The 212,880-nt window shown below is 43.2% G+C and overlaps 16 protein-coding genes and 1 long non-coding RNA gene across 38 annotated transcripts; 7 read left to right on the plus strand and 10 right to left on the minus strand.

Annotated features, from left to right (window-relative positions):
* Positions 1–5,868: 5,868 nt before the first annotated feature.
* Positions 5,869–16,692, minus strand: tspan7 (tetraspanin 7). The gene is made up of 8 exons (XM_086123636.1): positions 16,551–16,692; positions 10,234–10,422; positions 9,610–9,684; positions 9,424–9,519; positions 8,561–8,716; positions 8,281–8,364; positions 7,998–8,083; positions 5,869–7,899 (listed from the first exon to the last, which is right to left on the minus strand). The coding sequence occupies exons 1-7, from the start codon at positions 16,614–16,616 to the stop codon at positions 8,015–8,017; spliced, it is 735 nt and encodes a 244-aa protein (XP_085979762.1). The 5' UTR covers positions 16,617–16,692; the 3' UTR covers positions 5,869–7,899; positions 7,998–8,014.
* LOC147198317 (uncharacterized) lies at positions 16,115–23,270 on the plus strand. Of its 2 annotated transcripts, XR_015102250.1 has the most exons (4): positions 16,115–16,593; positions 21,745–21,900; positions 21,985–22,161; positions 22,321–23,270. It is a non-coding gene; the product is annotated as an uncharacterized LOC147198317 (long non-coding RNA). The 2 variants fall into 2 exon arrangements; XR_015102249.1 differs by having other exon boundaries at positions 16,120–16,593; positions 21,985–23,270.
* On the minus strand, positions 18,115–20,604 carry LOC147198318 (mid1-interacting protein 1-B-like). Its single transcript, XM_086123637.1, has 2 exons — positions 20,515–20,604; positions 18,115–18,939 (listed from the first exon to the last, which is right to left on the minus strand). Exon 2 carries the CDS (start codon positions 18,878–18,880, stop codon positions 18,344–18,346), a length of 537 nt encoding a protein of 178 aa, XP_085979763.1. The 5' UTR covers positions 18,881–18,939; positions 20,515–20,604; the 3' UTR covers positions 18,115–18,343.
* On the minus strand, positions 21,207–26,804 carry katnal1 (katanin p60 subunit A-like 1). 3 transcript variants are annotated; one of them, XM_086123635.1, is made up of 11 exons: positions 26,419–26,603; positions 25,048–25,221; positions 24,821–24,981; positions 23,979–24,144; positions 23,775–23,884; positions 23,591–23,696; positions 23,065–23,223; positions 22,851–22,977; positions 22,371–22,505; positions 21,979–22,105; positions 21,207–21,898 (listed from the first exon to the last, which is right to left on the minus strand). In XM_086123635.1, the coding sequence occupies exons 1-11, from the start codon at positions 26,458–26,460 to the stop codon at positions 21,700–21,702; spliced, it is 1,506 nt and encodes a 501-aa protein (XP_085979761.1). In that variant the 5' UTR covers positions 26,461–26,603; the 3' UTR covers positions 21,207–21,699. The 3 variants fall into 3 exon arrangements, with proteins under 3 accessions (XP_085979761.1, XP_085979760.1, XP_085979759.1); XM_086123634.1 differs by lacking the exon at positions 26,419–26,603 and adding an exon at positions 26,668–26,804 and having other exon boundaries at positions 24,821–25,221; XM_086123633.1 differs by having other exon boundaries at positions 24,821–25,221; positions 26,419–26,608.
* Positions 26,805–27,238: 434 nt separating this feature from the next.
* LOC147198320 (ras-related protein Rab-33B) lies at positions 27,239–30,112 on the minus strand. The gene is made up of 2 exons (XM_086124035.1): positions 29,798–30,112; positions 27,239–28,590 (listed from the first exon to the last, which is right to left on the minus strand). Exons 1-2 carry the CDS (start codon positions 30,059–30,061, stop codon positions 28,144–28,146), a joined length of 711 nt encoding a protein of 236 aa, XP_085980161.1. The 5' UTR covers positions 30,062–30,112; the 3' UTR covers positions 27,239–28,143.
* Positions 30,113–31,473: 1,361 nt separating this feature from the next.
* kbtbd7 (kelch repeat and BTB (POZ) domain containing 7) lies at positions 31,474–35,016 on the minus strand. Its single transcript, XM_086124432.1, has one exon. The coding sequence runs from the start codon at positions 34,724–34,726 to the stop codon at positions 32,852–32,854; it is 1,875 nt and encodes a 624-aa protein (XP_085980558.1). The 5' UTR covers positions 34,727–35,016; the 3' UTR covers positions 31,474–32,851.
* Positions 35,017–36,178: 1,162 nt separating this feature from the next.
* Positions 36,179–44,803, minus strand: slain1a (SLAIN family member 1a). 3 transcript variants are annotated; one of them, XM_086124032.1, is made up of 9 exons: positions 44,185–44,803; positions 41,451–41,596; positions 40,753–40,869; positions 40,274–40,375; positions 39,491–39,640; positions 39,076–39,414; positions 38,323–38,532; positions 37,670–38,003; positions 36,179–37,157 (listed from the first exon to the last, which is right to left on the minus strand). In XM_086124032.1, exons 1-9 carry the CDS (start codon positions 44,625–44,627, stop codon positions 37,082–37,084), a joined length of 1,917 nt encoding a protein of 638 aa, XP_085980158.1. In that variant the 5' UTR covers positions 44,628–44,803; the 3' UTR covers positions 36,179–37,081. The 3 variants fall into 3 exon arrangements, with proteins under 3 accessions (XP_085980158.1, XP_085980160.1, XP_085980159.1); XM_086124034.1 differs by lacking the exon at positions 38,323–38,532 and having other exon boundaries at positions 44,185–44,645; XM_086124033.1 differs by lacking the exon at positions 36,179–37,157 and having other exon boundaries at positions 37,676–38,003; positions 38,304–38,532; positions 44,185–44,648.
* A 431-nt stretch (positions 44,804–45,234) lies between these two features.
* On the minus strand, positions 45,235–53,334 carry scel (sciellin). 3 transcript variants are annotated; one of them, XM_086124079.1, is made up of 19 exons: positions 53,168–53,334; positions 50,698–50,782; positions 50,509–50,571; positions 49,847–49,906; positions 49,573–49,605; positions 49,443–49,478; positions 49,257–49,295; positions 49,099–49,167; positions 48,956–49,012; positions 47,889–47,951; positions 47,735–47,788; positions 47,584–47,655; positions 47,427–47,501; positions 46,544–46,612; positions 46,348–46,473; positions 46,190–46,261; positions 45,993–46,101; positions 45,657–45,759; positions 45,235–45,577 (listed from the first exon to the last, which is right to left on the minus strand). In XM_086124079.1, the coding sequence occupies exons 2-19, from the start codon at positions 50,763–50,765 to the stop codon at positions 45,561–45,563; spliced, it is 1,185 nt and encodes a 394-aa protein (XP_085980205.1). In that variant the 5' UTR covers positions 50,766–50,782; positions 53,168–53,334; the 3' UTR covers positions 45,235–45,560. The 3 variants fall into 3 exon arrangements, with proteins under 3 accessions (XP_085980205.1, XP_085980206.1, XP_085980207.1); XM_086124080.1 differs by lacking the exon at positions 49,847–49,906; XM_086124081.1 differs by lacking the exons at positions 47,735–47,788; positions 47,889–47,951.
* A 4,334-nt stretch (positions 53,335–57,668) lies between these two features.
* Positions 57,669–110,398, plus strand: mycbp2 (MYC binding protein 2). 15 transcript variants are annotated; one of them, XM_086122952.1, is made up of 85 exons: positions 57,669–58,333; positions 60,666–60,741; positions 63,087–63,302; positions 64,006–64,159; positions 64,284–64,480; positions 66,437–66,679; positions 66,882–66,953; positions 67,104–67,200; positions 67,483–67,556; positions 67,820–67,961; positions 68,741–68,817; positions 69,381–69,585; positions 69,680–69,844; positions 70,105–70,263; positions 70,901–71,105; positions 71,187–71,332; positions 72,177–72,287; positions 73,555–73,659; positions 74,932–75,051; positions 75,891–75,972; positions 76,279–76,396; positions 76,476–76,834; positions 77,393–77,565; positions 77,657–77,782; positions 77,853–77,980; positions 78,062–78,153; positions 78,921–79,055; positions 79,148–79,231; positions 79,311–79,407; positions 79,488–79,680; positions 79,857–80,131; positions 80,618–80,839; positions 80,922–81,113; positions 81,752–81,958; positions 82,043–82,180; positions 82,564–82,742; positions 82,839–82,981; positions 83,111–83,211; positions 83,296–83,514; positions 83,911–84,133; positions 84,207–84,325; positions 84,417–84,504; positions 85,198–85,247; positions 85,338–85,510; positions 85,673–85,817; positions 85,908–86,117; positions 86,200–86,255; positions 86,557–86,672; positions 86,857–86,954; positions 87,430–87,546; positions 88,712–88,852; positions 90,573–90,650; positions 92,253–92,477; positions 93,565–93,697; positions 93,772–93,897; positions 94,835–95,068; positions 96,197–96,301; positions 97,288–98,928; positions 99,015–99,184; positions 100,015–100,262; positions 100,329–100,496; positions 101,169–101,326; positions 101,405–101,604; positions 102,038–102,187; positions 102,268–102,428; positions 102,512–102,668; positions 102,747–102,971; positions 103,052–103,117; positions 103,206–103,445; positions 103,609–103,698; positions 103,780–103,860; positions 103,936–104,202; positions 104,873–105,156; positions 105,226–105,322; positions 105,404–105,523; positions 105,611–105,712; positions 106,168–106,296; positions 106,390–106,522; positions 106,596–106,699; positions 107,156–107,344; positions 107,673–107,780; positions 107,893–108,102; positions 108,166–108,273; positions 108,712–108,877; positions 109,514–110,398. In XM_086122952.1, exons 1-85 carry the CDS (start codon positions 58,059–58,061, stop codon positions 109,627–109,629), a joined length of 14,427 nt encoding a protein of 4,808 aa, XP_085979078.1. In that variant the 5' UTR covers positions 57,669–58,058; the 3' UTR covers positions 109,630–110,398. The 15 variants fall into 15 exon arrangements, with proteins under 15 accessions (XP_085979078.1, XP_085979086.1, XP_085979081.1 ...); XM_086122960.1 differs by having other exon boundaries at positions 92,253–92,288; XM_086122955.1 differs by having other exon boundaries at positions 72,201–72,287.
* A 666-nt stretch (positions 110,399–111,064) lies between these two features.
* On the plus strand, positions 111,065–117,110 carry fbxl3a (F-box and leucine-rich repeat protein 3a). The gene is made up of 5 exons (XM_086123351.1): positions 111,065–111,347; positions 112,563–112,935; positions 113,044–113,166; positions 113,424–113,595; positions 113,928–117,110. Exons 2-5 carry the CDS (start codon positions 112,564–112,566, stop codon positions 114,566–114,568), a joined length of 1,308 nt encoding a protein of 435 aa, XP_085979477.1. The 5' UTR covers positions 111,065–111,347; position 112,563; the 3' UTR covers positions 114,569–117,110.
* Positions 116,708–120,425, minus strand: cln5 (CLN5 lysosomal BMP synthase). The gene is made up of 4 exons (XM_086123352.1): positions 120,245–120,425; positions 118,955–119,129; positions 118,644–118,869; positions 116,708–118,231 (listed from the first exon to the last, which is right to left on the minus strand). Exons 1-4 carry the CDS (start codon positions 120,340–120,342, stop codon positions 117,738–117,740), a joined length of 993 nt encoding a protein of 330 aa, XP_085979478.1. The 5' UTR covers positions 120,343–120,425; the 3' UTR covers positions 116,708–117,737.
* Positions 120,426–120,695: 270 nt separating this feature from the next.
* Positions 120,696–122,587, plus strand: LOC147198327 (glutamine amidotransferase-like class 1 domain-containing protein 3, mitochondrial). The gene is made up of 4 exons (XM_086123353.1): positions 120,696–120,928; positions 121,002–121,173; positions 121,486–121,684; positions 121,763–122,587. Exons 1-4 carry the CDS (start codon positions 120,734–120,736, stop codon positions 121,956–121,958), a joined length of 762 nt encoding a protein of 253 aa, XP_085979479.1. The 5' UTR covers positions 120,696–120,733; the 3' UTR covers positions 121,959–122,587.
* A 120-nt stretch (positions 122,588–122,707) lies between these two features.
* acod1 (aconitate decarboxylase 1) lies at positions 122,708–125,782 on the minus strand. Its single transcript, XM_086123350.1, has 5 exons — positions 125,755–125,782; positions 125,507–125,668; positions 124,973–125,062; positions 124,697–124,896; positions 122,708–123,802 (listed from the first exon to the last, which is right to left on the minus strand). The coding sequence occupies exons 1-5, from the start codon at positions 125,764–125,766 to the stop codon at positions 122,845–122,847; spliced, it is 1,422 nt and encodes a 473-aa protein (XP_085979476.1). The 5' UTR covers positions 125,767–125,782; the 3' UTR covers positions 122,708–122,844.
* A 1,519-nt stretch (positions 125,783–127,301) lies between these two features.
* Positions 127,302–132,517, plus strand: pofut2 (protein O-fucosyltransferase 2). The gene is made up of 9 exons (XM_086124566.1): positions 127,302–127,493; positions 128,227–128,480; positions 128,638–128,782; positions 128,885–128,995; positions 129,460–129,526; positions 129,618–129,743; positions 130,029–130,209; positions 130,417–130,540; positions 131,487–132,517. Exons 1-9 carry the CDS (start codon positions 127,324–127,326, stop codon positions 131,638–131,640), a joined length of 1,332 nt encoding a protein of 443 aa, XP_085980692.1. The 5' UTR covers positions 127,302–127,323; the 3' UTR covers positions 131,641–132,517.
* Positions 132,518–133,999: 1,482 nt separating this feature from the next.
* abca12 (ATP-binding cassette, sub-family A (ABC1), member 12) lies at positions 134,000–183,659 on the plus strand. The gene is made up of 71 exons (XM_086122987.1): positions 134,000–134,201; positions 135,590–135,667; positions 135,749–135,842; positions 138,314–138,458; positions 138,683–138,804; positions 139,020–139,093; positions 139,292–139,462; positions 139,772–139,965; positions 140,778–140,896; positions 140,994–141,094; positions 142,275–142,442; positions 142,610–142,776; positions 142,898–143,031; positions 143,812–143,942; positions 144,992–145,156; positions 145,256–145,470; positions 145,568–145,701; positions 145,878–145,992; positions 146,143–148,761; positions 149,019–149,131; positions 149,340–149,395; positions 149,714–149,841; positions 149,925–150,055; positions 150,288–150,430; positions 151,471–151,638; positions 151,805–152,022; positions 153,749–154,675; positions 155,009–155,115; positions 156,168–156,274; positions 156,391–156,590; positions 156,752–156,837; positions 157,073–157,203; positions 157,856–158,026; positions 159,020–159,184; positions 159,276–159,471; positions 159,567–159,706; positions 160,466–160,585; positions 160,674–160,764; positions 160,976–161,155; positions 161,441–161,729; positions 163,055–163,169; positions 163,352–163,681; positions 163,928–163,997; positions 164,107–164,241; positions 165,054–165,212; positions 165,460–165,643; positions 165,865–166,083; positions 166,770–166,966; positions 167,252–167,409; positions 168,220–168,453; positions 168,582–168,729; positions 169,106–169,352; positions 169,971–170,060; positions 171,194–171,290; positions 171,418–171,545; positions 172,031–172,118; positions 172,246–172,354; positions 172,994–173,048; positions 174,426–174,603; positions 174,720–174,835; positions 176,499–176,661; positions 176,809–177,068; positions 177,240–177,444; positions 177,748–177,857; positions 178,698–178,848; positions 179,885–180,019; positions 181,064–181,167; positions 181,347–181,439; positions 181,524–181,629; positions 182,427–182,564; positions 183,001–183,659. The coding sequence occupies exons 2-71, from the start codon at positions 135,602–135,604 to the stop codon at positions 183,103–183,105; spliced, it is 13,428 nt and encodes a 4,475-aa protein (XP_085979113.1). The 5' UTR covers positions 134,000–134,201; positions 135,590–135,601; the 3' UTR covers positions 183,106–183,659.
* An 815-nt stretch (positions 183,660–184,474) lies between these two features.
* On the plus strand, positions 184,475–195,715 carry bard1 (BRCA1 associated RING domain 1). The gene is made up of 11 exons (XM_086124610.1): positions 184,475–184,665; positions 184,849–184,905; positions 185,377–185,525; positions 185,989–186,977; positions 187,061–187,141; positions 188,164–188,336; positions 189,748–189,874; positions 189,960–190,092; positions 191,431–191,523; positions 193,685–193,782; positions 194,324–195,715. The coding sequence occupies exons 1-11, from the start codon at positions 184,574–184,576 to the stop codon at positions 194,657–194,659; spliced, it is 2,328 nt and encodes a 775-aa protein (XP_085980736.1). The 5' UTR covers positions 184,475–184,573; the 3' UTR covers positions 194,660–195,715.
* Positions 195,716–199,479: 3,764 nt separating this feature from the next.
* Positions 199,480–212,587, minus strand: vwc2l (von Willebrand factor C domain containing 2 like). Its single transcript, XM_086122908.1, has 4 exons — positions 212,025–212,587; positions 211,196–211,715; positions 204,485–204,614; positions 199,480–200,526 (listed from the first exon to the last, which is right to left on the minus strand). The coding sequence occupies exons 2-4, from the start codon at positions 211,628–211,630 to the stop codon at positions 200,378–200,380; spliced, it is 714 nt and encodes a 237-aa protein (XP_085979034.1). The 5' UTR covers positions 211,631–211,715; positions 212,025–212,587; the 3' UTR covers positions 199,480–200,377.
* Between the last annotated feature and the right edge of the window lie 293 nt (positions 212,588–212,880).

A 212,880-nucleotide genomic window follows, 5' to 3' on the forward strand; every position in this document is an offset into this window, starting at 1 on the left:
AAGTTGGATAAACTCAAAACATTGAAGCATAGAGTACATGTTTGAAATTGGAACTGTTGTCCACAACATGAAAACATGTTTTTCACTGCGTACATGTTGGGGAGGGGGGGGGGGGGGGCATCTGCTTGTGAATCAAATTGAAAATGGCGCGGTATATTTCGGCTGTTGCATAAACGCAGAGCAGGGGAGGGCACGACCGGCATAGCGCAGACGGCGCGGTCGATACGACAATTCCACAGCAGAGAGATGGGCACAGCGTGTTCCCAGATACTTGCAAGTGAATCAGCTCGGCAAAATTGTTGCTGAGCAAGAAAAGGGAGAATGTGAACAGAACTCGCTGGGTGAGTTTCTCCTCTGAGTACACTTTCTCAGAAGTCTTTTCTGAGCATTTCTCACTTGATGTACAATCAGATGGCCTATTTGTTGGGGGGGTCAAAGAGGTCGCCGTTAATGATCGTAGCATAATTTCGGTTGATATCTATGGGGTTTTTTTTAATTAACCTAGACATTGTAGCTAGTTAGCTTCTACTGCTCGCTAGTTCGTTAGCTTGCAACTATGAGGCAACAGTGAGGAATGGAGAGTATTATTTCAGATATTTATTGTTTCGTGGGTATTATTCACATGATTTCAGAGATACTTGAGGTTCTTGCTACCTGGCAGCCATGATGAAAATGCCTGGCAAATAGTTTTGTGATGAGTCATGAAAGAAATCTAAATCTGTTCAGCGTAACAAATACACACGTAAGCTGTCAACATTTCCATCTGATGAAAAATACCTTCAAACATTTGGTGAACTCCCCTTACTGTCATCCCAAAAACAACAGTGGAGCCTTGAGAGACAAGTTTAATCCGCTCCGTGATCACACTTGTTACGCAAAACATTCTTATCTCAAATCATCTGTCCCCCATTGAAATGAATGGGATTTCATTTCCATTCATATCCATTGATCCTGTTCAGCCTCCCCCCAAGTCCCTCCCAAAAAAATCCCTCACCCATTAAAATGTTTCTTAAAAAGGGAAATAGCACTCTATCCAATTGCACTTCCAAAACACATGCAATAATGCCATACTCATCGATTCATTTTCTTATCCGTTTATCTTCACGAGGTGTGCTGGAGCCTATTCCAGCTGTCTTTGGGGAGAAGGCAGGGCAAACCCTATGAACTGGTTGACGACCAATCACAGGGGACACCTAAACGAACAACCACACCTAAGGACAATTTAGAGTTTTCCATTAACCTGCCATGTTTTCGGAATGTAGGAGGAAACTAGAGCATCCGGAGAAAACCCACGGAAGGCCGGAGCCGGAAATGAACCCTGCGCCTCTGCACTGTGAGCTGGACGTGCTAACCAGTTCTGCAACATGCCGCCCTAGTAATGACAAAATTAAATGAAATGTAAAGAATGAAAGGCAGTATGAAACGGTCGAGCTCCTCGTAAGTTGCGGTAATAGTTGCCATTCTTTACAGAGGATAAAGAATAGATGAGTATAGATATACAGTATTTTTTTACATGCTGCAATATCCATTGCTCAAAGTATGAGAACTGTGATACATTGTTAAGGGGAAAAAAAAAGAATCACAAAATTAAAGTCATGAATGGCCTTCGTGCCGACATTTTCATGGCAAATCCTCAAATTGATCATCAAATTTAACAGATTACACGGCAGAGGCAAAAACAAAAAAGGGCCCAACCCTATTACGTTTGAGGCTCATTTTGTCAAATTCCCCAGCAGGAATTTATTAAAGTTGAAATTCACACATTTCAACATTCTAGGGGGCGCTACTGAGTGAGTTTTTCGGGAATAGTGTTCCTGACTCCTGAAAGATTTGTAATAGGATACACACAATTGATAAAATGTGTGAATTTTCAGCCCTGTTGACAACGCCAAAAAAGCCCATTCATTCGAAACACTCATATAAAAACACAGATTCGAAAGTTGGGCTCAACTATTGACTTATCATGTCTATAGGCACTGCTTCTTTACAATTCTGCCGGCAGTGGCTGCCTCTGAATTTCTTCATCACACACAAAATGTTTGGACAAGTTGTGACCTTGTGGAGTTGATTTATTTCGAATTTAGTGGCAAGTCATCAAACTTGGCTGCCATACTCTGCCCACGTGCAACGATAGCGTCACCTATATGCCTACTATATGTGTTTCCAATTTGACAGCAATCAGACAAAATGTCCTGGACTTGCTCGTTTTTCAAGGACCACTGAGAAACGGCCCAAAGAACTCTGTAATGGCCACTTCAAACCAAAATGGCAGACTTCCTGTGTCTTTTTCAGGCATGACTTCTGAGACTTTGTGTGGGTCTCTTCATGCTTACCAAATTTCATGTTGCTAAGGAAACAGGCTTCGGGGGCTGAGATTTCAAAGATTACTGGGGAATGGCATTAGGCCAATTTACGGGTGGTGGGGCGGGCCAGTGAAGGGGGTATGGGGGGGTGGGGATCACGCATGCAATTGATGGTGAGGAATTCAGTCGAATCAGGTCGACTGATTGTTGATTAACACACCAGCAATTAAGACCAAATTAGTGCACTACTGGGCTGCAACCAGCTGAGGCGCTGTTGAGTCTCTCTCAACGAGTTTAAAGAATATGTTGAAGGGCAACACAACATCAGCTATGGGGGGGAGGTGGGGTGCAATATTCTGCACAATCCAACAGTGGCATGGAAAGAGGAGTTCAGAACAGTCAGATTTCTCTCACTGACACAGTCATAGACAAATTGATCGTTTATTTTCCACTTAGTGATAAATTTAGGAAACTGCCCATCTCGAATGAAAATGTATCACTTCTGGTAGGGTCTGGTAGACTGCTGTGGTTTATAACTTGACCACAAATAACACAGTTTTACCCACTTCCTGTGTAAACTGCCCTTAACCCACGTTTCACAAAAAAAGAAATAAGAGTTGTCAAGTCAAACAACTTGCTTGCGCCATTGCCATAAATGAGAATAGGTTTTGGTCGTCACGTGTGAGGTCTCACATTTTAAAAATTGGTCAAAATGTCATGATGTGCGTATCCCGCAGCATTATTTTTGACCTGTGTACACAGTTGGGCTGAACAATTAATTCAGCTCAAATTGACCTCGCAAAGTAGTGGTATGCAATTTTCAAATCGCTGCTTCATTTTGGCCTTGGCTAATGAGCCACATGCTGCTTCACTCAGACATCATTGTAAGATCGCGTATCGCAGTCCACTGTGTGAAATTTCCATTACAGCCGGGAAACGTCATCTGCACGCCCCTCATTCAGTCTTGTGGTCTTGAACTGCACCTGAGCCAAGATCCCATCAACACACGAGCCGTGCTCTCCTGTCAACAGGGCTGTCAATCAAAACCCCATTTCACTGACATCCGCCCCCTCAAAATCTCCCCTCTCCCTGAGCCTTTGCACTTGTCACAGTAGGATACGAGGCAGTGGCGTCGAAGGCAGCCGCTAAACCTGCCACGTGCGCTTCGAAGGCTTTCTCACTCGCGGGGCGCTTCATGCCGCGATTACGCCGGGTGTCATCATCATCATCCCGGAGGCTTCAAAGAGGCGGGCGGGAGGAAGCGGCAGAGGTGGCGCAGATGAGGAGCCGCGTTGGGTGAAAAGTGTTTTGTGAAGGGAGGCCGGAGGCGCGAGCGTCAATTAGAGGCAACGACAACAACATGAACACAAAGAGACGCAGCTACATCACTTTGGACGCCGCTAAACGACATCTAATGGTGGCGTTAAATAATAAAGACGTCGTCTGCACAACAACAGCCTCTTAGCGCTGTCACACACTTAAGACAAATGGAATCAAATGATCCTTTCAGGATTTTTTTTGCCACCTTTTTTGCATTAAGGGGAAAGTTGAGCAGTGCCCCATTAAATTCAGCAGATGGATGGTGTGGTGGAAACCCCTCCGCCGTTTTCTTACAGAGCAGTGATTACCGACCATCGTGCCGCGAGAGATCAACAGGTGTGCAGTGGCAAATTATACAGTACTGAAATGGTCCGAAAATTTGGCACTCAACAGTAAAGTACAGTCATGCAGACAATAATGAAGAATACTTTCACAAGGTAAGTGACTCAATCAGCCGCAGGACAATTAGTCGACCACGACTATTGGTCTTAATCGTGAGCATATCAATGGGGCTTTATATATATTTGTAGCGGGGCCTTTTTTTAGGCAACGGTTTGGTTGATTTCAAATACAATGTGTAATTCTCATTCTTTGATGTTTAGTTTGACAATAGACTTCAACTGTTAGAGGCATTTGAAGTCTCTTTTTTGATGAATCGTTCACTATTTGCCAAACTGCTGCCTATAGTGAGTGGGTCGAATTGAGTTCACAACCACCACAGCACTCAAAGCAAACATGTATTTTTGGAGCGGATTACTTGGATATACATTATTTCCTATGGGAAATATAACTTTAGATTTCATACAATCCAATTTTAATCCGACTTTCTGCAACGGATTAATGATGAAAAACCGAGGTTCTGATGTAGTTCATTGGCACCAAGACGCAATCGATGGCAACAAAGCAATACCTGCTTTGGCCAAAAGCAGTGAATCGGTGAGTCTGCGAGGTAAACACGAAGTCTACGAATAGGTGAATTACTAAGAGGGGGGGGGGCATCGCAGTCGTACCTCTATATAGTACCGCTCACTAATTACACATCAGCGTAGTTTAGCATTAATATATGCATTTATTTTTTCATAAATGCAGACGACAGCAGAGATTGAAATTAAACGAACATTTGTTTCACTCTCGCGCTGCTGCTGATTATGACCGGCCGCTGCGTTGGCGTGTATGCGCGTGAGAGACATTAAAAGACAGACTAATCGCGCTTCCCCGGTGGATATCTCCCTCTGGCCTCGATCAGGCATGAAGGGGGAGGGGGGCGGAAGGGAAGGGAAAGGCGGGGGCGGTGGTTGGGGGGGGGCTGGGGCTGGGGGGCGGAAGCCAGCGGCACTCACGCTCCATTAGCGGACCCACTGCCGCGCCGCTCCGCCGGTAATTTGTGTAACGAGGTTGCAGCGAACCCGAGCAGCCCGGGCTTCGCCGAGTAATAGCCTCTCCTTCCCATCATCTCGCCGCTTTGCCGACCTTATTATGGATGCAGGCAGCGCCGCGCAGCGTCTCCCTCGCTTCGCTCTCTTCCTCTCCCCCCTTACTCGCGCTCACTCGGACGTTACGTTTTCACCTGAAGCCGCAGCGCCTTCAAGCGAACGGCTGCGGTACTACACGCGGCCGCCTGCTTCGACTCCCAAGGACACGTGTCGAACTCGAGGCCCGAGGGGGGCCTACATCCGGTTGCCAAATCTCTTTTTTTTTGCGGTCCTGTAGATATTTCAAGCACCCCCGGCCCACCACCAATTTCCTCGTTAACATGATTTGAGCAGCACTTGTATACTTGAATGGTTACAGGGAATTCCCTTGTCATTTGGAGCATTTAGTTGCAGAAAATCAAATTTGGGCACAACACAAAGAAGGCTGTTTTATTGGGCGTCTTAAGTTTTTCTAGAGCTGTATATACAGTGTTATAGGGACAGAACACTGCCAAGAGCGAAATCCACAGTTGACAGGCCCCTCGCTTAATGGTTTTAATTGAATAAGATGCCACAAGATGGTTCAGCCTGACTCAATGAGGCGCACCCCCTCACTTCAATTAAATTCCTTGACCCCAAGATGCCGCACTATGGCACCAAAGCAGTACTTGATGAAAAAATTAATAATGTGACACCCTCACTTCCAAGGACATACCAACAACCATTACATGAACGTTTTTTAAAATGAAATTACATATAATGAATCATATCAGTGTCATCCTTCAACATAAATTACATTATTACAGCAATGACCAATCTTGAACAAACAAATGTTCAATTTTGTCAGTTTATTGATAATAAGACCACTGATGGTGACATTGTTGATATTAGACAGTATGGTGATTTGGAGTGTGAGAGTGTGTGTGTGAGAGAGTGTGTGTGTGTGTGTGTGTGTGTGTGTGTGTGTGTGGTGACCCCATGTGAAAGCTGGATGGCATTACAGTTGGTTTTTGTTTAGTATGTACAAGATAAAAGAGCATACATGTACTCAAAGCAATGTACAACAGCAGAGTACAACTCAAGAGCCACTGAAAGAACAAGAGAAAATACAGTCAAGAAGTTACTGAGAAATGATTTTAAAAATCCCTAAAGCAAAAAGGGGTGGGGGAATCACTGGTTGAAGCTGTAATGCCAAATTCTACTAAAAGTCTACATCAGAACATCAGCCACTACTAATTACTAGTCAGTACAAACAAATACTTTACGGCTAAACAGCAGATTAAACACAGCCAATTAACATATTCAAATTAAACATTACATCACCATTATTATTATTATAAATTACATTTACAGTACATATCTACAGATATGATGAAGATGAAAGCGGCGGGTTGTTGATGCGCCACACACATGACACTGTCACTCTGAGGATCAAAGTTCAATTGAAACGTAGTGCTGCATAACAAGCAAAAAAAAAAGGTCTTCACTTTTGGAGAATAAAATTGGAAGAAACCGAGAAAATTGTGTTATTTCATGAGAACAAATTTTAAATGCTGTATCAGAACAAAGTTACAATCAGAATTTTACTTCGACAAAAGTGAGAATTTTATGCGAATAAAGTCTAATTATTGCATACTCAAGTCAGAACATTCAGAAAAAGTAATGATTTTTGTGCTAAAACTAAAGATTCAATTTTATGAGAATATTTATGATCAAAGAATGTCAAAATATTATGGGAGGGGGAAAAACGTTTGGAGATTTTTTTTAAAGCTAGAGAGAAGGGTTGGGAGATTAATTATGACCAAAATAAAAAGTCCTAATTTGAGAGAAAAGTGACAACTTGGAGAAGTCCCAAAAAATGTTGAATGATGATTAAAATGTCCTGATTAAAAAACTCTCGTAATCAAGAATTAAGTCGGAAATGTAAATTAATTAAAGTTAGTGAAATATAGTTCAATAAAATATTTTTTACCAGGAAAAAATAACTAATTATTTTATGCTAATAAAATTGTAACATTCCTTGGAGTCGTAATTATAATAATTTCGTGACAGAAATTGAATGAGAAAATTTATAATATTTAATTATCGTCATAATACATGATTTTTGTTTTAAATTAATATTAACGAGAAAGAAAATATGTGATTTTGTATGATAAACTCCTATTAATTCATCTTTTACAAGAATAAAGTCTTAAAATTCGGGAAAAAAGGGAACAACTCCCAACACACAAAAGTAATTATTTAAAACAAAAAGCTTGAGCAGAATATAACCGTAACGACAATAAAAAGCACGAGTTCTAAAACATTACAGTGTGCAAGTGTTGCTCATTCACGTCATCACTTTGATTCTTGAAAAAAAATCTAACTTCACCTATTCCAAATTTATAAAAAAAAAAAGCTTCAAAAGTATTTTTCCCCCTCACCACTGATTTTCTTCGAAGTGTGGTCCTAATACAGTATTCGTAACTGCGCTTCGTTCACAAATTTAGTGGGGGAAGAAAAAGAGACTGCAGTGAAACAGCACCCCCTACTGTCTGACAGCAGATTAAATAAATTAAATAAACAAGAGTCCAGTACCCGTATTAATCGTGACGTTTAAACACACTTTACATCCATCTATTAAAACAGTCTCAAATGTGTGCAAAAAGCGAGCCTTCGGTGCAGTCAGTGCCAGTGTGACAATGTGTTGTTGTGTGGCACACAGAGCGGTGAGTGGGAATGAGGCTTAATGTGATCCTACGTGTTGTACATGATGTCCACGGTACAGGCAGCAAGACGGAGGGAGGGAAAAATCAACTGTTCCAAAATGATTTCAGGAAAGAAAGTAGTCTTGGTGTCTTTTTTTTAATCTTCTCTTCATCTCACTGAAAAGACAATGGAATTATTAATGGCAAAAGGAGACGTTTTTATTTTATTTCTTCTTTTTTTTTTTTTTTAATCAAAGTCACCCCCCCATTCCCACCTGCCATGTGACGTCAGTTACACCATCTCATACTGGTTGGCTGTGATGATCCTGGAAAGGCAGCAGGCCAGCAACATGCCAATAAGCTGAAACACGCGTGCACACACACACACACACACACACACACACACACACACACACACACACACACACACACGTGCACACAAAAACACAACAACAATCTGTTTGTTCTCTACCAAGTACATTCCAATAAAACATCAAAATAGTCCAAAACTTTAAAAAGGAGTATTTATTAACATCCTTTTTATTTGGTCCACGTTACCTGTGAGAAGGCGATGCCAAAGGTGACGCCTGCGATGATGGCCATGTTGGTTTCCATGAACGAAGTGACCAGCTCGTAGCACCCCTGCATTGAAACAACACCCACACACACACACACACACACACACACACACACAAACACACACAAACGCAGCAGCACACACGTCAACAACACAACTGTGAAACCTTTTCATGCAGAGTGTGTGTGTGTGCGTGTGTGTGTGTGTGCGTGTGTGTGTGTGTGTGTGTGTGTGTGTGTGAAACCCAAGCGCAGCGCTAACCTGGTGATAAACTTTGTTGGGGGCCACAGTTGCGTTACGGAGGTCGCCAGGGTTGCAGTCCGAGGAGTTCACGCAGCAGCTGGCGGGAATGCCGTTGGACGGATAATAGACACTGCCGAACCAGCTGGTGTAGTTGTACACGCCGCAGCAGCGCAGCTACGAAGGTGCATACGCACAAATTGCAATCAAGTCTCAAAGTGTGTATTGATTATCTTTTTTTTTTTGGTTTTGAGTTTAGTCATTTTTTTCACCTGATTGAAATGATCAGCGCATCAGTAAGATCTGAGAAGCCTGATAATGATCTTGATTATTTGAATCAGGTGTGTTGGAATGGAGGAGGGAGACATCCAAAACATGCTGGATAGGGGCCCTGGAGGACCCGGGTTAGACACCCTTGTTTAAGTCACATAGTTTACCCTCAAATAACTATAAAGACAAATTTACCAGGGGATCAGTAGTGCTCCGTGTGGTGCCCCTATCATGAGTGCAATGTTCCTCACTCGCAGTTATGATATTATTTCACTTTTAAATTTAAACATTTGGTTTTAATCTTTACAAACTTATTTTTTAAAATTTCAGTACAAATTTTATTGAATTCATGTGAAATATTTTTTCAATTAAAATTTTTTTTTTCATTTTTCTATAAGCCTGGTGTTATTGTTTAAGTTGTGCGTAATGCTTCATTTAAAAAGTGTTTAGTGCATATCTACATTCGCATGTGCTCATTTGCCTTGATTTGCAGGAAATTGATTGAATCAATTGCAAGCAAACACACTGTGCTGATCTTAAAACTAAAATGAAGTCCAACCATGCATCCTTTTGAAAACACCCGTCACGTATAAACCAGTCTTGTGTTGGCTTACTCTGTTCTGCAGGTTGTCAACAGCGCGGCTCGCCTCGTCCTCAGAGTTGTAGTTGAGGACTGCGTCGGTGTACGTCCTGTGGAAAGTTCCCTTGATCTGCGAAACGTGCAAAAATAACATTACAACACAAGTGGCTTTGGATTGACATTTTCTCGACTTTGGCGCTGAAATAAAGCGCACGCTGACCTCGTGGCGAAAGACAAATCCGCTAATCCCGGCCACCAATTCGGCGAGGAAGACCAGCGACAGAAACATGGCATACTACACAGAGGGAGAAAGAACACGACTGAGAAACACTCGCTGTACAGCAAGATAATGCTCAGTTCTGAGCGCTTCCTGATAATGTGGGTAGTGACATCGAAATATTAAAAGCGGTTCTTCGGAAGATGCAGTGCAATAATACACCGGTGAAAACTTGAAATGCTATAATTCCCTCTCCATCTTATCTTCCAGATTTGTCTTTTGGGTCCCAGTATTTCACCAATTTTTTTAAAAAAATGGGACAGTTCCTGCCTCTCATGCATTTTGGGTGTACTCCCACTGTCAACCACTAGATGGCATCACATTATTTTAGTGTAAATCTGAAAGGAGAAGAATGAAAACAGGAATTGTTTGAGCTCGTTTTTGCTCAAGTTTATTAGATTGGATGAAACATTTGGTCGTTTATTTTGGCCAATGTTTGAGTGGCTATAATCAGTCGAGCCCAAGTACTTTTATTATCCATTTGTCTTGCTTATGTAACTCCCGCGATGGTAGAGGGAATTTGTCTCAATCTGGCACAATGCATGGAGGGTATCGTTGGCTTCTTACCAGCTTCAACATCCATGGGCTTCCTCTGCATGTGGCAAAGCATCCGAATAGGCCAAAAACTACAATGACAGTCCCGGTGCCGATGAGCACATAGGGAGCGTTGGTGGAGTTGTCAGCGATGAGCGAGATATACGGGCCCAGCATCAACTTGCCCCATACTCCAACTGCCAGCAGGATAGCGCCAGTGATCTGTAGTAGGGGACAGGATGAGGCATTGTTTACCAACCGTTATCGAAACATCCATTTTACATGAACAAAAATCTCATGATACCTGGCACAACAACAGACAAAAATGTTTACCCATGTGCGACATTATGTCAGCTTGTGCTAGCGTCTTATTTACGCGGGTATGCTAGCTAATACCATCGATGAAGCTCATGTGAAGGTAGTTTGTGTGTAAGATTTTAACTACGAAATACAGGTGTTTATGGAACATGGGTTCATGGCTGTGTTCGTGCTAGATGCGTATTGATAAAGTCGATCGAATGCATTCTGTTCGAACGGCTTTGCAGTACGTTCGAACGACATAGCCCAGTTCAAACTGTTTCCTCCACATTGGCAGTTCCATGTTAATGTAGGTTGAGGGCTTCGTAGTTTTGGAATGGATGGCTCAACGTTAAGAATGGGCAAAAAGGAGAGATGGACTTCGTTTGAACGCAGCTTTTATTTTTCAACGTCTACCGACGAGAACACCTCTTTCCGGCTACTAAAACACTTCCTGCTTTCCTTCAGCCAATCAGACACTCTCAACATAAACATATTTAAGTAATTATTAAAGAGAATATAATTTAAGTAAACTTAATGTGAAACACTATACTGTAATGCTCAAACATAAAATGATAATAATTAACAATATAACAAAAGCTTACATTAAAATCCCATACCTGTCAACTTTTCGGAGCGTCAACCTGTATAAACTACCAAAAAAATTCTTAGAAAGAGCAAAAAATCCTTATAACATAGCAAAGCATTTTATATGTCAAAATAACGGCAGAAAAAAACCCCACGAAATTTTCAATGATATTTATTGTACATCTCCATAATACAATGTCTGGTTAATGTCTAATCATCATTCTACTTAGTGGCAATCGAGTAGACTAGCACCATTCTGGGCAAAAGCAAACGGAACTACCTGTTATGGGGGGAAAAAAAAGAAAAACGGAAAATTTCAGAATCCGTATGATTTGTGCGATACGGCCATATACGTAAGATTCACCACAAAATCCGTATGAACTATGGCTAAACCGTATGAGTTGACAGGTATGAAATCCCCTCGCATATTTTCAATCAAAACTGCTGTAACGATGTAAATCTGTTTTTGTCGCGACCTTAATCACGCCATATTCATGTGCCGCAGCACCTTGGTGGGGAATCGAAAGCGTAAAATGATGGCGTGAGCAGGAAAGGGAAGCGGCTTTTTTTTCTCCCAACTCCCTCTAGACGGGCAGCATGGAGGCGGATCAAGGTGGAACAAGAAAGGGGGGCAATTAGAGACGGGGGATGCGTTTATGCTGCGTGCAAGGATAGCGATCACGTGCTTCGTGAACAACGGAGAAAGAGAATGGAGGCGCATCAAAGGCGTCGCTTTGATCCGTCGCGAGACGCTTCCGCCTGTTGCGCTGCTCTTAGCATTTCAAATGAAGGCAGCGGATAAAAGAACGCCGTTGTGCGAGGCAGCTGAATGAAGCGCCGGCGTGCGCGTCTCGGCTGGGAACGTCTTTTCCGGCACGGAGCGGTGGGTGAGGGGGAGGAGGGGGGGGGCTGACGACGACGACGATGATCCGCCCCCGGGCGACGGCGGGCCGTCATCCTAAACCTTCCAAGAGCAGGCAGCATGCCTTCCCGCTGTCAACGCAACCTGACAGCAAGACGTCTGTACAAAATGTCTCCCTCAAACCTCGGAGAGAGGAAAGAAGAAGAAGGAAAAAAAAAAAAACAAGCTCAGCTCTGATGGAAAATGATTCAGCGAGGCTGGAACAGTAGCAGGTCCTTTCCTGGGAATGTTTCCCTCTTGGCTGTAGGTCAACCTGGTCTATAAAGCCACAAAAAGGGAGAGGAACATCCCAAATGAAACACAACTTGATTTGCGAGTTGTTCTAATGGAGAACCCTTTTCCCATAGGAAATATTATCAAGTTAATTGGTTCCAGCCACCATAAAAGCGATTTATTAACAGTACTGGCCAAGTATTAAATAACCCTGCAACATTACTAACCGTCATAAAAATATAAAGAAAGGTTGAAACTATTTTAGGGAGGGGAAAAATGGCCAAATAAAAGCCAACTATTGTTACGGGACTTTTGATCATGTAAATGCTGTGCGCAGAATTAATGAGAAGAGCAGGCAGTACGTGTCACTGGGTTGTAGTGTCGCAAGATTTGCTTTTGGCCCCGTGCGGCTTCGCAGGGGCCGCTCGCCTTCATTTCCATCCAAAGTAGTTTGTGCGGGTCAGAGCTCACTGACACCGTTTTACACTGTTGCCCCGTTGGCAGAGCACGAACACAAACCATCCAACGCCGGAGGTTGTTTTGAACGCCAGACTTCCAGCCTGCATGCTGGGAATCTGGCTGAACGACCCGACCCCCCCAACCCCCATAAAAAAAAAAAAAAAAAAAAGAATCATTGCACTTCATCTCAGAGGGTCGGAGGTGAAAATAACAAGGGTTTGTACAGCTGTTAAACAGCCACGCAGGCATGTTTTCTTATCAACACACGTGCGCAAACAAGGACAATGACTTCCAGATGAGCGTTGACATGATAAGACGATAAAGCCTCCAACCAGACAGCGCAAAGTGCAACCAGACAGTTGAAATACAGCAACTAGTTGTGTATTAGGGTGGCCATATTGATATTTATCCGTGCAGAGGCATTTTTTTGAATTTTCAACAACATTAGCAACACATCACAAGTCACATCATGTCAAGGTAGAATTTAAAACCAAATTTAAAAAAAAAAAAAGTCCCCAGGCCACAAATGTTGATTCACACAACATTATGGCGTAACCGTGCGTCAGAGTCCACGGGAACGCTAACCGTCGTCAAACACACCAACTCCAAATAGCCTGTAATCATCTTTGCCGCTGTGTCAGAAAAAAAGTCTTTGTGGTAAGTCTTGACATTTTTAGGTTCATCCATCCATTATCCCAACCGCTTAATGGGGAACAACATGAGTCGAATCTCCCACATTTTCATTGCAGCCGGCGTAAACGTGCTTCGGTGGGTGCTGCTGTTTTGGTTAGCAACAAAGTTCCCTTTTATGTGTATGATGGCGTCTATGAAGTGAGGTTATTACAGGTACTAGTTTTTGCCACATACAGACCATCCGATTGTAAGAGGCATAAGAGGCATTTTTGAGCGAACTATGCACCCGACGACTAATTGTTGCAAAAGTGTCTATTTAAGCTTGTTATTGACCGAATGCGCCAGGCACAAAAAAAGGGCTCATTCATTTTATTATTCCTTTTTTTTTTTTTTTTTTATGGGTAAAGATGAGTAAAGATGAATACAACCAATAATCACTGAATGTAGCCAGCCAATTGGCCATCCCGACAGTTTTTGCTTTATTGGCAAGGTGCTATCTGACGCAACGCAAAATCTCAAGTTAACAAGAAGCATGGCGGCGTGCGGATTAGTTTTCTCGCTGTTACATCTATAAATGGCGATTCTCTGAGGGGCCGCATCGTCTCTCTTGATGATGCTGCTCTCGCTGTTCTGTTTATGGCCTTGGTGATTGCAGATAAATTGTTTCCTGCTTCCTGTCCGCGCTGCACACAAGTGGCTTGTTGGGAGCGTTCATTTTCAAGGCCCAACGGGAAATCAATTCCAAGAGGATACGAGGGCTTCTCAACTTGTTATGTCGCCTTGTGAATTCCAAACAGCTTGGGAGCCGCGCACCACGCCACCCCCTTCTCTCTGCCCAACCCCCTCCACCCCCCCCCCCCCCCGCTGCACTTTTGTTTGAAATTCAACACCACGCGGGCCCCCTCGGTCGGAGAGTTTAAAGGGGGTCAGCTTTCTTCCCTCCTAATAAAGAAGCGGGAGGTGCGATGACAAAATGTGCTGGCGAGGACACGACGCACCACCTGCTCCATCTGGGCCAGACGTATAACAAGCGCAGCTATTCACACTCGACACATTATTTGCAAGCCGATGACAGTGAAAAGCGAGGCCCGGCGTCGGGGCCTCAAAAGCTCGGCGAGCCTCGACCTCCGGGGGGGGGGGGGGGGGGTTCAGAAAAACGAGCCGCTGACAGTGATCTCTCTACGCACGCGAAACCCGAAGCCGCTGAGGTCTCGCCGAGTGAATGTCCGACCCGACTAAATATAAAAGCTTGGTGACACGGACACATGGCTGCATGGAGGCCAGCAAAGTCTCAGCCATGCTATGCTGAAGACCAAGTCCCTATAAGTCAAAATAGTGGCTCTCACTTCTGGTAAAAGTCTTGCATTGACTTCATTGCTGATGCTTACATCATACTCGCATGGCATAAATGGCCAGACGAGAGCTGCAAATTTTTAACGGCTTTAACAACCCTGGAGAACCCAAGAAGCCCTTTCTTCTTTGGAAAATGATGAATTATACATTAAATGACTGCTATATGTTCACCGAACACCAAAATATATGAACACCAAACTGTATGTTTTTTGAAATATTCAATGCTTTAATCCTGATTTAGGATTAGGGCCAAATTTGACCCTTTGGGATTTAAGGGTAGCATTTGAGTAGCAGAATTTATAGGGGCCAAATTTGACCCCATGGGTTCTCCAGGATTAAAAAAACCCCAAAAAACTGCAGCGTTCCATATGTTAAATCCAACAATATGGCAACACGACATGGTCTACAGTCATAATATTGTAAATAAATGTTTTATATTTGTTATATTTATATCTAGCAGTGCTGCAACCAAGCGATTATTTTAATAAGCAATTCATTCGCTGATTACTTGGATTTTGAAATCGATGTTTTAACCCTTTCAGGGACAGCGGTTACTACAGTGGACAGTTTAGCATGTTATCAAGTTACAGGGTGCGTGAAAGGGTTAAAAAAAAAGTCTGCACACCCCTGTTCAAATGCCAAGTGTGCCCAAGATCATTTCCAAAGATTATGACCCATAATAAGATCTAAATAGCAGTCAGGAGGACAGTATAGAAGAATTTCAACTGCAATAAATATGCCACCATTTCAAAGTGAAGAAAATATGGCGCATTGGTCACATTATCAAGATAAAAAAATAAAACGGGTCAGTGAGGGTGCCAAGAGGCCGACAGTAACGAAAGAGCTGCAAGAATTTTGGAGCAAGTACTGGCTGTTTAGAACACTTCACAACAATCTTCCATATTCATAGGTCTGAGCTATGGAGTAGCGTGGCCACACTTGAACTTTCCCCCAATGCACGTGGGGAAAATGTGTTTGTCCAACCAAACAAAAGTTGAACTTTGTGGCCATGAGTCCAACAGGTAACAGGTAGCGCAAAACAACACCGCTCGGTATGCTGCTACTACCGCCATACCTAAAATGAAACATTACATCATAAAACCTTGCATTTGAACGAGGTATAAACGTTTTTTTTAATATCGATGGAGTTGCCTTATCTATTGTTACGTATCAAATTTTACAAATATATCCACAGTCACACATACTGTCCTGCATATAAATACAGTCACATCGACTGCATACATGCCTGTAATATCTATTTTACACACGTCACAGATGTATGGAGTCACGTGCTTTCTTCATGCATCTCCACTTGCTCGGCATGCGTTTTACGTTTTACGTGTGTGCTTCTTACACGTATGATGCAGTCTTTCATGCGTGTATGCATTTCATCACGCATCCTGTATTAATAGTAACATACGTGCTCAGCGCATGTATCTATGGCAACAGGGGATTCACAGGGGCATCCACGCATGGTAATTGGGTGCTTCTGAGGGACAGTTCGTGCATCGCATCATATATGCACACACCCTTTTGAGCATGTACCGAAAGTGCGGCCGAGGCTTGGTACAACAGGCCTGGATCGTCACCAACGTCATTTGTTGACTTGAACCGTTGCGGTGATGACGTTTATCGTCCGCGAGGCCGCCGCGACCAGGGGCCCGTTTGATGCCCAAATTATGACCGAGCTTCGCAGCAAGCGTCAGGCGAACGACCGTGGATCATTTCGACATCCGAGTAATCGGTGATGCTGCAGCTATTAGCCGCCCCACCATCATCATCATCATCCCCCCCCCCCCCCTCATCCTCATCACCACCACGCACGCACTTTAAAAATCCACCAGACGCACACGTCGACGCCCATTTGAGGTGAGGACTGACTTACCCAAAAGACGAAGGAATAGACGATGAGGAGGGTCTTGAGGCAGGTAATAACCGGTTTGGTCTCCATGATTTCGCTGCTGACGGCGGCGGAAACAAACACACTACTGCAGCACGCACGGCGTCACGGGTGCACTTCATCACGGGGACCGCCAGGGGGAGTCCGCAGCCACGCCACCATTCACTGGAAGCTGCACAATTGAGAGGCTCATTCAATTCCTGTTTTTTGTTTTTTGGGGGCGCTGGGGGGGGGGGGGGTGTTAAAGCAAATAATGCAATGACTAATTTCAGCTCTTTAAATATGTAAATGTTTGCATCAAACTTACTCTTATTTTGGCTTTATCGTAGTCACTTTTCTCCAATTACACTAAACCCAACTCTAATTTAATTTGTTATTGACCGAATCGTACGGGCTAAGTAAAATGGGTTTCATTATAGACCAGGGATGGGCAACTTAAATGATGGAAGGGGCTACAATTTTTCCACCAGCGCTATTCAGGAGGCCACAGAGGGTCACACACTTCCTAACGAGATGTAATTCTTCAAGAAACACTGATACACACCCCGAATGCGATTTCCAAGAAAACAAACACGAAAACATTTTCCGTGCGCAAGCTCAACACTTTAATTTGAGTTTTCCACTAGGTTATCTATCCTTTTTGATTTCAAGCAGTGGAGACACTGTTGGATGAATTTAAGAAGCGCAAGCTGTCTGCAGAAAGACTGTACTATATTAGCGAGTGAACAAAAATGGTACCAAAAAAGCTGTATTTTTAAAGACATCATTTTGTGCAGGCATGCTCGAATTGACCGATTTGCAAATAAAATATTTTCTTATGACTGTTAAAAACACATACCGTACCGTGTTGTGATTGATATCCTCATTGAAACGTGTCATCATTGGCTTTGGGAGACGGCCATTAACATTTTGTTCCTGACATTACAGTCTCAATTTATATCATCGGGTCATTGAGGCTGCTAAATAGTTTCTAAATGTCAGTTATCGCACTGCTAATGATAGGTACTTCTATCACTTCTCATTTCACACAAAGTCACGCAGATGGAGAGCACTATTGAGTGAGAACGTGTAGGCCAGGATTGTGAACATTTTCTGACCTAAGCATATGAGAATACTCTCAAATAACGTAGAAGTTGAGAATACCTGTAGTTAGGCGGAAAAGGATAGATTTCAAAAGTAGTATTTTTTCAGAGAATTGCGATGTAAATATTGGGACTGCAGGGAATTGACGTGTAGTTATTTTAAAAGAAAGCATTTTTCAAGAATTAAGTTCTTAGTCTACTTAGAAACCCAAGTTTTTTTTTTAAATAATAAAGTCTCAGTTTTACAAAAAAGTGGTACATTTCAACAACCATTGCACACAAAAAGGCCCAACGAGAAAAAAGTTGCAATTTTATTAAAATACAATTTCGTCGACAATCATGATAGTACAAAGAATAATCATACCAGCATCAAATAGCGCAGGTTACAATTTCATATAGTAAAAATAAGAGTTGATTATCACCATTTTCTTCTACAAAGTGCAAGTACACAGCAAGACCATTTAATTAGAAAGGGAATTCAATCAAAATCCAATGAAAATGTGCTTCGCCTTAGTGTATCAGTGAAAAAAAAAAAATTGTGATCGAAATCTTATAGGGCTGAGTGTGTAAGTGTACACATGCATTAAGCAGTATCGTGACATTGACAGTGGACTGATGCCATGTAGAAGTCGAGCAGCTCAATATTAACATGAGCAGGAGGAATTTCTTTTTTTTTTTGCTGGTGTGGAGGGCTTTTTATATGCCGACCCTTTGCTTGTAGTAGCTGGTGAGAGAGTTAGCCTGCACGGTGAGCTTGGACAGGACCCCCTGGAGGCCGGTGAGGTGGTACTGGAACTGCTTCTCAATGTTGTCATCCTCTTCATCCATTTCAGATGATGATGATGATGATGATGTGGAGGACAAGGAGTTGTTTCGGGTGAGCCTCTTGCCCTCAGCAGCTTTTACGCCCCACTCGATGTTGCCGCGCAGGGTCTTGAGCAGGTGGTAGGAGGCGTACAAGTCGCCCTCGTCCAGGTCTGACTTGAAATGGCTTTGACTTTCCGCGTGGCGGTCCAGCGGGATGTCCCTCAGCAGGTTGGGCACCATGACGGTCTGGTCCATGTTATTCACCGCACCGATGAAGCCGTCCATGCAGCTCATGATGGAGTTTTTCTTCTTGGGATGCATCATGATGATTGGACAGTCTTCGGTCTGGAACTGGAGTGTCGAGTTCTGGCTTTCCTTCACTTGGAAAAAGATTTTGCTTTCAGATGGGAGTCCAATTAAGATCATAAGTGCTTAAAAAGTTGGTCTCGGTGGTCACACCAAAGTTGAAGCCGACCCCAAGCCGCCTAAAATGGCCAAGAAAGGAATGAATGGTAATCACCAGGAAAAACTTGTCATGAATATATCATGAGATTAAAATATTTGATTTTATGAGGCCAAGTAGGAATTGTAAGAATAAAGTTGAAATATTACAAGAATGTGAGTGTTCTTGTTTTATGACAGTAGAGTACACCGAGACATTTTTAAGAGTACAAATGGTATGCAAGGACTGGACCCCTCTACAGTCAGATTATATGTTTCTTTTTTTTCCCCACAATGAGAATAATTTGTAATGCTAGGAGAATAATCATGTCAATTTTTTAAGAGGGAAAAAATTTAAAAAAAGTAACACCAGAAGGAAATGTATTTGGAGGATAAAAGTAGCAACTGCTAGATTATTAGTGGTATATGTTACGTAATGATGCTTTCATGGTTCATGAACAAAATGGCCATTTTAAAGGAGAAAAAAAGTAATTTGAGGAAAAAGCAATAAATGCGAGAATTAAGTCGAAATACGAGACGGCTGGATTACCACAAAGTGATAACAGTACAAAAAAAAAAGTCATGTAACAAGAAAAAAGGCACATTAGCAGTAAATATGTCATTTTAAGGAAACAATTATGTAAATTTAGAAGGATAAACTTTTAGTGTTATGTGACTAACGAGAGATGCACCAAAATGAAAATTCTTGGCCAAAATTGAAAACCAAAAATGAGGAACCTTCTTCCAATATAAAGTGGGACAGTAACAAGAACGTTTGTGATTTTCCCTTTAAAAAATAAAAAATAAAAGGCAACAAACTTAAGTGCTACAACACACGAGGAAACTTTGCTTCCCAAACTCAAGACCCTCTTTGCGAATGATACATTTTTGACACAAAGCAAAAGTTTTCCCCACTTTGTTCCTGCCCGTAACTAAGTTGTTTGATTACCATTTGTTTTCTTAAATGGACATAAAGAAACCCTTTATTGCTTTGAGGTTATGAGATGTTCGTTCACCCATTAACATTGTAATGTCAAAGCGAGCAAACAATTCTCTACACTTTAGATTGGTCTCTAATTTACACGAATATTACAGCACAAACGTGAAATAACCGAGAGTGGAGATTTGCGTGTGCGTGCGTGTGTGTGTGTGTGTGGGGGGGGGGGGTCAAATTTACCAATATGACATAATTGAAGCACATTTGTGGAAATATTAAAAGCATTAATGAACTTTTTTGGGGTGGAAATACAATTTAGCATGTGAAAAGCTTGGGTCTATTTTTTTTCTCAAAACATTGGTCAAGTTAACATCTCGGGAGCAAAGTTGAAGTCATGCACCTTCACACCTGATTCAATTTAGCCAATTGTGATCGCACCTTTGCATTTTTACAATCCCCCAAATCCGACCGCATACAATCATTTAATATGTTTAACCGGTGGATATTCATATAAGAGCGATAACTAACCGGTTCTGGGAACTCAACCAGAGTTTTGTACACCACTAAAATGATTTATGGTGAATGTATCGACCAACCTTGTCGCCAAGGTGACGGACAAAACCGCACCTTGGTCACTCGAGGGTCGGTTGCGTCCAGTTCGGGAAAATGATAATTAACTCACCGTTTAAACGTTGATATTTCGTGTGGAGGTGTACGTTTTACGAACGTTCGCTCCGTCAACGCCGGATAGCGTTCCAACACAATAGTCACGTTTTATCAAGGAGGACGTTCAAAGAAGGTGGACCGAACGTTTTCAACTGAACTGAGCATGCGCACCTGCGAGCACCATTTTGGCTGGCAACGAGTCGTGAAGTTCGGTAAAAGTAGCTGCGTGTACTGTACTTTCTAAAGCAGAAAGGAAATAAAAATATCACTGACAAAGACAAAACATGGTCTTTGGAAATAAAAATATCACTGACAAAGACAAAACATGGTCTTTGAAAACACGACACTATCGGGGTATAAAGGGCCTCGCTAAGGTAGCAAACTAGATTTTATTTTTTTTTAGCACTAGCAAGTTTGTTAAAACCATTGGTTCCCAAACTTAACACCAAGTACCACTTAAAAAAAAAACTTGGTTCTCCAAATAAAATATCACCTTAATGGAAAACCTTAACATGCAGTAACGTATATTCTCTTCTATGGTATATATATTTTTTTCAGTATTTAATTTTGTGATTCTTTCACATACCTGAGAGAGCCCATGGAAGTAAATACCACACTGCGCTGCATCAAATTCAAAGGCCGAAATTTGGAATTGGGATGACATTTAAGGCCTTTAATAGAAAACACACAAACAATTTTACGACATAATCAATGGCATCAATTCATTTATTGGATTTCAGCACACCTCAACAACAAATTAAAAGTTCAGACAACACAGGAGAAGCTGTACTTTAAACTGTCAGACCCTGGTTCTGTCTTGGAGGGTTCCCTGACACAGGCCATTGTTACAGCTTGGCTCAAACCTCGAAAGGAGGAACATTGCCTGGCCAAATTTGCAACCCCATTCAGTGTCCGACATGGGAAATGTGTAAAAGTTTGTCTGCGTGAGGCAGATATTTTATTTAAAGGCATGAATCCATTGTTATTGTTAATTGTCCCCAAAGTCAAATGCCCATTTGAAGTTGGAAACGGAAGCGGTTGAGTCTTTTTCAAGACATTCGTCGCTCTCATCATTTAAAAAGAAGTATGACGTGAATGGATTGTGCCTCAAACACTGTTGCATATTCATCAGGCATATTCGACATTAAGATTAGAGGTCAGTCAACTTTTGTCCAATTATCACCCCTTCGTAAAAAGCGCTTCACCCTGAACCAAACTCAGACATCCAGGCTTTGTATCTTTCCAGGTCTGAAGCTGAGACAGACTTTGAGATCTTCTTGAGTGTGAGCGTGAAGTCCTCCATCATCACGGGCATCTGGAGCTCTTCTTTGGACAGGGCTCGGATCTCCTCGGGGCTCAGACCTTGGATTCGCCGCCGCATCGCCATCATGGAAGCATCCCTGTGAGAAATGATGAACAAGATGGTTGAGTTTGTCGAGGAATTTGTCTATGTTCTCTGACAAACGTACTGTGTACAAACCTGCAGACGTTGGTGATGTCGGCTCCAGAGTAGCCCTCAGTTTTTTCAGCGATAAGGTCCAGGTCCACGTCGGCGGCCAAATCCACTTCCCGCAAGTTGATCTTAAGAAGCTCCACCCGACCCACAGCTACACAGTGTTTACAAAAAAAGCTAAATTAAAGATGGCACACATCAGGAAATTAGGTGAGTAAGTTGAAACTGAAATTTTACACCTTTGGAGTTTCAGTTCCCTAATGGAAGCATTCTTTCACGCAGGATATAAAATCAGGGGACTTTTCTGCCTTTTTCCTTCTGTATAAATGAATAGCACACTGTGCTGCAAGAATTTTTTTTTTTTTACAGGAACAATGTGTCCTTTGTGGCATTTAAAACGTTGGCGGGTGCGAGGTCACCTGTTGGCAAAGGGATGTAGATCCGCTTCTCCAGACGTCGGCGCAACGCCTCATCAATGTCCCATGGGAAGTTGGTTGCGGCGAGGACCATGACCATCTTGGAAGGGTCGTCATTGTCCTGGGCGCCACCCACCCCTGGAGCATTGAAACGGGAAGATCATATCGGCTGAAATGTCGGGATCCGATCACGTGATCGGAAATCACAGCTGAACGGGTAGTTTTCAGCTGATTGGGGATCAGGGGTGCATTTCTAAAATTTGATAGGTCACAAAGTTATCACAAACTCCCAAGATATAAATATCTTGTCAAATAAAGCACTCATAACTTAATTTTATATTACACAATTATATGTTTTGTTTATCGGGGCAGGCGGCGGTCATCGTGGCAGTGAGAGACATGCACACACAGATACACACACACAGAGACCAAAAAAAAAAGTGTGATCGGTAGATCCCAAGTGAAATTTAAAAAATTAATTACCGTCCATTTGAATCAGAAGCTCAGATTTGACTCTGCGACTGGCTTCGTGTTCATTGGCCGTTCCTCTTCTGCTACAGATGGAGTCGATCTCATCTATGAAGATGGTCGTCGGCGCGTAGAAGCGGGCCTGGTACCAAATCGCCCAAATCATTGCTTTGAATTGCATTCGAGTTCATCAGAAATCGTGCCAAGTAACATACATGCAATGTTGTACCATTTCAAAGAGCAGACGGATGAGTTTCTCCGACTCGCCTCTGTATTTGGAAGTCAGAGTGGAAGAGGACATGTTGAAGAAAGTCATCCCGCATTCTGTCGCCACAGCTTTGGCTAACATGGTCTTGCCTGTACCTGGTGGGCCGACCATTAGCACGCCCTGTGACAATGAACAATTCTAGAGATTAAAAAGCTTCTAATAAAAATTTTAAAAAACATGATGTCATTTTCGACATGCATACTTTGCTGAACAATCCCATGTCACTTTTCATATACAGGGAGAAAATTGCGGTGTCACATGAAAAAGTCATACAGTTAGGGGAACAAAACAAAACAACCTAAAATTGATGAGAAGCAGGTAATATTAAAGCAGGCCATAACATTGTCTTAAATTTTAAAAAGTGTCTTTCCACCATTTTGTGGCATGTATGGGCAATTGCAAACCTTTTTGGGGTCGGTGTCGGTCACTCACTTCGCTATTCACATCGCCTCGTCATAGGATTGTGTGTGTGTGTGTGTGTGTGTACCTTCCAGGGCCGTCGAATGCCCTTGAAGAAGTCAGGCATCCACATGGGCAGCACGACAGCTTCTCTTAGCAGCTTCTTAGCGTCCTCCAGATCGGCAATGTCATTCCTGCCCAAAGAATTCAGTTGTCAGCAATTAGGAAGGGGGGGGGGGGGCATTGTGGTGTCTGTGTGTGCGTCTTCATACCAGTGTACATTCAGGTTGCGCGACACAATGTCTCGCTCGAGTGACTCAACCAGGTCGCTGTCATGTCCTCCACCATCAAACTTTTTCTGCTCTTTGTCACCTTTCTTTCCCTTACGAGTAAATAATGGACAGGCGTTAGCGTACCGACAACAGTTTGTGACCGAGCGACTCCCAAATTGTTCCGACAGATACTTTTAAACGAACCTCATCGTTAGATTTCATGTTGCGGGCGTCTCTGGCTCCCGGCCGTTCTGCTTTGGTTTTGGCCTGCCCGCGACCTTCTTGTCCTTCGCTTCGATGATGCGGACCAGGCGAGTCTTTCTTCTGCTGCTTCACTCCGCTGCTGGGACGCTTCATTGCCACAGGATTCCTCCAGAGTAGAAGTAAATTTACATTACGCGTCATTCCATGCCAAATCACTCAGTGAGTTTAACCAAGCGGATTTTTATTTAACAAAACTTGCTGTACTTGTTGATAGTGATAGCACAGCACTAAATCCCAAATCTTAGGGCAATCTGAGCAGCGGTTTGGAAGCCACGTCCTGAATATTTGACATTTTCTGCAAAAAGGGGTGTGGCCACCTCTATTTGAACCATTATGTCTCAGGAACTTGTGGGTCAATCTTCACAAAACAGGTAAGTTTAGAAAGGAAATTCACCACAAATCCAAATCTGTAATCAGTTGGAAGATTGGAGCATATTTTACTCACCTGACCTTTTGACCTGTAATTTGAATTACAATTAATTAAAAAAAAATTGCTCAGAAAACCCGATTTGTGAACTGCACCACAGTGGAGAAAGACTGTATATCCGATCTGTGCGTTTACACTGCGCACACAAAGGCTGTTATTTGGAAGACGCTTGATTCCGATCTGTTGATATCTTGACTGTCTGTAGTTTTTTTCCTATTTATTAGACATGATACATATCAAAATTTGAACCGTGAAGTGAAAATCCACCCTGAGACAGAAATCATATCCTACCGTCCAGCGTTACTGAAACAACTAATGGTGGCGCAGGACTTTTTGCACAGCGCTTTATGTTCACCTGTGTTCCGCAGGCATGGGGGGCGGCCACGCTGCTGGGTCAGCGGCGCCTCCCCCCGATTGAGGGACAGGTACGGTCACTGGCCTCTCGGTCTTGAAGGCGTCCAGCACGGCCACGATACTCTTAATCTGCTCCCACTCCTCGGCCAGCTCCTGCTTCACCTGACCAAACGGAAAACTCTGATGAGTTGATTTGAAATGGCATCGTGAAACAAAGCACCCCCCCACCTGCTGCCACCGGACTTTAAGCGCCGGGTCCTTGAGTGTCTGGCAGTGCTTGTTGATCTGCTGTAGCACACCCTGGTAGTACACGCTGGATGAGTCGTAGTTGCCCAGCAAAGCATACTCGCGACCCTTTTTGGCGTTGTCATAGATCTCAGACAAATTCATGGCGCATGGCAGCTATGAGACAAAGAAAATGAGAAGAACACTGCATCAGTGGTCGGTATTATTGATGGGTACATTATTGCTGTATTGTTGGGAAGTGATGCTAATCAATCAAGTTTTGAAGGAAGTGAGGTTGAAAAATAGCATACGTTCAACTAATTGATTGTCTCAAGTGCGGTCCACACATAACAATTGGGCCAGATTAAAGTAGCTGTATGTCTCTAATAGATTATCCTGAGTGATAATCTTGTGTGAGAGCGATGTTTCCTCCCTGATGTGCTCAGAAAGCGTTCAGGGCTGACAACTGTAAATGGTTAACATGTTCAATATTTACAAGAGCGTTCCAGGACTGTGATTGTGACATGAAACTGAACAGCAGCCAATTAGGACGGGACCTGGAGCTCATGGTTTTGCCAGACTTCAAAAACACAGAAGCAACTGGTTGTGGTGAGTATTTGTATTACGTTTCTCACAAGTCATTCACCACAATGATAAATGAGAAGGAGAAGATACCAAATAAATTCACAGTCAGCCTAGCTTCCTTTATTTCTTCTTCTTCTATCGCTACATCATCTTCTTTGCGCTTTATACGGGTGCCGCCTCTTACAGGTCAGTCCTGGTACAAATAATGCGTGTTTGCTGTTGGTTATCCCAAGAACACAATCGATATGCGTTTACTCCTCAAAACACACCACGGCGTCAATTATGGGGAGCGAACGTTGACAATTCTGAAGGCCCATTATTGGCAGGAGCTCTAGAAAATGTCATAGTTAATTTGCAACATTCAATGTCCAAACATGTTCCTGTCGCTTGTAGTAAAGAGGCCCAACTGTGCATGTACGATTTTTTAGAAACTATCATTCTATCCTGCTCATCTAAAAAATAGATATCGGCTACATCGATTTGGAAATGTGTTTATCTTTCTCCTTCATTTTAATTTCATCATGTGTTGAGTGGCAAGCTAACACCATCTATTGGCCAGGCGCCACTGACCCCTACTCACTCCCCTTAGGATCCAATACAACTCAAGAGCTGCATTAAAACCAATTAAAAAAGTGCCTACAAATGTTATCCACTCTGGACAATAAACACGATCGCTGTAGAAATGCTCCCTTTTTTGTTTATTGTGGTGCTTTGTGGTGGTGAAAAGCCGCATATATTTTCCAGCCTGATAACGTAACCAAACCATTTTTTAACACCGCATGCATGCACCTGTTCGCCCTCCTCAATCCGATCGCCTTTTGTCCACTTCATTTAGTCCACAATCATTGTAATCCGGCTAGCGGTTGCGCAAAGCATCGCCTCCAGGCTACGAAGACAACAAACCGGGTGGCGATTGGGAAAAAAAAAACGAGAGACATCCCTCGTCGTTGGTAAGAACGAACACCAGCAACAATAGAGACTGCGAGGCGACAATTGGTAGTGTTGACAACAAAAGCAACATGGAAATAGTCGTCATACCTGCGTTAAAAATCATATGTTTGCGGCGTCCTTTTCAATCGGAGGTCCGCTATGAAGTGTTACCATGGCCGCGGAGACGCCTGGTAAAGAATACAGATGGCGCGATTACAGTGCTGCATTCAAATACTGTATAATCGTAAGTAAATGTAACAAATCTTGTTATCGTAGCACATCAAAACACAAAAATTGCTCTCTTTTTTTGATACTATGCTCACTAATCACTATGGTGTCAAAAGTCTACCGTAAATAATGTCGAAAATTTTCCTTTAGATATCCTAAAATATAGTTTCGACGTATAGCACAAAAGATCGGAGGTTAATTGAACGCAACATTAAGAATGTCAGCGTTTGGCAGGCTGCACCAGATGCCCGACTGTTAAAACGTTTTTTTAGTAAAAATATTAACAGTAAACGTACTATCGTGGTAAAACATATCATTTTTGATAACTTAGAAATGTATTTATTAAACTGTGCTCCCTATATCTATATTATATCTCTCTATACTGTATATATACATACACACACACACACGCACACATAACATTAAATGTAATAAACAAACCAAACTCGACTTTCTGCAAAAAAACACGTTTTATTTGGTTGATTCAAACAAACAAGACCAAAATCGCTCTCAAAGTCGACATCAGTCACTTTGGTGGCATGTGGCAAAATTCAAGGTGGTCGAGATAGGAATGACTGTCTGCATTTCAAGGCTTGTTTTGACGAAAAAGAGAGTGAAAAAAAAAACATTTCATGTAATCAGTACCATTGCAATTGATTAAGAGTATCTGAGATAGAGCTGGTTATGATCATATGCGTTTTGAAGAAAAACACCTTCAATACGGTGACTGTTTCACTTTTAACAATATAAATGTCCCTTTAAAACATTGCGTCTTTTGCCTTTAAGCATGCACAGGTGTGTTAATAGTGTCACTACATGGCTGATTGCTTACTCCATAATACAGTGGAACTTCCAGTTTAACACTTTAAAGCTTCACCTTAATCACTTTTCAGCCTGATGTTATGCAAATTAAGGTTTACTGAAGATTCCCAATTGTCCATAGGTGTGAATGTGAGTAACTGGCAATCAGTCCTGGGTCTATCCTCGCCTCTCATCCGAAGTCAGTTGGTACAGGCTCAATCCTGTAACTTCTGCTTGCCCTTTGCTCACATAAGTGATGCGGTTAAAATAAGACTAAAAATATGGTTCGTACAGTAAATTAAGATTTGAGAATGGTGGAGGAAATGATCAAAACGATCATGTGCTCAATTTTGGAGGATCCACTGTAAAAATTAAGTGCACCCAATTCTATTTTGTTCTCAACTAAAAAAAAAAAAGCTACATGACCTGTATATTTTTGCATGCATTTCATAGAAATATAGTGCAAATTCATCCCTTTGCGCTGCCTGTGAAGTGCATATCTACAGGAAGATCAAGGTATAAATTCACAGGAAGCTTGTGGTTAGATGCTAACTATCAGCACTGACAGGTTACCACTTCCTCCTCTCTGGGTTTCCAAAGATGGCCAACGTCGCACTCAGAGGGTGGCTTCAGTCTCAGAGGTTTGTGGCTCTTGAGCCTGTAGGCCAGTGTCAGGAAAATGGCATCCACATGCTCCTTCTCAGCGGGGTCCTTGGCCGAGGTCTCGAATAGGGGCATGTTGTGCCCATCGGCGAAGCACTGCGCTGCCGACGTCGGCACCTCGCGGTGGTTCCAGAGGTCACACTTGTTGCCCACCACCACGCGGGGCACCAGGGGCCCCACGGCGTGACGGCTGCATTCCTCGATCCAGTCGGGGATGCTCTGGAAGGTTGTCAGGCTGGTTACATCATAGACGAAGATGACGGCGTGCGCGCTGCGATAATAGTGCTCCACCATGCTCTTCCTGAAACGCTCCTGGCCTGCCGTGTCCCAGATCTGCAACTGGACCCAAAGGAAGAAATATTTTTTAAAAAACACTCAATGCATGAACTAATGTCCAAGAGATATGGATTATTTTTTGAAGGGGGAGGGGGGTTGCTCTCATTAGTGATCCAAACAATTCAATGAGAAAAAAATCCCCCAATAAAAGTGAATTCTTAGGCTCCGACATTAAAGGTGGCCTGATGGCCCGCGGTCACCACACACCTTGCAGACCTTATTGGACAAGTACAAATTTCATAAATAAATACATTAAAACCATCATATTACTGTAAAAAAAAGTGTCGACATTGAACAGCTACCCATCCTTCCTGTTTTGCGCTGTTTGGTTACTCTCGAGGAAAGCTCGGTGCTATGCACGAGCTTCGGCTGGCTAGCTTGCCCAGCTAAACGGGGTGCAGAGTTGCTCCTCTCTCTTTTAACACCTGCCTCAGTCTCAACAAATAAGAGAAAAAAATAACTTCTGGTTCACGAAAGGACTGCATGGAGTAATTAACAGGAAAAGATGGTGAAACCATTCAGATTGCAATTTTATGAGCTACTATGACATGTAGATACAAAACTACCTGAATAAAGTGCTTGGGTGACTTCTCACAGATGTCTGGCTGGATCCTTATTACATCGATCAGTAACCAACTTTGAACAGCAAATTAGGACGCTGATTATTTGGTGTCCGGAGAGAAAAGAATACACAGCTACACTGTAATCACACAGTGGACGTTTGGAAATTGGAAATGAATTAGTAAATTGCCGCATTTGAGGGCCAGGAGGATAGGGCCTAGAAAGGTTAAACGGATATTCATGTTTAGTATATTAAATATTTATAATATCAGCAATGTATTTGTTTGGACAATAGATTGACGAGTTTTGAACTTGACTTTTGAGGTCTGCACTATAAATGAACTCAAAAATACATTATCTTATTTTATTTTTTCCAATACTGTAGTTGTAACGGAAAATAGCTAAAATGTTTTTAGCATTTGCCAAAAACAGCGATGGTTGCCTCCAATCGGTTTGCCGTGCTATGACGTCACTTTCACTGCAATACGTTCACCCTATTTTTGAGCAAGAAAACGCTATTTTTCAATGCGACCACACATTTACGAATGAATCTTAAGTTAAGCAGTGTGTGTTTGTTTTTTTTTTTTTTTACATCAGGGTTACGCCGAGTAGACAGCCTGCAATGTGTCAACGCCAGTCGTGGTTTTACCTTAATGATTTCCCCATCCAGCTCCAGCGTCCTCTCCCTAAAGTCAACACCAATGGTCGCCTCGGGGTTCTTAAGGAAAGACCCACCGCAGAATCTGTACGTCAAACACGTCTTGCCCACGTTAGTGTCTCCTATGACGATAATTTTGAACACGCGACACGGCGACGAGTTGCCATCATATTGCGACGACGATGACGACAGCTCCAGGGAGTCGAAAAAAACCGAGTCATATTCCTCATCACCGGTTTTGTTTTCTATTGCCATATCTCATCGTCTCGCCGAGAGGCCTGCTCGTAGACAGTGGACACTTGTGAAATCACGCGAGAGTGACGTGAGAATTCGCGAGAACGTACACCGGAAATTAAAACTGGAATCTTTTTTAATAGTTCTACTTTATTTTTTAGTATTACATTTATATATCTAAATGTTACCAAAAAATGTGAATATTTTTCTCAATTTGATTACAAAACTAAATTGAACAAATTTAAACGTATTACAATAATAATAAAAATAAAATATATTTTCATTCAAAATTAATTTAAATTTTATTCAACTGAAATACAGTACGTATTTTCATGTTGAATATTAATCCTGTTTTAATGGATGGTTCCATTTTGTGTTTAGAAAGATTAGAGCATAATTGACTATACATCTCAAACGTGTTTAAATGTTAATATACTCTTGGTTGTTTGTATATTATTTAACTTTAAAAATGAAAAGTTCTCAAGAACATAATACTGACACATAACATGATGCAGTGAAACGAACACCACGAGAACTCCAACTGTAATATACTGTACGAACTAATATAAAACATTTGAAACTCACTATTATCGTCTGGGCCTCTAAACAGTTGACCAGATCTTTTGGAGCTCTCCCGAATAGTCTGCATATGGATTAGGAGAAGGCGTTCGACCGTGTCCCTCGGGCGCTAGTAAAAAAACGTGGAAATACTGACTGTACTGCATTATAATCACATTAAATCTGTGAAGGCGTTCCCCTTCTTCAATAGTTAATGTGGCACTGCCTCTTTTAAGTTGAACTCACGCCTTTGACTTTCCCCTTTTCTCTTGATATACATGGAGAGGGTCAATATAATTGACGGGAGGACATTGTTTTCTGCTGTTATCATCAGGCTTTGTGAAGTGAGACGTTTAAGCGCAACCAACACAAGAAATCCTGCCGTGCGTCATCAATATTAAACACAAAGCAGTCGGACACCACCGGTTACACCTACGATGTCAGACTGGTGAGGTGTTGGGGCCCCGGAGATGACCCAGGACTTGCTGAAGAGACTGTATTTCCCGGCTGGCCTGGAAACAGCTTGGGATCACCTGGGAGGATCTGGAAGAAGTGGTGGGGAAAGGAAAGCCTGGCCTTTGCTGCCAAATCTGCTGCCCTTGCAACCCGACCTCGGATAAGTGATAGAGTATGGATGGATGGACGCTGATAACATAACGGATTCATCTTCCTTCTTTGAGATAGGCATTTTTGAAACATCTGCATTGGATTAATGGAGTCATTTCCTGCAAAAATCTGACTTTGACCAAAAAAAAAAAATATGTTTGGTATAAGGGTAATGAAATGCTGGGATATTTTTGGTCTTATTTTAGAATTTATTTGGGATTATTTACAGTGTTACTCTTCCACATAAAACAACACCAAAACCAAACCACTGCTATTCAATCAGATGGTTTATTGACAGGTACAATAAAACTGCCATCGTAATCCAGTTGATTTGTTTTGCACATGCACACACACACCAAAAATATATATTAAAATTGCCTTTATTCACCAAAGAAAACACATATAACACACACACACACACTTCCAAGTAACTAATCTGTTATGGATATAATACTTGGGAGTGGAATAGCAACTATTCTGTACATCGTAGTACTGTAGTTTGCGTTAACGACCAGATTAGACGGGATTCATAAGTATTAATCGGTTAACATTGGAAAATAAGTGTGGGGGGTAAAATCAAAACAGATTGGTCGAATTTAAAAAATTGAATACGTTGATATAAACCCACATACACATACCAAAAAACCTGAGTCAGCATAATGCACTCACCATGTCGTTGGATGCAAAGTCTGCACCCAAAATGAGCAAAATTTGTGTTTAAAAAGCTAACACTGCTCAATTTTGACTGACACAAGGGAGGTATTAATCTAACAATATGCGTATTATATGTTGGTAATGTAACCAATATATTAGAAACACCTCTCAGTATGATGCAATGCAATTCTAACAAGCACAATGATAAACATACAGTACAGTATTGTTAAATAAATACCTCTCGGAGATGTTTTGGCTCTGTGAGTGCAGCGCACGATGGCTGCAGTTCAACACAAAGACGACAAATCACTTCTACGCCCAGACACGAAATGGCCACTTTACACAAAGCCGAAGTGCAAGAAAATACGCTTCGCATTTGGTGTCACCCGCATCGCTCGTCTATTTGCTTTGAGCTTGACACGCTTCGGTCCCTGAATAAACATTGTAAAGCCGCACTAGCTTTGTAGAGCTTTGCTGGGCCGTTTTTGTAATTCGACAGAGTGGAAATTGAGCAAGTAGCGGCAGCCTGACCTGACCGCTGCTTTAGTACATCGTCTCTTGGTATCGGACACAGGACAGTGAGCCAGGGAATTAAAAAACAAAACAAAACAGTCAAGACAGGCTTTTGCATTGTAACCTAAAACGTGGGTGGAGTCACTTTTTATTGGGTCAAGGGCTCTTTTATTGATCAAGCGAGATTCCAGCTCAACCCCCATCCTAATGAGGACAAACACTATGGAAAATGGATGAGTGACTTTAGATTCATAGTCATAGTCATTCAATCTGAATACACATCATCAGGGTTCTTAAACATAAGTTTCTGTACAGTATAAGTACATTTTGTTTCAATATGTAAAGTATTTTAGTCAGTTGCGGTTCTGGGAAGAAAGCAAAAGTTTGGGAAAGCAAGACCTCAAGAATAAACTCGAGCTTCCCACTGTCGTGGTATAGAAAATGGATCAGTTTAGCCGCAGCAACCCGGTGAAAATCCAACTACCAGTTCTCGTCCGAGAATGAGCTGGAGCTGGCCGAATCGGAATCTGCGTCCGTCAAGCCGTCGAGGTCCCAGTCGGCGCTGGATCCACTGTCGTCATCTTCCTCAGTTGAGAAGCTGTGCGCTGAGCCCAGGCACGCCGGGTAGACGCGTGTAGAAACGCACACAGGCCCCAGCGTGGACACGTAGACTGCCATGACGCTCTTCCAGCTCTCCCGCGTCGGCTCGTACTCGTGCATGAGAACGCGGTTCTTGTTGTGCTGCAACAACGTCTGCGTGAGGAGCAGCAGCTTGCCGCCGTGCTGGATCACCTGGTAGTTGAGGGCGCGGCTGTCGATGGGGATGTCGGCCAGCCGCCGCCACTCGCCCCGTGCCGGGCTGTAGGCTTTCACCACAGGGATGTCGCACACGCAGATGATCTGGTCCTGGTAAACGCATGCCTTGTGCAGCTTGTCGCGGCGCAGCGAGCCGCAGTGTCGCCAGCGGTTGCGGCGCGGGTCATAGCACAACATGCGCCGCTTGTTCACTACGTATAAGTGATCGTTCAATGCCACCACCTGCATCTTACTGAAAGAATGCGGCAGAGGAGCAACGAAGGTCCACTGGTTCCTCTGGACACTGTAACATTCCACCTCTTTCAGCCGGGCGTCTGTCACAGGGTTCCGTCCCCCCAAAAGGTACACGTGACCATTGAGGTAGCCCATCCCAGAGTGAATCCTCCCAAGCGGCCTCTCCGCTAGCTCCTGCCAGCTGTTGAGCACCGGATTGTACTGCCAGAAGTGTTTGGAGAGGTGAGAGGCGAGATAAAGGTTGTTTTCTGGGCTAGAACAAGCAATGAGGGACTCCATGGTGGAGCGTTTGTAATCCTGGGTGCTCAGATCAACGAGAGGAGGTGTCACAAAGTAGAGATCCTCAGAGTATGGATCGCAGCACATGATGTTGTCGTTGGGAAGACCGAAGAACAAGATCATTTCTTTGGCACTCACGCCTATCCTATGCTTGGGAACGTCCAGAGATGCGGCCATGGCGCAGGGCCTGTTGAAGAACGACTCAAGGTACTTCTCGATGAAGGGCCTCGCCGCCAACCCCTCCAGGTAGCGCTTGTCCCTCTCGGTGAACAAGTTCCAGCGCACGCACCTCAGCGCCCGCAGCGTGTCCTCCTTCTTGAGCGGCGTGTTGGCCTCGATCCAGCGCAGGGCGGCTGAGCACACTTCGCGCTCGCAGGCTACATCCAATGTGTCCAGGGAGAGCAGGTCCTCCAACTGGTGTAGGTCCAATTCGCAAAGCTCCCCCGCGATGCACAGCTGGCCGAAGTTCCTGGCGATGAAGGCTCGAGCACTCTCCTTCAGCTCGAGGTTGTCGTAGGTGTCGGCGAACTTCAGAACCCCGACACAGTTGGCGAGGTCGAGCCTGCGGGTCATGAAGCCAGAGCAGGCCTTCCTGATGTACTCCAGTTGGAGCATATTGGCGGCGGCATACAGCCTCTGCACGTTGCTCTCGGTGATGGTCACCTTACCCGTGTAGCAGTAGTCCACGATGACCGACATGGACTCTACATCCACTCCACGGATGGCCACCCTCTCCTGAACGCTCTCGGTCAAGCCGCCGGTGAACATGCTCTTGAAGTAAGGGCTGGCGGCGGCGAGGACGTTGCGGCTGCAGTGGAACAGCTGGACGATGTCGTCACCCGAGGGCCCCTCCCTCATACCACCTCCGCTGGGCTCCAAGGGTTCTCCGTTGGGGTCCACCTCGATAGTAATGTCCGAGAGGAGGCGGCTGTCGTACAACGCCTTCAACTCCCCCATCAAACCTTGAGCGTGACTTACGTCCTCCAACACTTCGGGTCCACTGAAGCAGCCTAACACCGAAGCCATTTTTGGATCTAGTTTTTATCTCACGTCGCGGAAGCTTTCTGATAAGACACCGCCTCGCGCTCCACCTCCACGGCTAGCCGACAAGGACACATCCGCTCACGAGAAAACCTCAAACATATGCTTGAACAACAACAACAAAAAAATTACCAACCACTTAACGGTTCGGGTGGACGCTTTTGAGTCTCGAAGTTGGTTTTAGTCTCCAAATGACCATAATGTCCACTTAAAATCCACCGTAGATGGGTTGATTTTCTTCCCTCTACTCGGTGTGTATAATGAAGAAGAGAAACAGCCAGACCGCGGAAGGCAGGGACAGTGATAAAAAAAAAACATTGAGTGTCAAAATAAAAAAACCTTGTAAGTATGTATATGTTAAAACGATTTCCCAAATTGTATTTAATATGTAAAATATAATATTAACTGAGTATGTTTGAATTAGTCGCATTTAATAACTTTTATTTGACATTCTGCGTCAATTTAGATGAAGGATCGTTTAGTTCTGAAGTCAGTGCGCAGCATTTCCGTTCTCTCCCACCGTAAACTCATACAACTGGGTCCGTCTGAGCAAAAGGACGCCTGTGATTGGCTGTCAGAACTGGGTCAATTTCACATGGAATAAGAGCATTATTTGAAAGTCCAGGATAAAATGACTAGTGTTAAATCCAGAAGATTTACACATTTTAATCTAAAATTCCCCCCTATACATTTTCATACAATACACGAAAGACATGTAAAAAAACAACTGAAATCCATATTACCGGTATTTGTAGTCGTTTATTTTACCCTTGTATTGTGTTCAAAAGCTGTTTCCATCTGTTGCTAACCTGAAAACGGGTCAATTCGGACCCGAACACAATACAAGGTTAACGTTTAATTTCAAACTGAATACCATTTTTTTCAGTGTGCAGTCTATTTGCCGAGTGGAAACAGCGCAGCCTTTCAGACAGGTCCAGCCGGTCCGACCGCTCCAGCCCATTTTACAATCGTTGTTTTCTTATTGGGCTTTTTCCCTGTGACTTTATATAGCTGTGCTCAGTATCATGGGTAAAAGCGGTGGAGATTTTTGAGCGAAAAAAAAAAGAGTGTTATTGTTATTATTATCCATCCATTTTCTAATCTGTTTATCCACGCAAGGGTCGCGGGCATGCTGGAGATAATCCCAATTTTCTTCGGGCAGTAGGTCGGGTACACTGAACCGGTTGCCAAGGGCATCCATCGACGAACAATCACACCGTGGGACAATTTCGAGTGTCCCATTAGCGGTATGGAAAGTGGAAGGATGAATTTAATAAAATTCTGACGATCAAAATGTAAATTTATCACAACGCAATCTTTTATAAAAAATAAAACATACTATTAAAATAAGAAATCAAATGCAAAGAAACGATGCTAAACCGCAAATTATTTCAATAATTTACTGTTGTTGTTGTTTTGGTTAAATGGAAGACACAATATTTTCAAAACCTTTTATTTCACTTTAAAAATTCACCGTCTCCTTAAGCTTCTCATCATACACATGGTAGAACATGAGAGATGATGTGCAATATCAATGCAGCGGCCAGTTACATTAAGGAAAGTATCTTTTAAAAAAGGAAACACAATAAAAAAAAAAACACAGAAAATTCACATCAAAAACTTTCATAATTTAAGCAACCCAAAACAAATACAAACTTTTAAAGTGTTATTCACATATTTTCGAGAAAAGTGCTGCAAGATGAGGCCAGTAAATAGAAGTGATATGAATATGATGAATGTGACACCACTTCCAAACAGGCACAGGATGTAGCCAAACATTTTTCATCATTTTTACACCACAGTGACAAAAGTTTGTGAGAGATTTGAAAAACGCATGTACAAAAGCGTGACTTTTTTCTTTTCATCTTGCAGACAAACAATCAACACACACACACTTACAGTAGTAAAGAGTTCACATTTAACAACTGGTTAGCGGGATATTGCAAGAGTCGATAACAGGGGTGGGGAACCTCAGTTGTATAAAGTCCTTAGAAAATAAGAAAATATGAGAGGACCAGCAAACAAATGTTTTTGACTACATATTAGGAGATTTGGGGAGTTTGTTTTTTTCATCACTTCCTCTGAGGTTTTTGGTCCAGCTCAACTGCTCCGGTGGGCCATATCTGGCCCAAGGGCCTCAGGTTTCCCACCCCTGTTTTATTTTGACAATCCAGCCTGCTGGATCTATTAACGTTATTCCTCAGAGAGGAAAAAAAACAGTCATTCTTTCTTAGGGGGCAGCTCAACAAATGCTGTTACAGTGAGTAATGCAGCTTGACCCTGTTTTTTACGAGTACCGGGTAGTATTATTATCATTTTTATGACGATACCTGTGGAATGTTAGTAGCAGCCATCTTTCCAGCTGGCATCCCTCAGGGTACTTAGGGAGGTTAGGCTCTTTGGGGGTGTCAGCAAACTGCAAGGGAGAGTAACGAAAAGAATATTCAATGACTTGTCTCCACTCATTCATTCATTTTAACCATTAAAAGCTGCAAGAACATGAACTCAATCTGCTTTTGTATTGATGTGGAAATTCAATCAGATATAAACACAACAACATCGGTATATATGAGTAGGATTATTCAGTTATGAAATATAACAATCAGGAAAGAAACCTAATGATATAATCAAGTCGTAAAAAAGAACATGGAATTCCTCAATTATATTTGATATGTAAATAAATGAAAACAGCTTTCCACTGATTGGTAGTTGCCAAAATGTGGGCATCTATTAATTTCAGCTGTCATCGGCAGATATGTGGACAGCTTTGGTGCACTCCCTGGTGGCCATGACTACATGGCACTGGTCCCCCTGGTGGAAAATTGGCCCTTTCCGTGGTGAGACCTGGAGGCTGCCCAGAGAGCACGCTAGCAACCAAATTTATTTACAAATAACGGGCGTTTGAGTAGGCTGGTTTGTGAATCTCACCTGCGCGTGGGTTGTGTAATTTTGCTGGAGCGTGGAGCTCCACCAAGGGCGACAAAGGAGGCGGGGCGAGGGAGTGAGCTGCGGGGGACAGCAGACTGGGCGGCTGCAGCAGGGGTCTTTGTGGGCTGCGGTACCGAGCTGATGGTGGGCTTAAGGGGCTGAGGCAGTGGCGTGCTGCCAGGGATGGAGTGCAGGCTGGTGGAGGAGGACAAGGTGGAGGGGCCCTGCAGGACAGTGGGGCTGACATAGGCGGTGGCTTTGAGCGGTTGACGAGAAGTGGCGGGGAAGTTGCCAACGCTCTGGACGCGTTGACTCAGCTGGCCCGGTAATGGAACTGTAGCCACAAAGATAAAATATCCTTAACTGATAAAATAAAATAAAATATGAAACAACATGGAGTTAAGATAAGTAAAATTACCGGTAAGTCAAAATATCCCAAACTAGGCTAAATACGTTCAATTAAAATGAGAGATGTTAAAATAAGATATCTTTGAATCAGCTAAAATGAGCTAGTCTGCGGAAATAACATATCGGAAGAAAAAAAATCGCTAATATAAGATACAAGAGGATAAGAACACTTAACCATGGACATTATTGTTTTTTGGACGTTATGTGATACCAGCGATGCACATACGGGAGGTGCTGGGTCTTACTGGAGGACTGGAGGCGTGCGAGGCTGCTTGACGAGTCAAAGCTGAGGCTGCTGCGCAGGGAGGACATGGTTGGCAGGGAGGAGGGGCCATGGGACGGGGGGTTGACGGGGGAAGCCAGGCATTGCATACTGGGAACACTCGGGATACTGGGAACACTCGGCATGCTGGGGGTTCGCATCAGGTTGGGCATGCTTCTCCTCAGCCTAATGTCTTTACAAGCGTGGCAAAACAAAAGCAAAATAACATAAACTTAAGTATGCTATGATACCCTGAACTCTGCTATATGCTCAGTTAAAATAAGAAATTATCACCAAAACAAAGCTAAGCTAGGCTAAGAACAAAAAAACAACATATGAGAGGACAGCCACAAGTTAGCTGTAATAAAATCATCTAGGCTAAAATACAATTTGCTAAAATAGACTGTGAAAAATAAACCTGAACAAAACAAACCTTAAACTAGGAATGCTGAGACAAAATTCAACTAAGCTAAATAAGATAAAATATAATATCCTAATATACTCATAGAAAATTTGATGATAGGAAACTCAAAAAAAAGGTGAGCTAAACTAGGGATAAAATATTATATGGTAAGTAAATTATGCTAAACTGTCAAGCTAAGGTACTCTAAGCAAAGCTCGGCAAAACTAATCTCTAGACTGGATTTGAATAAATAAAATAAAATAAGATAAAAGATTGGAAATCATTATCATTTTTAGAATAATCTATTTTGAAGGTAAAAAAAGCAGAGACTACCTGCGCTGTTCCTGTATGCCGCATGCGTTTCCCCGCTCAGGCTGGCAGCCCCCATATAGGGCGCCAGGCCCCCAAGTGAGAAAGATGGAGTGATGGTGGAGCTGCGCCGACAGTCTCTGAAGCTGGAGAATGTGTGCGAGTGGGGCAGGGCGCCTCGTTGTACCGAGCCTGTGCGGAAGAGTCGAGGCTGGGGAGGAGGGAGCTGGTCGTAACCCTCATCCTCGTCCTCCTCGTCATCCTCCTCCAGATCCACGTCGCTGCGCCGCAGCGAGTTCAAAGAGAAGCTGGAGCAGCGACGACTGACCGTCGCTGAGGTAGACGCGTAATCCTGACGCAGACCTACCAGGAAGAATTTGGTATTTGAATAAAAATCAAACATTGGGTGATTGATATTCAGTGTGAACAGTTGACTCACTCTCCTCCTGAAGGCGGGCCATGACTTCCACGTCCGTCATGTCCTGCAGTTTGTACCCCATGGAGATGGAGTCGTCCTCCATCTCCGAAATACCCGCCTCGCTGTCCAGGGAAGACTGAGGGCTGATGGCCGCATGCCGCTGGCCAAAATCTTAAAGGTGCCGGAGTTAGTTTTTTGACTTTTGAAACACAATGTTGGCCTACTATTTGTCATGCTAACAGAAATCATGCAAATAATCCACCCTATGTATGATTAACTTTACAAGCATTGATTTGAAGGGGACATATAATGGAAAATTGACTTCATAATGGATTGTACGCAAATAATTGGGTCTGTGGAGTGCCTGGCCCTGCCTACCATTAAATGGGAATTGACAAAACCAAAAAAGAGTTATGTCCTCTGCCTCTGTTATCTTCAGATAAATGGCATATATTTCACATCATGGTAATAACAATCACACTCATCACTGGCCAAACAGAATATGGAGCATTGAACACAGTTGTTACTCGTTTATGGCCGGATCAGTATATGATGTGTAAAGTGCACTGAAATACTTGAAAACCATGTCACAGACATGTTATGAGGACAGCTGAGAACTGTTTTAAATTGTGCAAAAAAAAAACCAAACAAAAAAAAAAAAGCCTTTCAGTCCCGTTGTCAATTTTATGTTAAGCGGGTTTGTCAACATCTGTTGAATTTTACTACTAAAGTAACTTGTAATTGAACTTTTTGAAGTCAAGTAATCAGTAAAGTGAAGAAAGTGAATATAATTGAATGCCTTACTGTGCAAGGTGGGGTTCGACAGAAAGGTGGGGGCCCTGTCCAGGCTGACGCTGGGCCTGAGTGGGAGGGCGGGGACAGACGATGACGGCGACTGCGTCAGAGCTTGAAGTGGAAAGGATAACAGAGAATATTAATCCCAACCGAGGATAACGGGCAAATCCAAAGTGCGCTGGCACGCCACCTTTGCGCAATAGAACATGAATATGCTTTGAATCGCTTTTCTTGACTATCTAATGTGCTCACTGGGGGAAAAAAATGGAGTGCATTACTCCCGTACGAACAGCAGATGCGCTCTTGATTCACTCTCAAATCGGTTGCTGTCGATAGAAATCAACAACATGTCTTCAAAGCACGTGTGTGTTTGCATCGTGTTTGTACATTACCCCAAAGGCTCTATATTTTTTTTTTCTCAAATTGCTGCACCTTCCTCAAGCTGCGGTGGCTTACGTGTATGCACCGATTTGGTGTTTTGGGCAGACCTGTGGTGTCGGTTATTGCAGCAGGTTTGGAGTAAGGCAGGACGGGGCAGCTGAGTGTGGACAGCCCGTATATGCAGCTGTGAGGACGAACGGAGGAGACTCCTCGCCAACGCTTGGCTAGACACACAAACACAGCGAAAGGGGTCGTCAGCAGGCGCAAGGCAGATTCATTATACTGTCAGCAGTCAACCCAAAATATTAATCTTCTTCCGACATACCACTATTGATGTTGTTCATGCGTCGAGATGGGCATTACATCATTACGACAACAGATTATTATTATTATTTTTTTTCTGAAGGGATTTTAGGATAAGCGGGGATTGCTTACGTATATGGGTTAAATCTCATTCCCCAAAACACAATGAGACCTACTCAAATTGACACACTCTGCTGCCATTTCATTAGCTTTATAAAGCATTAGTGGTCATTTGGAATTTTTAATCCAAATCCAGAGATTTTGCCGTGCCTTACAGGACAATGTCAAGAGCTTGGAAGAGAGTATCTGATTTGTCCGTGACTGACAACTGAAGAGCAGATCATCTTAATGACGTTTCATGTTCAGCGCTACGAGATGTTCGTTGACACACGTGTAGGATGCGGAGCAACATGTGTCGCAGCTTAGCATCACATGTTCACGGCCACAGCTGTCCACATGTGGCCGTTAATCCGAGGGGTCGGGCGGTGCTCGCGCAGGTTACCTTGGTCCAATCTGTGGCACAGCGTCATCCTCGCCAGTTCCACTTCTGGTCCCGGGTGGTCCAGGACCTGCCTGCACCACTGGAGAGGGCTGAGGCCACGGCTGCTGTCCCCGCCGTGCTGCTTGGCTTTGGTACTCACATAAAGCCTGAGACATACACACACACACACACACACACACACACACACACACACACACAAGCAGCGGTTTTATTGCTGACACTGACAATGTCTTTACTGTTGCTTGAAATGTCAGCGGGTTCTACAGGGCCACCTTTTAATAGCATATAAAAGCGGGGAGCCTTTAAGGGTTCATCCTCCCCTTTTGCCTCATTCATGTCATCGTACGATTCATTGGCATGATGCGCCAGGCCTAAAATGGATCGACAAAATAAGACCTCATATTATTTTTACAAGGTAAGTTTATTGATGTTTTATCCATGCAAATGAAATAGAGCCTTAGTAAAGCTAAAATGCGAATAAAGTGTCTGAAAGTCTTTATTGAGAAATGAGTGTTGATTAAGGGTGAGGTACAGTATTTCTTGGGAGGAGGCCTTAATATGGCCTAACCTTTTTTTTTTTTTTTTTTAAATACAAAATACGGAATTTCCTCATCCAGTATAATGTTACAGTGGAATCTTCAATCAAGTGGAACCGAGCCGAGGCCTTTGCTTATATGTACACAAAACATTTTATTTGAACATATTTCCTCATGCCGGTGCCGGAGGGATGGAGAATTTATTTGTTAAACTGCATTTCAAAATAAAACCATATTTGCTAATATAGTGGTCTGAGGCATTTTCATTTTATTTTTTTACTAACTGCAAAGTGTTTATTGGCGCCACTGCTTCAAATAAAGGCTTATTTAATAAAAAATAAATACAATGAAAATTTTTTTAACTTAGTCTGTGTTTTTTATATTCAACAGCAGAGAGTACTGTGTGTTAATTGGGGATGCATTTATTTATGGAAAACATAATTTAAAAAAAATGTCTGTCTTGATATAATGGTAGGTGGCATTTATTTACTTAACTGGAAGGCGTCCTGGCATCTTTTCCGGTTTATTGGATCCAGGCCTTCATTTAAGTACATTTTTGTAGCTGCGAAGCAAACTATATGGTGTCTACATTTGACTTATATAATCGCTGGCCTAATTTGGTCAAATTCATATCGTTTTCACAAATCTATGCTTATTGAGCAGCCCACAAGTGTGGCTGTTGTTTAATTGTTTTCCTTACAAATTATTAATACCCTGATCTGACTCTTCACCAATATGCAGAGTTCAATAAGAGTGCATCTCAAGTGACGCCAACCCGTCATAATAGCATCTAGGTCACAGTCAGACGCCTCCACGAGGCCATCGCTTGTCTTCTAAATGGAGGACGGCGGCGAGGCAAGCAGCTCAATGTTGCCTCTTGTCATAGCCGCATCCATTTTCACCATGCTCCACTTTCCACAACATCACATCACACATGAGTAACAGTCGGCGTTGTCATGGCGTATGCAAAAAAAAAAAAAAAGAAAGAAAGAAAAAACGGCCTGCTTCTAAAATCCATATCATCGCTCTCATGTCTGCAAGTGCATACTGGGAAGGATCTCTTAAGTCTTAGGAGGGAAAAAAAGTGCACTCAACACCCTCTCCACATTACGTAATATCATCACTCATTTTGGGCAGTGAATGTGTTTATTATTCACACTTGAATTCATCGGTAGGACTGCATGTATATGTGCGTCATAGGGGCTGCTGTTTTGGCTCGCAGCAGAGTTCAAATGAGCTAGTTAACTCTTGAATCCATGTGTAAATAGTAGCATCCGTCAACAAATTTTAGACACATCACATTTCCTCATGTATAAACCCCAGGTCCTTTTTTTGTCAATGCTACCAAGTGTCTATGAGGGGTAAGGCATTTATTAAGGAGAATGACTTTAACTGTAATTTTACATTAACGTACCGTATTTTCTGAAATCGGTGCTATCTGTGTTTATGATTTATTATTGAAGAGCATATTAGTGCTGGAGCATTTACTAGTCTGGAGGCCTTCCCTCCCAACCAGGCATCTATTTGCGGTAAGGCATTTATTAGAGGTGGGGGGTTGGTGTTTTATCATACCGCTTTGGTTAAAAGCATTCATTTATGCAACTACATACTCGTACATTCACTGTACTCACTGTACAGTGTATTTATTATAGTGGGATCCTCTACAACTGTATTTTAGGTTGTATATATTTTCAACAATTCAAACCACAAATAACGTCACAACATAATATACAAGAGTTGGGCTGAAGAATTTACATACCCTGGCAAAATGTGTAAAATTATGATGATTTTTTTTTTTTTTAAATATGACTGAACGGGTGCCACCATGTCATTGTTGTCTATAGTGCTATGCTTTGATAATCGGAAATGCATACACGTTTCATTTGTAAATAAAATGAATGTGTTTTGCACATTTTACAAATTCTGACAGGGTATGTAATCTAAGGAGCACATCGGTATTATAAGAAAAATAACGCATAGTAGGGCGATGTAACGTAGTGGTGGTTTGAAGTTCGAAATGTCTCTCAGATGGATGAATAATTGATTTCTAAAGTGGCCTAATTTAAGCCCTATTGTTTGCATTTGGGAATCTTTCATTTCAACCACTTGGGGAAAAACGTTGTTTCTTCATTCTTCATACCAAAAGCATGAAAACACAAAGAGACATCGTAACTCATAGTAATTAAAAAGCGTATTACCAGCTATCCGGTTCTGAGACCGTGAGGACGGTGTTAAGGTCCAGTACGTCAACCTCATCCAGAACCGTCGTGGCTCCATCCTCCGCCTCGTTTTCCTCCTCTTCGGCCGAACCGGGAGTCGACGAACTGGGCTGAAAATAGGCGAAGGGCTCTCGGGGGCACACGCTCTCACACTTAGCCGGGAAAGGCTCCCTGGCTGGGGCCAGGCAAGCGGGCGGGGAGCCCGTCTGGAGATGGAGGTGGTTGTGGAGGGGATGGTGATGGCGGGAGGCGACGGGACAATTGTTGACCGCGTTGGCCCTGCTCCGCAGCTGCTCGTTTTGCTTCTCCAGCTTGCGGACCAGCTCCTGCAGTTTGAGCACCTCCAGCTCGGCGTTGGCCAGCTTATTGTTGCCGTTCACGTCCGCCATCACGGGGGGCCCCAGTAGCACCTCGGCGTCCATTTGCCGCCGCCGAGCACATGGAGAGACGGCCGCGCTCGCGTCAAGTTTTCGATACCGGAACCCTTAAGAGTCCTTGGTTTAATTCGGACGGAGGCGGCCCACCTCCGCGATTTGAACACGCGACACGCACTCTCATGCACACGCATTCACTCGCACTCACACACACTCGCACTCACACACACATGCGCGGAGGATGCTGATGCTGGCATGACTTACAAGCTGTCTCCTGATTGGTCAGCAGCTTCCTGGACGCCACATGGCCAGGAAGTGTTTCTTTCTTCTTTTTTTATCCTTTTTTTGGCGGGTTGGTGCATTTTCGAAGAAAATCTTATCGTTTCATGATGTTAGACAAGGGGTCACCAGCGTGGGGTCCACAGGCACCAAGCAATGTTATCAACTTATTTTTGTCCACTTGGGGTTGCCATCCTCATGTTCGACACTGTAGCATCTGTGACTTTGAGTGCGGGTGCCTTTCAATGGTGACTTTTTGTTCAATACAGTTATTGAAAGTCTCTATCAATCCTTGTGGGGGCATTACAATATGTTCGTTGTGTATTTGTTTGTCGTTACGTCGCATTTACTGTACGAATGACAACGAGACACTAGCTTGATATCAATACAGTGATTGCTTTTATTGCACACAGGAATAACAAACCCGGCCATCCACATCACAGTATTGTTATCAGATTGCAAACCAAGAGTCCCTTAAAAGCCTTCAGAGAATATTAGAGATAATATATTGAACATATCTATTGCAATTGTCTGCCGTATTATGTGCTACACATGTCCGTCCATTCTTCATGATCATCCAAAACACCAGAATTAATATAAATATTTATGCAACAGAACCCACATGACCCCCCCCCCCCCCACATTAAAAAAAAAATTTAATCACTTGCTTTTTTTATTCAGCGTGGAAGTTGAGCGGCGAAGTCAGTGGCGCCATTTCTCTGCGGGATGGAATATTGATTTTGTTTGTTGCTTATTTGCCTTTCCCTTGTATTAAAAGCTTTAAGATGTGTTTCTTACCTCTGGTCACGTCGAAGCAGTTCTGGCAATGCACCATGTGGTTGTACACCCACATGCTGTCGCCCGCTTTCAGGTGGCCCAGAGTGCCATTGCACACCTCACACTGCGTACAATGAAATGACATGCATCAGGTTATCTGTGTGTAATTGTAACCCATCAGTGTGAAATTTTAGTTGCTGTATGGAATCAGACTCAATCATTACGTTTGTTTTATTTCCTAAAATACAATTCTTTCAGCCCTTGCCTCTTGCTTTAAGTAGCCTGTGTTAAAATAGGATGGTTACAAAGTGGCAACATATGCCATTCAAAAAATTAAAAAATTAAAAAAAAAATCACCTTGAAGCAGAAAGTATGGCAGCTGATCTTCATTTCATCCAGGATCATCTTGGCATCACCATTGAAGGGCTTATGGCAGTAAGTGCAAAGTTCCCTTTCCAGGGTTGTCCTATGTTTATGACCATATGCAAGTTCAACTGAAGTCAATTTAAATGGATGAAAAGCATTGAAATCTCAATCTGAAGCGCTTTCCTAACCTGTCAGGACTGGTGTAGACGGTCTTGACGGACGGCATGGGATTCGAGAGCATCTGGTCAGACAAGCTGGTGCTGCGATAAGACTAACAGTATTATTATAATTGTTCTTCTTTTTAGATCTGTAAGTGAGCATTCGTGTTCATCCCGCATGCATGTACCTCCTGTATGTGGTGGAACTATATTCAGTGGGGCCGCTGATACTGGTGTACTCGTAGGTGGGCTTGGACGAGGTTGAGGTGGAGGAGCTGTAGTAGTAGCTGCCGCTTTTGCTGTTGTAGTCGTCACTGTGGGCACAGAAACGCGGCATATTAGCAAACAAATATAACGTATATGTGCTTGCGTGCGTGTATGTACCTGGGCAGGTTGTTGCTGACACTGTACGAGGTGACGCGGGCGCTGGGAATTTCATCAGTGTAAGAGCGGCTGCATGGCAGAGAGGAAAGTATGGGTGAGCCATTTATTGGTGTAAAGTAAGTCAAAGGAGTTTCTATGAGATGTCCAGAAGATCAGCTCTCACACGGAGAATACCAGTCATACATAAAATTTTAAAAAGTGGGCCCGGGTATTGAAAATCTAAGTGAATTTGTGATTTTCGATTCAGTGAAGGATTTCACGTAGTGCCAACTTTACTTGGAAGAGCTTCTCAGAAGAAGCAATGCTGCAAATAGTAAAAAGGTCTTGCTCTAACGTGGTACATTAGTAGATATAGGAATATTTACAATCAGAATTGAATCCAATACAACACAATAAATTAATAAATGTTGTTTTATTGAACATCTCAACGCAACTGTATTTATAGATAGAGCACCTTAAAACAACCACATGACCTGATCCAAACAATAAATAATTTATATCAATTCCAAACATGAAGCAGGCTGGGCTGTGAAAATGGTGAAAGCACACTGCAAACTCGTGACATCGACGTGCCTGACTGTCTCACAGTTCCAGTTCATGGCTGTCTTCGTATTATTTTTTTCAACCCTCAAATTTCACTGCTTCCACCATCAATTTATGGAAAAAAGACTGAAAGGATCCATTTATGGTTTGAAGAATCCATAGCTGGAATATCGAGTCAAGAGGATTAGTTGATTTTTTTTATAAACCCAGCCCTTTCAGAAATCTTAGATGTAACCCATCATAATAATGGCAAAAGGCTTAAAAAATTATCAGAGAAATTCATTAATGGAACAACACAAAAAAAACTAAAACTAAAACAAAGCTTGAACTATATGTTTACCTGGTATAGGATGTAGTTAGCGGTGCAACGCTACTCTCCATCGTCACTATCTCTCTCTTCGACATGCTCGAGGTGCTGACACAAAAACACAAGAATATTGCCGAGGTGTTGATTATGGGATGGCGGGCTTATCGGTTAACCGCGGATGTCGCCTCACCTGTAAGATGAAGATGACTGAGCGGAGGAGATGCCCTTTGCCAGCAGGGTGTCGTAGAGCTCATCTTCAGGCCTGCCGAGGGATGACAACGTTCACGTACATGTACAATCCGGTTTCGTTTTCATTTCGCCGAGTAAACACAAGACTTAACCCGTTAATGCTTCTTGTCAAAGTCCTAGTCTCGCTGCTGGAGAGCCTTGTTCTGCTGTAGGGAAAATAATGACGTTTTTACGTCATTTGCCACTACTTCACCAATTAACCATTGAACTCATTTCTTCAATGTAACTGGAGAATAAATGTCTGACCTGTCTCCAGTTTCATCTTTGATCGCATTGGGGATGAGCGTATCATACAGTTTGTCCTCAGCACTGACGACATACAAAAAAAAACAACAAAAAAAAAAACATAACAAAACCCTTGTAATTTGCGGAGAGTTATATACACATGCATATTTATTTACTTATATGCATTACTATTTTTTTATATCACTAGTTTAACCCTTCCATACACCGATAATGATAACATGTAACCTGATCAGATAATAATCCGTTCACCGTAGTAACCGTAGTCCTTGAAACGGTTAATATAACCGTATTGAACTATACATTTAATGGTTTTATTTTGCCCGACTAACGGTAATAATTATGAAATACATATGAATGATTATGAATATTTATTTTTAATCTCATGATATTTTGACTTTATGAAATGAATATTTTTGTCCAAATTTGGTTTACGTGTCGTCCACAATCATGTGGAGTTGCCATACCAACAAGCTCAAATTATTACATTGGTTGCTTTAAAAAAATTACATTAAGGTTCAAACTCATATTTAATTTAGTCACTTTTCCTATGTTTGATGACAAATGTGGTAGACTACCATCTCGAACTTTATCATTCAAAATTTTGGATCATGTGTCATGTTTGTGTGATGAACTTGTGTCAAGAGTTACTGAAGATAAAAAAATAAAACATGAATAGAAAAAGAATCTGACCAATTTTAGGGGGGAAAAGGCTGAAATAAGACAACAACTATTACAAGACTATTGAAAATGTTAACCGAAAAAACACAGCCGTGTATGACCTTCTCCGTGGGGCTATATTTTTGTTCCCCAGTACGGCTTTGAATGTACTGTAAATGGTTTCACTGTGGAACAGGTCATTTCTATTTCCATTTTTTCCTCATAGGAAAAGCAGTTTCCGAAATATTTTAAATCGGATGTCAACCAAAAACAATTATTTAACCCTTTCATGCACCCTGTAACCTGAGAACATGGTAAACTGTCCACTGTAGTAACCGCAGTCCCTGAAAGGGTTAAAAAAAGTTTTTGATGCCCTGAGAACATATATGACTTTTTAAAATGTCTTTTACCCTTTGCTGAAGGACTGCACCCGCTCACTGAATGTTGAAGTCTTGGAGGGACTTTTTCTGCAAATAAAACAAACAATAGGAAAAAAAAACATTGTTGTCATCTAACTCATAACAATCCAATGATATGATGGGTCACTCTCTACCTAAGACTCTGGCTGGTGATTGTGGTTTCGGTGATTTTGCCATCCTTGCTCACTGTGGTGGTGGTGGTGCTGAAGGACAGGACACAAAGTTTTAAAAGGATATTTTCTAGTGGTATGTTTGGATGATGTGGATGCACGAATGACTGTTGCTGGTGCACCTTGAATTGGGTTCATCGGTTCTCCTGTAGGAGGGGGAGCTGGAGGAGAGACATTAATATCTGTCATTTGCTTTAAGGGGCTGGAGATCCGAATATATGCAGAATATTTGAATATTAGACAACTGCGTCGCTTCTTTTCAAGACAAATTGCTTGATTTTGTGTTTTTTTTTAAAAGGAAAATCTACCTCTGAGTGTAGGAGACTCGGGATTTGGTGTAGGAGCTGCATGTGAAAAGGCAGAAAGGCAATAATTAAAAGGCCTTGTGGTGCTTTTCGTGAGCATTTAAATTAAAAAAAAAAACAATTGGACACAAACCTGGTTGGCAGCTCATCCTGACTCCCGCCGAATCTACGACAGCAGAAATGACAATTAGTGGTTCATATCACAACTGTGTGCTACAATTTCACCTTGTTAGTTGGGATGATTTGATTCAGTGTTATTTAGTTTTTAATAGTCTCAGGGTTGAACCAATGCCAGTTTTTGGCATGTTGATGAAATGAAACGAAATCCCCGCAAACGCCTGAAAATGCAAAAAACAAGAAAGAAAAAGAAAGAAAATAAATGAGAAGCTGCAGCACCAGACTTTTACCTCTTGCTGAGAGCCTGTACAGACGTTGACCTGGCAATTTGTTTATTTTCTGCCACAGGGCTGTAAGCAACATGCAAAAAAATAATAAAACAATAACTTTGTAAAAAAATTGAATAAAATGAGCTCATAATTTCCAACACAATGGGGGGGAAAAAAAGAGGGTCTCATACTGGCCTGTACTCCAACCTGAGTAAGCGTTTTTGTTTTGTTTTGTTTGTGTGGATTTGGAATGATATGCATGACAAACATACTTGATAATATTACAATTTTGAGCGAGCTGATTTTCGTGATAAAAAGTTGATTTGCTGTTCAATAGTTTTATGCTGTCCTTGATTTGTAATTTTTATATAAGAGAGCCTTTTGCACTGGAAAAAAAAATCACGGTACATGGTTATTTTGTTGTGCGTTTCAAATAATAGCATTTTTGTCATCCATCTGGTTCGGAAGTGTGTGGTCCTATGTGTCTTCCCGGCAGCACTGATGAAAAATTGTGGCCCACTCCGGCATTTAAAAGGGTGACTTTTAAAAATGTAACTTATTTAAATACAGTGGTCAACTTATTTTTTTCACACTTGTGCAACAGTTAGGAGTGTTGAAATGTTCATTTTAAAAGTCACCCCAAAAAGTCAAGCCCGGTAAAAAGAGAGAGAAAAAAATTCTACCTGTTTAAACTATCGGTGGATCTGTAGTGGGTGAGGACAGATGAGCCAAAGTTTGGATCTCGGCTGTCGAAGAAGAAGACAACAAATGAAAAGCATAATGGAATCGCACCCAAAATAGTCTGCTTCCTTTCGGATGTGCGTTCCTTTTTCTCTCTCTCCATGTTTGAGTTATGTCATAATTGCACTCACTCAACAGCTTCGTACTCATCCTCGTCTTTTCTGATCCAACTGTCGTCTTTTAGCAGAGAGGAAGACATGGTGCGGACACTCTTGGCTTTGAAAAGATAATAATGCTCACGTTTAAAATGGCCTCCTCAAAATGGTTTCAAGTGAAGAAGTATTATATTTATGATATAATAATATGATGAAGTAGAATTGCACTGCGTCTTCATGTTTTTGTTACCTCATTGACATGCAAGTCAAAATATAGACAAAGGTCTCAGTATGCAAAAAGTGCAGTAACAATGATGAAAGAAAAGAAAAAAATTACACACACATACATATATATATATATATATATATACACCTTAATATAATAAATTTGAAAAGATGCACTCATAATAAAATGAATCACATAACTATATTTATGATAAGACATTATTTTGTGCATAATAGAATAATTCAATCAAATACATTCACGTCTTTACATTCTGACAATAGTCACATACTACTACTACTACTACTACTACTACTACTACTTGGACTACTCCTGCTATTACTACTACTACTACTACTACTACTAATAATAAAACCTCTCCTCTCACATGAACACTTTGAGACAGTAATTCATGCCTTTGTCACATCCCGGCTCGATTACTGCAATGCCCTTTACTTTGGAGTCAGCCAGTCCTCCATTAAGCGCCTTCAGCTGGTCCAGAATGCCGCTGCTCGCCTCTTGACTGGTACTCGTAAGAGGGAGCACATAACTCCTACTCTGGCATCCCTTCACTGGCTAACCATTCATTTTAGAGTTATTTTCAAGATCCTCTTATTTGTTTTCAAATCTCTGAATAATCTCGCGCCACCTTACCTCTCTGAGCTCATCCGCCCCTACACACCTGCCCGGCGCCTCAGGTCTGTGGACCAGACTTTATTAAAAGTACCAAGAACTAAACTGAGGCTCAGAGGGGATCGAGCCTTTTCTGTTGTTGGTCCCTCTCTCTGGAATGACCTCCCACTGAACATTCGGCAAGCCTCCTCGCTGCCCATCTTCAAAACCCTCCTCAAAACTCACTTGTATTCTTTGGCATTCGACTCAGCATGACTTAGATTTGTTCTTGGTTTTAGTGTTTGGTGCTTTCTACCGCCTTAATTACCGATTTGTCTTACTGTTTATTGTGCATGTTAAATTGCTCCATGTACAGCACTTTGTATGCAGCGATGGCTGTTTGAAAGTGCTCTATAAATACTGTTGACTTGACTTGACTTAATAATAATAATAATAATGAACATGCATATGGATGCTCACACATTTGATAACTCAGGTTGGTATTGTTCATATTTTCAACTGTCCGTGCTGTAAAGAGAAAGACACTTTAAAAAGCGATACACACACTACCGTTTATAGCCATAAGATGTCACTGTGGGCTGAGCTGCTCAAAGGCTCTCCAACTGTACTGATCTGTACTATGCCTCGCCTGGTAACACTTGAGATGCTGTGTGTTGAATAGAGGAGCTGCCTCTTTAAAACTGGTTTGTCTGGATCTCAGCCCACACGAACACACCCCCACGTTCCATGCAACACACCCTCGCTAAACACAGAGTAATACATAGTAGAACATATGGGTGATGAGTCATTCCTGACATTTTCCTGACCGCTTTCTGCATTTTTTTAAGGTGAGAATTTTACATGGTCATTTATTTGCATGCTTGTATCAGGGGTGTGCAACCTATGGTCCGTGGAGTTTAAGCAGTCCCCCCTAAACCCCCCAATCCCAAAAACATTTGACGCAATAACGCATAAAACTTCAAAGGTAAGGTAAGACTGTAATTAAAAAGTAATCTAATAATTACTTATTCGTGACGTCTTCAATGGGTGAGTACACTGAAAACAAGTTTTTGTTGAACTAAGTTTTATTTGGTGAAGTGGTTGCATAAAATAAAATCATCTGGATTCAGATATAATTTTAAAGTAGATTATACATCTACTTAAAAAAACTGATGAAAACCGTACAAAATAAAATAGAGTAAATTCAGCACACCATTTTTTTCTGTCTAGTTTTACTTTATTTTAGTTATATTATACATTGTTATTTTTTTACACATATGTGACAGTTAGAAATGTTAAAATGTTCCCTAAAGGAGGATAGAGATCTTTTTTATTTCTTCATTAATTTAGTCAACACTCGGTTGACGAAAAACCTTCCTTCCCTGGTTTGAAGCCTCTCATTGACTCCTGTGAATTGACAGCCACCTTAATAACTCCATCCTTCTATGCAATGTGTGTGCTAATGAACAATACGAGCAAATAAATCTGGCACGGATTTCATTACTCAATATTTGTTCTAAATTACTGCGTTAAAATCACGCAAAGAAGTCAAAATAGCTCGACGCAGCTTGGTTTTGTTTCACACATAAACTGAGGGTTGACATAAAACAGTAACTCAATATTTGATACTTTTGGAGGTCATAGTTAATCAAAATAAAGGAAAGTGCGTACCTCTGTGGAAAGTTGTGAGTTCCAAGCAGGGCGCAACCGAATTGCAGCTCAAAATCCTGCCTTAACACCTGTATACTACACTGCTGTGTGCAATTACACCCTCGTCAAAGCGGTTTTTAACCCAAGGGGAGGGGAGTGCAAGGTCACCCTGGGGCAGGCGGGGCCTCAGTAAAGGAGAAGAGTGAGTCTGCTGTCGACTGGTAGTCGGAATTGAGCAAGTTTATCAGCCGCCGAGCCCGCTGAGACGCCGCTGGAATTAAGGTGGAGCGCAAGGAAGGACCTGCAAGTCAACTTAGGCATCAGACAGGCACCCAGTGGGTGTGGGAGTGTATGTCAAGACGTCACTAAAAATGTGTAAAATGTAGATAGATCTTTTCATATCAGCTTGTTCTCTAGTTAGTTTTACTACGCATTGCATGACTGTTCCTTTAATAAATCACAGGAGGACTTTGCACTTTTACAACAGTTGCTGCTCACAAGTCAAGTCCAGTGAAGTCCAAGCAACGTCAATAGGTACAATACAGGCCAGAATATTAGGTACACGTGCTATTTAAATTAGTGATTCCCAACAACTGTGACGCAGCAAATTAATGTATCGGGAGAGATCATCAGGAGTGGGAAATTCTACACGATGGCAGAATGTTTTCTATTGTAGAACATATTCCATGGCTCAGTAAACGTTAGAAAAAACCGATCTAAAGCCATGCCAAAAAAATTGATTATTTATGTTGGATTTCAATCCTAAATGGACGTCTATAGAGTCTTCACAAACAATATTTACAGTGGAACCTCCAATCCACTGTTGAACATCGCTTGCCAGCTCACCTGTTTTCTGAGTCGGTCATTTGACGCTAGCAAGCTGAGCCGTGATTGGTCGTTACCAGAGCCCTTAGCAACTGTAATATCATTTTCAGTGGACGTCAAGTGGCAAAATGGCCGCCTCCTGAAATGGATAAAAACGGGTGGATTTTGCTGCTTAATTCATATTCCACACACACAATATTCAGTGTTTGGACTAGTGGGACCACACAGAACATATTATTGTAAAGAACATTTTGGACTTGACTTCCCCTTTAAGAGAAGAATATACATGTACAGTGAAAGAATGATGAGCAGTCAAGCTCCAGCTCGCATTGATTCAGTCCTTTTTATACTGAATGAGATTAATAGTGCTGAAAACTGTCATTTTAAAAATTGCTTAAGCAATTAATAAATAAAGGTTCAATGATAACAGGTTGTCTATTGCGATAATTATTTCGATGAATTCTTGCAGTACAAGATTGGATTTGTGAATCAAATGAAATAAAAATAAAAATATACAGTATATATTAGAGAAGCTGGATAATAGTGGGATACATATTTATGGCAAAACAATTACAGTATCCCCGTCAGTCACAATTACATAATCACAGGATTACCGGGCACTGGAGCAAACTGCAGTCTAAACTTTAGCTGAAACTTGGAAAAAACAAACAAACTGATGAATCTGTTGTGCCTCCCAAAAACTGGGAAAAGTTTCCTTCTGTTTTAAAATTACATTTTACCAAGGGAACACCATCAACATGTTACTGCACAAGTTTGTGATCTAAAGTGTCTTTTTCTGCTTTGGACAGACACTACTTGAATGATTAAAAGTATGAACGGCTCATAGCAAAGAAGGGTGTGACAACACGATGCTGATAGGCAAGCCTCGGTTGCAATGACAGGAATGCAGACTAGCCAGCAATGAGCTTGCTATTGTGTTTTGTTATGCTAGGTCAAGCCATTGAAATAGTTATCAGAGAGGAAATAATGAAGCATGTATATGTTTGGCAACAAAAAAAAATATCCAACTCATGGCCAAGGTTGCTTTTCTCATTGTGATCATAGCAGGACTGTACTTTTTGACAACTGAGAAAACAATAATCGGTCAAAATATTTGAGATTCTGATGAGGAAATGTCCTATCTTAGCAAAGAGCAAAACATGTTACCATATAAATGATAGGTAATGTTAAAAAACCCAACAACACTATTCAGTTTCTTTTGTTAGCACGTGTAAATGGCAAATGGAACCAGGTGTGAATAAAAAATCTCACCTACATTGCCACATTGGGTTGGGCCGGCTTTATGTAGAAGCTCTTTGAATGATATGATATTTCTAATGCGGAAACAAATATTATCAACGTATCTATTAAATTACTAAGATACAGTTTTACAAAGAATTAACAAAAAATAGTCAAGCATAGTTGTCATAATTCTAGTTATTTAAGCCTCCTTGTTCCCTGAACATAAATTCTGGTTGATTTATTTCTGATGGCTAAAATATAGGTATAAAACGTTGAACTCAAATTTGAACTTTCTGATTCTTGTTCAAATTACCAAAGTGAGAAGAGCTCACTGAAATTGGCAGAATCCGCATGAATACACTTCATGATGCCGGTTGTTCTTCTCGTTTTTATGACGTGGTCTAATAAATTGATTCAGAACTGTCTTCTGCATTCAGCTTATCAAAACAGAGCATTCTCTGGCCACCCGGAATGCACAAATGATGTACACTAGGCGGTGCTAGTGCCGCATAACATAAATGGCTGTGCAACACTGTATACTGTAATAAAAACAAACACAAAACCAAAACAAAACAGAAAAAAACAAGCAATTAAGTTGTTGCTGCAAAAGCGTTAGAATTTGGTGTTCAAAAGACTTTTTCTAGAAAGCTATGCCTCAAGGGTTGAACGAATCTTGCAGCTCAAACCATCACCATGTGTAAAGTCAGTAAATCTCGTCAGAAAGAATTCATTTAATCATGGCTGAACACCTTAAGAGTGGTGTTATATTTCTTTGATTTTTTTGGTGATGTCAGAGAAAACATTGCTGTGACAAAGGGCAGGGTGTGGTTATGCAGAACAATACGAACAACACAATAAATGTTCCTAATCATGATACATTTTCTTAAATACAACACATACTAATACCAGACCTGCTAATGAAACTCCACAAGGTGACAGCATTGCCCTGAAAAACCCTTTCAGTTCATTTTCTGTTACACATCTGTTAAGCGGTGAGTAGTTTTATTTTATGTCATTTTTTTCCGTTTTTATTTTACACTTTCTAATTTCTTTTGAAATGTGCACGGCAGTTCTATCCATCCATTTTCTATATTGCTTGTCCTCAACGTTGAATGCCCTTGACCTTCGATCCCTTAGGGGGCACTGCATCAAAAATCGATATCAATGTGGAAAGGATATCAACACACAGGCTCAGGATCACTTCAGAAAAACAATGTCAGCAAACACAGTTTGTAAGTACAACTTAAAACTCAACTACGCATTTATCAACACCCAGAAAAGCCAATGGCAAAGATGGACTGATGCAATTTCACATTTCAAATTGTTTTGGGAAATTGTGGACCTTATGCCTTCTGGGCCAAAGCGGAAAAGAACCATCCGGACTATTATGGACGCAAAGTTCAAAAGACAGCATCTGTGATGATGTACAGCTGTGTTAGTGCCAATGGCATGGGTAACTTAGGCATCTGCGAAGGCACCATTCATGCTGAAAGGTACATACGGGTTTTGGAGAAACATATGCTGGCATCCAAGCAATGTCTTTTTCATGGACGCGCATGCATATTTCTGCGAGACAATGTCAAACCACATTCTGCATGTGTTATAACAGCATGGGTTCGTAGTCAATGAGTGTGGGCACTAGACTTGCTTGCCTGCAGTCCAGACCTGTCTCCCATTGAAAATGTTCTGCGCATTATGAAGCGTGAAATATGAAACCAGAGACTGTGGACTGTTGAACAGATGAAGTTGTACATCAAGCAAAAATGGGAAAGAATTCCACCGACAAAGGTTCGAAAATGAGTGTCCTTACCTCCCAAAAGTTTATTGAATGTTTTAAAAAGAAAAGTGGTCAACATGACGCTGTCCCAGTTATTTTTGAACGTTTTGACACAATATTATTCTAAACGAATGATTATTCTTTAAAAACAAATGTATCTGTTTGAACATTCAATATCTTGTCTTTGTCGTGTATTCAATTAAATATAGGTTGAATATAATTTGAAAATCATTGTATTCTGTTTTTATGAATGTTTAACGCCAACCTCCAAACTTCATTGGAATTGAATTTCTATTTGAGAATGACATTTTTGTTTTTATTCCATTAACAACTGAAAACATACTGTATGTGACAAAAAAAAATTGTCATAAATACCAAAATGTCTAGTCGTTTTTGGGGGGTTTCTTATGCTTTCCAGAGTAGACACAGCAGACAGACTATACAATCGTTTGGAATTACAATGCCAATCATAGGGGAAATCTCGGAGTCTTTCCTCTATATGTTCCAAAGGAATTATTATTATCCGCAAGCATACTACATAGTATAAATGCCACTGGATGATGATAATGTTCCTGGAGGCTAATAATAATCCCAATAATGAACGTGTTCCGGCGGCGTGCGGGCGAAGCGACGCAGCACACCGTGCAGGGGAGGGGAGGGGAGGGGAGGGATGATGGAGCTAAGATGGCAGACCGTCTGAGGGTGCAGCCGCTCGGGGGTCAACGCATTTCCGAGGGACAAATGGCAACGAATCCCCAACATAACGAATACTCCTGATATTTTGGACATTTTATCGGGAATGTTCTTGTAGCTCGAGGAAGAGACGCACGGGGGGAGGAGGAGGAGGAGGAGGAGGAGGGGAGAGAGGAGGAGGACCTCGGTTGCTGAATTAGCCCTGATAACAAGCGCCGATCCCGGATAAAATTTGTGCCATTTTCCGCAACGTTAAAAGGGGCACGTTATAGGCGCGCGGTGGATTTAACAATACCCAGATTGTACCTGATGGCCGGGCGTGATTGAGCGGCTTTCTGTTTTGCGTGATTCATTTATGCATTGTGCTCCTAAACGATGATGTGTGCCGCTGCGGCAGCGGCCGCCGCCTGTGGAGGGATTCTGCCCTCTTCTTCACCGTCGATGGGGTTGGGAGTCCGGGTCATTTACGGACTAGGAGCCGATCTCTCCACCATTGGGCCGGGTATGGGTCCCTGTCCGACACCCGGAGCCCAGTCTGACTGTCGGACTCGGTACCAGCTTTTACTCTCAGGGAGAGCCCTGGCGGAAAGATACAGGAGGATTTATACGACTGCCATCAACGATAAAGAGCAAGGACTAAATCCAGGAAGGTGAGTGGGGCTATTTGGCTGTTCATGGCAGAGGCTGGCTTGTCATTCGCGGGGCTAGCTTGGAGCTAACCATAGCCCAACGTCATATCCCCGGCTGGACACGGCGACCGTAAACGAAATGTAATTCATGTCTCGCGAGCTAGCCTAGTTTTCATGGTTCATGCAGTTGTCGCATTAGCTCCCCCAAATAAATAAATAAACCCAGGAGGTGCGCTGTTTTGAAGGGTGGTGGGGGCACTCCTGGTGGGGTCAGCTTGCGAAGGTAGCATTTGGTCCAGGGACTTCCTTAGCCTGTCGGAGATCTGTGTAGCTCCCGTTAGCTCCGTCCAGCATGCGCAAACGGGGGTTGATTGGCAAATGTGGTTTTTATACTACACAGCACAACACTTGTCATCTAAATAACTTAGTCGTGGTCATTAATGTCTGTTTAGGCCCAACGGCGTCACTATTGCGATTGCTAGCTAGTTAGCCTGCCAGCTAGCTGGACGCCAACTAAAACATGGGAGCGTTAGACCTTAGTAGTATTTTTTTAGGTGGTACACATTGATGACAGTGACAAGATAACGTGTCTGCATGTTTTTTTTTTTTTTATGCGTGGAGGAGGAGGTGGGTGATCTTAAGTGGCAGTTTTTTTGCCCTAAGCGTGTAATAGAGTTACGTCATTTATTGTCAGTCAGGTTGGAGAGGAGCTGGGTCATTGCTGCATCATCCCTCACTCTCATTGTGTTGTTGTCAGCAGCCCACAACGTCAGTTTACAATGAGGAGACTTTTTCTTCAGTAAAATCAAACGCTCTTACAGTTTTAAGATCGATTGTACAGGTGGGTCAAAATGTGCGGTGCACTTTTTAAGTAACCTTATATTTTTTACAGGTACAAATAATGTCAAGCCAACAACAGAAAGTAAGGAGGGTAGAAATATAGCTTTAAACAAACAAGCAAGGGAGGATGCAAAGTAAAATGTATTGTGCACCTAATTTTGTCCCACCCACTATTTAGATTCACCTTTTCATTGAAGGAGATACAAAAGACTGGTGTCCTCCCCTCTAAATTGCTGTGCTGGAGGGAAGAATGTGTTAAAATGTTGTTACACATGATACAGAGAGGCCTCTGTCAGTCATGGTCTCAAGTTCACATTTTCATTGACCAAGGTAGAAGCAACCTATCAAATAAGACTTGGACTTGGAAGGGCGGCAGCGTATGACTCAATCAGAAAGTGAAGTCGTTATTTGTTTCACAACCACCACTACTTTCATTTTCTTGAGATCATGGATATCTGTTTGAATACAATTCTGTGGTTGCCTCTGGGGAAACTGATTTATAAATTAATATTTGTAAACCCCCTCCTCCCCCCATGGAAGCTTATTTTAATGTTGCATGCCATCAAACAAATAGCATAGCAGGCATCAAACAAGTTGAGAGTAAACTAACAGTGGTTCTGCTGCTTGCAATCAATTGCTACATTACAATCAATTTCCCTCAGATTGTTTTTTTACAATGTTATGTGAGTAATGGATACATATGACCCCCCACGCTAGAATTAGGCTGTGCACTTAGCATTAAGAACATTAAATTATTTAAAATGGTAATCTTTTTTCCAGTGTATCTACATCTACTTTCTCCTTCTGTTATAATGTCAACAAAATATCGAATACTATTCTCTTTGATTCTCGTGTGTGAACCCATTTTAAATTTGGACTCTGACACCTTCCAAAAATAGAGCACCAAAGCAATGCAACGTCTTTGAGTCTTTGTCAAAATGTGGAAGATTCAGTGAGGCAAGAACAGTGCAAATGACAATTAGATGTTTTGGGTTGAGTTATGTCTTTTTAATTTGCAAAAATCATCTTTTTCGTCAGCTACCGTGTGTTTCCAAGGCAGGGAGTTTTCTGTGAATGTTAAATTTTGCTGCCATTAAAGCACAAACCATTATACTCACCGGTGCTACAAAACATAAGCATAATTGTGTGCCGTCTTGTAAAGAACATTGTAATATTACTAGCGTACAGTAAATAAAGCCATTTAACAGGTGTTGTTTACACTCAATCCTCTGTAAATATATCATGTCAGGGGCCATTTCACCTTTGTAAATTATGGGCCACATTAAATGTTTGAAAAAATACAATGTCATAAGATTCTGTATTGGTGGGTTAAAATTTTTGGGGGGTCTTTTTCTTCATTCTTTCTTTCTTTCATCCATCTTAGGTGTTACTTGTTTTTAGAATTGCATAGCAGGTCGGATCAAATACTCTCAGGGGCTGTATAGGTTCCACCCGTGGTAGGTTTCCCATCACTGTTTGATGGATATTCCCTGTGATGGCCGATTTCTTTCAGAGGGAAGAAAGCCTTGAACAAGAAGAAGCTGAAAAGGCGACAAAAGGTGAAGTCCAAAGTCAAATCGAGGACAAAGGTAAGAGATGCATGACAATGTTACATCATTATGTTATGCTTATGGAAGCGCAACCCGCAAAATTCACATAATCAAGTGGAGTCTTTCTGATAAAAATCATGTTTGGCGCCAGACTCCATCTCATCCTCAAAAGCGGCGAGGAGAGTGCCAAGAAGCACAATACGAAATGCACCATAGAGGGATGGGGGGGGGGGGGGGTCCTTCGGTGGCTCATCCGTGTTAGTGACGGCCTGTTGCCAAGCGACCCGATGTGTTCCGCATCGCTACGGCAACAGTTGCCTGGTTCCAACTCCTCCATCCAAAGGGGAGACCCTGTCTGTTCTTGAGGAGGATGTGGGGCAGTTTGCTGCCTCACTTTGCAGACTGAACATTTGATTTTGTTTGCTCTGTTTGCTTTTCCCTCAAGGTCAGACTCGCTGACCGCTTGTTTGCTCACATTTTGAAACTATATTTCCCCCTTGAGAATTAGTGGAAATCGGAATTGTCCTAAAGCTGAAGTTTGCTGTCCTAAAGCTGAAGTTGTTGATGTGTTGGCAGTGCAGTTTTTAATTTGTGTTGTGTCCATGCGCGACATTAACACAGTGTAGTGTGTGATGGGCTGCATCCACTCGTGACAATGCTTTTATCTTCTTGGACACTTGCTTTTTTTCCACACTCACGCAAGGAGAAGACGCCGACTTGCCTTTTCAATCTCCTACCTCTGACACTTGTCGTCAACAAAAGCCATACTTGCCATCGGACCAGCCATATATGCAACAGGGTCTTAAGTTGCTCACTTGAATGACAAAAGGCCGCCCTCCCAAACAGGCTAATTTAAGCAAGACAAGAAATACTAGATTTTATTTTTTTAATAAAGCATGTTACTGACACCTGGGATCAGCTTCAAATTGTGCAAAATAAATCCACAGTATGTTTTTGACACAGCAACATGGCATCCCACTTTTGTGACGTCAGCCGGATGCTGGTGCCTTTCACACAGCAGGACAACGTGCGGGGGAAAAAGCAGTTTTACACAGGGCTTTTTGAAAGGGGCTAAAAATGGAGTTAGAGTGGAGACGGGCATGCAGGCATCAAAGGGTGGCTAGTGTACAGGCAGTCATGTTGGATTTGTGATCAACCTCGGCTTGCCAGAGAACTCTCGCTGCCATTGTCACGGCAGTTCTACCCCACCATTTTTTCATGCACACATTGACCTGTAATCAGAATAAAAACATCTGGAAGCCAGATGAAGATGGGGCTCTGATGTTTTGTTTGTTAGCATACAGCACACTCCCCTACGTTCACGTTTCGGCATTATCGAGTTTGTCGATAAATGGATATTTTTGTGGGATCCTATCAGCTGATATTTGTTGAAAAACGGCAGTTGTTTTATTGCTCAGGCTAGAGCCATGCCTAATATAAAAGTAATGTTTTGGAGCCATTGTATGGCATCTTTGGGCTAAAGCGCTATGTTGGGCGGGGGGGGGGCAAAATGACAATGGAAAATGTGGTTGCAATGGCCCCCCTCAACCTGAGTGAGTACAATGCACCATGAGTTTTGAAAAATGAGTTCTAGAGAAACAGTGCTTTTTTTTTGGCCTTGGGGAATGATTTTGGGACATCCCTATTTTTAATATTTTACTTTTACAGTGCATAACGGTTAAAAATATTACTGACAAGAATGTTTCTTCAAAGTTGCCTACTGCTAATGAAGGCTTTATGATCTGCCAGTTTAATTCTGCAATGGACTATTTCTGTTTCCTTGGTGTTCTCATTGATATCACGGGGTTTGCATTACATGCCTTCCAAAGCCTTGTCCTCTTAATGAACACAAAGTGCTACAGGCAGGAGAGCAGCAGACGCCCTGCTAGATGGATTTGCTCCATCTATCCTCCCTGTTGCTTTGAGCTGAGTATGAATGACCTCGTCCCAACTCCCCTCTCCTGCCCCACCCGCCCCTTCCCAAACAGATGACATCACCTCCTGTCACGGGTATGCCCAAAGGGCAATGAGAGGCATGGCAATCGATCATTGAGGTTCCTTCTCCCTCGGGGTTGTGGCTAAAAATGCCTCAATGGAGAAAGCCAACCATTTAGTGCGCTCATCCTGATGATTATTTGATGGCGCTTCTTTTACGACCCACTGCTTCATATTTCTAGCCTCTGAATCAATTGGAGTAGCATTTTTTTAGGGAGAGTGAATGTGAATTACTCCCCACACCCCTCAAACAGATCGTATCTCGTACAAACTCAAATTATTGGTGACATCAATTCATCGCCCAGTCCTAGTGAGAGTGTTCCTGCCACAACTGCCAACACGCAGGAATTATTCCTGACTCTTCCCCTTTGTCACTTTGGCTCCCACAGACGGAGAGTTTCGATGGCGCTCTCTGCGTGCCTGACATCAAGTTGCACAGCAACCCGTCCGCATTCAACGTCTACTGCAACGTGCGCCACTGCGTGCTGGAGTGGCAGCAGAGGGAGGCCTCGTTGGCGCTGGCCTCCAGGAGCTCGGTGCAGAGTGGCGACTCAGACAGCGAGGAGGAGGAGGAGTATCGCGAGCCAGCCATCAAGCTGCCAAAGGTAAGGATGCTCGTTTATCATTATGCAGTGAGATCCTGATAGGCCTTTATCTTTTTTTTATTTTTCATTGAATTATATTGTATGATGTGATATCACCTTCCCAGACTGTTCTAATCCCTATCAGGAGGATTAACAATCTTGCCTGGCCCACATTTCCCTTTGAGTGATTTTAATTTCCATTCACAAGAAGCTCCCAGTCTAACATGGGCGGGGGTGGAGATACTGTTAAAAAAAAAATGATGGTGTCATCAGTTACTGGTTATGGCCCGCTAAATCTTACGCCTGCACACACTTGCAATGTTCATGTTGTGTATCTCATCACAGCCATGAATTTGTTTCCTGCCTGATTTTTATCGTCTATCACAAGATGACTCTGGTTAGTCCTCAAGTTCAATTGTGTTTGGTCGCTTACAAGCACTGAGAAAGAGCGAGCATGCATTTAACTGGATCTAAAAGAGCGTTCTTTGTTCATTTCTGTCATTTTGCAAGTGGGAGCGTTATACAAACTCGTAATGGTGATTGCCAAAGTACACTGTGACTAGAGGATATTTCTTTTATAGGATGATGATCTAGGAGATTAAATAAAACCCTCTTTTCAAGTACTCCAATATAGCATTTAAGTTTCGTTAGAGAGTTAATTCAAACTTTAAGAATGCACATATAACTGGTTTAGCTTCCAGCTCTGCTTCTTCTGTGTCCGTAGATCATCGGCATCGGCCTGTGTGGGGTCTTTGAGCTGATAAAGGAGACGCGCTTCTCGCACCCCTCGCTCTGCCTGCGCAGTCTGCAGGCCTTGCTGGACATGCTGCAGGGGCAGCAGCCCGAGGGATTCCAGACTGAGCCTCCCGATGTGCTGGGTGAGGAGTGCGCACACAAATCGTTCTCGTTGATGTTGGAGAAAGAACGAGCATGCAATTTCAGTGAATGAATACATTTTCTGCTCCTGAATGTCTTAACAATTGAATACATGTTGTCCTTCAGAGTCCCTTTACCAGCTGTTGCTGGAGACCACAGTCCGAAGCACGGGCCCCAACGACCCGACGGGACAGGCCATCACTGCTCTGTCCTGCGCCTGCCTCTTCAGCCTGGTGGTCTCCTGGGGGGACACAGGCAAGATTCTGCAGGCCGTCTCCGCCATTCTCACCAACAATGGCAGCCATGCTTGCCAGACGATACAGGTGACTGATTAAAAACTGCGGGTGTGGAGGGGTAGAGGGGGGGGGGGGCGCACACTTTTTTTGTGTGTGTGTTTGTTTTTACTGAGGAAAAATAGCACTCTATAATATTACACTTAATTAAAAAAAGAGTAATAACATAATTAAATCCAATGTAGTAATATAATTATACAATTTATGCATCACGATTAAATGCTGCAGTCCAATTCATTGTACTGTTCCTTCTGGTGTGCCTGGCTGAACCAACGGGAGGCAGTATAATCAGAACATGAAGACACAAATGAATAAGTCCTCCTATTAATACTTCTCCAAGTGACTCTCTGAGATGATTCGGTCATTTTTCATGTAAGATAAAAAAAATATTCCTGTGAGTATTTTTCTATGCACATGTATTGCTGCACAGTTTGTGTTCAAATATCAGTTGCTTCTTAAGGCTGCAGTATTGATGCTAACTGTTAGCATCTCTGTGGGCGTTTTACATTATGTGCCAGCATTTAGCTAACCGGATTTTAGTAAGGCAAACAATTTAAATTCTCTCTGGTTTAGGTTTATATTGTCAATAAACCAAAGGGGAAATGGCTTGAAGCCTCTTTTTTTGATAGTGTTACAAACTTCTTGCTTATTGTAAAGTGAGATGAATTGAGTTCACTGCCAGACAGAACCCATATCTAAAAAAAAAAAAAAAGTCAGCTGAAGGATGGCTCGTATCTCAGTATTTCCAAGTCGAGTCACTCATATCGCAAGGCACGACTGTATTTTAGAAATGTTGCATTTGGTTAACCAGCAGCAGTGAGGACATGTAGGTTTATATTATAGAGACAATATCACAGTGCACCTCCTTATTGCATTTATTTTAAGCAATGCGGACAGTCCAAATTGAGTTTGGCAAAATGTCAGCCGACTTGCAGTCCCCTCACTAATTAATTTACCCTTCCTGATGACTTCTTCTGTTCTGCCAAGTCCTCTCTTTCGTCTGACTGCAACCTACCATCAAGAGTAGCTGTCCCACTCCTTGGATCCATCCCACATTCTAAAAACTTGCATGTTAGGTACATTGAAGACTGTAAATGTGCCATAGGTGTGAAATCGAATGGCTGCTAGTCAATATATGCCCCGCAATTGACTGGGGACCAGTCCAGATTGTAACCTTGGTCCTTGACCAAAGTCAGCTTGGACTGGCCAACCAGCGTTTGAGAAAACGGATGAGTGGGTAGGTTCCTAATGACTTCTTCCATCTGCAGTTGAAGAAATAAACACCCCCAGCCACTCACCGCAGTATTCACACTCACTGGCTTTAACATTAGGTACACCTGAATTTACCCAAATCTGATTCAGTGTAAGTGTAAAAAAATAAAATAATTTATGTATTTGTAATTTAATCACATAGCTAATTAAGTAGCCAAAACAACTTATTCAATGAAAATGCCTTTGATGCAGTAGTTCACAATAACAAAATTAGTTCATATAGTCTGATGGTTTCAATCAAAATGGAGTATTATTTGTATAATTAATGCGACATTTTTTTGTTTGTTTTTTCTGTTTCATTGGATCTAATTTGATTGTGTAGGTTTACCTAATTAAGTGTCAGTTTGCGTCCTACACGCTGCAAGCTGTATTTTTCCCTCTGGGTTCTTGAATTTAAAGCCTTGACGAGACTGTGTCATCACAGAAGCATGCTGGCGGGAAGTGTGTTCCTCTGCACACTGCACGTTTGTGTGTGTGTGTATTTGTGTGTGTGTGGGGGGGGCAGGGGTGTGGGGGAGTATAACTGCCGTGGTAATGTGATGTTTAGCTCAATGAGACGAGGGAAAACTCACACTGCAGGTCGTAATACTATTTAAACGAGTCATCAGCAGTGCCAGGAGCGTCATTTACTTCCCATAACAACTCCCCATAATGTCACCAAAGGCCCAATGTAGTGAGTTTGAAAAGCTTTACTCACACATGTGATTCCTTTAGGTGCCCACCATATTGAACGCCCTGCAGAGGAGTGTGCAGGCGGTTTTGGTGGGAAAGATCCAAATCCAGGACTGGTTTGGGAACGGCATCAAACGTGCGGCATTGATGAACAAATGGGTGCTGAAAGGCGTGACCATCGATGAGGACGAGCGCTGCCTCCTGCAGACGGATGGCTCCTTTCTCTACCTGCTCTGCAAGGACGGACTTTACAAAGTGGGCTCGGGGTATAGCGGCACTGTCAGGGTACGTAGCTGCCTTCATACGTAGCCGGAAGATGTGTTTCCTGCTCTGAAGAAAAACATACAAAATGCCAACAATAAAGCAAAAAATAAGTTAACACGTAACTCTCTCTCAGACTCAAATGTAGTCATTGCCTTTGTATACATCTGGCGAATGTGCGGGCATTTTTTTTTGCTGATGTCTTATTTATTGACCTTTTCCTCAGGGTCATGTTTACAACTCCACATCGCGCATTAGGAATCGAACAGAGAAGAGGTCGTGGCTGGGCTTCGCTCAGGTAATTTCAACGCATCGTTTTGACTCAGCAACTGCACATGGACTGTCAAATGTTTACAGCTGAATCGCAACCAGTATCTGCAGCAAGCCCACCCTGGAGATCATTGTTTTAATAGTCCAGATGAGCAGCGGGTTTGTCTTGTACCCTTAGGGCTACTTGCTGTATCGGGACACAGGTAACCACAGCATGTCGGCCATCAAGATCAATCCTGAGACACTGGAGCCTGAGGGGGCCGTCACCATGCCAGGTGTGGACATAATGTTTATATACTGGCTTAAGTCTTTGTCTGTTTTATGTCTCACACTTTGTCTGCAACAACAGTTGTTTCTAAAGTGCTCTCTGAATAAACTTTAGCAAAGTTGAATTTATTTGATGTCAGCTCCACCACGCATACATTAAACATTCTGAGGTTTGTCGCCTCTTGTAGAAGCCGGACGACAATTGAGTTTGTTGTCATCGACACAAAGATTGATTAAACTCGCACCAGCGATAAATCGTGAGTATTGACGGTCAACATTCCTCTCTCCAGGTCAACACTCGGATGGGCAGAACATACTCTTTACCGACGGAGACCACATCAACCAAATCGCAGCCTGCAAAGATGTGAGTCTTAAACTCCTCCAAGTTACTTCCATCTCGAATGAATACCAAACATACCCAAGAACTTTATTATGAATTACACTGAATTTCTTCCAAATTTCCCAGCAGTCAAAAACTCTGCATTTGAACAAAGCCTCTTCTCATTCCAATGCTGTCATGTATTGTTCCGAGAGAGCTGGGCTGTCAACATGTAGCATATCATGTCAGCAATCAAATTGCTGTAAAACAAGAGCAGGTATTAACATCGTCGTGTGGTGTCTCTTTAGCAGGACGGTTTTGTGGTGCGCATCTACACTATGAGCTCCGACCCGAGCCTGCAGCAGGAACTGCAGCTAAAACTGGCGAGGAAGTGCCTGCACGCCTGCGGCATCTCCCTCTTTGACCTCGAGAAGGATCTGCACATTATCAGTGAGTGATGCTAAACGGACATGATGGTGTTTTCAAATACAGTAAACTTTATTTCCTCCTCTAGTGGCTAGAGGGGTAGCATGTTGAGTTGTGCAACTGCAGAGAGTACGCAATGCTTACTATCTTTTCAACTGTATTTTTACAAAGTAGAATGATAATAATAATAATAATAATAATAATAACAGTAACAAATCAGATTTATTCATCCTGTGCAGGGATCTTGACAACATAATAATATAACATATGTAACATCGTAATACTCCATTCTGTCCTTCATCTGACCTTTTTCGTGGTTCTTGGTAGTTGCTGCTGTTTTGGTCAGCAGCAGCATTTCAAATGGCTTAGAAATCATTTTATTAATATCTGTGTGTGAGCGACGATGAACGACTATGAACTGAGATTTAAAAAAAAAAAAGAGTCTGTATCGATTGTTTTTCCTAAAAAAGGCATCTTCAGTCGTGAAAGGAGGTCTTTCGTTTCATCTTAGGCCGACGGCGCACCGTGTGACCTATTGGAGTGCATAGCTTATTTGATTACTCTTCAAATAAATGATGATACTTGATGGAAGTAATGCGTTACAATAAGATCCGGTTGAGGGGCGGGATTTGTTTATTCAAGCAGATGCCATACGTGGATATCTCTTGATGCTGCGCGTTTATTAGATTCGAGGCCACTATTTTAGGAAATGCAACACTGAATGGTCGTAGTCTGTATATGTTGGCCGGAAGGTATCCTGGCCTCATGAGGCGATAACTCAAAACGCTGTGTTGATCTCACAGGCACAGGCTTTGATGAGGAGGCAGCGTTGCTTGGAGCTGGCCGGGAATTTGCGCTGATGAAAACTGCCTCTGGGAAGGTGAGAGTGAATGTCCTGCATTATTCAAGTCGCACACTCACTAACCACGTCATTCGGTTTACTCGCGCAATCTCGGAGTAATAGATTGATTTGATCGACACACAATATAGTAGCGATGAGCCATCCTTGCTATTTTGGTTCTTAGTCAAGGCTTTAATTAGATGCGGATGTTGCTAATGCTATTAGGCAGGGGATAAGGTGGCGTAGAAACACCCTTTCTTTATAGAAACAGAAGTCAATGCCAAGTATGTTGTTCGGCCGGGGGGGTGTGCAAGGCGTAGTTAGTTGCTTCTGTGCAGTGGGTGTGACACCGTGTAAGGCCTCGCCAGATAACAATAGAAGGCGACTTTGCTTGCTGATCGTTTCTTTGGACCTGGTTGGGCTAATGTCGGCTCGTCTCGCAACACTGCTAAGCACCTCCCTACAATATACCCTGTGCTCACACCTCTGGCGTTACAGTATTTTGGCCACCATGAGAAACTCAAGTCCTGAAGATATATATTTTTTATGAATGTATTGATACGATGGTTTATCACTCGTCTTCCCTCATCCTCTCATGTCAGATCTACTACACTGGAAAGTATCAAAGTCTGGGCATAAAGCAGGGAGGCCCTTCCGCCGGGAAATGGGTGGAACTTCCTGTTACCAAATCCCCCAAGATCCTTCAGTTCTCCGTCGGACACGATGGCTCCCATGCGTTGTTAGTGGCCGAAGATGGAAGCGTCTTCTTTACCGGTTCTGCGAGTAAAGGAGAAGATGGAGAGTCCAGTAGGAGAGATGTCCACATTTATGCCATTCCGGCTCAGATTGCAACATAACAGAATTAACGTGATTGCGTCTTTTCCCCTGCCACCCTATTCAGCTAAAAGCCGGCGACAACCCAAACCCTACAAGCCAAAGAAGATGATCAAATTAGAGACCAAAATGGCAGTGTATACGGCGTGCAACAACGGCAGCAGCAGTATCGTCACCAAGGACGGCGAGCTGTACATGTTCGGAAAGGATGCCATTTACAGCGACAGCACTTGTGAGTCCATCATCAATAAAAATACAGTGGAACCCCCCCAAAGTCCAATGCCCCCTGGAGTGTAACAATTTCAAGTGCAAACTGATTTTTTGAGGAAAGGTTTTGTGACAGACTTAATGGATTCATATACGTTCATACATGTGGTCTATACATAGCTAGCATTGTGCAACTCTATAGATTCCGATCTTCAGTGTTTTTTACTTCCACTTTGTTTTTATTAATTCCTCTGTCTTGTCATCATCACTGTCTGGTCCCCACAGGCCAGGTGACCGACCTGAAAGGCCACATTGTGACCCAGGTTGCAATGGGAAAAGCCCACACGTGCGTCCTGACCAAGAACGGGGAAGTGTGGACCTTCGGGGTGAACAACAAGGGCCAGTGCGGCAGAGACACAGGGGCCATGAGCCAGGCTGGGAAAGGTGGGCAAAACGACGACACAAGTGAAGTCAGAGATTTGTCGCCAGATACACGATTGAAGATTAGTGCTGAAAGCATGTGTGATTTAGTTTTCATTTTTTCCCCCTTTTGGGTGTGGCTGAAACGGGGCCCAGTGATGCACTTGGAAGTCAGGCACGAGTTGACCCTCCCCCACCATAAAAGAACTTGAGCGCCTTTGCTGGCGTCAGTGGTTATCCAGCACAATTGCAATGTGCAGTTAGCTAGCTAGCTATGCCCCCACCACGAAAATGCATCTTAATGTCGGGTAGCCTGCTGGCATTGCCGCTCTGGAGCACCTCGTCGTCGTGGTGTGGAAAAGCTTTGCGGCAATCTAGTGGGATATGCAGTATTTTGGCCACTGGAGGTTTTGAGGAAATGTATTCCACGTCCTACCAGTGGTAATAGACTGACAGTTGGTAGTTGAACGAGGCGTGGTGTCAGTCCATTCAGCGGACACTGCCACGGCGTTTGAGAGCAGAGAGAATGGGATGATTATCATGATTTTTGGTAACACTCTTGTCCGTGATGTGTCAGATTGAGAAGAAATATTTTCAGGATGCAGGAACTTTAACCATCATTGCTTATTTGAAACCTGCTTGCCTGGCATGTCTGTTGCAGCGTTCGGTGTGGAGAACATGGCCACAGCCATGGATGAGGACCTGGAGGATGAGCTCGAGGAGAAGGAGGAAAAGAGCATGATGTGTCAGTCCGGCATGCACAAGTGGAAGTTGGACCAATGCATGGTTTGCACTGTGTGTGGCGACTGCACGGGCTACGGCGCCAGCTGCGTCAGCAGTGGGCGGCCTGATAGAGTACCTGGAGGGTAAGAGGACATCGACATATTACTCATCTTTCAAATTACATCCGGTCTTTGTGTAACTATTTTGTTGTTGTTGTTAACCAGCATCTGTGGCTGTGGGTCGGGAGAGTCTGGCTGCTCGGCGTGCGGCTGCTGCAAGGCATGTGCCAGGGAGCTCGATGGTCAGGAGGCTCGGCAGAGAGGGATCTTCGACGCAGTCAAAGAGATGATCCCATTGGATCTCCTTCTAGGTAATGCCCTTTTGTCATCTTGTAACACTTGAGCCTCTTTTATGCAGCGATCAGACAAATTTGACGCAGTCGATCCGACATTTGGCCACCTTGGCTGCAACTGTGTGAGCTTTCACACAGGCCGCATGGCATCCCACAATCGGGATAATTTGATGAGGTCAACGCCAGCGCTGAAGTTTTACGAGAATGTAGTCGTAGGACAAAAAAAGTCAACCTGAAATTTATGAGAAATCCATAGAGCGGGGATAGTAAGTGTCGTGTTGTACACCTCACACTTCTGTCCTAGCATTACAGAATACGTGTATACACAGTTGGCGCTTCTGTTCCGGCTACATCAAAAGGATGGCAAGGAAAAGGGCATCTTTGACAGGCAGTGTAAAAGGATTTGTTGTGTTCTGGCCCACCAACTTTACCTTACCACTTACTCACAAGATGTCCCTCTCACATGTACTTTCACTGACATACATAATAAGCATGGTTAATTGTCAGGCATCTACCTGTTATATAAGGTGATTTTTCGGCTTTCAGGGGTGTGCAGGTTGATGCAACCTGCGTAAGGGATCACAGGCAACTTTGAACAAGGCTGAGGGAAACCCGTACATGTTATTTCTGAGTCTTTTACGCACACACTGCCCTGCCTGTTGCTTTTCTGCTGCATTCCATGTGCCCGTGTCACTCATTTTGTTCTCTTGTTGAGCTGAGTCATTGTTAGTCCTGTGCGTCTCTCCATCATCATTCATTCTTTGATGTGTGTCTTGTTGTGTTCTGCTCTGCTCCCTCTCCTCCTCCCATCCTGCATCTATCTGGCCTGGCTGCACCCACCCATCCTTTTTTTTGTTATCAGCTGTGCCTGTTCCCCCCCCTCCAGGAGTGAACATCGAGGAGCACATTCAGATCCGTCAGGAGGAGAAACGGCAAAGGATCAACCGCCGACACAGGCTGGAGGAGGGACGAGGTAGGAATGAGGTCAAGACAGTTGGGGACCATCCATTTATGTCAGGCATCATATCTGGCCAGAATTTCCCATGGTAGTTCATCCGGGATGTTGTTGGTTTTTATTAATCATGCGCGGAGTGACCCAGCATCAAAGCATATCATATCAGCATGGGCCACACAGAAAAATGAAAGGCTTATATTATTTTGAGGATACACTTGTAGAATTAAGAGAATACATTTGTATTCAAGACAATAAATACAAATTTGTATAAAGAGATAAAGAAAATTGAAATCTTCTGAGAATTAAGTCCAAATATAAAGAGAAAAAGTTTAATTCCACAAGTCTAAAGTTGGAATTGTTTGTGATTTCATATGATTTTTTTTTTTTAGTATTTAACAAAAGATAAAAAATTTATATTTTGAAACAACAAATTGCGGAACCCACAAAATTCACAGGATAAAATCATCTTACAGAAAAAGTCTCAATTGCTAATATCAGAGGAAAAAAGAATGAGACGAAAGTCTGAGTCTTTTGCAAGATTAAAGTGGAATTTTACATTTTGGTAATATTACAAGCAATAAATTAGTAATTCTCCTAGAATTAAGTGATAATATTACCACATGTAAATTTAAAAAAATGTTGACGCATGAGGACAAAAATGCAATATTTTATTTAAAATTTAGAGAAAAAAAATTAATGGGAATTGTACGTGTTTTACAAGTTGTAGTATTAAAAGCACGGTGCAAAGTTATAATTTGCAAGAATAAAGTAATCCTGACTTTATTCTGGATTTCTTTCTCACTAATCTTTTTTTCAGTGTGGCCAATACTATCTTAGACACCACCACAACCACTGAACTCCTGGTACACGTACAGACACACAGCTCCATCACAAACACAACTCAACATTTACCGGTACTTCAAAATACCAGACATGTAACGATTTACTAATAACTGCAACAACTTTCCAAACTCCAAGGTCTGGCTGCACTTGCCGTGCGTGGCTGGAGATGTGGCAGCCCTGTGGCAAATTCAGAATAATTCTCGTCTCCTCATATAGAGTGAGGGAACTTTAGGATGGCATGAGTACCAATCAATGCATTCATCCCCTTTCATTTCAAATATCTTTAAGGTGCTGCGCTAGCTTGGGTGCCTTCCTTCATGCTTTTTAAATTTTTTTTTTTTTTTCCTGTGAGCGTGCATGGTCATGGTGTATTTATCCTGTGCTGTTTCCCATTGATTTGTGATCGTTGTTGCATGCATGTGAAAGTTTCTTTCTCCCCTAGGCCCCATTGTTTTCCCCGGTACCATTTTAATGAACCAGCGTGAGCAAGCCCTAGCCAGAATAAGACCCCTTCAGGCGCTAAGGCATAAACGGGACAAGCACAAAGGTACTACGGTCTTACACTACCTCGATGGGCACGGAGCCCCTCCCCCCCAATTTTTTTGACTCATTTTCCCCATTTGGCTGTCCCACCCACTTCTCTCTCACTCTCGGACGTGGTCATTCAAGTGTCTTTAGGTTTAGGTTTTATGGCCACACTCACTCACTTGTTGGCTTTTTCATAGCAGTTCCACTCAGCATTGATTTTTTTTATTTTTTAATTTGCATGGTGGGCTGGATCAAATGCTGATGGTAGACTTTTTGCCAACACAGTGCTTTTTATTATGACTTCATGCCAGGGAAAATGAAATCCCTTTACCATTTCCTTTGAATAAAAAGTTACACTGGACCCTGGAATTTGGGCCACTAGCTGTGTTTTTGGAGGCTTTTTGAATTCGTACTTGAATGACAGATAATCTTGTGAAAATGTTCCTTTAAAACGTCACCTGTACAGTTAATGCAAGTTGCATGACGCCACATTTTGAGCTGGAAATGAATGATTTCATTTCACAGGTTCTGAGCTCTCGCTCAACATTAAAATTCCAATATCTCAGGAAATTTGTGATGTTTGATACAGTAAAATTTCGGAGCGTCCACTGTGCATGCATTTGACAATTGTCCACTCTTTTAGCATCCCTCCCGAAGAAGAGAAAGCTATCCCTCCTTGTAGTCTTCTGTGTGTGTTTTCCCTTTTACCCGCAACAGCTTTGGGCACCCGTCACTGACACACTCGTGCGCACCACCCTTTTCTTTGTGCTTAACTTTCAGTGCTGCCTGTTAAGTCACTGGACCGTGAGCCAGTCAATATTTTGTTTGATCGTCATTGCCATCCGGTATCCTCTGACCTTTTGTTTGTTTTGTAAACCGCAGACAGTTGTCAGTCATTGTGTCCAATGTGATTATGGGAGTTGGCGCAGATTTTTTGGATTCCCACACCTCAAGTCAGACCTCTTACACAAGACTATCAGTAGATCACATTTTCTCACTGTAGTAATAAAAATAAAATACAAAAACACAGTCTGTTGTATCTCATGCAGAAGACCTTTATTTTATTTCCCGTTATTTTGGGACTGTTTGCTTCAAACATCTGTTTTTTTTTCTCCCTCTTTCATTCTCAGCATGTGGTTTCCTTCTCTCCTTTTCCCTCCAGCAAAATTTTTCCCAGGACTGTAGACATGAGACTTCTGGAGGTTGGATCTTAGCAGCTTTCGCCACCCTCTCTTGCCCTCAAAACAGTACCACTTATGTGATATTATTTTTGTCTTCTTCTTCTCTTTAGATGGCAGCAGTGAGCGTGGTGAGAAAGATGCCAGTAAAATCACCACCTACCCGCCCGGGGCAGTCAGGTTTGACTGTGAAATGCGGGCTGTGCAGGTCAGCTGCGGTTTTCACCACTCGGGTAAATGACTTTTCGTAACCTTAATCCTAAACCTTTTAAATTTAAATATATGGTCATTCGGGGTTCCAATCATGGGAAATCGATAATCTGATTGTGATGAGCCTGTACTGTTTACTTATTGGTGGAGCAGATTTCCCATTATTTATATTCATTGGTTTAGGATAGTAAAATTAACCAAGATGATCTGCTGCTGTGGCTGTACCTCAGTTCTGGATGCTGCAGTATGGTGTGCCACAATTTTATAAATTCCTTGGATAGGATCAAATAATGATACCGGTAAATCTAATCCTGCGGTTAGACTGAACGCAAGCTGAATGTTTTGGGCGCATTTCCATATATAGTCAGTGGAGTTTGCGCAGTCAGGCGCGAATGCTTGCTGAGTGGCGCGGATGAAGCGTTTGAAGCGATCATTTTGTTTTTATCGCCCATTTCGCTCGAGGTTTGCAAATGTGAACGCTTCACGGCGTCTCGTCGCTGACAGCCAGAGGCTTTTTGCGCTGTTGCGTAAATGTACATTGTCCTTTAAAAAAAAGGGGGGGTGGGATAACAGGGTGCCAGAAGGTACTTGTTAACATGACTAGCCTACGGGTCTGTTCTAAAAATAGCTCACCCATGAGCCACTGTGACTTGCTCAGAAGAATAGAAGTAGAAAGTTAATACTTTCTCACTTTATATCTCTTTCTTTCTTACTTTCTTAGCAACAGCCACTTGCCAAGAAGTAAATACAATCAGACGGTATTCTCCTCTGATTACTAATGTGTTTCATAACGACTGATGCATTCAATGACAGTTGCTATTGCCGTTTCACCTGTGGTTTTTATGGTTGCCTTGTCTTGCAGTGGTGTTGATGGAGAATGGAGATGTCTATACATTTGGTTACGGACAACATGGCCAGCTTGGACATGGTGACGTAAACTCCAGGTACTTGTTTTGGTTGTTTTTATAAACAAACGGGGATCCTCATAATCTTGAAATTTCTTACTTATTGTAAATATTTGCACGAAAACCACTCCTAGGGCATAAATAAAATTCATAAAATTAAAAACAGCAATGCTAAATTGTGCCGCACGATTTTTAGTTTTTTCTCATTTATTTATTTGTGTATTTTTGAATGGTCTTGTGTGCTGTTCTATCTAAAATTCCTTTGAAAACCTTGGATGCTCTGCAAATGTATATCCTTGACAAAAAGTGGCCTCACAAAATGCAACTCATCTTTTTACCTTGTAGGGGATCTCCAACGTTGATCCAGGCTCTTCCGGGTCCGAGTGTCCAAGTGACGGCAGGCAGCAACCACACTGTTGTTCTTCTAGTGGACGGGCAGGTCTTCACTTTTGGTAGTTTCTCGGTAAGAAAATAGTTGAAACAATGAAACCAATAACATGAGTCACATTGAAAGCCCAAAACACACACAATTGATCTGTCAGAAAGGGCAGCTTGGGCGACCTATCCTCGACATGCCCTACTGGAATGCCAAGCCATCCCCCATGCCCAACATCGGCGCCAAATACGGACGAAAGGCCACCTGGATCGGCGCCAGCGGAGATCAAACATTCCTACGCATCGACGAGGCGCTCATCAACTCCCACGTGCTGGCCACTTCCGAGATCTTTGCCAGCAAACACATCATTGGTCTCGTGCCGTCCTCTGTGTCCGAGCCGCCGCCGTTCAAATGTTTACTCATCAACAAAATGGACGGAAGCTGCCGCACCTTCAATGATTCTGAGCAGGAGGACCTACAAGGGTTTGGACTCTGCCTGGATCCTGTGTATGATGTCATATGGAGGTCAGTCCAGGGTCTTTATGCGCTATCATTTTCACATAACCTTTCAATGAAACATTTATCAGTTACAATTTTTTCAATAAAAATTTGACATTGCTCTCACAAAATAACAGGGTGAGAAAAATATGGCAAAAAATATTAAAATATATGGAAATGTTAAGAATGTTTCTAAATAACAAAATGCTTGAACATTTTGCATTTATTTGGTTAAATGATTGGTAAGCTATGGCATAATGGATGCATTTATTTATTTTTCCAATTCATTTATCTTATGGAATGATCAGTTAATTGATTTTGTGTGAATAAAAATACATTTTTTTCTTCAAATGACCTGACCCATCTGCTTGTTATAAAAATCGAATGTGGCCATTGAGCTCAAGCTTTTGTCCACCCCCTGCACTAAAATAATGTAAATTGTTAAAACACAACACACATAACACTCTCCCTTTTGATCACAAGTAACAAACATATGGCAGATATCCACATCTTCCCTCCGTGCCCCTTCAAAAAATGTTTTTAACTAATCTGCATTTTCCTTCGTGTTCATCTGTGTGCTGTTAGGTTCTTACCAGCTTCAAAAGAGATGTGGTGCTATAATGCGGTGATAGCAGATGCCAGGATGCCTTCCGCCACAGACCTACAGGCCCGCTGTAGCATCCTCAGCCCGGAGCTCGCCTTGCCTGCGGGGTCGCTCGCCACCACAACACGCTCACATGGCGCCCTACACATTCTTGGTAATGCGAGAGCTTCATTTCTGCGCCGTAGTTAGCCTTAACCAGAACGCTAAATGGTTTTGTGCTAAGAGAAGGATGCCGCTGTTGATAGGTTGCCTGGACACCCTGGCGGCTATGCAGGAGTTGAAGATGGGTGTGGCCAGCGCCGAGGAAGAGACTCAGGCGGTGATGAAGGTCTACTCCAAGGAGGACTACAGCGTGGTGAACCGCTTTGAGAGTAAGTGTATATGGTACTTGGAAATATAAATCGGTTCCCACAGAGCGGTGATTGATGATTTATGTTGTAGGTCACGGTGGCGGTTGGGGCTACTCTGCTCACTCTGTTGAAGCCATTCGCTTTTGTGCTGACGCTGACATCTTGCTCGGGGGGCTGGGCCTGTTCGGTGGAAGAGGAGAATATACCGCTAAGATCAAGGTAGGCGACCCTTATTTCAAATGAAGATCTCATTTATTTGCATCTTACTCACAATTGAATCTTTTAATAATAATTTCACAGCTTTTTGAACTTGGGCCTGATGGAGGCGACCATGAGACAGATGGGGATCTGCTCGCAGAGACTGACGTCCTGGCCTATGACTGTGCCGCGAGGTACAGTTAATATAAAATATTACTCAAGTACTGGCCTAATCCACTTGAGTAATTATACGCCTTGCCTAAGTAGACGCCTACTTTCTTCCTGGACATTTTAACATGAAGAATGATAATTGTTTTTGCTGAAAAAAAAAGTTTTGGTGGAAAGTCCAACAAATTTATGGACACAAAACAACCGAACAACCACAAACTATTTCCAAAAAAACAAATTTCAAATTCTTGGCAACATGCCAGCCACTACAAAACTGCCACAAACTATTTTCAAAAAACGCTTTTCACATTGTTGGCAACATGTCAGTCACCATAAAAATTCCACAACTATTTACAAAACACTATTGCGATTGGCAGCATCCCAGTTAGCGTAACAGTTACGATCTGGAACGAGGCACAGCGGTTTATCGCATGCGCTACACTTTAGTGATGTTTTCGCTTGGCAGAGTCTGCACCTCAAGCGTCTATTGTGGCAGTCTGCATTTATGAAAGTGGGCATGTGGTGTGTTGAGCGAGGTGGTGGTGGTGCAGCAGCATGTGCGGAAGCCACTTCAGCCAACTCTCTTGCCAAGTTCTCCCTGAATGTTTTTGGGTGGAGTGGAACCTCCCCTTTGCCCTTCGCCAGTTCTTTGTGCAGGATGTATGAGTTCACAATTGCAATGTCAAGGAAATGAAAGAAAAATGTCTTTCTTGGGCGGTCATTGAACGGTATTTGTTCATTCTTAGTAAACGTATTTAAATTAAAATTGTTTTTATTTTGAAATCAATTCCAGGGAGAAATACGCCATGATGTTTGACGAGCCAGTTTTGCTGCAGTTGGGCTGGTGGTACGTGGCCTGGGCCCGGGTGTCTGGTCCCAGCAGTGACTGTGGATCGCACGGGCAAGCTACCATCACCACTGATGATGGGTACAACGCACTTCATGTTTATGTACCATGCAATGTGTATCCAGTAACATACCTTGGAAGACATACTGAAATTAATTTTTCTTTCTCTATAGGGTGGTATTCCAGTTTAAAAGCTCCAAGAAGTCAAACAATGGTACAGATGTTAATGCGGGTCAAATACCTCAGCTACTTTACAGGCAAGTAGCAGGGCTGTCAAGCGTCTTTTTACACGTCTTTAATTAAATGTATGAATATTTCAATATTATTTCACATTAGGCTGCCTTCAAATGATGGGAATGCATCGAAAGGCAAACAGCAGACCAGTGAGCCAGTTCACATCCTGAAGCGCTCGTTTGCTCGGACAGTCTCTGTGGTAACTACTATCACATTAAATTGGGGGTGTAACATTACATAGCTTGTGGGGGTTACATGTTTTTTTTTTACCGCCTTTAGGAGTGCTTTGAGTCTCTGCTCAGCATCCTCCACTGGAGCTGGACCACCTTGGTTCTGGGTGTGGAGGAGTTGCGAGGCCTGAAAGGCTTCCAGTACACAGCCACCTTGCTCGATCTGGAGAGGTTGCGCTTTGTGGGCACGTGCTGCCTCCGTCTGCTCCGGGTCTACATTTGCGAGATCTTCCCCATTGCTGGTAAGGCCACTTGGAGCTTAAATATTTTTAGAAATTCTCTGAGGTGTTTCATTTTGCTTCGCGATCAAATGCTCACACAGGCCCTTTATTGGCCCATGGACTGCTCCATTCTAATAACTGAAGCGATTTGAATTCAAGACAGTCTTGTCACTTTGACTGTGTCATCCGGTTCTCAGCCAGCACCAAAGCTGTGGTGGAGGAGTCGAGCAAGCTGGCTGAGTGCGTGGGGAAGACGCGCAGCCTGCTGAAGAAAATCCTGTCGGAGAGCACGGACAACTGCTTGACCAAGCTGGACAACGACCCGCAGGGTTACCTGTCCCAGCCCCTTACTCTGCTGGAGGCCGTGCTGCAGGAGTGCCACAACACCTTCACCGCCTGCTTCCACTCCTTCTACCCGACACCGGCGCTACAGTGGGCCTGCCTCTGTGACCTGCTCAATTGCCTGGATCAGGTTCGTCGTCATTTTGCACTTTTAAGACAAACAAAGCCATTCAGCGAGCTGGTTGTCTTTCAAAAACAACATTTTATGAGGATCAATTATGTTTAGGCTATTTTGCTCCACAGTTCAAACAGTGAAATGATAAAACCAATAAAAGTGTAAATATAACTGCGGTAAATGCAATATTGTGAATCGGATACACTGAACATGTCTTACTTAACGGTAATTTCTTCTCGACTAATTCACTTACCACAGTCACTCTTTTTTTGGTTGTTGTTGATGCTGGCTGAAATGAGCTCTAATATTCTGATGGCATTTTGAAATGACATTTGAGGCATATTGTTCTTGGAAATGCTCTACAAGTTTTATGAGAAATTATTTGAAGAACCGCAGACGCCTAATAAGACCCATAACACTACTGCAGTGTGTTTAAAGGAACACCTGAGGACAATCACAAGCACTAAAAAAGCGCTTCTCCCATTTTGTTGTTGTTTCCAGGATATTGCTGATGCCAACTTTCGTACATCCAGCAGCCGTCTGCTGGCGGCGGTGATGTCAGCTTTGTGCAACACCTCGGTCAAGTTGACGTCCATTCTGCCCATCGCGTACGATGGCGAGGTCCTCCTGCGCTCGCTCGTCAAGCAAGTCAGCACGGAGAACGACTCAGCCCTTGCTCATCGCTTCCCCCTGCTTGTGGCCCACATGGAGAAGCTGAGCCATGTGCGCATCATGTGCACCTTGTGAACCATTTTAATTCAGGAAATTGTTGAAAGGATTGACTTGTCTTTGTCATCAACCTTAGACTGAGGAGAACCTGATGGGAATGACAAGCTTCCGGGAGGTCCTGGAGAAGATGCTGGTGATCGTGGTGCTTCCGGTGAGGAAGAGCCTGAGGAAAGAGGTGGAGCTCTTCTCTCCCCACTTGGTATCCAACACCTGTGGCCTGCTGGCCTCCATTGTGTCTGAGCTCACCGCCTCCGCCCTGGGATCTGAGGTAAAGAATGTGATCACTTTTCACAATGCTAGAACTTCAACGCGGCAAAGCTCTTTCGGTGATTGAGAGACATTGCTGGAAGCTGAAGTGGGTCTTGTGTCCTGTTTGTATGGTGTGCTGAATCATGACCACCGTGAGACAAAGTTAGGACTCTGCTGTCGCCGTAGTAACTGCCACTCAACAGCGGCTCATAGCATCAGCAGTTTGTCACCTCTTATTATGGTGACATGCCGTGTCCTTTAGGAAAGTGCATTGTTTGCAACAATACGCAGCCCTCTGACGGTCATTTTAAAACTCATTGAGATAGATAGGAACGGGTGGATTTTGCTGCTTAATTCGTATTTCAACAAATGCTTTATTAATCAGAACCCCGTGTTTGGACTAATGGGGCCATATGTAATATACTATTGTAAAGAACAATTTTGAGTTGACTTGCACTTCAACGCAGTTTTGCATTTGGTTCTTTTGTTATTGTTGTTGATTTATTTACTTTCTCTACTACTACTCTTTTTTCTGCCATCAATGGAACCCCTTCTGCAGTGACATAACAAAAAGACAAAAAAACCAAACGAACAAAGAAAAACACTAAAACATAGATTTAGAGTTCATTCTTTTTTTTTTTGTCTCTTCCTTATTAGGTTGATGGACTGAACTCGCTCCACTCTGTGAAGGCCTCTCCCAACCGTTTCACCAAGACGAGCCAGGGCCGCAGCTGGAACACGGGCAATGGTTCCCCGGATGCCATCTGCATGACCGTTGACAAGCCGGGCGTCGTCTTGGTGGGCGTCTGCGTGTACGGAGGTGGCGGCATCCACGAGTATGAGCTGGAGGTGCTCGCTGACGATGTAAGAAAGAGTATTCAGACGGATTTGCGTTTCACTGTGCACCGTTTCAATTATTTTTTTTCTCCACATCTGCGTTTTACACAGGCACAGACCGAGCACCCGGGGGACTCTGCGCACTCTCATCGGTGGACATCTCTTGAGCTGGTAAAAGGAACATACAGCACTGATGATTCTCCCAGTGATATTGCGGAGATTCGCCTGGACAAGGCAGTGCCGCTCAAGGTATGTGAATACATTATTTCTAAGGATGGATAGCATAATCATACTTCATTAAAAAACAAAAAAAAACACAAGTACGATGCTGATAATCTAAGGTAAAAACGGATGTGAATGATGCTTTGCAAAATGGATGATGGGTAAATATCAATATGTGACACTTTCTTTCTACAAAGCTTTGCCAGTGTCTACGTTTTCAAATGATCAACATTCCTAGAAAGGTCTCATCACTAGTGAGCTATTTTTAGAACCCCCCCCCCCCCCCCCCCGCAGGCTATTCAGTCAGTCTTTTTGTGCCCGTGGGCACCACCTTGGTGTCGATGTTCACTGAGCTGAGCTCTCATGAAATTTGGCTTTTTGGAGCGAAACTGAGTTGTATTCTCATGCAGGAAGGGGTGAAGTATGCTGTGCGATTGCGCAACTACGGCAGCCGCACTGCAAATGGGGATGGCGGCATGACCACGGTTCAGTGCTCAGATGGTGTGTCCTTCACCTTCAGCACTTGTAGTTTGAGCAGCAACGGTACCAACCAGACGCGAGGACAGATCCCTCAGATTCTCTATTACAGGTTAACCCAAAATATCTTTTTGAGAAGACATCTCCTTTCGATTGTGTTTTTTTTTTTCCCCCCCTCCCTTGACATTTGTCTCCTGACTTCATTAAGGAGCGAGTACGATGGCGATCTCCAATCCCAGCTGCTGAGCAAAGCCAACGAAGAGGACAAAAACTGCAGCCGGTCACTGTCTGTGGTCAGTGCTGTGGTCAGAGCGGCCAAGGACTTGCTTCATAGGGCTTTTGCTGTTGATGGTAAGCCGGGTAATCGGACACCTCCTTTGCAAACACAACTTCGAGGCACAAGAATAGGTTTTTTTTTCGCTCCTAAATCTAATTTGCTCAGTCTGCTCTCAGCTTTATCAATATGCATTTTCTCTTTAGTGGATGACATCCCTGAGCTGTTAAGCTCCTCCAGCCTCTTTTCTATGCTGCTTCCCCTTATCCTGGCCTACATCGGCCCTGTGGCAGCATCTGTTCCAAAGGTACCCTTCGAAGCACTTTATCTAGCAAGCCATCGTCCCCCTTCTTTTGGATGGGATTGAAATTGCTTCTCGTTCCTCACACAGGCTGCCGTCGAGGTCTTTGGACTGGTCCAAGAGCTCCTTCCTGCCGTCTCGGCCTTAAACCAAAAGTATGCCCCACCCACGTTTAACCCCAACCAATCGACAGACAGCACAACCGGCAACCAGCTGGAGCAAGGACTGTCGGCTTGCACAACCTCCAATCACTACTCCGTGATTGAAAGTGACCACCCCTATAAACAGGCCGGGGTCACACAATACAAGGTACAATCTTCTTCAAGTGCAAGCCAATGAATGGTTTTTGTTGCATTCCATAACATTGGGCAATCTCTAAAATCTGACTTGGAATTCCGACTTAGGGCAAGTTGATGCAGTCTAATGTCACACTAAAATGACCGAGCCCACAAAAATGCACTGAAAGACAATATGACCGATATGAATCTCTCTTTATTGGTTAAAAATATTGATATATAAAAGTTTTCCGAATTTGATTTGTTTAGTGTTTGAACTGTCAGCAGTTTGAGGGTCTATATCTAACTGGATGGATTTGATGTTGCCATATTTCTAAATTCCCGGTCGTCTTAAATGCAGCATTCACGCCAGCTATTGCATCAAGTCTCTTCCATGTTTAAACCTCTGTGATATCTTACCTACCCTCAGGTTTCGTTTCCCGAATGTGTGCGTTGGACAAGTATCGAATTCGACCCGCAGTGTGGCACCGCTCAGCCAGAGGACGTCCTCAGACTGCTCATCCCCAGCCGCACTCTTCATCTGTCCTGCTTGGGCGGCAAACCTCTGGTCCATGACACCATCAACACCTGGACCGAGCTCAGGAAATTCTCGGGCTCAACGGGCTGGCCGACCGCAGTTCTCGTGCTGCCGGGTATGAAGATTGCATCCTTCCGCCTCTTCAGTGGGTTTTGCTTTCCTAAAATTACATTCGACTGCTTCTATAGGAAATGAGGTCCTGTTTTCCCTCGAAACTGCCTCAGATTATGTGAAGGATGAGAAGGCGTCCTTCTATGGCTTTAAGTGTGTTGCGGTGGGATATGAATTCAACCCAGGTCCTGATGAGGTAATGTCTGAGTCTTCATTTTTCTGCCTTAGGAGTCTTTATTACCTCAAAATAAAAGCGGAACGTCACAGTATCTCGCTGGACATTTCAGGGCATCATCCAGCTGGAGAAAGAGTTGGCGTACTTGGGTAGCATGTGTGCTGCAGCTCTGATGAAGAAAGACCTGGCACTCCCAATAGGTACAGTATGGAGGAGGGGGGGTCGTCTTTGGCAAGTTATGACTCACTGTAATGTATTATATTTTGTTAGTTACTGTCATTTGAGTAGGAGTTCATAATTAATACATCTGATTTTCACCTAAACAACTGCAAAACGTATTTAACCCATATACATGCATTGAAGGGCTTTAAGTAATAAACCCAAGTAGGCCTTTAAGTAATAAATGAGCCAACAAAACCTCAACACGCTGCATGTGATCTTAATAGGCTGACTTTCTATTGAACTTTTGTACTTTTAACAAAATCAAACATTATTTCATATTAAAAAGTTTATGGATTAAAATAAGCAATTCTCACTTTCATTCCTCCTGATGTGCTTTGTGGCTGCCTTCTTCCATACGCTGTGTTCCAGCCCAATTATCCCAATTGTCACACCATGTAAATTGTAAAAACTACAACATTAACTGTCGTAAAAGGCGTCTAGAACACATTGTGTGACCGCAAAATGCAACATTAAATTGCAACAGAGATGCAGAAGTTGCACAAAATTAAGGTATTCTTACCAATACCAATTTGGAAATGGTACCTTACGGTAAGACAAGTTTCACTTTAATTGCATAATTTTTGTAATGTCTAACTTCAAAAACTGATTTGTTCTGTTTTGCACTCCCATCTTGTTGTGATCTTCCTAAAAATGCCACTCTTGCCATTTAGGCAATGAACTAGAGGAGGACCTCGAGATCCTAGAGGAGGCCTCTCTCCAGGTAAAATAATCAAATTTAAAATTTTTGTCCTATTTTCATGTAGCCTTTATTGATCCCTTGTGCTCCCCCACCTTCACTCCCCCCGTTTAGGTGTGTAAAGCCCATGCAGGGATCCTGAGCAAGGGTCTGGCTCTTTCCCACCCCCCAATCATCCTCGAGGCCCTGGAGGGGAACCTACCCTTGCACCTCCAAACCAACGAGCACTCCTTCCTTGAGGACTTCATCACATGTGTGCAGAACTCAAGCGGAGGACGCCTCGCGAGGTATAAATCAATGTTATTGCCTTTTGTATCTATTTTCCCCCCTTTGCTTGCTACTGAAACTTTTCTACTGGCAAAAACAGCTGCTGGCGAGACATCGGACTCGTGCATTTCACTAGAAGTAAGCCCGCGTTTTGATTACAACTTGTCGTCTCTTCCGTCAAGGTGGCTGCAACCAGATTCCTACGCCGACCCCCAGAAAACATCTCTGATCCTAAACAAAGACGACATACGCTGCGGATGGCCAGCTACGATTGTTGTCCAGACCAAAGATCAATATGGAGATGTGGTTCACGTTCCGAACATGAAGGTTGGCAAAATTGTTCACTTAGATTGAGAGAAAACTGATCTGGTATAGATTATGCATTTGACTAAAATTCCTCATCTCTTTCAAAACCAGGTGGAAGTAAAGGCCGTTCCCGTTTCTCAAAAGAAGTCGCTGCAGCCCGAAAATGTGAAAAAACTCCAGCGACTCACCGGAAGCCCCCCCTCGCCAGCGTCTTCAGGTCCCGACCTCACCTTTGGCGGTCTGCCAGCGCCCAAGCTGGAGGCCACGTACGAGCCTATGATTGTGAAAGAAGCTCGCTACATCGCCATCACCATGATGAAGGTCAGCCCTACGCATGGATTGAATGTTTCCTTTTGCTCACCAAATGTGATAACATATTTTAAATTCTCGTCTATATTTCTAGGCATATGAAACCTACTCTTTTGAGGAGCTGCGGTTTGCTTCCCCCACTCCAAAGAGGTATATGACATCACGAGAGTTGTACAGTACAGCGGTAATTTCGAAGTTATTCTCATTCAAAACCGTTGATCCCATTAGAAATAATGTCAGCAGATGTAATGGGGAAGGTCGTGTTGTAGAGCTTTGGCTGGAATGAATACATCGATGGTTTGTTTAATTTAGTCCAGCCTGGGAAAATTAATCTGTATGATGTCATTAATGTTAATTTGATTATATTCCTGATCGAACAGCGCAGCCAGAACCTTTCCTATCCTGTTTCCTGTATCTGGGACCACGGTCATCACCACATTTCTCTTTTCAGGCCCAGTGAGAACATGCTGATACGTGCCAACACTGACGGAACCTACAGTGCCAACTGGACACCGGGAGCGATCGGTCTCTACACAATCCACGTCACCATTGATGGAATTGAAATAGGTGTGTGATCATGCCTCATGCCGGATTTAAAACAGCTTGGTTTCATCATGGCACCCCACTGGGGAAATGTTGGAATGCATCGGAGCCGGTCCTTGAATGCTGCTTTTGGGGATACTTTGTGCTCGTCTACAGCCAGGCCAATGTTGCCTAAATTAAAATAAAACAAAGATTCTGGCTTCGACAGATGCGGGTTTGGAGGTGGAGGTCAAAGACCCTCCCAAAGGCATGATACCGCCTGGGACGCAGATGGTCAAACCCAAGGCGGAGCCTCAACCAAGCAAGGTTAGCTGTTATTTGAAATTGCCTTGCTCAGAAAGAATCCCGTGCTTATTTTATTATCCTTTATGTATAATAACCTCAAGCGCGATGGTCTCCGTGCGAACGTCTCAACTGCACTGGCGTCTTGGTTGTGTTGCCATAAGATAAGCTTTAAGCCCAACTTTTTTTTTCCGAAGTGGAAGGAATGCATTCAGGTAGTCGGACCTGTCGGCAATCATCGTATGACAGGGTTCTTCTTTTGGAAAATGGGGAAACAAGCAACAATGCGCACCCTCTATTTTCTGTGTCAGAATGAGATAATGAAAAAAAAGTAGGACTGAAGCAGACCTCATCCAGCTGCTGCTTGTCCTTCTACAGCGCATGCGTGCGTCCTTGCTTTCTTTCCCTTTCGCTCTGCTTCAGTGACTGTCCTTCTTTCCTGGGTTGTCTTCTTCTTTTGCTGCTGTGGCTTACACAGTCTCCCCTCTGCTTCTCTCAGGTCCGCAAATTTACGTCCAAGGATAGCGCAGGCCTGCGCGTGCGCAGTCACCCCTCCCTGCAGAGTGAACAAATAGGCATAGTGCATGTCAATGGCACCATCACTTTCATTGACGAGGTAATTGAGCCCTAAAATGATGATTAATTGTTTTGCTTTTATTGTAAGCCGATACAGGCACCAATGTATACAAATGCAGCGGTATCTCCAAATCAAAAGTCATACAATTTGGAAGTCAGACCAATTCTTGTGAAATTCTGTACTTGCTGTTACTCCTCCTGTTACTCCTCCTCGAAGCATCATAGAGCTTCTCCAATTAGACATTGTGAATCCTCTTTTGCTTCTAAATGTTGTGGTGATTATCTCTTTGCCAAAATATTTCTACTTTTCTTTGAAATATTTCTGCTTACAAAGCATTCTGAGGCTGCTTGAAAGCATAAAAGTAAATCACAGCACGCACACTACATTATCGAAAACACTAAATGTTTTGATGATTATACAATGTACAGTATATACATTACTCACAAAAGTATTTTGCTGTCGGGCAAAATGTCAGGATGGTCCTAAAATGCACGGAACCCTTTACTAGGCAAACTTAATTTGACCTTTTTTAAACTTTCCAACTGCATAACGTACTGTGCTTTGACAATTAGCTAAATATCAAAATTTACAACAGGTATTTGACAAATAAAAAGTCACAATGACGTCCTCCTCCATCCCTTTCTGTTGCCATAGGAAGTCGTAGAAAACAGCTTTTCTGTATTCCAGTTGGCAGCTGCTGATGATCCCTTGTGACACTCAAAGCTCAGTGGTTGCTTCCCCCTGAGAACATCCTGTTTGAAGCCTCACACTGACCAGGCGCTGTTGATAAATTGTTCGGTGTTAAAATGTGAGCGTCCTTACGACGACTGAATTGAACCAGGAATTTTATTAGTAGCCTTGTGGATCAAATATTTATGCGAATTTGGTCATTCAGCTCTTTGTCAGAGAACGGCAACTGTGCGCATAAAGTATCTTAAAAAAAATAAAATAGCAGTTGAACATGTTGGGTGTGCATGTGGGTCAAATGATGTTCACCGTTAAAAGGTTATGAATGCAATCTAGACTAATCCGGAAATGATGACTAGCCTTCCATTTTCGAGACATTCTTGCAGCCTCAGAATTGTTTGGGTGTGTTTTTCGTGCACCTGCTGTTTCCATAGTAACGGGACGACGTGGCCGTGCTCTCTTCTGTTGCTTGTTTCCCCTGTGCCCCCCCACCCCCGCCCCTCACCCTTACTCTTAGATCCACAATGATGATGGCGTTTGGCTCAAACTCAATGACGAAACCGTAAAGAAGTACGTGCCCAGCATGAATGGGTACACTGAGGCCTGGTGCCTCTCTTTTAACCAGCATCTGGGCAGGAGCCTCCTGGTCCCCGCCGATGTAAGTAAGAAGGAGCCGGTCAGAGGATGTTTGTTTTTCTTAGGTGTTGTTTTTATGATGTGTCTAAAATGCTGTTTGAGGTTCACATTTTGGCGCTCCCTCCCCAAATGTACACGACGCATGTTTAATTGGACCAAAGATAGGGGAGCGCTCTTGCATGTGATAGCTTTTCAAATAAGAATTTCTTCTAATGCACAGCAAAGTAAAAGTGTGCATGTAGCCAAGAAATGCTTAAAGGTGGTTAAAGTTTTACCCAAATGGACCGTATTTCCTCATATAGTGACGCAGGAGGGTTTTTTTTTTTTTTTAACATTAAGTGTGAATATTGTTTAATGTTTAATTTTTGTGCATTTTCTTTTCCACAAATAGTAATAACCTAAACGACTGGAATATAGTAAATATATGACTCAGTCACTCAATTGTCCGGAGTGCCTATTTAGTTAAGGTGATGACTTTTGATTTAGTTTTGTATTATACAAAACCAGGTGCAAATTAGAAGAATGCAGAAAAAGAATTTAGGTAGTTAAATCAAAAAAAGTGACCCATAATTATTTTTTTTAACCCTGGAGAACCCAAGAACATTTTTCCTCTTGATGAAAATGATCAATTATACATTAGATGGCTGCTATATGTTCACTGAACACCAAAATATATGTTTTTTTCAAATATTCAATACTTTAATCCTAATTTAGGATTAGGGCCAAATCTGACCCTTTGGGATTTAAGGGCAGCATTTGAGTAGCAGAATTTATAGGGGTAAAATTTGACCCCGTGGGTTCTCCAGGGTTAAACACAAGAAAATGTCTTTGCCAGGCCACTTGCAAGCTACTTTCTGTCTTAAACGTTTTAAATAATGATAATAATTTAAAAGATACAAGTTTACAATCATTTTGATGATCTCTTATGTGATATACAAAATAGAGATGGTAAATTTAGCGATGTTGTCAGCTGTAAGGTGTAATCATCAATATTACAATTAAAAAAAAAGGTGAGGAATCTAATTGACAATTGGTGTTTTCTCAAAGTGAGTAATTCACCTGATGATTAATTGGGCTATTAGGGTGGTCGGCGATGATCAGTATTTGAGGAAATATGTGTTGAGAAGGAAGCAGCTCTTGTATAAGTGCTAATGCACTCCCATAGCACAGTTTTAAGTGCATTGACTAACACGGAGAATAAATGCAACTTTAATCCTGTGGTAAATGAGCTGAGTGGGCTCTTTCTTCATTCCCTTACAGTCCATTAACACTAATGCGTTACGGCATGCCGCAATGAAGGTTCTTCCATTTCTTTATTTTCCTTGCTTTTTTGCTGCTCCATGCCATGTCCAGCATCACTATCAATGTGTTGCTCCTCAGTTGTTTCGAGTAGCACGGGAGAGGAAAAATTTGATCCTTATGGTCATGAAGCTTAGTAGTGTGATCGTTGCACCTCCACAGTTCCACCGTTGCATCGGGTCGCATTTAGAGGCTCCCAATGCTTTCAGTGCAAGGTTTCTCTGTCTGAACAACATGACACACCGTATCATCCAAGTGGGGGATTTTTTTTGGAAGTGCTTTCCATTCTTTCTTTTTCAAATTCTACTGTCTCTACGGATCCTTTGAAAGAGCCAAACCGGCGAGAAAACCGTTCTTCCAAAAAAAAGATTTCAGCGCCCCATCCTGATTTTCCTCTCCTTTCTCTGCCATGTGTCTTGACTGTCTCACGATTTGTTGCTCAGAGTGTCTTTAACGCTAGCCATGGAGTCAGGGATATCGGCTTTTTGTCGTGGACTCCTTTAACTATATTCCCACCACAGGTGAGTGGTATTAAAGAGAGGGTTGAATAGCTTGCCTGCTCTCCCCCACACCACCTATTGCATCTCATTTATTACTCACACTGTCTCTGTACTTGTGTCAAACGGATGTGGAGTCAAAGTTGCATGGATGTTGGTATTCTTTTGTATCTTTTTGTCAGCCCAAGGTGATCATAATGTCCAGAGTGTCCTGGAGTGATTTGTGTTCTTTTTAATAGCATGGAATATGAAGGCTTGGATACCTGTTGAATGCATGTTTGACAGCAAGTCGTGTTTGTGTCAGAGCATGCCCCCTGTCGGTCTTTATGAAAATGACATGCAGCAGTCACGTGTCAGTCCTTCAAGTTGAATCTGTGCAAGTTTTAGAAAGAATGGCTTAATTCCTGTGCACTTATTGTGGAATCGCAACTGGACAAAATTATTGAGACACGCTTAATGAATTAAGTAGGCGCGATAGTTCCCTCTGAATCTCGGCGCATGTGGTAACATGGACTTTTGATTACATTTCCCCAATCATTGATGGGAAAATATGAGTCGTTTGTTGATTTTTAACAGCAATAAAATGGGAAAATTTATCTGAATGTTCTGAACTCCTGTTTTGATGTCAGTCTCATACTGAAAAGAATTGAGAAGGCCTCTGTGCCGGAGCGGACATCATGTTGTTCGTCCTTACACAGCAATCCTGTTGAGTATGAGACAACTGCTCCGATACTGGTTGCAGCCCCCCCCCCCCCCCCCCGCCCCAGGTGTCCCAATACTTTTGTCCAAATTGTTTATGATAAAAATATTTGCTGGGGTTTTTTTTTTTTTTTTTTTTTTTTTTTACATTTCAACTACCGGTTATTAAAATGAGAATGTCAAAATTAAATTCAATTAGCCCACCACAACCCTTGTGAGTAGGAGCAGATTTGAAGATGCAAGTATGGAATAAATACAACAGTTACATTTTTATAAAGGTATATTATGTATGATTATATTATGATCATAACAATTGTTGTTCATGTCAGTGAAATTGTCAAAGTCAGCTAGGATTGTCTCCAGCTCACCCACCACCCAAGGAGGATAAGCAGTACAGAAAATGGATGGATATCCTACATTGAATAGGCTTCGTCGCTCATGGCATGAAATAACTCTCAAGCAGCATCACTTGCTCTTTGAGGGACAGATTCTCCCATTCGCGCTGACAAGTCAATTCCTTACGGGCCTTTCTTGTGCACTTTCAAGATCCAGCGATTCTCCTTTCGAGACTTCTGACACACCCACCATGCACACGGGGCGCATCAAATGCAAAACATTTTGTAAAACTCATGGCCCGTCATTACAATGACTGTTTGTGATTGGCACTTCAACTTCAAGTCCCTTCAGGATGTGGATCCTTTTTTTCCCCACCACTTAATATGATATAATGTTGCCGTTGAGCCGTCTTTTAGATGTAGTAGTGACGTATTTAGAGTCATTGGGCAGTCGGTGAGCATAGAGGATATGGCCTCAAATGAGTTTTTCATCAATTCTTCTACTTTGACGAGGGATTGAATTAGGTATGGTTTAAAGTCATACTTGGTGTGCTTTCCCGTTCATCCTAATTCCCGCTCTTAACTCTTGCAGGAGGTCAGGGGCCAGACGGAGGACACCACAAAGGAGGTGAGCAGCTGCCCTTCCCACGAAGCTCCCGCTCGGGTGCAGGGCGGGGCAGGGCAGGGCGGCGGACCGGGGCTTTATAAGGTAGTGAAGACCGGCCCCTCTGGTCACAACATCAGAAGCTGCCCAAACCTTAGGGGTATCCCCATTGGAATGTTAGTACTTGGCAACATGGTCAAGGCCATAGGCGAGGTATGCACCCATCCCAAATACAATGTCTTAATGATGGGTAGGGGTGATGGGATTTTTGTTTCCTAATGAACTGCATTGATCAAATAAAGCAAATTCCCACACAAACAAATCTCCTGAAACTAATGCTGAATAATCGCTCTAACCAGGGTGTCTCACCAGGGTGTGTACGTGCTCTTTATCTTTCGCACCGTGCCTGTGTGATTTCTTACTCATTTCCACTTTGTTCTGGTTAGCATATTGAGCTGCGGCAGGAATCTCTTGCACGTCGACATTTGAAACTTTCACTTTAACTGATTGGAGCGTCATCCTCCCCTTCTCTTTTTTTGGTTTTGGCTGCTGTGGTGTGTCGTGCTGTTCACTAACCTGCACTAGAATGGCCCGTCCGGACCCGGGAGGTGCAGCTTGCACTCACTAATACTTCCCATCTGTGTTCTGTTTTCCCCCCTTCTAAATAATATAGTGTTTCAGGGAGTTGAGTGCATTTAACTTTGAATAAGCAACCTCTCCACGAGTAAGTTTTGCTTGAGCCACGTTGGTTTTTGTTCCATCGTGTGGCGTGCTGACAGCGACAAAATGATCAAATCCTTGTGTTCCAATATTGTGCATTGTGTATTTAAATTGATTCATTCCATGTCGCATGTTAAAGATCTGCTCTACTCCGATTTATGTCATAGTTCGTGCAGTGGTTAAACTGGGATTGATTTAAAAAAAATTATGAAGTGTGCATAGACTGCATAAAATGTGGATGTACCCACTGTGACTGGGGTTGAGTGTTTTAACCAGACAGTGTTTGAAAAAGGGAATGCAACCCAGGTCCAAATATAGTGAAACCTCTGAGTCGGAAAACAATCTCTTTTTATTTCAAAACAAATTTTCCCTTTTGGAAATGTTCTGTGGACCACCACGATTTCATTTCATTCGAAATGCCGCTACCACACTAAACCGAATACACTTTTTACCTTGTTGCTAGCAGTGCCAAAGGCTGCATCCACTCTCATGCGGACTATGTTTGGATTTGAATAAATAAGGATTAAGACAAGGTGTGTTGGCGAGAGAGTTTGGATGAAGAGTGTTATGTGTGTACCAGGTGGTCAACTCAGAGGGCACATGGGTGCAGCTGGATAAAAATAGCGTCGTGGAGTTCTGCGAGAGTGACGAGGGAGAAGCCTGGTCGCTGGCCAGAGACCGCGGAGGAAACCAGTACCTTCGCCATGATGAAGGTAAGCCGCACCCTCCATCATCATCATCATCACTGTACAGAAAATGCAATCACTTCCCGGATATGCTCTTGCAGAACAAGCGCTGCTTGAGCATGGCGCCCAGACCCCGCCGCCAAGCCCTTTCTCGGTGCAGGCCTTCAACAGGGCTGCAGCATCCAATGGAGCACAGGGCTTTGACTATGGAATCTCCAACAACAAAGGTCAGCTTCGGGATGGAATAGTTGGCAACGCAAACAACCTGACAACCCCTTATGGTTCATCACCCACATGATGTAACACATTTTGACTTCGACCATGGCTAATATTCCGACGGCAATCACCCACCTCAAAGTTTAGGGACACCTGCACCGATAGTACCTCTTCTTTTCAAAAGATGTCAGTGCTGAGTTTTAAATGATGCTAACGGAGATGTATTCATATAACTTAAAAAAAAAAAAGACTTCTCTGTCTTCAGTTTTGATCGCTGTGACATTTGAACAATTGCAGTGATGTTCACTCCAGGTGTTGCCATAGGTGATGTTCCAAACAATCAAGTTTCAGCCATTCATACATGGATATTTTTACTCTCTTAAAAAAATTTGAGGATGTCCAACGGGATACAATATGGCTGTCTAAAACCATTGCAGCTCCTGTATTGGATCTCAGTAGACGGTGCAGGTGTACCGAATCAAGTCTCGCCTCAAACCTCAATGAACTCACTTGGTCGTCAATAAATGTAATTGTCCGCTTTTTGCATTGACGATCCTTTTAATAGAGATCCACGTGAAGTTGTTTTCCCCTAGATTTTTTGAGTTAGCCTGTTTTTTTCATTTTGCACTTTCACAAGTTCCATTCAAATGTCACCAATCCATTTTTCGCCGGTCGCTTTTTCATCTGTTTGTGCATGTTTCACTGTTCTGTAGGTAAGCTATGCACACCACCTCTGCAATGCCAAGCATCGTGTCTGTGTGTTTTTCTTCAGTCAGCCTGCTGTAGTTTCGCTGGGCCACACCACACCACACCACTCCATACATACGTCACACTTAAAATGAAGACTGAACTACGCTGAACCCCAAATTGTGGTGTCCCTTCCTGTCCCAGTCATCCCCTTTAGTCGAAGCTGTAGTTTCTCCACCTCCTTTGTCTCCGTGTTTGCAGGTGACCGGCTGAGCGCCATACTGAATTCCATTCAGTCTGGGCCCTTCGTCTCAGCAACTCCCTCCTCAATATTTGAGGAAGCCACACAACCTCCCCCCTCCTCTTCCTCCTCCTCTTCCTCTTCCTCCTCCTCCTCTTCTTCTTCTTCTTCTTCTTCCTCCTCCCTTGTCCACAGTCCATTTGTGTTTGGACAGTCCCCCTCCCAACTGTCTCAGCCGCAACCACAGCTTCTGAGTAAGTGTGTCAAGTGATTAGTCAGCTCCTGATCAATCAAAATAGTTGTGCGGATGTGTGTGTGTGTGTGTGTGTGTGTATATATACTGTATATATACAAAATCTCCCTTGTTGTCCTCATTCGCCCAGAATGTTTTGTAAGGCATCACAAAGGCTTATGTGTTGGTCCTAGAGCAGCAATACTTTTAACAAGTTCATCATTCTATCATTGAATTATTGTTGTTTTAAAGTATCAAGGTGACAATGGATTGAAGTAAACAATACCGCATTTCCTCAAACAGTGGCCTCTGCTCTAATAAACTTCACCAATGGAACATACCCCCCCCCCTGAAAAAAAACCCAGGTAGTAGTAGTTACCTTTACTAAAGCTAATAGTCATGTGTATTTGCCTCAATAAATATGGTGGACATATATGAATAATTTTAAGATATTGTGTATTATAAAATGCAGTTGTACAAATGAAAGCCTCTCAGTTTGATAAATAGCTTACGCCTAATAATACTCTCTGCAGTTGAGTGAATGTGAGGAAGTATGGACGTCACCTTTTTAAAACAAGAATTTGAATCTCAATTGTAGACTAAATGTCTTGTTAAATTTAATTGTCACGGGCATGCGCTAATTTAAGAGGCTGAGTGACCTTATTCTAGCTTGCTCTGATTGTTGAGACTTTTTTTCCCACATTTGCATCCATTTTCCTTCTCCTTCATTTCCATTCTTTGGGTCTTCTCATTAGCTGCCTCAACCAGCCATGAATTGTCTGCGCCCTTGCTCACAAAAATACTTTGTTATTGTCTGCGATGACCTCCTTAAGCCGATTTGTTTTTTCTTCTTCAGGTTTTAATATAATTATAGAGCTGTCAGTGTGAAATGGGCATTGGACCTAACCCAAATTAGCAGCTCTCTTCTTGTCCGACATTTTTATTTTTTTTGTGTGTGTGTCATGCTTCTCCTGCCACAACTAATTTCTCTGTCAGCTTCTCCGAAGAACACTTTAATGCATTGCCTCTTTCAATTTCACAATCTTTAATTGAACCCATTTCCTCTTATGTGCTTTCTCGAGCTGGCTCTGTTGGCGTCCTTGCATTCCATGCCTTGTTTGTTTACCTTGCCAATTGTTTTCCGCTGTAGATGATTCACCACGCAGCCTTGCTTCTCGCGAGCGTGCACGCAAAAGCGGCGTGGCCGCGGCCGGGCATGCCACTGCTCTCTCGTCTCTTGCTCTCAGGCAAAAGGGTGGGTAGTCAAATCACGCATGCCCTCCCTCAGACTGAACAGAGGTTGGGTAGAAAGCGAGTTTTTTGTGCTTGTATTTTATAAGCTTGTCATTAACATTTTCTGATCGGCTCTCGCCACCCGTCACCCTTAAAAAAGGAGGTCTTGACTAAATGTTACACTCAATACATACTCATGTGCTCATTCACCTTTGTTTTGACCTTTCATATCGCTTTAAAGCATCTTTTTTTTTTTTTTTTGGTCAGATGTCAGCGTGTTTTGTTGTAGCTGAATGAATTAAAGGGGATTTATCATGTTCGCCATAATTCTCAATCATATCGTCTTACAATGTTCATATTCCAGATTCACATAGTATGGAGTCTTCATGCTTCAAAAAAGACTAGAAACAGTCGCGCATTTTCAACTGCTTGTCAAAGCCGGCGTTGTTTTCTGTGTCACTGTACTGTACAAACCAAGGTCAACTTTTAGCATTTTACAGGCGAGTGTGAAGTTAACAGACACTTTTGCCTACTTCTCTCTCCAAACGTTCAATTTCTGATAAGTATTCTACAACTCGCATTGAACACTTTGTCTGATGTCATCGAATTATCCAATTGCGGGATGCTGTGTCAGTGTTTGAAAGCCCACAGTTGTGGCAATACCTCACACCTTCGCTCAGTTTTGTGTGAACAGCAAAGGAATATCCAACATTTTATTTTTGTTCTTAAATCTCTTTGTTTAAGAGGCTGTTGACTTCCAGTAACATTATTGTCTTTGATCTGGAAATGTCATACTTTGACTGACTTCGCATACGCTGCTTAGTATTCATAACAGGCTCTTTCTTTCCACAGCACACATGATCAGTTGGAATTGCTGTGAAAATAGGCAGAGAAAATCACATGCATTCAAAATGAATCTGAGAATGAGCATCATATATCCCCTTTAAATGTGCGGGACGGTTTCTCTGTAGTTGTCCTGTTTCATCTAACTGAATTGTTGACATTTAGGTGAGCGAGGGAACCTGATGCCCGGTGCACGGTCCATGTCCCCGGCCTCCAAACACCGCCTGGAGAACCGTTCTCTCAAGCAAGAAAGTCGAGGGAGTCGCATGTCGGAACATGGCAGAGTCAAGACGGGTCAGGAGGGCTCGCTCTCAGCCAGCGACGCCCTCATACTGCGCTCCGATACGGCCAAACTGCGCTCTGACTCTCACAGCCGTTCTCATTCGCCGAATCACAACACTCTGCAGGCCCTCAAGTCAGACATCAGAACGTCAGGACATAGGTCGGAGTCTCCCAATGCCGGCTCCCGCTCCTCCTCGCCTAAAAAAAAAGGAGTGTCCTCTTCTGGCAGGTCCAGTCCTTCCAGCACCTCCTCCCAGCATTCCTCTTCAACACACCACGACAAGAACATCCCGCCTAAAGTTAGCCCGTCATCCAAAGCCCGGCTCGAACCTCCCCGAGAGAGATCCAAGTCCGATTCTTACACTCTGGACCCAGACACCCTTAGGAAGAAGAAGATTCCTCTGACAGAGCCCTTAAGAGGCAGATCTACCTCCCCTAAACCAAAACTGTCTCCCAAAGATCCAAACCAAGACGTTGTCGGTAACACAGAGAACCGTGTTCCTTCCCCCCACGTGACCCAAGAAAACCTGCACAGCGAGGTTGTGGAGGTGTGTTCCTCAAGCGCTCTACTTTCAAACGAGGATGCAAATGATGAAAACGTGGAGGTGCAGGACTCTGAGGAGGCCTCGTGCAAAGTGCACTTTAGCATTGGCAAGGCACCAGTCAAAGAGGAGCTGGAGAGTCGCTCTTCGCCCAAAGTCAGCCGCAAAACCTCCAGTCGGCACGCCCGGCCAAAGAAGGACAAATCCGGACCGCTCTTTAAAGGTGAGAGCACGCAGAGGATATGTGAGCCTGCCAAGCAGGCCATGTCCCCATCTGTGGCAGAATGCTCCCGGGCGGTCTTTGCAGCGTTCCTCTGGCATGAAGGTATTGTCCACGACGCCATGGCCTGTTCATCCTTCCTCAAATTCAACCCGGATTTAACCAAAGAGCACGCGCCCATACGCAGTTCCCTCGGAGGCCAGGGCGCCGAGGAGAAGGAAAGCAAGCTGAAGAACCGCCACTCCCTCGAGATTTCTTCCGCACTTAACATGTTTAACATTGCTCCGCATGGTCCGGACATCTCCAAAATGGGCAGCATCAACAAAAACAAGGTTCTCTCCATGTTGAAGGAACCACCATTGCCAGAAAAGTGCGAGGACGGCAAAGGGGACGCCGTTTCCTTTGAGATATCGTCCCATCCCTCCATGAGAGCAAAATCCATCCTGCCTTTGACGCTGCAGCACTTGGTCGCATTCTGGGAGGATATATCCTTGGCCACCATCAAGGCAGCGACTCAGAACATGATCTTCCCCAGTCCGGGGTCGAGTGCCATCCTCAAGAAGAAGGAGAACGAAAAGGACAGCAAAAAGGCCAAGAAGGAGAAGAAGAAGCGGGAAAAGGCTGACATGCGGCCGAGGGGCAATCTATTTGGAGAGATGGCGCAGCTGGCAATGGGCGGACCGGAGAAGGACACCATCTGTGAGCTGTGTGGGGAATCTCATCCTTACCCCGTCACCTACCACATGAGACAGGCTCACCCAGGTAAGGAGAGAGAACCTGTCATTATAAGCGTTGGCAGGGAAAGTGACTCATCCCTGCAAGGAATAACTATTTCTTCCGTTCTTCAGGTTGTGGCCGCTATGCTGGAGGACAAGGATACAACAGCATCGGTCACTTCTGCGGTGGCTGGGCTGGCAACTGTGGCGATGGAGGCATTGGAGGCAGCACCTGGTATCTAGTGTGCGATCGCTGCAGGGAGAAGTACCTGAGGGAGAAGCAGACTGCAGCCAGGGAGAAGGTATATCGTACTGCTTGCCTTTGTACTGTAGACCAGTGTTTTTAAAATTTGTTTGAGCCAAGGCACACTTCTTTCATTGAAAAAAAATCTCGCGGCACACCTCTAGCTGAAAAAGTGGGGGGGGGGGAACTTATTTGAACAATTAACGTGTTGTATTATTACTATCACCGTTTTTTAACATTGAAGAATGACTTTACAACAGCTTGAATTAGAATTAAATAAACACAAAGAAAAAAGTATTTTATAATCTTTCATATTTATTGTTTCACCGTCGTCCTGCGTTCGTGCGTCACAAATTTGCTTGCTCTTCTCGTCTCACCACAAGGCTAGCTGTTGCTGCTACTTAGCGGTATGGAAGGGTACTACACGATTACGTTGCCAGGCGATAGACCGCACGGGCATACGAATTGGATATTTTCCAGCGGCACAGCTGACAATGTCGGCACAGGGTTTCAAAAGCACTGCTGTAGACCAACGTTTGGTACACCCTCCATCGATTTTCTTTGGGTGCGGGTTGTGTCGGCAGCAATGGAACTCGGGACAGCCAAATTGGACATCGGTCTCCACGCTACTCCCTCTGGTTCTGTGCGGAGATTAAGAAATTCATTAATGTGAGTGATAACCTGCACGATGTAATTGAAAAAGCTCATCTGGGTTAAACTCGGGCTGTCCGAGTTGACTCCATCCTGGAGTGGTCAATTGAAATGGATAAATGGCTAGATGAAGAAATACTGAATTCTGTAGTGTCCCACCTTTCCCTCGAATTGTCCACTGAATGTACTTCTGCTTGCTATTTTCCCCGACTTACTCCAATATCTATTCCTTGCCAGGTGAAGCAGTCCAGGAAGAAGCCACTGCAGGTGAAGACCCCGAGAGCCCTGCCCACCATGGAGGCCCACCAAGTGATCCGGGCCAACGCTTTGTTCCTGCTGTCACTCAGCAGCGCCGCTGAGCCCAGCATACTGTGCCACCACCCTCCCCGGCCGCTTCATTCCCAGCTGCTTCCCAGCCTCAAGGAGGGCGTGTCGGCCGAACTTCCCAATAAAATGAGCTGCCTCTATCTACAGACCCTCGCCAGGTAGCAAGCCAACTTAGAGTAGAGCTCAAGTGCATGCGTGACAATAATTTCACGTTCATCTTCAAGGCAACACACGGAGAACTTTGGCGCCTACCAAGACGACAATCTCTTCCAAGATGAGATGAGGTATTTGCGGTCCACGTCGGTTCCTGCGCCCTACATTTCGGTTACCCCCGACGCCTGCCCCAATGTTTTTGAGGAACCGGAGAGCAACATGAAGTCAATGCCTCCCAGGTAAACACGTCTTCCACCCAACCTCAAACAGTTCAGTTGTAAAATGTTTGTTTTATATTTTTTGTTGTTGCACCACAGTCCACGCAAAGACACGATACGTCGCTTTTGTCGTTTGTCCGCAACACAAATTAGGATCTCCAAAACACTTGAATTTGCGACATACAAGTGGACTGTTTCATAACTTCATCCATCCATCCATCCATTTCCCGATCCGCTTTGTCCCCACAAGGGTCGCGGGGGGTGCTGAAGCCTATCCCAGTGGGGGACACTCTGAACCGGTTGCCAACCAATGGCAGGGATTTCAGAACTCTTTTCATCAAAGTGCCCAGACACCCTCTTTCTTTTCTAACTGATTGTCACACACTAGGCACATCTGCCAGGGGGGCATTCTGAGGTTTGGCTCCGGCTCTCTTTGTGGAGTTTCTCCCCATGTTTGTGTGGGTTTTCTCCCCCCCGCATGACAAAAGCAGATCATTTAGATTCGTTGAAAACTCAAAATCGTATGATTGTGAGTGTGAATGTTTTGTTTGTTTGTTCATATGTGGCTTGCCATTGGGTGGTGACCCATTTCATCCGCAACCCTCATGTCAGCAAGTGCTGTAGAAAATGACTTCCCATAACTTGTGTCAATAATATCGGAATATATCCCGTCTATCATGTGTCGTCTTTCAGTCTCGAGACCAGCCCGATCACAGACAGCGACACAGCCAAGCGCACCGTTTTCCAGAGGTCTTACTCCGTCGTTGCCTCAGAGTACGACAAGCAACACTCACCCTCTCCGGCCAGAGTCAAAGCCGTTCCCAGACGCAGGGTCCACAGCGGTGATGCGGGTAATTCAACTTGTTGAGCATTTGCATTTGTTGTGCGAGCATCATGTCTTCTGACCCTTTTCCTCGTCCTCTTTACAGAGGTGGGTTCTTCCCTGTTGCGCCACCCTTCTCCTGAACTGTCCAGGTTGATATCCGCCCACGGCTCCCTCAGCAAGGGCGAGAGGAACTTCCAGTGGCCCGTGCTGGCATTTGTCATCCAGCATCACGATCTGGAGGGCCTGGAGGTGGCCATGAGGCACGCACTGAGGAAGTCCGCATGCCGGGTGTTTGCCATGGAGGTACGGCAGTTATTTCTTCAATCGCCAGTTTAATTTTAATCTCAAAATATTAGGACACCCGGTTCTGATTCCTACCGTAAAATATGGAGCTGGTCTCCCCCTTTGCAGATATAGAAACTGATCAAATTATTTAACTCAAACTCCACTGCAGATACTCGAAGTCGAATAGAAACCTCCCCTGATCTGCACTTGAGAAAATAAAACTCCCCAAGCAGCTATTTGCAAAAAATACAATAATAAGGTAATGCCTTATTTTGATTGCTGGGCACGATATCTGATTTGCTGCAAAGCTGATGAATTAGCACAAAAAAAATGTATGTTACGACACGGCGCTGCCTCGATTATAGGTAAATTCTTCCATGCCAAACTCATCCAACTTTGCTCATTTCTATATGGTAATGAGAGCACTAATGTGTTCTTGGTGTCCCATCAGGCATTCAACTGGCTCCTGTGCAATGTGATCCAGACCACTTCTCTGCATGACATCCTGTGGCATTTTGTAGCGTCTCTCACTCCATCGCCCTTTGAACCAGAGGACGAGGAAGATGACGAGAACAAGGGCAACAAAGAAAACCTTGAACAGGTGTCAAGCTGTTAAAAAGTATTGCTTTTGTTTGAGGGCGCCTGCATTTTCTCACCGTGTGTCATCGTCACACCTCACAGGAACGAGACCTCGGCGTTTGTGAGCACCCTCTGTCCGACATCGTTATCGCAGGGGAGGCGGCCCACCCGCTCCCCCACACTTTCCACCGCCTCCTCCAGACCATCTCCGACCTCATGATGTCACTTCCTAGCGGAAGCTCGCTTCAGCAAATGGCGCTAAGGTATCATACCTCCATTTTCATTTTTTTTCCGTACTAGTTTTAAGCTTTTTGTAGCTTTGAAAGGTTGTATCTCACTCTTGTAGGTGCTGGAGTCTCAAGTTCAAGCAGTCCGACCACCAGTTCCTACACCAGAGCAACGTCTTTCACCACATCAACAACATACTGTCCAAGTCGGATGACGGCGACAGCGAAGAAAGCTTCAACATCAGTGTTCAATCAGGCTACGAAGCCATTAGTCAGGCAAGAAACCCAGCACTCGAGTACCGATGATGGAATATTCGCAACGTGCGCTGACTCTCATGCGTCGTCGCATGACAGGATCTCTGCTTGGTGACCTGCCTGAAAGACCTGACCAGTGTGGTGGACATCAAGACATCCAGTCGTCCCGCCATGATTGGCAGCCTGACGGACGGCTCCACTGAGACCTTCTGGGAGTCCGGGGACGAAGACAAAAACAAAACCAAGAGCGTCACCATCAGCTGTGTGAAAGGCATCAATGCCTCCAATGTGTCTGTTCACGTGGACAACTCCAGGGACCTTGGGGTAAGAGACAACATTGTGCATTCAACAGACCTGGGATGTTTCCTTTTCAGCTTCATTTTTTTTCCTCACCGAATTCATAGAACAAAGTGACCTCGGTGACCTTCCTGTGTGGAAAGGCGATCGAAGACCTTTGCAGGATTAAGCAGGTGAGACAGTGAGAAAACGTGTATACTCAATAGCCAGTTAAGCGGATGTTCAGAGAGCCCCCTCAACGTCCACCTTTTTCCATCTTAGGTTGACCTAGACTCACGTCACATGGGTTGGGTGACGAGCGAACTCCCCGGGGGAGATCATCACGTGATTAAGGTGGAGCTGAAAGGGCCCGAGAACACGTTGAGGGTGCGCCAAGTGAAGGTGCTGGGCTGGAAGGAGGGCGACAGCATCAAGATCGCTGGGCAGATCTCAGCCAGCATGGCGCAGCAGAGGAATTGCGAGGGTGAAACGCTGCGTGTGTTTCGCCTCATCACCTCACAGGTAAACATAAATACACATCATTACATGTCTCAAGAAAATTCAGATTTTTGCTGAGTCGTTGCAAGGTTTGCGTTTTTTTTTTGTAAGAAATATGAAAATCACAACTCCAATACTGCCTATGATGTAAGTGTTTCATCACGACATCTTTTTTGTGTACACGTAGGTGTTTGGGAAGCTAATTTGTGGTGATGCAGAGCCAACCCCAGAGCAGGAGGAGAAAAATCTCCTTTCGTCTCCAGAAGGCGAGGAAAAGGTCTGGGCTGAAAAGTTCAATGGTATAATTTTCAACATTTTTTTGTGACACTTGACTTTATTTATTGTTATTTTTGACTAGGTACCGTCAGACGCAGACCTCAAAGAGCACATGGTCGGAATCATTTTCAGTCGGAGCAAACTTACCAACCTGCAGAAACAGGTCAGGTTCAAGACGCGATCAACACAAGATTCAATTCCACCGCAAAAGACATTGTGTATTTGTTTTTCTTGACAGGTGTGCGCACACATCGTCCAGGCCATCCGCATGGAGGCGACGCGCGTGAGAGAGGAATGGGAGCACGCCATCTCCAGTAAGGAGAATGCCAACTCGCAGCCGAGTGACGACGACGCCTCCTCGGACGCCTACTGCTTTGAGCTGCTGTCCATGGTGCTGGCGCTAAGCGGCTCCAACGTGGGGCGCCAGTATCTGGCGCAGCAGCTGACGCTCATGCAAGACCTGTTCTCATTGCTGCACACGGCCTCGCCACGAGTCCAGAGACAGGTGAGCGAGGCTGAACAATAATGTGTGGAGGAAAAAGAAGAGCTTGTGCAGTGCTAAGAGTGCTTGTTGTCCAAAGAACTGATTCCTTTTCATAGCTTGTTAACCAATTTCTCAATTTTCCTCACTAAAGGTTTTGAAACGCTGACCTAAAGATGACCTACGTCTACACGATTGCGAAACCTCTGGGCGGCTTCATAGTTCGAATAAAAATTTAATAATATTTAGGAGACTCGCATAAGCTTGAAAGTATGTGTCCAGGGCATTCAAGAGTTTAGGTAACTCCCATCACAGCTCAAGCTGTTTTCTGGGTTTGGTCGTGTGACAGTCGCAAGGTGACCCCTGAGGCCCTGTGATGTCATTTTCAGTCGACGGCAAGTGGCAAAATGGCGGTTCACTGACCTGGATAAAAAAAAACAGGTTGATTTTTCTTCTTAGTTCATGATAAACAAGCACAATATTAATCAGAATACCGAGTTTAGACCATATTACTGTTAAGAAAATGTTTGACTTGACTTTAGAGAAACCACTCTCTGATTAAATACTGTTTCCATCAATTATTCTTCTCAATACAACACTAGCAGGACAACAGTCGAATGATGAATCCACATGTTAGCATTTCAGCATTCCCACGGTAACATTCCATGCGGTGTATGTGTGCACTTTATCCCAGGTGACGTCGTTGCTCCGACGGGTCCTTCCGGAGGTGACGCCGGTGCGACTCGCCAGCATCATCGGGGTGAAGTCTCTGCCGCCGGCGGACATCAGCGACATCATCCACTCCACGGAGAAGGGCGACTGGAACAAGCTGGGCATCCTGGACATGTTCTTGGGCTGCATCGCCAAAGCGCTCACCGTGCAGTTGAAGGCCAAAGGGACCACCATCTCTGGCACTGCCGGCATGGCCGCCGGCAAAGGGGTGACCACTGTCACTCTGCCAATGATCTTTAACTCCAGGTGGGTTGGCTCCCTCTGGGAGAAGGATTGACCAACAGCAGATGAATGTTCATTTGTATTTGTGTTCAGCTACATCCGTCGAGGGGAGAGTCACTGGTGGATGAAAGGCTCCACTCCTCCTCAGATCGCAGAGATCATCATCAAATTGGTCAAAGACATGGCAGCAGTAAGCACCATCCTTTGTATTCGTGTGCACTCGTATGCCACCAATGCAACCCTATAAGGTGGCCACGATTCTCGTTTACAGGGTCACCTTTCGGACGCGTGGTCGCGAGTCACGAAAAACGCAATCGCTGAGACGATCATAGCTCTCACCAAAATGGAGGAGGAGCATCGTTCGCCTGTGCGCTGCATTGCCACCACCAGGGTATGCTATTTAACTTTGCTTCAATTAAAGACTTGTTCTTCTGTGGTATTAATGTATCATGTGTTTTCTTTCTCATGCTTCTGCTAGCTGTGGCTGGCTCTGGCTTCCCTGTGTGTGCTGGACCAAGATCATGTGGACAGGCTGTCATCTGGTCGATGGATGGGCAAAGATGGACAGCAGAAGCAGATGGTAAAAGCTATCAATGAAAAGGAGAAAAAAATGCTAGTACTATTAATGTGAAAAGAAAGAATAGATACACCTTTTGCCATGGATCTGGACCATAATCTGTAATAGAAGCGAACATTTTACTCACAGACAAAATGTCGTTCAGTAAAGACTTGAAATGAATCATTCATGTTTTGTTTTAGGACAAATGAGACAGATGCATTCATTTCACAATTTATTACCATTCCCAGTAGTCGTAATAAAAGGTCTCGGATATAAGTGGGTCTAAATAGACAAATGAAATGCAGCAAACCTAACATATGATAGATTGTCTCCATATTCATGGAAGAACCCATCTTCAATCTCGGATGCAGTAAGTAACTGTTGACTGTAAGATATGACATGATGACCCAAAAACAAAGTAATGTGGAATAACTGAGCAACGATCTTTAAAAATGTCTTTGGTCATCTCTTCACAGCCAATGTGCGACAACCACGATGATGGCGAGACGGCAGCCATTATCCTGTGCAACATTTGTGGCAACCTGTGCACTGACTGCGACCGCTTCCTCCACCTGCACCGACGCACGCGCTCTCACCAGAGACAGGTCAGCATTTTGCAATTTATTTTTTTTTGTATGTGTACCGTTATTACATGAGAGTTGGTGTTTGTTAATTGCTTTTACGATGGCGATTGTCAGGTGTTCAAGGAGGAAGAAGAGGCCATCAAGGTGGACCTCCATGAAGGCTGTGGGAGGACCAAGCTTTTCTGGCTCATGGCACTGGCCGACTCCAAAACGATGAAGGCCATGGTGGAGTTCAGAGAACACACGGGTAAACTGACGCGCGACACGCAACACGCAGAAGGGACACTTTTCCCTCCAACCTTCCCGGACATGCTTTTCAGGTAAGCCCGCGTCCAGCAGCTCAGATGCATGCAGGTTCTGCGGAACACGGAATGGAACCGAGCTGTCGGCGGTTGGAAGCGTCTGCTCTGACCCCGACTGTCAGGTAAATCACCTTCGAGATTAAAATAGAATCTCCTGGTGACAGCACAGCGCAGCATCCCTCTCCTTTTCTTCCTGATAGCCATGCGACGTATTTGTTCCTATTTTATTATTATTATTTTTATTGTATTAACACACGGTTATCTTGATGTTTGAAAGATAGTTTAATCCTCAAAATTATAGAGTGTAAAACCATGCATTTCATTCTGTGTAGTGAATCGCTATAATTTATTACTTTCACATTTTTCGTTGAATTACTGAAATAAAGGAAGTTTTTGCTTTGTCGCTGCATCTTACTTGTACCCAGTTCACATTGACTGGCTTTAAGATTGATCTCAAAGCCAGCATGCTTACCAAAGAATGTATGAGGGACCTTGTTCCTCTCCTTCAGAGATATTAATTTATATCAAGAAAAAACATGATCTTTTTTTCATTTCTCATTTCCTTTTTCCTCCCGCAGGAATACTCCAAACTGGCATGCAGCAAGACGCACCCATGCGGGCACCCGTGTGGTGGAGTCAAGAACGAGGAGTCGTGCCTCCCGTGCTTGCACGGCTGCGACAAAAATACGGGCTGCTTGAAGCAAGACGCGGACGACATGTGCATGATCTGCTTCACTGAGGCGCTCTCTGCTGCCCCCGCTGTCCAGGTATGTCTTCCCACCATAGATTCATCCAGGAAATCACAGAATGAAAGTGTAAGAATTATACTTGCTTCCTATTTTTTTTGGGATTGATTTGGTAACAATACTGTCGTCTAAAATGACTTCGGCAATTAATTTATTAAGAGAACAATTTATTTCTATACAAATTAGGTCTCCTCTGTAATAAACATGCTCACTGCAGTTGTGCTAAAAAGAAAGAAAAAAGGGACCACCGGATTGTATTTGCAGAAACCCAATGAAGAGTGAGGTTTAGGATATTATATATTTTTTAAAAAAACTGCATTCCCATAATTTTTTTTTACATTATCCCCAGCTCGAGTGCACTCATGTGTTCCACCTTCAGTGCACCCGGCGTGTTCTGGAGAACCGCTGGCTTGGGCCTCGCATCACATTCGGCTTCATGTTGTGTCCAATTTGCAAGGTGAGCTGACCTGAGCGGATTTTCTTCTGTAACAAAGAGGCGACATTTAATCCCAAACTCCTATGAGCCTTTTGTTTGCTGAAACCACCTTTTCGCACGTTTTGTCCTTTAGAATAAGATCAACCACTCTGTGATCAAGGACCTGCTAGACCCCATCAAGGAGCTCTATGAGGACGTGAGGAGGAAGGCGTTGATGAGGCTGGAGTACGAGGGTCTGCACAAGAGCGAGGCCATAACCACGCCGGGCGCACGCTTCTACAACGACCCGGCGGGCTTTGCCATGAACAGATACGCTTACTACGTCTGCTACAAGTGCAAGAAGGTACCCCTTTAAACCAAACGGTGTTTAAATGGTGGCTGTTTGAGCTAATGTGTTTCTTTTCAGGCCTATTTCGGAGGAGAGGCCCGCTGCGACGCCGAGGCAGGGCAAGGCGACGACTATGACCCCAGCGAGCTGATTTGTGGAGCATGCTCTGATGTCTCCAGGGCCCAGGTAGGTAAACAATACCGACACCACGCCCCAAATGTGGTGTAGTATGTCATGTTGTAAACAAATGACTGCCATAGCCTAACTTTTAATGGGGATATTTTGTGTGCACGGAAAAAAAATGAAAGAATCTCTTTTCATTTGAATGAAGTTGTGACTAAAGTCATCCTGAAAACAATTTCAAAGGGTCAACCATTTCCCCTAAAATTTCCCATAGGGAATTTTGGCAGCCCAGAACACTTTGCGATTTGTATGAATCAAAAGCAATTTTTTGCGGCAAATTATGAGAGAGTTAAGAGTTTCATTGAATCATTTTGGAACCTTTTTATTTTCATTTAACAGTCGTTTGTGTTGCGATTTTATTTTATGCAAAAATCGGTGTTGCTTTAGGTTTGTGGAAATGTTGACGATGCTGAGGTGTGTTGTCGATGTCGTCGTCCCCAGATGTGCTCCAAGCATGGCACGGACTTCCTGGAGTACAAATGTCGCTACTGCTGCTCAGTGGCCGTGTTCTTCTGCTTCGGCACCACGCACTTCTGCAACGCCTGCCACGACGATTTCCAGAGGATGACCAGCGTCCCCAAAGAGGAGTTGCCGCATTGCCCCGCGGGTACACGGGAACTGTTCTTCTTGCGATGTTCAGAAAAACTGCGAGTCACCCCAAATTGAGGACAAGCGGTCGAAAAAAATATTTGACAGTGGAGCCGATCATTTCTATTTCAATGGAAAACTTAGAATTGGAGGTTGAGTGTCGAGGTTCCAGTTTAACCACGGGGGGTCCTCACTTAATTGTTTTCCTTTGGCGGCGACGTAACTCGAATTTGTACATACGTCAGAACCTGCCAAAGTTTGCCACTAACCTTCATATTACCTGTATATTAATTGGCAAACATTTCTAGGCCACAAATGTAAATAAATCAAATGAAAATCAGTATGTGTGGCGGGAGCTGAGCGTGCCTTCTTGTGACAACATAGTCTGATGCTGCTACACAAACTAGTCTGTTGCATGGTATGCCTCCTCATACCTTTGAAACATCATCATTACAGTGAATAATTGGATGAAAAACACTTTGAGGCCGCAAATCTAAAACGAATGAAAAACAGGAAGTACGGTGGTAAATGAGTGTGCTTTCTTGTGCGCGTCACAACATATTCTTACACCGCATGTCATTTGTAACCTCGAAAATATAGATTATTATTTTTTGTATATTTGAGATTGAAACCCCTCTGCTCATCTTTGTCACAGGACCCAAAGGCAAGCAGCTGGAGGGAACCGAATGTCCCCTGCATGTCGTCCACCCACCTACGGGGGAGGAGTTTGCTTTGGGCTGCGGCGTGTGCAGGAACGCACACACCTTCTAACCAAGAGTTCCACCATTGGGAACTGTTCTTGTCCATTGTGATTTCTGGCCTGTTGGCTGGCTGGTTGGCTGCTGAAGCGCATTCAGCATATGAAGCTTGGCTCCTCCCTGCAGGAAACGTATGCAGATTCTCGGGCTAGTCGAGAGCCCTTAGGTCTGCTGTTCTGCCAACCCGGTCAGTATCCAGGCTCCGTTTTGGATCCTTTAGGATACCTGTGCAGAAAAGACGAACAACGATGAAAAAAAAATGTATAATAAAGAAGAAAATAACCTGTGGCGTGTTTGCATGCGGCCGTCGTATTCCCTCGGCTTCTCTCCATGTTGCGCCCCTCCTGGTCACCCAGATGAAAAAAAAATCATCTGAATTATTTAAGAGAAAAGGAACAGGCCGTATTTCCAGCTTCTCAGTTATTATACATTTAAAATGTTGTATGTAAAACACTTTTCGTAATCATGTACAGTATTCTCCAACTGTCAAGTGCATACAAAAGGTTTGTCAGGTAAGACTGTTATAAGAACATTGTTTAGAAGGAAAATAGTGTACGATTTATCTAATCTTGTATATAATGCTACTATTCAAATTAGCTGTATTCCGAAAGTTGCTACTTTTCACTTCACTTTTCTTTGATATATTCTGGGTTATGTTTTGAGCCAGAACTTTGAATGAAGTGCAATACTGGGCGTGCCTCCTGTTTTGCAGCTGTTAAAAAAGAAAAAAAAGTCTTTGGAATGTATGTCAATAAAGCCACTGTACATTTTTATACAGTCAACGGCCCTGCTCTTCTAATTGTCACATCTGTTTTATTTATTTTTTGGTTACTGAGGATGTGGAGGAATTATGGTGACTATACATCCTATTTATTTATCAAATCTTTTTCGCGATACAAACGTAACAACAAACCTTAGTGGGCCCGATGAGACAGCCGAACACCTGATTGAGACTGCGGTCACAGCAATGGGTCATTTTTGTGGGAAAACATCAGTTGATACACACACTTTTCTTTCTCTCTCTCTCTCTCTCTCTCTCTCTCTCTATATATATATATATATATGCCAGGATATATAAAACTCAAAAGTTGTGAATCTGCTCTGTAACATCTGTAGTGGATGGAGTTGAATGGTAATAAATCAGGTTGTTTGGCAAAATGTACACATTGTCATTTATAAGGAGGTCTTAAATGACGTGTTGCTATATTTTACTGTATAACACTGCGGGCCCAAATATGTGCTCTTAGGTCATTGTTTATAAGGATTTGAGAAGTAAATTAAAATGTTTTATATATATATATATATTTAAAAAATCCTATATTTGCTTTGTATGTAATGTTATGAGTATACAAACACATAAAATTTCCAAAGTAAGCGTGACTTTTATTAAATAAACGACTCGCGCGCGTTGAGCTGGCCACCATTTTGCTTTTAATCCCACAATGCAGCGCGGTTTTGAAAACAACACTTCGCCATTTCAGGCTCAGGGGGGCTGAGCTTGAACTGTTAGCGAGGGAATTAGGTCAACTGAAACCGAGGCACAACTGTGGCACCTTCTTGCTCGTAAACTCCGCTTAGTTGTGTTTTTACCGCTTGGGAAAGGGCCTGCGATTGAACTCCGATGCTTGTTATTTTCCTGGCCCGAATGATATTTTCCATCGTGGGCCCAGGTTGAGCTGTCATCTCGGTTGTCAGATTTTCCTGCTAGCAAGCTAGCTGAGTGTAAACAAGGTGGGTAAGCGTCGCGGGAAGTCTGCTACAACGCATTTATATGATTGAATTAACATCACTACGGTGAATTAGTTTAACTCTTGGCTGTTTAGTGTGCTAACATGACCCGTGGACAGCCTCGTAACAAGAAGCCTACAATTGTACGTCTAAATCACCACTGCGTTGTCATTATGCTTGCCAACTTTTCGTTAGCTCTCGTATACGTCAATTGAAAGCGTCGTCTCTCCGCACACTTGTTTCGATAAGTGAAAACTGAAATTTTGTACAAGCGTTGTTTTAACTTTGTACCGTATGAATGTTCACTTCATTTTCAAGCTCACTTTATCTCATCCATCCATTTCCCGATTCATTTATCCTTACAAGGGTCGCCGGGGGTGCTGGAGTCTATGCCAGCTGTCTTCGGGCAGTAGGCAGGGTATACACCCTGAACTGGTTGCCAGCTAATCGCAGGGCACACACAGACAAACAACCATCCATGCTCACCCTCACACCTAGGGACAATTTAGTATTTTCAATCAGCCTGCCATGCATGTTTTTGGAATGTGGGAACAAACCGGAGTACCCGGAGAAAACCCACGCAGGCCTGGGGGAGAACATGCAAACTCCACAAAGGGAGGCCGGAACTTTATCTCACGTTCTATATATTGGGTTTTAATATGTGAAGATAGACTACGTCAAGTTGTATTTCCTCTTAGAATAAATAAAATTGCCATTAATTTGCATCAAAACCTGGCCAGAAATGTCCAAAATTAATGTAAACTACATAATCTTAATTTGTTGTTTACGTAGCTCCAGGTACTACATAAATTCACTCCACGGTGTTTGCTTTGCTGCAGCGCTGCGTTTTCTGAACTTGCGCAGTCTCCTTTTGGATAAAAAAAAGACTTAAATTTGCATTTCATGATAAATGGCTAGGAATGCCAACGGTAAACACGCGTGCTCACGTGCAATGTTATGCTCCATGTTATCCTCTACTTTGCTGCAGCGCTGCGATATTCTGGCTGATTACAATAAACACTCGTGTCAATTTTAGTCTAGCTTGTTCCGGTGGAAAAAAAGAACGAAGTCAGGCTTTGCAACAACTCTCCATTGTCTGGATGCCCTCAGTCACCACTTGGATGAAATAGAGGACAGCTTTGTTTTTCATAGCATGCCCCGTTTTGATGAATTTGCAATTGTGGCCAGCTTTGTTGACCTGTACCCGTCATGTTTTAGGATGAAGAGGATAAAAGGCCCCAAGGAGGAGGGCAACGTCTCCCCCAGTATGAGTCCACCCGAGGCTCGCAAGAAAGTTCAGAAACAGTCGAGCCCGTTATCGGAGTCAGGCGGTTCACTAGATGCCAACTGGGCTCGTCTGCCCCAGGAGCTTTTGCTGCACATCTTCCAGTACCTCCCTCTGCTGGACCGGGCCTTCGCCTCGCAAGTGTGCCGCGGTTGGAACCAGGCATTCCACATGCCCGAGCTATGGCGCTGCTTTGAATTTGAGCTCAACCAGCCGGCCAGCTCTTACTTGAAAGCCACACACCCGGACTTGATCAAGCAGATAATCAAGAGGCACTCCAACCACTTGCAATATGTCAGCTTCAAGGTGCGAGCGCCAATCCTGAGCACGGGTTAAAATATTTACGAGGCCCTAAAAGGAAAAAAAGCACAGATCTGGGTTTTAACACCTCTTGTTTTACATGCTGTTTGCCAGGTGGACAGCAGCACTGAGTCTGCAGAGGCAGCCTGTGACATTCTTTCACAGTTGGTGAACTGCTCACTCAAGACCTTGGGGCTCATCTCAACAGCCAGGCCCAGTTTCATGGAAGTCCCAAAGGTATAATAAATGCGTCAACATCCATCGTCTACTGTTTTGAAAGACGTTTGTTTTGAGCTATCCAGAAGGAAGAATGTTTTTGAATTGGCTTCAGCCCTTCTGACCCAGAAATGTACTTTACTCGTGTGCTGACTTCCAGTTTGTCACACTCTATTAATATCAAACATCATCAAGGTTTTGGTTTAGTTTTTGGAGCCAGGAATTATTCATCAAAAAAAAAATTCTAATATTTTGGGGGCGGGGGTTCATCCATCCAGTCTCACTTCATCTCAGCGCTGACGGTGGTGTTCGTCAACTCCAAGTCGCTGTCGTCGCTGAAGATCGACGACACGCCGGTGGATGACCCGTCGCTGAAGGTGTTGGTGGCCAACAACAGCGACACGCTCAAGCTGCTCAAGATGAGCAGCTGCCCTCACGTCTCGCCTGCAGGTACGCGACCGGAGCCCAACTGCCTGGTTTTATTCACCCAGGCAAATGTTCTGCCTTTGCTAGGAATGTCAAAGCCGCAACACAAGCCCCTTTCACACAGGCTCTCTTGTAAATTTGTCATGGAACGTCTCTTGAGTCGAACGGAAGGAGCATAGCTCCATCTAGTGGAGGCATTGTGAATTGTGTTTTATAATCCAGTGCGTCCAATATATGAAAAAAAAATTACAAAATAGGCCATTCATTGAAGGTGCGCCTCATAATCCAGTGCGCCTTTTAGTGCGGAAAATACGCTAATAGAAGACTTGGTTTTTTTTTTTGTTTTTTTTTTCCAGGTATCCTGTGTGTGGCGGACCAGTGCCACGGGCTGCGTGAGCTGGCGTTGAACTACCACCTCCTGAGTGACGAGCTCCTATTGGCTCTGTCCTCGGAGAAGCACGTGCACCTGGAGCACCTGCGCATCGATGTGGTGAGCGAGAACCCGGGCCAGCATTTCCACAGCATCAAGAAGAGCAGCTGGGACGCCATGGTGCGGCACTCGCCCAAGTTCAACCTGGTCATGTACTTCTTCCTGTACGAGGACGAGTTTGGGCCCTTCTTCAACGACGAGATCCCCGTCACGCATCTCTACTTCGGCCGCTCCGTCAGTAAAGAGGTGCTGGGCCGCGTGGGTCTGCACTGCCCCCGCCTGGTGGAGTTGGTGGTGTGCGCCAACGGCCTGCGACCGCTGGACGAGGAACTGATCCGCATCGCCAAGCGCTGCACGCAGCTGTCAGCCATCGGCCTGGGAGAATGCGAGGTGTCCTGCAGCGCCTTCGTGGAGTTTGTCAAGATGTGTGGACGCCGCCTGTCGCAGCTCTCCATCATGGAGGAGGTGCTCATCCCTGATCACAAATATTCCCCAGACGAGATCCACTGGGAGGTCTCTAAGCACCTCGGCCGGGTTTGGTTCCCGGACATGATGCCCACCTGGTAGGGGGAGGATGACGACAACTACTACGGTGGACCCCGGAGTCTCTAAAGATACTCCAAAATGTTTGCCCGCGACTCGGACAAGCCTTGGCCAACAACAGAGCTCATCGGGATTTTTTGTCGCCGCACGGCTGCTGGAAATTTTTCCAAGGAGGAGATCAGCGCACAATTGCACTAGCACTAAAATGGCCAACACCGCATTAAGGTGGGGAGGGCTTTTGGAATTAATTTGCTGAAGATGGAATCGGAACCAGGACTGAGAGAGAAATGTGTAAATACGTCCGTATTTGTCCCGTGAAGTTGTACAGTGTCCACTGACAGTTAACGTTTTCATTTTCTTGCTCGTTCCCATGTTTTTTTTTTTCCTTTGGCTTTTGTTGTTTTTTGTACAAGTGAATTTTCCCTTAAGCACCTTATGGCAATACCAAATGATCCTAGCAGGAAGAGCGGTGGTCAATACATGTATAGAAATGTATGTACCGTAGTTAAAATTGCTTGTAACCCGCCAATAGTCGACTGGTCGGCTTTTTAGCTGCTCTAACTTGACCGCGCGCTTTCATGGTCGCTCAGGTGCGTTTCGTAAACAACTTCTTGTACATTCTGCCCAACGTGGGGGTCGCAGTGGGGTTAGGAAATGCCGCAAGTTCAGATAGCGATCCTGTCGGCAAGTTCAGACGAGTGAAATTTTTCCTTTAAGAAGGAAGTCAAAAGCATTTGTATATAAAACGCTGTGTGTTTGATTGCAATGACATAGAAAGGTTTATTTCTTTGATTTCACCCTCTCAGGGTTCCTTCGCTGTCGACTATACCGCATTTCCACTGCGCAGTACCTGCTGCCTTGTTTAGTCTTCCCCTTCAAAAATACAGTGCAGGGGGGAAAAATGCCCCTTTGAAGTCATCTCTCGGAACGACACAAAAAGAATGAAAGGTCTCCTGCGTTTTATCCAGGAGGAGACTGCGGGCAGTAACAAAGCAGAGGGCTGCAGCAAAATAGAGGCTGGAGTATACAGGTGCATCTCAATAAATCATATATTATGCAAAATTCTATTTATTTTGATAGTTCATTTCTAAAGTTGTTACTCATTCATTAATGAGACACAAAGTGAATATTTTGTAAATAGTTTCACTTTTTGAATAGAACTACTATTTTTCCCAACACTTATTGAGCCCTGGTACATAGTTTACACATTAGAAAAAAACATCCCAGAGCACACTCCCAAACAGAAATGACTCAAAAGGTACTCTGTATACAATGAATAATGATGATTCAATCTTAATTTTCACATAAATCAATGAGTCTGCTTGTCACTATACATCATTGGCATAGATCAGGGGTGTCCAAAGTCGGTCCTCAAGGTCAGCTGTCCTGCCTGTTTTCCAGCTCTCCAAGGAGCAACGCATCTGATTCAAATCATCAGGATCGTTCTCATGCTGCTTCAGAGCTGGCTGATGAGCTGATCATCTGAATCAGGTGTGTTGCAGCCGGGAGAGTTGGAAAACAGGCAGGAAAGTGGCTCTCTAGGCCCAGAGCTGGACATGCCTGGCATAGATCGATGAACTAAGAGAATTTGTTGTAAATATTTTGTGAGCCAATTGAGTGAAATTTGCCCAGGGGCATACCTGAGGATCTCGCAGCTCACCAGTTCTGAATCCTTGCTGTTAATTTATTGAGTTGCACCGATAGGAGAACTGCAGCATCTTAAGGTAAGATAACACAAGCACGTGTGTTCAATTTTGGTGTTTCCCAAACAGTCACTCGTACACTAACAGGCTAGCACGCTTGGAAGTTGGAACGTCAGTTTACCAAGTACTGAAACTTGGAGCTTGAAAAATGTCAATTGTGTTTCGGTGCCGGGCAGTGGAAAATGCAAATTAGTCTGATCTTTTCAGTTTTGTCGTCACTAGAGAAGATGTCATTTATCGACATAAAATTTGCATTTTGAAGTGTAATACCCCCCAATAATAAAATCCTGGTTACGTTGTGACACTTTTTTGTGAGTGGTAAAAGTATGAAGTCGCAGGACCAGGAAAACTTAAAGAAAACTCCTTCTAGGCCATAAATATAAAACTATCAAATGAAAAACGTAAGTACGGCAGTATCTGTGTGTTTGGGGGGGGGGGGGCGGAATACATTGAAGAGGTGAAAAGTTAATAAAGCTTTATTATTTTCTTAGTAAAAACAGGTAGCCATGTAAAAACCTTTAGCAGAATATGCTAAGTATGGTAGATGGAAGCCTTTCATTGCCATCATGTCATTTAGATTGTGAGACGCATGAAGAATGATCCAGGAGATGCAAAGTAACACATTATGATGGTACAGAAAGAAATGATGTGTAATGAGTAGATTGTTTTTTTTGGGGGGGGGGGGCGTATTTCCTTATGTCACACAAGTTTGTTTTCTATGCTGACAAGTTGATCCAGTGATTTGCTTTTGAGTGTTGACTGTCCTTTAGGTGGATCGTCTTGCTTTACCGCTCTTCTGACATGAGATTTGAACATGACTTTTGGACATGTGATCTACTGCTAATAAACATTTGTGAATGGAAGCTTTGCTTATGACATTTCATTCCTCTTTCCAAACGTCATTCTTGTTATGATAGGAAGCCATAAAATGGGTTGGAATTTTTGAAGAAAGGAAAACTGACTGGAATCTGTGCCTAAATTTTCTTCTGGCACTTAATATACCGTAGTTAATTACACCTTTTGCGAAAAAATGATTCTTGACAGAAAAATAACATGTTTCAGTCATCCTTGAAAAGATGAGATTGGCTGGACACAAAGAAGAATACGGATATATTATCCCAGCGAAATTCGAAACCAACTGGATGTTTGTTCTGACATTTACAAAATAATACCTCGAAGTTCGAAAATGGATTGGGAACTACCCCCTCCCCTCAAAAAGACAAACTGATCTCAATTTCATCAATCATTACAAATTAGACTTCAAAATCAACCTGGACTTTGCTTTGACATAAAACAATCACAAAATAAGAATGTTAAAAAATGTGACGAAAAGAGACAAATCTGACGTTTTTAGCTCATCTGCCGCGTTATAGATTCCATACCAACTGCATCGTTTCGTTCGTTTGCTATACAATGACACCGGATTTGGTTGGATTCACAACAATCATTCCTTTATTAAATACGTAAAGATAATTTCGCTTCCGGGGTTGTCAATTTGAAGGAAAAGGCACCTCCTCGTACTGGATGCGCACATACGGAGGTTTCATTGGCAGCCTCCAATATTCAAAGTTATAGTAAAAGTAGAAGCTTTTGTCCATCACCACTCTCTTGTAAGCCTCCAGCATGCTCAGCGCAAACTCCGCCATGGACTGATGGGGTCGGAAATCGTTGTAAAAGTCCCGGATGTCCGTCGCTAGGTTCTTAAGCGCCGGCTGGCCGAAGATGGCGCTGTCGTTGCCAAGGTAGACGGGCTCCCCGCTGTACAGGTAGATCTTGGTGTAGTTGGTCTGGGAGCGGCTGGACAGTTTGGCCCCAAGTTGGCTCATCTTGCGGTAAGTGCGGTGCACGAATTGCGAGCAGTCGTACGACTCGAACCACATGGTGGCATTGGGACCCGCGTGTGAAAGCACCGTCCACGTCTCGTAGTAGATGCCCGTTGTATTGTCGTCAATCACCCACTGGGCCAGATCGTTAAACTGATTACCTGAACACACACATTGATTTACACTATTAATATGTTACCACCCAACATTTATAACACGATGAATCACATTCTCTGACGGTACTATCCGGGCTTGGAAAATATCACAAGACTCATTTCGAGCCGCTATCAAAATGGCTCAAACGACGGCGGAGAAGAGGACTCGGGTATGTAAATTCAAATTTAGTCACGTCATATGACAATGATTAATTACAGAAATACGTCAGAGCCGGGGGTAAATTCACAAGTAGACAGCCGTTCCAGTGACATAGAGATTGCTACATTTTTTCATTAATTTCAAACGTTTCTATTAAACAGTACAACTAAAAATATAAACTAACACAGGGGATAACACTAAGGTGCTACTCATATCAGATGGATTCTTCTTATTATAATCTATTTTACAAAGTCTTACCGCTGATTTCTGCTATTTTCTCCAGCGTGCCGTTCTGTGCCCAGTGGAAATCGTCGATGCCGTCAAAGAAGCACGCAGCGCCTTGGTTGCACCAGAAGGGGGCGAACGCGTCCGGTCTTAGGTGCGGGAAAGTACAATTTCCGAGCTGGAAGAGTTCGTACCATTCCATAGTGTAGTTGGCCCCCGTCTGTGCGCTGCTGAAGCCAACAGCGTCATGCATAATATGCTAACAAACAAACCATGAAAAAGCGTTAAAGCTTTGCTCGCTGTCACACCGGTCTGACGCTATTTTTCAGTCAAATTGGACTTACAAGTTTTCCCAGTACGTCTCCAAACTTGAATTCCCATACGGGAGTCTGCAGACGATACACTGAAATGACGTCGGTGTCCTTCATGTTGGGAATGCGGCCATCTTGGTCTCCGGTGGGACAAAAGGGGTAAAGAGCTTGACAGTAAGCGTCCACTTGGGGACGGCGGTCGAAGCGTCTGTTGAGCACACGTTTTCATGAAAACTTCAATTTATGCTAAACGTTCCAAAAATCCGCTTCCAACGCGCCTCAAAGAACAAGTCCAATCATCTACTGCATTACCATCTTTGTTTGTTTCAAGGTCTTAACACGTTTGTCGTGTAATTGCCAAATTTTCCCACATAAAGCCATGACTTTTTCCTCATAATAGTATCATTTAATTCGGCCCCCACCCCTTCATACTTTTTCTGTCTCACTATTGGGCCTTACTAAATTATAACATTTTCTTCTGATTATTTTTTTTCTAAAAATATGACATTTTTCCTCATAAAATACAAATTCATCCTTGTATGACTGTTTAGGCCTAAAAAAATACTTTATTCTTGCAACATTACTCTTTATTTCTCTTAACATTACGGCTCATTATCTGTAAATCACAATTGTGATTTTAGGCCTGTAAAACTTTGGGTAGGATCTCTTCATGATGTCTCTCTGAGCCCAACTTAAATTTACAAAGAATTGTGGTAAAAAGTTGCTTTCTCCACCACATTTAATGATTGAATTATCACATTAAAATCGTTGAAATTCCGCCTGAGGTTACAATTCCAGAAATTCTGTGAGAATGAATGTGCTGGTAAGGACAAGAGTGATTGTCATTGTGCAAACATAGCCTCATTGTTTGGTACTCAATAACATTGTTTTGAACCAGATACGTTGGAGTAACAGTACCGTGATACCTGTAATCGTATAGATTACAACCATAACCATATTGTTAAATGAATACTTCGGTGACACTGTCAATCATATTATTATTAATATTGTTGCAAATGCAGAACTGTTCTTGCATTACAAGTGTGCCTAATGGTATGGCCGTTGAAGATGTGGCAATTTTCTTTCCCCTTTCCGATTTAGTCAATTACCAAATTTATTTTGCAATTATATGTGTGTTAAAAACAAATGAATACATACAGTACTTATGATAAATTTAATGAGTAATTAATTTGTTTTTAGCACACATGTTGAATACGTTATTCTGCTGTCAACAGTATTTGGTGATAAAGAAAAAAGAAAAAACTTCAGCAAGTGCGGGTTCCGGATTTGTGTCACATCACTTGACGTTGAGTGTTTTCTTACCTGTAAGGCACAGGCCACGTTTGATTCTTGAACGCGTTGGCGACGTGAAGAAACGTTAGACAGACGAAGAAACAGACATGAGTCTCCGAGCGAGGCATGTTCGAAGCTCAAAACGTGGACAAGTGGCCCCTGTCTCTCATTCCTCTCTTTTCACAGCGTACTTCCGCGCAGCTAGTCACGTGGTTTTGTTGACGAGTTCAAGTCACGCGTGTGTCCGTGCGTGTGTGTGTGTGTGCGTGTGTGAATGTGTGTGTGTGTTTTGTTCAGTATCCACGGAATGATCAAGAAGAATCTATATAATAAAATAAAAAAATGTAATTGCGTTATGTACAGCGGATAAACATAAACGTCCACTCAACCGCCCTGCAATACCAACTTCTTCAGTAGAGGTCGCTGTTTCTCCAAGGCGATAGATAAATGACTAGAGAACAAGATCGAGGGGGGCTGTCCTGTCCTACTTTCTGTTTGTATGTCAGGCCATCAGCCGCCATGATTAGTCTACTTCAACTGTGTGGACGAAACTTCCTCACACGCAGTACCGTCCAAGTGACAAATAAAACCTTCTATTCCGCAGAGATGAGCAAACGCGTGGCTGTGGTTTTGGCGGGTTGCGGGGTCTACGACGGCAGCGAGATCCACGAAGCTTCCTCCATTTTGGTGCATTTGAGCCGAGGAGGCGCAAGTGTATGAAAAGCGAAAGTAGCGTCTACTTGTGACGTTGGACTTTGCGCGTATTGACATTGTGTCTTGGTTGCAGGTGAACATGTTTGCTCCTAACGTGGAGCAAATGCACGTGGTAGATCACTCAAAGGGCGAGCCCACGCAGGAGAAGAGGAACGTCCTGGTGGAGAGCGCCAGGCTGGCCCGTGGCAACATCCAGGACCTTTCCAAACTCAGCGTCAAAGACCATGACGCCATCATATTCCCAGGTGACGTCACGCTGCCGCCGCCTTCTCTGTTTGCTGCTCTCCAGTGGCTTGTTGCAAAGCACATCTGTAGTGTAGCAATATTCTGCAAATTGCAATATTACAATTCCTGAACATAGGTATGTTCTGACTCTCACACTTGCAATAGTGCAGTAATTTTCTTGCAATATAAAGTTTTTTTCCCCCCTCACCCTATTCATTTTAAGTCTTGCGCAATTGCAGGTTTTTTTTCCCCTGTCACATTATGAGCAGTCTGAGGGAATTGCAACTTTGATTTCATTAGGACTTGTTGCACTGTACTGCATGTTTGGGCAGGTGGTTTTGGGGCTGCGAAGAACTTGTGCACGTGGGCAGTGAAGGGCAAGGACTGCTCAGTCAACAGCGAGGTCAAGGCAGTGCTGGAGGCGTTTCACAGCGAGGGCAAACCCATCGGCCTCTGCTGCATTTCACCTGTGCTAGCCGCAAAAGTATTTCCTGGATGTGAGGTCACTGTAGGCTTGGAGAATGACGATAAGTATGTGTAAACCACTTCAACTTTACTTCACAGAAAAACATCAAATTCGACGTGAGCCTCTGGTCCCTCCTCTTTTAGGTACCCCAACACAACGGACACGGCGGCCGCCATCAACCAGCTGGGCTGCAAACACATGAGCACGGGTGTGAGTCAGAGCCACGTGGACCACAAGAACAAGCTGGTGACCACTTGCGCCTTCATGTGCGATGCTCCTATCCACGAGGTGTTCGACGGAATCGGCTCCATGGTGCAGGGCGTGCTCAAGCTAGCTTGAATCTACCAAGCGTGCTCAAGCTTGGTAAAGGAAAAATACGTTTTACCCAGCCTTATTCTAAATGCTCAATCAACCTGAAAATGTAGGAAACAACTAAGCAATCCCACATACAATATGCAGCACGCAGTTTGACTTTTTTGTTTAACTATATCTATTTTGTTCTAGGAAATATTATAATGATGCATAATAGATGAAATCAAATTTTCCACGGGGTGTTTTTGAGCAGATGAAGTGGCTAAATTTATATTGAGATTAACATGACAGAACTAGAGAACTTTAGGACTGGAAAACAGTGAGGGTATCAGAGGAGGGGGGGAGGTTAAAAAAAGACAGTAAAAGTGATAAATCTATCTACTACCTAATGGTGTGTTATTGTGCAGAGACAAATGCAATAAATGCATCAAAATTGAGATTATCCAGTTCTTTGTATAACATTGCTTCACACCTGAGATAATATTGTCTCCAAAGTCTAAACGGCATCTGTCATTTTCATTTTCATTTTATATTTGGGACACAGTGGATGGAGTAGGACCCCTGCCTGCTCAAGGTTCAATAACTGAATGCGTCTTTTAGTTGTTTTGCTCATGTGTTTGTAATTGCTTTTAGGTGCTGTTTCTTGACTGGGGGGGGGGGGAAATGTATGCTTTTTTATTGCACATTTTATTCAGGTTTTAAATTATCTGGTACATTTGGTTTTGAAAATATATTAAAAAAATATGACGGAATATACAGTACATTCTATTTGAATATATGACTTAATGTTCTTTATTTCAATCTGAAAAAAACCCCCATTTTGGTTAAGCAACGTATTCTTAATTTTGTTGCTGGTGATACAGCGCTGCAATATTTGCCAGTGTCTGTAAGGAATTTAAAAACGTTGTTTTGCTCATCCGCTTTGAGACAAAGCCCTTAATCCGTAGTGGTGATCATCTTCAGTCGTCATTCTAATGTATGAATGCAATGCAGTGCATTCTTTCTCAGTCTCCATGTTTCTTATAGTGTGCAGAACCCCTTCAGCTCCCTCTGAGCTCAATACTAAGGAAGCGTTGGCCATGAACTTGTCCACCAGATCCTCCTGCTTCAGCGGCTTCCTCCAGTGTCCGTAGAATGAATCGCATCTTGCCGAGAAGCTCTCTCCTTGATAGGTTTCTATGACGACCTCGCTGTACATCTTGTCAAAGCTGGCCTGGTTATCCCCGGGAACGTGCACCTCTACTTTTCCCAGGAGTTCCTTTAGATTCGGACGCTCCATTTGATCTTTACTGAATGAGCCAACTGACAAGCTGGCATCCAGAATGGCAGAGCAGGCGTTGAACTGAAAGGAATGCCTGGCCTGGTGCTCCGTTGTGGGATAAGGGCAGTCAATGTACTTGGAAGGCGGAACTTGCAGGATGATGCGTTTTATTTGACCCACGTCCAAATTTGGGATCTTTGCGTGAGCTGTCAGAGCGGCATCCACCACCCAGTGCATTCCCAAATGAGCGGGCATGCGCTTGAAGGCCACGTCTTGCTCCTCGAGGACCCAACCTGAGCCACCTACACCGGGGAGCGTCATCACAGACGGGTTGTAGTCTTCGTAGTAAACCCCGAAGCCGTATTCCACGTCAAGGATGGCCGGGTTGCCCTCCAGGCCCATCTGGGCCAGCCGAGCGGCCTCCAGGCCCCTCTGGGCAGCATAGCCCATATGCAGTGGTTTTGTTTGAGTGGCGGCGTTTGCGAGAGGCGCCCCGGCCGAGCATGCCGCAATGGCCAGGGCATTGGCGCATTGCCGGGAGGATAAACCCAAAAGCTTGGCAGAGGCTGCTGCGCTGCCCATCACGCCGACCACGCTGGGAGGGTGGAATCTGAAGAGAGACGGTTCATTAGGGACAATGACATCATCCAATACATTTGAAGATACACGCTTTTCATTGAAAAGGGACAATAAATATGTATTTTTTGTAAACAACAAAACATTCCACCAATTACTTGCTGCGTTCAAGGTACAGTGTCATCTGGTGGTGAATTAACAGAATGCAACGAACTAGGCTCGAAGCGCGTGTACTTTGAAGCACGTGCACTACGGTAGGTCAGAGTGACCAAACCTTGCAAACCTACCTCTAAATCATCGGCAAAAGTGCCATCAACTTCTGACATTCTCTCAGGGTACGGAGTCAGGGAATTCAAAAGTCACACGAAATTAACTAAATTTGTCTCCTTCCAGTATCCGTAGCAGAACGATGGCGGTGAAACATGGCAGTTTCCTGGAGTGAAAGCGCACTTTCAATTGTTGTGTAATTTGCGAGTATTTCACCAACAATCACATAAATGAATGCGTTGTCATAGAACATATATATTATTGAAATTAATGGTGGATTTTTGAAGTAATGAACGGTGAAAAATAATGTTTGGTTGTTGTTTTTTACACAATATAGCCTTATAATGGCGTTACATTTTCTTCACTGGGTAGCAATGGTACGTCCTACAAACATTTGGGGATACGTGCTTTTCATTGGACAGTTATTAAAAAATTTTTACAGTAATGATGTGTGCTATTTTCGCAACAAAAAGTTCCCTATTTGAACCACCAGAGAGAACTGTACTTCCACGACCAGAGAAACGTATGATCTGACGTTTGACCCCAACTCCCATACACACCAGAGTGGACATCATTGAAAATCACAAGTCCAAACTTCCCTCTTCAGTATGAGGTGTTATTCTAGACATATGTGCAAGTGTATCTAATGTTGTGTATCTACCTTTTAGGGATGTTGAAGGCTTCTCTGGAGAACCTCAAGAGTCTACCCTGCACCTCAATGCCAACATTGAAGGCCAGCAGCAGGTCCATGCCGGAGGGCCTCGTGGGAGTGACCTCCGCCAAGGCCAGCAGTGCGGCCACCACCGCCCCCGAGGGATGAGTGGCGGGGTACCATGTGTCGTCAAAGTCCATGGAGTGAACCTGTCACCACAAAGCCAACGTTTCAAACAGACATCACATGACTGTCGAGCCTGGCAGGTCATATAACTGAACTTACCGCCACGCCGTTGACAAACGCGGCAAAGTGTGGAGGTGCGGTTACGTCTGATTTGCCCCAAATGCTGCTCTTCTCCTCTGACTGGAACAACTGACAACATCCACATGAAAATAAAGATAAAGGTAAACTAGTTACTTGGCAAAGAATGACATCTGATTTTCTTGCAATATGACTACATTTAATTATGACATATTTTATATTTATACTCATATTTTTCATCATATACTGTATATGTTTTAATAATGTATAAAAAAATCATATCATTACAATTAGAATACAAAGGTTTTCACTGGCACTATCAAGGCAATTTTAAAGTCAGTCATTTTAATGCAGCACATGTATCCAGTGTGATGAAAAAAAAATTGTATGCAAACTTTGATATATACAAAAACATATACGTATCCTATAAAAAAACTAAACAGTGGTGGTTTATTTGTATCGTGCTATTTTAGTTGGCTTTTCATTTACACTTTAGTACTGTATTGTAAATGTCTGAATTCGATTATCAAGAAGTTTACATGAGGTGAAGTGTACCTGGCTGTACTTGAGAGCTTTGTTGACGACGTCCGTCCGAGACCCGAGCAGGCCCACGCCGAGGGTGTCCAGCATCATCCGTTTACTGCGCCGAATCACGCCATCTGTCAGCTGGCTGGCGCCCACAGCGTGGATGGTTGCTCCGAAGCTCTCAGTCACCACCTGCAATAGAAAAGGTAAACAAACAGACACACTAAAAAAACAACAACAGGCTGATCTTCACATCCAATGGCAAGATAATCCACTACCTTACGCAGCATCACTTGTGCCTCAACGTTTGCGCTGAATGTAAAATTCCTAAAGCAGAAGTCCTTTTTATTAGGGATGGTCACCCTGACCAGTAGCGTAATGTCAAAATTTCCAAAGTGGCTAGTGATGGCCAATGTGATGACAAGTGGGGACTTTCACAATGACCGAATGTTGTGTTTGGATAAGGTTTCGCTTTCATGTATTACACTGTAAGAAAAAAAAAGTTTCATGGCAACAAACTTTAATAAAATATTAATTTGAACTATTTAAAAAGTGATTTTAAAGTTTACTGTTGTGAAAACTGGTCTTCCCACATTTTGCAACACAGAAATAAGAGTTTACAGAGCTAATTGTCTCTTGAAACTTTAGTTACCAAGTTAGCAAAGAACTTCCTTGCTTTGTCGTCATAAATGTCAATAATTTATATTTAAAAATTTTCCAACTTAAATGACTGTTTTCTTATTACACTGCGTTATTGCTCTCATGAAAATGGCTTTTTGGCTTTTAAGTGTTGATTTTTTTTTCACCTGGAGAATCCAGCAAGAGCTCTGCGGTGGCGTTCTGAATTTGTTGTTAATATACCATACATATTTTAGGTTTTATTCGTTTTAAATCTTATTTTCCCATGAGTATAGACCAGGGGTGAAAAGCAGACATAAAATAGAATAATACAGAAGTCAAATTACTGGACCTGAGGGTTGTAGCACACTTATTTTGTATAAGAAAAAAGTAGTCGTAGTTTATATAAGTAAAAAAAACATATATAAAATGAAACAGAAAGTAAACCAAATCGATTGTAATTATCATGCTTAGTGGGCTTTTTCCTGCCGTGCTGTGTGTACAGTAGGGGGGAAAAAAGCAGACAAATTAACCAGCCACGTGCAAATTTGTCATATGTTTCACAATTGAATTTTCTTTGACGTGGAGATGCTTTAGGAGGAAATGACACAAGCCTCGACCAAAACAGCCAAGTCAGGCATGCATGTGACACAACCCGCTGGGAAAGTCTGAAGATCAGTTCAAGAAGACAAACCAAAAAGTTCCCTTTGAGGTCATATCTTGTTAGTGCAGCACAAAATGCCCAAAAAAAGCTCTGCATCAATCAAACCAAACCAAACATTTGATGTGAAGGTTAAACGTTTAATTGTTTATCTTTTGAAAGCAGTCTGGAGTAAACATTTCTTCAACTTTACTTTTAAAAAAATAATTATTTTTTTGACGAAAAAAATCATCCCTCTCTGGCCCTATCACGGGCCTCCAATTTGGTTTCAAGAAGCCACTGCACTCAAGAAAATTAGGTGTCAACATTTACACAATTTACGCAGGTAAGTAACATTTTTATTTACGCTTTGGTCTGGATTCGAATCAGAGCATCCCCGTCACCCAAAAAAAACCAAACAAACAAAAAAAAAACCCAAAACGAGATTCTCTCGCGGGATTCTGATTTATCGCGATGGTTTGGGCGTGCCCAACATCCGTGTCGGCCCAACGCCTGCGAGATGTGTATGGTTGCCCAGGCAACTCCAGACGCTTTTTCGACTTCCGGAAGTGCGTGGCTTTGAGGAAATATGGCGTTCAGAGAAACGCGTTCATCATTTGCTGCTATAGACCCAACGTGCTGTCTTAGCGTTTTGTATTTTTCTATTTTGATTGCTTTCGCAGACTTTACAAACAGCCAGGATGTGTTTAGTGCGCGCAACACGGTTACTGTACCCATCGCCGCCGCTAGGGACCTACGGTGAGCATAGTGACACATTCAGTTATGCTAGCTGCTCTTGCTGACCGTGAAATTGGTTGCAGTGATTCATTTCTACAGTTTATCAAGGTTCGCGTGGGGTAACCACGGATTGACGTTAAACGTTTGACGTTACACAGCCGGATCTAAACTGTGAAATAACTCCACTTGTTGTCATTCTGAAATCATTCTGCCATCACGACACACCGTTGGAAAAGTTGAATGTTTATTGATTTATTTAACATCGGAGCCGCATAGCATAAATAGCAGAGCTCTTTAAATATTTCCGAAAGAAATGCTGCCTGTTCCTGAAATTCGGCGCCATAGTCGTGAATGCTGGAAAATAATTTAATGCCATATAATTGTTTCTATTCGAGTGACTGTGCCTCAGTCATGTGTTTGAAGCTGGTACTTATTAGCCTCCGTAGAAACGTTTTAACACAAAGTTATGACATACTGCACTATACTGAGATAAACTGTGCTGCCCGATTATCTTTGCTGTTCAAACAAAAACGGCACTATTGCACCAATACATGACTATTAAATGTAAACTGCCATTGGAATTCAGTGAGGTCGATATTCGATATAAAGATCTGGCATGCCTCAACACAGGTACATTTGGACGCTAACAGAATATCCTTGCTACATAACTTGTATGTGTGTTTAATCTTGCCTAAATGTTCAGGTTCCGTGAATGAAAAGACACCCACTCACTTCTTGTTTTGCTGCATCCAAGATACCTTCTCTACGACGTGAACCCTCCAGAGGGTTTCAACCTGCGGCGAGACGTTTATATCCGCATAGCGTCCCTGGTAAAATCACTGAGGAAGAATGGTGATGACTGGGTCCTCGTGCTTCCCCCCTGGGGTCGCTTGTATCACTGGCAGAGCCCCGACCTCCATCAGGTCCGCATCCCTTGGGGAGAGTTCTTCAGCCTCACCAGCCTACAGGCCAACGTTCCTGTGATCGAGTATGAGGAATTCATTGCCGGTGAGCTATATTACTCAATCGAACCTATAATATGTTGCGTGTGGTGGGTTATTTTTTTGTTGTTGTCATTTTTATGATCATGCAACTTGTTGGATCCTGTGCTACCTACCCCCTTTACATCTGTCAAGAATGCACTTTGTTTATTTTTTGCCTCTAGAAAATGGAGGTCCATTCATTGATCAGGTTGTGATCCTGCAAAGTTATGCAGAAGGATGGACTGATGGGAAATGGGAGGAAAAGGTTGACGAGCGGCCATGCATTGAGAAATCGATGTATACCAAAGATAAACAGGGCTACTACAGGTACCACACAGCTCTCACAAAATTATAATGCAACTCGAAAAGCCATTTTTTCCTCTTAGTTCATCAATTGCTTCTTCGCTCTTGTTTTTGCCGGCTTTCAAGGGGTTGGTTTTGGGGATTCGAAGAGACGAGAGCACGAAACATCACTTGTCTGTCAGCGCAAGGTCATGCCTCCATCATGGTCCCGATTCTTCAGAAAAACATTACTGTCATGTGAGTACTCTGAGAAAGATTTGTGGAGCTCATGCTTCGAAATGTTTATTTTTATCCTGCCATCTGTCACAACGTTCTGGACACTTGCAGAGTAAATGAGGAATTTTGGGGGAATTTGACTGTGCATGGCAAGTGGTTATGACAACACATGACTAAATAACTAAAAGCAACAACAACAACATTTAGCTTGTGAGAAATCAATTCAGATTGCTGTTGCACTTTATTTTTGAAAAATGGAACAGTGGACTTAGTAATGCATTTCATTGTAGTTTAATTCTTCAGACTTATTATTGTTATTATTTTTTTAAATCATAAAGTTAATCTCTAAAAACACCCGTAGTCCACTGTAGCACTAGGCAATCAATAATTTCGACTCTTACTGTGTTGTTTGGATAGATGACAGCACAGGTGCCAGTCGAAAGCCATCCAACACGTTTTTTCCCCTCCCCTTCCCTCATCTGCAGCTCAGTAATGCTCGACCGAGCAGAGACACTTCTCCACGATCACTACGCTGGGAAGGATTACTGGAATGTAAGTCAGATTTATTTGTGACGTTGCTTTGTAAATACAAAAAAATCGATTTTTACGACACTAATATTTACTGTATTCCCTCGTAACAAAGACGCGGCGCAGTATGGTGTTTGCCAAGCACCTGCGCCTCATTGGAGATGAATTCAGGGCGAGGTACCTCAACTCGACAGATGATGGCGACAACACCGTTTACAACGAAGACTGGACTCGCATGAAAGTGAGTCAGCATCTCTGCTTGGACCGCAGGGACACGAGGCAGTGCTCCAAGAAAAAATCCAGCTCCAAAGTCAAACACAGGGTGTTCCATGATGCTGGTCTATCTCTGACGTTGTATGCTGTAAAAAAACAGCATGCAGAATTACTCTGTAAAAAATGCAGGAAATCAATTTGGACACAGTGCGGGTTGTAAGCTGTTAAAAAAAAAAACAGCATGCAAAATTGCACTTGGAAAAAAAAATCCGCAATCAAGCTCGGGACCGCTGTACTACGATCTCCTCCTCAGGCCAAGCTCGGCTCTGCCAAAGGGGGTCCGTACCTTGGGGTCCACTTGCGGCGAAAGGATTTCATCTGGGGTCACCGAGAGGACGTACCCAGCCTGAAGGCGGCGGTTAAAAAAATACGGAGCCTGATGAAGAAGCACAAACTGGATAACGTCTTTGTTGCAACTGATGCGGACGAGGAAGGTGATGACCTGACAATGTGTTCAATCAAAGTCCAATATAAAGATTAACTGGAGTGGACAGTATTATTTTGAAAGTTGGACAGATTTGAATTGAGGATTTTGCCCAGGGCTAATGCGAATGAAATATAAAACCAATGAGTTGCATATCATAAAAAAAACAAAAAACAAAGCCATCTGTATCTCTGCATCCATCTATGCCATCCAACAGAATTGAAGGAGCTAAAGAGGCTGTTGCCTGAGATGGTGCGATTTGAACCGTCCACAGAAGACCTGGAGCTTTTGAAAGATGGCGGCGTGGCAATCATTGATCAGTGGATTTGTGCCCATGCAAGGTAAAGTGGCGATCGATAAGACCGCGGGGCGTATAATGAAGTTGTGTCACTGCACGCATTGCGCTGTCAATCTTGCGTTCCTCCAAACGCTTTGTGTTCATCCGTCAGACAGGAACAAGGAACAATCCTCTTCACTTGCTTAGTGTTCAACGTAAACAAACATGACTTTGGATAAATGAGGTTACCGGATAACATCAGTCACAAAACGGGGGGCGGGCGGCTATGACGGCGCAGCTGGAGATGGCAAGAAAGATTGTTATAGTCGTCATGAGAGGCAAACAAGCTTTGATTTTTTTTATCGAGCAAGATTTTTCTCACACATTAATTTGCACAGAAAATTGTTTTTGTGTCAATAATGCTTTCTCCGAGGAAAATGTATTTTCAGTCAAATCACGTCTGGAAACACAATACTTCATGAATGACCATTTGAAATGTTCAGCTGCTCCAGATGTACTGGAAGAGTAATGCCGCAAGCCTTCTAGATGTCTCGTTTTTTTTTTTTTTTTTTTTTTGGGGCGCAGGTAATTCCGGCATGATATTTGATAGGTCGATGCGCACCGCTGACTCGGTGATTGCCTTCGATGGAATTCCTTTCTACATACGGAAAAAAATGGGAAAATGCTTCTGATTACGGTGTCTGTTTCCTAAATTCCCTCGTGACTTTTTTCAAAGTCTCCTGCACATTCAGAAAAAAAAATCACTGACTGTGCCCTGTGCATGACAATGACTTTTTTTTGGGGGGGGGGGGGTGACATGTAGGCGGCATTCTTAAGTAGTGATGCACAACACCCACGCCAAAATCACATGTGATCTGTTAGCATGAACACGTAATTCCTCACTTGCTAACTGCGGTCTTTGCAAATCATAAACCTGCTTCGAGAAACTCGTGGAACCTGGCAGTCACCTGATATATATTTATTTTTCCATCTCTCTTGATTTACCCTAGATTCTTCATTGGAACCTCGGTGTCGACTTTTTCCTTCCGCATCCACGAAGAACGTGAAATACTTGGTTTTCATCCAAAAAACACTTATAACCGTTTCTGCGGGGACACTGAGAAAGAGTGTGAGCAACCTACACACTGGAAAATTGTTTACTGATGTCCCCTTTGAATTCTCCTGCGATACAAAAGTGCCAAAAGCAGTGTCCACATACGACACGCTGCAGTATTTCAAATGTAACGGGTATTATCGGTAATCTGACGCCAAGGAGTTCTGCAGCTCTGGAGCCACACGAGGAACAGACTTCAACGCCAAACTTGTATTATTTTCAGTTGTATTATTTGCATCTTTAAAATGTTGTGAGAAAATTGATTTCACTCACTGTGGCATTTTCCATGTTATTTATTTCTCATACCATCGGCATGGATGGAAAAAAAATATTCATATGACTTTGACATGTGTGTGGCTTGATTGGGAGTTTCTTTTTTTTTTTTAAAGATTTGCATCAGTGTTTTAAAGCATGCAGAAATTGACGTTCTGAATGTTTTAGTGATGACCACATAAATTCCATTTCAATTGAATTCACTTGAGGGAAACATGTAACTCTGCCTCATTCTTGCGTAATCGCCTGGCATGAGATTTCCAATATTACAGAAGCACGAAATGTCAGAAATAGAATCTGTTACATGGATAGGGCAATAATGTGAGCATAGTGCACTACAAGTGAAAAAGATTTAGTGTTCATTTGCCTTTTTCATGGCTTTTTTTCCTCCATCAAAAACCTTTTTCATTCTTCAGGTGCTTTTAACCTCTGAGTACACTCCTTTTTTAATTGCCCAATTAAGGAGTGCTTTTTTTCTCTCTGTTATTTTCTGGGGTGGGGGGTGTTGCTAAAGATTCTAATGTGCTGAGAATAATCGCTGGTTGGTTTTGGGAAAGTAGAGTCAAAAATGTTCTACAATATGTCCTCTGCGAGCCCCTCCTCCTTTGTGATTAATATTGAATTTGTGGAATGTGAATTAAGCAGCGAAATCTACCTGTTCTTGTCCATCTCGACTACTTTTAAGTTTCAATGGGACCAATCACGGCTCAGCTGTGTTCTGGGTTTGATCGTGTCAATGTTGGGAAACTGAGCTACAGATGAGCGGTGTACACGTCACAATTATGTAAATTGCGGTTCTACATAAGTAAAATTGACAATCAAAGCGTGACATTTTCCAAATACATTTATACGGTACGATGATTGACTTGATTAGCACGTCAGCCTCACGGTGCAGGGTTAGATTCCGGCTGTGGCCTTCCTGTGTGGAGTTTGCATGTTCTCCCCGGTGCCTGCGTGGTTTTTCTCCAGTTACTCCGGTTCCCTCCTACAAACCAAAAACACGCATGACAGGTGAATGGAACACACCAAATTGTCCCGAAGTGTGATTGTGAGTGCGAACGGTTGTTCATCTTGGTGTGCCCTGCGATTGGCTGGCAACCACTTCGCAGGGTGTACCGCGCCTACTGCTCGAAGACAGCGGGGATAGGCCCCAGCACACCCGCCACCCTTGTGACGATGAAAAAATGGATGCGCGGATGGGACTGCATTCCTAAGTTTTGTGAAAACTTCCCGGTGTGGGAGTTGGAGCCAACCACAGACCTCAACGAGTCAATGCCTAGTTGGCGGTTGGCACAAATTAGAAAGTAAGTACCGGTAGGCAAGTAAAGGAAAATAAGGCCCTTAATGACTTGCTTTCCACCAGCTAGTAAGTATTGGTACACACGATAGAAGGAAATTCATTGGCACATAGTTTTGAAACACTCCCTTTAATTTCTTTTAGTTACACTAAACTTTAACTCAATTACGCAGTGCTTGTGTGATGTGCCCTGTTTCCTCTTTGGATAAAAAGCAGCCGTGTACTTTTAAAATTTTTTCCAAGTCGACGATATAGCTACTTAAAAATGTGTCTGAATGCAGATGATTTATTTTTGTTACAGCCTCGTGATGAATTGAGTCAATTCAGCACTGAATTTCTTTCAGTGTAGTCTGGATCCCAAGCCAAAATTATCGGTGCAAGGTGAACAAATGGTCCACAACAAGGCTCCAAAACGATTTGGGAAAAACATCAGAGAAAGTTGCAGCCAGAGTGATGAGGAGGAATTATCACTCTTTAAGTCCATGTCTGCCTCTGAGACTGCCAGATGTTACAAAAGCAAGACTGGTGCAACAAAGTACTGCAGGGTGGTGCCTAGATGTGTTCTTTTTTTTCTTTTCATGATTGGGGATTTGGGTGGAATTTCTGCACCAATCGTCATCCATTTGCACGGCATTGTGTGAATTTGAATAGAAATTTAACAGAAGGGCAAGGAAGATAATAAGAAATCTTACTTAAGTGTGATGCAACGACACCGCAATTAATTTCCCCGGAAAGAATGCGCGCTCGTGATTGGTCCAATGTTGGAGTCGTAAATGTTTCAGTGTGCAGGTGTACATTCTTCCCCCTCCCTTTGGCTGTCACGTTTTCAAGGTAAGTAAGTGACCAAGCGGAATCAAAACCACAATTTTTGTGCTTTCTGGAAGAGGAACCTCATCAACCAGCGCGTCGTGGTTCGATTAAAAAAAGAAAAAAAAAAGGTCGTTGTGTGCGAGGTCGACAAGTAGTGGTGTTTGTGTGTTTTTTTTCCCTCATGAAACGAGCGGCCTGAAGAAATAAAAAGCTCTTTGGCAGAACGAACAGGTGAGTGTTCTCCTAACATGACAAACGGTCATTCGGAACAACAAAATTTTCTCTCAAATAAAATAGCATCGTCAACCTCTTAAAAATAATGGCCCAAGTCAGTTTTGAACGAAAAAAAAACCCACCCACACACAAAGTTTTTATTTTTTTACCTTAAACTTCTCAAGATGCTGGCAACCTCTGCTAAAAGCGGCTACAGGTACATCCATTCCTGCCCCTAAAATGAAATGATTAAAAAATATCAACCAATCGGTATTTACGTTCGGTATTTAAGTTTTTTTAGTGTGTTTTCTGAAAATAAATAAATAAATAGCCCACTATTTTAGAAACGTGACGACAGTTACATCAATGCAAGTGTAATTTTTAATGATTATTTCTACCTTTTGTGTATTATTGCTGCTATTATGACAAATGATAACATTAGTTAGTAACATTATCATGTTTACACGACTAAACTCGAAAAGTGTCATTTAGATCAGTGCTTGGCAAACTTCCCAAACCTGCCGGACGTCAGGCATCTTTAATATTCATTTTTATTCTTTGGCTTCAGACTCAGCATGAGACTTACATTTTAGTTAGACTCTTTTTGTGCTTTCGACTGTCCTCGTTATTAATTTATCGTTGTATTGTTTATTGTTGTATGAATAGTTTTGCTCGATGTACAGCACTTTGTTTCTAGCGGTGGTTGTTTTATGAATACAGTTGAGTTTAACTGTTCTCCCCGTTGCTAACTGTCGCTAGCATAGAGAGGGGAACAAAGATGCATTATTGGCCGTAAAAAAACAACCTTTATTTACACACCAAATAACGGAGATTGTATACTGAATTACTCAAAATGGCTAGGAATCACTACTTTACGCGCACAGTTATACAAACTGATAGTAAAGGAAGTAACAACAGTGGAAATGTCTATGAAATGGAACGCCATGTCTTTGATGTCTCCAAACTAAGTTTGTATATACCATTGTATTTTTCATGTAGTTCAACAATTCATTCCATTCAAAGTGTTTATTATCATACGGACAGTAGGCAAAAAAAAAACGCTTGCAGTGACATTCTTACTCTGCTGTCCAAATGACTGGCAACATTGAGTAAAATACGGAAATATAAATGCTAAATATTAGCCATCAATGGTAAGTGTTCTTTGAGCCAGAGATGCACTCAATCGATGGAACACATAAAAACACACACCATTATTATTGGGAGAATGTGTTCTTTTGTGTGTCTTTCCTGGATAGTAATGTATTCATCTTGACTGATAAAGATCTTTTAAAGCAAATGATACATTCTCAAATTTAGGCGGTTAACACAAAATGTGTTTAACGAACACCAACATTAGGTTCACATTCATGAAAGAGACATTTTTATACATTTTGTCTCCACTCTAGCCTTAGCCAAAGATGGGCTTCTTCCAGCAAGTCAAGCTTCTTCTTTGGAAAAATGGGCTGAATGTCATCCGAAATCCAGTGAGTCGATATAACACCTGTTCAAGGAAGTTAATGGCAGCAATTGATGGCAAGCTATGGAACTGAATTGGTTTGTTGTAGGTCTGGTCGCTGACTCTGATCACCTGGCCTTTAATCGTCTTTATCATTGTTGCTGTGACCCGAGGCTATTACCCACCGGAGCTTCAAGAAGCATGTGAGTAAAAAAAAAAAAAAAAAAGTACGTGTTGAGTTTCTGCCATCGACTTTATTTCCATATTTACTGAACTGGCGTCTTGACACACGTTCACTCAGAGGCACTGTGAAAACTGTAATGATTGTTGGCAGGCAGGGTTTGCGCTTTATGTGGCTTTTTTTTTAATTGACAACGTGGCAGAGCAATACAACATGCGGTGGGCTCACTCGCAGTTGCTTCCGGGAACTCCCCCTTATAGGCGGGACCTGTCAGTTGAGTATGACATTTCACAATACAAACTTCTTATAAAACACTACTCATATAACAATACCCTATTATATGACAAAAACAAAATATGTAAAGTAATTTAAAAAACAAAAGAACAGAACTGAAGAGGTCTAAAAATGCAAAGTGCTTCCATAAGTCACGGGAACTTTTGTCTGAGACACTGGTCTGACCTGCCTAGTTGTGACTGATTGTAATACTGTTTTATAATGCTAAACTAAATAAATACAGACTGATGACACACACGCGCACACACACTCGCACACATAATGACTTTAAGTGAAATGTTCTTGTCAACTTTACCGTTTTTTTTCTTGAACATAAATATATTTAGTCCACTTACCAAGAATGCAATTCAAATATCACTTATTTCAGTTTTTGAAATAATGAAACACTTACATGAAAGAGAATTTTCCACACCATTGTATTTTTCTTCGTTACCAACATGAGCATGAATGTCATTGAAATACCCGTTTTTTGGTGGTTGTTATCTTGATGTTGCTAACAGCTTCCAGTTTGGAGCATTAGCTTTTCACAATGAGAGTAAATAAAAAGAGAATTCTCAAACAGAAAAACTCCTTGACAACCAACCTTTGAACTACGTTTGTACGCCTCTTTTCATCAAGTCAACTGGCTAAAAGTCAACAAAGGTGGAAGGCGCTTGGGGAGAGTTTTTGTGGGTGTTTGTTACACACTTCATCTTCTACTTAGCGGTGTTTTGACATAATTATGCTGAATAGTGCAGGTCATACCATATGATTCATTTATTAAACGGAAACAAACAAACAAAAAATTTGGTGAAATGAACTTCTCTAATTTACTGTCAAATAACATCTTCACTCGTATTGTGGCCGTCTGTGAGGTTTAGCATTGCTTAAAGATGAAGAACTCCCCGACGTGGAATGATCACTCTTAGCCACAGTAGTTTTTTTGTTAAGACTACAAGAACACCGGCATCCTTATGTAACGTTATATTTACTCAACGGGCTCTATTCATTCTCAAATAAGTGACTTTTTTTCTAAAGACAGTGGCATTGAGCAATTGGTGGGGTACTTTAGAAAATGATGATAATTTCCAAAGACAGTCTTTTAGCTGCTTGTTTTGTTGGGCTGTGTCCGGGTGTCAAACTTGTTTTCATTGTGGGTGAAAGTGAAACCAAAAGAGATAGAATTACTAATTGTATTGTTGTATGCCAATCATTTTTCAGGCTGTCTATCATCCTTAATTGAGATTTACAGTAAAGCTAACATCAGAGCGAATTAGCATAAGCAGCACTTGACCAAAGCACATAGTTTAGTCGACTAACGTAAGTTGTCTATCTTAATGCTAACATATTTCGTATTAAGAAACACAACAGACAGGCTAATGGACTAAAATGGCAGCAACATATACAAACAGATCATATGAGGAGAGGTGTGCATGATAATTTTGGTGAGGTCCTCAAAGGAGTGCCAGAGGTTATTTGGTGCTCTTTTTTTTTTTTTTTTTTTACATGTCCCACCCTTGACCACATTGTTAAACTTTGTGGTTTGTGCTCATTATGTCAGCACACTTAAAATATATATTTTTAAAAAATTATGGAGCTTTTTCAAGCTTGATCCTGTACCTCTATCAAAAGCGGATGCCCCTGTCAGCGTTGGTGGACTATCATAGAATGTTTTCATCGACCCGGGAGCAATGTGGATACCCCATGGCCCCACTGCATATCCCTGCCCAGGCAGTTGGCGGCACATGTGGGCGGTTGGGTTCAACTGAACTGAGAAACTGACAAATCAGTTCTTGAAGTGATGCCATTCATTGCATTCAATCAAAAATATGTTGGTTTGAACATGTCATCAAAAGCTCCACATGACTCTGCTCCCCCAAAAAACTAAAAAAAATAAAAAATAAAAAATCCACATGACCTATCTGCTCCCCGCCCCCCAAAAGCAAAATGCTTGGTGTGAGAATGGTTTGCGATGTCAAAAATACATGGGAAAAAAACATGTTAATGTTGGACGTTGTTGTGTAATCCTATTGATTCATAGCTATGACTGGCAATACCCCAAACGCTTAAATAACACACTGTGACTAATATTGTTCTTCACTGTTCAAAGTTCATTAACCCCTGCATTGTTTTATCCAATGGATCTTTATTTATTTTTTTTTATAAAGGGGTGTGTTTGAACTCTATCAAGAGATTTGTCTGGTCTGTCTGGTTTTCTAGGTTATGTGACACCTCGGAACCTTCCCAGCGCCGGCTTATTCCCTTTCTTGCAGACTCTCCTGTGCAACACAGACAGCATATGTCACAACACGTCACACCTGGCGAACCCATCAAAGTTTACGAAAAGATCCACCGATAACACGAGGTAACCCTATACAGTTGACACCCACTATTTGCGGCGGGCCCGTCAAGAGCGAAATTCCATATTGTCGTTTGAGGACAACAACAACGACAACAAAAATTAGATTTTTTTTTTTTACAAATTGAAATCTTGAAATATGTGAATCCGCTGGGTGCTGACCTGCAAATATGTGGGGCAAAATGTTCCTAAAAGCAAAGTCACCGTTGCTTCATGTTGTGCTTTTACAGGTCAACACGATCGTCGCAGGGCACTCTCTTGGCAAGGCTGATTCAAGGTGGTGACTTTTACAGTTACAGAATCCCAAATGACTCCAGTCAGGCCCTAATCTTGGACTTGGAAAAAATTCTGCGTAAGTTCTCTCTCGTCGGTTATGCTTTCATGTATCCCATTCGTAGACACTATCACATTTGACATTCTTTGTCTTATTTGTTGACACATTCCTGTGACAACTGAAAGCAGGCATGACACTTTCCCCTTGTTTTCCACATAGCATAGCATAGCATGACGAGAACATTAATCATCAATTGTCACAGTAATCTGTCGGTTTATGTTCTTTTGTTGCAGTGGCGGTTAATCAAGGAAACCTCAGGAATACCTCTCACATCCACACCAAGAATACAACTCTTGCGAGAGATCAGGTAGCTGCGACGTAACTTTCGGTGTGAGCAAGGAAAAACGTGCGTGTCCTTAATAAGCCTAATCCATTACTGACGGCATCCATGACCGTGTATTTATTGGCAATTTTTGCATCGGATGGTTGATAAAGCAAAAAACAGTGTCACAAAATATTGTCTTAACAATGAAAGTAACCCTCCCAAACCCCCTCCTTCCACCAGGAGGACTTGTACAAAATGTTGGAAGCAATGAACGTACTGAAGCGGCCCATCTGTGCCATAACTCTGGCGGCGATCAACGCAACCTCACCCAACACCGTCAGCGATGCGGCGCTCAACTTTTGCAGCTCAAACAATACTGTCTTAGAGGTCTTTCTACTGTCACTCAACCAGGTGTGTGCGGGTCTCCGTGCGTCTTTGGGTGTTTGTGGATGCAGAGGGTGGCGTTTTGTATTGCAGCATCACCTAAGCGGCAACATTTTCAAAATCGGTATGATGCTGACCACTGCGTAGCTTTGTTGAATAGTAATGTTCACTTCCTGGGCTATGGATGATGTTTGTTTTGCATTCATTGACCGTAGCTCACACTCGGGGCGTAATAGAGGTGACTGCGCAGTGCAGTCCAATAAATTCAGATGAGTGGAATACTACAACACACAAAGTGATTTCTTTCTTTGACGCAAAGTGGTGTGTGATGCGCAGATCCTGAAGGAGGAAATGCGAACAAGACCCGGCGAGCTGGCAGAGGTCGTCGGAACCGCGATGCTGTTGTTTAGAGAGTTGCAGAACGAGACTTCGTTGTGGGAGAGTCTTCTCGCTCTTCCCCATCTCTACTCTGCTGGATCACTGAAGCAAATGTTGGACACAGCAGCGGGCCTTCTCACCAACATACGCGGGTAAGGGATTTGAACATGAATGCGATGCGGAGCGTCTGTATGAGGATCAGAAAGAGATATGTTGGGAGGTGTGGGAAGTTGGAGTCCACACCAACTGGCAACAATACACTGGCATCAGAAGTGTGCCGTATAATTTATATTTCGGCAGTCCAGCGGTTAGCGCGTCGACCTCACAGTGCAGAGGTCGTGGGTTCAATCCCAGCTCCGGCCTCCCTGTGTGGAGTTTGCATGTTCTCCCCGGGCCTGCGTGGGTTTTCTTCGGGCACTCCGGTTTCCTCTCACATTTCAAAAAATTGCCCCTAGGTGTGAGTGTGAGCGCGGATGGTTGTTCATCTCTGTGTGCCCTACGATTGGCTGGCAACTGGTTCAGGGTGTCCCCCGTCTACTGCCCGAAGACGGCTGGGATAGGCTCCAGCACCCTCCGCAACCCTTGTGAGGATAAATCGGAAAATGGATGGATGGATAATTTATATTTCTAATGGCTACAGTACATTTTGATTATCTTTCGAATGCTTGTATTGGGTCTTATTAGCATGACAAGAATGCAGCTTTTTATTTATTTTGGTAATTTCTCTATTTTTGATGTACAGAAATAGGAAAAAACATTTACACAATAGTCTAAATGAGGAAATATGCAATCCTGAATTTTTAAAAAAAATGCTATTTTTTTTTGAAGAGGTGGAGTTTTTAAATCGCTAATCTGAGATTGATTTCATAAAATCTGGAAATTAAAAAAATCAACATTGGCTCTTTGGACGTACGAGCTTGTTTGCCACAGTTGCCTTATTGTTTTTCTCTTTATCTTTTTCTAGCATTATGCAGGTCATCCAGAACAATTTCTCTGAAACTGCTGAGTCAATCTCCGCACTGCATCCAGTAATTGCCGCAGGCATCAACGCAATCCATTATATTGAAACGTGGCCGGGGAACGGTAACTAAGCGCCGCCACTTTGAACCAGTTGCGTCGGTTATTAGTGAAGCTACCGTAGCCTTTGTGTGTAATCAACCCATTGTTTACATCTGTTTAGATGTGACCATCGCCCTTGGAGACATTGTGATGCTGAACAACGACTCGTTCAGTGAAATTGCCAAACTGGCTTTACAAAATGTCCGAATACCACTTGCACAGGTACAGTATGTGTTCCGCTACGATGCACTTTTAGAAAACTTATGATGCTGTTTCGCTATTTTAATTCAAAGCGAAGGAGAGCAACTGTTTGCTGCTTCGTATTTAAAAGGATTTTCTATTAACTAGAGCCAGTGGCATAATGTTACGCAACCACTGTCTTTTGCTTGTGTTGGTTTTAGTGTAACCGAAATACGCAATCGGGCATTGTATATAACACAGGTGTCAAACCTAAGGCACAGGGGCCATATGTGGCCGGCTAAAGCAGCTCAAACATGTCAACTTCCATGATCCTTTCAAAAATGTCTACCAAAATGTTAAATTCTTATATGTAATAAATAAGAGATACATTTTAAGCATTTTCTTGTTACCAAACCCCTCATGATAGAAACTTAAACAGTAGTTGAATCGACAGTTATTCTTGACTTCTTCATATGGTTTCAGTCACAACAGCCCTCCAAGTGAAACGGTCACTAAACTGTGGCCCGCGCCAAAAATGAAAATGGTCTATAACAAAGGTGACCCGATGTGGGCCCCTGGGCAAAATTTTGGATCGTACCCCCCCACAACACATCCCCATCAGAGATTTACACAAGGAATCAAATAGCATTTACTCTACAAGATTTGCTGCTCGTGCAAGATTCTCTCGCCAATTAATCGGCATGCTATGATGGTTCTGGACCAGTCCGGAACAGGGGCGGATCCCACAAACACGGACAAGGATAAGATCGAGTACAAAAGGTTTATTGACAAAATAAGGTCGCGAGACCAACAAAGTATAACCGAAATCGATGGAAGCAAGCTGGGGTAAAAAAAAATACGCTAACAAAATGATCTTGCAAGGGAAATAACTAACGCAAAATCACCAAAAACGATAAGGCAAAGACAATCCATAAATAAAACATAAACGCACCGAGAATAGCGACATCAAAAACAAAGCAGAATACGACAGGTCCAGGAACAAGGTAGAAAGCGACGAATGTCTAGAAATAAGCCCTTGGATGTGAGCCGAGAGCAAGGTGAATTATCCGACAACCGACGACGACTTGACAGTCTCTTAAAACAGGTGACAGATCATGACGTGCGGAACGGGAGGAAGAGCCCACCACCGCCACCTCCTGGAGACCAAACAAAACAGATCCAAGACACGTGCATCCAGTCTTGATAGTTCTTTCTTCCTCAGGTTTTGTTCATGACGTTGGACAGAGACCGCCTGCGGTCCTCCATTTGTGAGAACAGCAGTAACCCCTTGTGGCTCACAACCATGTGCGTGACGGGTGCAGTGGACGTCATTCTAAGTACGGTGGACATGATTCTAGGCACCATCAGTCCCAACAAAGTTGCCCAGCAGGTAAGTTGCAGTCATCTGACTCATATCATCCACTTTTATGTCGAAAGCACTCTTCTGGATTCACTTTTCTTCTCCCTGCACATTTGCCACTCAAGTGGCGATTGGCTAAGTACATTCAAGTGTTCCAAATAATTCACCTTTCTTGTCTCCTGAACCTTTTCTTGCAGGCTTTACTGGCTTGGAGTAAGCATGTTGCTCCCCATGATGTTGCATTTTTCAAAGGACTGCTCCACAGTGTCTTTGGGGTCGGTTTCCCAGGAGGCATCGGAGGCTCCAACATCTCCAGGCCATGGCATCATGTCGATACCCAACCACAAAACATTGAGGAGGAGCTGTACGTAGAACACTTTCTGTACAATACCCCTCTTTAACACACCATTTTGTTCGACGAGCTCATTTTGGACAGGTAGGCTATTTAACAGACAAGATTTTCGGGGATGCTTTCTGCTTGGCAGATTTTTGACAGTCGGTGAAGTAGTGCTGAAACTGAGCGAAATCCATCCGGATGTGGACATGATTGTTCAGCGCATGCTCAGCGTCGGTTTTCAGTCCATGGAAATAGCAACTCTCTCGATTGCCGTTGTTGAAGGTAAAACACGCACAAACAGTGATCGTGTCATGTCTGTAATTAGTTTGGACCAATGTTTGAGTTTTAATCTCATATCTATAATGTCAGGACTAGAGGGAGGAAAAAAAATTGAAGAATTGCATTAGAATTGCACTTTTAGGGCTTAAGTACAGTATATGGAAAAAAAAAAATTTCCATAAACTTTTTCAAGTTTCCAACCGGTTCAGCCATTTTTTTTGTGTTGAATTTCAACCAAGCCATTAAAAAAAAAGAAATTCAGTCCATTTTCAAGTTTTAATCACATTTGTTGTATTCCTGATGTCAACAAATACCGTGAATACAAAAATATTTATTTTCTTTTATTTTGTTTCAATTAAATTTTATTTTTTAATTTTTTAAAGGAGCTTGGGATAAATATTTTACACGACACAGATTTAGTGTCCAAAGCAGATAATGTCACACGAGGCCTCAGTCACGACGGTTCTCTCGATCGAAGTGCCGGTAGTGTTTAACCAAACGGTAAATGGAACATGTTCACACCCTTTCTCTGGGGACTGCTGGCTGATTACTTAGTAATAAAGCGACTTGAAGGGTTTTCACGAGAGAACTCAATACGCCCTCACAAAGAAAATGTCCCACGTTGAGCTATTATACAAAAGACAATTGTAAAAAAAGTGGGCGTGGTCCAAGGGTTGGAATTCATGTTCAATGTACGGTAGTGTTTTTGCAATCTGACAATAGAGTTTAAATGTCAATGTTTCCTGTCTGTAATATTTTTATTTTTGAACTCCTGCTTTGCAGAGATGATGGACAATATCTTGAAGGATTCTGATCGACTCCAAAACATTTATCTAACCTTGCTTGCAAACCAAACTGAGGCCAGTGCTTGGATCAGCCAGATCCTAGACAGCGCCACTCAAGTAATCCTGAAGGTCTGTCTCCATTATTTGACGAGATTGTTTATTTTTCTGCACAAATCTCACAATGTAAATAGCAATTTGTGGGTGTGAGTGTGTGTGTGCGTGTGTTATTTTTTATTCTTTTGTCCGGTGCGAGCTTCAGGTTGCTTCCTAATAGGCGATCTTTCAGTTCCACCTCACAATCGCATTGTCTGTGACCTCTAGAATAGAACAGAATAGAATAGCCCCTGTCATTGTTGTTGTGCACAATGAAAATGGAATACTAGTCCTTGGTGTGAGACAAAGGAGAGGGAAAGGAAACATGGAACAGGAAGAGAATCACGAAGCAATTCAATAAAATACATTTAGTGAGATGCTAACACTTGGCAATGGGAATATTGCATTTCTGTATTCGATTAATGGTGTCCTTGTGCGTTGTTTATATTGGGTCATATTCTCCTATGTAAGCCTAAGTCCATTTTGGTTCGAATCATGGCGACAGAAATGTTTTGGGAGACTTGTGAAAGTCATTGAAATCCACGAAAAAGCTAAAGTACACTTTTTAAATTTGAAAAAATGCAAACAAAAACGTGGCACCTGCTGATTCAATTTGTAGTTGGCCAGTAGTGATTTTATTTTATTTTTTTGGGTGGGGGTGCGGGGCTACTTTTCAGCTGCACTTGAAAGCAAAACGTGATGGGAGAATGCACGGAGAGCCAAAGTTGATCAGGAATGCCCCTGGCTACCTATAATTATTATTATTATTTTTTTTAATGGAATTATAAATACAGAAATTTATAGGGATTTCCATCACTAATCTTTGCTGAACCTTTGCAAAACTGGAAGTTACTTTACAAGGGAACTTAAATGTAGCTGAAATCAAACATCTATAAAAACAAGACAAACTTCCTCAAACCGTTGTTAACATTTATTCCTCTGGTAAATGTGGTCGGCTCGAAGGCCGCACCTCAGGCGAAGAGAAATCCTTAACGGAAAGACTGAGAATATTTTTTTGGGCCACCACTAACGGCACCAATAACTCTCCATGATCATCCTGCTTTTTTTTTTTTCTTCTTCCCCAGAGTCTGACATCAGCGCATGTTACGTGTGAGGATGCCCTGAGCCCTTTCCAGTGGCTGCTGTCTGCTGAGACCATAAAGTTTGAGATGTTGAAATCAATCATCTGTGACAACTCCACAACGCCAGAGAATCTCACTCTGGTGGAGTGGACGCCACTGATTGAAAAAGTAAGACTTTGAAAGAACATTTTGCAAATATTCAGTCATTTCAACAAAAGCAACAGTAGGGGGAGAAAAAAAATAATGTTTTTGTGCTGCTGTTCATAGGGCGAAGAGCTGTACAGCACTCTTAGCGAGGGAGGAAAAGACGTCAACGTAACTCTTTCGATGATTCTCTCCCAGTGGCATACATTTTTTAACAGCTCCCTGGAATTTGGAGGTTTTCTGCACAGGTTGCCCTCAGAGCTGGGGACGAGCTATTGGTTGAAATGGTTGCCTGGCAACAACAGCTCTGGCGATATGACTGAGACTCTTCTACAAAGGTTTGGAGAAACTGTGCCTGGCCGTTGAGTAACACCTCCGAAAGCATTACTGAGAAGCACCCGACCATTTTTGCTTTGTTTTATTTTTTATTTTTAGTGTTTTTGTTTTCATGGTGAATTTGGGAGAAAAGGTTGAGGCGAGTCCACTGTGGCCGGAGATGAAAAGCTATTTCCAGATGGTTTACTGGGTTTTGAACTACAGACCGGGCGTTACGACACAGCCGGCAAACTGTGAGTCTCGTTCCTGCGCTTCCTCGCTGCAGTTAATTTCGCTCTTAAAAACAAGAAAGAAGTCATCAGATATTGTCTTTTCGACTGTCATCAAACTTGTCACTGGTTCAACGATAAAGCAGTTTCACCATTTTGCTGTTCAAGTTAATGTAAATGATGAATAACTTTCTCTTTAGGTTCTCTTGACATGGTCACCCTCACTATTGATTGTGATGAGAGTTTCAATTGGAGCACATTCGTTCAAGCTCTCGTCGAGGCTTTGGTGTCGCCAAGCCAAGACGTCCTGACAAAGTAAGTGGCCAAAATCCAAAGCAGAATGATTGTGTGTGTGTGTGTGTGTGTTTTTTTCCACCCTTGTTGTTGCTCAAGCACATTCCTGATGACACGCTGTACGCCCTAACTGTGTTCTTTTCTCTTCTGTTTTTCCTCTCTCCTCCGTAGCTATCTCAAAGCCACTTTCAATCTATTACAGAATGTGTATGGGGACCTCATTAATAATATGACGACTTCACATTTAACGCAAGAAATTCAAGGTGGAGATGCGCTCTCTGCGTACCTGATAAACTTAATGAACAAACTGGACGACTCTGTCCGGACCGTCTCCACGCTCTCGGATGAAAACATCTCCAACCCCGATGTCATGGTTCCCGTCGTAAGAAGATTGTTGGAGTCCACGGGTCTGTCCCCGCTGCTGCCTCTGCTCTTCAACAACGGTTCAGTCAACGTCTCCGACGTTCTCGACGCCGCTGTGAAGCTCGGTCGAGGCAACCAGCACGTTTTTACCTTCAACGAGACGGATCCGACGATGCCCGAATTGGAGCGCTTGATAACGCAGTTCCTTGCCTCTGAGGCGACCCTCACACTGTCTCTGTCCTATGCCATGGGGAACACCCTGCTTACCTATTCCAACTACTTTGACCGAGACGAAGTGGCTCGTCTCAAAGAGAACTTAAAGCCTTTCGCTAACCAAACCTCGTCAGGCATCGTAGAAGCCATCCTGAGCGCTATGGAGCTTCTCGAGGAAGTGGTTGATTCACCAGACGATGACCCACGTCACATCATTCTCGCCTATATTCTTCAACTTCAAGAATCGGTGGCGTCCCTGTACAAGCTGCGTCGAATCCAGCAAATGTTGTTGCCTGACGGGCAAATGAGCACGGCTCAAGTGACTGACCTCCACCAAGTTTCCACCGACTTTCTCAACCTCCTCACCCCCGAGAGCCTTGCCAACCTCACTCAGCTTGGCCCCGAAGCTGCCCTGGATGTGGTGATACAAAGATTTCTTGCATTCTTACCACCAGAGTTCCAAGAGAAAGCTGCTTTAATTCATCAAGATTTGAAAGCATTGCAGTATCACTTGTCTTTATGCGCTTCAGAAGAGAACTGCTCATCCAGGATCTCCGAATTCTTCACATTTGTGGATGAAATCCTCAACTTGACGCTCTCGGCCAATGCCAACGTCACCGTCAGCATCACCAGCACGCTTTGGCCAGACGTATACGAAAATATGACATCTGCTTTCTTCTCGCTGTTTTTGTCCCCAAATGACGCGACCTACGTCAGAGCGTTCAATCGGACGCTTCATTTCATCCGTCTTGTCGTAGCGATGCCAAATATTACCGTCTCTCAAATCCAGAATGCTTTGAGACAGTCCAACCTCACCCTCGAAGAGGTTGACTCCATCGCGCAGCTCGCAGGAGCGGCCAATGTCAATGAGCTGTTGGTAAATATCCTGGACATGGCCAATGTTCCAAAGTGTTTTGAATTACAGCACAACGCATCGGTGACAGCCCGTTGTGTTATGGGATTGATCGACAAGGCCAGCAATCTTCTGGCCAACATCCCCGCTCTGCATAATCATACAGCCATATTCTCCCTCGTCCCGTTAATTGTCAATCAAACCACAAGCGAGGTCATCCGAGTCAATTTTAGCTCCGATGCACAAATGCAGATCATCGATGTTCTGAACAGCACCCTGAACAATATCAAGATAAACCTTCAGATGAATAATCTGAGTACTCCGGAGATCATGAAGGAAATCGGCGTGATCGAAGGTCTGTTGAAAGTAGCGGCGAACCCCGAAACCTCGAAGCGCATCCTCGATGCCATGTCGGTACCGTACTCCGAGGAAGTTACGGTTGCATATTTGCAAATCCTGCAGTGGTATTTGCATCGGTTGGAGAACGTGACGAGCACCAGCTTTGTGGCGCAGCTCCTCCACCCCTTTTTCCGCCTCACCCAATTACAAGTCACCCTGCAGCTTGCGCAGACAAACTTGACTTCGCTTATCAACAACCAGATCGGACACTTCCAGAACGCAACGGACGGCGCCGGCGTGAGTAAAATCGGCCAAGCGACGATTGAGATTCTGCAGCAAATTGTGAGCTATATCATGGTCAACATCAAAGTTCAGGACGAGACTTTTCAAACCTTCGGTTCCACGCCATTCCTCAACACAACCGTGCTGCAAGAAATTGAGCAACAAATTCAACTCTATCTCGATCTTCTACGCTCATGGATGACCGAACCCAATGTCACGGCAGTCTTCACCCACATGCTCCGCTGGGGAAACCCTGCCATAAATGTTTCCACGCCTGTGAAAGACCTTCACCTCCTTTTGGGGACGATGGTTAACTATCTCACGGTTGAACAGCAAGATTACCTCGCCATCGTCAGTAATATCACCCAATCCTTGCGCCAAGCTATCATGGCGTTAGAGCAACCAGGGGAGCCGCAGTTTGAGCACCTGTTTGCTGCAATCATGGAAGCCGTCCAAAGTTTCACGCAAATTCTGACCCCAGACGCCGTCCCGCTGCCACAGTCTGCGCAGGAAAACATCAGGGAAATCGTTCGCAATTCATTGGCCCTCATTGTCGAGCAGAACTTGTCTTTTTCCACGTCGCTCAACCTCACCCTCAATATCCTCAATAGAACCCGAATCGTGGTTCAGCAGCTGGTCCCAGACGAGTTTGCTGTGTACCTGCTCCCCGGCCTCGAAGTTGTCACTAGTTATTTTGACACGATCGCCATCGCCAATGGACCAGACAACTGGAACTTCATGTGAGTGGCATCTCTAGTTATGATGGTTTCAACGTACTTCGGTACGAATAAACGTCAGCAAAACAAGTTTCCGGAAAATATTAATGAACAAATACTTACCTGGTATGCTAGCAGGTCTTAAGCTACATTTATTTTTTGTACATGTACACCTTCTCTCTGTCTGACCAATGGAAATAGAAGACATGCACCAATTTTCTTTGCAATGCTCTGATTATGTAAAATGGTAATATTGTCCTACTTTTTTTTTTTTTTTTAAGCATTTTGAACCAATTGAAGACAATTCAGAACCTCCTGCCACCAAACAGCACAGCTCAGGACTATGTTTCTGTTGTCATCGACATTGCCTCAGTCATCTTAAACTCCACCCAAGGTAACTCGGCTTCAATCTTAACCCTGACGGAATGGTGGTTGTGCGCCATATTTAAAAAAAAAACAAAAACCAAGCATTAAAAAAAACTGCTAGGTTGTCACACAACTATCACAAAGTTTCCGTGTTGAGAGTGTGTTTCTTCACGTTTGATCGGCTCTGCTGTTTGTGTTTGATAGTGAAGTTAACTTTTTTTTGTGTGTGGTTTTAGGCAATGTGAGTCGAGAAAATGAAATGACAGATATTCTGACTGGGATTTTTAGCCAGGTAAGCCTTCAAATGGAGCTCCAGGCATGCATGCTAAAACAGGTTTGGGGTAAGAGCATGAAGCACACATACAAGATGATCACAAGGTGCAATATGCTGATACAATCTCTGCCATATTTGTTTTGCTTGCTTGATCACCCTCATCTGAAACACCTAACTGCAAAATTCCGAAATGTCACTGATTCTCACAGGCAGTCTAAGTGATACGTATCGATACCTCTCTTTAAACTGAACAAATGAATAAATTGCGACCCATGTTTTGTTGTGCACTTTTGGATCGTATGCTACATCCTTCCTTTTTTTTTTTTTTTTAAACAGATTTGGCAAATTTTTATGACTGGTCCAGGTTTAGGGACTAGAACTCCATCTGTGGAGGCCCTATCCCATCTCGGTCCAGTACTTCAACAGGTTTTGACTGGGCAGGCTGACCAGGAGACGTGGCACAAGTAAATGAAATCAGGCAAAGGACAAGAACGATTTAGAGTATGTGACCTGCTCTTTAGCCATCATGTTTTTGTTTTTGGCGCAGGCTTGAAAAGATGTTGGAGGTTGTACTGACAACACTCAGCAAAACACAGCCATGGGACAACGTCACAGCCGTTATCCCCTATTTTGAACAAATCATAACATGTATGGTAAACACCCAGCACGCGGAGAACAGTGAGTATACCGCTTAGCATTCGGCATTTAAGCACACACCATAAAGTAACATTTTAGTATTATGCAAAATAAAACAATTTGATGATTTACATGCTGCCCGTTCGCAGTAACGGTACACACTCTGAAATTAAGAACACAACATACTAGTCAAGTTTCCTTTTTTTTTTCCTGTATGAGAAGGGTTTTTTGAAGAGTCTGATTGTTCAAGCCTCTGATGTGATCTTTTTCACAGTGATGACAGTGAGCCTTGCGAAGCCTGTGGTGACACTGACGAGAGAAATTGCACAGTCTGTGAACATGAGTCATTTTAACTTGTCCGAGATCTCGGAAAGAATTCGCCCTGCAATTGAACAAACATTGCTGGCCGCTGAGCAGGTAAAGCGCACCCTTTGTGTACAGGAGAACAATGAACTCTGATCTCAATTAGCCACACCTTAGCGTAGGCTATTGTTGACATCTCTGCCAGATTCGAATAATGGAAAAATATTTTTTAAATGAGGCTTTGAAGTAATGAAAAATCAAGCTCTTTGCTTTGCTGGCAAATGCTGCAGACGTGGCTGTTGAATGGGCTGAAAGCACATCCCGTTAACCAAATGGATGCTCCATTGTCTAGCAACTTCCTTAGGCTTACACATCTCAACATGTACAGTACTGTGAATATCCAGTGTGTCCACTTCAAGCCTCCGTTGCCCCCACTGGCTTGTGGTGGTGCTTTTTCACACTGCAACAATGACTTTCTCGATAGCAGCCACACTAGTGGACTATCTGAAAAGAAGATATGTTTTTGCAGTTGAGGCGTAGCTTGCTACCTAGGTGCTAGCTAGCTGGCTGCCGCAATTGGTATGTCACAATTGCAGCATATAACCACTCGTAGGAATGAAGGCGGTCAAATTCTTACGCAGGATATACATAACTGCTGCCTCACTGGCCCCCAAAAAGTAAGGAAAACTAAAATGGTGAAAAAAAGCTTAGCGCTATATCTCCTCAACTGAGTAGCCACATAGTCTTTGTACACGTTTCTGCAATTATCTTACAAGTAATTCATTTCAAAACAAATGTCTGAATTCACTTTACAGGTTGTTTTACCATGTCACTATTATACTAAAATAACTTTGGAGAGACACACCTGTTGTGATAAACCTATTGTATTCAATCTCTAGATGGGTGTCTAGAGATAAAAAAGTGGTGATACTGAGCTTTGTGCCATTTAATTGCGTCAATTTGCATAGAGAGATTATCGGATATCCTTTGTGCCGCTTGCCTTTCACCCGGACTCTTTGTTGTGCCTCGCCGTGTTCCTCACAGTCTTGCTAACTGAACCGGTTTGCTCAGAGGAATGCGATGAAAGGTGACAACGTGCAACAAAAGATGGGAGGCGATTGACATTGTGCGTACTTTGTTCACATTTCTTTTAGGTGAATGGAACATTGGAGTGCAGTGAAGCTGTGAATGCGTGGGAGCCAATCAGGGATGCGGCGGGTTTAAGCCGTGGCGTCATTGAAATGTGGTGTAACATCAGTCTGCAGCCAGTTCTGGAGACTTATGCAGCTACCCATTACATCTGTCCCCACCTCAACATGAGTGTGAGTACAGCAAACATAAAATTGATGAGCTTACATCAGGAAGTTCGATCAAGTCATCCCCAACAAACAAAAAAAAAAAAGTCCATTCCAGTGCTGCTCACGTTTTTACCATTTGGTGGCAATGTTGACACACTGAGCACTTTGCTCTGGAACATTTTGCTTTCAGCACATGGATTTGGAACCAATCACTGCTGCTGTCGCCGCTGCCCGGATTGTCAATGCGACAAAATCCCTATATCAAGTCGACAGATACCAAGCGCATGTGATGGAGCAGATCATCACGAATGTCTCCAGCCAGTTCTTGGAGTTGCTGGGTCATCCGCTCAGCCATAGTGCTCTGCTTCACTGGCAAAATCAACTCCAAGACATGCAACTGAAAAACAGGTGACTGCACTCAACATATGCCAGAGCTCGCTAAACCCACTCAGTGTTTAAGTAGCAGGCCAGAAAAAGTACAAGCAAGTCCTGACTCCAAATGTACTGGAAGTACGAAAGTCAAAAATATTGACATAGGACCTGCTTTGACAATTTGTCACAACGAAAAAAAACCCAAACGTCTGCACACTTAACAGTCCCCTTCTGTAGTGCTTGTTTGTTTGTTTGTTTATTGAACATAAAACATATATACAGTAATAATTTGACAGAAAATAAGGTAGATAAAAAAAGTAAAAAGAAAGAAATCAATCTTCATTCAACACAGTTATTATGTTCAAGGGAGTAGGAAGAAGTAAAAAACGTATCTAGTCCTACCCCGTTATGTGATTGTATCTAATAAATCATTTTTATATCAATCAGAAAAGAAAAAAGTAAGAAGAAAGAAGTCTCAATTAAGGCTCATACTTTACCCTTAACCGTGATATTTTTACAACTTTTGGTTTGTATCGGGATTATATACTTCCACACCCTGACACTCTTGTGTCAATTTTCTCTTGTATTCATAATGGATATTTATATACCTTTCTCCTCTCCTCTTGTTCTGAGATGAAAACAATTATAACTTGAATGATTTAAAAAATATTTTTTTTCTTTTTTTTTTAAAATAATGAATAGCTAACTACTAATGGGTTGACTTTTATGCGATGAAAACAACATGTTCTTATTATCGCTTGGGACGAAAATGGTTAGATTATCGAATGATTAAAAAAAAAACACCTTCTTTGTGTTTTTTCAGAGTAGACAGAGAGTTTTTGGACAGCAGAAGCTGCACCTCAACCGCAATTGACCAGGCCTATTTCTGTTATTGTCCTTTTTTATGCGTTTACTTATCTTGAAATAATTTACGGTTATTTTTTTTAACACCGTTCTTGCACAATAAAGAAAACATATTTGGAAATGATAAAATCAAATATATCAGCAATTTCTTTTAGGTCTAATTGGACGGTATTTGGATCATTACCGAATGTGAACACATTTTCTCTGTTTCATACAAGAAATCTTGTTTATATTGACTGACACAGTATGTCATATAATACTGTAAATATGTTCACGTATGATAGAATGTTCAGATTTACATCGGATCGAAAAATCTTCATCAGACAGCCATAGCGTGTCAACATCGGATTTACCCCCGTACCTCTGAATCATTGATTGAATTGAGATATTTGTCTGCTCAATTACATTTTACACCCAACTTCACACTCTATTCGCAAACATGCAACCAGAAAAACGGTTAAAATCTGACCACACTACTGTATCGTCATGACCGCTCTTGTTAGAATGGCTTTCCTTTTAACGTGCCGACCGCTACGCACAGTGATAAGTATGATGCTTGGCAGGGTGAGATTACAAGAGGGAAAGATCGGCCATCACGGTGGAAATATTATTATTATTTGTTTAAATAAAAAGAACAGGAATGGGGAAAGTAGCAACTGTCTGCATGTTAATGCTCAAGGGGTTCCTTTATGACTTTGGCTAACACTGAAATGACATTCATAATCTTTCACATTAAAAAAGAAATCTCTGGGCCTAGAAAAGTGCTTCCTCATAGACATTTCAATCCTTTTTTCCCCCCCCCGCCTAGACTGTCTCCTGAGTCCTATAAACTGCACGGGGCCTTAAGTGAAGCATGCAGTGAGATTCATTGCTATTGAACTTTTTCTCCCCCTCACAGTTTATCCGCTGTTCAAGTGTTGTCAGATGAGTTGCTGAAAGTGGCTCCCATGCTGGAGCCGTGCATCGAGGCTATGGAGGAGGCACTGCGCCACATCTTGAACAACTACCACCATATTCAAGGCATCGACTCATCTGAGCTTGTCTTTAACGAGGCAGCGATGATAGTCCTCTCCTGCGTAAACATCACCTTCGATGATCTCTTCTCAATGGCGGGGGGCAATTTATCTAGCATCAGTCACGGATCTTTCCTTGACATGGTAAATGATGCCGTTAAAGCCATGATCCACATGAAGTTATTCGGGGATGAGCCTATGGTTTACCAAGCCCACGAACAATTCCTGGCCTCCAGTGCCAGAAAAGTGCTCATGCAGAAGGTGGCTGAGATGTTTGCATTGTTGGCGTCTTCAAACGAATCTGGACTCGAGCTTCTGACCCAGGCTTTGCCCAGGATATCCGAACTGCTCAGGCCTTTATTGTCCACCCTGACTCAAATAGGCGTGGATTTGCCGGAGATCACCGAGCTCGTCGAAGAGCTAGTTGAAAACATCATTGCTATGCTGAGGCAATTGTTAAGCAGTGGCCTTTTTACGCCCGAGGCCCACCATCCGGGTGTGACCGCTAATAGCCACGTGTCGAACGCCAGACGAAGACGAGAAGCCCCGTTGCTGCCCCAGCCGGACGCTGTGAATGACTTCCTATACTTCCTGACCATTGACTACCCAGCAATGTTCCGCACCTTGTCAGTACCTTCGCCAGAGGAAATTCGGGAGACTGCTCACATGTTCTTTTCCAATCCCAATCTGAACATTATCATGAAGGGATCAACGAGGGACATGCCATGGGCTTTGAATAGCTCACAGGAGGAGACCATTGATGCCGCCCTGGGGGTCCTGTCTTTTGCGACCCTCCCCAGTGACTCTCAGATGTGAGTAAAAGTTGAACCGGTACCTCCTATTTACCATGGAGCTGAAAAGGTTGCTTTTCGACACTCATTTTTTAATATATTTTTTAATTGACTCCATTTTATTTCGGCAAGTGGTGGCACAGCATAAAATCATCTGGATCTCGATACAGACATAAGACAATACATCTACTTGCAAAATGTGTCTCGATCCAGATGATTTTAGTTAGTGTAACCACTTGATTAATTAAAATACCGTAGTCAATTCAATGCACCATTTTTTTTCAGTGCACATGTTTTGGACCAGTGTGTTTAATTGCAAGTAGCGCATTTCAATTCTGTGTCTTCTCTTCCTAGCTTATCACTGGCTCTCTTGAGGGATGCCGTTGATATGCTGCCGGATAGCTTGCCATTCTCAACTCTGCTTAAAAATTTGACCAGAGCGCTTGCCAGTGAATCTCAAGGTAACATTGACTTTCACAACGTCTGTCGAAAAAAGCAAAAAAAAAAAAAAAAAAGGTGTCAAACTGCACTGCATCATACTGGGATGTATTGCAAATGTTTTGTCCTCAACTAGCAACGCGGGTAATCATATTTTGCAAACGTGATATTACAAAATATTGATTCTGAAATCAACACCTGCCTGACCGTGTAGATCAGGTAGATTCAGCTCTTGTATCCTTAAGATTAGTCCTGCTTCGGTATGCCTAATGAAGTGTCCAGTACATACAAATGATGGATTATCTCGACCTTTTCTGTGACTACGGTACTGCAAACCCCGACACGCTTTTTTTTCTTCTCCTCAATGCTTCTTTGCATCTTTCAACTCCCTTACAGATATGACAAAATATGACTTCGATCCGGTTTAGCCAGTGAGTGTCTGAGGCATTAAATGAAAGCCGCTCCGCACGTTTGAAAATCTCATTAACCAAACGGAAAGGATCTTGTCTGCCCTCGCGTAACATCTCCGCCTCTAACTCACATACCAAAGTGCGCATCTATGACCTCCTTCCTAATTGGCGTCCGGCCTCGTAAGATAATGGTTCTTCACGGCCCAGACAATGTTAGCGCTTAGATACATTTTCACGGTATTACACATGCACACACACACACACATTTTTTAATTGCAAAGGCCTTTCGGTGTTGACCGCCATCAAATTAAAGATTGTCTAATTTCAGTGTCATTACACATTCTGTCATCACATCTTCCGGCCCAGGGTGTTGTCAAATTTGCTTTAATTCATGACATCATTGACATCCCACTGACCCCCACCCCCATCCACTCCCATCGTTCCAGATTTTTTCTGTCAGCAGTTCATTTGCAGCATGTTGCCTAACAACGCTTCCTAGCAACAGCCTGAGTTGGAATGAAGCACCAGTCCAATGTTATGTGTCACCTTTTCACACATCCTAGACCCGAATGCCCAATGTTCTCCTTTCGCTTTGTTCTGTTTTCTAATGTTTCTCATTCCAGATTTATTTGTTACTGTTTTTTTCCCTCCTCCCCTCATTGCAGAGATGTTGATAGAATTACAGCAGGTCCTCCAGACAGTTACTCGGCTTCTCCAGACCAACCTGAGTGATCCGCTTTACACAGACCATCTTGATCAACTGAGCTCTCAGGTCCCTTTAAAATAATTTGTAGAATGCATTTTCAAAGTATGGTCCGGGTTTTCAAATCAGGGGTAGTGTTTCAACATAGGGTTTCCTTATGGGACTTGTTTGCTGGCGCATTTCAGGTGTGCAAAGTGGAGAACACGGAGTTTGCGCATCACCTCCTGGGCGCCTTCGCCTTGGAATCTGGTCAACTCTGTTCCAGTCTCCTACCGGGCCTGCGGGTCTTGTTGCAGGCTGTGCAGGGCAGGGACACAGATCTGGGTGATGCCATCTTCCAGACATTAGTTGGAGACCCCAGCACCTATGACGACGACACAGATTGGTAGAGCATTTTGCTTGTTCTTGCTACAGCATGCTTTTATATTTTACATCTCTTTGTGCTCAGGATGAGTCGTTCTTTTGACACTCATTTATTTTCTGGTAACTTGAACAGATAGAGTTGAATTGATATTTCATAAACAGTTAATATGTGTGTGATAATAGGTCCTCTCTGCTGAGTCAAAGTTTTGGCGTTGACACCAGCAGCCTCAGTTCGCTCAACATCAACTTCACATCTCACGGTGAAGCAGGTAACGAGACCTCACAACTTTTATTTGTATTTCCTGACATGATTTCGTGCATTGCACTTTCGAAACACATAAGTAAGTAAAACGGGCTTTGTTTTGTTGATGGTTTTTGTTTTACGTCCAACTCATCTGAATGCCCTGAGAACATAATACGATCACGATCGGAGGGAACCGACATGAAAACCGACACGGGAATCGTAGCGTTGACGCCATCGTGCTATTTATTTTATTTGTCCAGGGGACGTGACGCTTGGCAAGATGCTGCGGAATGAAAGCGCTTTTTTGCATGATGTTCAGAAGCACATGGATTTCGATCCGGTTGCTCTCCAGATCCTCATGAACACAACTATGCCCACCAACAATTTACAGGTGAGCAGTGGGGATTCTATGGCAGGAACCACAGTGCTCCACCAGATTTAGCATTTGGTGCCACCTCCCCTTTATTAATTTTTTTTTTCATTAAACACAGATGATGACAATGATTCAAGTTTTTACATGAACGTGTCTCATCATCCTTGCTGCGCTATTTTTGTCAGAATTCCTATTCTTCATCAACCCCAAAGCTTTAAATGAGGGGTGTCAAACTCATTTTTGGCGCAGGCCACATTTTAGTTACTGTTTCATTTTGGAGGGCCATTATGACTGAAACAAGAAGAAGACAAGAATAACATAGAAGTTGGCGGGTATGAGCTGCTTTCGCGGGCCACATAAAATGATGTGGCGGGCCAGATCTGGCCCCCGGGCCTTGAATTTGACACGTGTTCTAAATCGTATTAGTCATGTTGTTCAATATGTACATTTTGGAAAAGAAATGATGGTTCGTAATGAGGAGGTGGTGTCTTCTGTCACCTTGGCAACCACAAATCATGTCCTTATTGTTGTACTCCATACTGATTACAAGTCTATTTAAAAAAAAAAAAAGATGAGTTTAGATGATTCAAAAAATGAGACATTTTCCACTGCGGATTATAATTTTCTGTACCGTCTTTGAATGTTTTCCTCTTGAATGTGTTCGACCCAGATCCTTTCTTGTTTGGTGAAGCTGCGTTACTGCAATTCCCGCGAAAATCTGAGCATCGCCGAGCCGGATGTGCTTGTGTTTCAAACCTTCTGCTCCATGTCCGTTGAAGAGGGGTACACCTTCGCTCTGCTCATGACTCGCCATCTGAACATGGAAAAGTTAATCTTCAGAGTAAGGCTGATTACAGGAATAGCACACTCGCACGGGAGGGAAAATGGGAAAAAGGAATGGATGTACTGTATATTTCCCGGCAAAAGCCATTTTCCAAGCCCGTGTTTCTTTTGTCTCTATATTTCCCATTTTCTCTCGCGTTCATTTTTTTTAACAACATGCTTCTGTTTGATACTTTATTATTATTGACAAAACATTCATTTTCGAGTCTCTCATTTTAGAACATCTCCATTTCTTGTGCTGAAAATGACACGCTAATGCTTGCGGGTCATATCAGATTTGGCTAGTTCATGCTAATCCTGTGAATAATTCCACATCTGGCTCAAATTAAAATGTATATATTTTCCGTTCCCTGAGATCTGTTGACCTCAGATTTATTTGTAAGCCCTTATGAGCGCTTGGAGTCACCCGGTAACAATTTTTCCACACATTTCCATCAATACATGTGAACTATTTTATCCTTTTAAAGAATACATCCACAACCGGGAAAAAGTCCCAACAGCAACAAGACACGCTTTTTGGAATTAGATGATGCTATTATGTGCCATTAAACATTCATCCTATTTCATTTCAGAATAACATTTATGTGAATGCTTGACATGCTCAGCATTCATATCGTAATGCCTCCCCCACCATTGCCTATATTGTACATTGCTATCAGTCATAAGAAGAAAATCTCCATTGAAGTGACACATCTGTGCCTGTCTATGTATTTATGTTTAATTCATTGGCTGGTTTATGACCACCCTTCAGATGAACTCGCCGTCACGCTGAAGTGAATTGGAACTTGGCTCTTATTGTCTCACTCAATCCTTTTGAAATTTCTTGCCACTTGTTCTCTGAGAAAAAGCACACATCTGTAAAGTACGGAGAGGAAAGAAGTGCGAGGACTTTCAAAAGATGTCAAGCTGGAAGACCGATGGAATCACATCACGCGAACTCAAAATATGCAATGACTTGTGAAATTGATATCATTTTTTTTCTTTCTTTCAGATGGTGTTGTCCGACGATATTCAGAGCCTGTTGAGATTTATGCTCCTGATGGCCAGCAATATCATCCACATGATGGAGGAGATGCTTCCCGCCATTGATCAGCTGAGCATTTACATGACGTCCGTCACAGAATTCAGTCTGATGGCCAACAAAGAACTCAACCAAGTGTGTAGACTCCATTTTTAAAAGTACGTTCTGAACATGATTGTAAATTCATCACTGATGACGCTTGATCTCTCCCCCACCGCTCCCCCAGGCTGCAAGACTCACGAAGTTGAGCCTCTCTACCCGAGCTACAGTTGTCACCATGACTCAAGCCATGTGCAGTAACGGTATCCTACCTCTCTTGGGACTCGCCAGCCTTCCTACCGATTCACAGTCCGAGCCACCCCCGCTTGACAGTGACGTGAGGGAAGAGATGATTGATAGGTTCAAGATTCCACGAAACGCAAGTATGCTGAGACGTGGGCCTTTCGTTGCCAATGCGTTTATGCAGTGTCGTTGGGAAGAAGGATCAAATGTCTCACGTTCTTTTCCCCATTTGTAGCCCCCTACTGTATGAACATGTACCTAGACATGGTCAACACCACAGGGGGCGCTATTGCGTGGGCCTTCCTCAAACCAATGCTGATGGGAAAAATCCTCTTCACACCTGACACACCAATCACCAGGGCTATTATGGCAAAGGTATCACACCGACATACTTGTACTCTTTTTGACCCCTGGAAGGCCCAAATATGCACATTTCATTTCGAATGGCATGCAGATACCAAATCAACTCTCGGATCAAGAGAACAAAACATTTGTTGACTCTGAAGCAATTGCTGACGTGTTTTCAATTGTCTTACTGTGATGTCTGCCAGACCTTGCAATCTTCGGTTAAATCTCACCACTGGAACTGTGTACAGTGTTAGTGGGCACGCAACTGTTGACAACCTAAATCAGGCACGCAACAAGTTATAAATACTGCCAAACAAAATACCGTGTTTGATTCTGAATTCCTCGAAAGAACAAAAAGTATTGTAAATAGGCGTGGAACGATGTGGTGAGCGCTCCCAATTTTATAACGAGCCGGTCACATTATTTGATTTTTCACAAAGGCTTCCTTTATGAGGTTCAGAGAACACACAACAGAAAACCGGGCTCTTTTTTTATGTCAGTATGACAGCACCGTTTTCTTTTTCTTTGACAATGAGAAAAAAAAACAAATCCAAGAAAGTGTGAACAAGGCAATGAAAGAATTATGACCAAAAATGACTGACTCACAAATCTCAAAAGCAAACACTTTGGTCATGTTAGACTTCATGATTGATAATCAGGATCGATGTCCATGCCTTTATTTTAATGCAAAGCGGGTCAGAAAATGTGGTTCATCTTTGGTTCACTGAGGAGCTGATCAACTTTTTTTTAAGCACATAGCAATGACTTCTTCCTGTTCCTACTCAGGCCAATACTACCCTGCAAGAGTTTGGCAAACTCAAGATGCACTCTGACGAATGGCTGAAATCCTCAAAGTACATCGTGAAATCTGCCGAAGTGCTTAGGCACACTTTGCCACTGCTTCAGGTATGACATCTCAGGGCCACTCTCTAATTCCCCAACTGGTTCAAGGCAGGATTTTTGACAACTGTTTCGTCATGGCGTGTGTTTACAGAATTCCTTGTCCAATGCCTTTGTGAGAGGTTTCATTGAGATGCAGACAGACATTGAAGTCGATGAAATGAAGAAGACGCTCAACAGCTTCTGTGAGTGAGCATTTGAAGTTTGCTGCTGTCCATGTTCTGACCTCGCTTATTATCGAAATGAGGGATGAGGAACGTTTTTGTTATATTATCTTGGAAATGAAATTTTCATGGCCTTAATTAACCTTTCAAAGCAACTACTGTACCGTACCTAAAACTTTACTTATTTGACAGACTAATTGATTTTTTGTGTGTGTTTGTTTGTGCATAAAAGCAAACATGACATTGATGTTGGAGAGGAACAAACAAATCATGGATCAGATCACCACCTTGTCCACCCTGATGGTCAACATCTCGTCCTGTATCAAATTTGATCGTTACCAAGGTTACCAATCTGCTGAGCAGCTTGACGAGGATGCTCAGGAACTCGCCAAGGGCCGCAATCTCTATGGAAGTGAGTCACTGTAATGTCAACAGTAAGCGAAAAGGACCAAAAATAAAAATAAAACATCACCATATTAATTCTGCTGTCATTTTCACAGAAAATAAAATCTTTATAGTTACAGTACATTGCAATTGCTTGTTTAATGAAGCAACAGATACAGTACAATACTTAAACATTTGATTTATTCACATCTGAGTTGACTTGAGGTTGGGACGATATTTCTCTCAGACGATGTGCAACAATTTGGCTTTAAAGTTTTAAGATTTTGAGTGAGATGCCTTATTTGTCTTGAAGGTGTCATTTTCAAGCTCCCCAAAGAGGAGAACTCCTCTTCCCTGTCACCCAAAGTCCACTACACCATCCGAATGCATCTGGACAACGTCATGCGGACCGACCGAGTCCGCAGCCTTTACTTTGCCAAGAAAAACCACATATCGTCGCGGACCGCCATGCGCTACAACCGGGCCTTTGTGTACCTGCAGGAGAACATTGACCGGGCAATTATTGAGATGCAAACTGGAAGAGTCACAGAGACGGCTGTGCAACTTCAACCGTTTCCATACCCCTGCTATCTTCTTGATCCGTGAGTTGACTTGATACTGCGCAAACGTACTGAATACTCTAAGTTTCAATAGAGTGTCAAACTCATTTTTGTCACCGGCCACATTGGAGTGACCGTTTCCCTTGAAGGGCCATTATTACTATGAAAACATATAAACAAGTCAAGAATAATGGTTAATTTAACGATTGTTAAGTTAGTGTAATGAGGGGTTTGGTAACAAGAAAATGCTTATATTATCTCACTTATTTATTACATATGAGAAGTTAAAAATCTTGGTACAGATTTTAGCAATCATCATAGAAGTTGACATGTTTGATTTGCTTTCGCCGACCACATAAAATCATGTGGCGGGCCGGATCTGGCCCCCGGGCCTTGAGTTTGACATCTGTGATATAAGGGATGTCTTCGAACACGTAATTTTCACCTGATCAGAATTGGGGGAAACAAAATTGAGTTACGTAATTCTTTTAAGGGCTATAAAATAATCCAGAGATCCACATATCACCAAAAGAAATTTTATATTACTTCTGGTCGTTGTCGCGTTTAGCTAGCATCGTGTAACAATGATAATATCTGCAGGATGGAAATATTTTCATCACAGTGCAAATTGAGCATTTCCTGTGGTGGAAAGGATAGAGCGATACTTTTTTGCACAAGTAATTCAACACGCCACCTGAATATATAGCGTTTATATTGTATAGCGCAAAGGGTGCTGTGGATTGGAGACAGAAATGTAAACATAACATAAAAGGAGGCACAGTGTCTCTTGGGTGAAGTCCAGGCATTGATGTGGAATAATGCAAACTCACTCATTATTCATTCGCCACTTGGGACTGTCAGTAAGTAGTCAGTCACTGGCAAGTCTCACATGATAATTGCCTCTGAAAAGGGTGCATGAATATTCAGGCTCGTGTGTGTGTGTGTGCTCTTCTATGCAGACATGCGCCACTCAAACCGCCGCCCACTGCTCATGTCTGAAATGTACATTTGAACCAATCCGACGGTCAGAGAGGTTTGACATTAGCATTTTGCAAACATCCAACATAGTTTCTGATCGCTGAAACGCGGCGCCGGTTTGTGCTCGCCCTCATGGGCTTTATTAAGACAATGCTGATAAGCCACATCAGATATACCACGCAGGCCATTGCATCTGACAGGCTGCCTTCAAGCTTGACTGTGAGACGGGCTCATATGTGCCATTGTGCCGATCTGATTTCGTACAATCCTGTATTAGGTGTTATGAAGAAAAAAAAACAAATTAATAATAATAAAGGACATCTTTGTCAACCTATCTTCAAATCCAAACGTTTGCTTTTGATTGATTGGCGTATTTTTGCATTCATCAGGTATCTTGAGGCCATCACTTTAGTCTTCCCGCTCATGCTGATGTTAGCCTGGGTTCTGTTTGTGGCTGACTTTGTCAAGAAATTGGTTTATGAAAGAGAACTGGGGCTGCATGAGGTAAGGATTCGTTTTTTTTCATGACGTATTGCCACAAATTCAAGCGCTGGAACCAGTGCTGTGCTTTTACAAAGATAATCATTCATAACCACAATAAAGTATTTAGTAAAATGATGTAAATAGAAAAATTTGTGATTTTTATTTTTATTTTTTTGATATTTTCTTTTCCCTCCAATCTACAGTATATGAAGATGATGGGCGTAAACCCACTCAGCCACTTTGTCGCCTGGTTCTTGGATTGCGCTGCTCACCTGATGGTGACCGTCATCATCCTCACACTGATTCTCAAGCATGGCGGCATCCTGGCGCACAGTAACGGCTTCATCCTCTTCCTGTACCTCTGTGACTACGGCTTGACCGTCCTGGCCTTCAGTTTCCTGATCAGCTCCTTTTTTGACAAGACCTCCATTGCCGGACTTAGCGGAAGCCTCCTTTACATTATTTGCTTCTTCCCATTTATTGTGGTCGTGGCGGTGGAGTCCAGTCTCAATATTTTTGAGAAGACTGCACTGGTGAGGGAATCGAATTTTTCATTCACTGGTCATAATTTTGATTGTGATGTTATGTTATTACTTATACACTTCAACTTCATAGTGTTTTTTTTAAAATTCAAATTCAATTCCGTAAATCTGAATGTTACATGAAACAAATTAACTTTCCAGACAGTCACTGTCAAGGTGGTTGACTAGAGCAGAGGTGTTTATTTCGTAATTTTTTTCGTACTCTGGTTTGATAACTAAAGTCTCATTTTCCCACAGAGCTTATTTGCCCCATGCTGTTTCAGTTACGCGAGCCAATATATCTCTATCTACGAGATGCGAGGAGATGGTATGAATTTCCCTCCCTCATCACAAAATGCTGTATTAGACATCGGAAACAAGGGGGTTCCTAAAAGTCGTTGTGTTTGATGTATTTTTTAATTTTTTATTTTTTTTAGGAATTCAGTGGAGCAACTCATATTCCTCACCCATGGCGCGAGACACGGCCTCCTTCGGGTGGCTGTGCTGGATGATGCTCATCGACTCGCTCCTCTACTTTATTGTTGGGGCGTACATCCGCAAGGTCTTCCCTGGTAAATACAACGGAATTAGATGAACTTGAGAGTCATAGCTAACCTTAAAAATGTTATTCTATTGATAAATGGACAATAATTCTATTTTTAATTGGACAAGTAAGTGTATGAGAAATTTTATTACCACTTAATATTGCTTTGTCTATTATGAGCCATGTTTTAGGGGTAAGACAGTCAATTAGCTAGCATCTACCTTTTCTCTACATATTTATGTATCCATTTTCTACACTGCTTATCTTCACAAGAGACACGGGTGAGAATACATGCAACCGTTCACACTCACTTTCACGCACATCAGGGCAATTAGAGTCTTCCATTGACTGAAGAAGCATGATTTTGGAATGTGGAATTTGTCTGCACAGGGAGGCCGGAGACCGGATTCGAACCCCCAACCTAAGAACTCTGAAGCAGATTGTGTGTTTTATAAGTCACTTTACGTTACCTTATATAAGTCTGTGTCACTTTACGTTACCTTATATCTTAATGACTGTTGAAGATCTGAAAAGCCAACATATATTTCCTGAATGCTATCTTAAGTTTTTTTCGCAAAAATTTGAACAGAAAAATCTGAAATAAGTAAAAAAAAATTGGATTGTGGCTCGATGGGCCGACCACAGTAGAAAAGTCGAAGATATCACCTTTCAAATGAAACCGGTTTTATCTCGCAACCATTGCCAGTTCCTTATGAAACACCCTCTGATATAAAATGCAGAGGAAGCAGATGTTTGTGTTGCTGAATTTCTTTGAACACGCTTCCACTGTTAGCGTGACAATGTTTTTTTTTTTTTCTTTTCGTTTTTGTGTTTGATCAGGCAAATTTGGCATCCCGGCTCCGTGGTACTTCCCCTTCACATCCTCCTTTTGGGCTAACCTTTTCTGCTGTGTAAAGTCACAGATGGGAGGCGGAGGACGTCTGTTCACCAACGCCGTGAAGATAAACGTGCCCGTGTTCTGTGATAACAAGGGGAAAGGTACAGAAATAAAAAGCCATTACATTGGAACAATTACAAGAGAACATAGTCCCGGAGAGTGCTTCTTTTTCTGGGATTGTCTCTTCCTTTGTTGTCTCGTCGCACTTCTTTTCATGGTCGCCCATTTGTTTTTTTTTCCCCCCGTGTCGAAGCACCTAACTATATTTCTCCCCTTCTCTCTCTCTGTCTATTTATGTCCTGCACAGCGGCTTTTTGATTTACTGTTTGCGTTTGTCCATCCTTTCAGGCCAGAGCCAGCTTTTCTCTCAGACAGGCGAGGACTTCTCTCACCTCCCGGTGGGTGTTGCCCTTCACGGTCTCACCAAGATCTATGGTGAGCGGGTCGCCGTTCAAAACCTGAACGTTTCCTTCTACGAGGGCCACGTCACATCGCTGCTCGGTCACAATGGCGCTGGCAAGACGACTACCATGTATGTTAACCCTGTAAGCTGATAACATGATAAAATGTCCACTGTAGTAACTGCTGTCCCCGAAAGGGTTAATATCAGCCTGGATTTAAAAAATATAAATAAATAAAAGACCAGTGGCCATCTGCACTCTCCATTCAAAATATGTACCGAATACAAGATGGTCACATTCAGTTGATCCTATCATCTAATCTTCGAAATGTGACATTTTTCTGTGCGATTAGGTCTCTCCTCACGGGTCTCTTTGCACCATCATCCGGCAGTATCGAAGTGTACGGTCGAGACATGCAAACAAACTTGGATGACGTCCGCAAAGATCTGGGTGTTTGCATGCAATATGACGTTCTCTTTGACCACATGACCACCAAGGAGCACCTCCTGCTCTACGGCCAGATAAAGGCCCCGCATTGGTCCCACAGGGAGTTGCACGAGCAGGTCCGAACGTAAGTGTTTACCGATCCAGGGTCTCACGAATGCCTACGCTTACTTCATATTGCTTCTACTGAGGTTAGACTGGGCCCTATGGATACCATTTTGATTTGTCCACGATGCAATCATGTCATCTAGTGTATTTTGTAGCCTTTAGTTTTCATCAGCCATGGTGAAACAGTGGTCTTTGCTCACTTGACAGTATCCCCCCTACCTTCCCCCTGCCCCACCCCCTCATAAAAGTGAAATGTGGGAAGTTGTTCCAGTGGCTACAATTGAATGCCAATGACACACTGAAGGAAAAAGTTCAACACGGTCGTAGTCAAGCACATTTTATGGCCACACTTAATTTATATGCATCTCGGGTGGTAAAGATAACGTAATTGTTCCACCTGTTACTCTTTGAAATATGCTTTTCGATTTACCATCCGAAGAGCAGGGCGATATTATGAGGTACTTAGAAGGCCATTAGGTGCAAGTAGAGAATACTAATGTTGGCTAAGTACTGGAAGTGCGTCTTGTTCCAGTCCTTTTGTTGTTTTTGTTCTGTGTTTCGGTCATTTAATTTTTTGGAACCCGAGGAGGATCGTAAATGCATAGAACCACTCCCCAAAGAAAAACACGATCGCAATGAATATAAACATGATGTTCACATGCAGGTTGTCTTGAATTTTTTCCGCTGATTTACTGTATCTTCCAGGATCCTGGAGGAGACAGACATGTACGCTCACAGACACAAGCGGGTGGGCACGCTGTCAGGCGGCATGAAGCGCAAGTTGTCAATCTCCATCGCGTTCATTGGTGGCTCTCGCTTGGTGGTGCTGGATGAACCCACCACCGGCGTTGATCCCTGTTCCAGGCGCAGCATCTGGGATATTGTTATCCAAAATAAAAAGCGTGAGTATCTGCTATTTGGACAACCGAGCTTTACTGCAACTGGCCAAGCTTGACCCGAATACATGTGCTGTGTAATTTTTTTTTTGTTTTTCGTTATTGTTCTTGCAAGAAACACGAGCAATGATTGTGTATTTTGCCTTTTCTTTATAAATTGGAGAGTGAAAGTCAGCCAGGGTTACTGCTGAGCTGACCTACGCAGTGAAGTTGGCAAAGAGTGAGCAGTTTTGCTCATGGGTGTTTAGCTCGATGCATACACAAATCATCGTATTTTTTTTTCTCTCTCAGGGCACACTATCATTATGTCCACCCACCACCTGGATGAGGCTGAAATGCTGAGTGACCGCATTGCCTTCCTGGAGCGAGGAGGCTTAAAATGCTGTGGCTCCCCCTTCTATCTGAAAGACAAGCTGGGCCAGGGCTACAAACTCACTCTCACCAAAAAGGTCCTTTGTGATTTAGTCTGTGCACGCAAGTATCAAGTGTCTAGATTCAGTGTAATACAGTAATGACAGGTTAGTGCGTGGATGCTCGGAGGTAATCCCTCAGACAAATGCCATCATGACATCAAATACTGTACTGTTATTATTAGGTGACTGCGTTCACAATAATCCTTTTGTATGGAAGACAAAAAAAGTGTTATTTGGTAAAGGCTTGGAAACAGCCATTCATCACGCTGCTATCCAGCAGCAAACGCTTAATGGTACAGTATGTAGAATATAGTGCCACCTATAGGTGAACTAAGAGAATGCGATTTATAGAATTTTAGAATTCCCTCAAGTGACGGTCCAAGAGCAAGGAGGTTAGTAGACATGCTGGAGTCATCATGGTGAGGAACTATGTCCACAAAGTTTGTCTACTTCGGGTATCGGTAAGCGAAAGATGGCGGCGAAACATGGCAGCCTCCTGTAGGGGAGGTGTTCCTTATGTAATATAATTAGCGATTACTGCACCTAAAATAACATTTCAAAACATGACGTTACACCATTTTTTTTTGCACGTTATTGAAACGAATAGTGGGTTTTTGAAATCATGAAAATTGAAAATACTGTATATTTTTTACACAGTGCCCATTTTAAGCATGTGATAGCTCAGCTTTTAACTTGTAGTGAGTGAAGCATGTTATAACCGTTTCGATGAAATGAATGCACACATTTTTTGCCTTTTTGCCACTTGAAGTAAGTTTAATTATAATTTTTTTTTTTTTTTTGGGTCATTCGACCGAAATGACAGCATTTATTTCATAACCACTTCAGGTGCAGATTCACGAGTCCGAGTGCTTTGACGACGCCGAAATGAAGGCCTTTATCCAAGCGCATGTACCCGAAGCCCGGCTAAAAGAGGCCCAGGGGGGTGACTTGATTTACTCCCTGCCCCCATTCACCTCATCCAGTGCCTCCTCGTATAGCTCTCTTCTGACGGCGCTGGACGCCAACCTGGATGACCTGCATCTGGGAGGCTACGGGATCTCTGATACCACCCTGGAAGAGGTGAGCTCACATGCATCCAAAGGTTAGCATATACGTTAAACAGATGATCTCTTTTATGCGTGACACTGACTGCTTCACGAGGCGTTGCCGCTTATTTTTTTCAAATGTTATTTTCTTCATCTTTGTAGGTGTTCTTACAGTTGTCGCAGGATAAAAAAGAAAGTGTGCACGAGGAGTATAGACCCTTTTCTGTCTCCGAGACGGTGTCAGACGATGGCTCCGTTAAGAGTTTCCCTGCAGATCCAAGTGACGTGATTTTCAGTTCTGACAAAATAAGTACGTTTTATGCATCTGTTTTACATTCTGTCTTTGATTTGTCTCGGGCAGAGTAGTAGGACCATAACAAAAATAACAAAATTCACGATGGGGATAAAATCTGGAAGTAAAAATGTTCTCAGTTCTATGACCAGCATAACCTTTTTCAAATTGTTTGATTAATCTTTGCACTACTGGCCAATTTTTCATTTGCAGTCTGACCCTAATACTTCTTTGAATTTAGATCTTTTTCCATCCTTTTCCCAAACCCCGCCCCTCGCGAACACTGTACTTGAACTGTTTTAGGATTTGTTCATCTAATTAACAGAGAAGAGCAAAGTAAGCGAGTGACTCAATTCGGTCTTGTGGGTTTTTTTTCCCCCACCATGTCCTCCAGACTTGACTCGCTCCGGCAGAGCACGAGGCATGGCCCTCGCCTGGCAGCAAATCAAAGCCATCCTGATCAAGAGGTTCCATCACAGCCGCAGAGACTACAAAGGCATGATCTCCAAGATCCTACTTCCTGTTCTCTTTGTCACATTCGCCATGGGCCTGGGATCCATCAATAATGATCTGCGGCACCATTCTGAGCTGCAGCTTAGCCCCGCACTCTACCACTTCAGACCAAGTTACTCTTTTTTCAGGTCAGTCCTTGTGGAGAACAGGATGGACGGTAGTGCTAACGGGAATGCGTAAAGAGACGTCACGTACGTGGTTTGTGCACAAACCTTACGTTTCCAATTAATGTACTTCGAGGAGGCACCAAAATCGTTCAAGTACATCCCGCAACAAGGCAATTTGGTTTGAATCAAATATTAATGAAGGGCTGATCTTTCTCGTTGCTTGAATTGGCTCAACGTGTCCCTCCCATCACTTTAGAGGTACCACAAAGTTGAGCATCTTTGAAGGGCAGACATGCCCTAATGGGGGAAACAAAGATGGAGAATGCGATGTGTGTCGATGCAATGCACGATCAAAGTGACATTCAAAGTGTCAGCGGAGGTTGTCTTTGCCCCGAGAAGTGCCGCTATTTGATCAAGGATAATACCAAAGAAAATGCTGAGGTGTCCTTCCAAGTACAAGTTCCTTCTGTGGTTTCTGTATCCACGATGAAGATTGAGATACAAGACAATTTGATTTGTTTTGACAATTTCAAAATAGTTGAGGCCGTTTTTGACGAGAGTTTTCTAAAAATAAATTCATTTTTATCACGATTGATCAAACCTGATCCATTCTATTCCCTGTGACATGACTTTTCACAGCAACCAGAATGATAAATCCAGCGAGCTGGTGGAAACGATGATGTCATTCCCAGGAATGGATAACAGCTGCCTCGACCAGTCCCGCAAGCCGTATGTAAACCCAACAACGTATTTAACAGTCATTTCTGCTTGATCTGATTCTCATTCTTCCCTTGCCTTGTTTCATTTTACTCGTCTGCCTCTTTCCAATTTTCAACAACTCGGAGTCTGTTCTTATTTTTCCTGTTGCCTGGCATTGTGTTTTGCACGTGAATGAAAGCCTACAGCGGAGCCTTGCAGCTCAATAGCGTCATTTGTATTCCATAAACAGTGGCCGTTTATTGTCGAGATGTTTCCCTTACTGTCACTGAATCACTGTTGAGACTCAATGAAGTACACGTCGGAGCCATTTTAAAGCTCCCCGGCCCCCCCGAGAAATAGCGTAAAAATCCAAAGGTGCAATGGAGATCGAATGTTTTACCTTCAAATGACAAGAGAGAGAAAGCGTGCTGCAGACCTTCACAAATCTGCATCCATCCTTGTCCTTTTGCTGCAGAGAAGAAAACCTTGCAGGATTCCCTTGCATGAAACAAACATATTGCTGGCACCTTGGGCAGAATCCAAAACGTCTTTTTTTTTCTGGAGCACAAAAATGTAGTCATATTGCATCGTCAATGAGAGAAAGCCATTGTCAACATTTTTGATCGATCAATAATTTGAAAAAATAAATAACATGCCTGCGTGGGGCTTGAGCAATACTCTGGATTTGTAAATATGACGTGACCGCATTTGGATTTCGAAGGTTTCCGAGTGACGACATACAATACCGAATGCAAGATTCTGAAGCAGCAGAATATCATAACTTTACTTTAAAATGAAAACTTTCCCAGTGGATTGCCATAAAATCTGAGCATTGCAGTGACGACCCCAGCTGGTGCCCCACCACTCAAGAAACCCCAATGTGAAGTGTAAAAATGCAGAGATGCCGAGGAGCTAAAATATCAAGCTGCTCACATTGAGATTTCAGAATATTGCTCAATAGCGTGTATAAAAGCGGTCAACTCTTGAGTGCTTGCAGCTGCATTACCGTAACTCAAAGAGTGGTTTGCTTTCCATCACTTTGGCTGTGTGTGTCGACTCCATCATGTCAACCCTTGTGAAGTCACATTCTGGCTTTCGACTGAGCTCCCGTCGTGTTAGCGAGCCACCATTTCAACTCAGTGAATGTTTTTTTTTTTTTTAAGTCTTTCAAAGTTTTGCACAAGCCAAACTAACAGCTGGAATTCCGGAGGGAACAGTTCCAAATCGTTGAGTGACTGCACATGTACCACTAAGGAGCAGGTGAGCGACAGTTGGAAATGGACCTATGAGTGAGAAAATGTCATGGCCTCACGTTTGTTTCTTTGCCGACATTCGCAGCTATGGTGTGATTTTGTGATTTTTGGTTTCATTCCAAAATAACATGCAGATTTGTCATGGGGAAAGATTCAAGCCAGCCAGTCGGCGGATCCCGTCTTCGCAGATCGTCTACAACCTCAGTGGAATCGATGTCGAGAATTACCTGTTGACCACAGCCAATGGCTATATTAGAAACAGGTAAGTACCGTATTTTCCGCATGATAAGGCGCACCTAAAAGCATTCGATTTTCTCAAAAGCCGAAAGTGCGCCTTATAATCCTTTTTTATGGATCTATATTCGATGTTCTGTGAAGCGCTTTGTTCCAGTTGCAGCAGTTGTGAAGGCTCTATATAAATGAAGCTGTATTGTAATGTATTCCCTTTTGCGTAGCTCCATCTAGTGGATGCATAAGGCAACCGCAGCCACTATTGCAGCTTCTATTCTATGCCTGATATATGCAAGCAGCTTTAAAATAGGCCATTCATTGAAAGTGCGCCTTATACTCCGAAGCGCTTTATCATGCAGAAAGTACGGTAGTTAAATCAACAGACTATTTATTTGCACATTTCTTCCCTATAAACAAGTTTTTGTCGCTCTTTGTGTGAATGAGTCTGAAATAGCTTGCAAGGAGCCGTTGAAAATGTTGAAAAATGTTGATTCCCGAAATGGTTTTGTATCTCAGGTACGGCGGGTTTGAATTTGGAATGCCGTTCCCACCCGACCTGGAGACGGATCTTCTAGCCAAGTCTGATAACGCCACCTTATCAAAGGTATTGGTCGCTTCCCTGATGCATATCTGATTAATTGTCATTAAATCGATGGAAAGGAAAACGTGACATGCAAAGATGGCCTCACGTGCTCGTGTGCGCGCGGGTGTGTTTTTGTGGACGAGTGTAGGTTTGGTTCAACCCAGAGGGCTACCACACCATGCCAGCATATTTAAACAGCCTCAACAACCTCATCCTACGCTCCAAACTTCCAGCAGATAAGGATCCAAAGAAATATGGTACCGTATACTGTGAATTAATAATTGATTTGACTCGATGCTTGAATACTATTCAACACTACTCGTATGTAGACATTCCATGTTAGCTCATGATGTTGCCCAGTACAGAAGCTGCGAGATCCCGGGAGATTATTAATGAGAGTAATGATCTGTTAGCTTTGGACATGTAAGTTCTGACCCTTATGTAATAGACTTCCCACTCGAGGTTACAACCTGCCCACGGATGTGTCATCACACTCCTGTTCACCTAAAACACTGCAATCGAGAGCCGATCCGATCCATTCCGCAGAGAGTTACTCAACCGCTGATGGGCAATTTGTTGTCAAACAGCTACCAATGCGATGCAACACGACTTTATTTATACGCCGCAGTTCACAACGGCTGCAGCGTATAAATATGCAACAACAAAAGAAAATTAATGATACCAACACATATAGAGTAGACATCAGAAGGCAATGGAAGAGTCTCATGTTGGGTCGAAAGTCAAGGAAGAAAGACAGGGAGGGGGCTGGCCGAATATTTAACGTACTGATCCAAACTCAATAAGGCTCTGTTTTTTCTGGCGCTGTGTGTTTATTATTGCGATAATAGACACGTTGCTAACATTCTGCTCCTTTTCTGCCTCTTTTTTTGTTGCAGCTATTTCAGTGTCCAGTCAGCCCTACTTTGGTCGGACGGATGAAGACGACGTCATGTAAATCATGCTCCCCCCCCCCCCCCCCCCCCCCCCATTCTTACCTTTTCCAAATTAACACATCAGTCGGAGAACTAGCAAAAACTTCTTTCCTAAAATTAATGTTCAGAACATAATGCGGAGGACTGGTTTGGTTTGGTTCCACGTTTAAAATGTACGTGTTCCGGTAGACCACACCAAGAAATGAAATGGCGACCTTTGTTGTCGTTGCTAGCCTGGGAGGATGTTCCAGCTCAAGCAGCCATTTCCTCCTCCATCCATGCCGATATTGACGTATTGATTTGGCCTTGGACATTTTAAGGATACAATCGGCTGTTTTCAGTCAGATATCTTGATTCTCACATTGTGGCAGCTCATGGGATGCACTCCGAAACTCGAGTTAAAGCTTGACCATGCTGATAATGAGCCTGATCAGTCGCTGCTGGCCATGTATGGTAATTGGAGCTCTCTTATAGCTTCCGCCAACATGTTATGTTCCTTCTGTTTTTTTTTTTTCTCCTCCTTCGCACTTGGTCACTCAGCCAGCTTTGGCTTTATCCTCTTTGAGCTGCGGGCAGCTGATTAGAGTGATTTTTCTGGCCGTGGCCAACTTGGAGAGGTTGTACAGGAACAAATAGTGATGTCATGCCCCCCCCCCCCCCCCCATAAATAAATACATAAATAGGATGTTTTCAAGAGATATTGTGTTGTGAGTTGGATTGTGCAGTCAATTGAAAAAAAGTCTCCAAACCTATTTCAAATCAATTAATTACTTGCTAATTTATCAGGATTTTAAATTGGCGTAGTGGAAGTGTTGTGACAATTCTATGTTTCCTGGTTGGTAAAAAAAAAATCATCTAAAATTAATAAAATAACTTTGCATAACCATTCACGCTTCCAACAATAAAGATATGAGTTACATGCATAACATTTGATTCTTTTACATTGCTTAAGGATAGAGAGAGAAAAATCAAATGATTATTTGCCGATTTGTTGGGGGGCGAGGTGGTGCGATGTCATAATCTTTTGTAAATTCTTACATGTTAACGTGTCAAAACAATTTGCAAAAATCTGCCATTTTTTTCTGGCAGATATTAAAAATGCTAATAACGCCTGCCCGATTAACCGCTCATATCCTACACACAAGTGTTCTTCTGGTTGAATGGATAAACATTCCCACAGACATTCTGAAATCTTGTAGAAAAACTTGCCCAAAATAGTACAGGGTGCTGAAACTTTTTCATATCAGTACAGCCACAGCAACATAAATAACAGACGAGCAACAGCAACCCCCAACGCGGAGTTCGTAATTCGATGCCCACAAACGATTCATCAAAATGCTGCTGTTGTATCGTTTCCGCGAGATCACTTTTGAATGATCCCATTTTGTCTTCACAGCACCGTGTCCATCCTCCAGATCCTCGTGGCCGTGTGTGTGGTCACAGGCTACTCCATCACGACAGCCAGCTTCTCCGTCTACGTCGTCGGCGAGCATCACAGCGGCTCCAAGAGGCTGCAGCACATCGCGGGCATCAGCGAGCCCTTCTACTGGGCCGTTAACTTCCTTTACGACATGGTAACGCCTAATTGCCCAGTCGATAAATAACGAAAAATACCACCTCATCCATTTAATAACCGATACCATCAAATAATTTGTCAGCAAGAGAAGATGACCCGTGTCTTTCCCCACAGATTATGTATCTGATTCCTGTCCTTTTGACCATCGGTGTGGTTGCGGCCTTCCAGGTTCCGTCATTCACGGAGCAGCAAAATTTAGCTGCCGTCTCACTCCTTCTGGTGCTCTTTGGGTGAGTCGCGCCTCTCCATCACCAGCATGTATGTTCAGCGTATTGGAAGTTTCCTCCTCTTCATTTGTGATGCAAGAACTCACTGATTTAAACCCCAATATTTCAAACTTAAGGCCCGGGGGCCAGATCTGGTCCGCCGCATCCTTTAATGAGGCCCGCGAAATTACCATTTGCGAATTGACTTCATGTTTCTCGCTAGCATACCAAAATTGCAAATTGTCTCCACTTTTAAAAATCTTAAAAAGCATTTTTTTTGTTCCCAATCCCCCTTTAAAATAAATGTCATATTTGAACAGTTGTTGCCGATGCCTGAATTCAAAACTAGTTTTGTTGTGTATACATTTTATTTGTCATAATGGTCCTCCGAACGAAACAATAACATTAATGTGACTCCGGACAAATATTTGTTTGACACCCCTGATTTAACCCTTTCATGCACCCTGTACCCTGATGACATGATGAGCTGTCCACTGTAGCAACCGCTGTCCCTGAAAGGGTTAAAGCATACTAGCTGAATTCAAGATTCCGATACCACATCGAATGCAAGCCAGTCAGTCACAGGTCAAATCTAATGCTACTTTATAATTTATTGGCTTTTATTGCACGTTAGTGTGTGTGGGTTTTTTTTTATTTATTTTTTTTTTTTTATGCAAGCTAAAATAGAGAGCCGTTATACTCTGTGCCTACTACTTATCAGCATTTTCAGATGGGAAAAAAAATAAGATCTAAAACGTGAATCCTTCTTTCGCAAAAAGAATACAGAATACAAGGACGGGTAATAATAAATATGAGCCTGGGTGTTGTCGCCGAGATTTGAAAACTGATGCGGCAGCACCATTTAGATTGAAGGTCGACCTTTATCCACTTTGGTTGTAAACACATTTTCACGCCAATAACTGCTTCTCTCTGTTGCATACAAATCGAAAGTCACGTCTGTCCTTGGCAATATTTACATCATTTTAATCCCACTATTTACTGTTCCGCCCTCCCATGCTTTGCTCTGCTGCCAATGGGCGCGAGATCTTCGGAGGCCGAGTCAGCAGTGTGCAACTCATTTATCAGACAGATGTCTCCCTCCCAAGCAATGAATAATCACGCTCCCCCCCATCTGGCTGCCGGCACCCACCTGGTCTGGTTTGCAGCCGTCATGCTGATGTTCTCCGCGATGCTTTGGCACCTGTCCTCTGTCTACCAAGCACCTTTTTAAAATTTTTTTATTTTGGGCTTGGTTCCCAGATGCAACGTCTCTGTTGAGCTCTATTTGTTTTCCTGTGCTACTTTTCCTTCTTTGAATCTATTTTCTCTTTCTTCCCCCTTGTTGTTTTGACCCAGTCGCCTAAACAAGCATGTGAGAGGGAAGAGTGGGGCGGAATAAAATAAGGTTGGGGAGGCAGAGGGGGAGGGGGAATAAACGAAGAAGTAATCCATCTTCCTTTCTTTTTGTGACTCTGTGTTTACCATCCTCATCTTGTGATTTCACTCCACCTCGTCTGTGTTTTTAGTACCCGTGTGTTTGTCAAGCAAACAGTTTTTCCTTCCTCGCCTCAGCGCAGTTTCTAAAATGCCCTTTTAACCGAATTTCATTTCAACCCGTAGACGATTGATGCTCGGTGTCGCAATTTTTTTCTTAAACGAAGTCACCTTTCTGCTGTCAACTCCTCAGGTTTGCCACCTTCCCCTGGATGTATCTCTTGTCAGGCGTCTTCAAGGATCCGGAGATGGCCTTCATCATCTATGTGTGCATCAACCTTTTCATCAGCATCAACACCATCATTTCCACCTCAATTCTCTTCTTTCTGGCGGAAAGTGTTACAAACAAAGTCGAGGTCAGCATCATTTCTGGAATTATTGTTAATTTTAATGATACAAAAAAACACCTGGAATTTGCAATGGCCTGCATGCAGTCAAGTGAATCCGGTACTGCAATAGCAATGGCGACTTCCGTCCTCATTGCTTCTTGTTGTCTCGCTCAGAAAGAGAACATCCAGAATATCTTCAAAATTTTGAGCGACCTCTTCCTCATCTTCCCTCAATTCAACTTTGGAAATGGACTGATGAAGCTGGCCAGAATGAACGTGGAGGTCCAGCTCCTTAGCGGCTATGGCATCGATGCCTACAAGGACCCGTTCTCCACCGAAGTTCTCGGCTGGATGTACATCTGTTCCATCATCCAAGGTGTAGTCTTCTTTGCGCTGCGCCTTTTGCTCAACACGTCCCTCATTCGTGACGTCAGGTGAGAGGAAACAGAAAACTGACTTTAATGAATGTTTTCATTTCGTCTCAAAGAATTTTTGACCTTCACATTTCCTATCCTCTTTGAACGTTTTCCAACTATTTTCTAAATCCGATAACTGCCGTATATTCCAGGTCCGATCATTGTCTTGCCAACATTTCCCCTCTGCAGGCACTTAATTTTGGGCAGAAAAAAGGCGCCCCTGATGCTCGACGATGATGAGGATGAGGATGTTGCAGCCGAGCGCTCGCGGGTGTCCAGCGGAGCAGCGGGTGCGGACATCCTACAAGTCAACCAGCTCACGAAAATCTATCAGCACCTCAACAGGAAGATTTATGCAGTCAAGAGGCTGTCTGTGGGAATTCCTGCAGGAGAGGTAAGCCTGCCAGCAAGACGTCCTACATTGGTTGGGGTGGGGGGGCTGGAACTATTATCTCCCAAGTTCCTCTGTGGATAAGCACTTGGAAGTAAACTCAAGGGTAAGTATTTTGGAAGATGACCATCCAAATCTTGAGGGAGGTCGACGCTTCACTGACATAACAAATTCCCAGTTAATTGATTTCACAAGCATCATATGATTTACTCGCACCGCCTTGTTTAAATCGGGCTGTTCCTAAAGTGGTTGCTTATCGAACATTCGGCCAATCGGGTTGAATCAACGCTTCGTCTTTTTCCAAAGTGCTTCGGTCTGCTGGGAGTGAACGGAGCGGGAAAAACAACCACTTTCAAGATGCTCACGGGAGACGTTAGCCCCACCGATGGCACCGCACAGATCAGGGACTGGGATGGGTAAGATGCTCATGCATTATTTTTGGGAGTTTTTTTAAAAGCACGGCGGAGCAAGTGAGATGGAAGCATACGGCGCTCTCTGCCAACGTGCTGACTCACATCATCTCCGAGGATGAAGATGTTGCGCCTTATTGTTGAAAGTCGGCTCCCGTAGGTCACTTGAATTATCCGTGCGCGGTAATGTCACGCTTACATCCGTTTAGTCTACTAATAACGTATTTTTCGGATCAATATCTGCATGTAACAGCTACCACCTTGTGATTGTTGCTCGATCAAGACTTGGGTCGCATGCATGTTTGTAAAGAAACTGACAAGACACTTTAGGTAATGGGGATGGCTCACGCTCCACTGCACACGTCGTGTTTGCTCCATCGCACCGAGAGAGAACACTTTTGGAGTCTCGACACCTGACATTTTCATCTCGGGAATATTTGTCTCAGGAAAACGTACAACGAGTTACCTTGGAGTTTCATCGTTGGCCCTTGAGGGCGACGCAGTGTAGATTTTACCTTGAGGGACAGACGTTCTCTGACTCTATTGCGCGCCCATGAAAAATGTGTTTCGTTTCATAATAAAAGCATTTTAGTCCTTGATCTTGGCGTGACTCTTGGATGGATTCTAAATACGCTGAATTTATGAAGCACAAATTGTAATGTCGCATAAGTCATTCATTCGTACACGAAAGCACCATCAGATGTCGAAGCTAGATGAGGCTTTTGAGTCCAAACTCATGGGTCGACTTGGAACAACCTCCACTGTTGAATATTCTGAACGGCTTCTCAAATGCGTCTCTGTTTTTTTTTGTGTGTGTTTTGTGTGTGTGTGTGTGTGTTTCCCCAGGCGTCTGGTTGACATTATGGAGTGCCGGCACATGGGAATTAATATCGGCTACTGTCCCCAAGTGGATGCGCTGGATAATCTGCTCACTGGAGAAGAGCACTTGTATTTTTACGCTCGTATTCAAGGCTTTTCAAACAGAGAGATAGACGGGGTAAGAGTTAAAAGGCCGGGCTGTTTTTCATTACCTTTCCAAGGGAAACGAGAATCATTCTGAAATGAGGTTGGATGCAGTTCGATGCATCCATGCCAAAATAATGAGCAGGTGTGACAATATCGAGTGATGTCTGCTACTTCTCGGGCAGCTGGAAATGCTTCTGTTGTGAGCGTGCGGACTTTTAACTTCGCAGTCACGCTCATTCGTCGGTGGAAAATATTTGAAGTATGACTTTGAAGATGACAAGATCTCATTTGAGATGTCACAATGGTGCTGTTTTTTTTTCTTTCCTCAGCTTTTTCTTTGTTCATTACTGAGCGTGCTTCTCAGAAATCCACAGAGCTGGTACGCAAACTTGATTATTTGCGTAACAGCAATTATTATTATCCCCTTTGTTTTTAAATTCCGCAAAAATCAAAAATTTTAACAGGGGTGTGTAGACTTTATATTTTGTTGTGTGCGTGTGTTTATGAAGGACACACTTTCGGAGACAGCATGGCCAATGGCTCCGTCTCGCCCCGTATGGCCGCAATGATGTTATTATGGTACTTGGGCCAAATGATGATGGCCTAATGAACAAAGATGAAGATGAGGCTCGAGCTAAGAGTTCTTCTCATGTTGTCTCCCGCTGACAGTCTCCCATTCTGTGTTGTGGATAATGGCCGATGCCTTAATGGAGTCATTTCGCATTGGTTTTTGTCCGGCGTAATGCGCTGCATGATGTCAGTTTGGAGGGGGACGAATATAAAATAATAGCAAACAAAATACGTAAAAATGTGCATCTATGTCCAAAAAAAAAAAAAAACCCAACAGCAAGCCCTAACCTCAAAATCACAACTATAATATCTGTATCACAATTATGGGCACATAAAATTTGAGAAATGGCACCGTCAACAAAGACAACATAACGTTTTGATGTGAAGTGGATTCTGATGAGACTCCTCCGCGTTCAACAAAACTTTAATGCATCATTTTGAGGCTTGAAAACGCTGCCCTCTTGATAACTTTGCGATACCTGCGTGTGGTCTTGCAGGTGGTGAAATACCTTCTCAAAAAGCTGGAGCTGATCTACCATCGAAACCTAACCACTGATGGCTACAGTTGTGGCACACGCAGGAAGCTTTCGACCGCTATCGCCCTCATTGGACATCCACAGATTCTGCTCCTGGTGAGCTCGAGCCGCACTTGGCCGCCTCGCTCTGTACCTGGAAAATGGCATTTGAAAGATTTAATCAAATGTGGTGTACTTTTCCGATTTATAAATCGGTAAAATATGATATCAACGACATTGATCTATCTGGTTTTAGGTCTTCACCTATACTGCCCACATGCCCTTGAAAGCATATTTGTACGATAGCTGATCGCTATCGTCGGCTGCGATATCTTTGTCGGCCATCTCTAAGCATTCATACATAATTACTCAGAGCAGTGGTTCTCAAACTTGGAACACCAAATACCTTCTCACAAAGGACTTTATGACCAATTGAAACAGTAGCATAGTGGGCCTAGGTTTTCGTCAAAAAACAAGCCCGGTTTTATCCTGAATATAATAATATTGTAAACCACTGTAAGATGATGCATACGTTTGGACAGGAACACTGCTCTTAATGATAGCCAAACAAAAACTACTTTAACAATGATTTATTTGAAATGTCCACCCAATCCAATTTCCAATCCGCTTTATCCTCACAAGGATCGCGGGGGGTGCTGGAGCCTATCCCAGCCGTCTTCGGGCAGTAGGCGGGGGACACCCTGAACCGGTTGCCAGCCAATCGCAGGGCACACAGAGACGAACAACCATCCGCGCTCACACTCACACCTCGGGACAATTTAGAGTGTTCAATCAGCCTGCCATGCATGTTTTTGGAATGTGGGAAGAAACCGGAGTACCCGCAGAAAACCCACGCAGGCCCGGGGAGAACATGTAAACTCCACACAGGAAGGCCAGAGCTGGAATTGAACCCGGTACTTCTGCACTGTGAAGTCCACGCGCTACCACTGGATCTTTTGAAATGTGTTGAGAAAAAACAAACAAACAAAGATTTGCTTCAGTACCGGTTTAAAAACAGTTCTTGCAGTTTAAACGCAAACGTATTGATTGAAAGGGTAAATAGTACTGATTGGTCCTTGGCCCCGTTCTTTCTCCTCTTATCTTCTTTTTTGGGGGTTTGAACCATGACCTGAAAACTCTTGTCCTCCTCTCACACGTCAGGATGAGCCGAGCTCTGGCATGGACCCTCGCACCAAACGACACCTGTGGAAAATCATCTCGGAAGAGGTGAAAGGAAAGTCTGCGGTGATCCTCACTTCTCACAGGTAAGAGAATGGCCTGATTTCTTCATGTGTGACAGTGCTGCATATTCCATCCAGTGCTGGTTGTTGCAGAAAGTGTGAAATATTCAACAGATTTTTTTTCTTTTTTCAACAAAGGGATTCAGTCCTTTATATTATCCAAACCCGGCTTTTGAACTTCTCAATTTGTGTCCGTTTCTCAGCATGGAGGAGTGTGAGGCATTGTGCGGCCGCCTCGCCATTATGGTGAAAGGTCAATTCCGCTGTCTGGGCTCCTTGCAGCACATTAAGAACAGGTTTGTGGCCTCTCGTCGGCGTTACATTCTCAAATAGTCATTTTTGCCTACAACACTTGGCCCATCTCATGTCCTGACGCGCAGGTTCGGCAGTGGCTTCACGGTGAAAATGTACTTGGCGCAGTCCGCCAGTGATGTCAAGGAAATCACTGTTTTCATGCAGAAACAATTTCCCAGCACTTACTTGAAGGTATGGTTTAGAGCGCTGTTGCGATATTTTATCCATCTTCTCCCTTTTTCATCTCTTCTGAAAACCTTTTTTGCGCCTAATGTTGCTCCGCCGCACTACTTGTCCGTGCAAAATAGCGGGATTGAGTATCTGTCAAATCATAACATGTGCAGCTCATTTGGGACAGGAGAAAAATCGCCTGTACTTGTCTCCAATTTCTGGTTCCGAAATAGAGTAATGGCAAAAGCAAGATTACCGTAAGAACGCACGCGCAATAATGTTACCGTATTATCTCAAGACACATAGATAAGGCTAAGTCCACACCTACATTATTTTTAAAAATGATTGAAGGAATTATTTCATTTACTACCTGCACAGTAACCCCCCCCCCCCACCAAAAAAAGAAATCACGTCAATGTGGTGTTTAAAAAAAATCTTGAAGGACATGACAACACATTCACCAGCTGTCAGCCGCTATTTAGCCAATCAAAAGCCTGAAAAAGTAACAGCAGCTGCGCATTTTGACTGAGAATCAGTGAGCGAAAAGACCTCCATCATAGAAAATGCACGTTTCTGAAATAGAATCTTTTCTCTCAAAAGCTCCACTCAAAAAAAGCAAACTAGTCATGAAAACCATCAACCCTTTCAGGGACAGCGGTTACGACAGTGGACATCTGATCAAGTTATCAGGTTACAGGTTGCATGACGGGGTTAAATGCTAGGTCACCTTAGTATTTGCGACGTTTTCTCTCACAAAGAGCATTTACGATCGGAGGATGTTGAAATAATGGGGGTCTGGTTTTCTCATTTCTCATCAGGACCAACACTCCTCCATGGCGGAGTATCATGTTCCCGTGGCAACAGGAGGCCTGGCCGACATCTTCCAACAGCTGGAGACCAACAAGACGTCGCTGAAGATCAAGCACTTCTCTGTGAGCCAGACCACCTTGGATGAGGTAACACTGAGACAACAGCTGGCAGAGTGAACAGAACCATCTCGGTTTTTTTTTTTGTGGATGTGGATCCAGTCGATGCTACAGAGTGACTGAAAAGCGGTAGGAGGGTAAACTGGGACAGTCAAGAAAGCTTGAGTGGGAGTGAAAGACAGAGTAAGGAATGTAAAATTAAGGCAAGAGGGAAGCTGGCAGGTTGGAGGGGCATGCCTGAGGGAAAATAAATGGAATATGAGTAGGGGAGAGAAAATCATGTACCCGGTGTTGATTTTCTACATTCTGCTGGGATTGGAAGATACCAAAAGGAGAAGAAACACGGGGGGGGGGGGGGGGGAAACCAAGCAGAAAATGTGCTGTATTTTAGGGAATACTAAAATAGTATAAAAAATAGGCCCAAGAATATTACAATCCTAATAATATTATCGTTCAACCTCCGCAGGTCTTTGTCAACTTTGCCATGGGAAATAGTCACATGAACTCCATCTCAGCTCCCAGCAACAGAGAAAATGATGACCTGAGCCACATCAAAGGAGTCGAGACATAGTGCCGACTGCTCTTATTTTTCTGCAGTGAAATGAGAATCTCATTGTACTGCATTTTGTCTTAAATAGAATGCTTTAAAAATTTGTCATAACGAACATTCATGTTTAAAACGCGTAAGATTCAATCCAGAGCCACTAATCTTTCGAGGTCGGCCAAATTCTATTGCTGCAGTTCTCTGCTGCACATTTATGTACCTGCACAGATGATTATTTATTGTTGCCTATTGACTTGAGATTATATTTATCCTACTTGAAAAATGACCTAATCTAGTAATTCTGATATGTATGAAAAATACTTCTCCTGACATAGCTTTTAATTGTTTTTATTTGATTTTATTGCCACTCAATAGAAATGTACTGCATAGGCTAGCCATAATCACAAAAAAGACTCGTAAAAAATATTATTAATGTGCACATCTTCATCTTAATGTATGTCTCACTTCAAGAATGACTGTTCAAAAAATATATTTCCCCCAGTTGTGGACCATTTTATAATGGTCTTGAATGTATTCAGCTATCTTTTTTTCATGATTCAATAAAACACTTTTAAATGCAATTACTTGGAATGCTGCCAGTGTACACAATCATTTTCATTTAAATTTGGCTGACGGTAAACCTGCAGTATTTCTACAGCTGATGACACTGGCTTGAAGGATGGATGATGCTGGATTTTTTTACATATGAGATACTTTGCCACACCATAAGACTGAGAAAGCTTAATAAATAACACTGTTGTGGTAGATGTAGGTTGGTTTGATTTGTCTTTGTGCTCTTGTTCCACAGGTGGCACAATTTAACCTTTTTCAGTTGCATACCATACGACAAAATACTTCCACAAATTTGAGAATTAATAAAAAAAAACATTGTACCTTAATATTGAGCATAGCAGTATTTTTGGGCAACATATTTATAAGATAAGATAAGATAAGATAAGAAAGCCTCTATTTGTCTCACAATGGAGGAATTTCATATCTTTCTCCTATTTTTGACTTTTGTTTTCGGTTTAGTTTAGAGTAAATTGCCTCTATTTGTGGGGAATAGGTACTACATAGTAAAAAATTGTGACGAACTACATTTCTTTTTTTAGAATTCATTTTAGTAATACCGCAGTTTAAATCGCAAATACAAATCATCTTACATGAAACAATTAAAAAATGCTTCCAGATTATTCGTTTTTACACTTCTTAACTTTAAAAGTTCAACGACATTATTTGGAGAGATGTGGCATCTCCTGGTGTTTCAGGAAGACAGGTGAGTTTTTCAACAATACTGTATAGAACCGCGAATATGAGGGGGAAAACTTTTGGGCGTGCACCGGATAGTACGTCATCGGTTTGACCAAAAGTGACGTCACTCAAACAGGCGGGAGATGCGAGTCACCAGGAAATAAGTCGCTTTTTATTTGTTTATGTTAACACTGGGCGTACTTTTTGAAAACCGAACAAACTTCAAGCATTTGATTTTACAGTCATGGATCCATCTTTCGTGGCGCCAACAAACGACTGGAAAAACACTAAAAAGGCGCTTGCCGACTTTCGACGTCTGCTACTTTGTTCGAAATGGTAAATTCGGTTTAGTTGTCAACTCAACTTGCAAAGATTCGGGTAACTTTACGACGTTATATTACGTCGGAATGTGACATTTGCGATGCTAATTTCGTGACGTTTTATAGGACTGTTGAAAGATCGAAAAAGTGCATTTGAACGTAAGGGCCAACCACATCTGCTTTTTTCCTCTTAATCCAGCTCGCAGTTACTGAGGGATCCTGTTTGTCTCGGAACATGTGAGCATATGCTGTGCAGGTAACGTACCCATTACCTTGTGCACTGTCGGAATGCACACACAGGTGTAAACGGTTATATCTCAAAAGACCTGACTGCCCTTGCCACTCGTGCGCATGCTGAGTGATCGACAGCCGTCACATGCTAACGACATGGAATGGAAGGCGCTCGGCTCCATACGCCACAGCGGAAGCAATGTAAATGTAAATGGGACTGCAATATGAGATGAGATGGAGTGTGTGTGTGTGCAAGGTGACTGAAGTTGTTCTTTCACGTAGCAGAAATGCAGATGGATGTGTTTGCTGCGTCTGAGCAAACCGGTGGCTTTCGATGCCTTGCACGCCTGTTTTTCTGTCATATATTTACCAATGAGAATCCCGCACATAAGCATGGTGGTATATAATAATAGTCTTTGTAATCATATTGTCCACCCAAATTACATTGAGCCCAAAAATGGATTTCAGTGACTTTTGGGGTATGTTCATTTCATAGGTCGTGTGCAGGCTCACGGGCAGGTGATGGCTGTGTGGTTTGTCACAGCCCTTCCTGGGTGAAAGACATCAAAATCAACAGGCAGCTCAGCAGTGTCATACCACTCTTCTGTGACTTGGAGTCCATGTTGTATCCCGAAGGACAGCCAGGTGAATGTTGCTCAGCTGCAGACTAACTTTGCGATAACTCCTTTGTGATGGTGGGAGAGTCAAAACATTTACGCTTTGACACAGTGAGTGGAGAGGTTCTTTATTTTCCTGCAGCATCCCTTTAATGACTGTAATTATGCAATGCAATTCCATTATGGTTGGATCTGTTCACAGACTGTGAGGCTAGCACACAAACAAGTCAAACTCAATATTTGCTTTTTTTTTCACCTTAGAAATGGCACATCTGTGTTGATGCCAGTTTGCGTGCACTACAAGTCTGGCTTCAAGTCCAGCTCCTTCTGAGCATATGAGACTCATTAATACATTCTGAAGTTCAAGTTTCTCTCGGGTAGTTAACATTTTTGAAAATGCACAAATTTTAAGGTTGCATTTTCTTGTTATCAGGCAAACGTATTTTTTTTTCATTTTGAACATTTTTTTTGTTTTCATTTTCATTGCACAGATTCCTCTGAGGTAATGCAGCCACAAAATGAGGGCACTATCTTTCAACGCAAGAGGAACTTCAAGATCTGGCTCAGCCCTCGTAGCCGTAAAATGCATTGCACGGTGCAAGAAAATCCAAAAGTCTTCATACCTGAAAGCAAGTCTTTAGAAAAAGTGGCCGAAGCACAGCCTGGCCCTTCAACGGCCGAAGTCAATGACCTGACAGTTTTCAACTTCACCTCATCCTCTCAAGACTCTGGCTCATCTTCTCCAAAGTCCGACACTAAAAAACAGAAGAGGAAAAACGAGAAAAACATCGGCGGCAGAACGAAAACGAAGCGAAGAGCCTTGAGAAAACAGAGTCGTCAGACAGTGAAGAAGAAGCTCGACGCGATAAACAAGCAATGGAGGATTATCGACGATCGAAATACCGTCGCGGAATCAGAGCAGCTTGGTGTAGATGTTGAAAGGACATCGAACAAAAAGGTTTCCTTCGTTAGCCCCGATGGAGTATCTTACATGAATGGCGTTGGACTTGTGTCTAGCACCTTGAGAGATGGATTCGCAAAAGGTGCTGTCACAGAACCCGAGAGCCCAACCCAGCCATGTCAGAATGAATCCGACAGTATCTGTGACACACTGCGCGCCTCTGACTACACCCCCCAAAAGATGCCTCAAAAACAGACCGACCTTTTTTCCCCGGAGCGTTCCTCAAAACGCCAAAGACTGGAGGGAGAGGTTGCCACCCTGGAGACCACACCAAAAAGGCCAACAACCTCTACGGGCTGCTGCCGAAAGTCATTGAGTCACTTGTCTCCTGCTGCTATTCATTCTCCGTGTAAAAAGACACCCCGAAAACATGGAGGAGAGAGTCCCTCGGTTCCATGTACCACGAGTCGGAAATCCCCCTCTTCTCGTGCTTCGATGGGACACTCCAGCCCAGGCACCCCGACAGTCATGAAGAAGAACCACAAAGGAGAAACCCCGCTGCATTTAGCCGCTATAAAGGTAGGCTTTCTTCCTTTTCTTTTTTCCATTTCACCAGCAGGTTTACAGCGTTTGGTTTACTAAATCTCGTTGGTGTTCTGCAGGGGGATGTAGAGGGCGTCAAGGGACTGCTGGACCAGGGAGCCGATCCCAACCTCAAGGATAACGCAGGATGGACACCTCTGGTAAGAGCAATGACCCTGGGCGCGGAATGACTGAAAAACAGACAAGTACTGCTCTCCCCTTTTGCAGCAGTACGTTCCAGTAAACGACAAGTATGTCAATCTGTGTATTTATTTACATTTTGTCTGGACCCCCAATGGCAATATCCAGACTGGAGCCACGGCCTAGTTGTGACCATCCCCAGTCTTGCTTCACTAGCCCACTTTGGGAGAGCTCATTTGTTCTGCGGTTGTCTCGTCTGCCTGTAAAAAAGAGAGGCGCAATCAGGCGCTTTCTTGAGCTATAAAAATTCAATCATTTCCACTTTCGTAATAGGGGCCCTTCACACCGCTATCAAGCCGAGATTACATTTTGACAATTTGTTGCTATTGCATTACTACCATTGTGATGAATGTTGCTTTGCCGACATCGATGTAAAGGTCCCAGAAGTCCATTGGCTGTCAGCCGTGACGTGCGACAACCATCTGTCTATCGATTTCATATATCTGTTCACGCATGCACTGTTTCATATCAACTGTTCACCTCCTTTAGTTAAGGTTCCATGTTTAGATTATTCATCTGAGACAAAAATGTAGCACGGCTCGGCATGGGTTCTGACCATGTGATAATATAACTGTGAGTAAAAATATTCTAGTGTCATGCTATTGAAATTATAGCCGAACATATCATGCCAATTACTCTCTGTGTCATCCCCGACAGCCGTGTGTGCAGTGTCAATATCGTCTTGCTCCCTCCCTCCTCCCCCGTGTGAAACTGCTCACCCCTCGCCTCTCTGCTCATCGAGAAGGAGAGAAGCTTGCACGCTCGTTCAAGATGCAAAAATAATTTTTTCGAAAATGTAAATGTGTTGAACATAGATCATCTTAACTCATTCACTCCCAAAGACGTTTTTAAACGTCTTTTCAGACTTGGTCTAGAATTGGCTGGTACTGAATGAGTTAATATCCCTTCTGAGGGTTTTCCCTGCAATCTGTTGGCCGATTGCAGACGCCAAAGAAAATACCTTATGTTTCTTCCATTTCAGCACGAGGCGTGTAACCTGGGCCATCTGGTCGTCGTGGAGGCGCTCTTATCGAGAGGGGCCCTGTTGAACACTCCCGGCTATGAAAATGACTCTCCGCTTCATGATGCTGTGCGCAACGGGCACTTAGCGGTTGTCAAATTGCTGCTGCGTTTTGGCGCCTCGCAGAGTGTGCTGTAAGTTCTCTTTTTGGCTCTTTTATACCGGCTTTTGTTTCGACATGTAAGACATTATCACAATTTAAATACAAGTCACTAGCGGGCAGTTTTAACTGCGAAGGAAAAGGTGACTCGTCAAAACTCGGCGCTCGACGGCGCGATGCCAGTTCAAGTAAAAAAGGCGAAATACATCGAGAGTGAAACCCGGCTATTCACAGATAAGAACCAACCGCGGGTGTGAACAGTGAAAAGCTGCGAATATGGTAATTTGCCTGTATATGTCCTTTCCACGTCCTCTCGTCGCACATGCATGCAGTCAGAAGAAGCAATTCAAGACCAATGTGCCAATGCAATCTCTAATGGAAACTTTGGCATGCAGCTTTGGCTTTTGTAAATATGTTACTGCAGACGCTCACTGCGCTTCTAGGCAGTCATGTTAAAGAACCAAATGGCAAAGCATTTGGTCCATCCTCGCGAACCAATCTTACAATAGAAATGACTCTATTGTAATATTTTCAGTTCCGCCATGTGCAATCTTGTTCCATTCCCTTAAGTGTGTCTTTCGAAATCAAAGAGATGGGCTCTTCCGTGTGTTTTTTTTTCTTTTTGCGTGCAACTGCTACAATTTCCTTCCCTGACATTGACAAGTGTTGCCATAGAGCCACTTATGGCTTCCTTGGTCTTGTTTTCGTGAGCAATAGCTTGTGGAAGATTGTTCTTGACTGCCTTCCTCAGCCGTTTTTTTTCTTTCTTTTTCCCTCTCAGTTTTCATGTGCAGCTGCAAACATCGGTCTGTGTGGGTGTTTGTGTGCACGTCAAAATGTGCATTTGTAAATCTTGCTAAAGGTACGAAGAAGCCAAATGAAACATTTTATGGACCACTGGACCTATTAATTGTCCCCCAGTTGTTATCTTTGCTGATGCCCAATTTTTCAAAGACAACCAGCTGGGCTTGGTCCTCCCATTGGGATTTTTTTTTTCTTTTTTAATTCCCTACTCCGTTGTCTTCAGATAACACCTGCCTTCTTCGTAGACAAGTATTGATAAGACAACTCGATTGAATTCCGACACAGCCGACTGAAGAGAAACTGCTGCGACGGGCAAAACCTTACTTTGTGGTCCTTTACATACCGTGGCCTCAGTCAAGTGCATTCTGTACATTTTACCAGTGCTCAGTGATCCAAAATACCAGTCACAGCTACTGCAAAAAATATATTAAGAGTGCAAGAGATTTTTTATTTTATTTTTTTTACTTTCTCAGGAGCTTTCAAGTCTTTTAATCAACCGTGAACCTTGCCTAATGTGTTACAGCGTATGACTGGCCCCAGCACGATTGTTCTGTAGATTGTCTTTGTCATAGTAAATCCTCTAATTATGCGTGCACCATGTGATCCCCGAATAGTCATTACATTTTGAAACATCTTCATAGTAATCTTCACGGCAAGCGGCCTGCAGACTACGCTGAAAGTCGGGAGATGCTGGAGGTGTTCCGGGAAGTGTCCGAGGGAGCCCAACATGCCAGCGCATCTTTGAACAGCCCGGCCAGTCTCCCTGTTGTATGTCTACTTTTGATTTTATTTTTTTCGATGAAATCTATATTATGTGAGAAGTCTACATTTTAAAATGTTTGTCCTCGCACAGGTGGACAATTGTGCAAAGCCAGAAGAAACGCTTTTGTTTCTGTCAAGCAAGCTGTCGCAAACAGAGCAGCATCAGTTCGCGAAGCTCAGTCGCCTTTTGGATGGAAGGATCGCGGACGCCTTTACTTCTTCAGGTTAGCGTCTTTGTCCTGGAGACTAAAATCTGATTTTTATTTTCGTTCCCTTCAGACAAATATTGCAGTCGACGTGCACGGGTGTTTCACTCACGTTTTTACCCTCTGAAAGATGAAACCTTTTCTGTGCTTGGAACATAGTTGATTAGAACGCTGGCGTGTTTTGGCTGCCGCTGCTCAACCCGTATTGTTTTGTGTTTTTTGTTATTGTAAAGTGTCCTTGGGTGTCTTGAAAGGCGCTTATAAATAAAATCTATTATTATTATTATTATTATAACGACCGCAAAGCTATTTTGTGGAGCAGGTCTGCGGAAAACCCATTGGTACATTTTAAAAACTGCTTCTAATCAACACAACACAAACAGGCTCTTGCTTTATTTTTTTTGCCCCCCAACCGAAGCAGAAAGAAAAGAAGGACTTTTAACTTGTAAGACTTTTCATTTGAAGAAGCTGGCCAGACACGTTATGCTAACATGCATAACGTGTCTTCCCCCCCCCCCCCCCACCCCCCGCCTCCTTTGGCTTTTAAATATTGTTTATGAGCATCTACTGTGTACTTGCCAGCACATCAAAATTATTGCCAATAAAATTGCTCACCGTTGATCACCTTTGCTCTTAATTTATTCCCATTAATACCGTTTAGTCAAGGATTTCCTGCACGTACTGCAAAGTCAAAGCGGTTCGCGCTATCGCTGAAACGCAGGCGTAATTAAAGTGTTGTGATGGCTCCTTCCATCATCTTAGTGTATTGCCTGCGAGAAATGACAGAAAGCAAGTCATATTGAAATTTGTCCCACATTAAACCTCTGGAGCTCCCCCCCCCCCCTCCCCCCCAAAGGATTTTTACTCAAATTGAAAGGCGACAAATCAACAGCGAGTGCAGCATGCAATAGGTTTTGCCCTCCAGGTGTAATTGGTCGGGCTTCGCTCTAAGCATCGCTGATGTGAGAAGTACAAGCAATAAGCTTGAGTTAAAATTTGGACTGCCCTCTAATCACATTTTCTGATTGCCTTCAGGCCGTCTTGTAAATCATTCAGAACCAGCGATGGATGTGGAAGCCAAAACAATCACAATGATGCAAGGTTTCTTTCGAGAAGTGATCGCTTAGACAGGAGAAGGCAAGAAATTGTCAATCCGGAAAAAATAGGGTCCACTTTCAGAAAATTAAGGCATGCCGTTTCTATTATTTCATTTTTTTATTCCTAAATGTTTATAGTGATGACTTACAGTATACTTTTTAACATTGACGTTCCCCAACTCAATGTAGACTCATATCCACCCCGATGGTCCGATCGGGCTGCTAACGTGATGTTTTTATGCGTCTTGTCGTCTCCCAGTGAGCCACATTGTGGTGCCAGAAGGACCGATGCCGAGAACTTACTCCGCTCTACTGGGACTTCTTGCAGGCTGCTGGATTGTCAAATACAGTTGTGAGTAAAAATATCATCGTGTTGAGTAGCTCCCCATGGCTATTTTGAAGCTCATGATAACAACCATGATCGGAACTTTGCTCAATTCTTCATGTGGTCGCATTCGGGCGTATGTCATCCCAGCTATTGTGAATTGAAATGAAATGCCATTTTCCAAGCAGTAACCGCAAGGAAGGGTTTCTGTGCACGGCGGGTTGTTATAAAAGCTCAACTGTGAAATAATTTTAGAAAATCCCAAATGAACAAACACGCTGTTAAGTATGCAAAAATAATCTTGCCAATTTCAGAGGCACTTTAGGAATCGAAAAATGTACGTATTTTCCTTGGACTTTGGAAAACACTTAGGACCACTTTTCTATGAGCAATTTTCAGGTGCCTTGTCCCGATATATTAAACTTGTCTGATCTGCTAGATCGGGCAAGATTCCGACTGTGACACTTTGTGAGGAATCAACACGGCGCAGGGTTTTAATACTACTGATACTACTACTAATTATTTTCCCCAAGGGGAGCCGTTTTGAGCTGCAATTCTTATCTTAACGTGTCACTTTGTACAATACAATGTGCCAGGAGAAAGAGAAAAAAATAAATCAAAACCCTTTTTTCATTCCCACCGGCTGAGCAGCCGGCACAGCTCGTCGCCCCCATGACAAGTCACAATGACGTGCTATCCGTTTTTTGTCCACGTCCTCCCTCACATAAGGCAGCGCAGCTGTCATCGCCACCTGTCTTGGTACGCCACCGCCGTCAACCAGGCCGAGCCCCCGTGCGCCTCTTTGGATTCCATAGCAACACCTCAAAATAGAGTTCAGTTGGAAACTGTCACGGTGCTCATTAAACGAATGCTCTCGATTGTAGAACAAAAGCTCTTGCCAGACAGAACTTGGCCAGTTTATATTTGATACAGTCTGAAACTCATAGGTCAGCGCCGACAAAACCAAGCTGGAGAATAACCACGGAGACTGTTTGTGATGCCTCTCTTCTCTGAGCGACCATGTGCCAATAAAGCGGCTTCTTGTATTTTCTTCATGATTATTTCTGCGATAAAATGGCTTTAAGTTTGAGGTGAGAGAGAAGTAATGGCTCCTTAGATGCGTCACAATTCAGCGTTCGGTGTTGGGCGCAGCAATTAGCTAAAGTACTAATTACTCCGTCGCATTTAGTGCCGTTATCTGGAGCAATTAACCACAGCGTGTGTCTGCTGGAGCCTGTTCGACACGTGCCAAATGAAAGTGATGAAAGTGCGCGGCATACGCTCATTCGTATGCACAATATGAAAATACAGCCAAGTACGAACGCTATCTGCTAACACGTGCATTAGAGATTAGTACAGGGAGGCTCTTAGATAGGAAACGGCTGTGAAATTTGATTTCGTTTCCTAAATAAAAATTGGCCTGAATATAAGACGGTGTTTTTTGCATTGAAATAAGACTGGAAAAAGTGGGGGTCGTCTTATATTCGGGGTCTAGACATTATACCCATTCACGACGCTAGATGGCGCCAGATATCATTGAAGCAAATGCTGAACTTGACTCCCCAGGCCAAAATGAACCCCTGTCACGAAGAAGTGTTCATAAAGTCTTTTTTCAAACTTGAGTCTTGAAAAAGAGGGGGTCGTCTTATAATCAGGGCCGTCTTATATTCGGACCAATACGGTTTAATGCAGGTCTACTCAAATTACTGTGTGGACTCCCGACTCGCGTGACCGACATGAAAACGAGCGATCAAAAACACAAAGGGTAAAGACGGTGGGAACCCATCATAGACTACTCTGTTACTATCCGATTACTGGATGTCATCTTGACTATTAACACATAGGTAATGACCAACTAAAATGGTGAGCATGAGTCATTAGCTCACGATTTAGGCTAGCAAGTAGGAAAATGAACGTATGGCTGCTCAGACTTTTACATGCTTACTTGCAGTTTAATTAACAGGAAGCTGGCAGTCACAAAGCTCAAATTTAACTCTGAGGAGACAGAAAAAAAAAGTCTGAGATACATACAAGGGCTGCGTCGTTAACTTGATCATGCCGTCGGCATATTTATGTCAAGCAAGTGCCGTTTTGCCAGACTTCCAACTCATAAACCACATTAGCTTTGTCGTGCCATTCTTTCAAGTCAACATAATTAGCGGCGGCTTTGATTTTTTGTTGATGCTAGGGGTGGAGGCATGTCTGCAGGCGGGCAAGCGGATGCCAGAAAGCGAGCACGAAGCGGGCGAAGGCCCCCAACGGAGTCGCGTCAACCGCCTCAGCTTGGTAAATAAGACACAGACACGCATTGCAGAAGTATTGATGACCTGGACCGATCTGTATTGGTTTTTTTGGATATATATATATATATAAATTTTTCCCATTTGGAAAGTACTGGCACATTAATCAACACAAGAATGAAACGTTTAATGCACCGGACTTAGCATAAATGCTAGTTTTCAGCCGTAGTCCCAAGGCAGGTTTCTAAAATTGTAGATATCTGTTTTGGGACAAATGTTAACAGCATTACAGTACTGAAAACGTAGACAATTATGATTAAAAAACAAAAAAAAAAAATTAAAATTAAGCAGTGCAAAATTATTCAGGTTGGCACCAATAGTCCTTTGGACTAGATTAATTAAGCAAATCCTTCCATGCAAATGGGGAAATGTGCCTGTTTTAATGTTTAATAAACAAATAAACAAAAGCTCCAAAAGTGCCATTAATGTTCCTGTAAAAAAAAGAAATGGAAAAAAAAAGTCCGTTTTAAAATCTCTGTAAAAGCAAGCACTTGAAACCATTTCCTCTTACTCTGTGTCACTTGTAGCTGCCGCCGCTGTTCGACGGCTGCTTCTTCTTCCTCTTGGGCTCTTTTAAGTCGCACAGAAAAGATGAGCTGGCCAAGCTGCTCCGCGACGGAGGAGGTCAGCTGCTGAGTCGGCGACCCAAACCCGACAGTGATGTCACTCAAACCCTCAGTGCTGCCGCCTACCACGCTTTGCCGGGATCAGACCAGGCCCTCTGCACCCAGTACATCATCTTTGACCGCCAGGGTCCTCACAGGCCCGCGGTGGTTCGGAGGGGCAAAGTGTGGTCTGCCCCTTCCACTTGGATCATCGACTGTATCACATCTTTCCGACTTCTCCCTGTACCAAACCTTTAATCGGCGTCAGGAGTTTTGACACCGGCTTTTGCCTCTTCTGGAGTTCGTTTCTTTCCTGCCTTTTGAGTGTCTGTTGAAACGAAATGATCCACTGTTAATCATGGAGTTCTGAAAGGAAGAGTAAATTATGTTTGATTTTATGGAATCAAAACATAAGTCTGCCCTTGAAAGTGTGGGAACCAACACACTGTATAAGTGGACGTGAGAGGTAAATATTCCCTCCGCTCATTTTCACGATATCATACTAAATGGGCAGGTGTGAGTAGATGAAAAAAAAATGTGCTTGCCCTGTCTCAATGATGACAAATATTACCGGCAGTCTGACTTTGCAAACCTCTGTTGATCACAAATAAGGATTTGTGCTTGTGAATATTGAACAGGCTCAACACGAATGACTTGATTTTCCAAGATGCCCTCACCCAACAGAATAAATGCCTCACGATCCCCTTTTAGAGACATCTGACAATCCTTGCTCACATTAGGCCTGATTATCGACGTGTATTTTCTGAGCTCTGCTCCTAAGACATGCAAGAAATTGACTTTGAGCTCGTTTTAGCTGACAAAACAAATTGAAAGGCTTTTTGACTACCCGCAGCCACTTCTGTATTTATGGCGTGGCTTTTTTTTTTTTTTATGCGTTTATTATTTTTTTTGACAGAGGTGCAAGACAGTATGGGGCAGAGATCAATTTCAAAACAAACCAACAGCACCATACAGAATGGAGGTCGTGGAGAGGTCCATCGTGGGGAGTTTACAGTTTTGGAGCTTAAGTTGTTTCTGCTAAAGGTGGATTTTGTTCATGGAAATTGTGGATGTCAAAGGTCTGCGCGAAAGCGACATATTTTCTGTTGGAGAAGGTTGTGGCTATCAAGAATTCTCGTAGCCCGAAGATTCTAAACGGATGTTGACCTCAATTGTATTTTGTTAGTTTTGTCATCACAAAATATGCAACGCACTCCTTGTGTCGTGTCTTGCAAACTGAACAGGACCAAGTAGCTTTGAGCAACTCCTGATATAACCGGGAAAAGATAATGAAAAATCTTTTTCAAAATGCAAGTGCCAAGTCTCTGAGTGTGCTTTGTTACCCTAAATTGGATGTTATAAAAATGCAGATGAACTGCTGCGGCAACGCATGAGGAGAATAAACAATCGTTTTGTTAGAAGGCTGTGTATTGTGAATACAATAAGGATGTGTAAATTGTATTCAAGAGCTACCGGGCAGCTATTACAATGCACCTAACTGCTATTGATTCCTTTGTACTTGCTAAAATTTCAGTCCTCGTCCATGCCAAGATGCAGGAGGCTGTTAAAACGATAAGAGGCAAGGAAGCGCTTCTAATGAAGCCACACTTTATGTCCCGGAACTCACAAAAGCATGCATATTTGCTCACATCACTCTTCTCGCGCCTCTCATCGAAAGACACTTGATTATTTTTTTTAACGTGAAAAGGTGAGGTGATACTTTGGAAGGCTGAGTTTAAATGGAAAATTAGTACACAGAACAACGCTGCGCTTTGTGTGAGTGCCGAGGCGCAAGGAAAATACTTGTAATTTGTCATAAATTTGCCTCCTATTAATGGCCCATTTACAGCATTACCGTCGCTTAACAGACGACAGCAAATGAAATGTTGCGGAGCGCACTCTGCAGAGGTCCAAGAAGCGGTGTAAAGTCCTACACTGGGCTGAACTCTCAACAGACACGCAAAGATGTACACTTATTATTATTACACCTATTATTTGTCTTCAAATTTGTTCATAAACCTGTGTTGGTAAGCATTTTTTTATGTGCCGAGAAAATACATTCACCTCAAAGTTGTGATATCGACATACTGTGAGACTCTCGGCCGGACTCGACACTGTGTTATTGACTCTCATTTGACTCCGACTCATTGGCATTTGACTCTGACTTGTTTCGGATTCGGCCATGGAACTCGACCGCGTCACAACTTTGACTCGGACTTGTTTCGGATTCGGCCATGGATTCTTGAAAATTCACGTCATTCCAAAGAAACTTGTAGTTGTTTAGATGATCAAAACTTGGTTAAACCACACGTCCGGCTTTCCTGAGACGTAGCCAGTCTGTTCGATTTGTGAACCTGTTCCAACAAAACCTGATTCAAACGACCGCGATCGTTATTGGGCCCACGCTAAGCTCGCTGATGAGCTCATCTTTCGAATCAGGTGTGCTGGAACGCGGTGACATGGAAAACACGCAGTCTTTCGTTTTCAGTCATGTCGGCCAATAAAAAAAGTACGTTTGTGACACAGACGGCACCACTTCAAAGAAGCACCACATAAAAAAAAAGGTAAGCTGCCGCCCGCCGGTATTTTCAGAGGCAAGCTCCATGTCTTCACGTTTTTTGGATTTAAATTAGGGAAAGAAAATGACGCGTTTCTCTCAACGTTTCGTCCTGGCTGCTCGGTAACATTAGATTTTCGATGCTCGGTGTGCTTTGCTTCTCCCCCCAATGCCCAATCTCCTCGTCGCTCCCACAAGGTCGACAACTGATAAAGCAACGTTGTTTTTGGATGTTCATCTGCAAACGCGGTTAAAAAAGCCATGGGTTTAATGCCATCTCAGAAGAATGTTGAGCGTGATGATATGTCTCTAATTTTGTGGACGCCAGGATAGTTTGGTCAATTGAGAGCAAGTAATTGCCTGATTTTATTATTTCGTTGCAACCGAGGTTGAATCGGCTGCAACCAGCAGAGGAGCTGTTGGAGTCGGTTGCAACACGCTGGTGGCCTGACAAAACAAACTTTCACAGAGATTAACTGCTTTAAAAGTAACATTCAATTCATTACAAACAACAATGTATTTTTACTCTACTTGTACTTATTTTACCGATGCTGCACTTTCCTTGCTTGCTAATATCTGCACAGTAGAACTGATTGTATGTCCTTTGTCAATAATACTATACTCCTCTGCTCTTCTTTACATTTGATGATCTCAATGTATGATTCTTCCCATCACGGCTCATGAAAGGATGTTGACAATTTGAACTGTACATTTAATCACAACTCGTACAGGCTTCAAGCAGCAGTAGAAAACGGTTGCTTATTTATGTTGAAGCCTTTTGTGCCGTTGCATGAAGTCGAAGAGCAACCTTGATTTACCTTTCGAGAGCTAAAAGGCATCCGTGGTGAGAGCGATGTCACCCAGCTTTTTCTTTTCATTCAGCGCTCACAGGTCTGTCTTTTTCTTGCCGCCCTGTAGAGTAATTCCAAATTGTGTATCAGCACATGCTTGTGGACTGAATTCTAATAAGGCTGCTGCGGTATGTATATAATGAAGATGAATACCTGTTTTATCGTTTTAAAATGTCTGCAGCACTATGATCGTGATTGATAAACCGAAGGTGTCTACATACCTCAAGCAAGACAGATGGGTCTGTCTTTCCACATAGAAAGACACTAAATCACCACCCCTTAATAATGGATTTGACCATAGTTCAGTTTTTGTGCCCATTTTTTTTCCAGCATCAGTCAACTGCTGCGGCTTGACGCTCTGTACAACCCCATCATAGGGCCTTTATCAAATGTTCATTTCTATTTAATTATGGGGTGTCTGGCGCTGCCATTAAGCAGCCCATCCATCAGCACCCAGGTAAGGCCCGAAAAGGTTAACAGGAAGAAATTATCTGGATGAAAGGAGAGACAACAACAACAAAAAAAAAATCTCAGGTGATATATGAAAAATCGGGTTGTGGGCCTTACCTGAACTCGGATTTCATGAAATACACTAGTCTAGACATCCAATTTAATTTTTTTGGAAACGGCAAATCGAATGATTAATGGGGTTGAATTTAGCAGCCGAAGAAAGGGGGGGAAAAAAAGAAATGTGCACAAAACCTTTTAGAGGAGCGAAAGAATTGAATGTTGTTTTGCATCTGGAAAAAAAATCGATCTCGTCGTTACCCTCCATGAATTCCAAAGTTGTCTAGTGACAGATGCACAAACAAAGGCTAATAAGTTGCTCCCTGAATTATGTTTGATTTTTGTTTAAAGTATCCTCTTGGTGGATGTTTTGAGCTCTGCTCCAGTGACATTTTTATTATCATCAGTGTAGCATTGCTAAAACATCAACTCTCACGGTACATTTTGACAGTACGCTACCAAGATAACACTGCATGCTTTTCTTTAACTCCAGCCGACAGCACCGCGTCGGCGCCATTGAAGCGGAATGTGGAGACAATATTTAACAATTTGGAAGAACAGTGCAATTTCACTACATAAAGGAACCGAGTGCGAGTGCTTACTCATGATGACAATATGCATGTTGATTCTGCTTAAAAGCATTTGTAGATTCTCTCTTTTGTCTGCTGGCTCTGCACGCCGGCTGCACAAGTGCCAAGCACCCAGCTGGAGGATTTAAAACACTGAAAACGGCTCGATGATGGCAAATGTAAGCAGGCACGAAGGATTTGTTTTGAGGTGAAAATATTGGTTTTGTGGTCATATTTGGATGAGAAGGAAGGAGATAAGAAAAGAGAACAGCCCACAATTTATGGGGAGTATCCCGATAATCGATTTGGAGTATGGACAGCAAACCATAGCAAGCAAGCATGGCTGAGAAGTCATTGTTTATCATACCATCCACAGTCACGTGTGCATGTGTGCGCAGTAACTGGTCTAAGCCAAAATGCCAGGGCCATTTTATTTTGTGTGTAAGTCCAGCCCTATTTCCGACAATTATTTTGTGATGAAACTAGAATGGGGGGTGGGGGGTGGGAATGCCTTAGGATCCTATCAAGAATAAAGTTTGTCGAGCGAGTGTCAAAATTCCATCATGAATTACAGACCAATCTCAAGACCTGACCTATATTCTTGGGCTTTTATTTATACATATTTGTCACAGTATATATTATTCACCAAAATATTTCATTGATGATCACCCAAAAAAAAAGGGGAAAAAAAGCCAATTTTAGTCGATGTAGATCAGGAAGAGACAATAAACACAAACACAGACACAATCAAACGTCTCTCATGATGGCGTTGGTGTGTCAAAACATTGACTATTTCATTGTTGGTGAAACTTGTATTGTTGCGTCACATCAACAGTTCTCATCTTGCCGTATCTTATAGGTTCACCGTTGTACGTTTTTGCAACTTTATTCTCCAAAAATTCCAACTTCAATACTCTTGTGTGTTTCGGTGCAGCACCAAATGGTGAAGTCATATCACAAATGTATATAAAAGCCCCAAATAAAATGTGATGTGCATCTTGTAAATGAGCTTTTACGGTCAGTATGAGACACTCGGTGCTTTCACGTGTTAACCCTTATGAGACCCCCCCCCCCCCATGCCCACCACCACCCTAAAAAAAATACTAGCACAGACAAGTGTGCTTACAGCTCTTTCTCCATCTGTTAGGTTGTGTCAGACAGGACCAACAAAAACGATCACTATGATTCATTCCCATTATCCACGTGAAGAAAATCTCAAGTGTTGACAGCAGCGAGTTAAGCAAGTCAAAATCTGCAAGTATGCGTGACAAGATGTGAGGGGCTGGGGTTGGGGGGTGGGGTGGAGACCAGTTCCTCAATCATCATCAGCGGCACCATCATCAACTCAGTAATGGCACGATGCTTGTGTCTCGCTGGTGCATTGTACTGTATTCCGCATCAGGTGGTTTCACAGTTGTGTTCCTGCCCCGTCGATCCGATAAAATGGCGCAGTCGGTCGTCAGGGCCTGACCCCCCCCCCACCAGAGTCGCTCTATGATGACTGAGCGTTGAGGCACTCGCGCCGCAAGCACTGCGCCGGTTTCCACCAATCCCCAGTGTGGCAGCGGCAGATGGTGCAGTCGTCCACTTTGACTTCGATTCCGGCCGGGATGATGGTCGATCCAGCGAAGCAATTTGGACCTGTCACATGCGAAAGCAGAAGAAAGCGGGAATGAGAGCGACAAGAAGGGCAGGAAGCTTCTCCTGTTGCAGGGCTGGCCAGGAGACGCATAAAGCTGCAGTTGGGAGAGTCCGAGCAGACTGTTTTCATAGGCGCGCACCGACGGGCTGTTTTTTTTTTTTTTTTTTTGCGCGACGCTTAAGCTCTTTTGTTCGTCTCCCCTTCTCCCTGGACATAGAGTGCTTTGCATCCTAATGCGGCGCGAGCATGGTCGAGTGCCAGCCGTCGGCTTCGGCATTGCACAGTGGCTCAAGTACAGAAGGACGAGGGTGAAAATCCGCTCGGGGGAGACTTGCAGTTATAAGGAGGATGGCGTTCAACATATCGGATGTGCCGCAAGGCCGAGGCCGTGCGGTTCTCCACTCAGCCGTGCGGTTCTCCACAGCAATGCGCACAATTGTTCTTGTGCGGCCGTGCAACTCATCCACGTCAATACTTTTCTCGCTTATTTAAGATGATTGGCTACAGAAGAACCAGCGGGTGCCATGAATCCTGCCCAGTTTTAACGATTTCACTCAATCATTCAGCCGTTAAAAAAAGCATGACGGTGACTTTGAATTGGTCTTTAAATCAGTCCATGAAATGTTCCACCTTAGGCTTCCCCTGAGTGGCCACAGGCAGAAGTGGCGTCCCATAATTCTTCGACGCACAGTAGCTTTCATTACAAGTACTGATGAATGTCTTCATATCAACATGACTGGAATATAACGAAGATATATATATTTTTTATTTATAGTTTTGAAAGTCAAATGTCATCATTGGCCCTCTTTTAGAAATACACAGTCTCGTTTTCTACACGTCATTTAAAAAAAAAATCGGATCTGGCTACTTGAAGGTGAAACAAACCCTGCTTGCTGTACAAAAAAAAAAAAAAAAAAAACGTTATTTGTGAGAGTGACATTGTGAGAAGCTGTGCATGAAATTCGTTCATTGCATCTAATGGGATTTTTTCCAAACCTTAAGGGAGGATAATACAGGTGGATGTTTTGTCCTCCCAGTCCCAGATGTTTGCGGAAGCAGTACGGCCGCCTTTATTATAGCCCTCCCTGCACACTCGCATGGGTCGGCCACTCTCGTTGAGATTTATTTTGCCGCCCCGGCTCGATCCGGAGCCCTCGGGGGAGCGTAGAAATGACAAGGCTAGCCTTAAATGCCACGGGTTGTCACTGTGTCCTTTCAGGATGGATTATCTCTCTCCAAGAAGTGTCTGTAGGCCTGCTACAGTGTGCGCTAAGTCACAGCATGTAGTCAACAGAAAGACAAAGCGGAGGAAGCGGATGACGGAAAGAAGAAAGTATGTGAAAGAAAATGTGAGTCGGCGTTGAGAAGGTCATTTATCAAAAGCTTTCAATTTACTTCCTCAGTACAGTGGTACTTCTACTGAAGAACGTCTCTTCATACGAAAGTTTCAAGTTACCGCAACATCTCAACAAAAATATTGCCTCATGTTGCGAAATAAATTTCAAGAGACAAAAGTTAAAAATAGAGTAATGGCATGCTACTCGCAGTGAGTTTCCTGAACGCAACATATTTATAGCTGCTCTGCCATTGGCTATTACCGAGCATCATGCTGGCATCCCATTGGTTAAGAGGCACTTCTACCGTATGTGACTATGCGTGTAGATTGATTAATAGATGCGATAGTTTTACGTCAATGTGAATCACCCAGAAAAAGTGTTCACTAGTCGGGCGATCGCTCACTATGCTGATTTTTGCCTTGGACATTTTCAAAGGATTGTTAAAAGCCGACAAAAGCAAACATCCTTGGATCAGTTCTTTGCAAAACGCCAGGCAAAATCCACTTCTGAGAGAGAACATGGACTAAAAGGGCAAAAAACGTGGAGGACGCAGTTAAAAGTGAAATGACCATCATTTTTATTCTTTGTTTTTTTATATTATGCACAACTGTCATGAATAATCTAATTGTTTTGATATTTTGTTGCATTTTTATGCTTTAGGAAATATTTACGCCTGAATTTTGGGGGGAGGCTTGGAACGAATTAGGGCATTTACATGGAAAACGCGTCTCTACTTACAAAATGTTCTTGTTAAGAAATTTCTTCCGGAACCAATTAATTTCGCAAGTAGAGGTACCACTGTGTGTGGATCGTTGTCAGCCCAATACTGGAACCAAGAAATAGGATCGCTCCAGAATTTCTGTTTACGGTTATTTATGTTTGTCTTTTGCATATAATGATTTTTTTTGCGATGATCCTAATAATTACCGTTAATAAATCCCAAGAACCCGTGAAAGTGATCTAATAACCTATTAATGAATGAATTTTCCCAATAACTCAGAATCAACAACTGAATAATGAGTTCCCGGCAAAAATAAGCTGTGACAGAATAGCAATCAATCATTAGCTAATTAGCTCATATCACATCACTTTCAAAGGCCCCTGAAGGGAACGGAGAGACGATACCACACAAATGTAGATGAGTGCTACAGTTCTACAAAGCAAGAGGGGGAGTGGAAGGGGGGGGGGGGTTCTGAGTGGAGAAAAGGTACAAACTTCAGCATGAATCTTAATGAGCGACATTGCCGAGCCCTAGAGGGCATTCAGCACTTGACAATGAAAGTAAGCCGGCTAGAAGTTTTAAATGACGTTTTGAGGAATGCAACGGCAAAATACTTTGGTAGAACGCCGGACTGATTATCAGGTCAAAGAGACTGTCAAGTGGCACCGTTTCAGCCCCGGGGGGTTATTATCCTCTTTCTTGAGGGATTGACATACTCTATGACCACGCAAGGGTCATTTCATCAGGCATAATATCCTCAAAGATAATAACTCCAGAGATGAGATTTCACGACCTTTCCCTTGATTTGCTAATCCAATTCACATCCGGATCCAGAAAACGATTTATTTCACGAATTGATAAATTTATGTTTACCCTGAGTCGCAATGGAGGTGACCATGAAGCAGGAAGTAGCTTGTTAGCTAACACATATACTGCACGACGTGCCGCACATGACACTTTTATTAAAAACGGTTTGGTTTTGACTGAGATTTCTGTTCAATTCTTGTAAGATAGTGTCCGTGTCCTGTGAAAAACACGTTTTGTCCTTTCAAATGACAAAAAATGGACACGCATGCTTTTCACAGGGGAGCAACGGCCAACAGAGCCTCTGAAGTCACATGGAGGGGAGGGGGGGGGGGATATATTTCTCATTCTGACGAGAAACTTTTTCATCCTGACGAGAATACTTTGTATGTGGTCATGTGACTCTATGGGCTCCATTTGATTGGTCAACTAGTTAAACGTCACTCGTTGTTTTGTTGTTGGATTGGCGGAAGCGTCACATGATCGTAGTGTCACTGACAACCCCCCCCCCCCCAAAAAAAATTGCACAAACTGCGCTAAATACATTTGCTACGCAGTGAAGGTAGTGTTACTTTCTCACAACAGTACTCCAGAAAAGTCAAGAGTATGTTGCATTAAAACGACTCACATCTGTTTACGTTCACGTGTTGCCTCACTTTTAAACTGAACCGACTTGACTATTTTGTCTTTTGTCACGCGAGCAGCCGCTTTATCCCACACATCTGGCCGGCCTCATCTTGTCAATAACCACTGACCCCCACCGGGATTCCTTTGTGTCAACTTTTTTTTGTGGGGGCGGGGGGGGGGGGGTGGCTGTCGACAATGCGCCACAAAGAGACAAAAAGTCCTTCCAAAGACTCATTACTCCCTCCAACCATGCCTTTTAATCAATGAGATATTGTATTCTCTCCTTAGTGTGTCGTTGGGAATTAAACCCAACTACCAGTCAATAGCGTCCAGTTGGCCTGCACATAATTACAGCCTCTTTGTTATCCGATGTGGCAGACAGTCCAGAGAAATTTGCCCTCGTTGAATCCATTTTTAATGACTTCTGAAGAGAGTGTGTGTGTGGAAGTAGATAAGTGTCGTATTTACCGTTTTTACAGATGGGGCAGCATTGCGCCGGCTCGTACACAGGGTTGACGCATTCCGGGACGGCGCAGTCTGACACCACACAGTGCACCTCGTTATTTGGTTCGCAGCGGCACCATTCACAAGGTGACGGCTGTGGACAAAGGGGAAGGAGACAAAAGGACGCCGATTAGATGAGTCACCGAGCTGGGGAATGTTTGTGCTTGTACGTGCGCAAATCTTTTAAAAATTGATTTATATTTTTCAAATTTAAGTTGGTCACGCTTACTGTCAAATGACTTGAATTGCTTTACAGAGTGAATTCCATTTTTAAAACGCACATCAGTCACAGCCAGGGGTGACCTTGAATTAAATCGCAAGAAATATCTTCTTCATTCAAGTCTTTCCAAAAGGTCCTAAATGTGTCCCACTTGTGAAATGTCTCAGTTCCTCAAACTGTGTTTTTCTCCCTCTTATCCCGGTGAGCTCTTATTTCCACTCTCCTTCAGAATTCGTATCACAGAATTGCAGCACTCAACTCCTTTTTAAAAAAAAACATTTTTTTTAGAACTACTTTTGTCAACCACCACGATGCTTGGTTAAATCCTCAAATGCCAGTTAAAAGTTTATTGTGCAAAGAAGAGAAACATTATGCCCAGGCATATGTAGACCTTCGCTCGGAGCAGCTGGTATAGACCATCAAATAGAGTGCGACATAAAACATGGATGGATTCCCCCCCCCCCCCACTTTGGAAGGGGACCTATGAGCCTGCAACATGTAATATTTATTGAATAATGAACAAATGTTCTGCTGTTCCACTCATAAATGTTATGTTAGCTTCCCCCATGCCACGTGAGCAAGTGCTAACCATTAGCGCACGTAGCATAGTTGACGATTTCTGCATTTTAGAGGGCATTTGACTGCTCTGACTGGTTTTGGAAGACAAACTGTCTACAACAGGGGTGCCTAAACCTTTTTTGACCTAAGATCTACTTTTTAATCAACCAACCTCCCGCGATTGACCCGTTATTACGCACGCACTTGCGCACGCATGCCGTGATGAGCAACAGCCGTAACGACCCCCCCCCCCCCAAGATGAACGAAACTGAAAAATAAAGTAGAGACAAGAGTTGTTGAGTTTGTGAAAAGGATTTCCTGCCTACCTTCGTGGGAGACTCTGACGCGGAGGCATGCGACACACTTTTGCAGCCCGTTAGTTATCACAGCGTACCCCTGCCCATTTTAAAATGCTTGTCTTGGCCCCCCAGATTTCCCATTCTTTGCCCGTGCCGTCTGTGAAATGCAGATGAAACAAACTCTGAATGAGAATAATAATAACAATAAAAGATATTGCACAACAGCTCCGATTGCAAGCAGACTGCTGGACGCTAACAACTTCAAGCGCCACCGTAGGTTTAAGGTGACCTGCTTTATTTGATTTTTTAAATACTTTTTGTGAAAGTGAGACTGATAGGATGATTAGGGTGAAGTGTGCATTAACACAAAAAGTATATTGCTAACATGCAGATACACAAATGTTTGTTAGTTTTTTTTTTCTTTCCTTTACACCCCTCGCGTTTGACTTGGGGCCAGTCCGCGAGCTAACCTGTCAATGGCGATTGACGTAATGGGCACCCCTGGTCTACAACCTCCTCAACAGCTCTAAAAGCAGACAAGAGCACTATTGACAAAAATTCCCTGTTTTACGAATGATAATTGTTTTTTTTTCTTTTCTCCGCACCCGTCTCCTTGACAGAGCCCGAGCTCAGCAGCAGATTATCGATGCTGTGTCAGTTTGAACCTATTAAATAGGGAAGAAAATGCAGCGCAAACAGAAGTGCGTCGCTGGAGCAGGACAATTATTTAAATCGGGCTTAAGGATACAGCTTACACCAATTTGGATTTGTATTCGATCGGCTGCCAAACACGGAGCAGGGAAAATTATGCTCTGACAACAATATACACTTTGCTTTGCATCTATTTGGCACAGCACTTGTGAATGCGCTGAAATATTTAAATTGGGGGAGAAAAGTCTCTCCTAATTAACATTCCGTGCCTCTCTCAAATAAAAGCCCTATAGGGCATCGTGAATCATCGAGTAACCGTTACCTGGTAATAAGGGGGAGTGCAGTGGGTTCGTGCGCAAATGTGCAATTTGCTGTTGTTGAAATGAAGGTCATATTTTAAGGCGGCTCAGGCGAATACAAAAAACAAGAGGGAGCGCTAAGACGACGCCGGAAACTCCCCGGAGACGTCAACTTTACTTAGCAAGTCACTTCAAGCAGGTATAAAAGAAACACGGGGTTTAATTGCGCGCACTTCATAAACTCCCTTGATTAGAACCCTTGTCGAAACCAGTAAATAGGACAGTAAAAATCTATTGGAGTAATCATTTTAATCACCTTGACGAGATGTACTGTATGTCAATGGCGAGAGGCTGAGGTACCGATTACCGATGCGTGTCGCGAGCAGCCGGTTTGTGCGTGACGTGCAGATGCGTTTGCTCGCCCTTAACCGTTTTGAAAGTGTACAGAAAGCGAAACGACTGAAAGCAAACTTCTTCTGTTATTTGTATTCATGAATAGGAGTTCAGTAAGAGGCAATTGCCCTTTTTTAAAAATTTTTTTATGAGGCTGCCAGGAAGTGAAAGCCCTCCACAGTATAACGGGGCCTGAAGGTTCTTTCACTTCATTTTGGTTTGACCACATTTGTCCATCCTTTTGAGACACCATTGCCATGAGACGTTTCGTAACTTGAAAATTTTGTATGAAGAGACGTTCGTAAGTAGAGATACCAGAGTACTTGGACAGCGCGAGCCTGACATCATTGATGGATGGCATGTGTTGATGCACCTGCACTGCACAAATAACGCGCCCGCGATCAATCATAATTCCAGTAAAAGCACAGATTATTGCATGTGGACCTACATCGGTCCAGGCCAGCTAAATGGTTTTGTTTGCTATTTCACTAACACAATAATTGAATTCTCCCTGCCCATCCGTCTGAGTTGCGCGAGACAATCTCTTCAAGCCTGCTTCAGAGTCGAGCATTGTATGGTTACAGCGGTTTGAAACCGACATTTGTTCGGACAGTACACAAATGTGCCTCTTTTGTAATCCAACTCTGTACTCCACTTTACCGGCGGGGCTCGCAGGGACATATTTTCACTGTTGTTAACCGACAAGTCAATTCCCAGCAGGTTTGAGAGCGATGTCTGTCCTTGAGCTTAAACCTCTCGTTCATGTCAGGCACTTGTTTCCCTCTGTTATGTAACGTTCCAAAAATCGAGGCCTTCTTGTTGCACATGCTTGCGTTAAACCTTGCGGAAAGAGTTCTTTACTTTGACCCATCCTCGTGTTGTAATGTCTCAGGACTAATCATCCGGACGCTAAAGGAGGAGGAAATTAGGCTTGGATTTTAAAAGTACAAGAACTTTTCCAACTTCCATGGAAAATAGTGGCTAGATAACATAAGATTAAAAAAAAAAAGAGATCCGGGAATCACAGTTACCTGTAAATTTCAATGAGGTATGAAAGTATCGGTGTATAAGAGGAATCCTGCTGGTGAAACCCCGACCTGGTTGTGCGGTGCGTACAACTCTCACAGGGTAGAAAACAAGCAAAAATAGCGATCGCCATATTTCAAAATAATCATAAATATTCTCGCGCCAATGGACTCGAGGACATATTTTTGTCGTGGTAAGCTTTAAGAGACCCCCCCAAAAATTGATTTTATTCTGAATACTCTTTTTTTTTTTTTTAACGTGCACACATACCACTTGGTGCAGATTACCTTCACATTTTTCGAATGTGTTGATTCCACACTTGCACTCCACATAAATAACAGTGCTTATGCCATCGTGGGTACTCTATTGAATATGAATTAAGATATCCTTTATTTGTCCCGCAATGGGGAAATTACAATCAGAATTCAGAAAGGAAAAACGCTGGGTAGGGAGAGGGAAAAAAAAAAATTGTTGGACAACGCACAATAGTCCAATCTTAAATAATGCATAGCATTATCTCTCGCCTGAAGTGATTTCCAATTGCCTGCTTTGCCACACTAACAGCTCAACTCTTAAAATAAAACAAAACATTGAAGCAGCAAATAGTCACAGTGGACTGGACTGTTTCGTCGTTAAGAGCCTTCAACAGTCGGTGACTTGTCAAGCATGAGATGTATTGTAAATCCCGATGTCATGTCTCTTGAGAGATGTAATCTAAATATCTACTCTAGCACAATGGGGAAAAGCACCTTCTCTTCGAAATCGTCCAATGTTTTGTTCTGAGACATTCCTGGCATTGTCGGACGGAGCAAAGCAGCCCCAGCACAAAACCTTGCCTCCTGCATGTTTCACCAGTGGCTAAAGTGTTCTGTTATTTGTTTGCTACGTTTTTGCAGCTGTAAGCAGAAAGGCCGAAAGGTCCAGTTTTGTCTCATCCGTCTTTAGGACTTTTTGGCTTGTCAAAATGCCTTTTGACATATTTCGATCTCGTCAGTTTCACGATGGTTATTGACTATTGTGGACTTTTCTTTCTTGAATGGAAGGGTACCAACAATTTTGCCCAAGTGCGTGAGTCAGGTGTTACAATTCTGTTTTACCGTTTTAACAATGCCCTTCAAGGCTGCAGATATGGACCGCAAAAGCTAAACAAAACTGTCTCCAAAATCCCTTCTTTAAATTATAGTTATGAGATTCTTCAGATTTTTTTTTTTCATGCGGAATCACAAGTAATATCTTGCCCCAGGCAGCAATTTCATGTTTTTTAACAGCCCAGTGGAAAAGGAAAAAGCCTTCTTTTGCCCGCAATGTATCATGTCCATAAATCCAAATATTACTCCCATCTGTCTTCTGACGCTGGTTTAGGGCATGTCTGATTCTGCAGAGACAATGACATCACTCTAACACTCAGCCACATTTATACCCCTGGCTGGACTTCTGCTCTATGCCACGATAAAATAAAATCCCTGAACCCTAATTCTGTCGACCCCCCCCCCCCCCCCCCAAAAAATTCTCGAGCTCCTAAAATTCCTCTGCCCTCGTATGTGGTTACGATTGTTGTCAGCCATGGTACAGTTCAAGCCCATCTCCCGGAGGCACGGATGCGGTGTCCTTGAGCAAGACAACAGGCACTTAAGTAGCCCCCTGCTCAGTGTGTGCCACTAATAGCGGGTTTGCTCTGTCCACTATGTGGTGGAGCAAATGTAGGGGTCGCATTTCTTGTGTGTGTGTCCATGACAAATAGAGATGGTTATATTATCGTCTTCTAAAACATGAAATCTAATCTTCACTTCAGTTACAGGTAAAGAAATATATGGATGCAAGTTTTGGGACATCTGGCAATAACACAGGCAGGAGGTGATACGAGAAAAAAAATATATATAAAAGGATCTTGCCTCTTACTCGTTCCACTCGTCTTGGAAAACTTTCTATAAATTGTTCCATGTAATTGAAAGGAAAAGCTGAGATTCAGGAGGAACTAACAGGTTTAGTACCACCATTTTAAAACGGGTGTTGTCGTCGGGGAAATAACGTGGCTGCAGAAACACAATTTGAAAGGCTTCTGCATCTTTTTGGGCGTTGGAACCGGAGGGTCACAGTTCAAGTCCCGCAGCGGAGAAAACGTGAAAATGACAACTAGTTGGAGAGATGCCACTCTGCTTCCTTACTATGGTCAAGGTGCCCTTGAGCAAGGCATCATCCCCAACCCAACATCTCAAAAGGTGCGGCACTTTCACTCTGACATCTCTAGTTGCAAGTGTGAGATTTTTGGGCTTTTCATGTGTGTGCTACGTGTGAGGTCGGTCATCCAACTCGGTCCTGCTTGAGACTCAACCCCACGCGACCACTGTTCGGCGGCCTGCGCCACCTGTTGAGGATTTAACAAGTGAGGTTTGACTAACGTAGTGAACATTTGCGTACCGTGTACTGGCATCCATGACATCTGCAGCACAAACTATATACAGTAAACTGTCAAGATACTGTATATCGTGCCTTGACTGGCGTATGCCCCAACTTAGTGCGAGTTTTTCGAGTTGCTCGCTAGGTAATTTTTTTTTGCTGTTTGCTGCGAGGCAAAACTGAAAGGGCCTTATTTTTGTGCAAGTTTAGTGCAAAGCGCAGTCGAACAGTGCACGCGGGTGGAGTTTTCTCTCTTTTAGTAAGGGGGTGTGCGCTGTTGTGGGATGGAACGCTGCCGAGTCTTGGCCAATCATGGCGTCTGCCCTCGTTCCCTTTAAATTCTGCGTCTACATCGAGGCCAGAGTTGCCGTTTTACTTTCTGGTGTTCATTGAACAGTACAAACCTCGAGCAGCATGGAGATGACACGGAAAGTAACTGCTCGGTAAGGTCACTCCCTGGGCCACGCCCTTTGAAGAAACATGTCAGCAGATAAACACGACAGTGTGTGGGAGCGGGCGGGTGTGTGAGATGCTCAACTTACTCAAATTTGATAAAACTAGTTTCATTGTTTATTCTATGTTGTTTGATTGTTTTTATTTTCAATTATTGCGGGAGCCTGGGACCTGTTCCACCACGAGAGACTGGATTACTGTATAATCAGTCCAAAAAGACTCTAGTGTTTACTTTTGTCACATGTCGTAACTTCTTCCAGTCCCAAATTATCCTAGCTTGTTTTTTTTCTCCTACTCGACACAATTCAATTTCCACCAAAACAAGCCTTGACTGAGCAAAGTCATCTTTAAAATGGATGAAAAATGCACCACAGCTCACCTTAAACTCTTCCAGAATTTTGTACGTTTTCCCTCGGTACTCGCAAAAGTTTTTGACCTCCTTGCACTCCGGGCAGCAGCCGTTGTGCTCCACTTTGGTGCACTTGGGGTGAAGTTTGGGGCACTCGGGCTGGTCGCACACGGGCCCGTCCTCCGTGCACATGCACGGACAATTGGAGTGGCCCGGGTAGAAGCGCTCTCCGAGTTTGTAGACGAAGCCGCTGTCGTCCACGCATCCTTTCCCCCGGTAGTCGTCGAACACGAGGCTTTCACCGGCTGCCCGCTCCGCCTCGTCTGCGACGTAATCCTCGGGGTCAGTGACCGTGGCGGCGGGGCCGCCGAGGAGGGCCAACAGGAGGACGAAGGCGGTCGAGAGGACGGGAGCCATCCTTTTACCGCGGCGTAAAGATCCACATTCAACGGGATTTACGGGCATGACATCCCTAAACCAGCCGTGTCCACTCGGGATCCGGCCGACCCTGTTGTAGCATGACCGTCATCCCACATCAAGTCTTGGGCTCCTGTGGTGAAACGAGGACAAACATTCAAACTAATGTGTCATCCTCATCCTCCATGCATGCATTTAAAAGCGGTTGTATTTTAGTCTTGAATCCGCTGAAGGTTATTGTGTTCCATATCCATGCGTGCTTAATATAATTGAACCAATAGCCTGCCATAAAGAGTACGCAGCACTTTTTCGATCATGCGCAATTACTTTCATAATTTGACTGGCACCTCATGCGGTCTCCTGCTGAAAGAGATTCAAATTTGTCGTTTTCGCACGTTGGGAAACTGAGCACGTGTCCTTGATAGCATGTTACTGAACTCACCGTGTTTTGAATTAATCGGCTTCTTTCTTCAAGCTTCGTCCAAACCCACGGCTGCAGTAATCGGTTTGCCTTTTTGGGAACTTCATCTGCTTGTTATATAAAAAAAAAACTAGAACGATCCCCCTTTCGGTCGCGATCGTGCGTTTAAAAAAAAAAAAAAGAAAGATCAACACAACCCTTCAGCTTCTGTGAATCCGTGTTGACATGATGTCCACGTTAAAGTAGCTTTGTGCCAAATTTACCCTCCGCCGACTCACCCCGGAGATCAAATGACATCCAAGTGGTCAACGAGAGCCGATTTAAAATTCCCTGAACATTAATTCAGTAATCCCCGGTGGTGCAAATAAATATTAAAGCCCTCTTGTTGCGCATACACGCGTGTACATCCATCCATCGGGCAGAGGAGTCCGTTAAAATCTCCACAGAGGGTCCGTGCGAAAACGCACAATGAGCGAAAGAAGGGAGAGTGAAAGGTTATATTTTCACCGGAGTAGAGACAGAGGAGGACACGCTCCGACTTTCAGCACCCTGGAAAGCCAGTGAGTGCCGCGTTATGCTGAGGAGAGAGAAGAGAAGAGAAAAGAAAAGGAGTGCAGAGCGCCCCCACCCGGCTGCGTCATTTTCTGTACATACGACATCCTCCAGTCTGCGCCTCCACCCGAGGCTAACTCCTCCTCCTCCTGGTCACGCAAGGGTTAAAATCAAAGCTACGCAGTCAGTAATCACAGATACTTTTTCTGCAGGAGCAGCTGGTGAATTCACAAGGTTAGAGCTCCATCTGGAAAAACGTGCGTGAGGCTTCCCCCCCCTCCAAGTCTTCGAGTCAGACGCATGCAGCCGTGCCTCTGTTTTGTTT

This window comes from Hippocampus guttulatus, chromosome 11 (genome assembly GCF_054856545.1).
Source record: "Hippocampus guttulatus isolate MCC_2025c chromosome 11, RoL_Hgut_1.0, whole genome shotgun sequence".
Lineage (NCBI taxonomy): Eukaryota > Metazoa > Chordata > Actinopteri > Syngnathiformes > Syngnathidae > Hippocampus > Hippocampus guttulatus.

Coding starts and splice junctions, on each gene's coding strand:
- kbtbd7 (XM_086124432.1), bottom strand. CDS start 34,726: ATGGCTTCGGTGTTAGGCTGCTTCAGTGGACCCGAAGTGTTGGAGGAC.
- abca12 (XM_086122987.1), top strand. CDS start 135,602: ATGGGCTTCTTCCAGCAAGTCAAGCTTCTTCTTTGGAAAAATGGGCTG. Junction 143,943..144,991: donor CCACTCAAGTAATCCTGAAG/GTCTGTCTCCAT, acceptor CTTCTTCCCCAG/AGTCTGACATCAGCGCATGT. Junction 154,676..155,008: donor CTCCCCAGTGACTCTCAGAT/GTGAGTAAAAGT, acceptor TTCTCTTCCTAG/CTTATCACTGGCTCTCTTGA.
- mycbp2 (XM_086122952.1), top strand. CDS start 58,059: ATGATGTGTGCCGCTGCGGCAGCGGCCGCCGCCTGTGGAGGGATTCTG. Junction 71,106..71,186: donor CCTGATAGAGTACCTGGAGG/GTAAGAGGACAT, acceptor GTTGTTAACCAG/CATCTGTGGCTGTGGGTCGG. Junction 84,326..84,416: donor TCAACCCAGGTCCTGATGAG/GTAATGTCTGAG, acceptor TGGACATTTCAG/GGCATCATCCAGCTGGAGAA.
- LOC147198327 (XM_086123353.1), top strand. CDS start 120,734: ATGATTAGTCTACTTCAACTGTGTGGACGAAACTTCCTCACACGCAGT. Junction 120,929..121,001: donor TGAGCCGAGGAGGCGCAAGT/GTATGAAAAGCG, acceptor TCTTGGTTGCAG/GTGAACATGTTTGCTCCTAA. Junction 121,174..121,485: donor TGACGCCATCATATTCCCAG/GTGACGTCACGC, acceptor ATGTTTGGGCAG/GTGGTTTTGGGGCTGCGAAG.
- acod1 (XM_086123350.1), bottom strand. Junction 125,063..125,506: donor AAGCTCTCAAGTACAGCCAG/GTACACTTCACC, acceptor GGATGTTGTCAG/TTGTTCCAGTCAGAGGAGAA. Junction 123,803..124,696: donor GCCTTCAACATCCCTAAAAG/GTAGATACACAA, acceptor GTCTCTCTTCAG/ATTCCACCCTCCCAGCGTGG.
- LOC147198318 (XM_086123637.1), bottom strand. CDS start 18,880: ATGATCTTAATTGGACTCCCATCTGAAAGCAAAATCTTTTTCCAAGTG.
- cln5 (XM_086123352.1), bottom strand. CDS start 120,342: ATGCCTCGCTCGGAGACTCATGTCTGTTTCTTCGTCTGTCTAACGTTT. Junction 119,130..120,244: donor ACGTGGCCTGTGCCTTACAG/GTAAGAAAACAC, acceptor TGTGCTCAACAG/ACGCTTCGACCGCCGTCCCC. Junction 118,232..118,643: donor GAAAATAGCAGAAATCAGCG/GTAAGACTTTGT, acceptor GTGTGTGTTCAG/GTAATCAGTTTAACGATCTG.
- slain1a (XM_086124032.1), bottom strand. CDS start 44,627: ATGGACGCCGAGGTGCTACTGGGGCCCCCCGTGATGGCGGACGTGAAC. Junction 38,533..39,075: donor GGCATACAGGAACAGCGCAG/GTAGTCTCTGCT, acceptor ACGCTTGTAAAG/ACATTAGGCTGAGGAGAAGC. Junction 38,004..38,322: donor CGCACGCCTCCAGTCCTCCA/GTAAGACCCAGC, acceptor TTGTGGCTACAG/TTCCATTACCGGGCCAGCTG.
- LOC147198320 (XM_086124035.1), bottom strand. CDS start 30,061: ATGGCAATAGAAAACAAAACCGGTGATGAGGAATATGACTCGGTTTTT. Junction 28,591..29,797: donor TGGATGGGGAAATCATTAAG/GTAAAACCACGA, acceptor CTTTGGGTCCAG/TTGCAGATCTGGGACACGGC.
- katnal1 (XM_086123633.1), bottom strand. CDS start 26,460: ATGAAGTGGACAAAAGGCGATCGGATTGAGGAGGGCGAACAG. Junction 23,697..23,774: donor CGCAACCTGAATGTACACTG/GTATGAAGACGC, acceptor TTCTTTGGGCAG/GAATGACATTGCCGATCTGG. Junction 22,106..22,370: donor CTACATCCCTTTGCCAACAG/GTGACCTCGCAC, acceptor AACACTGTGTAG/CTGTGGGTCGGGTGGAGCTT.
- pofut2 (XM_086124566.1), top strand. CDS start 127,324: ATGGCGTTCAGAGAAACGCGTTCATCATTTGCTGCTATAGACCCAACG. Junction 128,783..128,884: donor GATAAACAGGGCTACTACAG/GTACCACACAGC, acceptor CCGGCTTTCAAG/GGGTTGGTTTTGGGGATTCG. Junction 130,210..130,416: donor AACTGATGCGGACGAGGAAG/GTGATGACCTGA, acceptor GCCATCCAACAG/AATTGAAGGAGCTAAAGAGG.
- tspan7 (XM_086123636.1), bottom strand. CDS start 16,616: ATGGAGACCAAACCGGTTATTACCTGCCTCAAGACCCTCCTCATCGTC. Junction 9,520..9,609: donor GATTTGTCTTTCGCCACGAG/GTCAGCGTGCGC, acceptor CACGTTTCGCAG/ATCAAGGGAACTTTCCACAG. Junction 8,084..8,280: donor TTGGCATCGCCTTCTCACAG/GTAACGTGGACC, acceptor CGCGTGTTTCAG/CTTATTGGCATGTTGCTGGC.
- scel (XM_086124079.1), bottom strand. CDS start 50,765: ATGTCTTCCTCTCTGCTAAAAGACGACAGTTGGATCAGAAAAGACGAG. Junction 49,296..49,442: donor CGAGTCTCCTACACTCAGAG/GTAGATTTTCCT, acceptor TCTCTCCTCCAG/CTCCCCCTCCTACAGGAGAA. Junction 47,656..47,734: donor TTGACAAGAAGCATTAACGG/GTTAAGTCTTGT, acceptor ATCCCTCGGCAG/GCCTGAAGATGAGCTCTACG.
- vwc2l (XM_086122908.1), bottom strand. CDS start 211,630: ATGCCCGTAAATCCCGTTGAATGTGGATCTTTACGCCGCGGTAAAAGG. Junction 204,615..211,195: donor AAATTCTGGAAGAGTTTAAG/GTGAGCTGTGGT, acceptor CTTTGTCCACAG/CCGTCACCTTGTGAATGGTG. Junction 200,527..204,484: donor CTGCCCCATCTGTAAAAACG/GTAAATACGACA, acceptor CGCATGTGACAG/GTCCAAATTGCTTCGCTGGA.
- bard1 (XM_086124610.1), top strand. CDS start 184,574: ATGGATCCATCTTTCGTGGCGCCAACAAACGACTGGAAAAACACTAAA. Junction 184,666..184,848: donor CTGCTACTTTGTTCGAAATG/GTAAATTCGGTT, acceptor CTCTTAATCCAG/CTCGCAGTTACTGAGGGATC. Junction 188,337..189,747: donor GGCGCCTCGCAGAGTGTGCT/GTAAGTTCTCTT, acceptor ACATCTTCATAG/TAATCTTCACGGCAAGCGGC.
- fbxl3a (XM_086123351.1), top strand. CDS start 112,564: ATGAAGAGGATAAAAGGCCCCAAGGAGGAGGGCAACGTCTCCCCCAGT. Junction 112,936..113,043: donor TGCAATATGTCAGCTTCAAG/GTGCGAGCGCCA, acceptor GCTGTTTGCCAG/GTGGACAGCAGCACTGAGTC. Junction 113,596..113,927: donor CCCTCACGTCTCGCCTGCAG/GTACGCGACCGG, acceptor TTTTTTTTCCAG/GTATCCTGTGTGTGGCGGAC.